This window comes from Peromyscus leucopus, chromosome 8a (genome assembly GCF_004664715.2).
Source record: "Peromyscus leucopus breed LL Stock chromosome 8a, UCI_PerLeu_2.1, whole genome shotgun sequence".
Lineage (NCBI taxonomy): Eukaryota > Metazoa > Chordata > Mammalia > Rodentia > Cricetidae > Peromyscus > Peromyscus leucopus.
In genome coordinates, this window is record NC_051085.1 from 28,454,524 (window position 1) to 28,742,881 (window position 288,358).

The 288,358-nt window shown below is 42.4% G+C and overlaps 1 protein-coding gene across 7 annotated transcripts; it reads left to right on the top strand.

Annotated features, from left to right (window-relative positions):
• Positions 1 to 27,018: 27,018 nt before the first annotated feature.
• Akap7 (A-kinase anchoring protein 7) lies at positions 27,019 to 166,452 on the top strand. 7 transcript variants are annotated; one of them, XM_037200444.1, is made up of 10 exons: positions 27,019 to 27,124; positions 36,699 to 36,830; positions 43,787 to 43,926; positions 55,289 to 55,425; positions 59,893 to 60,053; positions 85,776 to 85,888; positions 114,130 to 114,277; positions 137,259 to 137,327; positions 164,422 to 165,158; positions 165,282 to 165,372. In XM_037200444.1, exons 1-9 carry the CDS (start codon positions 27,106 to 27,108, stop codon positions 164,616 to 164,618), a joined length of 1,116 nt encoding a protein of 371 aa, XP_037056339.1. In that variant the 5' UTR covers positions 27,019 to 27,105; the 3' UTR covers positions 164,619 to 165,158; positions 165,282 to 165,372. The 7 variants fall into 7 exon arrangements, with proteins under 7 accessions (XP_037056339.1, XP_037056340.1, XP_037056341.1 ...); XM_037200445.1 differs by having other exon boundaries at positions 164,422 to 165,032; XM_037200446.1 differs by having other exon boundaries at positions 164,422 to 164,989.
• The last annotated feature ends 121,906 nt before the right edge of the window (positions 166,453 to 288,358 follow it).

Consider the following 288,358-nt stretch of genomic DNA (forward strand, 5'->3'; position numbering starts at 1 on the left):
CACCACTCCCGTGTCAGTGCTGGCCAATTCTCCAGCTTCTGTCATTGTGATAACACATAGGGACTTTGATAGTCATTCCACAGAATCTCATCGTGTCCCACTGCACTGGTGACATCATGGAGGTTAGAGCAAGTGATCGGAATGTGAAAATACGCTTCACGTTTCTAAAAAAACATGCCGTAGAGGGTGGAAAATAATATCCCAATAAACTTCAGGGCCTGCCAACATGGTCAAATGCCTAGGACTCTTATGAGTCAAGCCACGCCAAGATGGTAGCTGAGGGAAAAAAGCTTCATTTCTGCATCATCTCTCCCCTACTGTCAAGGAACAAACCCAAACCGGACCTTGTACAGTCTCAGAAAATTACCTGTATTTTCAGTAAGAAAATAATCTGATTTAAGATCATGAGTAATACATCATTTGTTGACAGCACCATTTCTGGTTTTGTGCCCCCCCCCCCCAATATTCTTCCCTTCATGTCAGGGGCTGATAAATGAGAAGTATATTTTCCATAGTCCCTTACCAGCGGGGTTCTAAATATAGTTGAGATTTTGCCCCTGAGGTATCACATGCTTGAATGAGAAGGCAGAGGAGAGGCAGAAGCTGTTCCCCTTTCTTTACCCAGAGTGGTATATTTGTGAACTTAAGAGGGGGAACTTCTAATTGCATCAGATGGTATTCCTGTAACTTTAGCACTTAGGAAGGCTGAGTAAGGAGAATCACGAGCTCAAGAGAATCCTGAGTTACTCAGCAAGACCTTGTCAAAAAAGAAGACACCCTGACGATACGGCTCAATAGGTAAAGTGTTTGGTGTGTAAGTGTGAGGCTCAGAGTTCAGAGTCCCACAACCCACACAAATGCTGGGTGGATGTGGCCGCCCCTCTGTAACCCCTGCACTAGGGAAGTGGAGGCAGAAGCCCTGGAACAAACCAGCTGGCTAGATTAGCCACAATGCCAAGCTCTGGGTTTAAGTGAGAGACCTTGCCTTCATGGGTATGGTGGAGAGCAATGGATTTAACACCAGCTGCTAGGCTCCACATGCCCATGCACACACGAGCATGTGAACCTGTACACACACTCAAGTGCACCATAAATACATACACAGTAAGCAAGCAAGCAAGCAAAAAAGAAAGAAGGAAAAAGAGAAAAAAGAAAAGAGAAAGAAAGGAGGGAGAAAGGATGGGAAGGGGCATGGGGAAGAAGGGAGAGAAAGGAGAAGGAAGGGAGAGGGAGGGAGGGAGGGAGAGAGAAGGGGGGAGGGAGGAGAAGGATGGATCCTAGGGCTTTCAGGCTTGTTATTAATTTTAGTCTGTTGTGGATTCCTGATTTCTGCATGAAAACAAATGGTTCAAATTCTTTGGACTTTAAACAAACATGAAAGCTGGATGCAGTTTCTATAATGTCACTCTTTAAAACACTCCAAAAAAAAAAAAATCTGGTTTTGTTTTGTTTTATTTTGTCTTTTGAGACAGGGTTTTTCTATGTAGCCTTGGCTGTTCTAGAACTTGTTCTGTAGACCAGGCTGGCCTTGAACTCACAGAGATCTGCCTGCCTCTGCCTCCTGAGTGCTGGGATTAAAGGTGCACCCACCACCACTGGGTGACACTTCAGAAATTTTAAGTACTGTATTCTCTGTAAATTAATGCCATTCTGGGCATGGTTGCATGATTCTGTGATCCCAGCACTCAGGAAACGGAAGCAGGAAAATCAAATATGAAGCCAGCCTGAGCTACATAACTTTCAATCCAGACTGGGCTACATAGTGAGAACCTGCCTCAAGAAACTTAAAAAAGAAAAAAAAATTAAACACTTTTATCTCTAATGTTTGAGTGGATCTTCATTTCCTTGGCTGAGACTGAACTATGTGCAGGAAGAGGATCTAAGTGATGTTTTCATTTTCTATAGTACCTAGCAGATATTTGTGAGTAGAATATAATAGGATGAGTAACTAAATATTTTTGTATAGCATATTGTAATCATTTTATTTGGCATGAAGCTCTTCTTGGAATCATGATGTTTCTGTTTTATTGTTTACATTTTTTTCTCTTTTAAAATTATATTTATCATATAACACTTGATACATATGGCATTCCTTATAACGGTCCAGATCATTATGTGTGAGAAAACTAGTCTTCCTAAAGGATTAGGGCATCGCATTATCGCTCTCTGCCATCTGGCTGTCTGGTATGAAGATATAAACAAGATGTTAGTTGTAGCAAACAGTCCCTGTGGTTTTAATATTACACCCAATTTGATTCTTTGTTCTTACTATGTAACCTCAAGAGAACAGATAAAAATAAAATGCTGTAAAGTAATCAAAAAGTGATGTTTTATATATTCATGATCTTTTTTTGGAAATTATTAGCTTATCGAGATATAATTCATATGCTATGAATTCACTCATGCAGATGATATACAATTCTACTATTTTTCATACATCCATATGATTGTGTGGCTATTGTAAAAATCTAATTACAGAACATTTTTGTTGTTCCAAAAAGAACCTATAATTGTAAGCAGTCATATTCTTCTCCCAGACCTAGGCAACTGCATATTTACTTTTTATTTGGGGGGATTTGCTTAGGCTTATATAATGTATGTATTTGCTTAGGTTTAGTAATATATCTATTGGAATAGATATATTATTATTATTATTATTATTATTTTACAACATAGTTGTTATAGTTAAGTCATTGCTGACACCAAGTTCAATTTATTATTTCTTTATTTTAATTATTTATGTAACTTTGTGTTTGGGGACAGAATCTTTCTGTATAGATTGGACTGACTTCTAACTCACTGACTTCTCCAACCTCGATATCCTGAGTGCCGAGATTACAGGCTTGGGTGACCACACTCAGTTCCCCAAGTAACAAGGACTGACTCGGGCTTATTTTCTAAAGGTTTTATAGGCACTATTTATTGGTTTAATTAAAACCAATTGCACACTTACATAATTTAATTTTTTAAGTAATGATCAGTGTTAATAGCCAGTTCTCCAAATCCTTGAAGCTTTAACCAGTGGTCTGTTCCATCAGTACAGCTGCTGATGCCAAAAGTGTACAGTGCTGGGTGAGCCTACAAGAAAACACAAGCTAAACCCAACAGTGGGGCCGGGTGGGAGGAGAAAGGAGTGTCCCCCAAAGGCAAAATTACCAGGGGACTCTAACCCCACTCTGCAAACCAGTCTTCCTTCAATTGAAAGCCAGTCTTTCTTCAAGCCGCAATAAAAACTAATCCCGGGCTAATCCTAGACAAAGGAGTCACAGGTGTGGCTCCAGAAACTCCTGTAAAACACACCAGGTGTGGGATTCCTTGGGCCTGAGTCAGGAGACACACAGGTGCCGGCAATTGCAGCTTTAGAATGGCTTGGTTCTAAGAAATTTCCCCCAAGAGATTATGCCTTGTAATCCCAGTACTTGGGGGCTGGAGGCAGGAGGATCAGAAGTACAAGGTTATCCTCAGCTGCAGAGTGGCTTCAGGGCTAGCCTGGAGTACATGAGTCACCGTCTCAAAACAACAACAAAACCAAAAATAGATAAAAGAAGGCAGAAGTTAACCAAAACAAACAAAACAAAAAAAAAAAAAATGTAGCCACTCAGGTTTTGGCCAGGAAATTGCTAAAGTATCAACTTTAAGGTGCTTTAATTTATCTAGGAATTTCCTAGAATTGTCATCAAATTAACATAGATTTGACTAGGCCTTAGTGAATAAATGTAGATCAAATGTATTGTTTATCAAAAAAAAATCAACAGGCTATATAGTAAAACCCTGTCTCAAAAATAAATAAATAAACGAAAGGAAATGTGACACGTGTTAAACCGACAGTTAGGGTTCCTTGAGGCCCTAAATATGCAATGACAAGATTAGCCGTCATGGAACTTTGGCTATGTCAAAGGAGGTGAAAATAAACATAGGGATTTTGAAGGAGGGAATATTCTCCTTTGCTGGAAAAGATCACACGAAGACAGTGTAAGAAATTAACATAGAGGAAGGCCTGAGGATCTTCAGATAAAGAGGATGTTGCAGGTAAACAGCATCCACGGGACAAACGGTTGTTGGGTGGTTTCGATGAGCTTAAAGAGCAGGAAACGATGAACTTATTTGACATTCTGAAGGTTTTAGAATAAAACAGCAACAAGACAAGGGTGTGTAGCCATGAACTGTTTCCAATGCACAGCTAAAGAATTCCTGACTTCCTGGCAAAGTAGTGTGAGGGAAGCCCACACCACCTTTCCACAGAATCCAGCTTTCAAGTCAGATTCACGAAGCTGTCTGTAGTCAAGCATCTCCTCACCACATCACTGAGCTGGAGAGACTTTGTTGAGCACTCAATAAACATTTGACTAACAGAAAAAAAAAACTGAACACTGCTGGTGATTTAAGAAGTTTGACTGAGCTGGGTGTTGGTGGCGCATGCCTTTAATCCCAGCACTTGGGAGGCAGAGGCTGGTGGATCTCTGTGAGTTCGAGGCCAGCCTGGTCTACAGAGCGAGATCCAGGAAAGGTGCAAAGCTACACAGAGAAACCCTGTCTCGAAAAAACGGAAAAAGAAAAAAAAAAAAACGGAAAAAGAAAAAAAAAGTTTGAAAAAAAAAGTTGTGCGTCAGACTAACCTAAAGCTCACCATGGAGCCCAGACTGGTCTCAAACTTGCAGCAATCCTCCTGCCTCAGCCTTCCAAGTGCTGGGATTACAGGAGTGAGCCTACTGGATGCTCTGCTTATAGTACTTTTTTCCCCCCCATTCCTAAAAATAATATATAAAGATGGAACTTTTCCCTTAGCTGTATGAGTTTACTTTTGATACAGTTTCCAGAAAGTGATCCAAAGAAAGTGGGGAATGTTAGTTACTTGCGGCGCTGTGCTCTTACCCTGCAAGGAAATGTCACAAAACACGACAGAATCCGCTAATAAGAGTTTTATTAAGATGAAAGGGACAGAGTGCACAGGCCTGTGGGAGAGACACGTGTGTGGAGAAGAAGAAGAGCCGGGAACATGGTGCAGGCTTTTAAAGGCTGGGTGGCGTACATGCATACACAGGTCTATGTAACCGTTCCACGCCTGCGCAGATCACAAGCTACGCTGTGCACTCTTACATAGCCATGCAACGTCACGGATCCTGGTCATGAGAGACGCCTGGACCCAGAAATGGCTATCCTGACCTGGAACTGGCTAGGCGGAAGTGTCCGCCCGGCATATGCAAACACGCCCGACCGTGGGGTCATGTTGTGAACCCTTCAGGGGAGACTCCAGATTTGCAAGTGTAATCTACCAGAAAACAAGTCATCCCCAAATCTTAATGATCTGGGGACTGGTCAAACAAATGATGGTAACAAAACATAATTGGGGGACCTGAGGGCCTAGAACAGCGGCAGAACACTTTCCTGGCATGCTCAAGGCCTTGAGTTTTACTCCTAGCACTGGAAAGAAGAAGAAGGAAGAGAAGGAGAAGGAGAAGAAGAAGGGAAGAGGGAGAAGGAGAAGAAGGAGGAGGAGGAAAAGGAGGAGAAGAAGAAGAGCAAGTGACAAACAAAACCATTATAATTTAATATAAACAATAGCTACAGGTAAAAACAAAGCCAAAACAGTTGAAACAGCTACTTGAAAAATGACTCAATAAAACTGATGTAAATAGCACTCTGTTCTCGTTTAGATATACAAGTGATGTCTATAAAATCTGCTCTGATGTGATAAAGACTGGAAGAGATCAGAGGATCACAGGTAAATGTGTTTGCCAAAAGGACTGTTTCAGTTTGTCTACAATTATTTTGGTGCTTATTACACAACTGCATTAAAAGACAACAAAAGAAAGCTATTCTTTGACTTGAAACCTTGTCATACTTAGGAAAAAAAAATTGTAAAATACACAAGGTCTCTAAAACAGTCCATGGTCTCTAAGGAAGCCCTTTCTGGTTAAGAGAAAATAGACAAAAGTTTTCTCCCACCCTCATTCTATTTGAATCTTCTACCCTTAAACTTCCCCTCTCTTTCTCATTTGTTATACCTCCTAATTCTTACAATATTCAAAGAAAACCTCATAGTATAATTGTCACTTGTGCCGGGCAGTGGTTGCGCACGCCTTTAATCCCAGCACTCGGGAGGCAGAGCCAGGCGGATCTGTGAGTTCGAGGCAGCGGGCAAAGTGATTCAGAACGGCAAAGCTACATAAGAAACCCTGTCTCAAAAAAAAAAAAAAAAAAAAAAAAAAAAAAAAAAAAATTGTCACTTGTGTCCCACATAGACTGTAAATGAGATTCATCTTGCCAATCATATATGACCATTGTGGGATGGCCTTTCTGTATGCTGTGAATATGTGTTGCTACCTTTGGTTAATAAAGAAGCTGCTCTGGCCTATGGCAAGACAGGTTATAGCCAGGTGGAAAATCCAAGAAAGAGACAGAGAGAAGAAGAGTGGAGTCAGAGCAGATGCCATCCAGCTGTTCAAGGAAGAAGATACCAGCAGACCAGTAATGTCACGATCATGTGGCAAAATATACATCAATAGAAATGGGTTAACTTAAGGTGTAAAGAGCTAGCTAGCAATAAGTCTGAGCTGTAGACCAAGCTGTTTGCAATTAATATAAGCCTCTATGTGTTTATTTGTCACCGAAAGGCTGCAGGACACAGGAAAACTTCGGTCTATGATATAACCTCTGCTTCAGCCATTGGTCCCACAAATAAAAAAGTAAGGAATACTTATGCCAAATGTACAGTGAGATGATTAGCTGTAGAAAAAAACAAAGTGTGCCAACATAGACAGTAACCTTCTACCAGCCTGTTAACATCTCCTTGAATAAGGAACTATCATACTCTTTGAAAATGGGCAACCAGAGGTTTAAACACAAATTGCATCACTTTCTAGCATGGCTGATGGAAACTACACAGTACACAGCTCCAGTGATCCAGAAACAGGTAGTTTATTCAGCTTTTAATGCTGTCATTTTAATGTCTAAAAAGTCTTAGCAAGCAATAATAAATCATAAAAGAAGAATGATCTATTGGTAAGTAAGTTACTGATGGTTATAACACTAAAAATAGGCAAAAAAAATATATATATAGTATTGGGCTAAGCAATCTTTAAAATGAACTGTTAAATGAGGAGCTAATCCCCAGTATTAAGCACATGCAGGAGCCCTAATTAGAGCTGCTGATCCTAATCTGCTAACCTGGCATTTGTTCAGAATGTGGTCAGGAAAATGAACTGCTCCTGAGAATGAAAATAAAGACTGCAAAGCAGGTCTCATCATGGAGGCCTCTCATCCTCAGTTTCTTGGGGGGCTGGAGCCAGATGATGTTGAAAGTTGAAGGCCAGCCTGGGCTATGTGGTGAGTCTGAGGCAGTTTAGTGAGACCCTGTCTCAAAATAGAAAGTAAAAAGGGAGTATAGTTGATGAGTAGAACATTTGCCTAGCACATGCAATAAATGAATGAATGGATAGATGCGCATATATACAAATAAAAAACAAAATAAATGAATAAAAATAGATTATGTATATAAACAATATATATAAATTATATATAATAAAATAGTTTATTACTTTACAGAAGTAGTATAACACATCATTTTCTTTTGCGTAGCAAAAACCAATGGCATAAAAAAAATGCCATCTTGCCAGACCAAGAGTCAATATTCTTGATACAAATTCTTATAGTGGCTTTCTCACCCTCACCTAAAAAGTAGAAATGTACAAAATAAAAAAAGAAAGAAAGTAACTGTTCAGGCACTCAAGGTATATATGGAAAACATTCAGATTGTCATTTTAGTTCTGTAGACCCACTTCCTAAGTCTGAAACCATGGGCGTTCCTAAACACACCACATGGTTTCAATGGCCATGTGCACACCTATTACTTCCATATTGGACAGAGCCCTCCTTCAGTGTCTTCTTCCTTTACCTTAAGATGAATTCACTACCTATCGCCAGGAAGAAAACTGACACCTCAGGGTTGGAGATGTAGCTCAGTTGGTAGAGCGATTGCCTACCATGCCCAAGGCCTTTGGTTCAATCCCTAGTATCACTGAACCTGAATGTGGGGGACGAACCTCTAATTCCAGCACTTAGGAAGCAGAGGCAGGACAGTCAAGAGTTCAAGGTCATCCTTGACTATTTAAGGAGCCCCAAACCTAAACAAACAAACAAGCAAAAACACTGATACTGACATCTCGAGCAAAAAGGTCTTAGTCAGAGGTCTATGGTACACGCAGGTAATCGAGAGGACTAAAGTGGGAGGATTGCTTGGGGCTTCTGAGGAAATTCAAAGCCTATCTAGGCAACTTAGACCGAACTTGCTTTAAAAAAAAACAAACAAACAACAACAAACCTAAAAAGAGGGGTAGGGATATATAGACCAGTGTTTAAGTAGCATGCACAAGACCCAATGTTAAATCCTTGGGACTGTAAAGACAAACGAACAAACAAACAAACAAACAAATAAAATAACAAAAAATAATAACATGCATAGCTATGCCCCTATTCAAAAGCTTGCCAAGAGCGTCTTTACTGATTTGCTCCCCTATGTGAGTACGTCCAACTTGATCTGACTTTGTTTCCCCTCCATGACGTTCAGTCCTTCCCTGTCTCCTCAGTGCTTCTGATTCTTGACTAGTAAATAGAGCCAAGCTCAGGGTCCCCTGTGGTGTAATATTTTGATCCTGTTCTGACAAAGAAAGCTTGCTTGGAGTCAGAGGACGGAGTTAGCCACTAGCCGACCAAAATTAACCACAGAGACTCTGGAAGACTGAGGACAGATAGGACAGGAAGTAGTTTGCTCTGTTTGGAGGAAGGAACAGAGCAGGGAGGACTGGTGGCTTCTCTGATCTTTCAGGCTCTTACCCCAAGATCTGACTCCTGAATTTTTATTGATAAAGAAAAATTAGAGTAATGCTTCAGTGCCCCTTCTCCCTAAGGTTTCATATTTCTCAGGGTTATGGATGATGGTTATAGGGTTGGGGTGGAACAAAATATTAAACTCAGTATTCTTCTTAAAAAAAAAGTGTCTCAAAAAAAAAAAAAGGGAAAAGAAGAAATGGAATGGGTAGCTATAAGATATTATGGTAGATTATTGTATATGCTAGTAAACAAATTTAGTAAAATAGCAGCCTTAGATAATTTGCACTGTTATGGATTCTTATATGTTGATACAAATGTAAACTATTTTATATTCCTGTTTAAGATAATTTGTATATTGATACAAATACAGAACTATATTTGTTATAATGTACATATATTTCTACTCTTATTTGAAATATTTGTATATTGATGCGAATATAAATTTATATCTGTCATACTTTATATATGTTCTACTTCTGTTTAGGATATTCTGTATATTGATATAATTTAAGATTATAGTCATATTGCATATTGCACTATATATTCCTACATCTGTTATAAATATCTTGTGTATTGTCACAATTTTGAAGTCATCATTCTTTTTTTTTTTTTTTTTTTTTTGGTTTTTCGAGACAGGGTTTCTCTGTGTAGCTTTGCGCCTTTCCTGGAGCTCACTTGGTAGCCCAGGCTGGCCTCGAACTCACGGAGATCCGCCTGCCTCTGCCTCCCGAGTGCTGGGATTAAAGGTGTGTGCCACCAACGCCCGGCGAAGTCATCATTCTTTATCATACATTTGCTTATAGACTGTTTACCTTGTTTACATGAAGCCTTAGTCCTTAGGTTATTTCAGTAGATAAGACTTATAGATTTATAGTCACCTATGCTTGTCATCTCTATAGTTACATTAGTTAGGTTATCCAGATTTACAGATACATAGGTCAGATGGACAGGTAATCTTCAAACACTTCATAGACCTAGAGAATATGGCATTAAAATAACTTAGAATTCTGTTGACGTGAGATACGATTGCTCCTGGCTGCACCAATTTGATCCCGAGAGAATGTTGGGCTTCTAAGACATTTCCATTTGGAAGTTTGTCTTCTTGGCACAAAATGGCCTACTGGGCAAAGAACTGCCCTTGCCTTGATGGCTGACAGTATGAATGCTGTCCTTTCTGGACAAGCGGGACACAAGGAAAGCGACCACTGTACTCTGCCAAGACAGGGTAAGATGGCCTTTCAGAATTCCTGCTTCTGAAAATGGTCTGTCAGATACTCTAGGCCTGTAGCCAATTTGAATGCACCAACAACGCTGAGAAACATTAGGTGACTGTCCAGGCTGCCAGCTGTCTTGGTCTACTCTTGCAAGATTCCTGAAAGTTGCTTGCATCCATCTATCATTTCTCAGGTACCATTAATATATATTATCTTGGATAGAACATATTAAGTATTAGATTTAGGTTTTTTAGGATAGGACACCTTTTGGAATGATCTTTGTAACATACCATTTACCTATGCTCTAGACATCTTTGGATTTTAGTATGTGTTTCTTGTTTGATATAGTTCACATTGATTGTAGTTCCATCTTATCTAGGTCATTATCCCTCATTACTCCTGGACAATATTTGATAACCATTCCTTTGTATATAGTCTTGTATTAAGTTAGAACCTTCTTATTTAGACAAAAGGGGGAGATGTAGTGGGTAGCCATTCCATCTTTGGTCTGGAAGTTCCAACCCCCATTGAGGCTTCAGTAACTGTCACATATACAAGGCGGGGCTGAGAGAGAGGACCCTGAAGACCCAAGATCTGGATGTGCCATGCTCTCTTGTGTCCTGGACCCTGGATGCTGGAGGTAGACCGAGGAGAGTTCTCCAGAGAACACCACCAGTCTGCGCTGCATCTTTCCCAGACCCTGCAACCTACCTATCCCTTCATTTGTGAGTTATGCCACTAAATAAATATTCTTTTTAACTATGTGGAGAAGCCTTAAGAATTTCACCAATACCTTGAGAATACTCACTTTGCTCACTTTAATGTGTTGATACCAGCCAACTTATTTTCTCTTTCTCTACATTATCAGTTGCTGAGTTGATCATTAACTACTGTCTTGCATACTTTTAAGTCTATTATTTTTATTTTATTTTTTAAGTCAACACTTCTGTTTACGTTTCTGTCTCTGACACCAAGATTATTGTAATATTACTGTGAACTTGGTTTTGGGTCTTCAGTTCTCTAACTCTCTATGTAAGAACTACATGGTCCTTAAAGATATATCTTTTATAGCAATCCTTCATCTTGTCTGTTCTAAAGTCAGTTGTTTTTTTGTTTTTTTGGGTAGGGGGAGAGTTCAAGACAGGTTTTCTCTGTATAATAGCCTAGCTGTCCTAGAACTCAATGTGTAGAACAGGCTGGCCTCAAACTCATAGAGATCTGCCTGCCTCTGCCTCCTGAGTGCTGGGATTAAAGGCGTGGGCTACCACCACCCAGCACAATCCTAGTTGTTTAGCCTGGCTTTGATGACATTTTGTAATATGGTGCCTGAAATAAGCAAAATTAACCTGTAAGCCCCACCTGCCCAAAGACCAAGTAACTTCCTGGGATGCTGGAAGTTGTAGTTCCTAAAAAATAACAACAAAATCTCATGGGAAAGTATGGTGGCCTATGAGTTTTGACCATAGGAGCCCCTGACAACAAGTGTCTCTGGGCCACTCAGCTGGAAGTTCCAGGGAGTGGCCCTGACCAAAGTCCATCTTGGTCAGTGTCTTAGTTAGGGTTTCTGTTGCTGTAAAGAGACAACTCTTATAAAGGAAAACATTTAATTGAGGTGGTGCCTTACAGTTTCAGATGTTCAGTCCATTATCATCATGGCAGGGGCCACGGCAGCATGCAGGTAGACATGGTGCTGGAGAGGTAGCTGAGGGTTCTTATATCTTAACTCACAGGCAACAGGAAGTGGTCTATCTCATTGAGCATGACTTGAGCATATATGGGAACTCAAAGCCCACCTCCACAGTGACACAAATCCTCCAACAAGACTACACCTCTCATTAGTACCCCTCCCTTTGGGGACCATTTTCTTTCAAACCACCACAGTCAGTATTTAATATTTCAATAAAGCTTGCTTCAAATTTGGCTCAAAATGGTAGAATTGGTCTTTCTCCAGGAATCTCAGGATTAACATCTCAACCTCAGTTTCCAGGCTAATCGCTACCCTTCCGTCATCTGAACCAGTCAGCCAATGTAGGTACATCTCTTTTGCATTGTCTTACAGAGTCCTGTCTCCATAACCCTGGAATGTGTTATCCCTGGTATTCCAGTTGGATTAATCCACTCATTGACAAGTCTAATCTCATGTATGAATGCCTCTTCCGAGTCTTTGCTGGCCCTCTCAGCTCAAGGGGATCTTCTCCCTTTTGGTGTTGAGGAGTAGCTCAGTGAGTAGAGGTCCATCTCAAAACCTTTTCCCCTTTGATTCACTGTGAGGGTTACTTTTCTAGTTGCTACAACAAAATAGCTGACAGAAATGACTTAAAGGACGGGTTTACTGTGACTCACAGTGTGGGGACAGGGACAGCAAGGCCGCCAGTCAGAGAGTCTCAGTCAGGAAGCAGGGAGAGATGAATGCTGGTGTTAAGCAAGCCTTCTCTTTTTTTATGTGCTGTCCACTGTTAGGGTGGGCTTCCTCACTTCAGATGAACCTAATGTAGAAAATCATTTACAGGCATGCCCAGAATCTGGTCTCTTCAGCAATTCTCCGTCCTGTTATGTTAACAAGGAACATGAACCAGTTTCATTTCTCACACTATGTGTTAGGGTGATAATGTCTTCCGTTTGTTTGGGACTGATGGTTTCTTGGAACATTTTAGAGTTTTTAGCTCTAAAATGGAGTGGTCCAAGGCACACCGGGATAGTTGGGCGCTCTTCTTATATGTGGCAAGGATCCTAGGGGCAGGAAAGGAAGCAGTGCTTTCTCGGGGCGGCTGTCTTCTGTGGAAATTCACAAACCACAAATGGCCACACCATCTTCAGGGAGGGGAAAGAGGAAAACCCTCAGACTTGGTGATAGGCCTGGGGATGAGACCATCAGATAAGCCCACCGCCAGCAATTGTCCCTGTTTGGAAGTTTCATTTGAGATGCTGTTTTTCTTCTTTTAAAAAATAAATTGATGCCAGGTGGTGTTTGGCGCACGCCTTTAATCCCAGCACTCAGGAGGCAGAGCCAGGCAGATCTCTGTGAGTTCGAGGCCAGCCTGATCTACAAAGCGAGATCCAGGACGGGCACCAAAGCACCACAGAGAAACCCTGTCTCAAAAAAACCCCAAAAGATAAGTAAGTAAATAAATAAATAAATAAATTGAGGTAATCAAGGAGAGGAAAAAGAAAAGAAATCCTCCCAATAAAGAGTCTTAATAAGGGTAGAAGTGGGTTGAGAGAATCCAGGCTTCAATACCAAGAGGAAAATCTAGACAGGTAAACAGCCTTTTCATTGTGCTATTACCTTGAGAGCAGGCAGAATCAGAGCTATTCACTGCCAGGAAAAAGAAATGAAACCCAGAAGTTAAAGCTAACTTTTCTGGTGCTTTTCTGATGCCGAGTTGAAATTCAAGATGAGTTATAAAGGTTTAGCAAAGCAGCAGCCAATGAAACAGCGGGAGAATCATACTAGAGGTCTGAGATGGGCACCACCCTGGTCACACTGCTTTGGAGATATCAGCTCTGCCACTGAAGACAAGAATGGGGTGGATGAACTAAGACATGCAGCACGTATATAAGTAGTAAATTAAACATGAGAATGTTTGTAGCAGGCTTTCTTGGACTGCCAGCCCCCAAATCATGACACAGAGAATTATTATTAGTTATGAATGCTTGGCCTTAGTTTAGGCTTGTCACACTAGGTCTTATAGCTTATATTAACCTGTTTATCTTTATCTGTTTTCCCTCCTTTTTTTTTTTTTTTTTAACCTTTCTTTCATTCTGTATGTCCTACTTTCCTGCTTCCTCTGTCTCTGGCTGGCTGGCAGCTGATTGGATGGATGGCCCTAGGAGTCCCCCTCTCTTTTGCCCTCATTCTCCCTCAAACCTCTGCTTATTCTCTCTGCCCACCAGCCCCACCTATCCCTCTACTGCCGAGCTATTGGCCATTCAGCTTTTTATTAGACCAATCAGGTGCCTTAGGCAGGCAAGGTGAAACAGCAGCACACCTTTACACAGTAAAATAAATGCAGCATAAACAAATGCAACACATCTTTAGTTAAAAAAAATTATCCTGCAACACATCTTTACATAGTTACAAATAATCTGTTCCACAACAAATGTTAAATGTTGAGACATGTCAAAAAGGATGGAAGAATCTGGGGAAATCTCATCATCCTGAGGTACTACGTATATTCGAGGACCTGTGTCCACATGTTTTAGGTAGCTCTTTGTGTCGGTGACAAAATATCTGAGAAAATCAACTTCAAGGAGGAACTGTTTGCTTTGGCTCATGGTTTTGCAGGTTTCTGGTGATGGTCAGCTGGCTCGGTTGCTTTGGGGCCTTGTAATGAGGCCGAGCAGACAGTCTCAGGGCCAGGAGTGCGTGGTGAAGGAAGGTGGATCACTTTGTGGAAGATAGGAGACATACACAGAAAGAGAGAGGGAGAAGGAGAGGGAGGGAGGGAGAGAGAAGAGAGGGAGGGAAGGGGAAGGGAGAGAGAGAGGATCAGACAGAGAGAATGAATGGTAATTTTGGGACCCAATAGCTCCTTCAAGGGTATGCCCCAATGACCTTACTTCGATCCATTAGACCCTACCTCCCAAAGGTTGGATCGCCTCTCAGTAGTGCTACTACCTTGGAACAGAATCTGTGTTTCCTTGGACTTTGGGGATACTTAAGACCCCATCACTACAAAGGAGACTTGTCCTTGCGTTTTCCTGATTGAGCGATGCTATATATAGTAGCTTTGGCAACCTTTTCTGTATGGGTTCCCGGAGTCAGATCTCAATTCTGGGATTGGGGCTGTTCCTCAGTGGTAGAGTGCTTACCGGACATGCGTGGAAGCCCCTGGTCTATGCCTCAGCATCCTCCTAAACAAATGAACACTTCTCAGCTGGTCCTCATAGCTATACCAGAGGCAGGGAAATAAGCAAGTTTTCTGGGGTTCACCCCTGTTACCCCACTTGCATTTTACCCTAAGTGTTCTGCTACACCCTCCCCACTTCTTTCCCTTGCTTCTCATGAGAGTTTTAAAGCAATTTAATGAATTATGATATGTGAGCATATTAATAAAGTGTAAGAGCCTTCTTGTAGTGGATGTGGTGCTCCTGCCTGTAATCTCAACATTTAGAAGGCTGAGTCACGAAAATTGCTGAGAGTCTGAGGCCAGCTGGGCTGGAATAAGACCCTGTCATCAAACATTCAAACAAATGCAGGCTGGTGAAATGGTTAACAAGTGAAGCTGCTTGCAGTCAGGCTTGACAGCTTGAGTTCTAGGCCTTGGATCAACCTAGTAGAAGGCAGAATGGACTCTTGCATATTGTGTGCATTCCCAAATAAATAAACACATACATAAATAGATACATGTAATAAAAATTAAAATAAGTAAAGAAATAATTGTAAGGAGAAAACACTTTAAGCCATCAAAGCAAAGTTATAAAAGCACTAGCTGAAATTAATATATAAAATAACAGATTATCAAATTTTCATAATGCTATTGTTTATAATTAAAATATAAAGAACAAGTTAAAGCAATGTTTTCTTTATATATATGTATTGAGCTGGAGATACAGCTCAGGTGGTAGAGGCTTGGCCTCTACTTGAAGCCCTGGGTCCAATCCCCAGGACCACATAAATCAGATGTGATGGTGTACACCTGTAGTCATAGTACTTGGGAGGTAGAGGCAGGAGGATCAGAAGTTCAAGGTCATCCTTGATTAAACAAGGAGTTAAAAGCTAGTATGGACTACATTAGCCTTGTCTCTGAAAGAAAAAGATGAAAACAAACAACGGCAAAAAAAGAAAAAAAAAACCTCCACAATTTAAAATCATTAATAAATAGATTTTTATGAAGTAGAAACAAAAGGTAAGTTAAAAAATAACCAAGTGTTTTCTATATAAGGACATGTAAGTGACTATCAAATACATATGACTCTCTAGGAGTGAAAAAATGTCCCTTTTTTCTTCTAAAGATTCTCCAACATGAAAGATAATAGAAAAATTATAGAAGTCAACATAGACACACACATTAATATGCAGATGTTCATAGAAGTTATATAAAACTCAAAAAAGGGCCTGATCTCGGCCTGTTAGTGGGCACACGTGCAATCTCAGCACTTGTGAGGTCAGGAAATCAAGGTCGTACTCTGCTTCATAGTGAGTGTGAGGCCAGCCTGGGATACATGAGAGCTAGTCTAAAAACAAAGTAAATCAAACCAAAACAAAAACCAAGCCAAAATAAACAGCAAACAATAGATAATTAAAAACACTCTTTGAGAGAGAGAGAGAGAGAGAGAGAGAGAGAGAGAGAGAGAGAGAGAGAGAGAGAACCGGGTGATGCAGGCAGATTCAAAGAGGCAGTAGATGACTTTAGAGGTAACAAAGAATGGCTCAGAGAAAATTTCCTGTAGTGATGAATGCTTGGGCTCTCCCTCTATGACTTCAGTTTAATATTCCTTGGTTAATAAAATCGCAGTTGGAGGGCTAAAGACAATCTGGCTCTTCTTTGGTGGATCTGGTCTTCAGATAAATGGACTTCAGTGGAGACCCTTCCTGACACTGGCTGCTCCCCAGGGCCTTGGTGTTCAAGTTCAAAGTGAACATTCTCTGGGACCCAATCAAACAATATTCAGATTCATTAACAACCAAATAAATAAGAAGCTAAAATAACTGTTTGTACTTTGTAGATGACAAATCAGGGAAGAACTTCAAAGTAGTAGGATTTAATGAACTTCCAAAAACTGCTTATAAGCCTATAATTTTTTTGGGGGGAAGGAAGGGATGGGGTCTTGCTGTGGCGCTCAGGGCTAGCTTTAGACTTACTATGTACGTAGTCTGCCCTGGTCTTGAACTTGTTGGAGTCATCCTGCCTTAGCCTCCCCAGTGCCGAGCTAACAAATGTGAGCCACTGTGTCAGGCAAGCATATACATATGCTTGAACATTTTGGTGGGTAATTTGGCAATATGGTTCAAAAACCTCATAAATAGTCATGATCTTTTATCTATCAAGCTCCTTCCTGGGAAGTTAATTTAAGAAATAAAATACTGGGTGTAGACAGAAGTTACTATCCCACCCAGCCCCACAGCCATTCATCCCAAATAAACACACAGAGGCTTATATTAATTATAAAACTGTTTGGCCTATTGCTCAGGCTTATAACTAACTAGCTCTTATGCTTAAACTAACCCATAATTCTTGTCTATGTTTAGCCACGTGGCTTGGTACCTTTTCTCAGTTCAACATTCTCATCTTAATTCCTCTGCGTCTAGCTGGCAACCCTGTCTCTCCCAGAATCCTCTTCCCAGAATTCTCCTAGCCTGGTCATCCCACCTATACTTCCTGCCTGGCTCCTGGCCATTCAGTGTTTTATTAAACCAATACAAGCGACAAATATTTATTGTGTACAAGAATATTATCCCACAGCAACTGGGGCTGGAGAGGTGTTGCAACAGTTAAGAGTGTGTATCAAAGAACCTGAGTCCATTTTCCAGCACCCACATTGGGCAACTCAAAACAGCAGCCTGTAACTCCAGTTCCAGGAATCCAACACCCTCTTCTGGCCTCAAAGGGGAGTTGCATTCACATGAACATTCCTATACACAGACACAGACACATACATATCACTAAAAATAATTAAAAAAAAAAAAGAACCTTTTAAAAAAGTAATAGAATATCTTCAAAGAATGACAAAAATTATCATTGAAGGGACACTAGCCTACTTGAATATGTGGCTCTGGCAGGCCTTGCCCTTCTCCCCCATTCCCTCTGCCTTGCTAAAAACCATTAGATTGCATTTCTAAAGCTAGCCACCAAGGTCTGTTCCCTTATTTGACCACTTCCTCCCCGAGGCTGACTACCAAGGTCCAGCTATCGAAGTATTGAAGTCCAGCAATCAGAAGCCCCCTTCGGCTCACCAAATTAACATGCCCAGTTAAAATTAAACACCTCACCCTAACACGGGGTTTCCCCTTTACCTTTATAAACCGCCATTTGCCTGTGTGCCCTGTCTGTCTCTCCTCTATCTAGAGGCGGTCCTTTGTCTCTCTGGGGACCCCTGTCCCCTTTTCCTTGTTCCCTTCTCCTTCTCCCTTGTCCTCTATCTCCTGTACCACTGCGTCCTAGCCTGTTCTAACACACACTTCTCTTTCTCGTCTTAAAATTACACCTGTACGGTCATTTGCTGCTGTTTTTCTGTCTGAGTCAGAAAGCAGCCACTTTAACTTTTCTTCCCCACTTAATAAAGGATCCCTCTGTGAAAACAGGCGTTTGGGTGTGGTTTGTGCCTAATCCGGGTTCCCGGAGGAAGCCCCCACTCTGTGGGGTTTCCTTCAATCATAATAATCAATAATGAAACACTGAGATGAATTTAAACGAGACTGAATAAAATCAACAGAAAATTGAATACATTATGGTATCTTACATAAAGCTGAAATTGTGATATAGAAGAATACTAAACGACATGAGAAATTGCTTCTAAAAGGTTGTGCTGTTAGAATGTAGGTTACAGTGTTGTATATAATATGATTTTTATGAAATGTATGCAATCATAATACAAGGACACGTACATTTCTATATCAATATACATCGATAATACTCCTGAATACTTCTGATTTATATAATATATTGTGATAGTGAGGATGGAACACATATCCTTGCAAATGCAGGTCAAATGCTTTCTACAATAAAACTGCATTTCTAGCTCAGGAATAATATTTTATTTCATTCCATAAATTCTCCTGCATTTAATTCTATAAAACAACACCGGTGACTCACAAACTCAGGAATTATAGATTTGTAGTTAGAGCTGTTGAAAATAGTTTTAAAAATTCAAATTCTAACAGTTAATATTATCAGACCTTTCTCAACGCATGGGTACTGGAAAAAATAGTAATTAAGTAGGGACAGGAGCTGGTGGTGTAGTTAGTAGTAGAGCAGGTGATTAGGATGTAAGAAGTACTGGGTGAGATCCTCCGCAACAAAAAAACGGAGGGGGGGGTGTTGATGGTAGGAGGTATCTTAAAATTGTTATGTTAAAAAAGAACATGTTTTGTGGTTCCCCTCCGACATAATGGAATGTCATCCTGAGTCACCCTTGGTTACCAAGAGACTTAGTTTTGTGTTGATATTTGACTATGCTTATAAAACCGTATGACTTCACCCTCTGAAAGCGTTGGCATCTGTCATTTATATGTAGGACAAGCCAGTTTCTAGAATAAGAATGAGAAAAACTGTTCTGGTAGATGCTCACAGGGAAAGGATGCTAGCCACAAATAGAAGTGAGGCCCTTGTCTATACTGAAAGGAGTGTGGTAGGATGCATAAGCCAATCAGCAACAAGTTCTGAAGGTCAACAGTAGCTCTTGCTATAGGAACCATGTAGGAATTTGAACCGGAACCCTTCTAGTGTAACCATCTTGACAGTGTACACTGTCCAGACAAAGAAGAAAGACTGGGTATATTACAAGGAACTTAACTATCTCAACAAATTCTGTAACTCTCAGAAGTTCTAAATAACACCTTTGATTTGGTCAACCTTCCAGCAGGACACAGTGTATCAGGAAGAATTGGTCTCGTTTGCAAAGGACCATCATCCCATAAAGACTAGGAGAATCCACAGTGGCCCTGAGAGCCAGCAGGTAACAGTTCTGGTGAGAGATGGCTTCCTGGGTTCAGCTCGATCAGGAGAGCTCACTGAGGCAAGCTCTGGGAATGAGTGGCAGTCTGGATTAATTCATCAGCAACACCAGACACAGTTGGGGAAAGCCAGATATAATCGGAAAGAACCAAGAGGATGATACTTTTTTTTTTTTTTTTTTTTTTTTTGCACCCTGATAGGCCGATGCAGCAATCCAAATCAGGCCAAATTAGGAAAAGGCCCTGGTTTAATGGGTAAACCATTCCCAGGTGATTCCTCAGCCCCAAGGAGAAGACACAGGGATGAGAGACAGCAAGAAACATGTGTCTGTTTTGGGGGGTGCAGCTCATATACCCTGTGAGAGTGGTCATGCACCTCTCTGGGGGAGGAGCTGTGTTTGGTGGGCTTTGAGGAGGCAGGTTTAGGGAAAGAGATGGGGGAGGGGAGTTGAGGTGGATCTTCCCCCAGAAGAGAGACTTTTATCACAGATGCCAATGGCAGCTGATTTTTCGCTTTAGGCTGGAAAAGCTTAAAAACATTAAGGTTGCCATGTGACATCCTTTCTTTTCCTCTCTCCTTTCCTCTTGCCCTTCTCTCCCCCTGCCACCCTCCCTTTCCTCTTTCCCTCCCTCCTCCTTTTTCTGAAACTCATTCGGGTGTGCTGTGTTATTTATTTTTGATAAATATGAGTAGTTAGAAATCTGAAGATTTTACTCATTCCTTAAATAAATACCCATAGAGTGACCTCTGTGTACTTGGCAACCCAAAGATTTGAAAACACAGTTTCCATCTTCAGGTGGACGAATGTGGGAAACAGTAAGCAGCATGGTCAAAAGAGGTTGCCAGGGCAGGCACAGATGTAGTGAAACTGGAAGGTGGGGCACCCAACCCAGGTGGAAGGTCCGGTCCAGGCACTGTTCTCTGGAGGAGACACACATATCCCCAGGGCATCATTACAGTAGCTCTGGTCCCAAGACATCGGGGCGCCACTTCCCGTCAAAAGATGGTGATCTTGGTTGCCAACTTGATTGGATCCGTAATCAACCTGAGTGAGGAATTTTCTTGATCATAATATTTGAAGTAGGGAGACCCACCCTAAAAGTGAGCCTCCTCTTCTGGTGGCAGCCCCCCAATTAAAGGAGACGGAAGAAGGTTATGTCTATTTTATTTATTTATTTATTATTGCTCTGTGGTGACTTGCCTCCACTCTTTCAGACAAGTTCATCTACTTTGTTATTGCCACTGCTGCATTCCTTTGATGATATTAGGACCCAAAACTTAGTCTTCTAAGGTGGCCTGAAGACCAATGGCGCTTTAGGAATCCTCCTTGTATTCAGCACCAGACTGAGACATGCAGACTCGAGGACTGAGCAATGACCGTGTTTTTCGCCTTTCTGGTGTGAGATAGCCATTTTCAGACTACCTGGACTACCAGACCTTACTATATAACACGGGGTGATAAAGTGTGAAGAGACTAGGCAAAAGAAAAGAGGGTTTAGACTTGGGGGAGGAAGCAGCAAGGGCCAACTGTGGGAAGGTGACCGGCAAATATATGGTAAGTAAAGGCATTAAGTAAGTTTGTTCTACAGGGAAGCTTTGTTCTCGACTTCCGGGTATGGGAAAACAACAGTACCAAGCAATCCAGGGTTCCCTTTGGGAGTCTTAGTTTCTTTAATTAAATAATTTAGAATTAGAGCTTGTTTGCAACAAAACACCATGACCAAAAAGCAAGTTGGGGAGGAAAAAGTCTATTTGGCTTAGACTTCCACATCACTGTTTATCATCAAAGGAAGTCAGGATAGGAACTCAAACAGGGCAGGAACCTGGAGTCAGGAGCTGATGCAGAGGCCACGGAGGGGTGCTGCTTATTGGCTTGCTCAGCCTGCTTTCTTATAGAACCCAAGACCACAAGCCCAGGGGTGTCCCCACCCACAGCGGTGTCTCCCATCCATCACTAATTAAGAAAATGCCTTACAGCTAGATCTTATGGTGGCATTTTCTCAGTTGAAGTTCCCTCTTTTCCGATAACTCAAGTTTGTGTGTCAAGCTGACATAAGACTAGCTGCCACCGAGTTTGACTCAAAAACAACCAGGGCAGGGAAGCTGTAAATCCTGGTCACTGTTGGGAAGAGGGAGGTTGAGAGAAATCACGCTTTTTAAAATTAGGAATGGAGGTCAGAGAAACAGTGAGAAAGGCCAGAGAGTCAGAGAGCATGCTCAGATTTTGGCCAGTAACCAAAGAACAGATAAAGCAAAGCATGCTTAGTGCCTGCCCTTGAATCTGAGTTCAGAAGCCATCCAATTCCAGGCTCTTTTTTTTTTTTTTCCTTTAATTCTTCTCTCATACAATATACCCCAACCACAGTTTCCCCTCCCTCCACTCCTCCCAGTTCCCCTCCCCCTATCTTAGTTAGGATTTCTATTGCTGCCAAGAGACACCATGACCACAGGGACTCTTATAAGGAAACATTTCACCGAGGCTGGCTTACAGTGCAGAGGTTTAGTCCGTGAAACATGGCGGTACTCAGGCAGACATGGTGCTGGAGAGGTAACTGAGAGAGTTCTACATCCAGATTGGCAGGCAGAAGGAAGAGAGTGAGACACTGGGCCTGGCTTGAGCATCAAATACCTCAAAGTCCACCCCTCAGTGACATACTTCCTCCAACAAAGCCACACCTACTCCAACAAGGCCATACCTCCTAATAGTGCCAGTCCCTAGGCCTATGGGACCATTTTCATTCAACAACCCCCCCCCTTCTCCAGAAGTGTTACAGCTTTGAAGGGAAAGGTGTCCTGGCAGTCAGGAGCCAAGTGATATCACAGAGTCACACTGCACAACAAACCTCACACAAGAGATTTATTGGGAGAAACACAAGAGGGTGGCTGCCTCTGCTTGAGAGAGAAGCAGCAGAGGCAGGCTTTATAAAGGGTTTCTTTGGGGATGGAGCTTTCTAGGGTGGCCTGATCTTGAGCTTTTTTTTTTTTTCCCTATAGGGTGGAGCTTGGCTGCCTGTGTCTTGAGGGGCTGGAACCAGCCATTATGACCTTTAGAATAGCCTGGGGAAGAGCCTGGCCACTCACATGCCTTGAAGGGCTTACATCTCCCTGTTGTTGGTTGTTTTTGCTCTTTGTGGGGGGGGGAATGCCTGCAACCCAGCTCCCAAATAAATCACACACAGAGGCTTAGTCCTACTTATAAATGCCGGCTTAGTCTTATTGCTTAGCTTTTCTTATGTGACTGATTTAGAAATAAAAATGATTATTTGTAATTTCTTTTTAGCATTATTCTGCAGTCATTCAGAGTGTAGAAGTTCAGGTCAGATAGTCGGTATGCCTGCAGACTTGATTCTCTGTCCATAATAAAAAAAAAAAAAAAAAAAAAAAATAAAAAGCTACAACAGAATCAAATTATCATACTACACTAAATGTCTTTATTTTCCTTTAAAATGGCTTGCCGTGGCACTTTAGCTACTGCGTTATTTTGCTTGCTAGCTTTTTTTTTTATTTTTCTTTTCATTGCTTTTTTTTTTCTTCAGATCTACTTAAATTATCCCATCTATCTTTGCCTTGGGACTTTTATCTTTCTCTATTCCTGTATACCTTTTCTTTCCTTCTTACTTTGTCTCTGGCTGTGTAGCTGGGAGGCTGGGTAGTTGGCTCCTCCTCCTTCCTCTCTTGTTTCTTCTTCTTCCTCCCTGATTTCTCCTCCTATTTCTTCTGTCTGACACCCTTGCCTATCCTTTCTCCTGCCTTGCTATTGGCCCTTCAGTTCTTTATTAGACCATCAGGTATTTTAGACAGGCAAAGTAACACAGCTTCACAGAGTTAACAAATGCAACATAAACAAAAGTAACACACCTTAAAATAATATTCCTTAACAATGCCCCCTAACACACACATATCCTCTTTCCCCCAGATCCACTCTTGTTTCCTTTCAGAAAAGAGTAGGCCTCCCAGGAATATCAACCAAACATGTTATAATACGTCACAATAAGACTAGGCACAAACCCTCATATTAGTGCTGGGCGAGGCAACCCATTAGGAGGAAAAGGGTCCCAAGACCAGGATAAGGAGTCAGAGATACCCCTACTCCCACTGTTAGGAGTCCTACAAAAATACCAAGCTAACAACCATAACGTATTTGCAGAGGACCTAGGACAGACCCATGCAGGCTCCGTGATTGCTGCTTCAGTCTCTGTGAACCAGTATGAACCCTGCTTCGTTGATTCTGTGGGCCATGTTCTCCTGGTGTCCTGGACCACTCTGCCTCCTACAATTCTTCCTCCCCCTCTTCTGAGGGATTCCCTGAGCTTCAAAGGGAGAGACCTAATGTAGATCTCCAATTTGGGCTTTCTAATGATTGGTTGTGGGTTGTTGTAGAATATTATTTTAAGGTGTGTTACTTTTGCTTATGTTGCATTTGCTTAACTCTGTGGAGCTGTGTTACTGTGCCTGTCTAAAACACCTGATGGTCTAATAAAGACCTGAACTGACAACAGCGAGGCAGGAAAAAGGATAGGCGGGGCTGGCAGGCAGAGAGAATATAAAGAAGGAGAAATGTGGGAGGAGAGGAGAGAAGTAGCCAGAGAAAGAGGAGGACATGAGGGGCCAGCCACCCAGCTACACAGCCAGCCATGGAGTAAGAGTAAGATTTATAGAAGTAAGAGAATGGGAAAAGCCCAGAGGCAGAAGGCAGACGGGATAACTTAAAGTTAAGGACAGCTGGCTAGAAACAAGCCAAGCTAAGGCAGGCATGCATAATTAAGAATGAGCCTCCATGTGTGATGTATTTGGGAGGTGGGTGGCGGGCTTCCAAAGGAGAGAAAAAGCAAACAACCGTGGGTCTCTGCAACAGCTCCATTAGCTGCTTGAGGAAGCCTCCCTGATGATGACTGGGCTAGGCACCAGATCTACGAAGATAGCAGAATATCATTAGGAATCTTTTTTTTTTTTCTATCCTAGGACTCCGGGATATCTAGCCCCCAATTCCTGGTCATCCAGGCAGTTTTGGGTGTGGGCTCCTTTTCTTAGTACGGGCCTCACCAATCATTGGTTGGCTACTCCCATAAACTCGGCTCCTTTAATTGCCCCAGCACATCTTGCAGGCGGGACAGATTACCATCTACAGGTCAAAGGTTTTTATGGCTGGGTTGGTGTCCCAATGCCACCACTGCAAGTTATGTCTCAAAACTAAGGATTGCACCACGGAGACAGGATTAGAAACACCATGTTTCGTTTTTTGCTTTTTAAAAGGAGGAAATGCAGGAGTGGGCTTGTGAGCCGAGGAAAGAAACCCCTCAAACATCCGACCATACATGAGGGGCAGCACCCATGTCTCCCAAGTTTGTATAGCATTATTTTTTTTCGGGATGATGCTGTTTGTTACACAAAGCCTGGGGGTGGGGGGTCTTCAGACTTTGCAAACTGGCTTCTGGCTTCCTTTACACGTTAATCCTGCTGTTTTAGTGTGCTATCCCTACACTCCAGTCAGATAAATAGACCTTTAAAATTGAAAAAAAAAAAAATCCTTACCAAGAGAAATATGTTCTAATTCCAGGCAGAAAAGGGAAGAGCAAAGAATTGTTTCCCTGTCTGTGGCTTCTAAACTGCTTTCAGCTCCAAGTAATCCTTATGCCAGAGTGGCATATTCCCTACCCTGCCCAGTCCCGCTGGCCTTGAACTCCCCATGTGGCCTAGGCTGGCCTTTGAATTCAAGACCCTCCTGCTTCAATCTCCCATACTTACTTTTGGTTCTTTCTCTGTGATTGGATAGTCTGCTCCTTTAAAAAGACTATCTTACATGCACAAAAAGGGCTGGAACCTTAAACATTAAGCAAGGAGCTTCTTAGTGTTACAGGTATGCAAAACAGACAGCTAGAGGTCATAGTTACCCTCTTTGGGGGTTTTCCAGTACATGGTCTTCATGTCAACTTTTAATTATTGTTTTTTTTTTTTAAAGACAGGGTCTCACTGTGTAGGTCAAGCTGACCTGGAACTTGCTATGTACCCCCCAGGTTGGTCTCGAACTCCACCTACACAGTTCTGGAGTCCCACTAAGACAACTTGTGTCAATTACTGTAGTTCTGTGGGGGGTCTCGTTTGTTTTCATGCCCATTCTAGGATATATTCCTGGTAAGTGAAGCGTTCTCAAAGTGGGCTGGATCAATTGGTTGTTGACAGTACAGCACCTTAATTTCTTGAGTTAAAACATACAACCTCTGTAACAAGCATAGTTTAAAAAAAAAAAGGCCTTTAGACGTGTAAAAATTTCTTAGGAAGCTCATCGATAACCAGAACCCAGTGACATCATTCACTCAAGATAACCAGACACATATCTAGAACTCCACCACAACACCCACTGGACAGTATATAAGCAGAGATCAAGAGACATGCTCTGCACATCTGGAGAGACACTACCTTGACCTGCCCTGTGGCTGGAGGGTCTCCCCCAGGATCCTGACCCTGGAATCACAGTCCTCTGTTAGAGACCGTACCGGACCTTCAGCTAAGATGCGTCGCACAGGTGAGCAGCCTTGGGGACATAGGCTTATGACCACAGTTAGGAATTGAGAGTGTGAACCTTGTGTGATATTCCTCAGCATAATATAACTTTAGCTATACCAACTACGCATACCTGCCTGCTTGCTCGCAACAACGCCCCCAAACCCAAACAAACCACCACCACCGACAGAACAAACCCAATAACCACTATTCGCCCCTGGCTGGGAAAAGCCAGTAGCATTCTGTACTAAGGCAAAAAGTATTCGTATCTTACTATTTTTTTAAAAAATAAATTGCTTTCTCTTCTATTTTACTCAGATACTGAGGACCCTGTTCTGCAAAACTCAGATGATTTCCACTCATCTAGCTATTTCAACTTGTAGCTATTAAACTGCTGTTAAAAATTTCAGACTGCATCCCAATTTGGCGCTCTCTCTCTCTCTCTCTCTCTCTCTCTCTTTCTTTCTTTTGTAAAGCAAAGTAAATATAGCATCTCGTTATACCCACATACAAGACCTTGCTCTTGTACATCTCGCTCTTCCCTCATATTTTGCAATCAGAACTGTGTTTTCAAAGCTCCAGGCGAAACCAAACACCCGGGTTCTCAAGAGAGAGCAGGCCAAGGAATGCTTTCAGCCGGTCCCAATTTCGCCCCGCGAAGCGTGGGACGGGAAGGGCCGCGCCGCAGGAAATAGCGGAGGGCGGCCAGAGGTCGGAGCCCAGCGCGGGGCCCCGGGGACCGCCCCGCCCCCGCGAGCCGGGCCCCAATCCGGGTCCCCGCGCCCAGGCGGGTCGGCCCCTTCCGGCTCCTCCCGAAGCGGCGGGTGCCGGGGATGCTGCGCCTTGCGGGGCTCCGCGCCTCCGCAGGCCTGGCCGCCGCGGCCAGCGCCCCCGCCGCCCCGCGTCCCCCGGGTCTCCGCCTCCTCCTCCTCCGCGCCGCGACCATGGAGCGCCCCGCAGCGGGTGAGAGCGAGCGCCCCGCCCCGCGCGCCCCGGGCCGCCTCTGCCGTGGGGCGTGCTCGTCAGCCCTGCTCCGCCTCCCAGGCCTCCCGCAGTCCCACGCCAGTCCTCCCTTCCTGCTCCCCAACGATACAGCGCTGCCCCTGCAGCACGGTGCATCCCCCGTGGTCAGGGCAGTTTGCTTGCAGGGATGCATGTCCGTGCACCACTCCACACCGCGGGTGGCGAGGGATGTGATCTTTAAACCTCTTCGGATCTTGTGACCCATGGCCCAAAGTTTTTGCAACACATCCCTTCCTACTGTGTTGGAGCGGTAAACAAAACCAAGAGAGAGACAAAAATCCCTAAATCTCCATTTTATATTTATATATTTTATGGCAAATAGAAACATCTAAACACCATCTTGTATCATTTAGGGTTTATTCGAGGTTTGGAAATGAGCCCTTTAAAAAATCTGGCGCCAATTTGCTGGCGCCCAGAATGAACTTCAGCTTGGGTCAGCTTTTGCTGTGTGCTCCACTTGGGTAGGAATGAGGGGCTGGACTTTGAGGGAAAGGAACTAAAAAGTAATTAGGGGGAAAAAAAGGTGTTCGTCAAGATCGTTATATACTAAACGGATACAAAGCATAATATTAAAACATGTTGTACAAACATGCTAAATATGTAAATATAAATTATGTAAATAGTGTAAATGTGTTTATAACTTTCATGTGAATGAGAGGATCCGTATCTTGTGGGAAGATGCTAAAATGTTGCTGCTTGAGTTTTTTTTTTTTTAATGAGGTGGAGGGGTGTGGATAATAGGTCAAATACCCAAGGAAAGAGGACTCTTCCCACCCATTTACACAGTGTGGCTTTGCAGTTTAGGATGCTGTTAGCATATTTTACGTCTTTTCCAATATAGTAACAAAGCTTAAGGTGCTTGTCAGGGTTGCTGGTCCTTTCTTCCTGTAGCGTTGACTTGTCAATTTCTCCCTAATAATTTAGATTGTTCCCTTTTCATGATGAGGAAGGGGAAGCATGAGGTTAAGTAGCTTGATTGCCTTGAAGTTGAAACATTTCTGGAGACCTGCTGTGCTACGGTTTTTAGCAGCTAATTGGAGGAGCTAGACCACAATGAACGATAGGCCCTCTTTATAACTGTTTAGCTCAGGCATCAGAAGAGAGCCTTGCTTCGTGGGCTGTATATCATTGTTCAGATATGAAGCCTATTTTGTGTGACTTAGGCAGTCTGTCTATGTTTTCTGTTCGCTTGACTTTGATGATAATCCTTGGCTGAAGTGGACCTATGATTTGAATATTTGAATGTAGTTAGGTGTTTATTTTTGTAATGCTGGGGATCAAACCCAGGGCTTTGTGCACACTAAGTCTACAAGAGCTAGACCCTTGACCACATACCTCTTTTTGTTTTGTTTTTAGATCTTCTTTTTTTTTTTAAAAAAAAAGATTTGTTTATTATGTATGGTGTTCTGCTCGCATGGATGCCTGCAGGCCAGAAGAGAACACCAGATCTCATTATAGATGGTTGTGAGCTACCATGTGGGTGCCGGGAATTGAACTCAGGACCTCTAGAACTCTTAACCTCTGAGCCATCTCTCCAGTCCTCATATATCTGTTTTTTTCCAGAGTCACCTTTTCCCTGTTGTTACACTCGTCGTAACTGTTGTTGTCAGTCACCAGGGTGAGCATGCAGTGTTTGTTTCTGTTAGCATTTAAGTTACTCCTCTTTTCTTTTGTTTCTTCAGTGAGATTGTGAGGAGTCTTGTTTGAGTGTACATGATAGAAACCCAGATTTTAGTAAGAACCCTAGACCATCTTCTTGCTCATGGTCTATTGGTACATCACTTTGTGCTCTGCCCCAGTTTACAGTGCTGCGGCCAGTGTATGGTAAGGCTACAGGGCATAGTTGATTCTGGGAATTGTGGGTCATGTAACAGAGTCACTTGATCCAGACGGCAGCTCCTGAATCTACTTTGCGTGTGGGCAAGTTACTAAATCACCTGGCTGGCGTAACAATAGTCTTCCCTGATACCATAGTTGTATAAATGAAGCGAGTTGCTTCCCAAAGTGCTTCTAGTTGAGACCAGCATAAAGTACCTGTATAAATGTTGGTTAGTGTTAGTAATGCTAATTTCTAGTGTCGATTCTTCTTTGTTGTTAGTGTAACATTTACCCCTGTGGTTATTTGGATTTGTGCAAAAGATATATATATTATATATATATATATATATATATATATGTATGTATTTTAATTAATGGCAGATCAAATTTTGAGGACAGCCTATCTTCCTGCCTTTGCCCGTCAAGTGCTGGGATTGCAGGTGTGACTCAACACGCCTGGCCTAGGTGACTTTATGTATTGACTTTGTAGAGTTGAATCTCAGCCTGGTACATGGCAAAGACTCTCCCATGGTGGTATATCCCAGGCTTCATTAACTTTTAATTTGAAACAAAAATCTCACTAAGTTAGTTGTATAGGGTGCTTTCGAATTTACAGTCCTGTCTCAGCCCCCAATTATCTGGCATTATAGGCCCATGCTCTCAGGCCCATGTATTTAAGCAGCATTAAAGCAGTCAAACAGTTTATGGTTTACATGCTTAAGGATCAACTGTTTGAAGGCACTTTTTCTAAAGTGAAGTCTTTACACTTTGTGTAAGTGTGGTTGTGATGCATGTGTTTAATTCTGTCCCTCAGCTTTTGCCCAGATCCTAGCACTTACAGACCTGGTGCAAGGCTTCCTGAAATTTGGTTCGAGAAATAACGTTCTGTGGAATGATCTGCGCTGCTTTTCAAGACATATGAGACAGATACGTGATGCATATACCAGCACTTGGTAGCTTAGGCAGGAGGATTTCCAGTTCAAGGCCAGCCTGGAGTACATAGAAAGATGGTGTCTCAAAAAGAAACAAACAAAAGCTAGGAGGTGGGGAAGGATGAATCTGTATTCACTGCTGAATACGTGAATAGGTAAACCTGTGTAGTACTGTGAAAATCAGCATAGAGGTTCCTCTAAATCTGAAAACAAAACTACCATCTGGCTCATCTCTACCACTCTTGGGTATATATGCTCTGCCACTCTTGGGTATTTATGCTATGCTACTCTTGGGTATGTACTCAAAGGATGCTTAAGTCAGTTAACTAGGAGATACCTGCACATCCATGCTTACTCCTGCACTATTCAGTAATGGAACCAGCCTCCATGCCCACCAATAGATGAACGGAGAAAAAAAAAAAAGGTGGTACATTTATAGTCCACAAAATTCCATAAAACACAATTTTTGCCGTTGCAAAGAAAACCAAAGTCATGACATTTGCAGGAATATAGAGGCTATTGGCAATTTCGGTTACCTTAGGAGGAATAAACCAGCCTCAGACAAATAACACTATGTTTTCTCTCATGTGTGGGAGCTAAATTAAAATCCCATATGTAGATATATGTGTGTCTTTATGTATGTATGTGTGCTTGTAGGTCATGAAACTAGAAAGGGGATCATGTTGGGGAGGAAGGGATTCTAAAGGGGGTAGACAATAAAGAATGTAGTGAAATCTGGGTAACAGGAAAGCAGTGAAGGGGCCTAAGGAGGAAGATGGGGAAACAGCTGGAGGTGGGCAAGGGGAACTATTATGAGCAAAGGACAGCAATACATGTGTATGAAGATGGCGTAGTAGAACCCAATAATTTGCTAACCCCCAAATTAAAGCTATCACGTTAGTGTCGTCGAGATTAAAAGAAAAGGGAGGGGAAAAGGTTGAGTTGTAGGTAGCATTCTCATTTTGGAATTCATAAGTCTTGTCTACAATAATTGCTTCTATTCGTCTCTAAACATGGAAGATAGTTTGTGTTTTAAGCTCTTGAATTTTGTCAGTTCCCATATAACCTTGCTTTTGAGTTTAATCTGCTTTATTTAAAATGATGGAGAGTGGGTGGGCATTGTTGTGTACCACTGTAATCCCTAAGAGGGTGTGGGGAAATGAGGAGTTCAGGGTCATCCTCAGTACATGCTGAGTTAGAGGCCACCTTGGGATATAGGAGACCTTGTCTCAAAAAAAAAAAAAAACAAAAAAAAAAAACAAACAAACAAAAAAAAAAAAAACCCAAAACTAAGGAAGCAAACAAAAGGAGAACGCTATAGAGTAATTCATATTATGTTTCAATTTTTTCTTCTTCTTCTATTGGTTAGTTCCTAAGTTTGATTTTGGTGTATGGGATTGCACCCAGGGCCAGGCCCGCTAGGCAAGCACTCTGCAGATAAGCTGCATCCTCACCCCCCATTTCTTAGTTTTCATTTTTATGCCCTTTATTCATCCTGTGAAAATGAGAGAACCCGCCGTGTCGAAAGGCTGCTATTAAATACCATTGTTTTTCATGGGTCTTGAGACAGCTGCAGTACAGTGAATCAGTAACCACTCCCAGGTGGGTACTTCATTTGTCCAGTCATTCAGTAAAAACTGGGAGGGTGCCTGAGGAGAGCTGGCTCAGGGCTAGGAGTAGAAGGATGAAAGGGGGCACTGGAGGACCGTAGAGGAGGGTGACCCTGTTTACTGATAATTGTTGGAAGTTCTCCCTCTCACCAAGTGATTAAAGTGGTAGGTAATTGGATCTCTTTAGTTTAGAATCTCATGGGAAGGACAGACAAGTGGACAGATACAGTGTCATGTATTCCTGGGGTGGCCAGAGGAATCTCTAGGTACCTGGAAGGAGATTGGATTGCTGGCACCCTTAGTGGCATTTTAACTTTGCGGTTGATCATACTTTTTATTGCCATCCATCATTTAGAGTAGAATCAAGGGATAGCAAAAGTGAGAGTTTGGGCAGTGGCCAACTTCCCTTGCACATTAGAATCACCAGGAGCTTTTAAAGAATTCTGGAGGCTGGCTTGGTCTACACCACTGTAGACCTGGTCTAATAGGCTTGAAGGTGGGATCCAGACCCTGAAGGATTTGGTACAGTGCCTGAGATCATCTCTGCTGTTGTGAGAGTCTTCCCTTGGCTTCATCAAGTGACTCACTTAGCATTTGCTTTGCTTGCTCGGCAGGGATGCTTAATTGTTCTTATGAGATACTAAAAATTCAATTCGACCAAGGACTTCTTAAAGAATGGCTTAATTCACCATGCTATTTTAATTATTCTCTTTGTCTTCAGAATGTATTACAACCCAGAAGTCAGTTTCCTCTCTTTTGTATATTGCCAAGAATCTGTGCTGAACGTGTTCATTGTTAAGTGGCAACTACTGTAAGGGGAAAATAGGCCTTCAAATACACCTAGCCGCTGAGCATCATTGCTTAGCAACACAGCCTGCTCGAGAGTATTGGTTCTTTCATCTCAAGATCATGGGGCTACCTGGAAGCTGGGGCTCCTGCCAGCATCACAAGGGGTGGAGGGCATATCTCATGTCCCTAGTCTGTGAGGAGATTAACCCTCAAAATTTGATTATTTCTACTGAATATTCACTGCTTTCCTGAATAGCTGTCAGGAAGGAAAGTTAAACAGAGAACAAGATTCTGACTGCATCCCTCAGACTCTGGAGACTGACCCCACCCCACGCCCTGCTTCCTTGGCTCTGAGATCCTGACCCCACCCCATGCCCTGCCTCCTTGGCTCTGAGAGCATCCCTCTAGTCACAGTAGTAGGAATGATAGCCAGCTTTTGTACCGTCATGAGGTTGAAAAGTTGTACTTGAAGCCATTGTAAGTCAGGAACTTTCCACATGGCACTAGAGTGAGGAAATAGTATTGACATGCTACTATCACTGAACTGTTTCTTGTCACTAAATGCTTAGATTGAGAAAAAATTAGGAGAGTCATAGTTGGGTTTATTTACTTCTTTCATTCTGGTTTCTATGCAGTCTTCACATATGTTATGGGTTGTATATAGGTAATATGTTTAATTGTATAAGCACTTTAAACAATTTTCTTATTGGTATTGTTATTTTGAGTCACAGTCTCAGTCTGTAGCCCAGGCTGGCTTTAGTATTCTGTGTGCTAGGATTAGAGGCCTGTATGTGCTCCCATGCCTGGCTTACACGTGCCCTTTTGTTAAAAGCTTTCTGTGTATAAGCTGCCTGGTGGGTGGTGATCCTTTACATGGAGCTGCCTATAAAGATTCAAGATACATATTGATCTCTTTAAACTTTTAAGTTGAAATTACATATGTGTTTCTAAAATGCTAGGATATATGCAGAAAGCTAATATTTGACTTATTCTTGTGATTTTCAAGTATTCTGACCTGGTGAATAGAACTATAATATTCTAAAATTTGTTGAACATGTACGTACCAGACACTCTTAGTTAATTTTCTATTGCTATAAGGAGACACCATGACCAAAACAACTTATAAAAGAAAACATTTAATTGGGGGGCCTTACTTATGATTTCAGGGGGTGAATAATCCATGACCGTCATCTCAGGGAGCATGGCAGCAGGCAGGTATGCATGCATGGCGCTGGAACAGTAGCTGAGAGCTTACATGTTTAGACAACAGCCATGAGGCAGAGAGAGGTGGGGGAGAGAGAGACAGAGAGAGGGAGGGAGGGAGAGAGAGGAAGGAGAGAGACAGAGAGACAGAGACAGACTGTACCCTAGTTGAGAATGGCATGGCATGGGGTTTGAAACCTCACAGCCCGCTTCCGGTGGCACATCGCCTCCAGAAAGGCCATACTTCCTAAGCCTTCCCAAACAGGTCTACCAAATGAGGACAAAGCATTCCAACATGGGAGCCTCTGGGGGCCATTCTCATCCAAACCACCCCACACAGTCTGAATTGTGTAAGTGGCATTTTGAAGAAGGCATTTTTGGTGTCCTTTTGATATTGAACATGACTGAGAAAGATACTGTCCTTTTTGTAAAATCCAGAAAAATATGTGTGTGAATAATTTTTGAGCTCATTCAAATTATAATAAAAATGTATATTTTTAGTATGCATAGTAGCTGTGAACTATTGAGAGTTATTATATTGTAAAATATATACAGTTTTTAAAGTACTGGGGCATTACATTTTGCTAGGGAAGCCCTGTACCCTAACCTTATTTTTATTTATCTTTTCTGCCTGGAGGAGGAGAAGGTAGGGGAGCTAGAATGTATGTTTTTAGAACCAAGACGAGTGGTACTCAGGCTGCCACTGGACTCATGCTATAGAAGACTAGAAACTGAGGTCATCCTGCTTCAATCTCCTAATCACTAGGACTGCAGGCCTGGACAGTCCCAGTTTGCAGGCCATATTCTTTTTTTGTTTTATTTATTTAGATTTTTTGGGTGCTAGGGATTGAAACTAGGGTCTTGTTCATATGAGGTACTATATTTCTGAACTATTTCCTTGGTACTCTATAATTTTTCCCCTTTTCTTTCTATCTTCCTTCCTTCCTTCCTTCCTTCCTCCCTCCCTCCTTCCCTCCCTCCCTCCTTCCCTCCCTCCCTCTCTCTCTCTCTTTCTCTCTTTTCTCTTTCTCTCTCTCTCTCTCTCTTTCTCTTTCTTTCTTTCTCTCTCTCTCTCTCTCTCTCTCTCTCTCTCTCTCTCTTTCTTTCTTTCTTGGTATTTTTGAGACAGGGTTTCTTTGTGTAGCTTTGGAGCCTTTCCTAGAACTCATTCTGTAACCCAGACTGGCCTCCAACTCACAGAGATCCGCCTGCCTCTGCCTCCCAAGTGCTGGGATTAAAGGCGTGCGCCACCACTGCCAGGATTTTATATATATATATATATATATACATATATATATATATATATATATATAATTTAAATATATATATAATTTAAAAAAGATTTATTTATAATATGTGCATGTGTGTGTGTGTTTGTGTGTGTGTGCGCGCGCGCGTGCGTGCTTACAAGCACATCTGAATGTATGTATAGTGCAGTATCCAGTGCCTAAGGAGACAAGAGGAGAGTGTGAAATTTCCAGAACTGGAGTTACAGGCAGTGAATGAGTTTCCAGATGTGGGTGCTTGGGCTGGACACTGGGAAATGAACCCTGCTCCTCTGGAAGAGCAACAAGTGCTGTTAACCATTGAGCCATCTCTCTAGCCCTGTAAGCTGCCACCTCCTCCTCCTCCTTCTTCAGATTTATTATTTTATTTTGTGTGTATGGCTGTTTCGCCTGTGTGTTATGTCTGTACTGGAAGTTTGTAGTGCCTTTGGAGGTCAGGAGAAGGTTTTGGAGCCTCTGGAACTGCAATTAGCAGATTGCTGTTAGCCATGTGGGTGCTGGGAACTGAACCCACGTCCTCTGGAAGAGCAGCCGGTTCCCTTAACCCCTGAGCCATCTTTCCAGCCATGTAAGACATATTCTTAATGGAATGTGTGTTAGAGTTATTGCATTTGTATTGCATTTGAAAATAGAGGATTGCAACAGAAGAAAATGCATGTTTTCTTTAATAGTTTGCAAGGCAAGTTAGTCTTCATTGATAACACTGGGTGAAAATTATGTAACTATTCCTGGATTTTGTTCAGTACAAATGACATTTATGCCTGCTAATAGAAGCATGGTGAATAATAGTACTGGGGAGGCCACGAACCGATAAACTTAGCAATTAACTTTATCAGTTCAAGTCTTCTCTTCCTTAGCCCTCTACCCACAGCATTGTGGGTGTTCCACCCGTAACAAGAAAACGGAGACCAAATGTGAAGTGTGACTTAGTGCATGATATGGGAGGGCTGTTTCAAAATCCTGTGAGGATGGTTTGATTCTCATAGATGAATATCAAAAAATACATGTTTAGAACCATGTATTTAAAAATCTCTCGTGTATGTGGGAGGTCATAAATGCCATGACCTATGTATGTATGGAGGTCAGCGGACAATTAGAATCGGTTCTCTCCACCTTTGCATGGGTTCTGGGGAATCCAACTCAGGTGGCCAGACCTTCATGGCAAGAGCCTTTACCCAATAAGCCATCTCACTGGCCCCTAGAGTCAAGTATTTTTAACTAGATTTCCAGTGTTAAGTTTAATGGTGGAATGGAAGAATTTATGGAAGGGGGAAAAAAACCAAGCTTATAGATATTAGAACACAAAATGTGAGTGAGAAGAGATGAGAGAGTGAAGTGTGTGTGTGTGTGTGTATGTATGTATGTATGTATGTATGTATGTATGTGTGTGTGTTGTGTGTGTGTGTGTATGTGTGACCATAGTCAAAATACACCATGTTCACCTAGAAAAATGTCACAATGAAACCTGTATTGTGTAATTAATATATAATAATAAAAGCAACATCAAAACGTTTTTTCAAGTCCCCCAGATAGCTGATATTATTGAAAGTAAACATGAGAAGACACAATAAGCAAGTGAAGGAACAAACTTGGTTTGTTGTCAAAAGATGTGAAAAATTTGTTTTTTACAGATGGAAGATTACTGATTTACTCTGTTGACATCTGTGCTTTAGAAAAGGGTTAAATTATTAGAAAGCTTACTGTTTAATGTGAAGATGCACCTTTCAAAACATGACTATGTTAAAAGAGCAAGTCACAACCTCTCCTTATGCAGGTTGCTGTGTATTGTCCACTTGACTGAGGTGTTTTGGTTTCTGGGTAGGAGTTTAACAATAACAATTCAACGATATTTGTTTCTTTTTCTGGTGTGTTGCAGGAGAAATAAATGGCAGTGAGTGTGAACGTATGTTAAGAAAAGAGGAAGTCTCTGGGGAATTAGAAGCCAGCACTGTGGATTCTCTGACAGACATGCCATTTGCTACTGTAGATCTTCAAGATGACTGTGGAAGTGAGTACTGTATTATTTAAACAAATACTTCAAAGCAGTGGACAGACATTTAGTCATGCATTTCATCTTCACTTCGTTCTGATGACTTGCCATGCTTTTGAGTGCTAACAATTACCTGGTACTTTGTGGTCAAAACTGTCACAGATTATATGAAGAAATGGCTCCCAACATTTTAGGCCAGATCATTCTGTGGTTACTTCTGAAAGCCGTGGGTCTGGCTGACCATTTCATGGTTTATAATGACCCACTTTATTTCTTTAGAAATAAAGCAATTCTGCAATTTCAGAAGTACCTACCCATTCATGTAATAAATGGTTAACGGCTTTTGGGTATATGTAGGCACTTGACTGTGCACTGAGAGGGTCCGTCCATCTGTCCATGAACCAGACAAGCATCATCAATCCAGTCAGTCTCTTAGAGCTTCTTCTACAAACTTGATATAACCAACACTTGACTGAAACACCAAAACGGAGTTCATGTTGCTGTGAAAATAGAACAGAAATGATGACTGGCACTCTGTCCTCCACAAAGGTGACCGATTTCCCTGTGATCCAGGAACAGGGGATGAAACCTGTTCGCTGTCCAGCTGTTGGTACTTCTGATATTACCCACAGATATATATCCGAACAGCTTACAGGAGGTGTGAATAATGAGATCCTTCCAGCATCCCAGAGAACAGTGTTCTGTAGCCTCGTAGCCTGTAAGACGACTGAGGAGAGCAGTGAACCACCATGCACCAGGAAGAAGGATGGGTGCTTTATGACTTGTATTCACTTCATGCTTTGAAAAGGATGGCTGCTTCTGCTCAGGGTGGGCCTTGGGAAGGATGGCCCTTTATGTAAGCGGGATTTTTTTTCTTTTTGGCAAGATTTGGTATAGTTCTTACTAGCGCAATGATAAATGTAAAAGCCCCAAGGGCAGTCTACCGAAATACATTCTTAATGTTGGAGTATTATAGCATGCTTTGATATTGTAGGTCTCAGGAGCTTTAAAACAATTTGAATAGTTAGCCTATATTCCGGATCACAGAGTGGAAGATTTCTTCTGTGGGAAGATGGGTTTCAGACTCTAAGCTCCAGTTCATGCGTGGGTCCAGTGGGGTAAGGGGAGAAACAACTGTGTCTTCAGTTTTGATTATTGAAATTTCTTCTTGTGTGACTCTGGTCATTTAAACTGTGTGATACTTTTAACTGTGAAAATGCAGATTGTAATTCCTTCTTGCTTAACCTCATGTCGATGCTGTACAGATCAAAAGACAAAATGTGTATAAGAGAGGAATTAAACATACAGCAGTGTACAAGTGTTTCTTTATAAAACCCTTGTTTCTCTCTCTCTCTCTCTCTCTCTCTCTCTCTCTCTCTCTCTCTCTCTCTCTCTGTGTGTATATACGTTTGTGTGTGTGTACAGTTGTGTGTGCTGGTACACATGCGTGCCTGTGGAGGTTGGAAAATGACATTTAATCCCTTTCTACCTTATTACTTTTTGAGACAGAGTCTCCCATTGATCTTGCAGCTCACTGATTCAGCTGGGCTGGCTGGGCAGGAAGCCCTAGGCTTGTGCCTGCCTCCCAGCCCTGGGGTCACAGTCATATCCTGCTGTGCCTGGCTTTGATGTGGTGCCTGGGATTAAATGGGGGTCCTTATGCTTCTGCAAGAAACACTTTTCCCAGCTATTTCCCCAGCCCCTACAAAAACCTTTGAAATAACTCCGAGTTATTTGACTGCAACTTCCTCCCTCTCTCTCTCTCTCTCTCTCTCTCTCTCTCTCTCTCTCTTTTCTCTCTTTCTCATTTGTTTTTGTTTTTTGAGACAGGGTTTCTCTGTATAAGAGCTCTGGCTGTCCTGGAACTCACTCTGTAGATCAGGCTGGCCTCGAACTCACAGAGATCTGCCTGCCTCTGCCTCCCAGTGCTGGGATTAAAGGTGTGCCCCCCCCCCCATCTCTTATTTTTAACAGTAGCTTTTTCTCCCTTACAGTATAAAGGAACAGGTAGAAAAATTCTTTGTTAACTAGTTAACTAGAAATTGTTAACTAGTTTTGTTTTTTTGTGAAGTAGGAATTTTATATAAATATATAAGAACTAGGTGGTTTGTTTTCTTTTTAGTTTTCAAGATAGGATTGCTATGTGTAGTCCCTAGCTGCCCTGGAACTCACTCTTTGACCAGGCTAGCCTTGAGAAGCTCAGAGATCTACTTGCCTCTTCCTCTGGAGTACTAGGATTAAAGGCATGCAACCACCGCTTGGCAGAACTAGGAGTTTTAAAAAAGTTAAATAAAATATGTAAGTTATGTATATGTATATAGCTGTGTGAGTGAGGGTTTGTGCATGTGAGTGCAGTGCCTGTAGAGGCCTGCAGAGGGCAGCAGATCCCTGGAACTGGAGTTAGTTAGGCAGTTGTGAACCACCTGATGTAGGGGCTGGGAATCTAACTTGGCCCTTATTTGGCTTTCTGCTGTGCTTATGACCATGCAATGTTCATCAGTCTTCTGGTACTGTGTAGATGACTGTTGTGTGATATTTTGTTTGTGTTCTGACAAATAAAGCTTGCCTGAGATCTAGAGCTAACCATAGAGGCTAAGGGGTGGTGGCTCATACCTTTTTATCCCAGCACTCAGGAGGCGGAGAGAGGAAGTGATAAGGTGAGGTGAAGACAAAATCTCAGCCCTTTCTGCTTGAGGATCCGAAGAGGTAAGAAGTCACTGGTGGTTCCTCTTTGATCTTTCAGGATATTACCTGGATATGTGACTCTTGGTTTTTATCCGGATATGTGACTCCTGGTTCTTATTGATAAGATTAACTTGGTTTATGCTTCAGACAACAGTCTTAAGATTCCAGGTGGCGGGTGCAAGCTGGTGGGTTCTTTGGTTTTCCTGGGGTGTGGGAATTGAGAGTTCACTGCTAAGAGATTCTTGCTGATAGCAACTCTGGCAGAACCACGTAAGGAGAACAGTGCTAAGGAGAACATCTGGGAAGTGTACCACTTTCCAGAGAAAACACTTCTCTTGACATTTTGGATGGTGATGTCTCATTTTAGAGATGATGCCTCTCTCAGTGTGCACTAGGTCATCTTTTCTGGGTCTGGTTGGCTGAAACGGGGTTTTGCATTTTCTTGGGGGGAGTGGTTTTTACACAAGAGGATATTTTGCTAGAAATATATAGGAATATTAAATGTTTTTGAATATTATAACCAAATACAAGAATGTAAGATACATTTAGGGTTATTTACTAGAACACAGAGATAGATAATAACTAAACCATAAATGTATATATGAAAGAAACATCTCATACATGGTGAAGAGCCAGAGCAGAATGGATCACACCTTTGGCTGGTGGTTAGGCATGTTCCAGCAGCCAAATCTAGCTTGAGTGAGGAGGGCATCAGGACTTGGGGGTTTCTTCTCTCTATGAGAGAAGCACATTGTGACTCAATTAGCTAGAAACCCGGGGAGCATCCAGAAAATGTTTGGTGTTGGCTGTTCTTTGCCCCTGAGAGTGGAGGGGGAGTCATTTTGCTGATAGGAATAGCCCAGCTGCTTCCCACAGGAGATGGGCGAGAGCTTATTTTACCGATTCTAGTCATTTGAGATCGTCAATTCTGAACAATCAAGCGACAGTTTAAAAATTGCATTTTTTTTTGTTTGTGTGGGTATATCTGTATGTAGGTAGATAGGTATGAGTGTGTGCATGCAAAAACACACACGTGGAGTTCAGAGGACAACTTGAGGGGATCACTTCTCTCTCTCCACTGTGTAGGTCCTGGGGATTGAACTCAGATCATCAGGCTTGGTGGCAAGCGCCCTCACCTGTGAGCCCTCTCTCCAGCTCTTAAGCTGCATTTAAATCAAGACTCAAAAGAAAAAAACTGAGAGTTGGTTTCTAGTCGTCTGTCCTAAATGTGAACTTTGGTTCTGTAGAAATTATTAATCCGTATTTTATGTCCTCAAAACTGTTTTTGTTTATATGTGTGTATGTTTTAAGACTCTCAGGGAGCTCAGCATGGCTTCACAATCATTATGTAGCTAAGCCTGGCCTTGAACCTCTGATCCTCTTGCCCTCAAGCATTAGAACATAAGCATGTATCACCAGGCCGGGTTTCCTCACACAGAGTTCTAATATAACTATTGGAGATTTTGAGATAGAGGAAATGACCATTATATTATTTATTAACTAGTTAAGTTATAGTTTAAAAAATTTAAAATATAAAACAAGAATTCATCTGAAAATTTTGTATAGAAAAGATTTATCTTATTATATACAGATATCAGTGATTATTCTGTGTCAGTTAAACAGAGGTAAATTATGTTCTGTGTCCTTTATATAATTAATTGGGAAGGCAAATACCGAATACCGTAATGTGTCATGCATAATGCGTGGATATGTTCTGAGAATTGCTTTATTAGGGTATTTTATTTATTTTTGATAACATAATTCTTTATTGATTCTTTGAGAATTTCACATCATGCACCCGAATCCCACTCACCTCCCAGTCCCTCCAAATCCTTCTCTCACCCCTGCAGCATCCCCTCCAAAGAACCTCCCCCCCAAAAAAAAATCAATTAAAAACGAAACAAAACACACACGTACAAAAGAACCACCTCGCTCTTCCATCTTTCCAAAACCTTTTCGCTCATCCTTGTGGCATTGGGTGCTGTGGTGTGTCATGCAGTGGACCCTTCTGTCCAATCAGCTCCCCCCATACACACAAAGTGTTCATTGCAATGAGTCATTGGTCTGGTTCAAGGCCTCTGACACACCATCATCACCGGACCCTCATCGAAACTCCTCTTGGACATCCTGCTGTTGCTCTGAGTCATGGAGATCCTGCGGTTATCTTTCCAAAGGACCAGTTCCTTCACACACTCCAGCAGGTCATTGATGATGTAGATGTGAGGGTGGGTCAACCTACTAGGCTATTATTTTTTATTTGTGTGAATATCATAGAAAATGCTGCAGACTAAGATGGTTATGATGTCACTAGGGTTTTTTTTTTTTTTTTAAAAGATAGTGACTCCATGTGTAATCCAGGTTGACCTTGAACTCAGTAACCCTCCCATCTCAGTCTTCCCAAGTGCTGGAATTGCAGGTGAGCATAGCCACTCCCAGTCTACTTGAAAGATTTTTATCTGCCTAAATAACAAGAAAGCAAATATCAAAACAAACTCTAATTTATTCCCAGCATCTTAATTAAGGCCAAGTGTGGAAACAATCAACCCACAATAACAGATGGAGTACTTAATTAAATTAATTTCTCTTCTAATTCACTCCCTTGTAGTTTTTGAATGAATAAATAGAATTGAGGAAAAATTAGATAATTTACATAAATTGACACGTGGTACTTTAGTTAAAAAAAAAAAATCTGCGGTTGAGAAAGTAACGGCCTTCATCAATGACATCAAGTTTACCAGTGCACATTAAATGGCTACTGAAGTTATTATGAAAATTAACAAGTATAATAAATTAAGTTTATGGGTTTACAAGCTGTACTTCCACGGATGACTTTTTGCTAACCAATAAAATTACTATAAATAATCTGAACGATCCAGGGCAGACGGCCAAAGTTTTCTGCATTTTGTGACCTCAAGTCACCAATTCTATCAGTAAGCTAGATGGTTATATAAATATTTGCTTTTTATCTTTTCATGTGAAAGCAAGTAAACGGAATAACAGCAAACTGCCCTTCAGAACACAGACTGTGATCCCAAAGTTGGAAGGAAAATGAAGTCAGGGAGTGAGAGAGCAGAGAGATTCAGTGCTTTAGTTCTCCAGAAGAACTTGGTAAATAACAAGAAGACTCTATAAACAAGATAAGGCATGGCAGCGGCTCTCAGGGTCACAGGTTGATTGTGTCAACAGGGCACTACGGGGGTGTAACACTGTACTGTGTGCCGTGAGTGACTGTTTTTTCAGAATGGTTGTCTGAATTCTCCAGAGGTAATTGAATTGTGGTTTTAATTTTTCCTTTTTAGAATCATTATGAACTGATGGCTTTGGTCATATCTGATAAAAGTCACATTGCTAAATTTGATGTTCAATTTGATGCTCGCACCGTCTCATCTTTAGTCAATGGAAAGATTTTTAAATTGACATTAGGGCCTGTCTGACATGATCCACTTGCGACAATTTGCATCACGAATATCCACAGTGGCCTGATTATTAGGTCGCCAGTGCTGCTGGGAAGGGATGGGACATTGTGCTAGGAGGAAGCAGGCTAGCGGAAGGAAGTTAGGTCACAGGGAGTGGATGAAATAAACAAACACAAACCAACCAACCGACAATCCACTTCCTTGGTGGTAGAAAGACCGTGATGCCAGACACAGTGGTACACAAGCTCAAAATCCTGAACTTGAGGGGCTAAGGAAGAAGACGCTTCTTCAAAAAACAAAATAAAGCAAAAACAATGAAAAAAAAAAAAACCCCAACAACAACAAACCTATGGCACGTGGTAGAGAGTGCTTGTTAGTGTTGCCCTAAGGTATAAACCTGACCTCCTTTTGTAAGTAAAGTTTTATTGGGACACAGCTCTATCTTTTCATTTGCTTTGGCAGAGTGAGGTAGCTGCCACGCAGACCCTATGGTCTGCAAAGCTTAAACCGTTTACAATTATGTTCTTTGTGGAAGTGCTTGCTGACTCTTGCTTTAGATTTGAAAATGAGTTATACGGGATATTGCTGCTTGTTATATATACCGCACGGCTTTTTTTTTTTTTTTTTTTTTTTTTTTTTTTTTTGGTTTTTCGAGACAGGGTTTCTCTTGTGTAGCTTTGCGCCTTTTCCTGGAACTCACTTGGTAGCCCAGGCTGGCCTCGAACTCACAGAGATCCGCCTGGCTCTGCCTCCTGAGTGCTGGGATTAAAGGCGTGCGCCACCACCGCCCGGCTCGCACGGCTTATTTTTAAACTAGGTTGTCTTTGTTTATGTGTGTGAGACACTCTCTCACTTTGCTTTGTTTCCCTCTAGTCACGGACGTACCTCAAATCCATTCAAAGAGAGGCAAAGAAAAGGAAGACGTGAAGAATGAGCGCATAAAGAAGAGGAAAAAAACCCCCAAAGATTATCAACCCAACTATTTCTTGTCTGTTCCGATCACCAACAAAAAGGTGATAGTTTCTTAAGAACCTTTTTTTTTTAACTATGAAGTTTTATTCTAAACTATCTTTAAAGATATTAAATGTTTGTCTGCCCACTTGCTTGGAGATTCTAGTAATCTTTGATAACATGGTAGGACCATGTGGGGAAATTTCCCATGTAAGTTATAGAAAGTTATTTACATAATAGTTTTGAAAAATATTGTTCAAATAATCACATTTAATGATAACATGACCAGGTGGAAGACAGAACCTTGGGAGACCAAATGGTAGACTTCCCTCAAGACCTGTGACTTGTGACCAGAAGAGAAGTCAGGTGTTTTTTTTTTTGTGTGTGTGTGTGTGTGGTTTTTTTTTTTTTGTTGTTGTTTTTATTTGTTGCTTAGATATCATTCCATTAGTGTCTCCCAGTGTGTTCAGATATGAAGGCAATCAGGCTGGGATATCTGTCAGCCCACTGATGCCAGGGTTGATTTGGCTGATCTAAAAGCCATCCTCCCAGGTCCATGTCAAGATCGTTTGCAAAGTCTCTCCCAGTGTATTGGCCTCTTTAGAAGCGGAGAGCAGTGCGCATGCGGGAAAAGAGGACTCCGGAGCCTCTGGGAAGATGGGATACCCGGCTTCTTGTTTCACAGGCCATCATAGGACGTGGATCATATGATGGGGATGCAGTGCCGTTTCTTTAACATTACTCATTGCTGTGTAGGTTGAGTATTCCTTGCTCAAAATGCCAGAGTCCAGGAATGGGACACATTTTGGCCTAGTTTGGATTTCGACTAGTCGGGATTTGTATGTACACGATGAGTCTGGGGGCAAGATCCAAGTCTAAACAGGGAACATTTGTTTTCCATACTTATCTTCTTCACATATCCTGAAGGTCATTTAATGCATGGTTTCTAGTGCTTCTGGGGTCTTGACTGCAACCAGATGGTGTCAGATGTGAAAATTTTCCCTTGCTTTGTGTTTTGGGTTTGGAGAAGTTAGATTTTAAGTTTTTGGATTAGGAATACTCAACCTGTACCAATTTAAGATTGTATGTCACACTCGGTAGACGTCTATTAAAATCTGAAAAATCAGTGTTGCATAAAAGGCAGAAAATGGGACCAGCCAGTGATACTGTACTACGATATTCTTAAGATAGAAAAAGAAATACTGGGGGCTGGGAGGGGGAGAACAAGGGAATCCATGGCTGATATGTAGAATTAAATTATATTGTAAAATAAAAGAAAAAAGAAAAAGAAATACTGCATCTAACTGACATGAATGCAGTGACATGGGAATGTAAGCACCTGGGAAGAATACTGCATTCACAAGACTGCCTTTACATCTTAGCCTAAGGCCAGGGCCAGATCAGAATCTCATTGTGAGCTGTGTATATACTCTCTTTGACCAGGCAGGCCAGCGGTTCTCTTGTGAGTTGTGTATACTCTTTTTGACTAGGCCAGTGGTTCTCAACTTGGGGGTTACACCCTCTTTGGGCGTGGAATGACCCTTTCACAGGGATCACCTAAGACCATTGGAAAATACAGATTTTACATCACGATTCATAACTAGCAAAATTACAGTTATGAAGTAGCAACAAAAATAATTTTATGGTTGGGGGTCTCCACACCACGAGGAACTGTATTAAAGGGTCGCAGCATGAGGAAGGCTGAGAACCGCTGAGCTAGGCAATCTTTTAGTGTTGCTGAGGATCCGACCCAGGGTCATAGATTTGCTAGGTATGTGCTACACCACTAAGGTATTATCCTAGCCCTGCTGAGCATTTTAAGTCAAATGAAAAAACACCAGAGGGAAAAAAAAACCAACTGAATTTTGTTGGGTCATTCTAGGAAATACCCCATCGTTGAGACAGTTTAACTAGGGAGAAAACACAATCAGAAGGAAAAAAAAAGACCTCAGATTCATGTTCTGGTTTTACTAGCAGTGGGGTAATCCTTGGAAGGGTTTGGGTGATGCACATCTTAGAGCATGAGCAGCTGCCCATCATCTTCAGATGCTGGTGTGTTGTTTGGGTTGGTTTCCTCTTGCTTTAGGACTGTGTACACGTGGACATTAGGCAAGAGCAGGTCGTGAAGCGCTGCCACTTGAATGGGCAGCCAGATGGAAGCCAGACCCCGAGGAGACCAAACGGTGGACAGCTGGAGTGACTTCCCTGAAGACACATGACTTCTGGCTAGCAGAGAAGCCAGGTTTTGTTTTGTTTTGGTTCGTTGCTTGGAGATCATCCCACTGAAGAGTCTCCCAGTGTGTTTAGATATGAGGGTAAATCAGGTTGTGATATCTGTCAGCCCATTGATCACCAGGGTTTATTTGACTGATCTCGATGGCTAAGCAGGTGTCTCTTCCTCCCTAACCACTCCATCTGTATCCCTTCTAAAGCTGTGTGGTTGGTAAAAAAAAAAAAGACTGTCCTAATAGAGGAGAGCCGGTCTTTGTTAAAGGGTATAGGAATAGCTGCACATCCCTGCTGGAACTTCCAAGCAAGCGATCAACGTGTTTGATTCTTTAACTAGGCAATTTGTTTTATTGATTGATTGTCCCTGGGATTGGAGCTAGAGGGCCTCGTAAACGTTAGGCACGTGCTCTCCCACTAAACTGCTTCCTCAGCCCTCTTCTTACTTTCTTGGTGAGACAACACGCAGTTGTCTAGCCTAGCCTTGGATCTGTGATCTCCCTGCTTCAGCCTCCTGAGTAGCTGGGATTCCAGGCCTACGCCCAGTAGGCCATTAGGTGTCTATTTCTCCCTTCATGCTTCTGTTCTTTGCACCCATCCTGGGGTGTCTGCGTCCCCTTGCTATCAATGCTGATTCCTCTGCTTCTCCAGTGAGGGTGGGTTGGGGGATGTGATGGGATATGGCACACAGAGAAGGGGACCAAGTGGGATAAGGCAGGGAAACTCTTCCCATCTTCCACTAGGATTTGGTCCACAGAGCATGTGGGAGATGGGATGATGGAGTCCTGTATGGCTTGGAGTTCACAGCCCTGGTGACCTGACACCTGCCTTACAAACTCTACTGGTTCAGGTGACTAGGTCATGAGTTTCAGCTTCATCAGGGGATAACACTAACCTCAGGTACTCATTTTCTAGGCCCCATGCTTGAACACATCACCCACTTGCTTGCTTCAGGCTTTCCCCATTGACATCAGGGTAGAGATGTACTACCAACCCCCCTTCTTTAAAGACCGCTGTTCTGGTCTTCTCCACATCAGTCCTTCTTTCTGTTTGAGCCTCTCTGGTCGTTTTATTTTATTTTATTTTTTTATTTTTGGTGCCTGCCCTGGATCTCACTCTATAGACCAGGATGGCCTTGAACTCACAGAGATCCGCCTTGGCTCTGCCTCCTGGAGTGCTGGGATTAAAGGCGTGCGCCACCTGCTGCCGCCCGGTCTCTCTGGCCTTCTTGGCCAGGTCACCTCCCCGATTCCTATTCCATTCCTTAGTTAAAGGTCATTACAGTTTTGGATTGTCACATGCCATTCTTACAGTTTGTTTTCCCTACAAGATGTTTTATTGGATTCTCAGTGCCTAGACTGGTGCTTTCCAAGAAGTAGGTGCATGCATTTGCACACAGGGACTCCGTTCCCACTGTCATTTCAGGGGCCCAAGAGCATTTCCACCATAGCAAGCTATAATCAGAACTCTTTTTGTTTTTTTAAAAGGGGTGCTGGAGGTTGAACCCAGGTCCTCACATATACTAGACAAATGTTTCAGTCTAGCTCCCAAAGTCTTAAAAATAATAAATACAAATGCTGTTTCATAATATAATGTCAATAGCAAATTATTTTAGAGGGGGTAGAAGTGTCTTATAGCCATGGGAAGTGTAGCTTAATTTAATGCTACTGGGAGACTTTATTTTTCCTAGCAGTGAGTTTATCAAACTTACATACAAATATGGGGAGAAGATGTAAGAACTGGACAAGGGGAGGACGTATGTATCAATTCTTTTGCTGAGAGCTTTTGGTGTTTGTCTGTTTTAAAGTAGCAAATGTTCACTTTCTTTTTAAACTACTTACAAGGCTGGGTAGGAAGGCCTGGGAAAGAAGGCCCATTTGTCACATTGTTTCAATGGAAGACTGTATTCCAAGTTCCAGTTGAGTGACCTGCAAACAGGCTCTTGGAAGCCAGGACATTCACAATGAGTTGCTCTACTTTTGGCCTCAGCTTCTTGGCACCCAGCTTTCAAGAAAAAAAGAGAAAGCATTCACAATTACATGGCTCTTTGATTTTAAGCATGTTTTCCGTAGTTTAGAATTCTTTGTTATGGAAATTTTTCATTTCACATTTTTAAGAAATAGGATTAGAAAATATATTAGAATTATAGCTAGGTAATATCCTAACTGGTAGCATAGGAGTGTGTGTTTTGCCATTAACATGTAATTACATATTAGCTTAAAAGAAGGAAAAAGGGGCTGGAGAAGATGGCTCAGTGGTTAAGAGCACTCACTGTTCTCTTCTTCTGAAGGTCCTGTGTTCAAATCCCAGCACCCACATGGCAGCTCACAACTGTCTGGTGCTCTCTTCTGGTGTGCAGATGTATGTGCAGACAAAGTGCCCATATACATACAACATAAATAAATCTTAATTAAAAAAAGGAAAAAATTTGATGGCTTATAATAAAGCTTGTTCTTTAATGGGCACAACTGTATCATTATTTATGTACTTTCATAGGAGAGGTAATACGCTTGTTGCTTGCCTCTGTAACAAAGTAGCTGAGATTATTGACTCCTAAAGAGCAATGTTATTTGGGTTCCCAGGTTTGGAAGTGGCAGTCCTTGAGGGATTGGCATTGCTTTCGGGCCGAAGGTGAAGTTCCATCACATGCTTGGAGCCTGTGGTGGAGCAAAACTTCTCCTCTCTTGGCAAAAGATAGAGGATTGAACTGGGGTACAGAAATCCCTTCAAGGACACTCCACCTGTGATCTTCTGACTTCTTAGGAGGCTCTTAAGGAAGCTCCACCCTGGGGGCTAAGCCGCCCACACCCGGGCCTTTGGGGGGACATTCATGATCCTAACTGTTGCAAACCAATCAGCATTGAAAGACATGCAAGAAGCTCATCAGAAGCTGCTGAAATTAGGAGTCTACTAATTTTTAAATACGTTTTTTTTGTATGCTAATGGACAAATTACCTTCAGGACTTTTAAAAGCATTTGATTCCGCGTTTCTTCATTTTTGTAATGTGGACATTGCTAGTCTTAATGAAAGTGTGGGAGATTAGTGAATTCAGTCCTAAAAATGGAAAAGTATTTGAAGTCATCTTGTATTAAACATTTAGTAAAGAACACTTTTCTGTTTGAGGCTGATTTTTTTTTACTTTTATTCCAATATTGCTATAGTAATAGTTTTTCAAACACTTTCATGGTTGTTGACAGACAAGGAAAATAAGAGTATTTAGCTTTCTCTGTCTATTTTGCTCACATGTATGACTGTGTGCTACATATATGCCCAGTGACTATAGGGACCAGAAGAGGGCATCATATCCCCTTGGGACTGGAGTTACAGATGGCTGTGAGCTGCCATTCATTTGGGTGCAGGGGAATCTGATCCAGGTCCTCTGGAAGAGCAACCAGTGATCTCAACCTCTGAGGCAGTTCTCTAGCCCCTGAGAGTATTTAGCTATAAAGGAAAGTTAGGTAGCATGTATATCACATGTATTTTTCCTCCTTGTCTTAGAAATCAAACCTAGGTCACCTTGTCTGCTAGGCAGTACACTACCAGTGAGCTATTCCCAAACTCCTGGATAGCATACTAATAAAACTCTCATAGCTCTTAATGAGGCAACAGACTCAGCAATGATATGATAGCAACTTGGAAAAGTTCTAAAAACAATGTCACAAGATGAGATCAAAGGCAGTCCTCTACTGTGTATTAGAATAAACTATTGTCTCTTGTGTAGAAGCATGCTAATTTATACCATTTTAAACACACACACACACACATACACATACACGCGCGCACACACACATATACATATACATATACATATATATATATATATTATATAGCCAATTAGGAAGTTCCAAAGATATAAAGATGAATTTTCTAATTGCATTAGTTTAGGCATGTGGACTGTGACTCAGCGGTAATGTTTAACAGACGAGTGTTTGCATTTCTGTTAACTCAGTGAGTTGAATATTTAAGATTTCAGTAGAATTTTCATTTGTAGATGTTTCTTCTAATGTCCTATTTAAGTTAGACTGTTAGTATTAAGTTTGAAAATGTACTTTGTGCAGTCACACCAGTGGTGGGCGATTATGATGATGGATCAGGTTTAATGGTTTTGTAGAATTTTATTAAACAGTGACTGTAAAAATTGGTTTCTTTTAATAACAACCCTCTACCCCCCAAAAAAAGATTCTGGAGTGTTTTTCTTGTCTTTTAAAGATGGTAATTAGGAATAAAAAGCACTTAAAAAGTCTTGAGATGGTATCAGGGAATCTATAAATTAATTGGAAGCATCAAAGCATAGTTAGAAATATGTTGCATGAGTAGATTAGCTTTTAAATTTTCATGGGCTTGAAGTCAATCCTGTATTAGAAGTATCATGTGGCTTTGTGGAAATAATAGTCTTCAAAGCATTTTACAGTTTTTAATTCTTAGTTTCACAATGACTGGCTAAGTCAAAGGTGCACATGGTCTAAAGCCATCTCACCATGTAAGACATTGCACTAAAACGCCGAAGATGAGCACGAGGCCAACTTTATTTGACCTAAAGCTTGTTCCTGGCTATCTTCACATAGAGAAGGTTCTGGCAGAATTTTTGTAAGTGTCCTCCAGGTTCACAGAAATCTCTCTGTAATCTGTAAGCTGGAGTCAGGGGAATCCATGGGTTGTCTTTACTCTTCCATGTGTGGGGAAAATTTCTCCTCCAGTCAGATTGTAACCTAAGTATGGACCTCTTTTTGATAAATCTGAAGTTTTCCAGCCTTTGGTGCTGGTAGAGTACGTGCTGTCGGAGAAGAACTGAGTTTTTCAGATTCTGTTTTGGTAGGGAACACAATATCAGATTCTCTGCATAGTAAGTAAGTAAATTTTCCCATGAACTACAGGGCTGATAGTGTAATGCTTGAGACAGATAAGATGGGCCTTTAGTGAACCCACATGACATATAGCCTATGTGTACTACTGATTGTTAAAGGCAAACAAACAAACAAACAACAACAACAACAACAAAAACCCAACTTTCATCAGCTGGAATACCATAGCAGGAAAAGCGGAGGTCCATCAACGTGAACTGTTTAGAATGTGCAGGCACATCAGATAACAGTGTTAGGGTCCAGAATCACCAAGAATCTTGGAATTCCAATTTCATTTATTGCAGATAAGTATACAGAAACCTTCTGCTTCCTCTTAGGTTTTTGCCTGGTAGGATTTATAGACAGATTTTTTTTTTCCTTTGGGCCTCCAGCTCTCTCTCTCTCTCTCTCTCTCTCTGTCTCTCTCTCTCTCTCTCTCTCTCTCTCTCTCTCTCTCTCTCTCTGTCTGTAGGATTTATAGACAGATTTTTTTTTCCTTTGGGCCTCCAGCTCTCTCTCTCTCTCTCTCTCTCTCTCTCTCTCTCTCTCTCTCTCTCTCACACACACACACACACACACACACACACACACACACACACACACACACACACACACACACACACATGGAGACTTATTATTAATTATGAAAGCTCGGTCTATAGCTTAGGCTTGTCCTACTAGCTCTTATAACTTAAATGAACCCATTTCTATTCATCTACGTGCTGCTGTGTGACTTGTGGCTTTTACCTCTCTTCCTGCATGTCTGGCTCCCTCTGCCTCTGGCTGGGGACTCCACCTTTCTTCTGCACAGGGCTCTCTGTCCAGAGGTCCTGCCTATACCTCCTGACTACCTATTGGCCGTTTAGCTTTTTATTAAGGCAATCACAGGTGACATATCTTTACATAGCGTGATCAAATATGTCACAACAAGGGTTGGAGTGCCTCAGGCATCAATTAGTCGGAGCTATTTCGTGACCTTGTCTTGACACCCACCCCCACACAGTTAGTGAAAGTCCTTCGATTGACTCTCTACAGCTTTAGGAAGTGGGACAATTGAAGTAATGGCCGGTCTACTTGGATATTTATACCTGGACTTTTCCCTGTGCTGGCTGCAGAGGAAACCTACAAGTGACTGGGAGCTTAGAGAGGTCTGGGTTTCTATTTTATCAGTCCCTGTTTGTGAGGAGCAGTGTAGCCCTCAGACTCCAGAGAATCCGAGAACCCTGGAATCATTTCTTCCTCCAAAGAGAGCTTGGTGTGTCCCCTCAGGGCCGAAGGCTCTTTTCATCCCACGGCCGCACAGGAGGAAGGACGCACATTTCGAGAATGCTGCAGAAGACGTGTGAACTGGTCCGGCAGAGATTTCTCTGGATTTGATTTGAACCCCACCCGCCCCACTGAAATACTTTCTTTATACGGACGGGGTTTGCTGATTTTCTAGAGTGGAGTGTAAAGCAGCGAGGGTGGACTTTTGTTCTCCCAGTGGTGTGTGCACGCATGATTTCCCACTGATTTTGATCTGTGCTTGCCCATGCTTACTGCAGTGTGTTACTGGAAGTGATGGAGTAGCCCCATTGGCATTGGCCTTTATTTCAAGAGTGGAGACCCTGAGGGTTCACTGGTTGGAGACAGGCTTCTTTGGAAGACTGGTAGCGTAAGTCTCCTTTCTTTGAGTGTGACTCTGTAGTGGTGACAGAAATCTGTAGGTACAGGGTCTCTTGGTTTAGGACCTCTTGAGATCAGACTTGAGAGGAAAACCTCTTGCTCTTTGTCCCTATAGCTTTTTTTAGTCACAAGGACACAAGACTCGGGATTCTTTTCCTTCCTTATTTATTTTTATAATATTTTAGTGTGTGTGTGTGTGTGTGTGTGTGTGTGTGTGTGTGTGTGTGTGTGTGTATACATCTGGTGACCAGAGGAAACTTGTAGGAGTCAGCTCTTTTCTTCCCCATGTGGATCATGGGGATTGAACTCAGGTCCTCAGGGCTGGCACAGGTGCCTTTACTCATGGACTGAGCTGGTTCTCATCTTGTTCTTTTTGCTTTTTTAAGTTGTTTGGCTGTGGTTCAATCTTCTGTTTCTCTGCAGGTCACCACGCCCTCTGACAAATATCCATAAAAGTCATTTTGGTGCCAGTAAGAAATACTACTGCTTTGAGTCTGCTTAACCTTGGTGTGTGATGTTTTTATTTATTTGCAAGGTTTCCTTTTTTCTTTGTAATAACAAGGTTTATAGAATTAGAAAGAGAAATACTCAAGCTGTGTTTTTAATGACAATGTTTAACGAGCGAGATTCCTAATCTAGGACTGCAATCAGAATGAGTCATCTGTTTGTTTTCCTGCTTACATGATTGAATAATAGACCATTCAGTCTCCTGTGGGAAGACAATGGGAAAAGCTTGCATGGACCTTTCAGCTGTTTGTTGGGTCCCCAGAAGCAGCTTTTGAAGATGGGCCAGTATTTTGCTCAGGCGTATTCCACCTGCTGGAACTCTAATGGACCTGGTCCCTTCCTTTAGTCTGGCTCCTCAGTGTTCCTGGAGGTCACTCGGGTCTCCCTCAAGTTCCACTTCTGCCTCTAAACTCCTAGAGAAAATCTTGGGCATAATAACATTTTTAAGTTTGAGTAAGGAACAATTCGTGAATTGGGACACCAGACTTAAAAGAGGGTCAGTGTTCTAGTTTCCTTGTGGCAGAGGCAGGTATTTATAGGAAAAACGTGGGAGTCAAATAAAGAAATTGATTGCACTTACGAAGTTGTCTTTATGGTTTACCTTGTTGGAACATCCCCAGTCACATAATCATCATAGTTAGTTGGGCGCTTATGATTGGCTGAGGTTAATTTATGTTTCTGTCTAACAAAACCAGAAATGACTAGAAATGACTGGAGTCAAATTTTGCTGATTTTTTTTTTTTTCCAGTTTAAGCCAAGTTGAGGGTATTTTTAATCTCCTTGGACAATTTTAGGGCCAGATTGGTTTCACTTTACCAGGGTCCATGGAGATGGGTAAGGGATATAGGAGCTAGGAAATGGCCTTATGGAGAGAGAGAGACTTTGTACTGACCACAGAAAGTACAGTGGGAATTTGTAACAAGGATCAGTGGTAAGGTCAGTGGATAGAACACTGCTAAGAAGAAATGTGTCTTGACCGAACCACTGTCCACGGCAGGCCACGGGGAAGGTGGTCAGGATACCAAGGATGGGAGATTTTTCTCCGAAGTGACTTCACAAGATTCTTACTCGGAACGGTCTCTACAGGGATAAAGGAGAGCCAGGGAGCCTCGTGAAGCAGTGGACTTGGAGCCTGGTTCAAGGAGAAAGGCTAGGTCCCAGAGCATTGTCTTATGATTTGCTCCGTACATTCCCCCAATAATGGGGCCATTGTTGAGGATAACACAGTGACTCCAGAATCAGCACAGCATGCTGTGCTCATGGCCCAGTGCTCCCCCCCCCCCCGCACCCCCTCTTCTGTTTTGTTTTACTGTCTGCTCCCTCTATTGCCAGCCCAGCTTTTCCTTGTCTCATAACGATTCTGCTGTCCCCAGGCTTCTCTGAATTCTCTCAGACCCTTCTCTAGGCTTGCTATTTTACTTCGGATAACTCTCCCATGCGCTGACGTTTACAGCTTGACTGACATCTATGGCTCTAACAGGAAATGGAGGCGGGAGATACATCACCCCTCTTCCTGTTCCAGAGGAACAGGTACTGAGAGGGAAGACAGACGAGCAGCCCGACCGACCTGCAGGCTTTCCCTGGGATGCATACTGTCACAGTTTGGATTGCCTTCAGCGCTGTCTCCATGGTTACGCCCCACCCCTCACAAGGCAGGAAGAAAATGCCAGCAGTCATTCTTATTGGAATTCCCCTTATCCTAGAGAAGCTTAAAAGCAGTGAGGAACAAGTCCAACAATTCACTGTGGGACAAATAAATATTACTTCTAACAGAAATGGAATGTTGTCTGCTGATTTGACCTTTCTCTGGAAGAATAAAGCTTTTTTTCTTAGGAATGGTCATGATTAGTGAGTCAGACCCATATTACAAGGACACATTTCTAAAAGGATGTGCGGCCATGAGGAGTTTCCCCACCCAGTCTGCAAAATAAGAGTGTTGCGCTCAGATTCTGTTGCCTGGGAGACGGACACACATTTTTGTGATTGTCTACGTTTATATAGCATATCAAGCTGTCTCAGTCAACTCTGGCAAGTGTGGGAACAAGTAGACTGTTAATGTATTTGGTTGCAGAATCTTGATGTCCCTTTAATTTTGGTAGTTGCTTGGTTATTTTTCGTATTGATTTAAAATTTTGCCTTATAAAATTTTGCTTACTTATATCTTTTTTTTATATGTGTGATTAGATCACAGCTGGAATTAAGGTCTTGCAAGACACGATACTACAACAGGATAAGCGACTGGCCAAAGCCATGGTTGGTGATGGTTCCTTTCATATCACCTTGCTAGTGATGCAGTTATTAAATGAAGATGAAGTAAACATGTGAGTAATATGTCTTTCTTGATTATTGTTCAAATTCTTACTCTACTGTGAGTAAATTTGGACAAACCCAAGGAGGCATTGAGATCCTAAAGAAATATTCTTTATCCTGATTGATAGTCATTGCACAGAGGGTTTTTTATTTTTTATTTGATGTAGCTTAGGTTATCCTTAAACTTGATGTGTCAAGTAGCTGCTTCAGTGCTGAGGTTACAGACACATTCCATTACACTCTTTAATTTTTTTTTTGTTTGTTTATCGAGACAGGGTTTCTCTCAGTGTAGCCTTGGCTATCCTGGAACTAGCTCTATGGACCAGGCTGGCCTTGAACTCTTAGAGATCCACCTTCCTCTGCCCGCTTAGTGCTAGGGTTAAGGTGTGTGCCACACCACCCCGTTTATTTAGATATTCCTAATCCAGATGTTTTTCCCAGTTCATTGTTATCAGTGGTATCCCTTGGTTACACAAATGTGTTGCCTATGTTAATTATGCAAAATATTCTGGAGTCTAATTCTAGAGTCTAGGTTGAGACTCTAGGTGAAGATTCTGGAATTATGGCATAACTGCCTTTGATTAGCAGCAGTTAATAAAACCTGACTTAAACTTGCTGTCCCCGTAAATAGTGCTAACACAAGCAAGAGCCCTTAGCACGTGGCCCAGCATGTAGCAGGCACTTCCTCTTAGCTGTCTGTCATCATCAGAGTTGTCATTTTCCTGGGGTGGGGTAGACAACTTTCACCTGCCCCCCCCCACTCCCACTCCCCTAAAGGTCAAATGGAAGTCACTGATTACTAGAGTGGAGAATTCCTGTTATCTCCTATGGAGTTTGCTGTGTTAAGTTCAAGCTTGGTCTCTTTGGCAAATAAAAGCCAGAAGGAACTACATATTATTTGTGTTCCTGTCTTGGTCCCTGTGGCTCCTGTGTGAAGGAAAAGCAAGGCTTGGCTTGGGAAGAGAGTGAGGAAAAAATAGACTAAGAGAGGGAAAACAAAATCTAGTAGTCGTTCGCTATTGGCCACATTATGATGACCGTAGTTAAGTTCTCTACACAGTAGACCCTCCCGTGGGAAGCCGTCAGTCTTCAAGAGCAGAGAGAAGCCGAGATTTGACTTGTTTTATTTCAGCTTATCACTCTACCGATGATAAGAAAAAAACAAATGCTTTGATGCTTTTCAGAGAGGATAAACCAAAGATGTGGCCCAAGGGCAGTGTAATTGAAGAGGAAGAGTCTTAGCCTGTGTGTTTGGACCGGTGATGAGTCAGGGTTCTCTAAGAACAGAGCAGGTCGGGTGTGTCTACACAGATATCCATTCTCTGTCCATGAAGATGACTTTGTATATGGAGAGATTTATTTACAGAATTGGCTCACAGGGTTGTGGGTGTCGGTAAGTCTGAAATCTATGGGAAGGACTGGTAGGCTAGGGAGCCAGGGAAGCGTCTCTGCTCTGGGCCAAATCTAGGGGCAGCCTGGGGAGAGGATCCCTCTGCGCTCGGTCTTTTCTCTGAGGTCTTCATCTGGTTTCATGAAGCTGGTCCACATTCTGGAGGAGCAGAATGTGTGATCCATGGTGCAGCCTCTGTTGGGCAGCTCAATAGAATCAAATGGATGAAATTTTCTGGGGAAACAATTTTTTTATGTGAACAATTTTTTTAAAAAGCCTCTAAGCTAACATTTTTGTTCTTCATCCAATATTGTATAGTATGCTAGGTATCTAGATTATTAGCTGCCAGGCCATATTCATTTTTATTCTTCCGAGTCTAGCATCTTATCTTAGGAGTTAGTCAAGCATTCATCAGTAGAGTGGATGGCATTGCAGAGGCATTTTTAAAATCATGAATTGGTTTGGGTAGATATCATGTAAGGTCCTTTTGTGTCTTCAGAGCAGAGAAGAAGTAGAAATGTATTAGGCTAAAAGTAGCTGCTGACTGGTAAGATAGTTGTTCTATCTCAATTTAAATATAACCTTTGGCCTGAACTCAGTTTCAGAAGTCTGTTTGTACATGGATATGCTTTTTCTTTTAAAATTAATAAATCCCTTATTTAAATATAAAGAAGTCTTTCGCAAAGCACTCTTGAGAAGATGCCCTGCTTTAAAAAGGATCTGTTAGTGACGTTCCCCAAGAGACCCTCTGACTCCTTTGGATCTATAGCATCTCATTAGGTAAATACTTTGCTGTAGATAGCCAGACAATTGAAAACCTGCACTATTTAGGTCACCTGTGTTTCCTTCACATGGAGTCTGCAGAAGTCATTATTTCTGGGAAAGTCTTATCTTCGTCATGACCTGTTTTAGTTGATAGTTCCATGCAGCCTGGATGTCTTGAATTCCCTCAGTTTAGGGTAGGTACGTGAGTGCACTGTGCGTGAATGTTTTTTCTCACAGAACTCAGTGAAGGGCAGTATTTGATTCGAAGTGTGGACCACATGTCCTATGGCCTGAATGCAATTAGGGACACTGGACTCAGGATGTGGATGTGGAGACGTGTTGACATCTACATATAGTTCTGTAGTTTTTCATCGTCATTAGAACATGACTGTGAAACACACCAATGGAGTCAGTTCAAAGCTGGGTGTGAAGATTGCTTTAGAAATATGAAAGCACCACAAAAATCTCTCTTCTCACTTATGTGTTTGGCGAACAGGATGGTTTTGTTAGAAGGAAGTTTGAAAACCCTCTCCAGACTGCCCGTGCTCATTTCTTTTTTTAAGTAATTGCTGCCCTCTAGTGAGTCTTAATTTTATTTTCATAAAAAGGTGCAGCCACCAGAATTCTTTTCAAGATGTTATTGATCATAAATTTAAGACCATGCAATATTTGATAGTGTCTAACTTAAAATATAAAGGGGAATAAAGATTTGAAATACAAAGTGGTGGTCATAAGTGAAATAGGCTAAACAGCTGTAACAAGCATTTAGTTCTAATTGGGGAATACAGTTAAGCTTACACTTTGAGTCCAGGTACAATAAACCATGTTAATAAAGACATTGTATTTTAAGAGATAATGCCTGTTTAAGTTTTTGTAGAATTCATTGTAAACAGTAAGTCCTGTTTGAGTAAACATTAGTACTTTGATTTTAAAAAATCTAGGACTTGGGCTGGGGACATGATTTGGCAGGTAGAGTGCTTACTTAAAACCCTGTCAAACACAGGCCGGGTGCATGCCTGCCACCCTAACACCTGAGAGGTCGTGGCAGGGTGACCAGAGGTTCAGAGTCATCCTTCTCCACATGACAGCCTGCCTCAAAATGCCACCCCCAGAAACAAATAAAAACAAACAAAGTTTTAAACACTTCCCACAACCTAACAAAGGCCTCATAGGTAGTAGGTTGTTTTGAGATGTATCATTAGTAAAACATTAGTAAAATAAGGAGTTTTTGAGTTGTAGGTCTCTTTTTCTCTGAGGTACTGGAGTTGAATCTAGATTCTCATAAACAGCAGGCAAGTACTCTACTCCAGAACTTTGAGTAACACTGGTCATTTTTTTTTTAAATTAGCAATTTCTTTTTGTTTGTTTTATTTTTTTTTTATTTATTTTTGGTTTTTCAAGACAGGGTTTCTCTATGTTGTTTTGGTGCCTGTCCTGGATCTCGCTCTACAGACCAGGCTGGCGTTGAACTCACAGAGATCCACCTGGCTCTGCCTCCCAGTGCTGGGATTAAAGGTGTGCGCTGCCGCCCGGCTTGTTTTAATTTTTAATTTTATTGTTTGAGTCGAGGTCTTACTGTGCTCTCGGTCTTATGTGGTCCAGGTTGGCTTCAAATTCGCAGTCCTCCTGTCTCAGCCTCCAGGGTGCTTTGTTTACAGGCATGTGCTACCACATCTGACATAGAAGTTTCCTGATGAATAATGAAATAATATTATCTCAGTTAGTCAGGGTTTCTGTTGCTGTGAAGAGACACCATGACCATGGCAGTTCTTATAAAGGAAAGCATTTCACTGGGGCTGGCTTACAGTTCAGAGGTTTAGTCCATTATTGTCATGGCAGGAAACATGCAGTAGGTAGGCGGAAATGGTGTTGGAGAAGGAGCTGAGAGTTTTACATCTTGATCAGCAGGCAACAGGAAGTGGCCTGAGACACTGGGTGTGGCTTGAGCATAGGAGACCTCAAAGCCCGCCTCCACAGTGACACACTTCTTCAACAAGGCCATACCTCCTAATAGTACCATCCCCTATGGGCCAAGCATTCAAACACTTGAGTCTGTGGAGGCCGTTCCTATTCAAACCACCACAGTATTGCTTTTATGTCTTTAATGGTAATTATAATTAGGAAAAGATTTAATTTACCTCTTCTATAGTTGTTTAAAAATTAATATTGGTCGTAACCACAGGTTAGATCTAAAAGATATTCTGAACTTTGAAATTTATAAATATATGAAACTTATCTTTTAAAAGTGGATTTCTTTGTTTCTTATTTGGTTTTGTCTATTTTATTACTTATCATATTGCTGAAAAATATTGTCTCTCACTAGTGGTACTGATGCACTTTTGGAATTGAAGCCATTCGTTGAGGAAATCCTTCAAGGGAGGAACTTGACTTTGCCCTTCCAAGGGATCGACACTTTCCGCAGTCAGGTTGGCTTTGTGAAGCTGGCAGATGGAGATCACATCAACACACTTACGGAGATAGCAGGTAGGACAGACAGCACTGTACTCCTGCAATCTCATGTGTGGTTTTCCAGTGGTTGTCATAGAGATTTGGTGTCTTTGAATTTGGAGGGCCAGGATAACCTCACTCTGCATGGGAACTGCTTCGGGTGTTGGTTGTTTAAGTAGTGGCTAAAAGTGTGGTAAGTTCTCTTGAGGGCACTGTTAATTCTGGAGCTTTCTAGAGAAGATACTAGACTGGCTTCAAGCATGAACCGTTAAGTTCAAAGGGTCCCTTTGTTTTTCATGAGATTTGACTAAAATTGGCATTTGGTAAGTATTGAATGAATGAATGACAGTCACCATGTTCCTCTTCAGAGGCTTGAGGGAATTGTCACCGTTATTACAGAGAGTCAGTCAATGAATCAGCCACATTTCCATTTACATAGCTCTCTCTTCCTTTTTTGACCATGATTTGCTGAGGAGAATGTCTGTTCCCGAGTGTCAAAGGCCTCGTGTTTATTGGAGGTCATTTACAGCTGATACACTCAATTGCAGTACAGTGGGGATTGAATGGGTGGGTGAATTTTGAGTTTGACTCACAGATAATAGGTTGGGTGTTAGCCTACGAACTCCCAGCAGTGCTTGTAATGTTATCTTGTGCTATCATATTGTAGGGTCCCTCATCCTTGGTCTGAACACACTATCAGTGTTGGGTCTATACTTGGTTTACATTTATCTTTTGAGGTTTTTTCCCCCCCTATCTTTATTCTTTTCTAATCCTCTCTTTTCTTTCCTTTCCCTCTTAACCGCTCTACCTACTTTGTTCCTTCTCCTTTAAACCACCTATTTAAAAGAGAATTTAGCAACTGAACATCTAGGACCAAAATGAAAGCTCAGGTTCCAGCTAACTCTTGTCTTTACGGTCTCTCCCTTGGCCTGCCTCCATTTAATTTGGCTATCATCCTGAAGTTGGCGTCTATTATTTCCCCCAAATATGTGCATATTTATTTTAGTTGGTTTTAACATAATAAAAAGAATACCAAGTTGTCTGTGACCTTTTAGGATATGCTTTCATTCTTCATATTATATTATCTCTGTGCATTAATAATTGCTTATTCAAAAGCATACTTTAGTGGAAGGACAGGTGAAGTGGAGTCAGTTTTCACTGTTGGTTTTTCTTTTATGTTTTCTAGTATTTGAGATTAGTGTTTTGTGAATGGCAGTGTTTTCATAGGGTTTCTCCTCACTCAGGTATCTGTTAAAATAGAACGGCATTAACAGCGGTGCCATTAGTACTGTCTGGCATATAGCTTCAGTTCATTCAGGTGCTATCCATTCAGGTGTATTAAACAAAGAGCTGTAGCCGGGCGGTGGTGGCGCACGCCATTAATCCCAGCACTCCGGAGGCAGAGCCAGGCGGATCCCTGTGAGTTCAAGGCCAGCCTGGTCTATAGATTAAGTTCTAGGATAGGCTCCAAAACTACACAGAGAAACCCTGTCTCAAAAAAAAAAAAAAAACAAAAAACAAACAAGCAACAAAAACAAACAAACAAATAAACCCCAAAGAGCTGTTTATCTTTCAGTAAAAGGTTTCTTTTATTTACTTGGAATATATTTTACATAAGAGCATTTTACCTGGGTTATGAATATAAAATTTGCTATTGATGTTACTGGTCAAACAGCCACATTCATCTTCACTAAGGCTTTGATAGATTTGTTTTCTCTAAATTCATTTCTTTTACATAATGCCAGACTCAAGGAATTGTACTTGAGTGGAACTATTCATTACTTTAACATATAATTAGCTAGCACCGGGTAGGTGCTTGGGATAGTGAACTGAACTGAAATTCTTGGTCCTCTGAGAAGCAGTCTTGTACAGGAACAAATGGATGAGAGGGTGTGGAGGGACATGGTGATTTTTATACCTAGAGGTGGGTGCAGAGTACTAAAGGCATACAGGAGACCCTTATGTATTGAAGTTTTCACAGGAGATAGAGCACTGAGCTGAGATTTAAAGGTACTTAACAAGCATTCTGGTTAAGAAAAATGGAAGAGGGCAGGCAGAGGAAGACTATGTGCAAAGAAATCAAGACATATTTAGGGACTCTCAGGTAGTCCAGTTTTTATCTTTAAATTTATTATTTGGGGGCGTGTGTCTGTCTGTCTGTGTCTGAGTATGGGACTGCATGTGCCACGCTGCGTGTGTGGAGGTCAAGGACAGCTTTGTGGAGATGGCTTTCTCCTCTCACTTTTACATGGGCTCTGGGAATTCCATGCAGGCCACCAGGCCTGCACAGCCAGTGCCTTCCTGCCTAAGCCACGCTCCCAGCCTGGAGTTCAGTTTTATTGGAGTTTAAATTGCAAACCCAGGAGAATCGGTAAAAGGAAATTCATATAATAAGGGAACAAAGAAAGTGAAAAAAATCATTTTAGGAAAATGGTGAAAGCCTTAAATAGTGGTTAAGGGGAGTAGAGAGGAAAATTTTATGAAGCAGTATATGATGGGATGGCAGATCAGTGCAAGTGTGTTTAGGACGACATTCCAGAGACTCATCATTTCTTATTTTCTTGGGTCTATTCTGAGCATGGAATGGAGAGAGGAAGCTGAATGAATGTATACTTGACCCTTACGTGCAGAGGTATTAAAAAGAGCATGGGCACTGGGCAGAGAGTGCTGGACAGTGTCCGATGCTGTGTTACCTAATTTCTATTCGAATGTGAAATAAAGCGGGATGGTGTTGGGATGAGTGCTGGATGGTATCTGATGCTATGCTATCCAGTTTCTATTAGAGAAAGAAATAAAGTCGGGGGAGGATGATATTGGAAGGTTGGGCCAAGAGGGCTGGAGATTAGTGTTAATAGAAAGAAGCCTACCAGTGAGAAAGCTGTAAGTGTGAGTGATGGCCAGAGAACACTATATTGAATTTTGAGAGTTCAGGGGAATTGATCGTAACAGAGGCTAATGGAATCTTCTCCCTCTATTTTCACAAAGAGGAGCAAGTGATAGAAATTCAAAGACCGAAATGATTAAAGCTCATTGTAGAGTTCAGTAAGGTTACCAGATAAAGTATCAGTATAAAAATATGGTAGATAATGGAGGTCAGTAAGATGGCCGGGTGGGTAAAGGCGCTTTCCACCAAGCCTGACTGAGTTGGATCCTCTTGGCTCACATGGTAGGAGAGAGCTGACTCCTGCAAGTTGTCCTTTGAGCTCCATATAGTCACTGTGCTCAAGTGTGAGTGTGTGCACATGCACACATGTAAATAAATGTAAAAAATAAAAGTAGATACATTGAAGTACCGAATTTTCGAATGGGCCGTCATTGATAATGGCAACAAAATCATAAGAATGCGAACAACCTACCTTAGGATATGTGCTAGCCTTTTGTGGAGAGAATATTTTAACTATATCTTTGCTAGGTGAATTTGTCAAATGCTTTCTTCATTTTTCCCTTTTCTTTTTCATTTGTTGCGAGAACATCTCTTAACACTCCATGAGAAATACATTTCTAGACTAAACCAGACCATCAGCAAATTGCATGCTTATTTACATAAAACCGTGTCTCTATAGAATTGATAAGGCAAGTTGCTTTCAAATGTTTTGCCTTCTTTTTAAGACTTTATAAGTGCATGATTTATGGAAAGTTTACTTATGTATTTAAAAGTAAATGTGAAATAACCAAAAAAGCCAATTGGAAAAATTGTTTTTTTAAATATATTCTTGTTTTAAGACAGAGTCTCATGTAGCCCAGGCTGTCCTCATATTCACTTTGTAGTTGAGAACATGCATCACCATGCCTGGGTTATGGGTGCTCAGATTGAGCCAGTGTGTGCTAGTCAGATCCTCTACTAACTGAGCTATATCTCCACCCCAACCAGAATTTATTTTTTAATTTCAGTGTCGAAACTGGTTTCTTTTAAAATTTTTTTAAAAAAGAACAGGCTTCTTGTATTTTGTTTTTTTTTTTTTTAAAAATTCTTATTTCATGTGCATTGGTGTTTAGCCTGCATGTATGTCTGTATGAGGGTGACAGATTCAACTGGAACTTGAAATACAGACCGTTGTGAGCTGCCTTGTGGGTGCTGGGAATTGAACCCTGGTTCTCCAGAAGAATAGCTTGTGCTCTTAACCACTGAGCCATCTCTCTGGTCCCAACAAATCATTTTTGATATGATGCTATTGGATGGTTAGCTCATGCTTCCTGAGACAGAAAGGCTCTGCTGTCGGAAGGCTTAGGTTTTAACTTATTTTAATTTAGACTGCAGGACACTTGACCTGTCTTTCTTGTTTGAGTCCTCCTTTGTTTCTTTTCCCTTATTTTCTCATCATTTATCATGCTATCCAGTTCTTTGGAGTCATCTTAAGCCCTGTTTTAGGGTAGGGTAGACTGAAGTATGCACAAGCAACCATTCAAACATTCAAACAGTAACTTCGAAGCCAAGTAGGATGTAAGAAGCATTAGCTGGCCAAAGGGAAGGCATGTCTAAGAGCTTTGAGGGCAGAGCATTCCAGAATTGATGCCCACAGTCAACAACCCTAATGTATTTTTTTCTGACTGACTACTCAAGAGAAAATGCTAGACCTAAATCTTTTCTTTTGTAATATAAATATCACTGAAACATTTCTAATTAGCCATTCAGTCATTGTCCTTTTCAATAATTCAATGGGTGCTTGCAACATTAAGAATTCCATCCATTCTCTGCAAATCTTCTCACAAAAGTATTTTCCAGCATTGATGAAAGCTCCATTGTGTGGTGAAGAATGTGAAATCTCACCAGCTTTAATGGGAACAGGAACCGATGGATGTTCATTTGTCATTTTAGCAAAGGCCTCTGCTCTTGTAATTCCTTTCTTTCTTCCAGATGCATTAGGGACTACTGCTTAGAAGTATTTATATTCTGAAACTTTCAGCAAAACATTACAGAGGATAGAAAATGTAGGGAAAACATTACCGCTTGGTAAACTCACTTTTAACTTGTTATGTGAGCATTGTACTATTGCTTTTGTTTATTGTTTTCACGTATACGTGTAAGAAATCTAGGTATTTTAATAGTCATGGGAGATTTTCATTTATCTACGTATTGAAGCAACAGATTTTGTTTATTTACATTGTTGGTTTGAGAAAAGTGTTTGTTTTTTTTTCTGTATCCCCTATGGCTTGACACTATGTAGCCCAGGCTACTCTGAACTTGAAGCAATTCTCCTGTCTCAGCTTCCCAGCTGCTGACATTATATATGTGTGCCACAATGCCAGTTGTCAAGGACTAGGCGGTGCACTGGGAACGCCTGGCACTGGAGTTTACTTGGCACCCCCATTTATGGACATACTCATGTAGTCAAAGTATAGACATTTTTTTCAGTATTTTATTTCTTTATAGTCATTGAATTGTTTTTTGGTATTGGGGATCGAATGGAGGACTTGGCTCCTCTTAGTGTATGTTCTATCATTGAGTTCCACCCCTAGTCTCTAGATTTAGTTTTAAAGGAAATCTTCAGGATCAGGTTATATGAGTCCAACAACATCATTACCAGGATCTCTCTCTGGTCTCCCTCAGCTCCCTAATCTTTTTGAAAGAAGCCAAGGAAGACACACAGGTAGGTAAGGCTTGTTACAGAGTAATGTGAAGCCCTCTGAAGATGAGGGTGGGCAGTGGCCAAGGGACCACTGTCCTATATGCACATTAGGCAGGTTTCTAAGGTCTGCAACAGCCAGCTTCCTGGTGGATTTTCCTGTCTAGGTGATTGACCCTGTTAGGTAGAGTCAATGGTCATCCTTGCTTTTTATCAGGTGATCTTCCAGATAGTAACCTTATAAGGGTTAGGGCTCATGAAACCAGCTTTAGATAGTGATCCATAACCTTTGTGGCAGTTCAGGATGTCATATTCCCTCCAAGGGCCAGAGATATGACTCAGGTCTCATTCCTCCAATAGTAACAGAGTCCTGGAGTTCTAGTCCTTGTTATACAGGCTGTCGATTATGAGATGGGGTCCTGCCCCCTAATATCCCTAAGCCTGCAGATAGCTGACTAGCTACCTAATGGTATCAGTGCATTAATTTAGTAATAATTTTGTTTTTATAGTATATCTGACTATTTGTTCAAATGGTGTATTCTAACTTTCAGAAGAATATGTTTTATCAGGAGATCATTAAAAAACTTTGTTATAAACTGTGTGTGTGTGTGTGTGTGTGTGTGTGTTTATGCCTACATAGGAATATTAAAATTTTGTTCAGAACAATGGAGGCAGAGCTACTCAGACATAATAGAGAGCAGGAGAATTTGTAAAGGATGTAAATAGTGTGATTTATCTAATTTTAATTTTAATTGAGAGAAGTTTTAGTTCTTAAGTTAAATTTTTTTTTTTTTTTAAATTTTCCAACACAGGGTTTCTCTGTGTAGCTTTGGTGCCTGTCCTGGATCTTGCTCTATAGACCAGGCTGGCCTCGAACTCACAGAGATCTGCTTGTCTCTGCCTCCCGATTGCTGGGACTAAAGGCGTGTCCCACCACCACCGGGCTGATTAATTTATTTTTACTTTATGTGCATAGGTGTTTTGTATGCATGTATGTCTCTGCACCACGCGTGTGCCTGGTGTGTATGGAGGTCAAAGTAAGCATCACATATCCCCTGGAACTGGAGTTACATATGGTTATGAGCCACTATGTGGGTGCTGGGAACTGTACTTGAGTCCTCTGGAAGAGCAGCCAGTGCTCTTAACCACTGAGCCATCTCTTCCATCTCCAAAAGCATTTTAAACTAAGGACTGAGTTTGAGAAGCTGACAAATCATTCTCTGTTCTCCTGCCCTTCCTCTGAAGAAGGTTAAGAACTTAGGAAGAATTTTCTAACCATCCATGGAAGCGGGTTGTCTGGCTTAAATTTGAGAGGTTGCCTTCCTTGTATCTGGAGGAAAGGAATGCCCTTTTCTCTGCAGGCATGGGGACACAGAGAAGCTTTGCTAAGTTCTCCCAGCCATCAGTCACACTTTGCATCTAATTGTACTTCTCTGTAACTATCCACTTGATTAAACCCACCTTAAAAGACACACAGTTTGGGATTGGAGCCAAGACTCAGAGGTTAAGAGCACTGGCTGTTCTTCCAGAGGTCCTGAGTTCAATTCCCAACAAACACATGATGGCTCACAACTATCTAGAATGTGATCTTATGCCCTCTTCTGGCCTGCAGGCATACATGCAGGCAGAACAATATATACATAAAATACATGAAAAGAAATTCACAGGAGTTACCTGCTTTTTTTGGGGGGGGGGGAGTCCTCAGTTTTTTTTTTTTTTTTTTTGTGTGTCCCAAGTCACATAAAACTTCTACTAAATAAAATTGTGTGCTTTTCTTGTTACTTTGTCTTTTGTAATAGAATTCTAAGCCACTGATGTAAGTAAACAATGGATTGTGTCTGTGCCCCCCCCCCGCCCCCTTTCCCATCAGTCTTGAATTACACAGGCAGATATGCTGTTACTAATTCTTTTTGTTCTTCTGATCTGAGTGGTTGTTTTGTGCTGGAGTCATGAAGAGGCCAAGTCCATCTTTGCGTTCCTTCATGTACCTGTGGGTTTGTGGGGGGCTCTTGGACACATGCCAGTATTTGACCTCAGGGGCTCTGGGTCACATCTTCTTACCTTGGTCTTGTTTCCCAGAGTAACACAGCACCGGCTCCTTTCCTAGCGTGATCCTGTAGCCTTAGAGATTATGAAGAGACAGAAAACTGAATTTATGTGACATTTCTTTACATTTCCAATAATGAAATTGCTCTGAAAAGCTTTTTGCATAGAAATGGATATAGAATTTTGTTCATTTTCTTAAGCAAAATGCAATTTGTTAAGAAGGTTATTAGATTGAGAGATTGCTGAAACTTTAGCCGGTTGGAATTATAATGGTCTTTGCATACTTTTGTTCAAAATGAGAAAAGTGCCCCTGGTTAGTATGATAAATGATTCCAAGTACATTTTTCTCATAAAAGAGAAAATGAAAGGCTTTAGGATGCTCATTTGAGCATTATGCTTTCTCCTGTTTTGACTGTCATTTCCCCCAAGATGGAGAGGACAAACTATTTCTGGTTCCTTGTAAGGAATTTGTTCCGTTCCAGCGTTTCTGGGCCTGCCCAGGCTGCCGTGTGACCTCAGGAAGGTCTGGACTTCCTGTCTGCCGGTGTCTCTCGAGCTTGCCGACCCTTTACCCTGGCCTGGACATGTCAGGACAACTTTGCCACACTTCCTTCGTGTACCAGAGAGCAGGCTGCCTGCGGCCATCCTGAGCCAGCGCTTCCATTTCTGCCTGTTTGCGTGCGACACCCTCCGTGCTTCCTCTCTGTCCTCATTTCTCTCTTAACCCTTTCCCGCGTCCTCTCTTTCAGTTACTTGATTTTCAGTCAGACGTAGGAATGAACTCCCTTTGTGTGTTTTTTTTTTTTTTAATCATCTCAAATTAAAAAAAAAAAATTTTTTTTTCAAGACAAGGGTTTCTTTGTGTAGCTTTGCCCTTTCCTGGAACTCACACTGTAGACCAGGCTGGCCTCGAACTCATAGAGATCTGCCTGCCTCTGCCTCCTGAGTGCTGGGATTAAAGGCATGTGCCACTGCTGCCTGGCTTTAAAAAAATTTTTTTTTTAAAGATTCATTGTATTTTCCTTTGGTGTGTGTGTGTGTGTGTGTGTGTGTACGCATGGGTGTGTGTGTGTGTGTGTGTGTGTGTGTGTGTGTGTGTGTGTGTGTGGTGTGTGTGTGTGTGTGTGTGTGTGTGTGTGTGTGTGTGTGTGTATACACGTGTACACGAACCATGTGTGTGGAGGCCAGAAGAGGGCGCTGTATCTGGTGCTAAGCTCCGGATGTGGGTGATGGGAACAGCACCTGGGTCCTCTGCGAGAGCAGTAGGATCTCTTAACCTCCGGCCTTTTCTCCAGCCCCTGTAGTCAGCTTACAAAGATGAATTCATTTAGTTGCAGTACAGCTGTGACGTAGGGCTCGTCATCGCCCTCGCTTGCCGGATAGAGAAAATACGGCTGAGGAACTTGTTGGTAAGGGGCGGAGCTGCTGTGTATAAATCCTGGCACTTTGACTGCTGATTGTATGCTGCGTAATTTTATGGTAATCTGTCCGTTTGTAAATTAGCTGCTGGGCTCCCCAGACATTTTCTGAGAATACTCCTTTACCTTCTTGGCTTAGCTGAAAGCCAGTTTTTTTTTGTTTTTGTTTTTTGTTTTTTTTTAAATCTAGAATGGCAGTTTCTGTTGGTGGGGAGGCTGCTCATTTCAATCCATCATACCCAAGGCCCAGAGATGCCACCCCAGGCTCCTGGTTCTTTCTTTGAACTGCCAGCACCCATATAATGATATGGAGACTTTTTAATAATTATCCAAGCTTAGCCTTAAGGCTTGTTCCCAATTAGCTCTTAAAACTTAAATTAACCTGTTTATAGTAATCTATGTTCTGTCACGTGGCTTGTTACCGTCTCCTCAGTACTGTAGATCCATCTGACTTCCTCTTCTGATTCTTTCCCAGAGTTCCTATCTCTTCCTGGAAGTCCCGCCTATCCTCTCTTGCCTAGCTATTGGCCGTTCACCTCTTTACTAAACCAATCAGAAGGTGCCTTAGGCGGGTGATGTAAACAGGGACACAGCATCACAGAGTGCAAAAAGATGGTCCCAGCAGCCGTTCATCATTTTGTTCTTGTGTTGACCTCGCAGATGCCTTCCCTCATTGCTCGTTCATGGCGTCTGGCTTTGTTAGCTCCACCTCCCCTTTCTGCTGTCATCCTGGCGTGTCCTCTCACTTATTGAAGCTTTTTGTTTCTCAGCCATACTGGGACTCCTGCTTACTGCGCTAATAGAACGGCAAACCGTGTGAGCGCGCCGGTTCAGAGCGAGCTTTGGAGCCAAGGTACAGCCTCTGGCTCTCGTAGTTTTTGTCAGGTTTTTGAGCGCGACAATGGGACAAATAACCAACACTAGGACTGAGAATTTCTAATAGTCTATAAGGTCAGAGTTGGGTATGCTCAAGAACACAAGCTGAAACGCAGACCTGGGCTGGTGTGAGCGTGTGACCTGACGGCTTCTTTGCGCTTGCCTGTGGTAGACGGGATGACATTCATTACACGAAGCTGTCATTTTGAAGACTTGCTTTTAAGAATGAAATGTTAGCCAGGCAGCGGTGGCTCAAGCCTTTAATCCCAGCACTCGGGAGGTAGAAGCAGGTGGATCTCTGTGAGTTCGAGGCCAGCCTGGTCACACAGAGTGAGTTCCAGGACAGCCAGAACTGTTACACAGAGAAACCTTGTCTCAAAAAACAAAACAAAACAAACAAACAAGCAAAAAACCCAAAAATAATAAAAAAAGAAAGTATGAAATGTTTTAAAATTTTGTTTGATGGTTTTGCATAGTAATAAATTAACACTATTTTAAATGAGAAGTATAAAGTTTTTAAATTGAAGTTGGTCGTAGCATTATGCCAGCCTTTATTTTGAAACACAATTCAGATCTCTTATGAAAACCATCTAAAAATGAAATGGATTTAGGCAGTAGAAACAGGTCTCCTTAAAATAGTAACACTGGGAATGACAAAAAGCGTTTCCTGCTTTGATTTCTTTGAAGTGTCGGGTGACTGAAGAGTGATTCTAAAATCTTCCTCATTTTCTTCATATTATATGTGACATGGTTGTATAATAACTTACACTGACGTTAGAAAGAATCTCCTAACTGAAAATCATGGAAAGAGATTGCTTGGTGTTGTAAGACATATTACTGCATCACAGATCAGTTATTTATTTTTTTAAAGATAACTTTAATAACCATTCTTGTTATAACCACACAGTAAAACGGAGTATGCTGTAGACCACCTAGCTCACATTTAACACGTGAGTTTGGTTTAGATAATGTCTGTAGCTATTGATTCTGGGTCTGAATGTTGTCACCAGGTTCAGAGAAAAAGGCATTAACATTTATCAAAATTAAAAAAATAAATTTATTTACAGTTTGGCCCAAATTGGTGAGAGACCAATTTTAATCTGCCTCTGTCTTGCCCACAGCTGTGTGACAGCTAGAGAGACAAAGGCGGGACTTTTATGTGTGTGTAAATTCGGCTTAGGTCCCTGTCACTCCCAGAACAGGGACGGAGGCGAGGGTCCCGACGGAGAAGCAGGGACTTGGAGGTACCCCCATTTTTACTTCCAGCATGCTCTTCCCATGGGTCCTCAGGCTTAGCACCCCTGTTCTAATTTCTCCTTATTTGGGGCCATTCCTCAGTCTGGATTTGAGGACCTGTGCCATCTGGTTGGCTGCCTGTTCCCCATGAAGGTGTGGATCCTATCACCAGCACTTGAAGCGTGAGAGGAAAGAGGTCATTTTATGCTTGTGACTGAAAGATCCTCTGAGGAGATTGTAAACTGGAGCCCAGGTTGGAGGCGTCTGATAGCGCCTCTAGTGGAAGGGTCGGTAACATGCGTAGGAACTGCCCCTCTGTGCCCCTCCGCTTGAGTTACTGCTTTTGGTAGATTGTTTTGATCATCTTCCTGCCTCCGAGTGTGTGTGTGTGTGTGTGTGTGTGTGTGTGTGTGTGTGTGCGCGTGCGCATACATTGCACATAAGTGTGAGTACACATGCCTGTGCAAGGGCATGCAGAGGCTAGAGAAGACTGTCAGTGAAATTAGATTTTAAGAAAATTAAAGCTTCAGCATCTGCCTCTTTTTAAGTTCTTTTTGAGTAAAGTTCAATTTATAACAGATTAAATAAGATATTATTTTTAGAATGTAAGTTACATTGACCCAACTTTCATAAAAATTATGATCCTGGCGATCATAAATAGTGCCTGTTGCCTTCACACATTCTACAGTTAAGTAAAACTGGTTCCTGAGTTACTGAACTCTTCACGGACACATAATTATAATTATTTTTGTAATTACCATTATCTGTCACTCTCTGCCTTACTGCTTTGAAACATGGTCTCCCTGGACCAGAAGCTCACCCTTTCAGCGAGGCGGCTGACCAGTGAGCCTCGGGATCTGCCTCTCTCCTCTGCTGGTGCTGGGGTTGCCGACACGGGCAGCCATGCTTGGCCTGTGCACGACACTGGGCATTCACACCCTGGTTCTCACGTTAGCTCAGCAAGAGTTTTTACTCACGGGGCCATCTCCCCAGCCCTGGATGAACTTTGTTCTTTGAAGTCATTGATCATGGGGTTCCTTGTGAGGGTTTGGTGTGGTCCCTGTGGGCAGTCTGTTCTTACATAGGAAAAAGGCAGGCAGAAGAAAACAAAGCCTCCACTACTCTTTATTTCTTTTTTGCCAAATTAGAGCAACAAAGGATGTTCTTTCAAAATTTACCGTAGAAAGAGTAGCTCTTAGACTAAGTTGACCTGTAGTCTGTTATCCATTATTAAAATGATCATTAGCATCGTCATGTTACTACTTTTTTTTTGGAAACAGGGTTTCTCTCTGTCTCCTTGGCTGTCCTGGAACTCACTCTGTAGACCAGGCTGTCCTGGAACTCAGAGATTCACCTGCCTCTGCCTCCTGAGTGTTGGAATGAAAGGTGTGTGCCACCAGCAAGCATCTTGGAACAGATGTCCTTATGCACAATTTTGACAGTGTATACTGACAATGTTGAAACCAGGTTATCTGTAAATCCTACATAGTTCTATCAGATGTCATCTAAGAGCTACCATTGGAGTAGCATCCAGAAAGAAAGCTCACTATTAACAGTGAACAAATTGTAAAAACAAGGAGAAATACTATAGGGATTATCTAAAAAGTTCTAAGTTTAGTCTTTCCCTAGAATATAATCATACAGAATATCAGGAATTACATTTCAATAATTAAGCTTCAATTGCTTTGTTGTGTTTATACTGATGACATTTTTAGAATCCTTAGACACATGCAACAGGGCTGTAGACTCAGAATACAGAATAGAAGAATTACTGTTTATTCATTAAGAGCACATATATATCAAAAAAAATTAAAAGACATGAAGCTTGGAGGGAGATGGGAGGGTATGAGGGAAAATTAGAGAGAGAAAGTGGTGGATAGATATGATCCATACACATTGTATAAACACATGTAACTTTCAAAAAGTACAATATATTAAAAAACATATATGAGGCCGGGCGGTGGTGGCGCAGGCCTTTAATCCCAGCACTCGGGAGGCAGAGCCAGGCAGATCTCTGTGAGTTCGAGGCAGCCTGGACACAAGTGAGTCCCAGGAAAGGCGCAAAGCTACACAGAGAAACCCTGTCTCGAAACCCCCCCCCCAAAATATATGTAAACAACCACATTTTAAATATATTTTGCAATATAAGTTAGTTTTTAGTGCTTACAAATGATACAGTTGAGAAATTTTCTTTAAAATAGTTATTCTTATAAATCTTATATTAAAATTATAATTTTAAACTTATTTTAAAATGAATAAAGCAAGATTATTGAGTTACAGAGACATGACTCATGCTTTTTAAAATTATAATTATGTGTGTATATAGAGTGTTTGTAACTCAGCAACCCAGTTTTAGTTATTTTTAGAGCACATTAAGACAGTAATTAGACACTGTTATTTTAGGAATGTTACGATCTTAAAGATTTTATAAAAAGTTATATTAATAAAATATATAATCTAAAAATAATTGCTATTTAGTCTGAGTTATAAATTGCGCTTCACTCAAAAGATCTTATGCAGAGGCAGATGCCTAAGTAAGCTTTGACTTCGTTCTTTAAATAGAGTTCTTCTGTAAATCGATTAAGAGCAGCCAGTATTTTTAAACATAAAGGACTAGTCTGAGCAGGAGAGATGGCTCAGTGGTTGCGAAGAACCTGAGTTTGTTTCCCATAGCACATTGGTTGGTCCATAGCCACTTACGACACCAGCTCCAAGGGCTCCGCTGTCCCCTTTCAGCATTTACAGACACCTGGTCACACATGTGCATATGCACACACATACACAGAAACAAAGTATTTTTTTTTAAGAACTGGCTTCTGACTTTATATAAGTGTGCTGCAGTTTGGACTTAGAGACTACTATAAGTCATTTATTAGTTAGGCAGCTCAATTGTATACATTCTGACTCTCTTACTCTTCTCTTTTATGAACTTCATGTAGTGGGGTAGAACTTTTGTAGCACATTTTGATCTTTAGTTACCACAGAGTGTAATTGTTGGAGTTTTAGATGATATTATCCCCCAAATCAGAAACAATATAGATATTATCATCATTTATTTATTTATTTTTGGTTTTTCAACACAGGGTTTCTGTGTGTAGTTTTGGTGCCTTCTCTGGATCTTGCTCTGTAGAGCAGGCTGGCCTTGAACTCACAGAGATCTGCCTGGCTCTGCCTCCCGAGTGCTGGGATCAGAGGTGTGCGCCACCACCGCCCAGCTACTATCATCATTTAAACAAATCATTTGTTACTTTCTCCACTTACTTTAGGGGTAAGGACAAGAAAGATAAAATTAGATTTCTACATTACAGAATTCTAAAGGCTGCTTATTGTGGTGCACACTGTAAACCTAGGATAATGGGAGGTAGCGTCAGGAAGATCAGAAGTTCAAAGCCATCCTTGACTACATAGTGAATTTGAGGCTAGTCTAAACTTTAATAACCTAATAACCACACCAACTGAAACAGCAAAACAAAACCACCAAAAACTAAGGGAAGCCATTTTGATAATGTCTTACTCCTAAGTAGACTGTGCTTACGCTGTACTTAGCGCTGGCTTCGGTGTTGACTAGTTAGTAGTCATGTGCACTCACATCTTTACTCCAGACAAATTATGGGTGCTATTTATAGATATGAGACCTGCATGTTCATGAGAAACAGTGTGAAAAGCATGAGGGTTTACCTTCACATCTTATAAAGGTTTTCTGCAAAAACACTTAAAGATGCATTTTTAAAAATTTAGGGCTCAGGCTGTAGCTCAGTCACAGAGCACTTGCCCAGCATGCACAGAGCCCTGGTTCAGTCCCTGGTACTTTGAAAGAAGAAAATCTAAAAGCACTGTGCCCGAAACCAGCAGCAGCTCACCTATTTCAGAAAAGCAGGCAAATCTCTGTAGCCTTTGCTAAGATGATGCTAAGGCATCAGTCACACAAACAGATCTGATTGACAGGTTAAGAAAGCTGTAACTGTCAGTTCTATTTGGAATAGTCTTTTTTAGAGAGAGTCTTGCCATGTAGCTCAAAGTGACTTGACGTTCAGATCTTCTGCCTCAGCATGCCAAGTGATAGGACTACATATGCCACCATGTCCAGCTGAAATAGTCTTTGAGTTGAAATGTCCTTTGCAATGAAACAGAGAGACGTCTGTATAAAACTGTCACTATACTAGGTGATGGCTGTTTTATAACTCATTTACAAGTACAGTACCTTTATGCAAATTACAAACTCTAGTTTTTTAGTGTGACATTGAAAATAATTTTAGTTTTAGCTGGGCAGTGGTGGCGCACACTTTCAGACCCAGCACTCGGAAGGCAGAGGCAGATGGATCATGGTGAGTTCCAGGTCAGCCTTGTCTACAGAATGAGTTCCAGGCCAGCCAGGATTACACAGAAAAATTCTGTCATAGAAAACAAAAACAAACAAAGAACTAACCAAACAATTTTTTTTTTAATGTGTATAGGTGTTTTGCCTGCATGTATGTCTGTGTAGCATGTGTGTGCCTGGTGCCTGCAGAGGCCAGAAGAGGGCATCAGATCCCCTCCAACTAGAGCGATAGGTGGTTTGTTGGCTGCTCTGTGGATGGTAGTAATTTGACCCGGGTCCTCTGGAAGAGCAGCCTGTGCTCTTACCCACTGAGTCATCCCTCCAGCCCCAAAGGTCAGGGTATTTTACATTAATGGAAAATATATACTCAGTCATCTTAAATCTTAACTGCTTATAGTTTATTTCCTCCAAAGAAACACTACTAAACTCATTTTCTGAAGCCAGAATTATTATCTGGTATCAAACCCAGATAGAGATATAACAAAAAAAGGGAGACTTTATAGACCAGTTGTTCTGATGGACATAAGCATAGAAATTATCCATCACACACTGGCAAACTGAATTCAAGAGTGCATTAAGAAGATCATATACCATGAACAAATTGGTTTCTTTATGGCGATGCAAGATGGTTCAATGGAAGCAAATAAACAAATATAATGTAGTTCATTAGTAGGCTTAAGGGCAGAGATCGCATGTTCATCTTAATGGATTCAGAAAAGGCGCCATCCCAGAAGGATAGAAGCCTGGAAATGGAACGAATATGCCTCAACATAATAGACTGTGTACGGCAGGCCTATACTATAGCAGGCATTATACCACACGGAGGAAATCTGAAAGCATGTTCTCTAACATCAGAAACGAGGCAGAGGTGCCAACTTTGATCTATTTGATATATTCTGGAGGTCTTATCTAAAGAAACACGACAGCAAAATAGAAAGGAAACAAGCAAGAAATAATGAAGAAATCAAAATATTCCTACTTGTAAATGACATGGACCTACAGCCCAGAGAATCCAGAGGCCGCTAAGAAATTTAGAGATTAGAAAACTACTTTCAGCTGTGTTGAAGGTCCAAATCAACATACAGAAATCGGTGTGTTTTGCAAGGCCTGGTGGCATGTGCCTGAGGCATGGTGGCATGTGCCTGAGGCATGGTGGCATGTTCCTGTAATGCCCGAATTCCATGATCCTCCTGCAAGAGTTCCAGGAAAGCCTGATCCACATAATACTTGGTTTCAACAGCAGCAACAGTTCCCTTCTCCAAATAAAAAAGGATCAGAATTTTTTTTTTTTTCCCCGAGACAGGGTTTCTTTGTGTCGTTTTTTGGTGCCTGTCCTGGATCTCACTCTGTAGACCAGGCTGGCCTCGAACTCACAGAGATCCGCCTGGCTCTGCCTCCCGAGTGCTGGGATTAAAGGCCTGTGCCACCGCCACTCAGTGATTAGAAACTTTTTAGAAACAATCTAATGATAAACTTGCAGAGAAAGAAATCAGAAAAAAAAGCCACATTCATAATAGCTTTACACAATAAAACAATGAAAAAAACTCCAACCCCCAACCTAGGAATAAACCTAACCAAGGAATGAAGACATTAGAAATTCAAAGACTTCTTATGCTCATGGATCAGCAAAATTAATATTGCAAAAATGACTTTTTTAAAAACCAAAGCTTACCTGTAGATTTAACACAGTTCTCAGTGAAATTCCAATGACATTCTTCACAGAACTAGGGAAAAAAAGCCTGAAATTCACAAAAGCACGAAAGACCCCCTTCAGTAGCCACGGCAATTTTAAGCAGAAACAACACTGGCTGTGGTATTGCAATACTGTTCTTAAAATATGCCATAGAGTCGTGGTAGCAAAAGCAGCAAGATCTGAGCATAAAACAGACTCGGGGCTCAGTGGAATGGAATAGAGGGTCAAGGATTCAAAACACACGTAGCTAGAACCACCTGATCTTTGAAAAGGTGCCAAAGACATATATTTGGGGAAAAGAGTGCCTCTTAAGTGTCTGGTGTTGGGAAAACCAGCTAGGCACACGTGAAAGAGTAGAGCTGAATCCCTGCCATGCTCTGCAAACTCAAAATGGGGCGAAGGCCCTAAAGAAGACCTGAAATTCTGAAGGGCTAGAGAAGAATAAGTCAAAACATTTCAGGATCTCCACATGGGTAATGGGCCTCTGAAAAGGGCTCCAGCAGCACAGCAAACAACCCCCAACACTGACCAGTGGGGTTGAGTGCAATTACAAAGCTTTTGTGTAGCAAAGGAAATGAGCAGCAGAGGGAGAGACTTCGCGGGCAGGTGGAGGAACAGAGGAGAGTGGTTGCAGTTATAGAAGACAGAGTTTATTTGAACTTAGGGTTCTGGAGGGATACGAGTCCCTCATGACAAGGAGGAATGGCAGCAGGTGCCATGGGGGCCAAAGCAGGAAACCGAGTGCTTCAGTGGCAGACACGTAGCAGAGAGAGGGAGCTGGGAAGGACCAGGACTTTAAGCTCTCCAAGCCCATCTCTAGCAGCATGCTTTGTCCATGGAGGCCTTGTCTCCTGAACATCCCCACACAGTGCCACCAACTGTTGAAACAGGTGAGCCTATGGGGGACATCCTCATTCAGACCACGACAGGAATAGAATCTGGGTGATCGGAAGGCAACAGGAGAGACCGCTGTGGGAGTGAAGGGGACCAGCCTGAGGGAAGGAGGAAGGCAGGGAAGGGAAATGGTAGAAAATAAGAGAACAATAGTGTAAGTATGACAATGAAAATGTCATAATGAAACCATTGTTTCGTATCCTGACATAAACAAATTAGAAAGTTTATTCCTTGTCAGTTTTATTCCTCTAAAATATCTGTTCTCCAACTGGGAGACAACATCAGATAATGTCCTATGTGCTTTTTTTTTTTCTTTTTTTCTGACCCTTGGCTGTAAGGCTTGGCCCCCAAACAAGCTTAGATTAAGAGGAAAAGCCATGTATATAAGTTTGCATATATACACATTCCTGTATGTGTACCTACACACATATGCACATTCTTAATCAGCACACGTGCATAAAGATGAGTGTATTTACAGCTTTGCACCAAATCGTGGAGAGAAAGTTCTTCATCTGATCTTCCCCCTCATAGAAGTGTTAGAAAAAAAAGTATAGAAAAGGTGAAGGAAAGCTAGGAAGTGTGTGCTGGTGCCAATGTGCCCGTCTGGGGACTGCTGGGAGATACACTTCCCCTGGGAGAGGAGTCATTTTCCTGATGCTTGGGCTTTGGGGCTGGGCTGCTTTCTTTCTTTGCATGGTATTTCTGTCAGGGACCCTAATTCCTTAGGTCCCAGTTACAGTATTGTCATATAAACAGCCTTAGGAAATGTTAAAAAAAGAGGTAAGGGAAATATGTGGTTTGCAAAAAAGGGTATGTAATCCAAAATATAAGATTCTGTTAAAAATCAGTTTAATAGTTTCCTTTGAAACAATGTTTAGTGACTTCTTTATTTTTAAGTATGAATTTATTACTGCCACAATTTTAAACACTTTATTTTAGTAAAATGCATATAAAGATAAATATGTAAAATCTAAAAGAAATATAAAGCTGTTTTTATTAGGTTCATCAAAGTGTTGTTTATTAAATTGTTTTAATGTTCAGCAAGGGCTTCTAGTATTTTAAAAATGTATTTAAATATTTGATTGCGTGTGTGTGTGTGTGTGTGTGTGTGTGTGTGTGTGTGTATGTGCACAGAGGAAAACCCACAGGAGTCTGTTCCTGCCTTCCACCATGTGGCTCCCAGGACTTGAACTCCAGTTGTCCACTGAGGCATCTTACTGCCCCATAAAACATATTTCATATGAATTATTCTTCAGGCGACTCTCTTCACCTTTATCTCCGAGATAAATTATATATTATATATTAGGAAGCACACAGAGTTGATGTCTGAAGGATGCCTGATGTATTTGTTGTGTGATTTTCAATTTAGTGCTTGAAGGAATTTCTGTGTTACTTAGGAAGAACTGACAGCCTCTTTCATTATTCATGAGTTCCTCTCCAGAATAAAAGTTAACACAGAAGGAAAATGACATGTAATTTTCACATAGTGGAAACTTTTATCTTAAAAGTGATATATGCATAATCACTACCCAGTACTCAGGCTAAGCAATAGATTATGCTGCTATTAGGAACAAAATCAATACCCCTCAGAAAGAAGACATTCCTTTGCTCTCTTTCTATACACCTAGAAAATATACTGTACAGAGAAAACACTAATGAAAATTAAATATGCCCTGTGACAAATATTTGAGAGTACTGTGAATAGATATCGTCAAAGATTTTAGGCCTAGAGAGTTATGAGGGAAGTTAGGTCAAAATCGGATGTAACTAAAACCAGTAAATTTAAAAATGTTTCTTTAGATGTACTTGATTATTCTATCAAATAAAATCATATGTAATGATCTAATGCAGCTAGCAAAGAGTAGCTCAGATGCCTCCTGCCTCTGTGTGGATTCTGTTAGCTAGAGTCCTTTCTGTCCACTGCAGTTCCTGGTAATTCACAGTACCAGGAGTCCTGTGTCTTGGGCACGTGCCTTAGAAGATCCTGCGCCTATGTGCCTGGGGTATGTGCTCAGTACATAAAATTAGCAAGTGGCTTTGTGTGTCCACATCTTTCTGCTGGATCTGTTCCCTGGGTGATAATTCTTCTAAGTGATAATTCTTTACGATGTCAAGACTGAGAACCCAATCTTCGAATTATGCCTGAATCCCCTGGCATAATTAAAATTTGATTACATTAGCCTACCCTAGTATGGTTAAGCCATAGGACTTTGCCAGTGTTCAAGTAGTTTAACTTAAGAAAATAAAACTTTTGTGTAATTCAACCTAATATTTCAGCTCTGACTAGTCTTCTGACAGCCGAGAATGTGTCAATATAGAAAGAGGCCAAGTGGAATAACAGTGGAGGTTAGTAATTGTTGTGAATATACTGTGATTGCCTCATGACATACTCTTGCTGGATTCTGGGCTTTCTGCTTTGGCTGCCCCTTGTATGGATTCCTCTAAACCTCATGTCTGGTTAGATGCCCTCTGGCTTCAGTGGGCCAGCTATGGCACCCAGTGGTCAGGAGAAGAGCTCTTTTGCTGTCTTGGGCTCCATAGGTCTTAGAGCATCTTCTTGACTTTGTAGCCTTCCACGCTTCCTGGCCTCTCCAGAGCTCTTATGTGAACTCCTTCCCTGCTTCATTCAGCCAAAGTGGCAGTCTCTGCTTGCAGCTCACAGGCACTGTTTTCCCAGCCTTTTAGTGTTTTGTTGGATACTCTTTCTTATTGCAGAAGATGCAAGAAAATCCATGTGATGGCCATGACTAGAAGAGTTTTTATACCTGTCCCAAATTCACATAACATGATCAGAATATGTGTTGCATGGAGCACACACCAGCGTTTAGAAAGCATTTAAAAAGCAAACGACCACAGTAAGGCTTTCATCACACAGCTGGGCAACATGTGGTAGTGTTGAAGCTTCTCCTCCTGTCTCCTGTTGCTTGTCTCCCCACCCTGCTTTCCCCAGTGTTCTGCATGAGAACAATGAAAGAGCAGAGATAGAGAAAGGCGTTGTGTTTTTTTTTTTTTTTTTTTTTTTTTTTTTTTTTTCCGAGACAGGGTTTCTCTTGTGTAGCTTTGTGCCTTTCCTGGAACTCACTTGGTAGCCCAGGCTGGCCTCGAACTCACAGAGATCCGCCTGGCTCTGCCTCCCGAGTGCTGGGATTAAAGGCGTGCGCTACCACCGCCCGGCTGCGTTGTGGTTTTGACAGCAACATTGCTGTAATCAGTTTTTTCTGCACCCGGTGTTAGGGGAAGATACAGTTGTAGATGTAGTTAGAGGGCAAACAAAGGTGTGACTTCTCCCTGCCATCATCTTGTGACTAAAACAGCGGAAAACCACTGAGACTGGAGCCTCTGATCCTTGGAGACGTGTCCTAAGGCAGCAAAGCCAGATTCCCCTGCTCTCCCAGCTATCAGTAGAGAGGAAATGAAAGTATGACGTCATATCCGGTTCCAGGTGGCCCTATCCTGTTCTGCTCCTCCCGGCTCAGTCCACAAGACTTTACTTCTTCCCTGTGTTCACGAGTTGTAGGAAGGCAGTGAAGGGCTTCGGACCCTTCTGTAGCTGCTTGTTCTGCTGGGCCAGGAGAGACGGACACCATACAATGTCCTTGTGTATGGGAATAAAGGAGGCCCTAGTGTTGTGGAGTACCACTTTAACTGTGTAAAGATGTGTTACGTTGGTTTATGCTGCATTTGTTTAACGATGTAAAGATGTGTTGCTTTGCCTGCCTAAAGCACCTGAATGGCCAGTAGGTAGGCAGTAGAGGGATAGGCAGGGCTGGCAGGCAGAGACAATAAGGAGGAGGAGGAATCTCGGCTCAAGATGAGAGAAGAGAGAATGAGGGAGAAAGAGAGGGAGACGCTCAGGGCCAGCCAGCCTCCAGCCAGGCAGGCAGACATAAAGTAGGACATACAGAATGAAAGAAAGATAAAAATCTCCAAGGCAAATCATAGATGAAGAGAAACAGGTTAAAATAAGTTATAAGAGCTGATGGGACAAGCATAAGATAAGGCCAAGCATTCATAAGTAATAATATGTTTCTGTGTCTATTAACTTGGGAGCTGGTTGGTGGCCCAAAAGAAAGTCTGCTACAACCTCATTTCAGAAGTCAAGCATGGTACAGGTCTCAGTGGATGCCACATGGTGACTGAAGACCCAGATACTCTCTCTCCAACCCCTACCCAACACACTCGGACAGTCCACAAGTGGCCCTTTTCAACAAAAATACAGTCTAGGGAAGAAGAAAGAGTTCTTAGAATGGTCTGGAATTTCAGAATGCTTACTCTACTCTAGTCAAAATGTTATACATTATTATGTGGGGATGTGGAGGGTATCCTGCAGGGAAACATGCTGGCATGCTGGGCAGATGCAGTGGCAGGCTGGCAGGCAACCCACCCCATGTGGGCTTGGCGGCCGGTGGACATTCACAACCCAGACACTACATCCATGTGGAAGTGGTTTATTATAATAGAGAGACGAAGAGAATATAGGAAAGGAGAGAGAAAGAGGGACAGGGAGAGGGAGGGGGTCGAGGGGTGCACACCTCGTGGGAGTGGAGAGAGAAAGAGGGGGGGCAGAGTTTTTCCTTAAAAAGAGGCTTCTACATCAGGATGCAGGGTGGCCCCAAGGGAGGGATCATATATCAACACAAAATACATAGCTGAGTAAAGACAGTTATTGTCACATAGAAATTGTTCTTGCTGAGCCTCCACCCCTAACTTCCTCGTTATGCTTAGAACAGAATCCAAAGACTTTAGGCCCCCACACTTAGAATGCTGCATTAGTGAATGTGTCTGTGTGATTTTATAGTAAGGGGATTATTCAGGCGTTTCTGTTTTGGAACTCTGATATTCTCTCTGGATTATAGCCATAGTCTTTTTATTATTTTCACATGGGCCTATTATTACAGCAAGGTCCTTCATTTTCTTAGGAGAGATGATATGACCTCTTGTATCTGTTTTATTTTAAGTTCTCTGGCCAAAAAATCTCAACTCTTACACTAAGAAACATTCTGGAGGATATTACTATACCAGACTATGTTTTCATCCAAGTACTTTTTTTTATTATATGCATCTTTCGCAATTTCTGGTCTCCAACCAAATTGGTGTCTGCAACTTAAGCATACCGTTGACTCCAGTATTGCATAGAAAAATCCTTTACTTTTTTTTTTTTACATTTGTGTGTGCATGTGTGTGTGCGTGTGCGTGTGCGTGTGTGTGTGTGTGTGTGTGTGTGTGTGTGTGTGTGTGTGACAGCACGTATGTGGAGGACAGAGGACACTTGCATCAGTTCTCTCCAAGCTTGGTGACATCTTGCTGGCCCAGCATCTTTCACTTTTCAAGAGTTCAGTGTCAGGATTCTGGGGTGAAACATGATCAGAGTAGAAGTTAGGCCAGCTCAACCCCACTTCCTTCTCCACTGTGAATGAAAGGAAGGCTGTCTTGAGCATGGATTCAATGTGGGAGATGTGCATGTGTGTGTGCATGCCAGTGCAGGTACCCGTGTGCCCACATGTAGAGTCCAGAGGGAGATGGTGGGAGACTTACCCCATCACTCTCTCTACCTTATTCTCTTGAAACAGGGACTCTCACGGAACCTGGGGTTCACTATTTTAAGGCTTGTCTGGCTTTCCTGGGTGACCCTCTTGCCTCTGCCCCCCACAGCAGAGGGTGGAAGCCTCGCTGGACTTCTGTGGGGTAGGAGATCTGAACTTGGGTCTTCATCCTTGAGCAGCAAGTGCTCTCACCTGCTAAACCATCCCCTCTGTACTGCCTTTTGTGGTTCATCTTTATCCTTTGAATTTACTGACCGTACCAACCCTCCCTCAAGCCACTTTTGGATAAAGATGCACTGAAAGGGTGTTTATTAACAGTCCTTCATGAGTATGAGTTTTTCACACATAGGACAAGGAATTCTAGCTTCCTGTTTGCATGTTCTAGCTCGTGGCTTGTGTACTGACAACAATATTAAACTGCCCAGAGGTCAGGGAAGTTCTAATTTATTCTTTTTGTTAGCTTCGTCTTTCCAGTATGGCTGTATGGTAATTTATCAACCATACCTTTATTGGTGGAGATTATATCCGGTCTGTGCTAATTCAGGATACTGTTTTAGTATTTTGTATGTAGAATTTTATGTACCGATATTTTTTTTTCTTTGTGTTCTTAAAGTGCTAGCTCAGGATGCTATGTAGTTCATGTCTTCATAGTTACAGGTCAGATCTGTGTTTAATACCCCCACCACCTCTGCCCTCCTCATCCCTCTCTCAGTAGTTCACTCCTTCCCTCTGACAGTCTTCCTCCTGCTTTCAAGACACATACATTTCATTGCCATCCTGTTCACCCCCTCATAGTCCCCTTCCTGCTTTCATGTCTTATAAGCCCCTCCTTGAGAACTTAAGGCTAATGGAAGAGGAAGCGTTTCTGACTCACGTAAACACTGATGCTGCTACTTCTGTCCTTAGGAATGCATGCTTCCCAGTCCCAGGCATTTTCCTTGTACAGATATCCTGTCAGCATTAGACTGAGTATTTTGGGGGATGCTTTGCAGATCCCTAGAGTCTGGCCTTGATGTGGGTCTCATGCCTAAGTGCTCTGCTCTCTGAACTCCAGCTGTCTTGCTCTCTCCCTGTGGTTCTCTCTGCTCACCCTGGAAAGCTGCTGGGCTCCATCTGGGGTTCTCCTCCTGTACACCCAAGATTTTAAACTGGAGCAATCAAAAGGCTTAGCCCACGGTGTTTGTTCCTTCTCTTAGGATGGATTTACGTGTGTGTGTGTGTGTGTGTGTGTGTGTGTGTGTGTGTGTGTGTGTACCTGAGTATGTGGCTGTACACAGGTGAGGCCCGAGCAGGATGTCCGGTGTCTTTTTCTGTTGCTCTCCATTTTATTGCCTTGCAGCTGGGTCTGTCACTGAAGCATATTTCAGCTAGAGTAGCTGGCTGGCACATTCTCAGGAACCATGTTTTTCTACCCACACTGCAGGGGTGAGGGGTGTGTGTGTGTGTTCCAGGCATGTGCATCCCAGCTTATTACATGGGTGATAGAGAACTGAACTCAGGTCACCAAACTTGCAGAACAAGTCATTTTACCCACTGGACCAAGACCTGTTTCTTATTTTGTTAGGGAGGGAAGATTCTTTGCTTCATCTTGCTCAGAAATTTTAGCTATGAAAGGTGACAGCAGACCAGCCAGTCCTTCCCTAGGCCAGAAGGAAATCCCTGAGATGGTCAGTGAGAGACAGCGTCATCCCGGAAAGCATGGGCTGTATTTCTGTGAGGTGCTCCCCTGTCACATCCGTGTTTTGTGGATTATGTGGCATGTTTGTGATTATCGGAAGCTTCACTACCACAGCACTTATTGTCCCACTCACTGTATTTCGTTCTCTCGGTCTCTAAGAAACACCAAATAGCTATCGTCTTTTTTCATGCAATATATTCTGATCATGGTTTCTCCTCCTCTGTCTCCCCCCTCCCCTTCCATACCCCTCCAACTCCATGCTTTCTTTTTCCCTCTTCTTAGGAAACAAACAAAAATGAAAACCAAGAAAAAAGCAAGAGAAAAACACATACACATGTAGACACACGCACACAGAACCCAGAGGAACACAAAGTCGGAACCCATAATATGATCTTCTTTGTAATACAATAGCCATCTCTTGAGTCAGCCGGTCAATAACTAGGGATAACTATGTGTTACAGTAGCATTCTGTGTTCTTTTTGTTTTCTTCAGAGACGGCAAAAAGAACATTTCAAGAAAAAGGCATCCTGGCAGGAGAAAGCAGAAATTTTAAGCCTCATTTGACCTTTATGAAACTGTCAAAGGCACCAATGCTCTGGAAGAAGGTGAGTGCACATTTGTATCATTGGTCTTTTTTTTTCCCAGGACACACCAGGCTTCAGCATGACTGGGACCGTAACGTTTTATATTTTTGGGCACCCTAGCCTTCTTGTTCCTGGGACTCTGGGTCAATTCAGTTCTAATTCAAGGGTGCTAAAGACCTCAGTATTCCTAGGAGGCTGTTAGAGCCCTGCCTGATTTGCCCCATGGCTGTGGGGCTCACACTTGACATCCCGATGGCTGCTGCCGCTTTTGCGATTCCTCCAAGAGGAGCCTCTAGATGGCGCCAGAGTTCAGTTGTGCTGCTTTCTTGCTTAGCGTTTCTCCTCCCTCCGCTCTCAGAGCTTCCCTCTCTCTGCTCCTGTTAAGGCTCCTTGTAGCTCTGAAAATGGAGGTCATGCGTATTAGTATGTATAACCCCAACCCCCCCCAGGTTTAGCATGTTTTGTTCTCAGCTGTCCTTTTTGTTTTTTTTAAAACATGGGTTTGGTTGAGCTTTCTACAAAGTACTATTAAAGATGTCCTCAAAAGACACCTTGCATATTTTTGATAGTTAAAAATTTGCCAATATCTACATAGGCATGGTTACAAAATGTGTTAGGTAAAGTGATTGTTGTAAGTGATAGTGTTTTGAAGCCTTGAATAACAACCTGCAGAGCCTGCAGACGGACCATTTACTTCTTCACTCTAATTATCTTTCTTGCTTTGCCTCCAATGGACCGCCTTCTTCCAAGTGGTTACCCACTTAATCCCAGAGTGACAAATCAGTGGTCAAGGTAATCCCCCTGTTTCAAAATGTTGCTTTGTCTTTACAGTATTAACTTACAGTGGGAGCACCCAGTGATGTTTACCAAAGGGATGCTTAAATGTCCCAGAATCGCGATTTCAATCTCTCAGGCTGTTCTTATGTGATTTCTTGGCTCTTAGTTGCACGGAACTGACTTCCTCCCCTAGAGGAAAGGACCATGAGACTCAGAAGGTTTAAATGCCTCAAGGGGGTCACATCCTTGAGTTTCAAAGTCCCAACACTGCATCTAAGAACCTGTCTTATTCTCGGTCTCCTGTGCTTCTCTCTCACTGGCCAACTTCAGTTCACCCAAATTCATTTCTGTATATGAGGAGCATCTGTTACAAATCAAATATTCATTCGGTATCTATTGCATGCCAGGCACTCGCTGCTTAAGTCAAGATTGGTAATCAAAATGGAAAGTTCCTGCTCGGATGGTGTATGGACTTGAAATCAAATGGCACTCTGTATAGATTACAAGACTTAATCTATAGACACAAATTACAGTAGCTTCTCTCTTCTCCATGGAAGAGATATAACAAGGCCCCCAGGAAATGCCTGAAACCACAGATAATACCAATCACCATATGTTGTTTTCCCCATATGTGTGTTCAGTCACTTAAAGAAAAGGTAAGTGTACTATGGCTTATTTTTGGCGTAGCAAATGCCAGCATTACTATGCACTTTGGGGCCATTATTATGTAAAAGTAAGAATTACTTAACTGTGAGCACTGTGATGCTGAGACAGTGGGTCTGATAGCTGAGATGGTTACCGAGTTGCTAACGGGAGGGCCCTGTATACTGTGTGGCTATGCTGGCAAAGGATGATTCCCATCCTGGGTGAGGCCGAGTAGCACAGGGTCTTTCGCTGCTCAGAAGGGTGCACAATTTAAGACCTGTGCATTATCTATCTCTGGAATATTGGTCCACTGAGCTCTAGCGCCAGCCCTCGCCTTCCTTTTTTATTTTGAGGTAGGGCCTCACTAAGTTGCCGAGGCTGGTCTAGAATTCATGGCCCTCCTCCCTTAACCTCCTAGCATTAGAATCACAGATCTATACCACTAGGGAAGCTATTTCTCAGATTTTCTATTTACTACATTTAAACTGTGGTTGACCACAGAGAACTGAAAATTTACACACACAAAAGGTGAGGCCTTTGATGGCCTGTTGGATGTCCATCTATACTTCCCATCTACTCCTAGCCGACTTGCATGTTACTTTCCTCTGGAAACTCCTTCCTACACAATGATGAAATGATATATCAGCAGCTTCCGAGGTGTCCTGTGATCCAATCAAGCTGAACCTAAAAATGAACTATCCTTGGCTTTAGTCACCAGCTTTTAGTTTTAGTTAGGCAGATGAGAAGCTAAAAGGGAGAGAAGCAGCCTGGCGGTTGGTGGCACATGTCTTTAAGCCCAGCACTTGGGAGGCAGAGCCAGGTGGATCTCTGTGAGTTTGAGGTCAGCCTGGTCTACAGAGTGAGATCCAGAACAGGCTCCAAAACTACATAGAGAAACCATGGAAACCACATCTCAAAAAAAGGGGGGAGAAACACTTATGTATGGGATGCAAATCACTTCAAGTACTTTAATTTTAAAAGTTATTTTAATTGTAAAGTAAGTGGGAAATTTAGACAGTTCAATATGTGTATAATCCTACAGAATGAAAGTAATGAAACTTTGTTCATTTTTGAGGCAGGTCTCTGTAGCCCAGGCTGGCCTCAAACTTGAGGTTTACTTGTCTGTGTCCCCTGAGCTTCAGGACTGAGATATATAACCACACCTAGCCAGAAATAAAACTTCATACCCTACTTCTGTTTATGGTAGCATAGACCCCTCTCCCTTGGTGAGTTGGTTGGTTTCCGTTTCTTGGGGAGGTTGCCATCATCCTAGAGAGCTAAGTTTTTGAAGTAGAATTCCGAGGTCTGGTGCTCTCAGAACCACCTAGATTGCCTTGTAGAACAGTGGAGTCCGTCTCTACTGCCAATCACCGCATTGGAGAGCAACATTTGTTGGGTCAGTTCTTGGTGTAAGGACAGCAAAGGTTATTAATAGTGGCCTGTAGAATTGGAATAGCCCTTTAAGTTGTCAACCATGTAGCCAGCACTGAAAAACTTTTTAAAAAGTTTGTTCTTGAGACTGGAGAGGTAGCTCAGCCGTTAAGAACATTCGTTGCTCTCGCAGAGGACTCTGGTTCAGTTCCTAGTCCACATGATGGCTCACAACCACCTGTAACCCCAGTCCCAGGGGATCTGATGTCCTCTTCTGACCTCCATGGACACCAGGCACACACATGGTGCACATACATACATGCAGACAAAACACACACATAAAATGAAATGCAGAAATAAAAACATTTAAATGTGTAGTCTTTAAACAAGATGCCTTTGTTGCTGATATTACCACAAATAATCTTAAAATAGGACTAATCTTACATTAATCTTAAAAATCTTACAAAGGAAGTTCTTTGTGCATGAAGATATTTATGGAAACACTACTAATACTATAAAAGGGTTCCTGTCTCAAAAAGTAAAAGAATAAAAATAAAAAAGAAAGAACGTCTACAGTAAAGGAATGTTTAACTCAGTTATGGTAAAGCATATCAATGATTTAAGCATATGTTAAAGTATGTAACTATAAGGACTTTATAATGGTATAAGAAAGCAAATGAGGTTTAGAATGTGTGCCATAATTAGAGATCTGTACCATAGTTGGGGAGGTTTACACAACACTTAGTGTGTCTTCTAGGTAAAGAGTGAGCTTCCAAAATTCTTTTAGCCAGTGATTTTTTTGATGGACTTGTGAACAGAGCTGACCTTAACATCCCTAGGACGCAGTGAACTTTCCTTGGCACATCAAGGATTCCTACTCCACTGGTTAGGATTTTGTTGGGTTCCAAGGAAAGATAGCTTTGGTGAGCTGAGTCAAGTAAAGAGTGGTGATGAGCATGTCAGGGGCCCATGGCAAGTCAGGAGTGAGGGGAAGCCGTTGGCTTCAGAGGCCCTGAAGCTTTCCCTTCCTGAGAGGGTGCTCATTTCGTGTCTAGGAGAAACTTCACAAGGCATTATTGAAAATTGTTTTTATCATACTTATTTATTTGTGTGTATGTATACATGTAAGTACACGGATGTCATGCTGCACATGCATGTGGATGTCGGAGGACAACTTATAGGAATCCATCCTCTCCCTCTCCCACGTGGGTTCCAGGCGTCAAACTCAGGCCATCAGACTTGGCAGCAAGTGGCCTTGAGCCATCTCACCCGCCACTAGCTTTCATATTTTGGCTTGACATGCTAGAAGGACATCTGGAAGTAATTTTGGGTGTGATATTGGAACACTCCCAAGATACTGGTGGTGCTATTTTTGGGACTGATGATTATTGTTTTTTTTTTTTGTTTTTTTTTTTTTTTTTTTTTTTTTTTTTTTTTTTTTAAAAAAAAGAGGGTTTGCTAGGCACAGAGCTGTAGATTAGCAGAGGCAAACTTCTGGGACCGCAGGATGAATAGGTAGTCTACCTACTGCTTACTGGAGGAGATGCAGCCACAGAGGTCAGCTTTTCCTCCTTTCATCAAGCTGCCATCATCCTTTAGTGACCTGAAAAGCTATTAGCCATGCTCAAGCTAAAAGAACAAGTTGGAGCTGTAATAATGTGTTTAGGAAGGTAAAATATCTCATGGACATCATGGGCAGAGCCTGGTGCTGGCCGTGAGTGCTCCAGGAGGGCTCCTCAAGAGTGGTCAGTGTGGGGTGTAGCAGATCCTAGGGCTCTGGGGTCCTGTCTCTGGAAGGACGCCTGTTTGTAGGCAGCAGTACACGCTAAAAGTAACCAAAGCCCAGTGAGGTAGCTGGGAGTTCTGTGTATTAGGTTTGGAAGTTTGGAAATAAAAAACTTGCCCTTGACTCTCCTGGTATGGAGATTCCCCTGCACCAACAGAGCTGAGCGAGGTGAAGGACAGATCTGGGAAGCCGAAGACTTTTCTTGGAAATTACGTACTTTCTAACGAGAGGAGAAATTTATTCAGTGTACATGTGAGTTTTACATTATCTTCATTTCACGATATTGTGCTGGGTATATTGATACTATTAAAATGAGCTACTCTGATGATCACTGTGCTGTGTAATTTAAAAAAAAAAAAACAAATAAATTTGGCCTCAGGAAATCTGAGTAAATTACTCAGTGAAATAGTAAATGCAGGGAGGGTGTCTGAGTTTTCCCCACGGTGTTTAACATTCTTAGTTTGTAGTTTGCATACCTCCATGCTTTTCATAGTGAATCCTGTTAGATTTATTTTTCTCATAGAAGGATCTCCCGTCTCTGTGATTGAAACTGAAAAACCTGCAGGGTTAGCAGTGTGTGCTGACACTTGGTGGCAGAAGAAGACCAGTTTCCATCACACAGGGCCTCAGGGCCCCTCTGGGTTCCTCGAGAAATAGCTATAATCTCCCACAACATGGATCTGTTGTTTTTAAATGCAAATTCTTTTCTGAGCTTCCAAGTCCCTAGATTTATGATTTTTCGAATTTATTAATATAGCATTTACTAACATAGTTTTGGCCTATTTAACTGGCACCTACCCAATGTTTGGCTAAAAACTATGGAGTCCTCTTTAGCACCACACTCCATCTAAAGCAGAAGGCCTGAAATCTGTACCCTCCTTGTGAGTCTGCCTGTCTCCCTTGCTTTGACTAAGGGCACAGAGAGAAATTACTTCCCTTAACATTTTCTCTTGAGTCACCATGGATTCTAAGACAGCAGAGCCTTCATGTCTAAGGTCAAAGTCATTTATGCTACGATGGCCAGGCCCTCACCCTCAAGCAGCAGAAGTAATTATCTCAGGACAACTGCCTTGTTCCCTCAAGCAGTAAAAACCACTTTGTAGGACTTGAGCTGGGACAGTGATTGGGAAGTCCACACTTTGACCAAGATTGCTTAATTATGCATACCTCTCACCTCCTTGCCCCAATCCCTCATTTATTTAAAACTAAAGCTTGGGCTGGAGAGATGGCTCAGAGGTTAAGAGCACTGGCTGCTCTTTTAGAGGTCTTGGGTTCAATTCCCAGCATCCACATGGTGGCTCACAACCATCTGTAATGAGATCTGGTATCCTCTTCTGGCTTGCAGGCATACATGCAGACAGAACACAGTATACATAATAAATAAATAAATCTTTAAAACTAAAGCTCATGTCAGCACTCCAAGAAAGACCTTGTATTCTTGATGCCTTTATCTGATCCTCTTCCACATGTGACCATATTGAAGAAGGCTCTCGGGTCTTCAGTCTTATTTGTTATTTAATTAGCAGCCAAGAGGGGCTTTGCCCTCCAAACTCCTGTTACAGCACCTTCTGGCAGCAGCTTTTCACAGAATCAGAGGGTGTCTGACATTAGAATAAGAAATGAGAGAAACGGCCTTCTAGTGGTTGCTCAGAGTTGCTGTGTTCACAGCAAGGGGTGAGGCGCATGGGGTGAAGATGGGGAGGCAGCCAGCTGCGATGAAGACGTAGGACAGCCATAGTAGGACAGCCATAGTGACCGGGTCAGTGGAACACAGAAGAGGGTAGACAAATGAGAATGGAAATGCTGTTTGGAAGCTGCCAGGGTGGAGAGGGCCCAGTCCCTGGAGTCCTTGGTGATTCACGATACTGAACCAGGATTGTAATAAGAATGCTTTATACCACACTGGCTGCAGCAGACACTTCCCCTACAGGCTTCCCTCCCTGCAACCCACTGATATCGTCTCCCTTCTCCCTCTGCCATTACTGCCTCCTGTATTATCTATCTCTCTTTGCAGAATTATATTTCTGTATCTTCTTATTATCGGTCTAGCTAACTGCACATTTTCTCAGGATTTTGATACCTTGCCTGGTGTGATTTGTGTGTGTGTGTGTGTGTGTGTGTGTGTGTGTGTGCAGTATATATGTTTGTGACAGGGTTGTGCAGCCAGCTTGGCCTCTCACAGAGCTGAGGATGGTCTTGAACTTTGAGCATTTTGCTTCTGGCTCTGAGTGTTAGGACTCTAGGTCTATGCCACCCAATTATGGTGTCAGATTAGAATCTAGGACCTGGTGTATACTAGGAAAGCACTCTACCAACCAAGCTTCAGTCCCCCCACCCCCAGTGGTGGCTGTCTATAATCATTTATAAATAAGACACCAAAGCTACTACTCTTTGAGGGGAAATCTCTGTTAAGAAATTTGAAGGAACCACAAATTATCTTGTTTTATCCCTGTCATATGGCCCAGAAAAAAATCACATAGTCTCTTCTGTGTTTAGTCATAGGGCAAACATGGGTAAATGACTCTTTGCTCCTGTTCTGAAATATCTACTTGGTAAGCATTTTGACAAATAGTCTGATTTCATTTTATAGAGAGTGTTGTTGTTGTTTTGCTTTGAACCTCTAGTTGGCTTTCTTGTATGTATAGAAGGAGAGAGACAGGGGAAACATCTTCAAGTTCTTCTAGGAAGGTGGTGGTGATTTCGAAACTTTCTGACAACACACACAGCAATGGGGACCATGGGGAAGGAGCACACACACCATCCTTTGTGGTTTTGACACAGGATCTCATTGATATTCCTGGCTGGCTGGGAGCTCACTGTGCAGACCATGCCGGCTTCAAACTTGCAAGGAACCTCCTGTCTCTGCCTCCCCAGTGCTGGAGTTACAGGCGTGTGCTGCCATGGCCACTGTATACACTGCATTTTTGGTGAAACTAAGAGATGGAGAACTATTATAGATACCAAATTATGTGCAAGTCTGATCAGAAGTAACGAGGACCAGCAGGACCTGCATGAGAAGTCTCCTTTGGGTAGGGAAGCAATCCTGTTGGTAGAAGATGAGGGCCACTATGACTTCTCATTGCAGGGGGAGAAGGCACAAAGAGTGTGGCAGGGGCCAAGAAGGAGATGCTGCCTAGAGGCATTACCTTCAGAAAGGGAGGAAGCCCCTGCAGCCACAGTTGGGGGACTCATGGATAAGGGTAGATTTTCTGATATGTGGGACAGGATGTGCAAGCTGTCACAGATCTATAGCAGAGGACGAAGTTCTCCATCAGAAAACCTAGGTACAGTCCAACCACAGCTCCACCCAATTCCTGAAAGACCAGACATAAACTGTCCATGAACCAAGATGGAATAGCCCACTCCTGAGATTCTAGGATCAGATTAACTTTGTTAAGCTTTACTGCAAGCATCCATTCCAGCACAAACTCCTCGAGACTCTGAATCCTTGAAGCCAGTGCTAATGGCTTAATTATGTAATGTTCTTAGTTGTTTTTGAGCCATTTTTTTACATCATTGAGTACATTAAAAACAAATCTTTTTTTTGGGGGGGGGAGTTTCGAGACAGGGTTTCTCTGTGTAACAGCCCTGGCTGTTCTGGATCTCACTCTGTAGACCAGGCTGGCCTTGAACTCACAGAGATCTGACTGCCTCTGCCTCCCAAGTGCTGGGATTAAAGGCGTGCACCACCACTGCCTGGCCTAGAAACAAATCTTGATGACCTTTTAACTCTAAACATACAATGAGGTCTAGTGTCATATAGAGTCATAATTTCTTCTGAAATGCTCCTGTGCTATTCATCAATGTCACCAACTATGCTGAGGGTACTGCTGTGTTCTCTTGCTTCACTTGTGTTTCTAATGCAATCTTAGACATTGGGCTGATGTGTTGTCTTTTTCCATATGGATGTCTAATGATTGGAAATGGTATCTGAAAAGGTAAACCTACCAGAATGCAAACTTTGCATCCTTCTGTTGCTGTGAGACGCAGAAAAATGAAGTAGGAATTCAGCTGGTACTGACAAGGCTAGAACCTGGCATAGCCAAGGCCTCTGCCTGAGGGAAGCCAAAACTCAAGGGGTGTTGAATGTATTAGCCATTTCCTGCAGTGAATTTCTTGTGTGCTGTTGTAGCTTTCCCATTTGATTCGTTTCTCAAGAACATCTAACAGTGTGACTGATCATTTATTGAGTGCACTCTCCCCTATAAGTTTGGGGCATATGGATGACATCCCTTTGACTATGTGTGCAAACAGTCATGCAAACAAAGACCCTTTCCCCACAATCAGGCCTTTGTTCCTTTTACTCCAGCATAGACTCAAGAGTCTGCTTTTCTGTAATTATCTTCACTAGCCAACATCTGGCCAGTGCCATCTCCAGACAAAAGTATTTCAGCTGAGACACTTTTCAAACATCCAAGGACAGACTGCAGATAGATGGGCACTAGCGTACCCTGAGCTCACTTCACCGACAGATAAGAGAAGCTAACCTCACTAACCTTAAATCCATAACTCCTTTTACTTTCACCTTAGTTTGTTAATTAGCTTATTATCTACACACAGATCCCCTTTTCCCTTCTTAGATTTCCCTTATTGATTCAAGGTCTCTCTCCCTCTCATTTTGACCCTTTCCTATAAGAGTTCACTGAGGCTTCTACAAGTCACCCCCTTCTTGGGTCACAAAGAAAGCCTGACAGTCACTGCCTGGTGTAAACTCTTCTCTGCTTTTATGACCCTGAAATAATTCAAGCCTTGTGACCTTGCTTTAGCCAGAGAATTGCTGATGATAAGTGTATAAAAGCTGGAAACCTCAGAGACTCAAGGTAGAACTAAGGTAGAACCAAGCGAGAACAGCAGAAAAAGATACAGAGACTCGGACAGGAGAGGAGCTAAGTGTGAGAGCAGAAAAGAAGCTGTGTAGGTAGAATGGACCTAGAAGAATAAAGTGAATGGACTGAAAGAGCTCAGTGTACGTAGATACATTCATTCGATATCCCTCTGATTAGATCCCAGCCACTTGTAGCATCTCTTTTGGACTCTGGGAAGAAATCTCCATGGGGCAGGTACCTGGGGGGAATTTGATACTCTGTCCTTTGAATATCTTTAAGAGTCGTGAAACTGTTGAGAATTTGCTATGCCAGGATCAGCCAGAAGAACTTGTGTCTTTCTGCAGTGTCATAATTCACTAAATTACAGTAAATTCACAGGCTTTGCAGGTATCATTGGCTGCAGTTTGTCACAGGATCTTGATTTCCTTGTCAGCCTGCTGTTGGAAAATGGGTTTTAATCCAATCTTAATTACCGATATTAATACTTAAGGCACACATTTCAAATTATAGCTGTGTATTGTTGTGGAATAATCTTTTTGTACACTGGGAAGATTTGTCACTTTGATTGGTCCAATAAAAAGCCTGATGGCCACTAGCTAGGCAGGATTTTCAGGGCAGAGAGGACACTGAGAAGAAGAAGGGCAGAGATGCAGAGAGTTGCCAGCCAGAGATGGAGAAAGCAGAAAAGCAACATGGGTAGTACAGAGTAAAGGTAATAAAACCACGAGGCAGGAAGTACATTAATAGAAATGGGGTAATTTAAATGGTAAGAGCTGGTTAGTAAAAAGCCTAAGTTAGCCGGCCAAGCTTTCATAATTAATAATAGGCCTCTGTATCATGATTTGGGAGCTGGCAGGAGGGACAGAAAACCCCCCAACAGTGTATCTGTATGTATGTATGTAGGAGTTATAGGAGTAGATCCAAAAGAGTTACAGAGGACATATCAGCAGAGTCCCAGGAGAGGCCTGACAGGGCAGAGGCAGGGAGCTGAAACGGAGGCAGAGGGTCACCTTAGTGATTAGGTTGACGAGCCCAACTGGATTGTTGTTGGAAACTCAGCCAGGGTGTAGAGCCATGCTTGAACTGGGTGTCAGGGTGGAGATGAACGGCAAAGGTGAGATGTAGGACTGGGAAGGCTGCAGAGGTGAAGGGCAGGGCTGGTCTGGATGGGAGAATGGGTGGGATGAGCAACAATGTCAGCAGTGAGGTTGAGCCGAGTTGTAGCCAGAGGACAGTTAGACGTTCTTTGCCAGTCGGTCCCTTGACACACCCTCAGGTGGCCACATTATATCTCTTCCTTAGATCTTTTCCAGGAGGCAAGGTGAGGGTCTGATGTTTCGTAAATTCCTGGCCTGTTTTTCTGATATGGTTTTAATATGTCCATGTGCTCATATGGTCTCAGTCTACTGAGCTATAGATGATGACTTTTTCCTTTTAGGACTCCTGTTTGTCAGCAAGTGCCTCCTGGGTGTTACTGGATAGCTGCTTGTAAAATGGAGTTACCCTGGGCATGATGTAGCTTGAAAACCAGTGTTTCACACAATGTGGAATAACTTTAAGCAGGGCATGGCCTGATCACCATGGAAACGTAGGGAATGGTAGAGGGAAAGCTAACTTATTCTAAGGAAAGTTTCTAAGAATCGACTAATTAATGCCAGGATTATGAGTGACTCCTTGTTTGGTCCTGATTGGCTTAGAGAGAAATCACACAATTAACCTAATATTAAATCTTCAGAGTGGACTGGAGATTCAAAGCAAGTGTTTCCTTTAGTATTTTTCTGAAAAATTTCCCTCAGGATGTCTTCCAGGTTTCAAGAATTATGTGATAGAGCAGATGTCAACAATGGTGTGTTACATGAAGTTAATCTGACTCTTAGGAGCTTGGCATTCAGCCATCATTGAATGTCACATGTTTACAACAGGTTCGTTAGCACAGTCATGGGTTAAGGAGACTCTGGTCCACATCATCTTTCCTAGCACCTTGGCTGAACTAACTCCCTTTAGCTGGGACTTTGTTGTCTTCTGCAGAAAGAAGAGAGTGGAACCACATGCCAATTCTCAAGACTTCTAAGTGCAAACATCATTCCTGGTCATGTTTCATTGTCCCAAGCAAATCTTTTTTTTTTTTTCTCCTTTTATTTCATTTTACAATACCATTCAGTTCTACATATCAGCCACGGGTTCCTCTGTTCTCCCCCTCCCACCCCCTCCCCTTCCCCCAGCCCACCCCCCATTCCCACCTCCTCCAGGGCAAAGCCTCCCCCAAGGACTGCGATCAACCTGGTCGACTCAGTCCAGTCAGGTCCAGTCCAGTAAATCTTCTGATCTTTTGTGAGTTCAGAGATGGACGGCTCACCTTGCAGGGAATATTTTGAGCAATTGTATAGTCATTTTTTTCTCTCCTCAAATGTGTTTAACCATTAAGTCCTGTTTTCACTGATCATTTTATAGCTTTAGTGTTTGGTAGGATATGGTGTAAGAATTTAAGAAGTATGCATGTATATGTGTGCATGTATTTTATTTACTTTTCTATTAACCAAGGCAACTTATAAAGTTTTTTTTTTTAACTATTTAATTTGGCACACTGTTCCAAAGAGTTAGAGCCCATGACTGTCACAGGGCTAACATGGCAGCAAGCGTGGTGAAGCATGGTGAAGCATGGTGCTGAGGTAGTAGCTGAGAGCTTCCATCTTGATCTACAAGCACCAGGCAGAGAGAAGAGGTGACTGGGGATGGTGCCAGCTTTTGAAACCTCAACACCCCCTCCCATCAGTGACATACCTCTTCCAGCAAGGCCACACCTCCTACTCTTTCCCAAATAGTTTCACCAACTCGGAACCAAGCATTTAAATATATGAGCCCAATAGGGCCATTCTCCCTCAGACCTCTCTAGCTTGTGTGCGTGTATGTTTGTGTAGATGGGGGTGCATGCACATTTGTGTACATGCATATGGAGGTCAGAGTACAGGCTTGGGTGTTATCCTTAGAAATGTCGTCTGCCTCCTTTGAGACGGAGTCTCTCTTTGGTCTGGAACTTACCAATTAGGCTAGACTAACTGGCCACTGAGCCACAGGAGAGCCTAACCCAACTGGGGGAAAAACATTCAAGAGCAGAAATGATGTAACTGTGTATGGAAGTTGGTATAGAGCTGAATTTTAGGAGAATTTAGTTGCCGTGAATTCTGGAGTCCAGCATAGCTTCCATGGAGACCTGAAGGGAGACTTCATGCCACAAAGAGTGGGTTGACCACCACAAAGGGCATGGACAGCATTAGGGAAGAAATCAGGGTCACAAAGTATTGTTTTTCCAGATTTTGCTGTGAGACAGCGACTCTTTGCCAGTGCTTACTTTTAAATTTTCCCTGATAGTCTGAGCTTGGACCCAGAATAGGCTGAGCTTTTCTGGAAATCTCTGAACTCAAACATCATAGAATAGCAGAGGGCCTTACCTTGTGCCCATAGTGATAAATGCCAGAGAAACTTGCTGGTCTGGCCCTGCAAGAGAAAGTAAAGGCAGTGAGCAGGGTTCGTGTGTGCGGGTAATCAGCTGGCCTAGCTTTCTCTGACATCTCCAGTGCATGTTCACTAACAGCATCCCTCACAGCATCCCCCTGAGGCCAGGTTGCTGATCATGTCCATGATGCTTTTGGACAAAGGTCTAAATGTGCTTTGAACTTCCTGTGCCTGGAGCTCCCGTGCCTTCCCTGGTGTCTCTCTGGAGTCATCTTTCCAACTGTGTGTTACCAGTCTATTGCACCTCAGGGTTCTCTGCGTATGGCTAGTGCTGCATTGCAGGGATTCTCTGTCTCTGTCATGTGTGTTACAGAATGGAGGAATGTGCCAAACCCAAGCACCCCAGGAGTGCTGCCACATGGGGTACATTTTTTTAAAAGATTATTATGTATACAGTATTCTGTCTGTATGTTTGCATGAATACCAGAAGAGGGCATCAGACCTCATTATAGGTGGTTGTGAGCCACTATGTGGTTGCTGGGAATTGAACTCAGGACCTCTGGAGAGCAGTCAATGTGCTTAACCTCTGAGCCATTGCTCTAGCCCCTAAATTTATAATTTTAAGGTATAAATTTAAGACAGGTGACCTGTGGAAAGAGTGGAAAGAGTGATGGTAGGTTAGGTTTAACTGAAATTAAAAACACGGTGTTTCTGAACATTTAATTTAATTTCTAAAATGGAGTTTTAGAACTTACATTAAAAAGGTACAATAACAAAGTATTCGAGCTAATTAGAATTGCCTATGTTTGCTTTAACTTTATTAAATATAAATGTTCTGCCTCAAATTTTACCGTGTGTGACAGGAAACTTTTTTTTTTTCATAAAAAGCCACTTTCAAGGATTTTGGAATGTGCATCATCTGGTAGTTAATTTCATTGTCCTAGTCAAGGGTAAAAGTCAAAGGGAATGTTATAATCTTGTAGGGAACTGGCATGCCTCCACAGTGGGTTAATGATAGGTGGGGACAAAAGAGTATCTGTGGCCAGAAAACTAACAGAAGTCATAGGTAAGCAAAGCAGCTGAAGTTATCGGCCTGGTCGTCAGTTTATCACTGGAGTAATTGGCAGGCTCATCGGCCAACCAGCTGCTGTTAATTGTAGTTATCCACACAATGAAAGAAAGGCTGTGTTTTTCTTGAGAGCCCCCTCGATATGAACAGACATGAAGGTTGAAACACTGAAGCAGAATTAGTTTACATTGGAATTATATTCCCACTCCTAAGTATATGGGCCAATTTATTGTCATGGGTCATTGGAACCTTGTTCTTCTGAAAAGAATACTTGTAAAACAGAACAGTAGGTCCTGGGGAGATGGCTCCATGAGTAATGCGCTTGTGCACACATGAGAACCCGAGCTGGGTCCAGCGCCCATATTAGAAAGCCTGGCCTGGCACCGCTGTAACCAGGCACTAGATAGATAACCACTCAGCTACAGGAGGCCTAGCTTTGTTCTTCAAACCAACCTGGCGACGGCATCTTTAACTGTTGGTGAAGTCTATGGCACCGTCTTGAAGGCTCTACCATGACTTCATTTCACACTGTCCTCAGGCTGATGGCCAGAGCATAAACGAATTGTCCTCTCTCCTCCCAGCTGAATTTGATTGGGATAATTGGTTGCATATCTTCATTTAGAGCAGAGATTTTCTCTTGACTGTAGTAGCAGCTGAGGTGGTTCTTTTGACGCCCCCTAGTGTCTCACACTTTTAGCTTTCAGTCCCCCCTGTTTAAAACCCTTCGGTCCTCTTGATTTACACACACCTCACACCTCTGGGTTCCTAACTCCCTCTGACAGTCAGGAAACGGTAAACTAAATTAAGTCAGGGCTGGGAAGCAGTCACCTGGAAAGAATCAGCATGGATGGGGAAATCCTTGATACCTTCACCACACATGAGCTTCCTGGCAGGTGCCTGACATGTCCAAAGTGAGGCTAAGGGACATAGGCCGGGTCGGCCAAGCATGACTAGTCTCGTTTTCTGTGGGGCCATGCTCATACACTCACATGATGTCACATACTCGGTATAGACAGTTTATGTAATTTCTTCAACTCTAACATCCTTTGATATGAATTCCTCCTACTTAAGTTTTTCTTTTCCTACTAAGTACATTTTATAGTACCCTGTAGGAGTACTATAAAAATGGAACGAGTCTTCAGTTTTACAATCTTTAAAAGAAAAGTGAATGTGGAAATTATTGATGGGTCCTCATAACTTTTTTTTTTAAACTGCGCTTTTTAAAAAGCAATATGTAATCTGATTTCTAAAGATACACAATGACACTTAGTACCCGTAGAACACATTTGTAATCTGCGTAATTATATCTGGAGTAGAGAAGGGGACAGTTAACAATTAAATGTTTAAATTTAGAATGTGGACAAAAGGAAGGCTACAAAGGCACGCTGAAAATAAGCTTATCTTCCATAGCAGTCTGTGTCATGTCAAAAGGGAAGTCTCTGGAGACATTCCTTGTTTGACCTAGAGAGAAACACTCATTTTTAAGTTGCTTTCAGGACTTCACCCAACTCCTAGGTCATATGTTTCATGGCCGTTCCATATTTAACTCCTGTTTTCTCCATTTTATATAATATGATATGGAATATTTTCAACCAAATAGAATAAGAAAGCCCCAATGCATCAAGTGCTTTTGCTTCTGGCTCTTAGGACAGGCAGTGTACATCTGCATGCCACCGGTTCTGTCCTCCAGATCTTGGAGAGCTGGGCTGTTGGAGTCCTTCCTCCGTGAGACCCGGATGGAAGCACACAGAGAGAGTTCTCCTGCCCAGTTAGGACAAGATGTGTTGGCTGAAGTAACATGTTCTTTTGAGAGGGATGTTGATGAAGGCAGTAATGGAGGAGAGGAAGGGGAAGAATGGTGACGGGTGTGAGTCTGGGAAACTGAGGAAGGGAAGAGCAGAGAGAGCACTGAGCACACGGGAACAGGATGTGTTGCAAAATATTTCTGGTCTTTCTTGTTTACTTACACGGTATCGAGGGTAATGTCTGGAGATGCATTTAAATTCTTTGTCAATGTGCACTACTTTCTGGGAACACTCTGGATGTTCACCTCTTGTTCGGACTGTGTCTGTGATACAGGCTTATGTCTGTAGGGAATCTAGTTTGGATGGCTGGTTCTGTGCTCTGAACTTCTGACCTATAAATGCAGGATGCATTTTGTCACCATGTAGCTACGTTGCAATATGTAGGCCATTGTCACAGTACCAGGTAAAGGTGATGTGTTTTTTTTGGCATGGCCTATTTCTAAATAGTCTTCTGTAGACCACTCACCTGTTTAGGTCCTGGACATTTTTAAAAATTAAACCAGTGAATTAACGTTGGAAATGTTGGAAAGCACTGACTGGCAGGGAATGCTGTTGTGCTGGAAGAGGGAAACATTAGGTTGGACTGTGAGTCTCCAGATCATGCTGAGAACTTTTGGTGTAGGGATTATTACCTTTAGAAATGAATAGTTAAGTCGATCCGTTCTGGAGAGCACATACCAAAGAACAAAGCCTTAGGAAGATGGACAGGGGGCAGGGAAGAGGCTGTGTGTGGTGTTTCCACTCAAGTGACCACAGGGCAACACTGACCCAAGAACACAGCTGTGTGTTGATCCTGGAGAGTGGAGATTCCAGCTCTTCTCCGGCAGTCACTCTTGATGCCTACGTTACAGGACCTCTGCTTTGTGTCTTCGTTTACAAAACTCTGTGATATAATCATAATCATCACATAATCATCAGTTGTCTGGCCCGATAGCATATGGGCTCTCTTGACAGACTTAAGAAGCTTTCTGAAGGGGAAACGGAGGTTGGCTGTGTGGATGAAGCATGAGCACGCATGAGAACAGAGTGTGTAGTAGATGCGGGTTCCTCAATGTTTCATCACAGATTGTATCGTGCCTGCCATGGTGAGGATTTGTGCCCCAGTGAACCCTTCGATTAACACAGCCAGGTCTAAAAGAGCCTCAGTCAGTATAAATGTGAGCTAGAGCCAAGCACCTTTCTTCTGCTCGATGCCAACAGTTCCTGGAAGGAAATGCTGGGACCATGAACCACGGTGCTTTTCTCCTGGGGATTTCGTAGTGGCTTGTCCCATTAGGATTTGTTTGTATAACTTTCCCTCAGTGACTGTTTTCCTTGCCACTTGATGCTGCCAAGGAGCCCTGGGTTCCTCTCAGGGTGTTAGGACAGTGAGAGGAGGTGTCTAGAGTGGATCGAAATCCTGTACCTCTAGCAGCTGTTTCTGCCATTGCTAACTGAATGTGCAATATTGTATAAAATATAGGTAAGGAGGGTCTGTGTTTCTTTCCTGAAAAAGTCGAGATCTAACAAGCAGGAGAGCGGGAAGGAAGTTAATAAATGGATGTATTGTGGAGGAGGCATACTTGAAAAATCCCACACTGAACTATGTAAATATTCTACCTTAAAATAAAATAAGTAATTGAGAACTATTATGTATTTAAGAAACCACTGCTCAGAACTCTGGTAATCTCTGCTGGCATTTTACTTATTTGGATATTTACAGCAAGAAAGGTTCTTTTAATGGACTGGATCATTTGCATACCTTTTCTATGTTTAAGCAACATCTGAGTTCTTTTAAAAATATTTATTTTTATTATTTTTATTTGTGTGTGCATGAGTGTGTGTGTGTGTCCCCATCCATGTGGATGAATGCACATGTATGTGGCTACCCACAGTGGCCAGAAGAGGGGGCCAAATCCCTTGGCATGGTAGTTACAAGAGGTTGTGAGCCATCAACATGGGTGCTGGGAACTGAACTCAGGTCCTCTGGAAGGAGGAGTAAGTGCTCTTAACTGCCGCTCCATCTCTCCAGCCCCTAAAAGTTCTTTCAGTCTCTCTTTTCTATTCATAGAGAATGAGAATCATTTACTGCGTGTATATAGTTATCATTTCATCTATTAATATCAACATAGCGTATTAAAGGCAGCCGTTTTTGAATGCTAGAGGTTCCCAAACTAATTTTGACTTTGGCTTGATTGCATACAATCATGTCTCAAGAATGATTCACATTCTTAGAATTTTAATGTCTTGAGTACATAGCACACAGCTTCAGCTTCACTCTGTTCTTTTTAGTTGGTCTGTGTTCTTCATTTGTCCTGACCGCCAGCCCTGTGTGTCCCTCCTAAGCGACTAGTTCTCTGTGACGTAGCTTCCTTATCTGGGGATAATAATTGTTCTCATCTCAAAGACTACTTTTTTTTTTTTTTGTTTATTATGTATTTTAAAAATTTTCTTTTTTTATGTATTTTTTGTGTCATTCACACACATCATACATCCCTATCTCACCTGTCTCCTGTCTCCCTGCATTTGTCCTTTGCCCCTGCAACCCCGCCCCCACAACAAAATAAAATTTAAGATAAAAAGGGGGAAAAAAGGGAAGAAAGGGGAAAAAAACTCATCATGGGAGCTGCAGTGTGACACAGTGAAGCATGCATTAAGTCCCTTTATCCACACATTTTTACAGGCAGGCGTTCATTGCAATGAATCATTGGTCTGGTTCCAGGCCCCTGGTCTCTGCTACACTATCAACACTGGGCCCTCACTGGGACTCCCCCTGGACGTCCTGTTGTTGCTCTGTGTTGGGGAGATCCTGCAGCCCTGGGTCCACAGGGACTGCCCCCCCACCACATACACCCGTGCTCCAGCAGATCACAGATGGGGTGGATGTTGGGGTGGGCCAACACTTAACCCTGGTTCTGGTCCTGGGTAGTGGCAGGGTTGGTCAGCCCACCAGCTCTCCCCTGTTTTCACCATCAGGGGGAGCTCTCCAGCATTGCCCTGGCTAGTTCATCCCTTCTAGGGATCAGCAAGGGGCGGGACCAGTTCCTCCCTTTTCATGTCCTCAATCTGTCGGTTCTCCCACACCTACACCTTCAGAGCCAACTCTACTGTGTTGCCCAGGCAAGGTGTAGGGGCCACTCTCCCGAGTGCTGCAGCTTATGAGGGGCAGGGACAGCTCTCCTGTTCTTAGGACCTCAGGGCCAGCTCTCCAGTGTGTGTGTGGGGGGTTCTCCCCAACTCATGCCACCACATGACAGATGAATATAATGGGGACAGCACTCTCAGGTGTTGATGAGGGGAGAATCTCTCCCCGGCTCAGGCTGCCACATGACAGATGGTTCATAGGGACAGCTCTCCCATCTGCCTCAGGTGTTGATGGGGGAGGGGGAGGGGAGGGGGTTGAGCGGTGTTCTCCCTGACTCATGTCAAAGGCTGCTTTTTGAGTTCATAGACAATACTATTTTCTACTACCGCTAGGTGATAGGAGGCACCACTGTTTGCAGATTGATCTGCATTTTGTCTGTTTTTATCACTCCTTATGTTTCCATCTGTAAATTTATTGATAGATGCTAGTAGGTGGGATATCAGGGCCTTGGCCCAGCAGGAAATGGGTATGTTCAGTGGAGGACTGGCCACATTGCCTGGCCCCGAACGACAGGAAGAGAAGACAGCAAGGCCCTTCTTGCCCAGGAGGTTGCTTGCTGGGTCCAGAATCCCCTCACTGTTCCTCAGTCAGTAACCGGGGCCGGGAAGACACATGTCATCCCATGGCAGTCACAATTGAGGGTGAACCTGAGCTTGCTCAGTTGTTCTGACTGAGAGAAGCTGAGGAGGCACCAGGGGCCATTAAGTGTTTCCTCTCAAGGTGCAGATGCAACCAAGTGTGTGAACATCAGAAATTATAGCTGTAGTAAGAGGGATGGGGTGGGGAAATTTAAACTGAGGTTTTCTTCATATCCCTACGCCAATTTCAATGTCTTTATAATTTTGAGTACCAATAGGTTGATTTTCATTAGGGAGAGTGATCACTAAAAATAAAAATTTTTAACAATCCAGCCTTCTCCCACTCCTGAGAAGTACAGATGTTATGGTTGCTTTTTAATCAACTGGTGCCTGACAGGTTAGACCAGTTTCGTTTGGCTCTTTTTTTTTTTTTGAGACAGGGTTTCTCTGTGTAGCCCTGGCTATCCTGGAACTCACTCTGTAGATGATGCTATCCTTGAACTCACAGAGATCCGCCTGCCTCTGCCTCCCAAGTGCTGGGATTAAAGGTGTGCACCACCACCACCACCACCACCACCACCACCACCACCACCACCACCACTACTTTGGTTTGGCTCTTAATTTACATTTTAACTTCTGTTTTGGTCATCGTCACAGGAATTTCTTTAACTGTCATGCGTATTCTTTAACAGCTAATTGTATCCAGGAATAAACTGTTGGAAAAACATGGCAGAGATCTGAAGGTTAAGCTTACTGTCAGTAGGACAAACCCCTCCTCTGTTTTATTTGCAGACTGATTATGTAAATTGTGATTATTATAACAAATAACAATAAGAAGTTGCCATCTGTTACAAAAAACCCTCTTAACCTTCATAATAAAATTCCTGTTTCATTGTTCTGAACACAGTAACTGTCACAGATTGTGAGCTCATGTGAGTTTTGACATTCCACATCTCGAACAGCATTAAAGATAGCTCTAGATGCTCAGGAATCTAAGTCTGAACACCCTTTGGCACATTTTTAAATTATGCATATCATTGAGTTGATGTAAATGATGTAGCGAGTGCTTCCAGAGTAAATAATCTCCATTATTTATCATCAGATTCAGTCATCAGAGAATTCTAAATATACTTGCCAGGCTTTCTTGGCATCACTGAGGAGCTGGCTGTTTGGGTGCCAAGTTACAATCCAGTGAAATGGCTCCCAGCTTCACGGCACACTGCACCAAAGGCCAGCAAATGGCTTTGACCATCACTGGTCGTATCTGACTGTGGCTGCAAGGCGGCAAAAGGGAAGCAAATCTTGAGTCACCTCTAACAATTAAGACGACCTTGAAAACGTTGATATCTATTTCCACCAGGTAATTGCTTGCAAGTATAATATGCTGCATTTACTATTAATAGAATTTTTTTATTTTTGACAACTTCATACATGTAAACACTGTATGTTGATCATATCTACCCCATGACATCTATATGTAACTTCCATTTTTTTCCTTTCAGTGTTATTGTGCATAACCAATGTGGTACTAATACAGAGCATATCTGAAGTCCCTAAAGCATACACTGTCCCTGTTAATTTCCAGGGAGAATAACCTTTATATGAAGTATTAGACTATCATCTAGCACACTTAAAACACCAAATTTACAGCATTCTTAGCATGTCATTGTTAGAGACACCTCTCATAGAGTTTCTCTATATTTGAAGCAATCTCCAGTCTCTTAGATTTTATGATAGGCGCTGTTTTCCTTGACAATTTGAGGCTTTTCTTTGAGCTTTCCTAACATGTTAATACCTTCTTCTATCTTTAAACAATAGAGCATCTTGGGGAGGGTGGAGTTGGCCTGTGACAAGTGGAAGGAAGTTGAGTAAATTGGAGGTCCTGAGCCCGATACCCATCATACCCAGTCATTTTAACTTGAAGTTATAACCTTGAATGGTGATACCTCTGAGACTATTTTGGCAATCCTATAGGTTCCGTACAAAAATTGGACCCTTTTTAGCCTTATCCCAAGTGATGTCTGATATTGATATTGTCACCAATTTCCTCAGAACGATGGCTTTCCTTTTCTTATTTTAGTTTTTGAGATAGGGTCTTCTTATATAACACAGACCAGTCCATTTATCGTAAAAGAAAAAACATCATTTGCTAGAGCTAGATGGTGAGATGGATTCCAAGTTTATTAGAAAAGAGAATCTACCCAATACATTCTCCAGAGAACAAGATTATGCTAATGTTCTAATATATATAAGATTAAGCATATTCTCATCTCTTTCTAGAATCTTTATTAAAACTTTTATTTTGATAGAGATAGAGCTTCAAACTCTCCCAAGACATCGTGCCTTTTTGACTTTCTGTATAAGTTATGAGTTATGGAGTTAATTCCATTTTACTTGCTAATAAAACCCAACACCTTAGAATGCACATCAGAAGTCAGCTATGAACAGTTTTTGCAAAATAATTAGTGCTTGTCAATTGCTAAAATTAATTAGCCAAGGAAATTAGTTTACAGGCACTTTTATGTTTCCTTTATTCCTTTTGGGCCAGTGATATGATTCTGTGGCTAAAGGTGCTTTCAAAAACTTGAGTTCAGTTCCTAGATTCCACACAGGGGAAGCAGAATTCCTAGATTCCAGCTCCCTCAGAGTTGTCCTCTGGCCTCCAGAGGACACCGTAGCATGTACACCGTGGCATGCCCCCTCCAAAGAAGTAAATAAATGTAATCAAAATAATAAAGTGACATTGTATAAAAATGAAAAGGAGACCTTAACAGCTGTTCAATGCTGACATTGCCATCCTGGGACTGAAGACCTTGTGCTAATCTGTCATTGCCTGCTGTCATCTAGAAAGGAATCGCTGCCCTGCCCCTTCTGCCTTTGTGAGTGTGCACGCGCACATGCGCTCCCACACACACACACACACACACACACACACACACACATACACATGCACACACGTGCATGCACAGGCACCCACAAACATATACACACATAAATGCATACACACAGAAAAAAAAACATTTAGAAGATAAATACAATTTTTATTTACTTGGAACTTTTTCAAAAATAGGGGCACCCAATTTTAAAAGCAAGCAAGCAAGCAAACAAACAAACAAAACCACTGTTAGTTCTAAAACCACACATCAGCTGCAGCACAGTGACAGTGAGTAACTTCAGTACCCCACTCTAACCTCTACATAGGTCAACTGGAAAAAAACTAAGCAGAGAAAGGCTGGAGTTGAATCACATCACAAACCAAATGGACCTACTACACCTCAACAGGCGTAATCCACCGAAAACTAAGGAATACCATTTAAATCTTAGCCATGGGGCTGCTACATTGTGAAACTCACACAATTTCTACTCCCAATTGTCTCATTGAAATTAAAATCAGATGTTGTATTCTGGGATCTTCCATATTTCTATATTCTTTTTTCTCCTGTTTTTCCTTTTAATGAAAATGGATTTTTTTTCATATAATTTGTTCTGGTTGTGGTTTCCCCTCCCTTAGCTCCTTTGAGATCCTCTCCAGCCTTTCCCACCCCCACCCCTTCCGTCTGAATCCACACCCTTTCTGTCTCTCTTTAGAAAACACACAGGCATCTAAAGAACAATAATAAAATAAGATAAAATAAAACAAACCAGAATAGGACCAAACAAACACACAAGAAAAAGAGCAGAAGATAAAGCACAAGAAACACACATAGCATAACGACTCACTAGTTCATACGCACGGGAACCCATGCAAACAAACCCAGAGGCCATAATACATATGCAAAGGTTTTTTTAAAAAAGCCCTGACACAACATTAGACATGAGACAGAGAACCTCCAGAGATGCCACTGAGTTACTCTTGTGTTGGCCATCTACTGCTGGGCACGGGGCCTTCCCCTCACAGTGATTTGTAGACCCAGTGAGACTCTCTTGTAGAAGACTGATTTTTCCTTTGTGAGTGGGTATCAGTTGGATATGGCTTCTGGGGGCCTGTGGCCAGTTCTTTCAGCGCTGGGATCCCATCTGGTGCAGACTTCTGCAGACCTTGTACATGCTGTCTGCCGCCACAGTTCCTTTGAGTTCCTATGTGCTTTGGTCCTGTTGGGTTTAGAAGACTTTGTTTCCTTGGTGTTCTGTATCCCCTCTGGATCTTACAGCCTTTCCACTAACTGTTCTACAAGGTTCCCTGAGCCCCTAGGGGAGGGAATTGATGGAGACATCCCAGTTGGGACTGAGTGTCCAGGTCTCTCACGCTCTGCACATTATCTGGCTGTGGGTCTCTGTATTTGTTCCCATCTGCTGCAGGAGGAAGCTTCACTGAGGATGGCTGAGGAAGGCACTGGTCTATGAGTCTAGCAGAATGTTACTACGATTCATTTCATTGCTACGTTCCTTCAGCAGAACAGTAGTATTTGGTTTTCCCCTAGGTCCCTGGCCTGTCTGGTCTCATGTCCTTGGCTCTCCAGACAGTGTTGGGGATAGGTTCCATCTCATGGGGTGGGCCTTAAATCGATCAGGTATCGCTGGTTATTCCCACGAGCTTTGCATCACTGCTGCACTAACACACCTTGTAGGCAGGTCACCATAGTCTGTTGAAGGGTTTGTAGCTGAGTTGGTGTTTACCGGTTTCCTTTGGTAGCGTGCAGAGTACCTTCCAGTACCATGAACACTAGTGAGTAGGGTTGAAAGCTCTAGGCAGGCACCAGCCTGACTTCTCCATGTTCAATGAGTTATATAAGCGTTGTCTTCAGCAATAGGGCCTCACTGTCCATTTTTGGAGAGCAGCCAATAGCTCTGGCAGTACTCTGGGTGGTTTGGGGGTTCCCAGTGGGGCTCCTTTGGCGAACAACTCAATTAGATGTAACCCATTTCCGGAACTGGAAACTTCATTTGGTGATGAGAGATATCCAGTTGGGGTTCCATCTCCTCCGTTCTTAGGCTATTTCATTTAGAGAGCTTTCATGCATGTATATATTTTAAGGAGCTTCTACTGCATTAGATTTCTATATGACTCCCCGAATGGCTCTCAGTTTTGTCTGTCCCTTCTATATTCCTCCCTCAACCTCTCTCCTCCGACCCCATTTGGTCCTTCCATTCCAGTTGCCCCCACCCACATCCATCCATAACTATGTAGTCTATTTTTCTATCTTAGGGAGATCGCCCCCACGCCCCCAGTCCTTACTCTATACCTAACCTATCTGGTTATATGGATTGTAGCTGGCTCATTGAAGACTTACTAGCTAAAATCCACATATAAGCAAATGCATACAGTATTTGTCTCCCATAGACCTGGACCTCTGACCAGATGTTACTTTGTATGATCTGGGTTACCTTGCTTGTGATGTTTTTGTCTAGTTTCATCCATTTACCTGCAGATTTCATTTTTTAAAACAGCTGAGTAATATTCTGTTGTATAAATGTATCACATTTTCTTTAGCCATCCATCCATTGATGGGCATCTAGGCTGTTTCCCACTTTGGCTATTATGAATAGAGCAGCAATGAACATGATTGAGTAAGTGTCTTTGTAGTAGGTGAAGTGTCCTTTGGGTATATATGCCCAAGAGTGATCTAGCTGGATCTTGAGGTAGATCTCTGCCCAGCTTCTTGAAGAAGCACATCACACGATTTCTATCACATATATATAGATTTGCACTCCCACTAGCAATGAAGGAGTGTTCCCCTTACCCCACATTCACCAGCATAAGCTGTCATTTGTTTTATGGAGCTGACTGGTGTAAGAAGAAATCTCAAAGTAGTTTTGATTTGCATTTCCCTGGTGACTAAGGATGTTGAACATTTCTTTAAGTGTTTCTCAGCCATTTGAGATTCCTCTGTTGAGAATTCTCTGTTTAGCTGGACAATGGTGGGGAGGCAGAGGCAGGCAGATCTCTGTGAGTTTGAAGTCAGCCTTGTCTACAAAGTGAGTTCCAGGACAGCTGGGGCTACACAGAGAAATCCTGTCTCAGAAAAACCAAAAAATAAAAATATAAAATAAAATTCTCTGTTTGGATCTGTTCTCCAATTTTTAAATGGGTTGTTTTCTTATGTCTAGTTTTTTATATATTACACACACACACACACACACACACACACACACACACACACACACACACACACACACGTCCTCTACCAGATGTGGTGTTGGTAACAGTCTTTTCCCACTCTATAGCCTGCTGCTATGTCCAAACGACAGTGTCCTTTATCATACAGAAGTTTTTCAGTTTTATGAGGTTCCATTTATTAATCATTGTTTTTAGTGCTGGTGTTACTGGTGTTCTGTCAGAAAGTTGTCTCTTGTGCACACCAGTGTGTTCAAGACGTCCCCCACTTTCTTCTCTTTTTTTTTTTTTTTTGGTTTTTCGAGACAGGGTTTCTCTGCGTACTTGCGCTTTACTGGACTCACTTGTACCCAGCTGCCTCGAACTCACAGAGATCCGCCTGGCTCTGCCTCCCGAGAGCTGGGATTAAAGGCGTGCGCCACCACACCCGGCTCCCCCACTTTCTCTTCTATTGGGTTCAATGTATCTGAACTTATGTTGAGTTCTTTGATCCATTTGAAGTTGGACTTTGTGCAGGGTGATCAGTATGAACCTATTTGTATTCTTCTGTATGCAGCCATCCAGTGAAGATGATGTCTTTTTTTCCCCCAATATGTGCTTCTGGCTTCTCTATAAAAATTATAGGAGTCCGTGGGTGTGTGTACTTATTTCTGGGTCTTCAATTGAATTCCACTGATCAACGTATCTTTTTTGTGCCAATACCAGGTAATAAAAAAATACGTTTTGCAACACTGTACACAAACTCCTTTGTTACAAATAAATATTTATGCTTCTAGAAAAAAGTATGTTTTTATTACTATAGTTCTGTAGTACAACTTGAAATTGGGAATGGTGAGACCTCCAGCAGTTCTTTTATTATTCAGGATTGTTTTAGCTATCTTGGGGTTTTGTGTTTCTGTATGTAACTGAAAATTATACTTTCAATTCTGTGAATAGTGCTGGAATTTTGTAGGAGATTGCATTGAATCTGTAGATTGCTTTTGGTAGAACAGCCATTTTTACTGTATCAATCCTACTGGCCCGTGAAGATCTTTCTATCTTCTGATATCTTCTTTGATTTCTTTCTTTACTGTCTTCGATTTTTTTTTTTAATCAAGCCTTTCACTTTCTTGGTTAGAGTTAACTCCAAAATATTTTATTATTTTTGATACTATTGTGAAAGTGTTTCCCTGAGTTCTTTCTCAGTCTCTTTGTCATTTGTATATAGAAGAGCTACTGACTTTTGTGTATTGCTTTTGTATCCTGCTATTTTGCTGAAAATGTTTATCATCTGTAGGGAGTTTCCTGGTTGAATTTTTAGGGTCACTTATGTATATTATAATATCATCTGCAAATAAAGATACTTTGACTTCCTATGTATATCTCTTTGATACTGATATCCTTCTGTTGTTTTATTGCTCTAGATAATGCTTGAAGTACTATATTGAGTAGGTATAGAGAGACTGGACAACCTTGTCTTATTTCTGATTAGTAGAAGTGCTTTGAGTTTCTCTCCATTTACAGTGATGTTGGCTGTGGGTTTGCTGTAAATTACCTCTATTATTTTGAGGTATGTTCCTTGTATCCCTAATCTCTGTAGGACTTTTATTATGAAGGGGTATTGGATTTCATCAAGGATATCCCCAAGGCTTCCAGCCTTACAGGTAGAATAGAATTACCAAACTGAGTTAGGAAGGATATAAGTGTGTGCATGGCGTCGGGGTGGGGGGGTGGGGGTGGGGGGGGGGGAGGGAAGCAGTTAAGAGCAGGAGGCTGGTATAAACATAGAACACACGCATGTTTTACTATACCATTGGATATTAAGGGCAGTGGCCTATTGAATAAATAACATGATACTTCATACAGTGGAGCACATAGAGACAAAAGAATTTTGCCAATCTGTATATTACTATTGACTTGGCATACTTACTGAAATAAGGGAACCAGCTTTCAAGAAGTACTGGGAGAAAACCAAATTCAGGTAAAAAGTAAAAAGTCATTTTCATTTGCATAAGAAAAAGTGAAACAGAACAAAATCACATGGTTTCCTGTCCTTATTTAAAATTTTCTATGAATTTTTATTAGCACAAGGGGAAGCTTTTATTAGTTAAAAAGTAAAAATTAGTAAAAAAAAAAAGTGAAACTCATAGACAGTGTCTTGGGACTTAGGCTGAGATGTCAGGACACTGCGTAGTGTTGGGGAAGGGGAGGGGCGTTATTTCCTGCTGGGTAACTGCAGTAGTACCAAGAGCACCTCACTACAGTTTCAGCACCCAGCTGCCTCTGCTGTATTGAGAACAAGGAGAGGCAGATGGAGAAAAATTCAGAGGGGCCGCTGGTCTCACTGTCCCAGTTCAAATCACCTTGTCATCAGGTGACTTTTATATAAGGGCTTAAATAATATGAGTTAGTGTTATCAGAACTCACTACAACATTCTAAGATATGCATCATTTAAAAATCGTTCATGCGCACACCTGTTGTTGCACATGGTTACTCTGTCCTTGATACTGAATCATCACATGCTTCCTTAGTCCTGAAGCGTAAAGACGTGTGAGGGTCCGAGTACTACCCCATCAAGTCAGCACTCTTAACTGGTGACTTTAAGTACTGCCCATCCCAGGCCTGGAGACTTTAAACACAACTCGACGGCAGTTTTGTGGCCTCTGTTTTCAGGTGCCAGGAGGCAGTCCTGACTCCAAAATGTAAGCTCAGGTTCTGAGAGACTGGTAGAACTATGAACTGACTGTCCCAGTGAAATGGTTGATTGACGTGGTTTTGTTTTGTCATTTCAAGGGAGTGAAAAAAATAGAGCCTGGACTGTATGAGCAGTTTATCAACCACAGATTTGGAGAAGAAGTACTGGACCGGATAGACCTCTGCTCCATGCTGAAGAAAAAACAAAGCCATGGTTATTACCACTGTGAGTCTTCGATTGTAATTGGTGAGTGCCATTGAAAATATCATTCAGAATCTCTATTTCTTTTGATTTCTTAACATCACTTTCTAAGACAAATAATTCAGGTTAGTTGTTTTCCAAAATACTGTGTGTGTTTTTTTTCTTTGTTTTGTTGTTTTATTGTCGTGGTGCAGTGGAAAATGTGTAGAGAATTTTCATCTCTCAGATTCTTTGTCTATGCTTTATACATAACCATAATGAGGTTTTGAAATGTTGACTGGAATTTTGTTTCAGTTTAATTTTATTTATTTATGTATTTTTTTTTGGAGATAGGGTTTCTCTGTGTAGTTTTGGTGCCTGTCCTGGATCTCACTCTGTAGATCAGGCTGGCTTCGAACTCACAGAGATCCTCCTGGCTCTGCCTCCTGAGTGCTGGGATTAAAAGCATGCACCACCACTGCCTGGCTCAGTTTAATTTTATTTTATGAGCATAAGGAAAGCAGTTTCTCTAGGGAGGGCCACATGGCCACAGCGCTCCCAGCAGGCGTTGTCATGGTGGCTGCCTATAATCAAGGGTAGTGACCCAGCTCCTGAAGTTTCACAATAGGAAGATGAAGTGTAGGTGGCCTGTGACATTCAAGACTTTGATTCTTCTGTAAAGAAAACATGCTTGGAGAGGAAGCAAAGATCCACACACACAGATGGCTCTGTGCTCATGCATGAATGCAGTCAGTGGTGTGTGATGAGACCAACTCCAGTTAACTCCCAGGAGGAAAGTGTGCACACAAAAGGAACATCGTAACCAGACAGGCCATCTCCCACCTTCTGGAAGGGGGATGCATTTCACAGGAGCCTGGGCTGCTTGACTCAAATGTACCATTTCCAGTGAGACACCGTTGCAAAGAACTCAACTTGAAGACAACCCGATTTATATGCTTTTAAAGTAGCCTGGAAGCGAGAAGATAAATGTTTGAAAATATTTCAAGTTCTTCAGCCAAAGTAATTTCTCTCTACATTAGCTCAGAAAAAAACCTGTATTGGACCTACCTATGTCCTGAAAGAATCATTATGTACTGAAGTTTATTGAAGGGTTTTAAAAATGTTCAAGAGGCGATTTAATTTTGAAATCCTCATTACAGACCTTCAGGGAAGTCATTGTTTACCTCTCGGAGATCATTTGGAACAGCAGATTTGAGACGTTTTGAGTTTTGTATTCTGAAACACTTCAATCCTGTTTTAAGGAGGGTTTCATGCTTTCAGGACGCGCGCAGGGTTGTCTTCCGTCATTGTCCTGAGGTCCAAACATTCACACAAGGGGAATGCAGATCCTCTGTGCAGTGTGGATTTGGGCTGGCACTCCCGGTCTCCTGTGTAACTGTGTTAGACCAGCCTTGAATGGGAAAACAGTGCTTCATCCCCTTCCCCACTGGATTAAGAAAAATGAGGAAATGGAGATTTTACTGAAGATCCTGTGAGATTTGCATTATAAAACTTACATTACAGTGTGCATTAGCCGGTGTCCAGTAGAGGGCGCTGTTTCACCAGCCCTAATTCACAGCTGGCTCCAGCAGGTTCTTGTTCTTTGGCAGGCTGGACGCCAAATTCCACTGTGGTAGTGAATGTTCATCCAGCCTTCCTTACGTAGCCCACCTCTTCTAATGCAGAGTAATTGTATTTCATTCTGTCCCAACCAATTCCGAATTCTTGTACCGTTGAACTTTTTAAAGTGCTTTTGCTTATTGCAAATACTTTATTTTTTCCAACCACCACTTTTAGTGATGACAGTATGAATTTTAAAATGATACCCACTGCTAATGTAATTTATTATAATTAAGTTTGATATAAACTAGAGGGTCTTTTTTCTTTTTCTTTGAGCATGTGCACGCATGGAGGCCTGACATCTGGGTTTCTCCCTCTGTTACTCTCCATCTTATTTTTTCAAGGCAGGGTTTCTCACTGAAGCTGGAGCTCACTGATTGGCTAGAATGGCTGATGCTGGGCTCCTAGGATCCTCTTGTGTCTACCTTCCCCTACTGGAGTCGCAAACAGTCTCCGCCATGCCTGGCTTTTCTGTGGGTGCTGGGGATTGGAACTCAGGTCCTCATTCTTGCATGCTAAGCACAGTCAGCCATCTTCCTAGACTACGTCTGAGCTGTTCCTCGTCATGTCATTATCATTATTCAGATAAAGAAAATTAACAGGGAAATCTGGTTACTAAAAGTTGTGAATCAGGGATTCAGTTTTAGGAGTATATTGTTGCTTTACAGATCTTTGAATATTTCTCCAGCTTGGTATGGTATATACTAGAAATCACACATTGGCAGCCCTACATGCTGTATTTGATTGGCTAAGAGTTTTTGTTTCATAATTTGAACCACTTGTTGTTGTTGCTGCTGTTGTTGTTGTTGTTGTTGTTGGTGGTGGTGGTGGTGGGGGTGTGTGTGTGTGTGTGTGTGTGTGTGTGTGTGTGTGTGTGTGTGTGTAAAGACTGGATCCCCAACTGGCAGCACTGTTTGGGGATACTATGCAACCTTTCGGAGGCAGAGCCTAACTAGAGAAGATAGGTTGCCGGGGTGGAATTTGAGGATCTCTGTTTCCCTACTTGCAAGAATGTGAGCAACCTTTGCTCCATTGTGCAGTCCTTCTTAGCACAGTTATAACAAAAGCAACTGAAGCACTTGGCAATGTCAGGGTGATTTTGTATTACAAACTTTAGATCTCTGTCTTCTTGTGAGCTCTCAGAATGTGGCTGCGTTGTTCCAGGGTCCTTCAGCGTGCTTGGAGTAGCAGGCTCACCGTGCTTGGAGTAGCAGGCTCACCGACGCTGAATGTAGCTGCTTTTATCACCAGACTCACATTCCCCTCCCACAAATCTGCCTATGTCACCCACTTCCTGTGTGGCTCTGGTGCGTGTCTGAATCTTCATCCTGTCCACTGAACATCGCCACTACGGGCCATTTCTTCATCCTCTTCCCTGTACCGTCCCGTGGAGTAAATGTGGGAGGACTTTGAGAATATGTGCTGTTGTCCCACGTGAGGCCGGTGAGGCTAAGTCTCTGAGGATTGAAGGAAATGCCAAAGATCGGTGTAGGGTAGCCAGGGGAGCAAACAAAGCACTTTTAATTTTTATTATTAAAGCAAGCAGACATGAGGTGACACTTACAGTTCACCTCAGCAAATACATGTACAGCGAGGGAATGCACCTGGTGCTGTCTCTTAGCATCTTTGGTCATAAGAAAGGAGCCAAGAAAAAAAAATACATACACACACACACACACACACACACACACACACACACTTTAGGTCTTTGTCTTCTTTTACAGAGATAATGTGTGAGCACGTCGGACGATTTTCTGTATGTCTTTGTTTTTGTTTTGTTTTGTTTTGTTTTGTTTTTTTCAAGACAGGGTTTCTCTGTGTAGCTTTGCACCTTTCCTGGGACTCACTTTGTAGCCCAGGCTGGCCTCGAACTCACAGAGATCCGCCTGGTTCTGCCTCCCGAGTGCTGGGATTAAAGGCGTGAGCCACCACCGCCCGGCTGTATGTCTTTGTTTTTAAGTGTATTCACTTATCATAGTTTATGCAATTCTTTCTAGAGGGCCACTTTGTGGGAGAACATGCTGCAGTCTGCCATCCATAGTTCACGGTAGATTTACAGCTTTCTTACACAGGCTCCCCGGTGTGCAGGCAATATTTTCCAATGCTAGGAAAGATACATTTCAATTGTCTCATAAATAAAACCTTGCATGGTAATATGCCCATTTATCATGGAGCTCCTTGCAAACCTTAACTTTACTTATCAGCTAAAATTTAAATCGAGAAAAAGTAAGAAACCCAGTTTTCCTCATGTAACTGGGAATGAAGTGTAGCCCAGAAACCCTAGGGCTATGTGAGCACTTAACTTGAATTGGGTGTGTCAATAATGCTCAGGTAGCAAGTGTGAGTGTTGAGTTTGCATTTCCTTAGGGGAGGTAACTGACCCCTTTGTAAGACTGATGAGCAATGTAGGGTTTTCAAAGACTAGTTTCCTTGCAGTGCCAGAGATACTTTATAGGAAGCAGTGGTGACACTGGAAAGGTCTAGAAGTTTTAGTTCTAGACCAGTGCATGTATTTATGACTTCTCTAAGCAGAGACAGAAACTAATTTTAGGACGACTCCACTTTTTTATTTTGCTTAATTATAATAATTGTGACACTAATTTGGTGAAATAGTCCAGTATGTCTACTCTTCTCTTGGATATCATGATAGAAAGAAGAATAAGACACAGCCCTGAAGATGATGTAGTATTATTGGCAGCTAAGAAAGCTTCTGAGAAATAGAGAGGAAAAAGAGTAGATAGAGGAAGAGAGCTTGTCCCTAACAACATGGTGGAAGTTTACAGTTTTCTCTTTTGGGAGAGTGTGGGAAAGAGGTGTCGGAGAATTTAAATGAATGGGATCGTGGAGGAGATAGCCAGTAGATAAGGGGACATTTTAGAGCAGGAGGGAGGGGAGCATTGGTGGGAGGCATTGATGACTACAGGGACACCGTGAGTGAACTAACAGTATCAATAGTTGATGAAGCTGTGGACTTGGAGGATTCTGGGCTTCCATGGATGAGCTCGTTTGTGAATGGATGCATAGTAAAGATAACTGAGAAAATAGTTGAGGGATAAATTGAGTTTCGTACTCACAGTCACACAAATGCTTCTCATCTTGTGATGGGGTTGTAGTCTGATAAACTCATGGTAAGTTGAAAATATTACAAGTAGAAAGTGCATTTGTACACATAATCTAATGAATATCATAGCTTAGGCTGGCCTACCTTGGCATGCAGGTTACCCTATAATTGGGTAAAATCATCCAGTACAAAGCGCTCTCTCTCTCTCTCTCTCTCTCTCTCTCTCTCTCTCTCTCTCTCTGTATGTATGTATTTATGTGTTTATGTGAAGGTCACAGGCCAACCTTGGGTGTCATTTTTCAGGAGTGGTCCATCTTTTTCTTCTCAGACAGGGTTTTTCATTGACCTGGAACTCACTGAGGAGGCTGAACTGGCTGCCAGCAAACCCAGCATCAGCCTGACTTGTCTTCCCAGAGTTGCGATTACAAGAAGAGGTCACTCCACTCACCATTTTTTTCTAGAAGAGGTCACTCCACTCACCATTTTTTTCTCCCCCATTTTATTTCATTTTAATTTTTTTAGCCTTAAAATTTATTTTTTCCAAAGTTTTTTTTCAGACAATGTATTTTGATCACACTTTTCCCCTTCCCCAACTCCTCCCAGATCCTCCCCACCTTCCTAGAACTACCCAACTCCATGCCCTTTCTTTAGAAACAAGCAAACAAACAAAACCCCCAAGAAACACCTCTCTCTCTCCCTCCCTCTCTCCCTCTCCCACACACATACCACAAAACATACAATCAGAAACCAAAATATATAAGCAAAATACCAGTAAGATAGGAGGAAAAAAAAAAAAAAAGCCCAAACAATACAATATGAGACCCTGAAGTGTGGCTTTTAAACCTAGCAAGACTCATTAGAGAAGACTAATTTTTCCTTTCTAACTGTTCATCAGACTTTTAGGTGGGCTCTGGTGACTGAACTCACGTCTTCAGGCTTACTCAGCTCAGGACACACTTTACCAGCTGAGCTATGGTACAGCCTCCCATCCCCACCCGCTTTGAGACCAAATCTCTGAAGTCACTAAACAGCTAAGGTGACCCTGAACATCTGATCCCCTACCTTCTCCTCCCAAGTGTTGAGACCTTTTTTGAGTATCTCATGTCATGTATTAAATGTGTGTATCTAGAAGGCACTGGCCACCCAGTTCGTGTGCTGAGTGCTGATTATTTGTGCTTATGATCATGTGACCCACAGACAGCTGCAGCGCCACCTAGTGTCTGGAGACAGAGCCATACTGCACATTGCTAGCCCAGGAAGGGGCCATAATTCAGATGTGAAGTGTATTTCCTGCTGAGTGTGTAATTGCTTTTGCTCCATGATTAAGTTAAAAAAAAAATTGGAGGTGAACCATTGTAAATCAGGACAGTATACAGTTCGTTGAGTCAGCGTGGTGCTAGTGGACCAACAGAATACGAGGTCCCGTCTGTAGGGTTGAAAGCCTAGGAGAATTCTGCGTGAGCTGAGTCAGTGAATTAACCCTGAGCCGCTGCCTGTTGAGAAGCTCCTCCAGGAGACCTGGTTGTTGACTGTTAGTAGCCTGATCCTGGTAGACTGACTGGCTAACTAGCTGTGTTCCACCACGTGAGGTTTTCTAGTACTTGACCCAGGTGATGGTTTGGCTCACGGGAAGGGTGTGGAGTTTTGTCAGTGGAGTTGGACCTCTCTGACTGAGGACCCCTTCCCTCTGACTTGAGTGCCCTTCGCTTCAGCACTGTTTGACTTGGGGGCCAGGCTAGAACTCTGAAGCCAGGCGCTGCCCGGTTGGGCTTGTGCCCAGTTACAGTGCGTTGGGAGGGTGTGCGTTCTTTATAGAAAGGAGCACTGCCAGGCCTGGAGAGATGGCTCCGTAGTTAGAAGCACTGGCTGTTCTCCCAGACCCGAGTTCGGTTCCCAGTACCCATGGTGGGCGGAGAGGGGCTCACAACTGAGGATAACTCCAGTTCCCCTTCAGGGGATTTGATGTCCTCTTCTGTCTGCGCTCTCCCTCTGCCTGCACCCCCCCCCAATGATCTTCAAAAAAGATAAAAATAAATCTTCAAATAAAAAGGAGAAAGAAAGCCTGTCATGCCGCCAGTGTGGGTCTCCACTGCCTTGTACTTCACGAAGGAGCAGAGGAAAGGAATCAGTCCATTTTGTTTAGCCCCCATTGGGTGAAAAACATAGGCAAAAATTCTGAGAGCTTTCTAGAACCCTTGGGGCTAGACCTTTGTTTGATAAACAGCCCATTTGAAACGTTTAGCTTGACAGTGTTTGTGTGACTCAGATCCATGTGCCCACTTGGAGATCTACTTGTGGAGAGAAGTGTTCGGTGACAGATACATCCTTAACTGACTCCCTTCATTTTCTTTTCGCAGTAGAAAAATACTTCAATGTGTTTATCTTATGGATGAGTCACTGTTTTAATAACTTGCCAGGCTAAATACCTTTGTGGGTTTTAAATTCTTTAAAAAAATATTGTAGGTTCACCAGCTCCTCACAGTTGGTCTCTTAGATACTTTAAAGGTGTCCTTGAAGACAAAGTTATTTTTTATGAAAATATAAGACACCGTTTGCCCTTCCTGCTGGTTGTGCTAAAGCTATGATGGGTAAAAGTGCAGTGGCCAGGAGGAATAAGGACGGCTGGAGGTAAAAAACACTTTAAAAATGTATTAGTTTTTGAAAAACTGATTGTCCGTGTGTGTGTGTGTGTGTGTGTGTGTGTGTGTGTGTGTGTGTGTGTGTGTATGCGAGAGAGAAACAGATGTGTGTCTTTCTGTGTGTGTGTGTCTCTGTGGGAATGCATGTCTATGTGTGAGATGCATGTGTGTGGTCCATGCACAAGAGTGTTCTAGTGCATACACGTGCATGCAAGGCCAGTGCAGGGCAGCCAGTGACCTCTATTATCCTCTGCCATGTTGCCTTGAGGCAGGTCTCACTGAACGCCAAGCTCACCGCTTTGGCTAGGCTTGAAGCCTTTCAGGATCTGCTTGTCTCTGTCCACAGCACTGGAGTTATGCACATGAGTGACTCAACTCTTCATATCAGTGCTGGCCATTTGAAATCAGGGTCTCATGCTTGCAGAGGAAGTATTTTTATCCGCTGAGACATCTGTCCAGCCTCCCCCGAATCCAGTTGTTTTTAAAAAGGCATGTTCATAGAAGAATACTCTTGCTGACTAGTTAAAAATTAATTTCACTTCATCTCAATCTCTGTCATTGTAATATTTCACGTAACAAAAACCACAAGTTCACACGCAGCATTTCCAATGAGTATTGAATCAATTGGCTTGAAGAGAATTTCTTGAGTGATTGTGGATGCTCCCAATATGAAGCAGCCATTTTCCTTCCCACGGCTTTTCCTTGAACAGTTGACAATCTGTGGTATTGACAGATGCTTTCTTGAAAATAAAGCAGTGGACTTGTCACAGTGTGTACAACAATTAGCATTTTTTTTTTTTTGCTGCTGCTGCTGCTGCTAAAACTCAGGCTTTGAAGCCAAATTTGGGAAACCAGCTCTGGTGGGATGACTCAGCCAGTCAGGGTGCTTGCTGCCATGCCTGATGTCCCGAGTTCTGTCCCTGGAACCCACTCATCTTGTGACTTTGCAGACGCCACGCTGTGGCACACTCATGTTCCAGCAACAAAACAGGGTTGGAAGAACATGGAAATCTCAACTCTATTACCATGAGCTTGCCAGCATCTTCAAACTGAAAAGATGCCCTCAATTTTTATTACAGGAAATCATGTGTAGGAGGCATGATAGATGATAGATGGATAGAGTATGATAATGAATTCTGTTTTCCCAGTTTGTTTTTTTTATCTATCACATCATCTAAAATTTAGAAAACTATGTTTCATGATGTGTAATGTAAGACCACACGTAGTCTAGGAATGCGACTGAGGAGGTCTTACTTGTAAATTCCCTGTGAAAGTATCATCACCATCAAGATACAGAATCTTTTTAGCATCCCAAACTTTACCCCTGCTCCATACTTAAAACCTTTCTGGTGAGAGAGGGATGAGTTTTGATGTCATAGGTGAGGTTGGGTTGAAACCTGGAAGGTGTCCATAACTCAGCCGATCAGTATTTCTAAGTGACCAGCTCCCATTAGCTGCTCCCACAGAGAGCTAAGATCCCCTGGAGGACCAAGGTGGATACAAGGGTCGGAATGGAAAGTGGAGAAATCCCTTGTGACACAGCTTGAAGATGTCACTTCTCAGGCTTGGGTACAGCATGAAAGGCTCTTCACGACTGTCCGGAGTCAGTAAATATTTATAAACAGAACCCTGTGTCAAAGCTCTTGGGAAGGAGGGTCTGTCAAGAATTTTCAATCGCACCAGCTCCTTGGGGCAAAACCTTTTAAAGGCTCTGCAGCAATGCCCGGGGCTAAAAGCCACGGAGACTGTAAGCTTTGTAATTTTGGTCAATTTTTCCAGCATAAATAAACTAGTTTTAATGACTACTTCCTACTCTGTATTCAAGTATAAACCACTTGGGTTTTCTGTCTTACTTTTTCCTCCTCCCCATTTAATTTCCATTTGAAAGTTCTGAGGTAAAAACACAGCATACTCTCAGGGACCACTCTCCAGGAAATAATTATTTTGTGAGATTTGTATTCTGTAATCTAAGAATGTTTGTTTTGTGATGGAGGTTAAGTTCAAAAGCGTTTCTTTCCTTTCCTTTTGGGAGGCTGACATCGAGGGGGTTAAGAGCATTCCACGTCTTAGACTGATTAAGAGGAACCCATCTTAAGCATGTTAGAAGGGAGAATAGTTTGTCATCTAAAGAACTGTATTCCATTTTTTGTTTGACAACTTTAGTTAAATGGACATTCTCTTTGTTTCAAATTATCAAATAGTTTAGTGATGACAATACAAGATAATTATTTCCTTTGTAACACAAATTGGTTGGCCATATAATTGACCATCTGCATGGTATATTATATAAACGCAAAAGAAGGATCTATTTACTGTTGTGCTGTGATGAAAGAAGAAAACCAAGACTCTCCTGCCTTGGGCGGGGCTCACATCACCTTATTAACAAGTACAATGTTGTTGAAAAAGTCAAACCTTTGACATGTTAAACACTATTTTAATTGATAGCCATTCCTTTTTATAACCCAATTATCCTCATATACTTTTTGATGAAAGATGTTTTCTAAGAAGAGAAAATTTGAGATTCTATTGTTACATGTCCCTCATCCAGATGAAAAGCATCTGAAAGTTGGAACTCTTGGTTCATTTTTTTATATTTATACAAGTCAGACAAAGCTTCAAGATAAGTAACTGAGAAGATTAATCCTCGTGTGGCTCATGGTATTTTAACTGGTGTGTCAGGTGTAAATCTGGATGCTGGCATAAAGTGGCTGTAGTGGTCCAGGCTATTCTGAAAATCCATTCATCTGTTGATCTGGAGTCAAACCTTATGGTTTATTAGGTATCTTGGGAGGCTATATTAAAGAGGCAGTGTAGCGCGAATTCTAATTGGTCTTAATAAAAACTCAGAGTCAAATATCAGTGTGAAAGATGAAAGATCCAGAGAAGCAGAGTAGCCAGCCACTGGAAAGACTTCCTATCTCCAGGAACCCTCACACTGAAAGGGCTGAACTCCTGTCTCTACCCTGCCTTATCACTTCCTCTTTCCACCCGGCCATATCACTTCCTGTTTTCTCTTCTCAACTGCTGGGATTAAAGATGTACACCACCACCTCCTGGCCTCTAGTGTCTAGCTCCACACTCTTATCTCCAGGCAAGCTTTTTTTTTGTTAGAGCACCAACAAAATATCCCTCCAAGGCAGTGCTAAGTGGAATTCTGTTCCGACAAAGTAAACACCATGACCAGAATGATGCAGTAATAAATTACCTTGTGAGTTATTTGTAGAGCCTTTGATTTTAAGTATATTTTCACATAGTTAAATATTGAAGTCCCAGTTTAAAAAAAAAATTAAACTATGTGAGTAGAATTCTGGTTGAGGGGAGTAAGTTTCCTTTGTGTGAGCACTGGTAGGCTGTCCATTCTCCACTGGACAGGAGTGTACAGGCAGCATAAACTATGCTTGGCGGCCTTAAAAACAAACACAAATTTGGGTGGCTAGGGAAAGGGGTGGGAGTCGTCGGTAAATGTGATCAAAATACATTGTATGAAATTCTCAAAGAACTACTACTAAAAAAACAAAACCCTCCAGGGAATTCTGTAAGTGCCAGGAGATAAGCCAAGGGGCCAGAAAACAGCATTCCTTAGATTTGGCAAAATACTGTAATCATTAACTCACATCGATTGTAGTAACCTGTCCTGAGCCCGTACAAGATGGGCCTTAGCAACAGTCAGTCAAGGAACGGGGAGAAGGAGCTCATGGGACTCTACTCTTCCTTGCCTCTGTACTCTTGGCTCTCCATAGATCCTGCAGCAGGGGAATCACCCTCTACTGTCCTATTCCCTATGCTGAGCCAACAAGACTCTAGTGGGTGGCTCCAACCCCGTAGGCACATGGATGGTCCTGGTTAAACTTGGGCCAGAAAATAAAACACATAGACATAAAGCCGGGCGGTGGTGGTGGTATCTCTGTGAGTTCAAGGCCAGCCTGCACTACCAAGTGAGTTCCAGGAAAGGCGCAAAGCTACACAGAGAAACCCTGTCTCGAAAAAACAAAAAAAAAAAAAAAAAAAACACCAAAAAACAAAAACAAAAAACCACATAGACATGAGTGCCAGAGAGAGATTTGTGGAGAGGTGGAAGGGGAGGGCAGTGTGTATGCAAAGCATATGTGTGTGAAATGGTTAAAAAAAAAATGTAAAAAGAATATGGAAAATTAGTACGAGGAGATCCTGTGCCAGCTAACCCATCATGTCACCATGGTGCCTACGAATAAAATTTTCACTATCGTAACGACTGTTCATTAACGTTTTCTAAATCCTTGGCGTATAGTTGCTGACATATGGTATACATAGGTGATGCTGTCATGGCGGAGTACTTACTGCAAACATACTCTTTCTTTCCTAATAGCAGAGCACCTTGTTACAGACTTGCATTATTCCTGAGCTCTCTTCGACTGGTTCGTGATCAACGCTGCACTTCAGAAGCCAAGATGGCACACACAGGTTTCTGTGTAACCTTCGGCGATGCATCTATGTAGGTTACCTTTCTCATTGCTGTCAGTAAATGCCTAGCGAGAAGCGACTTGGGGAAGGATGTAGTTTGGACCACAGTTTGAGGATGTAATTCCTCGTGGCTGGGAAGGGATGGTGGCAGGCGTGGCGGCTGTGGCGGCAGATTCTGAGATGCTGGTTCACATCCCGGCAGCCAAGAAACAGGAAATCCGTGCTTCCTGACTTTCTCCGTTTTCTTCTAAAAAAATCCAAACTTTTAATTTTACTGGGTGTGCATGCACATGGAGGCCAAAGGCTGATGGTAGGGGTATCCTCAGCCACTCACTCAATATTTTGAGGTAGGGTCTTTCCGCTGAACCCTGATCTTGTGATTCAGCTAGATCAAATAGCCGAGAAGCCCCAAGAATCTTCCCGTTCTGTCTCCTCGCCGCTGGTATTATAGTTGTGTGTCACCATACCAGATTCTTTACATGGATGCTGGGGATCACATTCAGGCCTTTCACCATTTCCCTAACTCCCCTTTCTTCCTGTTTTATTCCACCAAGGCCCCTAGCCTACGGGATGGATTTTAGGGTGGATCTTTCTTCCTCAGCTGATCCTCTCTGGATGCACCCATTCAGAGATACTCTGAAGTACATCTCCTAGGATATTCTAAATCCAGTCAAGTCGACAAAGATGAGTCACCATCATGATGCATGTGTGTGTACATAGTGTGTACACGTGCATGGATGAAGAGTTTAATTGTTTTAACTGTAATAGAGTTGACAAATTTATATATTATTAAAACTAATCTGATGATGAGATGAAATCAGAGGAGGCACAGTTGTGAAGCTCAGCCAGTCCCTCTCCACCTCAGTGAGGTGTGGTAGAACCGAAGGGGATACTATGGAAGAGTAGAGAGGCAGCTGGTGAGCCAGTGACGTGCAGAGCGGAAAACACAGTGAGCGAGGGTTCCGAAACTCAGGCCTTGCTCTAGTTGCTGTTGCTATTTCCCAGCCCCACAGCGTTGTGCACACTGCTGAGTGACTGCAAACCATCTCTAAATGAGGACAGTAGTTGTGACCTCCTGAGCCTGCTGTGAGGTCATACAGACGCTGTGAGCATCCCGCCTGGCCGCACTGTGCGCACTGACCGGTGCCTAGGATCGTGGCTTTGTGACTGTGTGTGTGGCTTTCCTAAGCCCAGGAGAGGACTCAAGGAAGGGTTAGTAAAAGAAAAAGAAATACTGGTTTCTCCTTAATCTCTAGTGGGAGCACTTTAGGTTCTGAGGAAGGTCAGGGCACTGAAACAGTGTACTGAGGGATTTGTAAAAGTCTTTACTGACCATCTTTTCCGATGTGAGAGAGTATCATCATCGGTGTCTAAGCTGAGTCCTGGATAACCCTATCAAGTTCCTTCTGTGATTAGGATCCAGACTTTATTTTGTGCAAAACTGCAGTTCCTGTTACAGCTAGACTTGGGTTACTACTGCATGTCTGATTAAATGCTAGGGAACTAAGATTCTCATTCTCCAGCTTCGTATGAAAATCCAGCTTCCAGTCTCTTTGCTTGTATTGTTGTTCTTAAAACCGGAGTGGGTGAGGCATGCTGGTAGGGAGGAAATGGCTTTGGTTGTCACACTGGCAGAATGCGTTCAGGACTCATTGATTCTGGCTGCATGAATGGTTCATTCATAGCTCCCGCTAGGCAGCTGAAACGTTGCTAACTGTTGTGTAGATGAAGACGCCTCCTTCACTTTAGAACATCTTCACTGGTTTGGATTGCTATAATTTATCATTCAGCTTATTAAACAGATAATTTTGAACCTGTCATGTGCCAGGCATTATGTTGTGTATTGAATATCAAAGATGGGCCAACAGGAAGTGTGCTCTCAAGTTGCCTTCCTAGTGGGAAGTCAGGCAGACAATTACAATTTAAAGTGGTAATGACTGTAATGAAGTTAATGGGAACCAAGCAAGGGTAGCTCTTCTTGGGCCTTGTCTAAGAATATACATAATAGCCTACAGATTGAGTATACTTTATGCTTTTTCTTTCTTTTTGAAGAAGGTTTTAACACTCAAACATTTAACTTGCCCTTGAATAAGTAACTTGTCAGCTTTTGTGATTTCATTCTTAATACCCACAAAGGATACTACGGAAAGCATGGCTGGACAGGATTGGTAGATGACGGATCTTGTTCTTTGTTCTATCACTGCTGGGCAGGATTCATCCCTTGGGCATTCTGGGTTTCCCCTTGCTCTTCTACGTCTGTGGCTGAAAGCATCGGGCTCACCCACCTCTGGCCCTGGCATTCTCACTCTCTCTGGTGGAGCTTCTGGTTTCAAAGTTAATTTCACCCCAAGAGCCTTTGTGTCCCTTCTATTGGCACATAGAATGTGTTCAGTGTGTTGAACTGTTGACTGGCGTGCTGAAAATGCTCAGTATTGCAGACCTGTTGAATTGTCGACCGCCTTCTGCCTCCTCACTCCACTGCTCCATGCTGTCTGTCCTCCAAGCTGGGAAGTAAGTTTTCCCAAGTCATTGATTTCGCAGCAAAGGAAGAGGCTTTGGCCACCCGTGTTGTTTAAAGTTGGCCTTCACTTGCAGAAAAGAACAGACTGCTAGTAACCATGGAGGACGCATTTGAACATTGGCACCACGTGGAACTTCATTAGCTGAGATTTGGAAACCTGTTATGGATTGATTGGTAAAGAATGAGCTGGCCATGGTGGCTCATGCCTACCCTCCAGTCACTTGGTAGACTAAGGCAGGAGAATTGCTGTGAGTTTGAGGCTAGCCTGCACTACAGAGTGAGGCTTTGTATCAAAAACACAAACCAAAGACCAAATAAAGGGGTTTATTTTATAGGCATAGTTTCCTACTTCTCTCCCTTCCCATAATGCCCATATGCTTTGGATTTTTTTATACTTTTATTTTTCTTCCGTATGCTTTATAGAAAAAAATCTCTTTCCAAATACATGCTAAAATTACACAGTGAATGGTAATTACAACTAGACATTTCTATAACTTTTAAGTGAAAGTACTGCAAAGGGAAGTGGAAAGCATGTTGGAATCGGACACAGTAGGAAAGAGGTGAAGCCGTGAGTAGTCCCGGACTTCAGGGTCAGACCTCAACAGAGAGGTTTTGGTGATGGAATGACCACAAAGAGGCAGAAGCAACATCTCTTAAGTCTGGGCAACAGATGGATGTCTATTGTGAATTCTTTTTGTTACGTGAACCGAGAGAAATCAAGCTTCGGATGTAGCTCATTGGTAGAGTGCTCGCCTGGCATGCACAGAGCCTGGGGCATCATTCCCAGCACCACACACGCCAGGAGTGGTGGCATGTACCCATGGCCAGAGCACTAGGGAGGTGGGGGCAGGAAGATCAAAAGCTCAACATCATGGTTAGCTCTGTAGCTAGTTGGAGGTCAGCGTGGCCTAGTGACCCTGTCTCTAAACAAACAAACATTAAGAAATAAAGTATAATATTGTGTGGTGATATATTGTGTCTCCAATAAATTGTGTACCCTAATAAAACTTACCTGGGGTCAGAGAACAGAACAACCACTATATTAGACATAGAGGCCAGAAAATGGTGGCACTCACATCTTTAATCTTATCACTCAGGAGGCAGAGGTCTGTCTGGATCTCTGTGAGTTCAAAGCCACACTGGAAACAGAGCCAGGTGTGGTAGTATACACCTTTAATCCCAGGACTTGAGATGTCATGTCTTTGCTTGGGAAGGACGCACGCCTTTAATCCCAGGAAGTGACGGCACGAAGCAGAAAAGTATATAAGTCGTGAGGGCCAGGAACCAGAGGCTTTTAAACTTTTAGCAACAGTTCAGCTGAGATCCATTCTGATGAGGACTCAGGCTTCCAGTTTGAGGAAACAGGATTGGCTCAGAAGTTATCAAGGTGAGGTTAGCTGTGGCTTGTTCTGCTTCTCTGATCTTTCAGAATTTACCCCAATACCTGGCTCCCAGGTTTTTTATTTAAAAAGATCACTTAGCAGTTCATGTTACATTGGATATAGTTACCCAATCTCCTTCAGGCCCAATAAATTGTCTTTTGAGATCTTAGTGTTTGTGATTTATGTTTCAATAAATTATTAAGCATTTATGTGTGTGTGTACATGTTCATACATATGCTTGTGTTCATGTGTTTATAGGTACATGGGCACATAAGATGTGTGTGTGTGTGTGTGTGTATGCATGTTCGTGTGTAGAACAGAGGTCACGGTAGAATACCATCTTCATTTTTTGAGGCAAGGTCTCCCCCTGAATCTAGAGCTTGCCATTTCGGCCAGACCAACAGCAGTGAGCCCTGGGGACACTCCGTTCTCTGCCTTGCAGCACTGGGATTGCAGGCACATGGCACCATGCCCGGCTTTTACATGACACGGGGGACCGGCACTCAGGTCCTCAGGCTTGCATCGCAAGCCCTTTACTGATGGAGCCATCTCCCTAACCCTTCGAGCCCCTGGCTTACATTTCCATTGAAACTGTGGCATTGTTTTTTCCCTTAAAAGTTTCTGTGTGTGTGTTACCTGCTGTATCAAGGAACCTTCCTGAAGTGTCCCTTGTCTTAAAGGCATGCATGTTCCTTAAGGCTCTGTTCCAGAATTTGGATGGATAAAGCAGGGCCTTCCTTCTCTTTATGCTTTATGATCTCATGTCTTTTTTTCTCACCACTGTTTTGAATAAAAGACACTTTTTATTTTTTCCTTACATGTTTCCATAAGTTATTAAACTCGCATTTCCTTTAACCAATGAAGTAGCAAAAGGGCCGAGAAGCAATAATAATAACAATGACAACAACTTGTTCAGCCTTATAATCATATTAATTAATAAATTAATCAAAGTTTGTTTTTATGAAACAGGGTCTCTCTAGGTAACCCAGGCTGGCCTGGAACTCACAGCCCTTCGGCCTCGTCCTCCTAAGTGCTGACAGTGCATGTGCTCAGTAATGGCTCTGGCTTTAGGGTCAGAGTCTTACAAGAAAGGTTTTCCTCTGTATTTTAAGTAGAACATTTCCTTGCTCTGAAATCCAATTTTACATATATGTGTGTGTGTGTGTGTGTGTGTGTGTGTGTGTGTATGTGTGTGTTATAGATAGACAAGATGGCCAACTACTGATGCAGAGAATAGTTTCCTCATAGTTAGGCATTATCTTTTTCTATTAGAAATAATAACTGGACCCAACACTTGAAATTACATATAGACAAGGTAGCCGCCACCTCCCATATGTTTGGGTTTTATTCCTGCCATTTTAACTGTTATAAAAAAAAAATCCACAATAGTGCAGCAGATGGAAAGTGTCCTAACTACCATTTGCTTGCAGCCAGGCTCCTAAAAAACCAAGCAGGAGAGGTTGAGCCTTTGAGTTTTTGTGGCTGTCTCCTGCTGTATGTGCCAGAGATTCCTCATTGTGGTCAGCCTTTTCCAGTCTTATTTCTGAAAGTAGTCTTCACCTTGTAGCCCAGGCTGGTCCTCAGCCTTGTGAGTATGAGGTTAACCTTTTAAAAATCATCTGGCCATAGTGTGTCTCCATATCTTGCTAACATGAGTACGTCAGTCATCCTTCATGAAACACTGTGAGGTGGCTCAGAATGACATAGGTTGCTGTTTCTCCTGCAGGTGAGCTCCCTTTGGGGACGTTCTGGTACTCACTTGCTCTTGACTGAATCATCTTTCCACGAGTGGGAGGCAGCATTTCTAAGCTTCATCTCCAAAGGGATCTGTCGTTAGGTCCTCTGTCTTGAACTGGGATTATCTCGTGCCAGCAGTGTTAATAAAGGCATTTGGTGGCAGAGCATAAGGAGCTAAGTCAAGATTTTAAGTGTGCTCCCATGAAGATTGGTTAAATTTAATACAGTGTAATCGCATACATTTTGGTTAAGAGCCAGACAAATTGATATCATGCGCCCACTCTAAATACTCTCATAGATTCCCCCCCCCCCGACTTACTTTTCTTAGCTTAAGTTGGAGACAGTGTTAGCTCTTGCTTCCTAGAGCTTTTGTAAGGATTAAATGGATGAGTAAAATATTCTACAAAGTACTTTGCAAGTGCCTGGCGTGTTAGGTAGCACCAGGGGTGTTGGATTTTTAAACTCCTGCTTTAAATTTCTCCATTGTTTTCTACCTTTTTATTGTGGCTGATCCATCTTTTAGCAGTTTAACTTTTTGTTTGTTTGTTTGGGATGGGGTCCACTCATGCTGCTTAGGCTTGCTTTAAATCCAAGATGCTCTTGCCTCAGCCTCTGAAGGCCTGTGCCACCATAGCCAGTTAGCTTAGCTTACTCTGGGTGTTGGTGGAGAAGTCTGTAACATCATGTAGCCCTCTTAGAATAGCCTTAAGAATACTTAGACTCAGCTATGGACACAGTTTTAGACTTTATTCATAATTTCATGTTTGCAGAAGCAGCAGCTGTGGGGGTACTTAAAAAGGCTGAGTTGATAACATCTGTCACAAGGCTGTCTCCCACTGGATACTGTGAGTCGGGGGCCTTTTATTTGGAGATCTGGCTCAGCCTGGCATACTGGCAGGGCAGAGAGCTGCCAGAGGCGTAGGCAGGATTGCTAGCTGGGGCTAAAAGGTCTGAGGTGAGTATAGATACAGCCATTCCGTTTTCTTCTTCCTTATTCCCAGTACTCGCTTTTTTGCAATGGTGTTTTAGGACAGGTTAATCTTTCATAGTTGTATGAACACCTGACCGATCTTGGATTCAAACTTACCGTTTTATAATTCTAAAGGTCGTGTCAGATCTGGGGAGATGAGTCAGTTGGTAAAGTGCGTGCCACCCCACGTGAGGACTGAGTTCAAATCCCTAGAACTCACACTATTTGCTTACTGGTCTTAAGAGGTTCATATTTACTACTACTTTTAAGAGTATTTTACAATTATGCACAAAATCTTATGTTGCAGTTTAAAGTTGTAGCCTCAGTATTGGTGAATTTGGAAGGAAAGAGTGGAACAGTTTAAACAGGTTGATAAGGTGGGAAGTAACAAACTGGTTCTGACAATGAAATTTTACTTGAACAATTGCTGTGTTCATTATATAATTGATAAAGTACTCCCCCAAAATCTAGACAAACTAAGCATTCTATTTGCATTAAAAATACTCCAAAAGGGGAAATACACTTAAGCATATATAATATTTCAAATATTAGTTGTAATTATGTAGACCGATGTGGGAATTTCACTTAGTCCAATGTTTGCCTTTACAATATTTAGAATCTCGAGATATTGAAGTATATATTAATGTACCCCATGAGCCACGGAAATAGCTTACATCACTTGATACACTTTAAAGTGTTCTCTAGATGCTTATGAAACCCTTAAGTATCAAAATTCTAGCCTAGTACAGTGGTTCACACCTTCAGTCCCAGCTACTAGGGTGGCTGATGCAGGAGGATAACAAGTTTAAGAGTTCCTTGGGCTGCAAAGTGAGTTCAAGGCTTGCCTGTCTGATAGGGAGACTGTTTCTCCTTTGTTGGGTGGGGCAGACTAGGGATGCAGTTTAGTGGTTCATAAACTACATAAACTAGCATACCTCAGGCTCTAGAGCCAATCCCCAGTACCGTCAAGATTCTTGGTGAAAAGGTGAAAAGGCTATTGAAATTGTATTCAACTGCAGATCAGCCTGCCTGCCTTCTCTCTCTCTCTCTCTCTCTCTCTCTCTCTCTCTCTCTCTCTCTCTCTCTCTCTCTCTCTCTCTCTCCCTCTCTCCCTGCTTGCCTTCCTTCCTTCCTTTTTTCTTTCTTTCTATGCAACACCTAGAATTTGAGAGACTGATGGATTTGTTTCCTCCGCACTGCACACTCTCCTGGTTTGCGTGGCTACAAAGGCAGTTGTGCTGTGTTCAGATCCCACTGGAAATTCTCATCATGTTTCCCTCTCCTTGCCACGTCGGGCAGATTGATGTGTGTGCCTGGCTAGGCCATATAGGAGCAAAGGAAGAAGCTGCGAGAGACCTTGGTACTAAGAGCGGTCTTTCACTCCTACAGTGCCAACCCACATGGCCCCGCCCTGAATGAAACAACAGCGTGTGGACACCTACAGGAAGCCCATTATTCCCTCATAAACCTCACATGATGTCATGCCTTCTGAAATGAGTACTTTTGCTGCCCTTGAATTTGGCAGTCACCTTGTGGTTTCTTTCAGACTGATGCCCTTATCTCCCTGATCTGTTCCTCAGCCGGTACATCAAGATTTGTGGTTATTTTCTAGGCTATTAAGATGTTTGATGCTACCCTTTCAAGTTTCATCCTATTGACGAATGCTTTAGTAGGAGAGTAAGGGAGTGTTTCCCCAAACAGATATGGAACTTTAAAGATATGTGTTAAGTGCAGATAACAGTTTATTCCAGCCTCCCCCACCCTGCCTCTATTGTTTATACAGTTTGCTAGGTGTTTAATGGCACTTGAGACAAGTGAAATTTCCAGTGTTCTCCTGCGTTGGGTTTCTCTGTACACAGGGCGACAAACAAAAGTCTCTGGGGCATAAAAGAAAGCTCTTCCTCTTTAAATAGCAGACAGAAACGATGGCTTTTTAAAAAAATCCTGGTTTGAATTTCCATGTGTAATTCCTGCATTGGTCTATGTGAATCGGGACTCAGGTTTTCTCCTTTACCTTTTTAATGACACACGCCGACAGCCTGGCTCCCACATGTACTCCTCAGCTCAGGGAGCTGGGAAAATTAGGCGAGCATATGGCCACTTCGCTCGCCAGTGCGTCCCGGAGCAGTCGCTGGGGCTGGAGGGCCGGGAGGAGGAGCCTTTTTTGCAAGGCAGCGAGGAGTTCCCTTCCCTTTCTCTCGGCGGCGGCGGCGGCGGCGGTGGTGCTGCGCGCCGGCTCTCAGCACTCCCGAGCTCCCTGCTGCAGGCGGTGGCCAAGCAGACCGCGGATTAGCCGCAGCCTCCCGGTGGGGTGCCCGCCAGGAAAACCGGGGCCATGGGCCAGCTTTGCTGCTTCCCCTTCGCCAGAGACGAGGGCAAAATCTGTAAGTAAGGCTCGGGCATCGTGGAAGCCCTGGTGCTCGCCTATAATGAGGAGGTAGCCTTAGGGTTAGCTTTGGGCTTTCCCCCTGGGAATCAGCAGGGAAACGAGCTGTGTGGTTCTCTACCGCGCATCTAATGCAGGTGTGAAAGTAAAGCCATAGGCTGCCGCTGGAAACTCGTTTCTGGTTGTCCTCCGCTGATGTTCTTACAGCCCTGTTCCATGGCACTATCTAGCTAGAGTTTAGTTGTGAGTTTCTGGAAATCACTGCATTCGGTTCGTGTATTATACAAGTCAGATCCTCTTTCTCGGAGCTGAGACTGGCGAGCTTTGGGAGCAGCATTCAGTCGTAGCATGCAGGGGTGCTGCTGTTGGTTCCAAAATGATGAGGACTGGACATTTGCAGATACTCTCACCTGTCCTCTGCTTTGTCCTTGCGGGAGGGTTCAGGTGTAACCATAAAGCCACATCAAAGGAGAGTGGTGCTGCCTTGCCCCTCGCCAAAATCGGGGTGGAAAATACTCCAAATATTGTGTAATACATTTTAGCAAATGTCAGAGAGGTTCTGTCGCTGCTTCTGGCCCACAAAGAGTTCAGGTGGTGATGTGTGCATCAGAAGACCCCCTCAGAGGCTTGCATGCATCCACTTAGGTTTTTGCTTGTGTGTAGGCTGCTGGCTTCAGAATTAGTGTGAACGAGCTGTCTCTTCTGCCACTTACCCCGAAAGAGGGAATTTTTACTTCCCTTAAAACGAAATCTTTCCAGTCATACCTCTGAATTTGCAGCCGTATATCTGTCACACCAGTGTGTGATTCTCACTTAAGTGGGTTTGCAGAATTTTGTACCTCGCTCAGATAGATACTCAAAGATCCCCATCTGGTTTGTGTTTCCTGCTGTTGGTTCCTTAGGAAACTGAGCAAGGGCAGGTTTATAAAGTTAATAGATATTCTCTGCCCATTACTCACTTGGGAGTCCAGTCAGTTTTCCTAAGAAATCTTTTTGGAGGACTTTGGAATGAGGGGACTTTGGAACATTCAGCTGTGGCCAATAAACACCTCTGAATTTCCTTATGAAAGTGATGCTGTGCCGTGTGACAGATCTGCTTTTATAACCTGAGACACACAAGCCACTTTCTCAGAGTGAGTGTGAGCATTCACTGGGCAGTCGGGCGCTTTCCAGTGTGTCAGGATGACTTGAGATCTGGAGATCGGAATGCACAGATACACTCTCTGGAGGCCATCCTTGTCTGAAAAGCCTTGGTGTGGACAGATGCAAGGACAGGAGCTCTTCTTGCCTGACCCTCTCTCTCTCTGTGCCTCCGTTCCTTTGTGTGGGCTTTCCGCCTGCATGCATCTGCTTTTGCTCCGGTCTGTGAGCAAGTCTTCTTGGTCTCAGTGCGATGAGTGTGTCCCTTGCCTTTCTTATCCGGAGCTGCTGAAGAGTGGACTTGTGTTTTCAGACACAGTGCTTCTCATACTGGTTTATGAGAAGTTCTCTTTAATGCTTTTCCGGTTCCCTTTCTCAAGTTCCAACCTTCCCAAAGGAAAAGGAGAATAACACACTATGTCTGAAGAAAACTTCAAGCCCCGAAGTACAGAACCAATGCATTCACGCCCTGCTCCCTGTCACTCACCCCAGCTGACTCCTGGTCTTGTTACATTCCTCCCCCATCATTTGTTCTTCTATCTTTGATTTTGTCATTGTTTTTCCCCACACTCATTTACACGTCCCATGCACAATTCATGTGTATTGTCGACCAGCTTCCAAAGCTGTATTTAATTTCTACAGGGTGGTCTAAAGAGAAAACATGTTGGGCACAGCTATGCTGTCAAAAATGCCTGCCTAATGGGACTTGCCAAGTTGGGGATGGGTGTTAAAACATGGCAGAGATTTCATTGTCCAGTGTGTCTCAAAAATAGAAATCAGCATTGACTGGACATATCCAGTCCATAAGTTGTCTTGGTAATGTGTGGGGGAAAACAATCTAGAGAATCTATTTGAGAGGGCCCAGAGTCATTTTGCTCTTGTGACTGGATCGTACAGTAACATCGGATGATGCAGGTGCAGTTTCTTGTTGTGCCCAGGTACTTACAGCCTTGTTAGCCTGCTCCAAGGCACCTGCTCTTTGAGCACCCACTAGGGGCGAGCACAAACATGCTCATGTCCATGCCCCACTCTCCTCATTCTGTCATAAGGGGTCATGGTCCTGGGCTCTTCTTCCAGAGGGTAGCTGCAGTTAGAGAGAAGTCAGTGGATCGATGACAGCTTAATTTGTGGGTGTTATTCTCAAAACACAGGTGAGTTGGAAAGCCCACCCTCTGCCGCCCTACAGAGATACAGCAAGGATAGACCCACCGGGCCGAGTGGTAAGAGTCAAGTGGGACCTCTCTTCTCTTTCTATTTTTACCTTGCTTTGGCCCTTTGGTGGTGGTGCTGGTGGATGGAAGAAATTCTAATTTAATTGATTCATTAGTGCTACCGTTTTAATCAATGAATAGCAAACATAATGATTCTCTAATCAATCAGTTGTACAAGGACCCAAGTTCATGCTGAAAGTTAGCTATGCATACCTGGAACCCTTGGGAATAGGATGAATAGCAGGACTCATCATGGTTTGTGTATCAGTTAACCAATTAAAAACAGCAAAGCCATTTATGTCTGAATTCCAGCAGTTGAACACTTTTTTTTCCCCCTAAGTATTATATTTTTAAATTTTGGATCACAGTCAATAGAATATATTGAAAATCAGGTGGTGATTCTTAGAAAATTAAATTTGTGTATTCTGTATAGGCACATCCCTGACATTAAAGCCATAGCAGATGTGGTAGCACTAACAAACATTGTAGCTATTTTTTCAACATGGCTTTTTTTCATAATTCAAAAAAAAAATACTTCAGAGAAATTTTTTCTAGGACTTTTTCTTTAGACTGAAAGTAGTCTGAAGAGTGCCATGGTAGTTGTCCCTGGCATCACTTAATACCCCATTAAGGAAACCTCAATGGAAACGTGGCAATTAAGCACCTCTGTGACTAATTACTCAATGTTTTCATTGTTCTGCAACTACATGTTTTCCTGTTTCGAGGCACTCTGCCTTGGTGTAGAATGAATGGGCAACTGGCCATAGATGGTGTGAGCGGCCTCTTGAGGCCGGCAGTCTCTTTCCCTGCAAGTGTGCACGCACAGGATGGGCAAACCACTCCTTCCTGGGGATTTGACAAGGGCCAGTGGGCCAGTGAAGCGCTGTGTTGACAGCTGGGCCTCCTTCTAGCACTGGGATTCTGTGATGTGGCTCTTCCGTCTTCTACTTTACATGGCTTCGTGGTTATTTTTCACATGTACGCTCCATCTTAGCACAGGGCTTTCCAGCACCTCACAGTCAGGGCATGTTATGTATTCTTGTAGTTGCACCAGACTCTAAAAATGTCTAACCCACAGGAGCCGTGTCGTGCATGCTTGTCAATGAAGAGGATGGTACTGATTTCCTGTTGGGCTGCAAGTGTGGGAGAATTTGAGATGACTGTGATTAAGAACTATGGATGGGTGTTGTGGTAGCAGAGATGGCTTGATAGTTAAGAACACATACTGTTTTTTTAATTTTACTTTTATTGAAAACCGATCTTTTCCATACAATATATTCTGATCATGGCTTCCCCTTCCCCAACTCCTCCCAGTTCCTCCCCACCTCCCCTCCCATCTAGATTCACCCCCTTTCTGTCTCGCTTTAGAAAACAGGCATCTAAGGACTAATAGTAAAGTAAATTAAGATATGCCCCAAACAGACAATCTGGAATAGGCCAAAGTATACAAAAGAGAAAGAGCCAAAGAAAAAGCACAGGAACACATGTAGATGCAGAAACACACATGTTCTCACACAAGGAATCCCATAAAAACACAAAACTGGAAGTCATCATAAGTACACAAAGGGCCTGTAAGGTTTAAAAAAAAAAAAAAAAAAAGCAAACCCTGACACAACATTATGAGACAAAGATCCGAAGAAGCCATGGAGTTCATTCTGTGTTGGCCATCTACTGCTGGGCATGAGGCCTGCCCTTAAGAGTGGTTTGTTTCCCCAGTGAGACTCGCTTGGAGAAAACTAATTTGTCATTTGCAAGTGGTTATCAATTGGAGATAGCTTTGGGGTTAGGGATGGGAGCACGTGTCCACTTCTCCTCTCAGCCCTAGACCCCCATCTGGTGCAGGCTCATACAGGCCCTGTGCATGCTGCCTCGGTCTCTGTGAGGTCATGTGCAAGCACGTGCTGTGCTTACAGAGGACTCCAGTTTGGTCTCCAGTACCCACACTGGGCAGCTTCTGTGACTTCAGCTCCAGGAGAATCTAAGAGCTGTAGACTCTGAAGGCACTTGTACTCATGGCACATACCAAGCCCTCTCACACGCAATTAAAAATAAATCTATAAACAACAAGAAACACCACAATATCCCCAAACCCCCAATACACACAAATAACGAGATAATTGTTATTTAATCAACCAAGCAAACAAACAATCAAAAACTACTATGGGGCTGGAGAGATGGCTCAGCAGTTAAATGCACTAGCTGCTTTTCTAGAAGATAAGAGGTCAAATCCTAGTACCCAAGATCACAGCTGCCTGTAACCCCAAATCCAAGGAATTTAATGCCCTCTTTTGGCCTCTATGGACACAAATGCACATGTTGTATACATTCATGCAGACACAAAAATATAAAAATCTTTTTAAAAAGTATTATGATTTTAAAAGTTTATTCATTTCCCTCACTTCTTTTTTTCTTTCTTTTCTTTTCTTTCCTTCCTCCTCCCTCCTCCTTCTTCTTCTCTTTTTTTGTTTCTTTGAGACAGGGTTTTTCTGTGTAGTTTTGGTGCCTGTCCTGGATCTCACTCTGTAGACCAGGCTGGTCTCGAACTCATAGAGATCCTCCTGGCTCTGCCTCCCGAGTGCTGGCCTGGCGGCTTTTTTTTTTTTTTTTTTTTTTTTTTTTTTGAGCTGAGGACAGAACCCAGGGCCTTGTGCTTGCTAGGCAAGCGCTCTGCCACTGAGCTAAATCCCCAACCCCTCATTTGCTTCTTAGAGCTAAAAGGCTAGGGACCATAAGAATCATGCAGATATGACTTTAGATTCTCTTTCTCTTCCTTCTCCACCACTTTCTCTTTCTCTGCCTCCATTTTGGCTTAATTTATTGGATGCCTACCATCTGCCAGGTACTGTGCCAGGATTATTTTCAAAATGTTCACGAAGTACAATTATTAGATATATGCTTCCCGACTGCCCCGTTTCCGAGGGAAAGTTGTTGGCAGCCAGAGAAGTGGGGAATTTCTCAGTTATAGTCCTCTGGGATATTGGGGCTAAAGCTGGCAGAAAGCCTGGATCCCAGGCTGCTCAGTATCTATTACCACTTCTGAAGCAGAGAAACCAGTGTATTGTGTAATCCAAGACTGCACTGTGCATAAGATCTCTTCGGGTAATGTAGTGGTGGCAGCCATCATGTTATAGAATGTAAAACATTTAGCCATCATCAATACTGATTCGATTTCCCAATTGCTAAATGATGTACACCCAGGAGGTTTGTTTCTAAAATCGAGTATGGAAACATTAGAGCAAATGCTAGCAGTTACAGTCTGGTTCTGTTAATTCTACAGGCTGGGGTGGTCACTGTATTCCCTTGTTCTCAGGGCTTTTGAACATTGCAGGGAATGCTGGGTAATCTTCCTGGGGAGTACCTGGGTTGTAGGATTATTCCAAGTCCTCCGGATAGCCATCAGCTGCTGTGAGCCGCATGCAGATGTGTCTCCAACAGTGTGCTGTGACTTCATATCCTCAGAGGAATTTCAGGCGTTAGCCTAAATCTCGTAAACCCTTGAAGACACGAGGGAAACCATTGCCCATAGATTGTTTAATTATGGCTGCTTTACCCATAGTAAAGACTCAAAGAGCTTCTAAATGCTTGGTGTCATGTGGTAGACCATGGAGGTTTTTGGAGGCCGACTGACCCAGTTTGCAGTTTTGGTTCTGATAGTTAATGTTTTCACTTCTACACTTCGTACCCCAACATTAAGTAGTATATCTACCTGTCATGAAAATTAAATAACCAAGATTTAGCTAATATTTATAACATGCATGCCTGCTAGCTGCCCTTCTTTAATATACTTGGGAAATGTGGTTTCTCTACAATAAATAAAGACTATGTTAATTGCAACTCAGTTTGGCGCAACGGTGGTTTTAGTTTTACTTTCCCCCAGACAGGGAATTAGGATTTAGAATTTCACCTTCACACGATGTCCTTTCTTTGGAGAATTCCTTACCTGTGTTCTTTGGGTCCTGTCTATCACAGTATCTTGTCTCCTGCCCTGGGAGAAAGGTGTGGTCCTCTCATTGTCAACCCAGTCTCCTTAAGTTTCAAAGGAGGGTCATTCTAAAAATGAACCTCTCAAAGATAATAGAAGAGCCAGGGGAGGAAGAAAGGCCACACCTGAGACCTTCTCCAGTCACTCCATAAAGCAGTATGTAGTTGTCCATTCTTTGCTTAAACATATTTCAGTTAAACTCTTATCACCTGCAACTGTAGACTTTGGACATATTCTAGTGGACTTACCAGTATATAGTAGGTATGGCTCTGCCAAACTGACTAAAAATATAGCTGTGGTTATACAATTAACACATTCTCATTGTTACAGAGAAGTTATATTTGCTGAGTTTATTGTGTGTTAAATTGCGGTGTATATTCTGGTAGAAAGATCACTAACCCCAGTGAAAAGTGAGCTCCTGGACTTGTTTTTTCCCTGAGACAGAATTTCTCGTGTAACAGGTCTGGCTGTTCTGGAACTCACTCTGTAGACCAGGCTGGCCTTGAACTCACAGAACCTGCCTGCCTCTGCCTCCTGAGTGCTGGGAATAATGGCATGCACCACCACTACCTGGCTACTCCCTGACTTATAAGTGTTCATGATGAATTTGGTTGCAAGTGAGATCTGGTCTTTGTGAGAGATGCTCAGCAGAATGTTTTGTTTTATTTCAGCTAACATAGCTGAACTCTCCCCATCTGGAAAGCTCTTACCAGGTGTATGGGGGACCTGGGGATGAGTCATGCATAGTTGTTATTGTTGGAGGTTTCTTTAAATTTACATGACTTTTAAAAGCAGAAAGCTGTTGGATTCCAAAGTTTACTGTCCTCTCAGTAATACAAGCCAACAGGAGGGATCTTTCTGTCTAGCAAGTGGTGCCACGCCCTTCCCAGGCCAGGAAGGTTGCAGAACCAAGTCAGCCAAGGCCAGGCAGAGCAGGTTAATTGCCACAGAGAGTGGCAGTTGCTTTAAGCTGGTTCTCATAGGTGGCTTTTACAACCCGACATGAGCAAACACAGCTTCTGTAAAACACATTTGAGGAAATTAATTGCCCCGTGACGAACATTCATAATGTCAGAGTTAGAAGTTAACAGACCTTGGAACTACTAAAATAAATCTTTCAGTTGGGAAACAGTCATAGACAAAACCTGAAAGTGTAACTTGCACCTAAATGCTGTATTAACTGGGGTGTGAATGCTGGTTTTATTATAAGCCAAATAAAATATATTTGAAACATAACTTCTTATTTCCACATAGTGTTTCTTCAACTTATTAATTTAGCTAAGGATGTTGATAAACGTAAGGTATATGTATGAAAATCCAGGGAAGAAGTGATGTGTAAACAAGATGCTTGGGGTAGAAGGAAATAAGGTTTTATATCCCCCAGATATAAAATGGTAGAATTCATTGGTATTGCTTCTGGGGAGGGAAGAAGGTCCCCAAGGGACTAGAATGGTCCACATTTGCTTACCTGTCCCATAGCCTCCACCCCCATGTTAGTTTGTGGTCAGAGAACTGTTGTTGGCATTTGCCATGTGAATGACATCAAGCTTTAATTGTATGTCTAACATATGTCAGAGCAAAAATAAAAACTCACACTTTCTAAGCATTTTAAATGTAGAGCCAAAGTTAGCTAAAAAGTTAGCATTTTCAGAGTTTTGAATGCTACAATTTAGGTTTGCATCGAAACTGGCAAATGGGTGATTTGTTAATCTAATACTTTATGTCTGACTTTATTGTAGTCAAACCTTCCTTAAAGTCCTGTCAAACTGGAATGTGTCCTAAGGGAGACCAGGATGGCGAGGAGGCCAGGAGCTTAGCAGCTTCCAACTCTGGGCTGGAATGAAGGCAGCATGAGTTGTCTTAGAGTATGTGCAAAGTTGGAAATGTGGAAATGTTCTTTATGGTTCTTTTGAGACAAATCTAGGAACAGTGGGTGTTTAAGGAAGTCCTTAGGCTTATGGCCTTAGAAGTCAGGCGATTGGCTGGCGAGATGGCTCAGTTATTACTGGTGCTTACTACAGAGTCTAATGACTTCCTTTGGTCCTGTGTGGTAGAAAGTGAGACCTAATTCCTACAAGTTGTCCTCTGACCTCCACATGTGGGCTGTGGTTTGTGTGCATGCACACACACAAATAAAATGGGGGAAAAAAGTCAAATGGTGATGGCACATTAAACCCAGAAACATTCTAGTTCTGTTTACAGTAAGCTTTGTATTAAACAATAAAAATATGTAAATGGATTGTTACTAGAGACATCCAAGTAGAATTTATATCAATAACTTAAAATATATTTGGTGGTAGAAGATTTTAAAGGCAGAAGTAGAAGACCAGAATTTTTTATGACTATGTTTATTTTTAAATTAATTAATTTCTAGTGACTATTGAGTGGCAGTCAAATGAATGCCTTTGAGATCAGCAAACTCACTTTAAAATAGAAGGTAACACACAAGTTTGGCAATTATCTAGGCACATCATTATCTAACCTATGTTCTGTTATAAATGTTGGTTATTGAACTCACTGATCACCAGGAGGTCCTGGTGATAGCAAGCTGATGTGTGTTGCCTCTGTGTGACTGTCTTTATAATGGAAGTTTTATTGAACTTTAGATTTATTCTAAGACATTTTTGCTGGGTGGTGGTGGCTCACGCCTTTAATCCCAGCACTTGAGAGGCAGAGGCAGGTGGATCTTTGTGAGTTCGAGGCCAGCCTGGTCTACAGAGCGAGATCAGAAAGCGCAAAGCTACACAGAGAAACCCTGTCTCAGAAAAAAAATATTTTAAGACACTTTTAAAATTGGCATATTAAATCTAAGCCATGAATTCACTGAGTGGTAGTATATATTCACTATTGTATTTACACAATCTACTTAACTTCTAGGGCAAAATTAGATCTACAATTTTTTTCACAGAACCTGAAATTATATATGTACAACTACATGAAGTTTGATATTAAATTAAAAGGTTATAATAGATTATTTTATGAGGAAATTTGTCATGAAATACTGCAGTTGTAGCTGCTTAACTTTGTATCTGTCTTTACCTTTGTATCCTTTGTTTATGTACATGTTTGAATCATCTGTGGCTGCAAAATGGTGTGAGAGGAAATGAAAAAATAGCAGATATTAGTTACAGCACAGCTAAGAAAAGGGGAACTGTATCGGGTATTTAAACAGAGAGAATTTAATGTAGAAACTTAGTTCAGTGGGTTTTGGTGTCATAACGAGTGTAAAGTCCAGACGAGTTAAACAGACAGTGACTTTGAGGCTTGGGTGCTTATGGAAAGGAGGATCCTGTGTCACTGAGAGCTTCGAGGAGGGGTTGCTGTCTCCGGGGAGGGGCCTCTGGGACTTGAAAAAGGCACCACTGACACTGGGGTTTTGGCCCGTGGTGGATGGGGCATCAGTCAACTTCGCTGGCACCTTCAAGAGAAGGACAGGCTGACTTCAGGAGTAAAGAGAAGATGTGAAAGCCAGAGCCAGCTGCTTCTGGAACCTGTTGCACCTCTGGAGGGGAGCAGGGAGGAGAGGCAAGGAGGGGTGAGGAGAGGGGAGGGGAGGGGAGGAGAGGAGAGGCGAGGAGAGGAGGGGAGAGGGGTAAGGAGCAGCGAGGAGGGGTGAGGAGGGGTGAGGAGAGGAGGGGTGAGGAGAGGAGGGGAGAGGGGAGGAGGGTGAGGAGAGGGAGGAGAGGGGAGGAGAGGAGGGGTGAGGAGAGGTAAGGAGGGGTGAGGAGAGGAGAGGAGCAGCAAGCAGCAGGTGGTTGGGGACAGTGAGCAAATGGCCCAGGGCTAGCTCTGTCTCCTGAGTGGTTTCCATTGAACATGTAGCCATCTGTCCTCCTGGGAGAACCTCACAGAGCCATCTGGCCAGGGACCAGTTTGTGGTCTCAGCCCTTGCGCCATCAACCATAGAGAGGAGGGGTGCGGCCGGAGCTGAGACAGTAATTAACAGACCCAGAGTGGTTGGCCATGTTTAATAAGATCTATGTTTTTCATCTCTCCAAGACAAGCATCTCCTTAATGTCAATTTGTAGTTCTTACTCCTTTGTTGACAAAAGTACCGACCATATTAAACAAGGAAAAAAAAAAACTATAGAATTTATAGTTTAAACAACAACAAAAAAAATTAAGTATAAAATGTGACTCTTTCAAAATAGGCATGGTATATGGTGATTCAAATTAGTTAATATTTCTGAGGAAAATCCATACATAAATTTAACATACTAGAGATGAACAGGTTGTTACTTACTTTTTAGTTGGTATGCTGAGTTCTGGGTTTAATTATGGCATTGGCATACGTGTGTCTGTACGTTGCTCATACTCGCCTCCACTAACTACTCTCTCTTACCTCCCCTCCCTCTGGCTATTGTTCTACTACGTATTTCCCCTTCTACGTTTGTGAAAGAGAACACATTTTAAAACTGATTTGTCAGTAGTTTGTGAATACTATTTTTAAAAAAACTTATTTTTTGTTGGATATATTCACTACATTCTTGCTTCTGCTGTTTGGAGGGAATAGTGGGTATCCCTCAAACTAGTTCTGTCTTTCTGTCTTGAGGACACTCACTGCCAGACTCACAGACAGACGAGTGAACAGGTGGGGAGTTAGGCCTGCAGCCAGTGCAGATCAGCACTGAGAATGAGAGATCCTTTGCCCATCCAAGGGAACCAAAGGCTCATGTCAGGGCCCAAGGCAGCAGAGAGGTCTGAGGAGTTCTGAGAGGTGTCTGGGAATCATTCAGAGTGAATATAGAAGGGACAATAAAATGTGTCGAGGCCGCGACAGGAATCAATACATCGAGACAGATTCTTAATGAAAAGGGAGGATCCATGAGAGGATGCATTGGCTCGGGAGTGCAAACAAGACAGCCTGCTTGCACATTGTCAGTCTGCAACCTCTCCACCCGATTTCAGTCATGTACATACACGTGTGCCTGTGTGTGTGTGTTTGTGTGTATGCACGCACACACATATGTGTATGTGTGTGCACATGTGGGTGCACGTGTGTGCACATGTGGGTGTGTGTGGGTGTGGGTGTGTGGGTTTTTTTGAGACAGAACTCCTGGCCTGGGTCCTATTCAGTTTGGTGAGGCTGACTGTCCAGTTAGCCCCAGGGATCTTGCCTGTCTTTTTCTACCTCCCCAGTGCTGAGATCTTGAAAGCATGCCACTGCCTTGGCATTTTTGTGTCATCCTGCGGGGTCGAACTTGGCTCCTTTTGCTTGCACGGCGACCACTTACAGACTATGGTTGCCTCCCCAGCCCTCTTACAGCTCTGTGGTCCAGCCTTCTCAGCTTCTGCTTGGTGATGGGGACCGTGGCTTCCAGTAGCTTCTGTGTTCTCACCCTCGCTGGCCTCACTTGGTTATGGAGGCAGGCCTTCCCTCAGCTCTGGGAAGCAATGAGTTTTTCTCTCCTTCCCCCATAGAAAATCAGGAGCTGCATCTGGATAGCCCGTGTGCCACTGCTCACCCCACTTTCTACAGGGCTCCCAGAGAGCTGTGGAGCCGGACTGCCTGGTCCACAGGGTAACCTCGGTGAAGTTTTTACAGCTCTGCAGAAACCTCTTGGAAAGTAGGGGAGAGTAACCCTCAGGGAGAAGTGAGTGGGTGGTCTAATAATCTTGTTTGCTTGGGGAAAAAAGAGGGAGGAAGGTATGGAAGCGACGTGGGGTAGATGTGGGCGCAAGGCGTGTGTAGCAATGGAGCAGGCTGGTCCAGAGCAGGCTCTGGGCTCCTGACATCGAGAATCACCATGCTGCTGCTCTTCTCTGAGTTTGAGGACATTGGGTCTATGTTCAGTGGCTCTATGATCCAACCCTCTGTGACCCATGGTCTTTACTTATTAAAATTTCTTTTTATTGGTCCTGTTTTTTTTTTTAAATTTTTTTCTTCTAGCTTAACTCTGCTACTGTATTTTTATGCTAATGACTGTATCAGCTCCTTTGGGGACTTTGACAAAAAGGAATGAATGTCTGGAAGGACACCCTGTGATGGAATGTTTGTCATGATTACCAGGAAGATGAGAGAGCAAAGCTGAGATGTGAATGACTGTGACATTTATCACAAATGCGTGACACGTTCTGTAGTAGGTGTGTTCTTGGAGGAGCTGCATACAAATTGAACTTGACGTGATTATTTTTACAATGCTCCCCATTTGAGTTGAGCGCATGTAGAAACCTCAAACCATCTGTATCGTGCTATTTCTGGTGCAGTCTGTTTATATATATGTCTGCTGGACACCTTTTGCAAGATTAATTAATTTACAGTAGTGCTTCTCTATACCAGAATGGGACATCATTTAAAAGAGTGTGGTTTAAGCTGTACAGAACAGGACAAACACTGCTGGAAGGCAGCTGCACTCACTACTACCCCACCTGCACACGCAATATCAACTTCTCGTCTGCAGTTATTTCTGCACCGTTTCGGGGACCAGTGGTGGTGCTGGAGAAGATGGCTCAGTGCCCTGGATAAGAGCGAGTGTGGCTCTCCTGCAGGACCCAAGTACTCAGTTTCCAGCACTCAGGTCAGAGGGCTCCCCATCCTATGTACCCCAGCTCCTGTGGATCCAACACTGTCTGCTGGGCTCTGCAGGCACCTGCACTCACACACGTATGTACCCTGCCCCCTCACAAACACACACAATTAAAAATAAATATATTTTAAAGAGAAGAAAATGAAAATGCTTACTGTTAAGCCAACCACTTCAGTCAGTGTTTTGTATGTCTTAATTTTTTTTTCTTTTTCGAGACAGGGTTTCCCTGTGTAGTTTTGGTACCTGTCCTGGATCTCGCTCTGTAGACCAGGCTGGCCTCGAACTCACAGAGATCCGCCTGGCTCTGCCTCCCGAGTGCTGGGATTAAAGGCGTATTGTCTTAATTTTTACAACAGCCTTGGACTGTAGAAATGCTGTTATCTGTAGTTTATAAATAAAAAGAGTGAGACATAGAATGGCTGGATGACTTCCATGGGGACACAGGTATGACATTCTGACCCTATAACTGGAGAAGAAGCATTAAAATATTTTTTGACTATAAGCCTCATTGTAGAATGAAAAAGTATTACAGAAAGGATAACTGTATAAAGTTGTAGATAGAGATTAGCATTGTGGTACAATGTCAAAAGTGGGAATTTTTAGAGCCACACTGATCTGTACTTGAGTTACAGTTTTGGCAGGTGTTAGTCAGGTAGAGCTAGGCAAGTCTCCTGGTTTCCACATCCTCAGTTTGACATATGTAGAAACTGAATTGAGCTTTGGACCAACGTCTGTGGGAGGAAGTCCACATTATAGGTACTTAATGTGAGGCAGGTGTGTTATTAAGAGATTTCATGAACACGGTTACCAGGAGCCGTGACTGGAAAGCAGCAGAAGCGGGGACTCCGTGTGTAGGACAGAAGGTCCTAGAGCATGTGGTGATGGACTTTGCTCCTCATACTTAGCACTCTGGGGAAGAGGCACTAAGCCAGCAGTTCTCAACCTGTGGGTCGCGACCCCCCACACGGAGGGGGGGTCACATATCAAATATTTACCTTATGATACATAACAGTAGCAAAATTACAGTTGTGAAGCAACAATGAAAAACATTTCATGGTTGGGCATCACCACACCACGAGGAACCGTTATTTGAGGGTCGCCGCAGCGTTAGGCAGGTTGAGAACCACTGCTAAGCGTCTGCAGCGGGGCCAGACTCTGGCTCCATGACGGGGAGCAGTAAGATCAGTTCAGGTCATTTCTGGCCTCCTCCTACCCGTGTTTCCAGCACCCCCTTCCTTATGGGAACCAAGCTCATGGCCTGCAGAGGAAGCCTAGTGTAGTGGTGACTGTCCCTTGCCTAGCTGGTACCATCTGTGTTTGTTTCTTACATTTGAATTGACTGGGAGCCGTCCTAGACTTGGAGAGCAAGTATTCCAGCAGCGAACACCCGCTGATGGACCCAGTGCATGTCCACTCACACACCGCCCGTGCAGTGGTCAACAAACACACATGCTAGCTTAATTTTCTAAGGAAGGCTTCTGGTAGAAGTTTCTAGTAAGTTGGTAGTCATAAGACACTGAGAAAAGAAAAATCCATCCTAAGTTGCTTTCTTCAGTCATTTTTTTGTTAGGTTAAACACATAAATAAGAGGTCACCAGGCTTCAGCTTTTCTGGGAAGGGGGTGCTGTGTTTCCTTCTTCATTTTTACTCTTTGTGCCCTGGAAAGGTGGCCAAGGATGGCATTTGTCTTGATTTTGCTTACTGACTGATCATCTTATCTTTTCATGCTTACCATTTTGATTCATTGTTATTACTTTTTAAACTTCCCGCAGACTTTGCCCACAGTTAGCCAGGGTTCACAAGCAAGTGTGCTGGCCAAACACGTTTGTTTACCCTGGTTTTCATGTGCAGATTTTAAAAGGGCTTTCTTTACTAGCCATCAAAGCCAAACTGTGACGTGTAACCTATTTCACGTGTTTATAGCTGAGAAACTGGAAAAGTTGGCGGTCTGAATCCCACTCTCTCCACCCACTGGAGGTTTAGTGTAGGACTAGGTGGCTGAGTTAAAGACAGACAAAATTGAATAATTTAAAAATATTTCATTTTTTGTTGAAGTATGTTTTCAGTTGAGGGTGTAGCTTACTTGGTAGAATGCTTGCCTAGAATGCATGAAGCTCTGAGTTTGATAGCCAGTGTTGTGTAGGCTGACTGTGGTTGGCACATGCATGCTGTCCCAGTCCTCTTGAGGTGGGATAAGAAGATCAAGTCAAGCTTATCTGTAGATACATAGGGAGTCCGAGGTTAGCTAATGTGCTAGAGACTGCTTAAAAAACAGAAACACACACATGTGCTTGCACATGCACACACGTGCACACACACACTCATACATACGTACACACATGAAGTATTCATGATGTTCTCAGCTACTCTGTACTTATTCTGACGGTTTAGTTTCCTCCTAAAGAGGTGACTGCTTATTTACAACAAAATTAAGACAAATGAGGAGAAATCACTGAGTCAATAGCAAATGTAGTGTTTTCTTCTTAATAGGAATGTGTGAGCCAAACTTACACACGTAGCAGTGTTCTGAGAATTGACATTATACCTCAGGAGTTGAAACAAACCACCATTCCTTGCAGATAAGCCTTAAAACGTTGTGCATGTCTTAGAATATGGAAGTTTAGTTTGATCCTACAAGGGAACACACGCTGAGCACCCTCCTCAGCATGGCCTCAGAGCTTCCCAGCCTTGTCGCTCTCCTTTTTCTTACCTCGTCAGTCACCATGCACCAGAGCGAGACGCCATTAGCCACACAGGCCCCACTAGGGGTATGCCAGGTGGTGTCATGTCATGCCACGCGCCTTTCTACTGGGTCCACCTGAGAAACATTGACTCAGTTTACAAAATCTGACGCAAGTGTCAACCTCCTTCCTTCTGCGTGAGGACATGAGGTTTTGAGTATTTTGTCTTTGATATGACCGTCTTATTTGTTTGTTTGTTTATTTATGTTTTAAAGATACTATACTTGGCGTGGAATTTGGGATATCTATGTAGCCAAGGATGACCTTGAACTTCTGATCCCTCTGCCTCTGCTTCTTGATGGCGAGGACAGTTAAAGACAGACAAGTGTCCCAGGACTTGCAGTTTATGAACCAGGGCTTTGGGCCCATTAGGCAAGAACTCTACCAGCTGAGCCACATGCCAGCCCTTGTCTCTAGCCTGTTATAGTCATTTATTTAGCATGTACAGGCGCTTTTGTCTACATGGATGTGCTGTATGGTATTTTGTTTGTGTTCTGACAAATAAAGCTTGCGTGAAAGATCAGAGCAGCCACCAGAGAGTTCTTAACCTCTATGAATCTTCAGACCAAATGAGGCTGAGATCCTGTCTCCACCCGCCTTCTATTCCCGTCTCTACCTCCCTAGTGCTGGGATTAAAAGCGTGCACTACCGCCACCCCGCTCTGTTTCTCTTTTAGACGGGTTCAATCTCGTGTAACCCTGGGTGGCCTTGAACTCCTGATCTTCCTGCTTCCTCCTCCCAAGTGCTGGGATTAAAGGTGTGTGCCACCACTGCCTGACCTCTAAGGTTAACTAGTGGCTAGCTCTGCCCTCTGATCTCCAGGTAAGCTTTATTTGTCTGAACATAAACAAAATACCATACAACATGTATGTCTGTGCCCCATGTGTATGCCTGGTGTCTACAGAGGTAGAAGAGGGTGCCAGTTGCCCTGGGGTTGGAGTTACAGATGGTTGGGAGCTGCCATGTGGGTAGGGGGAATCAAGCCTTGGTCCTTTGGTTGAGCAGCTTGTGAACCCTTCTCCAGCCCGTTAGTCTTTATTTGTGTATCCACTCTACATTGTTCCTCCTTTCTTCAGAGGGCTCGTGACCTTTTGTTATTTACTGTCATGAATTTCTATTGACCTGCAGGTTTTTCGAAGGTAGGGCCATGTTCGGGTTCATTTCTATATTCATATGCAACTGCTTATCACAGATAGAGGGTGCTTAGTGGATGTTTCTGGAAGGAAAGGTGGAAATATGAAAGAGAAGGTAGAGAGAGGAGGGAGGAAGGAGAAAAAGACGGGAGGAGGGACAAGAAGGAAGAAGGAAGAATTGGAAGGGCAAAGAAGGAATGGACGGAGGAGTTGTGTGTTGTGACAGTCGATATACGGTACTCGGGACTGAGAATTTTCAGTGGAGGATGAAGTACTGTGAGTGAGGCCTGAATTTTCCTCTTCTCCTGTCAACCATCTGGTCCTCGCATTTCTCGCATTTACCTGCTTTGCCCCAGACATAGAGTTCTACAGGCTGCCTACCTGGGGTGGGTGTTCTGGGCGGGCTACGCTTTGTGGTCAGAGAACTCCAGACTCCCATTTCTGAGGCTGTGGCATCCTACAGAGGTCTTGTAAGCCCATGATGCCGTTCTTTCACACTCCCCTTACCTCACGGGAAGCCGGTGAAAACCAAGTGGAATAATGTCCCTGACCCTGCTTTGCAAGGCAGGATTCCCTCAAAACAGATGGAGGAAGCTGTCCTTGTTATCGGCGCTGTGGCCTGTGGAAGTGTTCTCAGCCTGGCATTTCTCCTGACCTGGGTGTGCCCGTATTGCTTATCATGAGCCAAAATGGCAGCCATAACTTATGATTTGTGTGATTTGATTAGATTGGTTGGCAGCGTTTACTCGGCTGACCTACCTTGGTGAGCACAGCATTCAGAATGGGAAAGCATCCTTCCTTTCTGCTTGATTTGAGCCCTAGGTTAGAATTTAGAACACAACCTCAGGAAGAAAAGCGTGTGTTATCACGAGCAGGTTGTTTTAGTGAAATAACCAAGGAATCAAAAGTTGACTATTATGTTTATGTCCTGCTCTCTTGAAATAGATGGTTAATCAGATGCACGATGCATACATACAACAGTTAAGATTCTAAGCATGGCTTCATTTTCAGGCTCCATGTTTTCTGCTGGTCAGGAGATAATTACTTGAACATTTATACTTGTGACATGTTTCTTTGTCCTAAAAATATATTTTCAATGACACACATCCTTCTTCTGATACCCCTGTGGACCCAGATTTGCATTAATAATATCTACCTCATTTTTTATGATTCAGAATCGTTCATCTCAGTCTGTCCTGCACTGAGTGACCCAGAGTGGCCTTAGGAACTAGTTAGGGACCTCGAAAGTTCCCGAATTTCAACTGGAACAAATGCAGGAACAGGAACTGAAATTCAGGGAGGAAACTCTGTAGTTTCTACAAGATAGTAATTTGTAATGTGGACTCATAGGTGGAGTCTACCAATAACACAGCACATCCTGAGGAAAACAAACCGCGCAGAGTCCGGCACCCCCATGAAGCAGATTTCCACAACAGAGACAGCAGTCACCTGCCACTCTCACCCTGGGGGCCGGTTTAGTTTTTACTCTTGAGCAGATTGTTGTAGATGATATGTCTGAGACACAGACGGGAAAAAGAAAAACAATTTACTTGGCTCCCATTTACACTCCCAAGTCACTCCAGTCAATTTTATGGAAAATATTTTGATACTGAACACAACAGAAAACTATGATTCACAGGGAAAGCAAGTGAGAAGCAGGCCTGCAGCTGTGAGATTACACACGTTGCCGTTGAGAGGTGTCTTAAAATAGTGCGGAGTCGGGAAGTCATCCGTATGGGCAGCCACAGGCTAACTGCAGAGGGATAAGCAGGAGACTAGCCAGCGAGGCCCACCAGACCCCCATAGAGACAACACTGGGTGTTCATCACCAGGAAGAAGCTGTTCCTGTTCATATTTTTAAAAGTGAAGTCTATTTTACATATGGTTAATCTGCTCTTGATCATGTCTAGTTCTGTGAGTTTTGATGAACGTAAGAATCATAATAACCACAAGCGAGGTCAGAGACAGCTCTACCACCCTCCAAAACTGTTCCAGATTCCTCCTGTTGATCTCCCAGCTCCCAAGAACCTCTGGTCTGTTTCCCATCTAGCTTTGCCTTTTACATAACATCAAATATGAGATCACACGGTATGTGGTCTCTTCGGTTTGACTTCTTTCACATCACATATTGTAGAATTATCTGTGTTGTAGCATGTGCAGGGTTTCATTCCTCTGTAACATTCTTTCATTGCGTGGATGTATCACAGCCTTTTGGTTCAATTCATCAGATGAAGGGTGTTTGGGTAGATTCTAGTTTAGGGCACTTTTGAACAGAGCTACTCCAGACATTGGTGTAAGGGATTTGGTGAGCGAATGATGTCATTTCATCTGTTTTCAAGTCAAGCTAGAGGTGAGGTTGCTGTATAGTGTAGTAAGAATATACTCAGCTTTTATAAGAATTTCTCCAAATTCCCCAAACTGGGATTTTTGCGTTCCCACTAGGAATAGTAGTTCTACTTGCTTGCTTCATGTCCTCAGCAACCTGTTGTGTTGTGTGTCCTTTTAACTGAGTCATTTGAGTGGGTGAGTAGTGTCATCTCATTGTGACTATAATTTGCCTTTCCCTGATGACTAATGATGTTGACTGTCTTTTGCCACACTTCTTGGCCATCCATACATTTTTGTTGTTGTTTTGTTTTTGAGACAGGGTTACTCTACATAGCTCTGGCTATCCTACAACTCACTATATAGACCAGGCTGGCCTCAAACCAGAGATCCTTTGCATCCTGAGTGTGGGGATTAAAGACGTGTGCTGACATCACATCCAGGTTCCATGCATACATCTTTTGTGGAATAACTCTTCAACTTTTTGGGTCATTCTTATATTTGATTGTTTTCTTATTCCATTAAAAATACCTTTTTTTTTTTTTTTTTTCCGGTCTCTCTTTGTACCTCTGGCTGTCCTGGAACACTCTATAGACCAGACTGGCCCTTGAACTCACAGAGATCTGCCTGCTTCTGCCTCCCAAGTGCTGGGATCAAAGGTGTGCACCATCAACACCTGGCTGCATTTTGGTTTTATGGTCAAATTCTTTAAAGGCTGTGCTTTGCAGATATTTTCTCTCACTCTGTGGTTTGCACTTTATTTTCTTAATGGTATTGTGAGGGAAACAAAAGTTTTGTTTTTTGATGAAGCCAAGAGCATCTTTTTTTTTTCTTTTTTGTAGTTGATACTTTTGATGTCCTTGTTAAGAAACTCAAGGCCACTAAGAAGCTCTTGAGTAACCTCATCTACATGCATTGTGTTTTGAGCCCTTATGGTCACCTCTGATCCTACTTGAGTTAATTTGCATGTGTGGTCTGCAATACAGGATGAGAGGTGTGTTTACTTGTTTGCTTGGCATGAGTATCTAGTGATTCTAGTACCATTTCTTAAGATTACCATAACATATTTAATTGCCTCTGTACCTGTGTTGACAATCACTTGGCTTAGATGGCCTTGGATCTAGTTTTTATTTTGGGACTTACTTTGAAATTACAGCAGCAAAGGCAGTGTGGTATTGGTATGAAGTTAGACACATACATCAATGAAACCAAACAGACATTTCAGAGATAGACAGAAATCTGTAAGATCGCCTCAGAAAATCAATTATAGTAAGGAGCATTGATTGGTCTGTAGAGGTTTTGTTTCTCACAGTCTGGGTTGACTAATTAAGATGGATTCCCTCTCTGATTGATTGATTGATTGATTGGAAGACTGAATTGCTAAGGTTTCTTCTTAAAATGTTTTGTAATTTTCCTCTTTCTGCAGTACAGCCAGCTTTCTGGGTTCTTTCCCTGGTTTATAATAATTGGTTTCTTTAACAGGTGCAGGTTGTCCAGCTCATCAGTTTCCCCCTCTGAAATGCAGTGGGGTAATTTGTGTCTTTCAAGGACAGACGCTTGTTTGTGTCATTTTGTTCATGGTTTTATTGGGACAAAATTGCTCATGGTATTTAAATATTAATCTCAATGTTTGAGTAGTTGATGGTGATGTTCTCCATCACATTTTTTAATAATAAATTTTTTAAATTAATTAATAAAATATTTTTATTAATGTGTACTTACTAAATTTTGTTCCCAAATAAGATCTAGATAGAGCTTTATCAGTTCCACTGGTTCCTGCTCCCCAAATCAGCTCTGCATTTAGTGTTACTGACTTTTTTTGTAGAATCACCAAGCTAAAGGCTGGCTCTTGGAGAATAGGATCAAGCCTAGCTCTACATCCTTCCTTTAGTTGGCCTTGGGGTTAAACAGTTCTTTTTTTCTGTGTTCTTAATGTGGCAGCCTTCATAATGGATCTCTACATTTCTCTTTTTCTAATAAAATTCTTAATAGTATAACCTTTGTTATAAATTGGGGTATTTTTGTTTTTGTTTTTCATATATACTCTCCCCTTTAGATAATCTATTCATATCTATCCTCTGTCTGTCTCATAACTATTCTTAAGATAATGCTGAGGACTGAACCTAAGACCTTACTTACATTTGCTAGGCAAGCACTCTCCCTTGAGTTAAGTCCTCAGCCCCGCTAAAAGCTTTGAAGTATATGAGTTAGTTTGAGTATCTTCAGTCCATGAGTTATTTTAAGGGATGTTTAACTTCTATATTATTGAAGGATTCTCGAGATACCTGTTATGAATTTCTTAATTTGACTCCATTGTGGCTTGAGTGGATTGAGTATAGTCATTACTTCTTCATTCTTCAGCGTGTTTTATGGCTGAGAAAACGATCTCTCTCTGGAAAAAGTTTCCTATTCACTAAAAATGATTTTTATTCTGTGGTTGCAGAGTGGAGTCTTGTATACTTTTTATTGAGGTGGGTTTGTTTATAGTGTGATTCAAATAAACTGTATTTTCCTGAAATTTCTCCATGTGGTATCAGTTCTTGAGAGTGACCTTAAAATTTCCAACTGCAATAGAGCATTTGCATTAACTTTTTAATTCTATCGGTTGGCCTCAGGTACATAGGTGCTGTAGTCTGAGGAGGCTCCTGCACCTCAGGGGTTGCCAGGGGAGATGTAAGGCTTTCAGCAGTGACATGAGATGAGGTGCCTTCATAAAGGGGCCACACTCAGGGCCTCCTGCCTGCATGCCTTCCTGCCCTTTACCATGCCAGTACGCAGAAGGGACCTGAGAAGTGCAAATTTCAGAGCCCTGAGTTTGGAATTCCCTCCAGAGCTGCGAGCAATGGAATTCGGTTACCTGTGGGTTACTCAATATTCTATAATAGCAGTGTGGACAGACAGCACAGTCCTCATTGGGGATTTTATATCCTCTTGAATTGGTTCATGTATGTTATATGATCTTTCTCTCTCTTAATGGTTTCTATTCTTTGAGATCTCACTGTCTGATATGAATTATCTGGCCTTCTTTTGGTCATCATCACTGTGGTGAGTCTTCCATCCTTTACCTTTGATTTTCTTTTTTCTTTTTTTTTTTTTTTTTTGTCTTTATATTTGAAGTGGAAGTTTTTGGTAGACATCATAGTTAACTCTTGGTTTTACCCAAATTAAAACTCTCTGACCTTCAGTTGGTGAGTTTGGGCCATTTGCAGACTTAGAGACTATAAAAGAGAAACATCTCTTAAGAAATTGGAGGCAAGAGAGTCCTTAGGGAGACTGACTTATAAATACAACTTTGTCTTCCCCCATCTTTGATATAACTATATCAACCATGGTCTGTAGGGCCTAGGTGATAGGAATCATCCTAAGGGTTTTAGTGCTTTGTTTGTGTGTTGTGGGGAGAGCTTGGGTGCAGACCAAGAGGAACTTCATTTACATGGGACATACAGCCAAATCCTTCCACAGACAAGGGTCCAAGGACAGTGTCAGTTTATGATAACTTTGTGAGTAGCCCACAGGCCTGTAGTTAGTGCTTCGTTTTAACTAGGTAGATGAAAGACAAGGTGGCCACAGTTAAGAACAAAAGTCCTCTTCTAAGAAGGGCATAGTTAGGTTTCTAGAGCAGCAAGTGTAAATTTTGCAAGTAATGGGAAGATGCTGAGGTAGCCTTCATTCAGATCCAAATGAAGTTGTTTTAATTTATTTCCTCCATTTGTTTTTCCAGCCCCCAATCCTTACTGTGGAACCCACACTGTCCCCTAACTTCTAGACCTCCTGCCTCCATCTTCCTAGTTCTGTGATTCAGGCATGGGACACCCATGGCTGGCCATTTTCACAACCCTGACTGCAGACCTGTAAGGCCGTCTGTGAGTGTACAGAAGCATCACCAAGGTGGCTTCCCCGACTGCGCTGCCGTCCTCAGTGACTGAGCAGTTGTTCATGGGGAACTGCTGTCAAGCCTACAGGCTGCACAGGCACATCTGTGACCTTCAGCTTTGTTGGCAACATGGCACACTTTCCTCACGAAATCTTGTCTCCTTGTGTCCCAAGGCCTAACTTGCCCACATTTGCCTCATTGGCTTTGTTGAAAACACTCAAGAGTTTTTCCTAGTGGAGTGAGGGATTCTTTTCACACCAAGTATTGGCAAGCCGCATGTGGCTTCAGTTTAGTGTGAGATGGACAGGCTTATGGAAGAAAAAAGCCCATTGGGCTATTGAGCCTTTCCTTTGTGGGGTTTCTCCTTAGATCTTTCCAGAAAAGCTGGCTCCAGTACCAACCATTTCCACGCCTTCCTGTTCCCATTGCTGTTTCAGCAACTGGTTCTGTGTTGCTTTCCTTTGTTTGGATTTTTGAGACAATGTGTCTTGTAGCCAAGGCTTGTCTTGAACTCACTGTAGCCAATGATGACAACCTTGAACGTGGCTCCTCCACCCTCTACCCTCCAAGTACTAGGATTATTGGTGTGGGCCGCCACAAGTAACAGTGGCTTTTAATACTTGTATTTCTCCCTGGGTGCAGCATTTCAGTGGAGAGACTTCCCATTTTCTGACCTTCCCTTTCTTGCTATTATTATTTTAATCACATTGGAAAGCCCCTTAGGCCAGGTGCTGTTTCCTAGGGAATCTTGTCCTCTTTGTTTGCTGTTTGTCTTTCCAAGCATCCTTTTATAGTTTTCCAGCAGTGTGAGAGAGCCAAACCTTCCTACCAGCTTTCCTTTTATGTGTGTATGCCTTGGAACATTCATAGACCTCTCAGCTTTCCGTCTTCTGTGTTTTCTCATGCTAATGCAAACAGTATCCATAGGCCTTACGGTATAACACAATATGTTCTCTTTGTGGCATGGGGACAGCCATGGATCTGCTCCTGCAGCCTCGGGGGGTCAGAGGAGCCCTGCTTTCCCAGAGAAGGCTTCTGAAACTTGGTGTGTGGTGATGGTGGCTAATGTTCTCGGGTGTGCATGTTCTCATTTTGATGTCTCCCCACTGTGCGTGCACTGGTGTGTGCATGCACGTGTGTGTGCGCGTACGTGCATGTGTGTGTGTGTGTGTGTGTGTGTGTCTTTCCCCCGCCCTTCATCCTCCCTCTCTCTCCCTCTTTCATTCTTATACTATATTTTCTGCTTCTTTAAAAATCAAATTACTATCTATTGATTTATTCCTGTCAGTACAGATGGGCACTTAGATGTTGTCAGTAAGTACTGGCGATCTCTAGAGCCTTTCATGTGACATCAATCAAGCTTGTGTTGGGTCAGCTCGGCTAGTATGTTAAGACCAGTGGAGCCACACTAAGACTCACCTTACATTATCTTGGAAGTTCTAACGTTTGCTTGCCACTACTCAGGAGTTCTTTTTCTTTTTTCTTTTGGTTTTTCGAGACAGGGTTTCTCTGTGTAGTTTTGGCGCCTTTCCTGGATTTTGCTCTGTAGACCAGGCTGGCCTCGAACTCACAGAGATCCTCCTGCCTCTGCCTCCTGAGTGCTGGGATTAAAGGTGTGCACCACCACCACCCCAGTGAGTTCTTTTCTTTTTATGATCACAAAAAATAAACCTTGTCACTGGCTTGTATTGGTCCCAAAGCTCTCAGATAAATATAAACAAAGGCAGAACAGTGGGTACAGACTACCGTGAATAAATGGTGCCACACTTGTAGAGAGTTGCTTACTCCTAATTGCTCATGTGAAGTTTGATGAAAAATATCTTAAGTTTGTGCCTTTCAGGACAAACTGTGTTGAGTGGACTTATTCTCATTTAGTGAATGGTACTTGGGGATAAGTTCACTCTATAGCCTAAGTGGTCTGAAACTCAGTCTAAAGTACAGGCTAGACTTTCACTGACCCTCCGGCCACAGCCTCCCAAGTGCTAGGATTGTTGGCATATGCCACCACATTTGACTGGATTTTGTAGTTTTAAAAGATTCTTCATTACTTATATATTTTTTTAGGATTTTCATAGGAAATGATGGAGCTGCGTGTGGTGGTTTATGCCTATAATTCCTGCATTTGGAAGGTTGAGCCAGGGGGATTACTGTCTCTCATCTAGCCATTCTAGGCTATGTAATGAGTTCCATGCCGCCCTGGGCTACAGAGTGAGACTCAGTCACAAACACTACCACTAAAGATATATCAGAGAGATTTCTCAACTGCAGTATCAAAGGCAAAAGTTAAGCTGTTACGTAGATATGAGAGTCAGTAAACCAAAAGAACCAAGAAGGGATATCTTTGATCGTGAATTTCATGCTTTTGTTAGGAGTATTTTTGTTAGCATCTTGCTGGAATCAAAAGAGAGTGTGTATACTGCCATACTGTGGTGAGCTACCATTGTTAACGAGGCATCAGGGAATGCGCTTTATCTTAGAGGTCAGTGGGAGAGACTGCTCTCCTTATGCAAGTATTAGGCAGAGGAGAATAACAGTAACTTTAATCTGAAAATGTCTCTCTATATTGAATTAAGTATACTGAAAACTGTAAGACAAGTTCTCCCTAGAAAGAAGATTCTGGCTTCTTAGACAAGTGCATTCTTACAGAGCTCTGTGATAAGCCTTCCCAGGACACACATGTGTATGCATATATACATATATAGAAACATTTACAGAGTTCCATGTATCCAAGGCTGGCCCTAAGCTCCCTATGTGGCCCAGGATAAGCTTGCATTTCTTGCCCTCCTGCCCTATCCTCCATGAGTGCTGGGATTACCATCCACCATGCCGTTGCTGTGAGTCGTATAATAGCCTGATTCTGGATACCATCACAGCCCAGCTGTTGCTGTGAGGTCGTTATCTGATTCTATTAGTCACATGCAATGCGGGCTGTGAGTGGGTTTGCAGAAAGTATGTGAGGAAGCTCAAGTCCAGGTCTGATCTGGAAGATTTGCTAATTTGCTTATTTTTGGTTGATTAATGAAATAATTATTATGGATTGTTAATTTCTGATCATCATTGGGAGAAATATTTTGTCTTATTGATCAGGTTCATCAGGCAAAATTAATGTAGTTTTTTTTCACATAGGTGTTTGAATTATTCTGGAATTCTCTGCTTTTATTTAGATTTAATTTTACATTTAAATTTTTGGCCATGGTGTGCTATTTATGTAGGGCAATGATAATATTCAAAACTGTTGCTACTGCTTTCAAGGATTTCAATTAAAAATTCACTAGGCAGAACCAAAAAAAAAACATTTATTGAGCTCTTATTGTGATGAATAAACTGTGCCATATGTTAGGAGAGAGGAAGGTAGCAGAGACTGATCATCGTTTCTGTCCTCAAGCCTGTGTATGTGTGTGTGAGAGGGGTACATGTACATGTAGGTGGATGCATGTGTACATGTACATGTGAATGAATGCACGTAGAAGCCAGAGATAGATGTCCGCTGTTTCCTTGGTCACACGCCACCTTATGTTTTCGCAGTGAATCTGGAGTTTCCCGGTAGGGTAGACTAGTTGGCCAGTGGGCTCCAGGGCTGCTGCTGTCTCTGCTTCCCCAGTGCCGGAATTACAGATGGGTACCACTGCACCCAGCTTTTTAGGTGGGTGCTGGGGGATCCCAACTCAGGTGCCATGCTTGCATCAGGGAAGTTCCTGACTGAGCCATCTTCCCAGTTGCCAGACTGTGCCTTTGTGAATCCATAACAAATGCCCATAATTTAGAAAAGAACTTTTAAAAAGCCAATAGGACCTTGTTTTGTTTTATTCTCTGCTGCATTTCTAGAGGTGGAGAGAATATGGGCTGCGATTCTATAGGCTGAGAGAACATGGGCTGCAATTTTATAGGCGGAGAGAATATGGGCTGCGATTCTATAGGCACATGATAGATCCTTTAGACATACTCGTTGAATAAATGGCCAAATAGCCAATGACCATGTGCTATGTACACAGAGTTACTGGAATCCAGTAGCAGTTTGCCCATCCAGCTGAACAAGGCAAGGAACAGTTCATGGAGTAAGTAAAATTTTGTTGGAAGGGAAAAGGTAGGGTCACCTAGTGATACTGAGCTGGAAGGGTATGTAAGCTTGTTTCTCTGGTAAGTGGAGATTTTATCTTATTTTTTCATTAACAAATAAATAGGCTTTTTGAGACAAAGTCTCCCTGTGTAGCCCTGTCTGTCTGGCCTGGAGCTTGATCTGTAGATCAGGCTGACCTCAAATCCACCAAGATCCTCCTGGCTCTGCCTCCTAAGCATCGTGATTAAAAATACACACCACCACCCCTCAGTCTGAAAGGGACGTCTTAGAAAAGTTACTCTAGAGGCATTTTGTGAGGTGCCTTGTGGGCAGGAGAAATCGTGAAGCTTATGTTGACAGTGTCCTGCAATTAGGTGTGCTGATGGAGGGCACGGAAGTGGCCGAGCTGATCGGGTTTTCCGTTTGAGTGGCTTGGATAAGAGTAAAAGCGTGAGCAAAGACAGGACAGCCAGAAGGGAAATGAACATTTTGTGGGGAGGCTTCTATACTTCAAACCTCTTCCTAGGAAAGCTGTTGTGGCAGGGTCTTCCTCTGTAACGCAGGCTACCCTTGAACTTCATCCTGAGTATGGGAATACAAGTCTATACCACAAACCCAGGGGATTTAAAATGATCTTAACATTTAAAGCCACGGAGACCCTTCACTGACAGAAGTAACAAGGTCCATAATATTAGGCCTGAGAGGGATTTTTGGAGAATGAGTTATTAATGAAATCCAGTCTTGTTCTCTTACCAGTGAGAAAGCTGACTAAAGTTCTGGAACTATCCACAAACATCCAATCGCTGGCCTGGGTGTAGAGCCTAGGTGAGAGGTTTAGACAGTCATTTACAGTGCCTTGAAAGGGACTTAAATAGCTCCTCTGCATTTGCATCTGATTTCCTGTTTTAAATTTGAAGAGCCACTATACAGATAGTTGCATGCAATGCATATGGAAATATCATCTGTACAGGGTAAATATTGTGCTATAAAATTGAGAGCAAATAATTTAAATATTAGGCACCATTTCCATGCATTCTTACTAGTAAAAATCTGAACTTTTGCCTAAAGTTACGTGAGTAATGAATTTTTTCTTCTTTTCCCACTATGATGTACCTGGTTAGTAGATTCTCTGTAATTATCACCAAGCCAAAGCTTACTCAATTCTGAACACGGTTTGCACTGCACACGTCCTGAGACTTCTGATCTTTGGCGCCATATTGCCACATTTCAGGGGGTAGCAGTTGTGAAGGCATCTCTCTCGTTTGGTCTTCACCCATCCTTGCTTTCATTTGCCATGTCTGTGTTGGGGGTGGCTGTCAGCAGAACTGGTCCTGCCTGTGTGGTTGGTGTAGACAAGTAACAGGGCTCGGAAGGCAGTTTGGAGCCAGGGATTACCTTTGACACATCTTCTTTTGTTCTCCACGCTCTGTTATATATGAGGATAGAAAATAGTATCTGTCTTCCTGCTTACGCTCACCGTATCCTCCTGGCCCAGACCCGAACATGCCAGGGTAGCGCTGGCTTTGTCTTCATGAGTCCTTGGGTGATGGCCCCACACTGAGCTCATCTGACTGTGGGCAATGTGAGGACTTCTTCAACGCGACCCACCTCCCTTCCCCCACCTTCTTTCCAACCTCCATCAATGGAGGGAGGGACTTAGTGAAGGAGCCCCTTTGCCTTTCCTGAATAAAGAGAGGATTTGGAGAGTGGCAGGGTGATGAACATGAGAACATGGGAGACGTAGCTCTTTTACAAGACAGTAAAGTGAGTACTTTACTTACACCCGGAGCATCACTAGCAGGATAGCAGAATGATCAGAAGACAGTGGCAGCTAGGAAGTTACCATAACGACCGTAACTCTTCTTGGGAGAATTTCCCGTCTCTTGAGTTACAGTGATAGCGGTGAGATTTTAAACATAGAATGCTGGTCTTGCAGTCTTATTTTAGACCACTGCTACTGGCACTGGTTACCTCATCTGCCTTGGGGCGAGTGCTGAGAGTTTATCGACAGCCAGTCTCTGTGCCAAGCATTTAAAAATGAATGATCCCAAGTCATGGGATGACAGGGGAATCTTGGCTCCCTGATAATTAGCATTGGAGAGGGAGCAGCGGATCCAGATCTCCTTGGTGAATTCGTGTGCCTGAGACCTCAGGTGGTGGGCGAAACCAGCTCAACAGGAGTCCTTAGCCTTGGGCGAGAGAGGAGCACAAAAGCCCTGTAGAAATGGGAAGGCCACAGCACTCCCAGCAAGGACATGTCTAATGGACTGTCTGGAGCAATAGACAGGCTCCTGCTTGGACAAATGTCATAGGAAAAGGCAACCCACTCCTGTTGGATTTATAGATCCCATTTGCCAGAGTGAAGGACACTTGCTCTTTTGACTAGCTGAACTAGCTGGGCCCTGGTGGCCTCGTTGCTATGGCAATATGAGCTCAGTGACCTCTCTTCTCTTGTGGAATGTAGGTGAGAAGGACCGAGGGGAGCCTGAGGATGCCGAACTGGTCAGGCTCAGTAAGAGACTGGTGGAGAGCGCCGTGCTCAAGGCTGTCCAGCAGTATTTGGAAGAAACGCAGAACAAAAAGCAGCTGGGGGAGGGGAACTCGGCCAAAGCTGAAGAGGCCAATCAGAATGGCAAAGGCAGTGATAACAACAGGAAGTGAGAGTGGAACCCGTTCCCGCTGCTGAAAAGCACCCCTGCCCCTCGGCTAAGTCGCAGACTGACTTGCAATGTGCCCTTTAAGTGTCTTGTTCAAGCCCCGGAGATCGCCTAACACGTTTAATGATCCATGGCGTTGGTGTGGCTGCGACACAGCAGAAGAGAATGGGGTGCTGGGGCCAGCAGAAGAAATTAATTCACAGAAGGACAATCCCAAGCTCATGTCCCATCGAGCATGCCCGAGGGAGAGGGGGCACTTCCGGAAGGCCTGCCAGGCCGAGGGAGAGGACTCGCCACCGCTGGAATACTGCCGTTTACATTGCTTAGAGCATTTGGCTACTTTATGGGAGGCCAAACCTTGCACACAGCTATCAAGTACTGAATTCTGTTTGTCACTGTTGAAACGATCCCAAGTGTAGTGAGTCCGCAATGTTTCCTGTTTGTCCCCAGTGTGCTGTTTACCATGCGGTGATCTTTCTTTACAGTAAATTACGTTTCACGTAAATTATATATTTTTGGCAAAATGCAGTCTTTTCTATGGAATGTGGGTAACATTTTAAAGGTGTTTTTTTTTTTCAGCCTTATTTTGATAAGTCACTGTGCCATATTTAATGTATTTCATTGATATTTGTACTTTAAATGTATTATATAATTTTCTTTCCCTTAGGCAAGAAACCAGTTGGGAGTCAAGACTTAATTAATGAAGCGTTGCACCGAGAAAGGATGGAGCTGAAGGCCAAAGTGAAACAGATAAAGGAACTTTTGCTAAAGCCTGAGACTCAGGCCATGATTAGGAAGGAGCTTTTTGAAGGAAGAGTTCTTAGCGACGACGATCACACAGGGATGCTGATTCCCGCGTGACTTGGACGTAGCTCTCCACTGCTGTGAGGACGGTGTAGAGTTGTATGAACTCTCAGCCCGGTCCACAGCCCTTTGGTAAATAACCAGAGTGTTCTTACCGTTTCTACAAAGCCCACGAACCAACACTTGGTGAGGAATTAACAACTTCTTGCCAAAGAAAACATATTTTTGCCTTATCATCATTATCATCGGCTAAAGTTGAGTTTTAGAATGTTTATTTGGGTGTTGTTGACTCATTTTATAGAAATAACTTCTTAATTAGCTGTTGTGAGATGTTCCATGGGTCCTTGCAGATAAAAAACAGAACGTTGACTATGAAAAATCCTCTGTAGACAAAAACAACAGAACTAAGTAAAACCAACAACAGTATTCTAAGGGTCGCCTGCCTCCTGTTGATAAGGCCTTTTTTACTTCAAAAGACAATGTCCGGGCTTGTCCAGTCTCACATTACTTTTGATGAGATTTTGAATGCTTATTGAGTATCAGTACTTGAATGAACATTTGTAAATGTAATCATTGCAGTCACTGGGTAAGAATGTTTTATAATATCCACGTATATTATTTTTCACTGATGAAAATGCAGTTGGCTTTTTCATTTCTTAGTGAACAAATGTCCAGTGTTTTTTATTTCCTACTTCTCCGAAGATGAGCCCCAAGCCTCCCTGTGTTCTTCACAATTTGAATAGTTTGTACTGGTTCATTTTTTAAAAGATCATTCTTAAAATGTTTCTCCCCATGTGATGTTTATTTGTAACAGCTTTTTCAATAGTAATTTTAAAATTGCTGCTACTAATAGATGGTGGGGGAAGGAAATGATTAGAGATCAGATATGTATAATCATCTCACTTATACGATCCAGTTTGCTCGTGGATTTTGCCTATTTTTTTCACTGGATAAATGATACATTAATTCATAATGTAATACTGTAGGGGTTCCTACATTTTCATGCCTCTTAATAAACATACTGTTTCCCTGTTGCCTTTCCTTATCGTTCTTCTGGAAACCACCTTGTTGGTATCCCAAAGTCATGAGCAGGGTCTCTGCAGTTTCATTGTTTCCTGTCTTTGTGCTAAGGAAGCCACAGTCATATCACTGTCAACTTTAGACTGCTTCCTGATTTCAAATCATCAACTTCATACACAAGGAGCAGCAGAATAGAAACTTCAAAGACAACCTGAGTGATGTCTTCAAAATAACTGATCCTGGGTCACTAGAATCTTCCTCACAATGATAAAGAGGGCAAGTTCATCTAGATATACAGATCTGCTAGTTACTAGCTGTGAACACCTTCCAAGAAGCCAGCCATGAACTTCCAGTGAGAGGGGCTGGCCATGACCCCCCAATGGCTGGTTATGACCCCCCATCAGTGGGCCATGAACCCCCTCCCCCAGCGACTGGTTGTGAACTACCCCCTGCAGTTGGCCATGAACCCCTTCTGAGGGGCTGATCATGAATCCCCTCTTTGTGGCTAGCCACAACTCCCTTGTAAGCTGCCTACTGGGAACCCTCACTTAGCCGTGACGGTCATTACAGATTTCCTTGAGTAACCCCAAAGGAAGGAAGCAAAAATGCTTAGGCCTTTCCTTGTTTTTCTAATGAGGACACAGCGTCCAGGGGTTGGGCTCCCCAGCCAAAGCCACAAGGATGTTAGGAATTTGGACCTGAGCCACAACCCGGTGGCCCCAGTGTTCCATAGCTATTTTGGTGAAATCTGGTAATCCACATGAACAATTTCAGATTGATATTTCTTAGTGTTGTCTATATCTTCTCCTCAAGGAGTTATTCCTGATCTGAGTAGCTTGAAAGGAAAGTATTGTTTTCAACCCCAATTCCATGTCTTTCTGTTAACTTTAGTTGCCTGCCTATTTCCATTGTTAAATACCCATGAAGGCCAGGGCCATGTGCCAGGTGATTTGGGCGTATGCTTAAATTTCTTCCCTTAAGTGGTCCTAGTAGGAAGTAATTAGTACTTTCTAGACTAGGAAAACTGGAGACCTATATGCTGAAATGGTCCAAGGATGTAAAGTGAACAAAAGATAGGACTATATTTAAACTCAAATCTGTTTTACTTCAAAGGTGACACTTTCTACAATGGGATATTTCCTCCCTTTACCAAATAAAATATTTCAGAAATTAAAGATGAGTAATAAAGTCCCTGAGACACACACACACACACACACACACACACACACACACACACACCCCTGAATTGCTACAGACATGAGAGTGGTGAGCTAATATGACAGAAAACACATGTCTGATGATTCTAATCCTTGTCCATGGAATCTCCACGTGAACCTGTTCACAAAAACACCGGACCAGGAAGCAGCTGTTGCTTCTCGACTTGGACTTAACGCTGATGGGTGTTCTTGAGCAAGCTAGCTCACTTTCTGAACCTCACTTCCAGGCCAGGTGGTTTCAAGGAGCCCTAGGACAGTTGTCTTTGGGATTTACCTTGAAGTTGCCATCTGCTGGCTGCTGCACTGGGTCACATCATTCCGCCTTGTGACATTAGATGTGACCTTCTGGAGGATGGCCCCTCCTATTTTATGTATTGGTTGTCCGTTTCATGAAGCGAACCCTTAGGGGGAATATTCTCATTGAGAACCACATTCCAACATTTTAAGAGTCAGTCCCTAGGGGAAAAAAAAAAGATCCCATGAGAATAAGAGATATTAGAAAGTAATTCTTTAAACAGTTAGAACAATATTCTGTAAGCTTTGAATTTGGCCTCCCTTGTGAAATCTTAGGTTCTACCAATCCTCTTCTCAGCATAGACTAACTGGAGGGCCTTTGTCCTTTGGACACATAGGTTGCTGTACTTTCTGTGGAATTTCTGGGATCAGAAGTATAGCTGATTTTAGATTTTTTTCAGATTTTGGAATATTTGTGATGTCTTAGCTGTGGGTCTCATGTCTGAACATGAACTTCATCTGTTTCATATCATACATCCTATGCATCGGCTCAAGGTCATTGATGTAATTTTTAGTGTGCCTGCGTTTCCAGCTCATCCCACGAGGCCAGGGGAAGAGTTCTCTACTTGTGATGTCATGTCAGCATTCAGAACGTTTTCAATTTTGGAACCTTTATATTTTCTACTTTTGGCTTAAGAATGTCCTATCTGTACTAGGTTCACATCTAGGACATAGTGAGAATTCAAATGATTCTCTCTGGAAAACCACAAATGTGTCAATTCCCAGAAATCTCATGTTTTAATAAGGAGGTAAGGACAGCAGTTTGAGTTCATAGTCTATGTGTCATTTCAGGCATACAACTAATAAGACATGTTTGCTCTTCTGTACACAGATGCAGAAACTAGACATCAACTTATATAACAAATGAAGAGTTTCATACCCTCATCAAAATCAAAACAGATAGAGCATCTTCAAGTGTAAATTGGTGACTAGATATCTTATTGTCAGTCACTGTTTTGAGAATTTTCTTTCCTTTTTTTTTTTTTTTTTTGATGTTTTTGGTTGTGAGTCTAGCCTTTTAAATGGCTGAACTATCTCTCCAGCCCAAATTTTTGATATTTTAATTATGTCATTTTAATCCCTTTCTTCCTTCCAAATCTTCCCATATTGCCTTGCTTCCTTTATTCTCTTTCAAATTCATGGCCCCTTTTTTTTGTTATTACATATATATGTGATATGTATATGTGAGAATATAACACACACACACACACACACACACACACACACACACACACACTCACACGTGTATATTCCTAAATGCATAATGTAACCTGTTTAGTCTCTATAATGTTACTTGTATGTATGCGTTTTCAGGGCTGACCACTTAGTATTGGGTAACCAGTTGAAATGCTCTTCCCTAAGGAAGAATATTTCTTCTGCTCTCAGCATTCCTCAGTTGCCTGTAGTTCTTTGTCCAAGGTTGAGGCCTCCTGAGCTTTCCCCTTCCCAGGTTAGCATGTCTGCTGGTATCATCCTTGGTTAGGTGGCTATGTTGGTGAGATTTCATGGGTATAGCTTCTGTCATTCATAGGAGAAACAATCTCACAGCAAACTTTGTGCTTCTCTGGCTTACAATATTTCTGTTCCTCCTTCTTCAATAATCCCTGGGCCTTAGATGTAGGAGTTGTGTTGTAGATGGATCAGATGGAACTGGGCTCACAACCCTGCATTTTGATTGGTTGTGGTTTTCTTTGATGGTCTCTGTCTATTGCAAAGAGAAGTTTCTTTGATGAGGAGTGAGGACTGGAGCTGTGTGTGGGTATGAGGACAAATATTTAGAATCTATTCTCAGAACTCTCAAGCATCACCTGTAATAATTTTATCTTTAAAAAAATCTTACAGATGCATCCATGAATTCCAGCTTTTCCAGATAGATACAAAAAAATCTAAAAAGCAAAACAAAAAAGAAAACAATCTCGGAATACATTCAGAACATTTCCCAGTCCCTACATTCATTTGATAGTGGTGCACACACTAACAAGATAAAACCCTAGATAGTTTCATTCACAGTTAAAATGAGGATTAGACCAATTATCTTAGAGTTAGTGAATTTAAAATTATGATATAATCCATAGCCACTCTTTCCTGGATCACTGTATTGGGGATAATGCGGCTCACTTAGAAGGCAATTTGAGAACTTCTGAAGGCAGGCACTATTACCTTCTCCAGCATACTATACTTTAAGCCACTAATTTGTATTTATTTAAATGCAACTGATCAATTCAGGTGATGGTTTTAAAATGGAAACTGCACTAGCGAGTCCTCTATACATCTCATTACTAGTCACCATTGGAAGACCATGAAATTCTCCGGTAGCAGTAAAGTTAGGGATGGTAACTAGAGACTGAGCATCAGAACGGAGAAAGTCATTTGTTTTTCCCTGGAAACTTATGCTGCTTTCCCCCTAAAGATCCGAATTCCTCTTCTGAAATGCTGCTCTCATGTGGTAGGACCCCATATCTTATGTGGCAGAGTCCTTTTGGGATTCCTGCCAACTTAAGTCATTATATGACTTGCACAGCTCTTGCCCTGTAATAACTCTATTGTAGATTGGTAGAACAGTCCAAATGTCTCCCAGCAGTTCCTGCCCCAACCCACCCGGGTACGGTGTCTCCATGGCGCCTTTGCACCGAAGGAAGCTGTCAGTTCTTCACGGGTTTTTCTTCCCTAGCATATATTTCATCTTGCTTATAACTTCAGAAAACACTTTTATATGTACTTATGTGAGATAGAAAAAGTTGTAGGAGGTGAGAGGACAAAGAAACACGAATCCTCCAGCTAGGCAGAAATTACAGAGCTGAGAGAAATAAAAATGGCACATAGGCACCAATGCAGATATCTGATGTGGTAATTGAGGCAGAGAAAATAGCATGAATACGCAACCGTGGGAGAGACTAAGTTTATACTTCGAGATCCTGGAGGACCAATTTGGAAGCTGTTCTTGCTGCGTTCCGGGAGAGGCTTGAAATGAGGACTTTCGATGACTTGGTAGACATGTGTCACAGTAAGTGACTACTTAGCATCTTTGGAAGACCTTTTCTAAGTCTGTTAAGGTCTGACCTGTAAGCCCTGCTTCCCCAGGGAAGAGGCTACAGGGAGAATCCTGGAACTGAACATCTCATTGGTGCACGGAAATTCAGTATGGGATCTGGGCTCCACCAAGAAAGGGGGAGAGCCTGAATGGAGCCAGCTCGTTCTGGTGAAGAAAATGGTTCAGAGAAGGAGCAGTGGGGCTGGGAGGGGGGCTCATTTGGTAAAATTCCTTCCATATAAGCATGAGGACTTGAGTTCAAATCTCTAGTACCCACAATAAACACTGGGCACATTCCTCTGTAGCCCCAGTGCTGGGGTGGGTTTATAGTGATAAGCAGATCTTTGCAGTTCACTGACTAGCCAGTCTTGCCAATCAACGTGAGTCCCAGGTCCACTGTGGGACCTTTTCTCAAAACCTAAGGTGGAGAGCTCTTGAGGAAGACAGCTGGCATCAACAGACATCCTCATGCACATGCGTACAAATACACGTTCCTCTGGATGTGCATGTGCATATGAACATGAGAACATGGATACACATCACCCCCACATACATACATAGCTTGGGTAGGCCTGATGAACTAACAATGGGTAGTGGCACAGGGTCGCTCAGAGTAGCTGGCAATGTAATGGAGCATTGATATTTCTCTTGGCTTCCCAGCCTGGTTTTCTGTGTCTTTTGGTTAGTCTGCAGATACTAAGTTCTGGTTCTACTTTTAACTGGCTGTGGTTGGGCTGGAGAGATGGCTCAGCAGGTAAGAAGAGCACTTGTTGCTCATGCAGAGGACCTGGTTTCAGTTTTCCAGAACCCTCATGATGCCTCACAACTATCTCTAACTCCAATTCCAGGGGCACAGGGGATGCAACCCAATCTCCTGGCCTCTGTGGGCACCAGCTGCACATATGGTGCACATACATGCATGCAGGCCAAACACTCATACACATGAAATAAATGAATTTAAAAAAAAAAAGAAAACTGGCTAAAGCTGGTTTTAGTATTTGCAATTAATTATCCAAACCAACAGTTTTCCATAGGCAGCACTCCATCCCAGGGTCTAGTGGAAACCTGGTACTTCTGTGCATTATAAGAATTGTGTGGACGTTATAAGAAGCCTCTTTTCTGTAGGCACTAAATGCCAGCAGCAGGCTCCAGGCTTTATGACAATAATAACCCCATTCATTTCCCAAATACTCTCACACGAAGGTCACCCAAGCCCCAGCTGGGGACATACTGTTAAATATTGCTCCCCCAGCAGCAGAAGAGACAACTTTCTTATTTCCACTCTATCAAGAAGTAATTCAGCCTCTAAGAGCACAAACTCACTGGGACTCTGTACGCATTATCAGGTACCTAAATAGAAATGGGAAATGAAGCCACTTGCATATTTTGTGACAAAGACCAAAACACTTACGTTATTGAAGTTAAAAATGCTTGAATAGATCAATTGCAATAATTCTTATGAAGTCATCATTGCATAAATTTTTTTAGTTTACATGATTAGGAGAGCAGACTTAGACACTGAGAGAAGGCAATCTTCAAATTCTAATACTGTGTGACCTGCTGAATATATTATTTTAACAACAGGGCTAACTTTATGTGCCAAGTGAAAAAAAATGTCTAATTCTCTGATAATGATAGAGCTGTGTAAGAAATAGAGGAGTATTTTAATATAAGAAAAAATATTAATTTCCTCTGAGTGGCAGAGTAGAAAGACTCTTAGATAAAGAAACGAGAAAGAACTTTTCCTACAGGCTTTACTTAAGCTTCCAGGGTAGCTCCTGGATGAAATGACATGTGGAGATGCAGAGGTGACGTCAGCAGAGAGTGCTGTGTCGTGGTGAGCACTCGGAAGAGTTCGATGGAGCATTCAGATCCAAGGAAGGAACAGAACAAAGAGTACATGTGCATCACCTCGAGCATAGATTGTGGGGAATTTAGGCTTTAAAAGAGAAAGAGGCAGTTTTCAGTGCATTCAGAAATACAATATAAAGCAGCATACTGATGCTTTATAAAAATCTGTATAAGTTGTTTCTTACCATAATGGATTATTTTAAGAAGTCAGTGACTATCTTACACCTACCTAAAGGGAGACAATTTGCAGAGGGATGCTGGCCTTGTGACAGCTTGGATCCCTGTTCCCAGTTCTCCATCTCTCCAAATGCTCTTTTTCTTATGACTTCCATGGATGGCCTTTCCCATGTAATTTCATAGTTTATCCCTCTGTCCTGTTGACTCCCAGCTTGATGTGACTTATCCTAAACAATGGGATGTTAGTAGATGAGGAACAAGCCAAGGCTTAAACTATGGAGACACATGAGACAGACTGAACCAAACCTATATCCTGGGACAGACCTATGGCATGAGGATGTGACTTGTGGCCCTTCCCCTGAATGCATAAGGATTGAAAAAAGAAGGTAGTTCATTTGCTATGCAGCAAATCTGGCAAAGATTAGCTGGTGCGGGACCTGCAAGTCAAACTGAAACTCAAAAGCAAGCTTATATGTAGCCGAAGTTTTTCTGTGTCCTGCCTGGCCCATGGTTGGGACAAATCTCTCTCACCCACCGGTCCGCAGCCACCCGGGCCCAAGTAAACACACAGAGGCTTATATTAATTAAAACTTCTCGGCCATTAGCTCAGGCCTACCACTGGCTAGCTCTTACACTTAAACTCAGCCCATTTCTGTTAATCTATATGTCACCATGTGTTCTGTGGCTTTACCTGTGTTCCATTACATGCTGGTCCCTGGATGGTGGGCTGGCATCTCCTGACTTAGCCTTCCAGCCTTCCCACAATTCTCCTTGTCTGCTTATCCCACCTATACTTCTTGCCTGGCTACTGGCCAATCAGCATTTTATTGAACCAGTGTACAAAAGCATTATCCCACAGCATTTATGCCTTTGAAAAGGAGCCCACAGTGGCATGACCATTTTGGAAGTAAAAGGAGCCCACAGTGTGGCATGACTATTTTTGAAGTAACTAAATCCCTTCTGATTGGATTGAAGGCCTATGCCACAAGGAGTAGTCCATGCCTGGTACTTTAAACTGTGTCCAAAAGCCGTGACTAAAGCTGGAGAGATGGATGGCTCAGTGGTACAGAACATTTTCTTCTTGCAAAGGACAAGGATTAGATTCCCCGTCCCCACGGGGCAACTCACAGCCATCCATAACTCCAGTTTTGGGGGGGGATCTGGTGTCCTCTTTTGACCTCTGTGGGCACCAGGGATGCACATGCTGCCCAGACATACTTGCAACCAAAACACTCATATACATAAAAATAAAAAAAATATCTAAAAAGATTAAAGAAAAAAAATCCCATGGCTGTGGAGGTCATAGGCCCTAGGGAGGAACTTGTTATTATTGCTGTGGTAACACAGTGTCAGACAGACGGCCTTCTAAATATCTGTGTATGTACTCCTAGACAAATGCTGCTCTGACCCTTCAGCAGAGACGACTCTTTGCAGTGAAGGGCGGAGGCTCGCAGCTGCCCCAGATGCTAAGAGCGAGTGGTGGCTGAGGGCTGGGCCCTGGGAAGATCGTGGAAGAGGGAATGGAGCGAGCGTCAGAAGCAGAAGGCACTGAGAAGATCTTGGAAATGGCTTCTGGGCATTTGCAAAGTCAAACACACACAGCAGCTGTGGTTTCCTGCACCAAGCCTGCACGACACCGGCGGGTGGAGGAGGGGATCATACATGGGACCCAACCTCCCTCCTGCTGACACATTAGCTAGGTATAGACTCTGGGAGAGGGTCAGTTCTGTCACACAGGTAGCCCTGGCTGAACTCAGCAGTCACAAAACATAAAGATATAACTGTGGGAAAGAGATTTGTAGGGAAGAGGGGAATTTGTCGTGTATTGGGGTGAAAGTTATCAGAATGCATTATTTATGAATGTATAAAATTATCAAAACAAAACAGTTAATAAAAAAGATATTTGTCTCTAGAGCAGTGGTTCCCAACCTTCCTAATGCTGTGTGACCCTTTAATACAGTTCCTCATGTTGTGGTGACCCCCCCATCATAAAATTATTTTTATTGCTTCAAAACTGTAATTTTGAATTACTGTTATGAATCATAATGTAAATATCTGATAAGCAACCCCTGTGAAATAGTAATTCTACCCCCAAAGAGGTCGTGACTTGAGAACCACTGATCTAGGACATATTTATTACTGAAGATAGTAAAATTTCTCTGTTATTAAAAAAAAAACCAAAGTTTATAACATTCAGTGAGGACATACTGGTTATGTCAATGAAGTATTATGTAATTTAATTTGACATTTAAAAATTTTAAGTAATATATTTTAACATGCAAAAGCAAAGTATTAATAGCCATGATTTATCAGTGATGGTATTAAAGGTATGTTTATGTCTTAGTTTATGTAATTGGAGATTTTTTTGCAATGCAATACAAAATATTGTGATTATATATTGTGTACCCTAATAAAGCTTGGCTGAGGATCAGAGGACAGAGCCAGCTACTAGATTAGACATAGAGATCAGACAGTGGTCAATCCTATCACTCAGGAGGCAGAGATCGTCTGGAACTCTGTCAGTTCAAGGCCACACTGGAAACAGAGCCAGGCAGTGGTGGCACACACCTTTAATCCCAGGAAGTGATGACAGGGTGGAGAAACTTATATAAGGCGTGAGGAAACAGGAACTAAAGCAGTTCAACTTGAGACCCTTTCAGGTGAGGACTCAGGATATCAGTCAGCGGATTTGTGGAGTTGGTGAAGTAATAGGTGGTGGCTGCAGCTTGTTCTGCTTCTCTGATCTTTCAGCTTTCACCCCAATATCTGGCTCTGGGTTTTTTATTAAAAGAATGTCTAAGGTTCCAACAACAAAATATTATTATAAACCAAATAATAAATGCTTCTTTAAAATAGAAAGCATGTAGTCATATGCTAGATAATTCATTTCATTTCAGACATAAATGTATACTGTGTGAAGATTACATACTCTGGAATATAAGGTTAGCTTTTTCATTCACTCATGCATTTATTTAACCTTTTTCTAGGGTAAGATGTTGGCCTGGGTGCTTAGTATGCAAAAGAGCCATCTGTTTGGATGAGGCAGTGAGTACTGGTATGGGTGTGTTCCTTTCTCTGTAATCCCTTTGTTTCTCCATCACTCATTTTATTTAGACTAATATCCTGTCTTCAGTGAGAGGCCACAAACAATATTCGATGAGAAATGAAAGAGGCCGATTTTTACAGATCTGGTATGTGATCTCCCAGTGCCCCAATTATTAGTATGCACCATCCATGGGCAATGCAATGGGATGCTGTCGGCTACTGTGTCCACAGAGGCTTCAGCGACTGTGTGGTACAGACTCTAGGTACAGGATATCCGTGTGTATGAGAGACAGTTCCTTGCCCACGGTTGCATAAGCAGAGGGAGTGAAACCCAAGAACACAAGAAGGGCAACAGAACTTTGTGAAGACGAGGTCTGTGGATCAAGCTCTGGATCAGGACAGACCTGCTAAAGGAATGGCTGTGACATTCATCAGCTGGCCATGGGCCATTGCCTTCTTTGATTGGAGCATCCACTAAAAATGAATATTAAATAAACCCTATACTGATAATTCCTTCCTTTACCCCTTTGTGTGTGTACCCATACAACTCTGGAGTGTCTTCCCCAAGGATCTGGAAGCATTCCTTTGAAATATAATCATCAGAAAGGTAGAACTTTTATCAGCTTTCTCTTTGGGAGAGTAGGAGTATACATCCTTCAGCGGGACAGAGATGGCAGCCTATGTGTTTTCTTTGGAAAATTCTCTTTCTTAAATAATTTTTTTTTGCCAGTCCTGGGATTGGCTTTAGGATTGTGTGCCTGTTAGCTAAGTGTTCTGTCACTTGACTATGTCCCAAACCTTCTTACTTTTGTAGACCGTTTCTTATGAAGTTGCTCAGGCTAGCCTTGAACTCCCTTTGTAGCCTTGGCAGGCTTTAAATTTGTGATCTTCTTACTTCAGCCTCTTGACTAGCTGAGATCACAGGTGTGCAACCACTGAGCCTGGCCAGCTGGAAAATTGTATCCCTCTTGAACTATAAGCCAAAATAAGCACTTCATCTTTAAATTGGTGTCTGTCAGTTATCTGGTCACAATGACAAGAAAATACCCAGTACAGCTATGTTCAAGTTCATACAACCCGACATGACAAGAGAAAGGTACACAGGTTCATTTAATACCCTTCATGTGACTGATTCTGAGCAAGGGCTTGCTGCCCATCACACATGGAAATGGATGTGATGATGTCAAGGCTGTTTGCAAAAAGGAGCAGGCTTAATGGTCTGTAGACAAGGAGGGTGAAAGTAACCTTAAATAGCCTTTCTGATGGGCCAATGAAAATCTCAAGGTCTTTGAGGAAAGTGAGTGCTTCTGATGTTTTGATCTCAGTTGAGTAGAGTTGTGTTTTGCTATGTTAATGTGAATTCAAGGTCAGCTCCCTGAACTCTTAATTTCAGCCTTAATCTATGGTTCTGTTGGTCCCGGACTTTTAACCCACCCATTTATAGGTCATTCTCAGGTCAAACTGAAGGCACCAGGAACTGCTCTGTAAGACACCTTATGTAACAGTTAGAAATTTGGGAACCTTAAAATACCATTAACCACAGAAGGAGAGGGGAGCTCCATGATGATTTGGGGATTTTAAAGAATGGCAGGATACAGGAGCTCAGCAGAGGAAGAGAAGTCAGAACTGCAGAGCTGGTTACTGTAAACGAGACCATGCCAGCTGTGTTTGCTGGCTGGGAAGTATGAAAGTTAGGATTCTGTTGTCCCAGAATTCTGGATACAGAGGCTTTATTCTTTGGATGTTTACGTTCTTAGGAATCGCTCTTAGGGTCCCCAGGGACAATTCTGGGTTATAAGAGATAGACTCACAGTTTTAAGTAAGCCCTTTTTAGTAAGTGCCAGCAGAAATTTCTAGCCTGTTGAGGAAGGATCCAGTCTCCACAAACAGCAATGAAGAACCAGAGGAACGGAGGAACTTGCATGTTTTTAATGCCAGGTTTGAGGACAGGGATAGCTGCGGGGTCACTTGACTGGACTAAGGAACAGCCTTTCTAATGGTCCCTCCTGGAGGACCTTAGGCTCTCCATTTAGATTCTCCTCTGGTCTCCAAGACTTCAGAGACTGCAATGTTCTCTTCCTCTGTGTATTATTGCAGGGCGTCTGTCCGATGAGAACCTTACGATCATCATCTGACAGAAGGTCAACACCTTCATCCATGGCTTGCTTCAGGGGACAGGAGTGGCAGAAGACCATGAGATCTTCCTGCTTTTGTGGCTTTTTGAAATAGTAGTGTGTCTTGGCCCACATTGTGTTTATTCTCACTTTAACTGACACCCAGCTTTGTTCATCCTTTCTACCCCCTCAGCTCAAGCTTGTCTTGGTAGAAGCTTCCCGAGGACCACATGGATAGCCTGGGTCTCTAATTCCAGTAGTTAGGATACAGTGGGACACAGAAGCTGATGCCCAAGGCCTTAGAGATAGTCAGAGCTGGCCACAGAGGGGACCAAACTGTCACCCAAGAGACCTGGAGGAAGGGAAACTTCAAAGTAGCTCCTGGAGGGTAGAGTTGGTAGGGACCTGCCTACAGCCCCAAGTTCACAGCTGCTCCCTATGAGATGGAAGCTAATCTAGGCTGGCAGTGGGATGCAAAGGGCTGCCATGGCCGAAAGAGAGGTGGGAGAGATGGGGAGGATATTTGGGGACTATTTGGAGCAGTGCTCCATTCTTCAGGGTCAAGGGGGTGGCTTGCAGGAACCCACTGCTGAAGGAAAACTTCAATTTCTTCTTCTTCTTCTTCTTCTTCTTCTTCTTCTTCTTCTTCTTCTTCTTCTTCTTCTTCTTCTTCTTCTTCTTCTTCTCCTCCTCCTCCTCCTCCTCCTCCTCCTCCTCCTCCTCCTTCTTCTTCTCTTCTCCTCCTCCTCCTTCTTCTTCTCTTCTCCTCCTCCTCCTCTCCTCCTCCTTTTTAGTTATTATTATTCTCTTACTCTTCATCTTTCCTCTCTTTTCCTCCCCCTTCCCTCCTCTTCCTCCTCCCTCTCCTTCTCCCCCTTCTCCCCTCCTCCTTCCTCTTCTTTTCTTCTTCCTTCTCTCTTCTTCCTCCTCCTCTTCCTCTCCCCCTTCTTCACAATTTTGACTGTGCAGCATCTAAAAGCATGTGTCTCTCCGTGCTAAGAGAGTGAAGAGTGGAGGAGGTACAGAGATGACAGGATTGAGAGGCCAGACTTCCTTCTCCACTCTATACCCTCAGCTGCAGTACCCCAAGTGTGGGGCCAGGAATACTGGGCATATGGTAGCGTGTATTTGACTCTTGCAGGACCAGGCACCTAAGAATGGAAATGTGTATAGAATGTAACTGCAGGAACCTGTAACTCAAAAGAGAAACCTCCAATCTGAGGGACTGTAATCATTTCCTCCTGGCACAGATTACCAACCCAGAATGAAGAATAAGGGGACAGAGAAACAAAAGCAAAGCTGTATTTGGATAATATCTCAAGTCCTGTTTATTCAACAAACTGGTCACAGCAAGATGGCTTGACTGAATGAGACTCCTGCTGTCGGTGCCCGGGGCAGAGAAAGCCTCACTCAGAAGGGAGGGTAGAGAAAGGAGTGGAGAGCGGACTAGAGCTTTTGGCTGTGACTGCCGAGCAGGGTGGGCAGCCATGTCCAGTGTTTCCTTGGGCTTCCCCGAGGCCGTTGCTTAGGCGTGTGCAGGGACCCTCTCGTTCTTTAAGTTTGGTAAGTATGACAGTTGAGAAGTCTCTGCTTCATTTCTGGTTTAAGTGCTAGGTGTGGCTTCTCTAGAGGAGGGGGGCCTGTGCTATTGCCCTGGAGATCAGCTGCATGCGTGAAAAATGGCAGGGGCAATGCCAGTTATGTGAAGAAGCAGAGGAGGGTCCGTGGGCCCCTGCCCTTGAGCTTGGTGAATTCTCTGAGGCTCAAGCACCAACATCTCATTCAATCCTACTTATTCTCAGATCACTCATTGGTCACTCACTAATATAGCTGCTCTACCCTTTTCCAGGTGCCTGTGTTCCATGGTCCTCAGTGGAACCTTAAAGCTATGGCTACTATACAATCTTGTATATACATTTTTCCTATATAGCCTATGGACAAATTTTATTTTTTTTTAAATTATGCAATGCCTAACAAATAGAGTAACTGTGCTAGAACAAGTTATTCAACATTATGAGTCATTCTCCTATTTAATATTTTCAAATGTGTGAGCTACTGTGGGTAGCTGAAACCTTGAGAGTAGGTTGATAATAAATGAAGCTGTAGTTGATTGTGGGTTACCAATGCTAGAAAGTTAAACCTGTTAAAACAACAATGAAATAAGTCATAAACCTGCTGAAGAAGATTTGAGAGTTGAGGTCTTGGGGCAGGTGTGAGAAGCCAGAACACTCATATCCTTTAGGTAGGAATATAAATTGACGCCACATTTTGGTAGCATGATTTGGTGAAATCTATGATGATGAATAATAAACGGGTAGTATCAACCTTGAAATTAGTTCCACTTCACCTTTGTTCTCCAATTATATTTGCATAATTCTACAAAGTTATAAGTACAAAGGTGTTCACTGCACTATAGTTTATGATAGCAACATGGGCAAAACAAGGAAAACTCAAGTGCTTCATTAGGAAGTTAAAGAAAATGATCGGGCATCGTGGCTCATGTCTGTGATCTTAGCCCTTGGCAGATGGAGGCAGGGAATCCAAGAGTTCATGGCCATCTTCAGCTACATGACTAGTTTGAGGTCATTCTGGACTACATGAGACCCTGTCTTAAAAAATCCAAATCAAGGGTCTGGAGATATGGCTCAGCAGTTTAGATCACTTGTTGCTCTTGCAGAGAACCTGTGCTCATGGTGGCTCACGACCATCTATTAATTCCAGTTCTAGGAGATCTGATGTCCCTTTTTGACTTCTGAGGGGACTAGGTACTCACACGGTACACATATATACATACAGGAAAAAACATTCATACATTTACACAATTAATAAATAAATCTAAAAAATAACAGCAACAAAGGCATAAGGTGGACATGGTTATTTTGAAATACAAAGTTCGGTAAAAATGTTAAACAAGATGCACCATACAAAGCAATTTGAATAAAATGCTTCTATTCACAAGTAATATTTTTAAAGTGTGACTAATGCACTTAACATGCAAAGAACATTCTGGAAGGATTACCCTTCCTCAATCATTGAACATGTTTCCTTTGGAAAGTGCAACTGAGAACCTGAAGGATAGATGAGGTTCATATTCCACAAGTGCATGCTGGGAATTAAACAAGGCCTCTAGACGTATCATTTTAGTTATAGATTTAAAAATAGTGGCCCCAAACTAGAGAAGTGAAGCAGAAGCTGAGAAGATGGAAAATCAAAGCTTTGAGGCAACGACAGATTACTTGACTTTGAGCTCTATTACTTAGATAGGAGGTGCTGAGAGCTGAGCTGGCCCTGAAGTAACACTGTTGTAATGATAGCAGAAATAAGGCTGCAGTAGCATGCCAGTGATGCTGACATGATGATGCCACAGTGGTGCTGATGGAGACTGGAGGTGAGATGCGCGGCATCAGCATCTTTATCACAAGGGGAATCTTACAGATGTACTGACCCAGAAACAGGCACGTAATGTTTAAGTCAACTTAAGGTTTTTCTTCAGAGTAAAATCCAGTTTTTGGAGGCTGTATAAATTCTGATCATTAAACACCTGCATAGATTCTTGTAACAATGCTGTGTTACAATGTTAACGTCAGCAATGTTAACGACCTAATACCTTCAAACCATTCGTGCATTCACAACCTCCTTTCTTCTTAACCCTAGGGAAACTTCTTATCCATGCCCTATTCCTGTATCTTTTTTTCCCTTTTCCAAAATATCATAGAAATGGAAATATACAGTTGGTAATTATTTGAAACTGAGTTCTTTCACTTGGTCTAACACAGGCATGAAATCCATCCTTATTATTTTTACTTTTTTGAATACAAGGTTGAATGAAGAGGTCAGGAAAGACCCAGCAACTGCAGACATCCCAGGCATCTAATAAGAAATGGAGGAGTCAATAAGGCACCTCTATGTGATAAAAGCTCCATCAAGTTAAGGCATATGCATTCCAGTTTGCCTTTTCTATTTTGGGCATGTTCAGATTCTGGTCCTCTAGAGACATCATGAGAGAAAACTTATCTCTCTGTAGGCTTTCCCTGTCTCTGCATATGGAAGCATAATTATTTGGCTTATAATTAAATTTGTTTGTTAGCTGGGCACTGAGTGTAATTCCATCACCAGTGAGGTAATCCTCACAGCACATTCCCTTGTTGCTGGAAAACTGCTGGCCTTCTGGGCTGTCACATGGTTATCCAGCACAGGCTGTGTGCCACAGCACAGTTGTGGACACCACAAAATTGAACTAGAAATCTCTATGAGATGAGAAGATGCATGGCTTACTTCTCACTGCCCTGGGGATTACCTCTAGTTTCCATTTAGGGTAACACATTCTCTTTGCTGCTGAGTTCTGCTCTTTCACATGCTGGAAACCAGTATTTAGGGAAGGGATTAATTTGTGCTTTGGAATGCCTATCAAGGTAAGTATATTGAGCAGACAGATCGATACTTGCTGAGTAAATAAAAGAGCAATTTCCATTTCCAGCTCTCTCTCCTTTACACACACACACACACATACACACACACACACACATACACACACACACACATACACACACACACACACACACACACATCATTGTGTAGGGGAGGGTGCTTTGCAATTTTGGATGAGGTAGCGAGGGAGCAATTTGCAAACTAGTGCATCGCTGGTGTTTTTCGCTGGCCTGCTTCCATGATGCAGCAGATGTGTTGTGGGATGAGGAAGATGTGCCACTCAGCTCAGATAATAGCTGTGTGAAAGCCTATTTGATTTATTCAAAGGACTAATATCAGACAATTTGAATGGATCAAGTTTGCCAGTGGGCTTAATTCTGGGCTTCCTGGCGTTTTTTTTCTTTAAAATGTACTAGAATTACAAATGGCTTTGCTTTCGGTTTTAATTTTCTGTTGCATTTCCTCTGAGGTCGACCATGTTCTCTATGTGTGATAAAAGCTTCATGCCTGGAAGTATGAGAAACTCGTATTCCAGAAGAAGAGCAGTGGGATGATGGGACAGAGCACTCAACTCCGTGTGTCAGCACTGCTGTGCTGAGCATGCCTCAAAATGCTTTCCTGTGGGGTCTTTCATGCAGGGGAACGCTCACAGACAACACTAAAGACTGAAAAACTAGTCTGAGCCTCAGTGGGCAAATGAAATTAACTCTTCTTTGGCCGAGCAACCCCCTTTTTGAAGCTGATAATGTTAGAATGCAAGATGTGTCTTGAAGAGCATAAATTTGACAGCCACCTCCATAACAGAGGCGCTTCTTCTCAGTGTTCTCGTGACACCCTGAAGACATTCTCCTAAGGCCTTTAATGCTCCTGTTTCTCTGGAGTGTCTTGGAGGCCACTGATGAGACAGGTTTTCTTTGTCCAGAAAAAGCTCAATATATGCGTGGACAAATGCAATTTTCCCTTGTTTATGGAGCAAAAAACGAATGTATATGGATTTGTAACTGTAAGTATGGGGCTCTAGTCTGCTGTAGAAATAAGTTAATCATTTGTCAGCTTATATCACCTTAGCCCATAAAGCAGGGATTTCTGACATGGCTCATCTAGAATTTTGCCTTACAGCCTTAACTTACCCCCCCACCACCACCTTTTTTTCTGCTAGGGAACTTCATACAGATCTACTTCTGAGGGCCTGTGACTACTTTGAGCCTGGCCTTCTTTTCTTCTGTAGGAAAGGTATAATGAGCTCCATCAATAAAATACAATGCCTTCCCTGTGCATTGCATTGCATTTCTGTGGTTGTCATTTCTCGCAGAAGTGGAGTGCATTGGTCCTACCTCAGTAATAAGGCACATGTTATCTTGGGGACATCCGAACGCATTGCCTGTAGACCCACCTTGTCAGTTTTCCAGCCTACTGGGTTTGGTGATGTAAGACTGTAATCCCAGCTACTTGAGCAGCTGAGGAAGGACAGTCACATGTTCAAGTCCTTCCTAGGTTACAGAGTGAGGTCAAGGCCGGCCCAAGCAGCTATACTGTCCATGCTTGGATTTTGTTGCTAATGAAAAATCAGTTGTTATTCTGGTGTGTTTGCTGTTTCAGGCGAGTTGATATTTTCTCAGACTTTAATATTGCCTGTTTGCTTTGCACTTCTGACATTTCACTCTAATATGCATAGATTGATTCTCTTTTGGCCTGTTGATTGCAATTCTAAAAGACTCTTGTGTTTAAATGTCTTTTTCATTCTTGGATTTGGGGACTCAACTGCTATCATCTCAATGAATAGATTTTGTTTCTTTTAGTGTTTGGAAAAATCTCAATTTTCTTGTTGAATATGTCTTCCATATTGGTGACCTTTCCATCCATATGGCTGATTTTTCTCATGTATTGCTGACTCTTTCTAGGGGTGTGGCTGACTTCCTCTCCAGGTCTTGCACTGAATTCATCTGATTGTTTGCCCTTTGAGGTTTGTGATCATTTTTACCAGTAAGTTGAAGTCAGCATTATCTTCAATCTGTATTCAGGAATTATGATCCCATGGAGGAGTCATGGGGCCTTTCCATGTTTCTTGTGTTTCTATGCTGAAATTCATACATCTTATTGGGTATTTATCTGATTTTATTTGAGGAATCTTAAAATTTTTTGTCAACCTGCTCTTGAGAGCTCAGTGTCCAGTGCTACCCAGAGAAGAAACAACAAATTGCTGTAACAACAATAGCATCCAATGTTACAAGGCATAGAAATCCCCTTAAGACTGATTAATTCCCACTAATTACCACCAACGATAATAAAACCAAGGTGGAAAACTACTATAGAATGTGCTATGAATTTTTAAATTACTTAGGGCGAGTGTGGGAATAGTAAATGGATGGGATGAAGGAAGGAGGCAGGGGAAGGGACGTCAGGAGAAAGGGGGTTAAATAAATGGAAGGAAATAAAGAGGAGTGGAGAAGTGCCATTGATTCAGCATTAGACCATGAGATGTAGCCAGTGCAATGGCAAAAATATAAACTGAAAAGAATGTTGGTGGAAAAGGTAATTCAGGTGGGCTTTGTTCACGGGTGACATGATTTTATACACAGAAATTTCTATAGACTGTTAGAACGCTTATAGAATCAGTAAGAGCTTTTAGCAAGGCCATAGGATACAAGGTCAGGGTATAAAATAGATAGTTTCTTTGAAGTTTTATCAATGACAATTGGATCAAAACTTTAAAAACTATTTGCAATGGCATCTCAGAACATGGTTAATTTAGAGAAGATGTAAAATACATGTAAGATTTATCATTCTAAAATATTCCTGAAAGACATTAAAGAAGTCCTAACCAAATTGAGAGAGAAATCAAGGTTATGAGAGAAGGGTCAATGTTGTTAGATATCAGTTTTCCCTAAAATGACTTATGGGTTCAGTAAGTACATCATGGTCCTGAGTTTATGCTGCATGCAGAGCATGACATTTTTACTTCTTCTGTCATTAAATTCAGTATTTTGGAAGCATGTTTATCTAGATGGAATATTTTCTTTGATAGAAAAGGTGATGATTCTTTAAAATGGAATTTTGTAAGATTTTCTGGCTTCAAATCAAACTTCTATTAGAAACCACTGAAGACCCATAAGAGATGGGTGAATGGGTAGTAAGTATTCAAACTAAACTATTTCAAGTCATTTGGGGTTGCTAATTGAACTTATATTCATTTTTGTGTTTTATAAAATATATCCAAAAAACAGGGACCATGGTCACATCCACAGTAACCCAGTGCTCCAGATGTAGTTATTGGAATGGAGTTGATAATGTTGATATTATTCTCTGTGCTCTTACTTTCCAGATAGCTGTCCATGGCCCAGGGAAATGGACAGCCCTGGCATACCTATTAGAAGTACAGAACTCAAACCTCATCTTGTTTGTATTTTAAGATGATTCATGGGGGATTCTTATGGGTTTTTTTAATTTAATTAGAGTTTCATGTTGATTTTTCACATCAAGTCCCCAGCTGATCTGACCTGGAAGATCCTGTTCTAGGAAAGAAATAGCAGAAACATTGCAAGTGTCATATCGTCACTTGGATGACTTTCTTCTGGAACAGAACATGTCAAATTGTCAATAATTCTGATTCTCCATTTTCCCCTGACAAGATCTAGAAGCAAAAACTTATTCTCAATGAACATATTCTAGAGGTTTTACAAGCTTTACATTTTGGAGTTAATATCAAATACCAAATACAAGCTTATAAATGTGCATATAAATTATATATGATTTAAGGAACATTGCTCATATAATTGGGCTATAGAGAAGGAAAATAATTTTATGATATGCCTTATAATTTAGTACAAACCATTTAAAAGATTTTGCATATTAGATTCACTCATCCCCCTTATTTGTCTCTTTGCTTAGTTATTCCTTTACTAAGTGCCTTGTATGGAATGGGTGCTGCATCAAAAACGAGGTGTGAAGAGGAGATGGACACAGTTTCTGTAGTTGGAGTTTTCTCCAGCCCTGCTTGGGCCTGCAGCTGCTCAGACCCAAGTAAACACACAGAGACTTATTTACTTATAAACTGTATGACCATGGCAGGCTTCTTGCTATCTAGTTCTTATATCTTAAATTAACCCATTTCTATTAATCTATAAATTGCCACATGGCTTGTGGCTTACCAGCACTTTACATCTTGCTTTTCATGGCTGCGGCAGCTGGCAGCATCTCCTGACTCAGCCTTCTGCTTCCCAGCATTCTCCTCTTTGCTTATCCTGCCTATACTATACTTCCTGCCTGGCTACTGGCCAATCAGTATTTTATTTATCAATCAATCAGAACAATATATCCACATCAAACAGAAAGACATCCCCAGCAGTTCTCACTTTTGGAAAGGTTTACAGCCTGGAAGGAAGTTTTCAAAGTTTTAGGGACTATGATAGATCAATGTCAGGCCCCAGAGCTGAGAAATTTTGCCTGGGTGAGACCACATTCAGCAGGGTCTCAACAGAGCAAGTGAACCTTGGGTTGACCATGGAATGATGCATTGGGAAGGGGTCAAATACAAAGTGAAGGTGATGATAAATTTTAAAAACTCATGTATTGCTAAAATCCATTTATGCAAAATAATGTGTGAGTGTGTAGGTATGTGCGATGAGCTTTACAGGTATAGAGAGAGTTATGAAGGAACAGCCACCGGAATGTTAGTGGTGCTATATCAGGGTGGCTGGGATTCTAAGGATGGGGGACGAGTAGGTCTGGAAGGAAAACATTTGTCATTCAAGTAGACAAATCTACAAATCTCTCCTCATTCCTTAGTGAATAAGAATAGTATACCTTGTAAATAAAACATCTCAAGAATGTGACTTATTTCCTATTCCCATGCCAACTTTCTATTACCCTTATTTTACAGATAGAGAAATACAGACTCATAGACTAATGTCTTACACAAGGCCTCCTGGATAGTGCCGAAAAGCTGATGCACCCACTTGTTGATACTCAATGTATATGGTAATGTAAGACACTTTTGGGAGATGACCTTAATACCCTGTGGCAAATAGTCACATGGTACAAAATACTGTTTCTGTATTGTTGTTAGAATTTAAAGATTTCTACATACATTGCAACAGACCCCCAAAGCACAGTATTTTGTCATTATCCATGTTTCACATAAGAAACTGAGGATGTGAGATTACATGACTGGCATGTAAGATGCAGAATAAATTTGCAGAGACCTGGAGACTCACTGTTAGTTTTGGTATGTTCCCTTCCATCCCAGTTAATTCATTATTAATAAGTCACATTACCAACATGGTCCAATCCCCAGGCACAGGATGAGGATTTTTTCCAAGATTAATCAACTCAATAAAGCTGTGGGATGTCTTTTTGTACGCTGTGAATATGTGTTGTGCTGATTGGTTGATAAATAAAGCTGCAATGGCCTATGTCAAAGCATCTTAGAGGTGGGCAGGGAACCCAAGCAGATATACAAGAGGGAAAAAAGGCAGAGGCAGAGGAGAGATGCCAGCCACCGCCAAAAGATCAGCAAGATGCTAGCAGACAGGTAATGCCATGGCCTCGTGGCACCTTGCAGATGAATAGAAATGGGTTAGGTTATAAGAGCTAGCTAGGCCGGGCAGTGGTGGCACACGCCTTTAATCCCAGCATTCAAGAGGCAGAGTCAGGTGGATCTCTGTGAGTTCGAGGCCACCCTGGTCTACAGAGCGAGATCCAGGACAGGCACCAAGGCTACATAGAGGAAACCCTGTCTCGAAAAACAGCAGCAGCAGCAGCAGCAACAACAACAACAAAAAACAAACAAACAAAAAACAATAAGAGCTAGCTAGCAAGAGGCTTTCCATAGGCCATACAATTGATAATTAATATTAAGCCTCTGTGTGTTTGCTTGGGACCAAGCAGCTGCGTGACACCCGTGGGAGAGATTCATCCCGGCCATGGGCTGGGTACGACCAGATAAACTTCCAGTTACACAGTAAGTCATTTCCCCTTCTTCTTTTTTTTTTTTTTTTTTTTAAAGGATTTCCTCTCTTCTGAATTCACTCTTTCCCGCAGCTCTTTGGAATACACACTGAGTTTTATCCTGAAGAGTCCAAATTGCTTTTCCCCTTCTCATTTGTTTTCATATGTTTGGCGAAGACTAGATTAACTTGTACAACACCACCGTACCCTCCACAGCACCCTGCAAATGCAGACAGCCTCACAAGAGGACAGCTGAGTGAGCAAATGAGCGGAGGAATGATGGAGTGGAAAACATGGTAATGTTCAACATCATTTGGAGAGACCACAGTGGAAGCGAAAGCAGAGCTAGAATCAGAGAGACCTGGAGACCTGGATGAAGGGGAAGGTCAAAAGGCATCTTGGCCTGAGAACTGCCATTTTGACTTCACACTCCATTTTACCTGCAGGATGAAATAAAGTTCAGGTTCCCAAACCCTAGGGGAGCTGAGAACTCTCCAATGGCTGATCAGCCTCCTCCATAAACCATAGAAAGAGTTGTTATTCATCTTTAGTTCTCTAGAAACATTATGGCTATTCCCAACAACAGAAGGAACAAGTGCATCTGATTGGTTGGACTGAAAGGCTTGCATTGTATATAGACAGACAATGATGGACCGTTCAAGGAAACCGCCAATTTCTAAATCCTGATTGGTGAAAAGTGTAACTGTAACTTGGCAACAAATGTTTGTGACTTTTGTGCTTCTAAACCCCACTTCTGCCGCTGCTCGGGGCTGTCAGGAAAAACAAGGCTCCCGAGTCCTTGTCCTGCAGCCTTGATGGGTCAGTGACCCACTTGTGTGGTGACTTATTAAAATCTTTGTCTCTCCTTCCTCTGGGCACATAACGGTCTAGGTGTAACGCTGGAAACAGAACAGCGCTGTTTGGCTTAATGGCAAAATCTTGAGATACAAATTTCCAGCGAATAGTACTGAGGAGCCAAATTTAGACCTCTTGTCTGAGTTTCTCTTTACAGATGACACCTGGCAGACGCCACATTCCGAACGGCATTTCCACGCTGAAGCGAAGCTGCGGTGAAGCAGCCAGGAGAACAGACAGCCTGCAAATGTGAGGCGCAGCCAGGATCAAGCCCCAGCGCTCCATCACTTAGCGGTTAGATCAGGTCACAGTCCAGCTCCAATTCTGCCAGTCAGTGTCTGTTCACACAGTCGTAATCCACTTGACATGTCCAGTCAATGCTGACCCACTTGTTTGAGACGTAAGGTGTATTCGATGGCATGTGGGATTTGTTTGTATTCTTTTTTATTTTTACCTTTTTTGATTAGCTTACAAAGTAGCAGGCTTCTTATGACACTGTTTTATGTTTTCAGTATTAGTTGACCCACCCCACTCTTTCCCCCACGTCACTGCATATTGTCTTTATTGATCTTCTTCTGTTCCCAGCATTCTGTCTTCCACGTTCATATCACATGCATTACTTTTCCCAGCTCTCTCCCTTCAAATCTCTTTCTTCTCCCCCCATGGGCCTGTTTCCCATTTCCTGACCCTTAAACACTCACTGCCACATAAATTTACACATATAAAAATTAGAAGCTAGGACTCACATTTGAAAGAGAATGTACAGTATTTGTCTTTCTAAGCCTGGATTACCTAATCCAGGAACTGGGGATGCTGAAAGAAGCCAGTGTATACAGAGAGGGGACGAGTCAGACTGGGACGTCACAGCCTAAAGGACATGTAGGGTGCAGTCTGAGAACTAGCAGGGTTTAGCAGCATTGCTGAGGGCCCTTTGGTGGAGTGGGTAGAAGATTATCCTGGGCTTCCTCCAGCCTCCACTGCATTGGATGCATTGGACGAAGTCCCTGCCTAGGCTTGTATTGCTTTTGGATATCCAGAATTAAACCTTGCTTTTGCATTCTGGCATGCTCGTCTTTGGTGGTCTCTCTGGGGGTCGCGATCTGGGCACAACATTTGGGAGCTCTCCGGGATCCCCAGAGACCCCCCGCCGGGACCCCTAAGCTCCGGAGGTCCATCTGCACCGATTGGTAAGAGCGCTCCATTTTCTTGTCTTTGTTTTCCTTTCACTTTCATTCTCTTATCCGAAGCCGGCGGTTGAATCTGACAGGCTCACCTTGGCGGACACGCCTGTAAGGTGACGCTGGAGGAGTTGGAAGACGTTCCACCCCTCATCAGGACGCGGGGGTCCTTACAGGTCCCCCCGTCATAGGACGCCCGAGAGGGGTCCGTCTGTTAGGATGCCCGTGAGGGGTCCATCTGTTTGGACACCTGTGAGGGATCCGTCTGGGGATCGGGAGACTCTGTTGAATTCTCCCTGTCCCATCCGTAGGTCTTTGGCATTATTGAGGCTCCCTCTCCGGACTCTCGTCTGTCTGCCTGGACCATCTGTAGGGCCCTTGTTCTTCCTTTTTGTCTGTCTATCTTGTTCGTCAGTGTTATTTGTTATACCTTCATAAATGTATAAATGTGTGAGAACTGTGGCCACATGTGTCAGTGTTTTATGCCTGAGCTTGTGTGTGCATTGGGACTTGTGGGCCGATTGCCAGCCGAAGGGATGGAGACCCCTTCGGTGGTTGAACTGACACAGACTAACCTAACATTGCTTCCTTGCTCTCTCTGACCAGAGCACAGGCAGCAGGCAGCAGAAAGCTTGCGGCTGCACAGCTGCTACTTCGGGACCCAGGGCGCCGCTGAGAGGGCTAGGCGGCCCGTGAGCATCACGGGGCCTAGATGCAGCGGGTTCGGGCCCCAGCTCGCTCAAAAAGCTGTGGAGTAGAGGCTTGGCTGCATGGGAACTAGGCATGGCTTTGTGCTAGAGCGGGCTGTGAGCACTGTGGGGCCCAGATATGGCCGGCAGGTTCTGGCTGGGCTCCTGTGTGGACATGGGCAGAGCTGGCGGGAGCCAGCAGGAGCCTCAAGGAGCTTAGTGTGGGGGCTGGTGGAGAACTAACTGCCCCTCCAGGGTCACAGCTGAGGAGTAGCCTACAGGTCTGTGGGCCCAGCCAGGGCGTGGAGTCACTTTCAGTCTGTCATTCTCGTGTTCTTGAAAATCTGAGGTTAACAGCAATCTTTTGTCTCCATGGTGCATGCTTTCCCCCGCTTTCCCCGTCCTCCTCTTCCAAGCTGTTGGGTGGGGCTCCCAAGACCTGCCCTGGGGCTAAAACCTGATCAAGGTCTGGCTCCAAGAATGGAATGTCACCAACAGTTTCCTGTCTGCGGTACAGTGCTGATGCAAATTGAGAGTTATTCTTGTTATGGTATATGCATGTATTTCTGTTCTTGTTTAAACTATTGTAACTCTACAATATATTCTAGAGTACTGAGGGAAATCACAAGAAGGACTTTGGTAAGAGTTTCTGTTTTAAAAGAAAAGCAAAAGCGGAATTTGTCTGGAGTAAATGTCCGAGGGATCAAAGAAACGGACTGAGGGTACATGGAAGGTTGTAGAAGGTCAGAGGTGATGTGATGTAAACTGTTTGTTATGGTTTCTTATACCTGCAAATACTGAATTTGAAAGTTAATTCTTATTGGTTGTCATCTTAACAATGGCTAATGATTCTGCAAACTGCTTATGTGTGTATGTATACAGGTATGTGACTTGAAAATGAAAGCAAGCTTTAACTGTATGTATGTGTGTAACTTGGATCCAACTGTGTGTATGTGTGCAAGTAATTATTGTTTAGAAAAATGAGCTTTAAACAGCAACCACGTGGCTCCCTCCATCTTGGCTGGTGACCTCATGGGCAGCCATGTGGCTGGCAGCCATCTTTTACTAAGGTTGTAAAGATCTACTCGGGTTAACACCTAATACTTATGTCTTTACCAAGTGTTCAACAGCAAGTTTCTAGAGAATTTAAATAGATGGCAACATATGTTTAATAAATAAGGTATTTGATTAATATTAAAGCTGCACATCAATGCTTTTACATACAGGAATATACCTTGCTCTGGCAGCCAAACTTTGCAACATAAAGGAATCATAGGAAACAGCTGAGGTTTGCAAATGTATGGCAGGACTAGAGTTCCAAAAAGAGTCTAGTTGCAGTGGTGGAAGACATTTGAGAGATCTCAGTCTTTTAAGAACAATTTTTATAGTTAAAAACCAATGGCTTAAAAAAAATGTTTCTTCTTACCCAAGGTACGTTCAGGCTTAAGAATGTTGTATAATGATATTTTGTTTTGGTTTCTTTACTGAACCTGTATTTGATGCTAGAAGAGCTTCAACTTAAAAGCATTGTTTTTAGGCTACTTTTGTAGATTGTTAGAGAACATAAATAATCAGTCATAAGTAATCAAGTTTTTTAATTGTAGTCAGGATAAGTAAGTACTGATGTAAGTTTACTCATTTACTCAGTCTCTTGCATATGTTTTTAAGGTTGAGCTTGAAACAAGTAATTAGAAACAAAGTTTGTCTATTCAGATATACCTGGACAGCCCTCATACTTCAGAGATCTGCAGAATATGGCATTTAAATGTTGATCTAAAAGCTTACTATATCAGACAGGCTTCCAGATCCTAGCAGTGACCCAAGGTCTCCAAAGAAGATTACATACGAGGCACCACAACGTCTCTGCCTGAAATATGACAACGCTGACCACAGAGCAAGATGCCCCAGTGAAATGCCTGCCGCCAGGACCCAGCTCAGACTGTGGATGAGCAGTAGGACACTGGAATTGATTGCACCCTTTTGCCTGATCAAGGTCAGTCTTCCATGTCCCTATTCCACAGAAAAAATACTCTGCCTTATGGATCTGATGGTGGAAGAAGATTTATGCTGTTCTGACTGGTGACTCCAACGCTATGGAGACCTGGGTAGGGTTTGGTTCCTGTAATTTATAAGATTGGAAGCTTCTTGGTCTGCACTCAGATATAGTTTATCCTTCTCAGATTTCTGATAGTACTGATGGCTGGGCTAGCTCTAACTTTGTCAGCATGGCAGCATCAACCAGATCCTCATGCAAGGCTATAGCTTTCTTGTTAGCTCACTTTTAGGAAAATGTTCTAAGATATAAAAGTTTAAGTAAGTCATAAAGGTTCAGATATGAGTCCAAAATGAGAAAAGTTTCAGATTACTCTCCTGTTCTATGGTTCAGAGCTTAACATTTAGGAGTCCTGATGAGCTGGTAGAGCAATGACTACTTACTGTTCAGTTACAAGCTCAATATTTTGGATTTGTTTTAGATGTCATATTTAAATGTAACTTGTTGGGACTCAAAGGTATGAGTCCACTTCTGCTGTTTTACAAGATACCCATTACCTGCTTTGTCTACAATATGGATTTCAGTACAGATTGGTAATACTAATGTATCTAAAACTTTTATGTCATTTTGTAAGTAGGCCTCAAAGGATCAAAAGAGTCATAAAAAACCTAGACCCACTTCACAGAGGTCAAAAGGACCCCAGATAAGTATTCCCAAAGATGGTATTTTTCCTCTCTCCTGGTCTTGGAACTACTGCTTTTCCCATTACTAAGGGTATGGACCTAAGGGTTCCAAATAAGTTCATAAATTTTAATTTCTGTTCCTAGTTTAAATTTGTCTCAACAGATTTCTACTCAGCTGGCAGTCACCTCCAGGTTTCAGTTGCTGACTCTACTGCTCCAGACGACTGTGAGCTCCAGACTTGCTAAAAGCTGACGTGGACCAGCCCAGCTAACATGGTTCTTCCCTGTCTGTCCCTATGGGGTCAGGCAGCTACATGCTTCTGACAAATGCCCCCTTGCCCAGTCTTTGACTAACTTTTCAGCCTTTTGGGGCCCCCTGACATCGGCGCCCCAATGCCAGCTTGAAGCAGTTCCAGATGAGAATACATCACCCATATTCCCTGTTCAGAAAAGGCTGAAATGCTGGGTCAAAAGAAAACTCCCTGGCATAGAGACATGGCCATTATTAGAGAGGGATACTTAGGAGCTAACTGTCCAAAACCCATGATTGGGTTCCATTAGGCACATGAGAAGGGGAAATGTGAGACCAAAATGAGCCATCTTAGAAATAAGACCAAAATGCTTTCACCCTAAAATTAAGGCCCAAGATTTCTCCTTTTGGGAATAGGCCATTAGTTACTGAAACCAGTCAGTTCAGATTCCAGAAACCAGGAAGTGTAAAAGTACAGAGTCACAAGATAGTCACGAGGTAATGTCTGCCAGACTATGGAATGTCCTCTCCCTGGTTTCCAGGGTAACTGATCACAGAAATGCCCCCACCTGAGGGCAGCCAATGAGAAATGGTGGTGGGCAACCACTCCCTTAGAAGTAATTTCTAGAAGTCCCTAGAATCGAGCCAATCAGAATTGTACCTGTACTAGCACCCCTAAATGATGTAATCTTGTGACTTTTCCCTTTAAAAACTGAGCTTGCAGACAGGTGGGCGCTTCCTCCAGCCTCCACTGCATTGGATGCATTGGACGAAGTCCCTGCCTAGGCTTGTATTGCTTTTGGATATCCAGAATTAAACCTTGCTTTTGCATTCCGGCAAAAAAAAAAAAAAAAAAAAAAAAAAAAAAAAAGATTATCCTGGAGATGAGGTCACAGATGTGGTGAGAATTGGTACCATTTTGAGGAGGTTGATTATGGAAAGGGAAGTAGGGGTGCGATGTGCAGGTAACAGGGGAAGGGTTATGGACTGAATATCTGAGTCCTTCCAAAACTCATACACTGAAATCCTAGTCTCAGTGTGATGGTAAAGGAGGCAGGATCTTTGGGGATCATGGTAGTGCTAGCAGGAGCCCATTCCTCATGCAATGGATCCCCGAGTCTCCCCCTACCTCTGTTTGGAGACAGGGTCTTTCTCTGTAGCCCAAGCCAGTCTGGAACTCACTATAGAGTCCAGGTTGACCTCAAATTCACAGCAATCCTCCTGCCTGAGCCTCCTGCACCGCCATACATAGGATCTTATGGGACCAAGGGTCCTCACCAGGGCTCAAACCTGATGGCACCCTGAATTTCCAGAACCATGAGAACTAGTGTCTGTTGCCTAAACCTCCATGTTCATCGTGTTTTGCTTATCAACTAATACTAAGACAGAAATGAAATTGGCTGGTCTTCCTTTCTTTCTTTTTGCTGTTAGTAGGAAAAAGAGGCAGACCAGAGAAGTTAAAGACACAGGAGAGAGAAAATTCCTGAAAATTCTTATCCATCCATCCATCCATCCATCCATCCTAGCACTAGGAGACAGAACCTAAAGTCTCACACATGCCCGGCCAGTGCTCTCTCCTGGCTATGGCTGCCACCCATTTTCATTTTGATATAGGGTCTTGCTGTGTTACCCAGGCTTGCCTTGAACTCATTCTGTCGTCTAGGCAGGGCTTGAACTTGTAATCCGCAGGCCTCAGCTTCTTGACTGGCTGAATCTGGAGGCCTGAACCACGAGACCTGGACAGCCATGTTAAAACGTAAATATAAACATTCAGAAGCAAAACACAGAGGAATTTTTTTTAAGTTTTTTAAAAAATATTTATTTCTTGTGTGGTGTGTGTGTGTGTGTGTGTGTGTGTGTGTGTATGCCAGTGTGCACATGCAGAGGTCAGAGGACAGTGTGCAGGAGTCAGTTCTACCTTCCTACCATATATTTCCTTTAATAGTACTCTGAAATTCTGAAATTTCTAGTCAATGATATTAGAGGTGATATTGACTTGTGGAAAGACACATTCAAAAGGAAGATGCAACATTATGTCTAAATGATCTCATCATTCCTCATCATGCACTGTTGTAGAGAGGTGATACAAAGGACACAGAGGAGCATTCTAGGAATTAGATCAAAAGTTTAGCGAGGTGACAGGATATAGATAATCATGCCCCAAATCAACTTGTGCACCAGAAGTGCATGTAAGTAGATAGACAAATGAGACAATTGCAACAGTTATTTAAACTATCCACAAGAAGCTGCACAAATAAAGATCAAGTAGGAGGTTCATAGGATATTTCCAAGGAAGCAGTTTAGAAGTGCAGGTGTCCCTAGTGATGAGCCTTGGAAGGGTGACATGGTCAGGAAATGTGCAATATCCTCAACACACATACAAGAGGTAGAATATAAAAGGACCTTTTCTAGGGGCTACTTTGACTATTTACCAAGGGACTGCAATGTTATAATCATGCTTAAGTAACATTTTGTGAAAGCTATCTAATATCATATACTCATATGCCTATATATGCATACATTTATGTATACACAGATCTGACATATATAAATGCATGCATCTCATGTGTATCAGAGTCATGATTATTCACTGAACTTGGTTTAAACACAAATTCAATAGGCTAGAAAGAAGACAGACCTGGTCTGGGACCAGTGACTGTGGGGGTTGGATGATTTGCATATGAAAGTCTGTTAGACTCTTCTGTGTATTCTTAGGTGCATTTGAAATTCTCCGTAATAAAAGGTTAAGCAAACAATACCAAAGCAGCAGCTCTTAAGACAAATTCAGCCAACCCGTAGATGAATTTTTAGTGTCCCAGTAACCAACCTAGATGACAAAATGTAGTATGTGTGAATGCGTGTGCATTCTCTTCCAGGGAGGAGGTCCGAAACTCTAATTAGATTCTTAGCAGTCTATTTTTGTTAAAGTGTTAAGAACAATTAGAGTAAATAGTCCGCTTAACCTTTAGCCAACCTTCCTGGAGGATTATTTCTTGCAACTGATGTTTATAATGGAAATTGGAAAACATAGATTCTAAGCCTCTAATCCGTCGTAAAGACTCTGAAATACGAAGGAGACGTTGCCAAGCCTCCTGGTAGGAGTGTTCTTGAAATTATTGCAGCAAAATAAGCAGAGCTGAGGAATCTAAGGCCTTTTGAGAAAACAGAGTTGGGGGTATTGAAGGTTGCAAGAGAAGCCGTGAGGACTGTTGGAATATGCTGTACATTTATTAAAAACAACGTAATTGGACAAAACGTTAAATAAAGGAAGTGAAAGGGACCTACTCAACGGATAATCATGAGCTTCACACAACTAATTTCCATTTGGTTTCTGCTCTGGAGAAACTTACTCATCAGCCCCCACGGAGTTCCATTCAAAGCCATTTTGTTTTGCTGCTCATAATAAGCACTCTAAAAGGCTCTCCTCATCCCGCCTCCTGCTCATTGGCAGGCCTCAGTCTTGGCTCAAGTAGTCAAGATCTTTCAAATTTTGTCACTGGAAGTTATTGATTCCCACCTCCAAGCCCATGGTGTTCTAGAGACAAAGAGAAGGGAAGCTTTTCTTCAAAAAATGTTTCTCTGCCTTCTGTAAGAAAAGACTCGGGTCTATGATTACTTTTCTCAATGTCCAATAACACATATGAGTGCATTAGAAGATGGCTAGAGACACAGCACAATTCGCAGAATGTCTGTGGAGCACAAAGCCTTGGGTGTGGTCTCTAGCACCACATACAACTGGGTATGGCAGCACATGGGTATACGTGATCTCAGAACGCAGGAAGTGGAGGCAGGAGGATCCAGAGTTCAACTCTCTGCTACATAGAAAAAAAAAATGGACGAATTTTGAGAGATTTCTTATTAAGTGTATTTTTTTTTAAAGTAGCTGCTGTGGAATAATTCTTTTGTAGACTGTAAATATGTATTACTTTCATTGCTAATACAAAGCTGATTGGCTTATAGCTAGGCAGGAAGAGATTGGGCCAGACAGCCTGAGACAGAGAGACTGCTGGGATGAGGAAGAAGGGCAGAGTTAAAGGAGTCGCCATCCAGATGCAGAATAAGTCCAACACACAAAATGGGATAGTGGTAAATGCCATGGGCCTCTGGGCAGCATATAGATTAATAGAAATGGATTAAGTTGTAAGAGCTATCTAGTAACAATCCTGAGCTATTGGCTGAACATTTACAATTAATATTAAGTTTTTGAGTAATTATTTGGGAGTGCTGCCAGGAGAGGAAAACTCAGTCTACAAGTAGCACTGCTGTTTCCTTTACCTTATTCATGTAGATTTAATTCATTTTTTTGAGGTCTCAAAATGTAAGGTCTTTAAACTTGCATTTAAATTTCCTAAGGTCAACCAAAAATAACTGCCATGATATCCCTGCTGCTAGCTGTCTTAGAAGCATCAAGTACCTTATGAACTCTTTTTTTGTTTGTTTGTTTTTTGTTGAGACAGGGTTTCTCCGTGTAGTTTTGGTGCCTGTCCTGGAACTCACTCTGTGGACCAGGCTGGCCTCGAACTCACAGAGATTCGCCTGGTTCTGCCTCTTGAGTGCTGGTATTAAAGGCATGCACCACCACTGCCCGGCTACCTTATGAACTTTTATTTTATTTACTTATTACAAATAAAGACTTCAATGTGGAACAAAAATTGTGACTGTAACATAGTGGTTCTTTGTCTAGCAACAAAGAATTGCTTCTTCTCGTTGCTACAGTTTTAACAATAAAGGACAGTTTTCTAGGATGCTTCAATAAATTTATTGCACACACTATCCCATCTATCCTGAAGGAGAAACAGCATGCCAGCTTTATTCAATTTTGTGAAATAGACCACGTTAAACCAAGAGAGTGTACAGAGAGCGTGTACGTAATGCATTAAATAAGTAAACTATGACTCAAAACTGCAACTCTGCTGTCATGGTCAACAGCAGTTTGCAGAGGAAATAACTGCTGAGACATTGAACCTTGAAAGACCAACTGTTTTTACAACTAACATCAATCTTTTGGCTTTACTTTAAAGAAGTTATATCAGACAAAAGTTGAGTAACTGGAAATTCATTTCCAGCCTAAAGATCTGAGGAGAGAGTCAGGGCCAGGGCAGGAAGGGACAGAATGCCGGAAGGATGACCTCCGGAAGTATATCCAGTGTATTTCCTTCTTGCAGCAGGAGACAGGCTACGATACGGAGAGCATTCTCAACTGGTCTTCGCCTTCTCACACTTTCCCATTTAGACTTGGAGTGATTCTCAAGGAGGGAGGGGAATATAAGAATGAGCTTATATGAGCTCATGATTATATAAACTTAAACATGAATAAACCTATTCAGAGACATGAAAAATGGGATGCCAGATAACTTGGGTAACACTGGTCCGTCTCTAGAATTCTTGAAGAAGGTAAGTGAGTGGGGAAGAGGAAAAGGAAGTGGTGATGGTCACTGAGGAGCCCAGAGAGCATGCTCTCACCACCGCTAACCTTCCACCGCCCCTAACCTTTCACCTTCCCTAACCTTTCACCTTCCCTAACTTCTCTGCTGACAACAGAGACACAGACTTGTGTTTGAATCGGAAACAGCTTCCTGATGTAGTTCTACAAGCCGCATGGTATTCTTTTGTGTGCTTATGGAAGTTCTGCTAAAGGCACTTTCTAGTCCTTAAACATGTCACAGATTTTGAAAACCACTAAGGTGAAGAGCAACAAAAGGGGTGTGAAAGTCCTTAACCTCAGTGCGTGCTCACACATCCAGGGTTGGAAGCTCACCAGAGACATAGTGTAATGACTCCGATGGCTTTGGCACAAAATGTGGGTGTCCTCCAGGAAGTGCTCTTTGAGATCAATCCCAGAATACCCAGTTTGGCAATAATTCCAGACTTCAGGCAAAAGTGAAACATTAAAGATTTCTTTATAATTGAAATATTTTAAGACTGAACGGCAGGTTTGGTCAGAAGTTTAAAAATCGAGATCAGAGTAAGGCTTAAATAGCAAAGAGAGTTGGAAGGATTGAGCTCTCTGCCTTCTATGTTCAGAGCTGGGGAACATTCCAGCCCAGTTTTTTTTTTTTTAATGGGGTGAATAGCATGAGGTCAGTGAGCAAACGTGATCTGAACTTTAAATTCATACTTTTCCCTAACAACTCTTAATTGCAAGTCTTCTGCCCCCCAAATTCCTATGAAAACCATGACTTCCCCCAGGAAGTCTGCTTTCCTTGAGGAGATATATGCAGGGGTTGGGCGGGGGAGGGTCCTCAGAGTTGGTACAGGATACACCCAGATGCCAAGTTCTGAGCACAAAGGAGATTTATTACCCTGGAGGGGCAAGTGTGAGAAGGTGCCCCTGGATTGAGCAAAGGCAGACAGTAGGCAGCAGATTTTTTTCTTTTTTGCAGGTGTGGGTTTTTTTTTAAGGAGAAAGGGGGGAAGTCTGAGCTAGGGTGAGTTGGTAAGTCCTGATTGGACAGGTTAGCCAGTGTAGCCAAATAATGAATTTTGATAGTTGGACCGTGGTGATCAGTCTCAGGAATGAGGCGGTGGCCAAATACAGGAATGGACCTTGGGGCCTAGCTTTAGGAATGTAATCTAACGGCTGGCAAGGGAGAGGGAAGGAGAAAGGGCGAGACTCTCCTGCAATGCTTGGGCTTGTCAGAGGGCCCTTCAGAATCCTTTCCACCGAGCTCAGTGTTCACAGAAATCTGCCTCATGTACAACACCTCTCCACTCCCAAGGAGCAGCCAGTATTCCAGTTGGGATACTTTTCTTCCTGTGGACAACCTCAGATAAGACAGGCTGCAGGGGCCCAGAATTACCCTCAACTGGTGGGGTCGGGGAGGTGGGAGTGCTGGAGCAGTGGTCGGAAGTACAACTGTAGGAGGGTGTTGCGTGAGAGAACTTTTCCTGGGGAGATGCAACACGCGCACCTCTACTCACCCCAGATAGGGATCCGACGACAGAGCAAAGTACGGATGCCACCGAAGTTCAACTAGGGGAACCGTGGATTTTATTGGGGCGACTTACAGAAATACGGGTGAGGGGTGAGTTACAGGAATATGGGCGAGAGATGACTTACTGGAGCAGAAAGGACTCGGAGATGGCTGCATCACCCAAACATACCTCTCAGCATGAGTGGCAGCTCCCAAAGCTGGGGACCTGGAGCACACTGCACACAGCCTGCAGGCAGCTCAACAGGCTTCTACTTTTTCCAGGCAGTTGGTCTGGTCTCGACTCTTCTCTGCTGCTTGAATGATCCGACAGTCTTTTTGCAGCTCAGCCTTCTTCTAGCTCCTCTGAGAGGAACTCTCAGCTTTTACTGCTTACTCTGGCAGGGAGGGACCTAGTGGATCTGGTCAGTTTCAGGGACTTCCTGAAATAAATAAATAAGTTGTTCCACCTTCCTGCTTAGGGAGCTTCTCTGCAGAATGGGATGTTTCAGTCTTCTAAGAAACGGTGGCACACAGAGGGGTCACAGGAAGAGAGACTGAGGGAGCATGGGATTAACAGACTCCTGAAGGTTTTCTCAGAATGGGATTAGATAGAATGAATTTGTTGATTGGAGAATTTGTAATAGACATCTGTTTGTCTTCTGATGAACTTAGAGTGGGATTTGCCTCTGTGAGAGAAGCGGTAAAAGTTGAGGTGGGAGCTGGACAGGTAGTTCAGTGGTTACCAGTAGTGGCTGCTCTTCTAGAGGACCTGAGTCTGGTTCTTAGCTCATAATTGCCTCTAACTACAACTCTAGGATGTCGGACACCTTCTTCTAACCTCCTCAGGTATCCCCACCCTTGCCACAAATAATACTAAAAATCTATAAATTGAGATGACTCACCTCATGTGTTTCTGAAAATGTCTTCTTTTAGAACAGATATTAGACTTTTCTTTAGTTTTAGACATTTGGACAACTGCTTGATTTCATGATTGGCTTGCACTGTGATGCCTTTTTCATCAAATAGAGAACACGTGTGTAGTATCCAAAGTAGAAGCCAATGGTGCCTCTGCCATTGCAGGGGTAGAGCTGAGGACAGAAATGCCCTGGTTAGTGCCTTTGAGGATGAAGCAAGTGGAGCCTGTGGACACTGTGAAGGCAGCGAAGGATCCTGGGTAGCATGAGCAGGCGATCTGCTGTCTCCAGGTCTTTTGTTGTTTCCTCTTCTACCCACTAAGCTCTGAGGAGACAAACAGAGGAAAACATCCGAGATGGGCTCATTTGAGTGGAGGCTTTGAATCCCAGGACACAGAGGGAGCCTTAGAAAGCTTCAGCCATACAAAGGTCTGAGACCCTTTGTTTCCAAATCACATTATTTCAAATATTGCAAGTTGTGGTTTTGAAATAACAGGGTGCGGGCTATGCATGGATTTCTGAATAGAAGTTCATTGCCTTTGGAAAAGCTCTTAACCAAACCTGATTTGATTTTTGTACATGTTCCCTGTGTTCTTTTCATTTCCCAGAAAGCAATTTCAGAGGTAAACAGTTATCTGTCAGATCCACTAGATTTAACAAATGTAGCATAATTCTATAATTCTTTGCGATTTCCCAATTATCCTTCACTCCGTACTTCAAATTGCTGAAGGAGCGTATTTACTCATGATTTAACTTGTTGGTCTAAATCCTAGGCAACTTAGTTTCCAAATAAACGGACATTTATAATCATTTTGTGCAATATTGCAAGTGTAAGGCAAATATTTATTCTGGGAATAAGTACTTTAAGCTCATGGGTTTATCCTAGTTTCCTGTCTTCTCATTACTTTTGGGCTATTTTCTTCTGTTAGTTTTCACATTCTTACATAATCTTCAGGGAAACTCTTTGTAAATTTAAACATTTTTTTCTATGAAAATTTCTAATATTCATATATGTCAGGTAATGAAATAAATAGATTTATGGCTATTTTTGTTACTAATGTAAATGTGAAGACCAACTGGTGTGTGTGTGTGTGTGTGTGTGTGTGTGTGTGTGTGTGTGTGTATAAGAGAGAGAGAGAGAGAGAGAGAGAGAGAGAGAGAGAGAGAGGTCAGCAGTTCAATCCAGACTCTAGTAAAGTTAACTTTTAAAAGTGTGTATTATCAGCTTACCCTTCTAAGGCATAAAAATAAATGTCTGTTAAAATTTTATGTTAGATTGCACTGTTAAATAATAATAATAATAATAATAATTCCATATTTCAAGAGATAAAGTAAGTACTTTACATATGATGTCATTGGATTTTTTTCCCTCCCCATTATGACACAGTTCTATATGTAGAAACGGAGGTTTATAGTTCAAAACTTTATCTATCTCACATAGTATATGGGGTAGACCCATGATCTGAATCCAGGCTTTTGTAACCAAAAAAAAAAAAAATCTCCTTAGGCAGATTTATAATATAACAGAAACAGTCTTACTTCTCTTTGAGATCTATTGATTCTCATTTGCCTTCAGAGTCTTCTGGCTTCCTTATGCAAAATTCCATCTATTTTACCATGCTATTATAATGTTTAGTATGACAGACATAGGTTGATAGACTATACAAGTACTCAACTTGATAATTATGGCTTTAAAAACAATTAATTTTTGATGGGGTTAAAACTATTTTATGTGTATGGTGCTTTGCCTGCATGTATGTCTATATATCATATGTATACATGTCTGCTACCTAAGGAGGCCAGAAGAGGTCATCAGATCCCCCAGAACTGGAGCTATAGGTGGCTGTGATTCATTATGTGGGTGTCAGGAATTGAACTCTGGCCCCCTGGTAGAGTAGCGAGTGCTCTTAACCACTTAGCCATGTTTCCAGCCTCGATTTTTCTGAGACAGGGTAGCTCAGGGTAGCTCAGGCTCACTGTGTACCTGAGGATGGTCTTGAACTCCTGATGTTCCTACCTCCACTTCCTTAGTGTTGTAATCATAGGCATGTGCTACCACATCCAGCAGATATCCACAACTTCCTAAAGAAGTTGGCATCCTTGTCTTTGTAACGTCTCTAAATTTTAATTCACGGTCATGAAAATATGATTACAGTTGTGTATGTACCTCATCTAGTTATTTTCATCCCCAGGGCTTCTGGATGTATATTTGTTTGCCTTGCATTTGACTTTCCACTCAGGAAATGTAAAAACAGTGAAGAGCATTTAACACATTTTTAATCAGATCCACTTCCAAGCCTGTGTGACCTTGATGGGTTATTTACTGAATGGTGCTCCCAAGTGACTCACAGAAACATGCTCCCTCAGTCTCCTGTCTCTTAGCTACATTGTCAGCATAAGCTGGGGATGATGAAATTAACGTCTTCCTCTTCTACCTCATCATATCATCTCATCCTCTTGTCTATGTATCTTCTAGGATATTGTTCAAGAGTTTATTAACAGCCACTTAGATTTTGAATGATCTCATTTGCAATGAGTCAAGACCTTAGCTAGCTAATGAGATGGTTCTAGATTCCAGACATATAGTTTTTATTCTTAATTTTGGTCCAGAAATATAATTTCATGCATATGATATCTTATTCCATATTCATTGCATCTCTCTCTCTCTCTCTCTCTCTCTCTCTCTCTCTCTCTCTCTCTCTCTCTCTCTCTCTCTCTCTCCCCAGTATGATTTCTGAGGTTATAACCCTTATTTTATTTTCAGGTCTCTTCCAGACATTCTCCCTATGATTGAATCAAGTCACTGTTGAACAAATTCAATAGAAGATCCTTTCAATTTTTAAGTTTATTTCATGCTATTGCCTTGAAATAAAGTATATTTGCGAGAAAAACTAATATCGGTAATAAAAACCCACAGGGGAGTCTAAAGGAACTGAGTCTTGTGTTCTCTGCATCGTCCTCAGGAACATTTTTCGATCTGCTGTGTTTTCACAGTGAAGCAGCTGGTTTCATATGACTTCTTTTGTTACCGTCACAGTGGGACAGTAGTAGCCGGAAAAGCATATGGTGCTTTTTCTGACTTGGCTCTGTAATGTGTAGCTGATATGGAAGCAATGGCAAGCTTATCAGTAGAGGAGAGGTCAGTGAGCTTCTAGGGTGGCGTTCTGTTTCCCCAACGAGGAAGGACAAAAGCCCAGCTGTTCCGCCTTTGACCTGCTGGGGTGCCTGAATTCTCTGAGAAGTTTACCAAAGAATGTTCCCTGGAAGAACCTGATAGAGAGGGGGAACATAACTAGCAATAGTAGGCCTTCAACAATGGCATGTATGTGGGAAAACAAGGCAGGAGAGGGTGATCGGGAATCGGGAAAGAATTAGATCAGTTACATGTGTCCCTAAGATTACAAAAAAATGTAAATGGCTTTGACACCCCCTGCACACTTGCAAGGGACTTACTTAACAGCACACTGGCAATTCCCAGGCACTTGCTGCAGCAGAGGGTTTCACCTGGTCATGCCAAGTGAGGGACTGAAAAGGGCTAGATGACAATAAGTAGGTTATTCTTGCTGTCATCGACCTCACTTCTAGATCTTTCCTCCGCGGGGTTCCTGTGCTTTGGTTCAGTGGGATGATATGGAAGGGAGAATATGGTGGTATATAGAATCATTTTCTGGAGCAAAGACAGCATCATACCTAAGAGAAATGGCTACTGAGTGATTTGAAGAAAATATTAAAGTCCTCTGTCAGTCTGTGTGTCTGTCTGTCTCTTTCTTCTTGGACAGGGTTTTACTGTGTAGCTCTGTCTGGCTTGGAACTTCCTATGTAGACCAAGCTGGCTTCAGGCCACAGAGGTCCACATGCTGTTGCCTCCTGAATGTAGAGATTAAAAGAATGTTTCAACATGCCCATCATTAAAGATTTATTTTTGTCATTTTTAAATTGCAAGTGTGTGAGTCTATGCACTTGGGTGTGGGTACTTGAGAAGGCCAGGTGTACAGGATCCCTTAGAGCTGGAGTTACATGTGTTTGTGAGCCACCTGTTGTGGGTATTGGGAACTGAACTTGGGTCTTCTGCAAAAACAGTGCACGCTCTTTAAAAATGTATATTATTTTTCAAATATGTACATGTGTGTGCATCTATGTGAATGTGTGCCATGTGTCGTGGGGTAGCCTGTGGAGCTGAGACGAGGGCAGTGGATCCCTGGGAGCTGGAGTTACAGGTGGTTGTGAGCTGGCTGACGTGGGGGCTGGGAACTGAACTCAGGTCCTCTGCAGGAGCAGCAGGAGCAGCAATGCTCTTAATCGCTGAGCCATCTCTCCAGCTCCTTGTGTCATTCTCACAGAAGCTCAATTTTCATCTGTAGTAGGTTGTGCCGATGGGCTACACAGTAAACCTCTTCAGCAAGGTGGCAGAATGGGAATGATGCCGTATACATAGGTAACTCTACTCCATTGGTGGTTACTGCCTAATGGGCCACCTAGATGTTCATTTGCCACATTCCCGAATCAGTGACTTAAAACAATAGTACATATACACATATAATATGTAAAATCATAATATATCTGTATATTATATGTATATCTGTATTATATATATATATATATATTATTGTCACTCTTGGTTTCTGTAGGTCAGAAATTCTGGAAGGGCTTAGTTAGGCAATTCTGGTTCAAGATCTCTCACAGCTGAAAAGGCTTGGGGTAGTGGAGAACCTGGAGTAGCTGGGGACTGAGGGTCTCTCTTTCTTTACCCTTATATAGTATATGCACATAAGTACAAACATATATGTCTGTATATACATGCATGCATATACACTCACCCACATAGAATATATGCACTTACTTATAAACATACATGTACATATATACATCTGTACACACACACACACACACACACACATACATGTATTGTATACCTAGGCCTATACTGAAATATGCACACAAATATGCAATACCTATGTATCTACATATCTATCAATGTATCTATCATCGGTAGTGTGTGTGTGTGTGTGTGTGTATGTGTGTGTGTGTGTGTGTACGGTTCTGTTAGCCTTCTCACAGCTTGATGGTCTTGGAGGAACACAACTGCTTCCCTAGCAGTGGAAGACCACATGTGCCATATGTTTTCAAACCTAAGTTTTGGAAGCCAGTGGAGGCACAGCTGGAGCATCCAGTTGTTTATGAATGAGTCACAAATCTGCCTAGACTCAGGAAAAGAGGAAGAAGGCTCCACTTGAGAGAGTCACATGGTTCTAGAAAATGCGTTGTGTGGGAGATATCGCTGTGAGTATCTCTGAGGAATACAGTGTATGATAGCCACTTTATAAGGAAGTATTTCAAGGCCATGGTCATGATGTATGGTATTGCTCTAATTTTTGTGTGGGTGCATGTTCATGTGGGTGCACATGTATATATATATATGCAAGCATGAGTATGCTTATGCATATGAAGGCCAGAGGTCAATGTCAGGTGCTGTTTCTCAGGAGCTGTCCACCTGTTTTTGTTGTTTGTTTGGTTTGGCTTTTTGAGACAGGGTTTCTCTGAGTAACAGTCCTGGCCGTCCTGGAACTCACTTTGTAGACCAGGCTGGCCTTGAACTCACAGAAATCCACCTGCCTTTGCTTCCTGAGTGCTGGGATTAAAGAATGCACCACCACTGCCCGGCTGTCCATCTGTATTTTGAGACAGTGTCTCTCATTGGTTGGGAGCTTACCAAATAGGCTAGGCTGGCTATCAAGTGAGCCCCAGAGATTTTTCTGCCTCCTCTTCCCTAGCACTTGGGCTACAAGTTTGTGCTACAACACCTGCTTTTTCATGTGGTTTGTGGGAATCACACTCAGGACTTCATGCTTGCATGGCAAGGACTTTACCCATGGACTCAGCTCCGCAGCCTGTGTTGTATTATTTTAACAAGTAGCTGTAGGTGTGTGTTCAGGATGTAACAAGTAACAGGCTCTTGTGCTGGGGCTCTGCTGTCCCTTATTTCTGTACTTTCTCCTCTCTAGACTTTCTAAGAAGTGAAGGTGACCTAGCTAATAATTCTCAGGGTAGTTTCCCTTTCATCAGGACAAATCAAAACTGCAAAACCAAACAAAATAAAAACCCAGACCAACAGCAATAACAAACACCTCCACCACCCCTAAGAGATCCAGGGTGATTTAGTGGATGGATCACAGGAAGCCAATATGCAGAAGTGTACAGAAAAGGATTCTAGGAAAGGTAGTTGAAGACTGGCCATGACGAGCATTATAGGAAACTACACTCATAAAAACTACAGAATGTAGTGTCTTTGGGGTGGAGATTATAGGGACTAAACTTATTAAGTAGGAAAAATCATGCCGTATATGATTCTACACAGAGTTTTAAATATATATATATACATATATATACATATCCAGAAATTAAAAGCTTCAGTATGACAAAAGAATAAAAAAATCAGGAGACAAACAAGGAAATAGGCAGGGAGAAATGCCTGTAGTAAACATAACAAAGGATTGTATTTCAAAGAGCTTCTGTTCCATGTGCAGACAGGCAAAATTATACACATGAACAATGAGCTAAGGACATCAATAGGCAGGCGACAGAAAAAGAGAAAACATTTGCAAGGGTAGAGAAAGTAGTGTTCTCTCCTTGTTCATCAGAGTTTCTATGGCTTATGTCCCCACAACACTGGACAGGCATAACAAATTCACCTAAGCAAAACCTTGAGTGGCACGGGAGTTTAAAAAAATGATGACTCAAGGACCCCGGGGAAAATGTATTTTTCTGCAAAGACTGATTGTAGCATGAATCCTAATTGGTCTTAATAATAAAAACCCGGAGTCAGATTATCAGGGTGAAAACTGAAAGATCAGAGCAGCAGAACAGCCAGGCACTAGAAAGACTTCTTATCTCTAGGAACCCTCACACTGAAAGGGCCAAGCTCCTGTCTCCACCCTGCCTTATCACTTCCTCTCTCCGCCCAGCTGTATCACTTCCTGTTTCCTCCTCCCAAGTGCTGGGATTAAAGGCGTGCACCACCACTGCCCGACCTCTAATGGCTAGCTGCTCACTCTGATCTCCCGGCAAGCTTTATTTGTGAGAGCACAAACAAAACATCATCACCACTGATGAACCAAGTGAGGGGGTTTGGAAGCCACGTTGGTATCCATAGTCCGATTCCCCAGGCTGTGTTGAAGCCCGAGGTTCATATGCATGTCTGTGGTCTGAGCTGCCACTGGAGGCCATGTGGATGTCCAAGGCCCTTGCTACCGTCTGAGGCCAGGTAGACTTCCATAACACACACTTTGGGCCATGGTCTGGGTTGCTGATGGAGGCCATGTTGATGCAAATGGCCTGTACTGCTGCTGAGGACTATGTTGGAGTCAGTGTTGGGGTCCATGGTCCTGCTGCAGCTGGACCTTGTGCTGTTTTTGTTATTTGTTTGTTTTTTCTCCTTCCTCTTCTTCTCCTCCTTCTTCTTTTTGGGGGGCCACAAGGTGGACCTGGGAGGACAGGAAAGTGAGTGTGATTGAGGTGCCTGATGTGAAATTCCCAAATAATCAATGAAAATATTATGTTGGAAAAAAAATCAAACACTTAAAAAAACAGGAAGTGGGGGTTTGGGAGAAATATTACTGATAAAAAGGGGTGTGATCTACCAGCCATAAAGAAAGAAACATAGGCCTGTATACTCAGGTTCTTTCTAATGTCTATAGGGCATCATGCCTCCCCATCTTTAGTCCCATGAGGGTTTTCTGGAGAGAATACAGGAAGCTGGAGAGTGACCTGCTAGATAGTACTGCTTTGTTCAGGGAAGAAGACTTGTGTTTCTGTGGCCTGCTTCTGGGGAAGAGGAATCTCGCTTCTCCAAGCCACTTCAGGGTAAGTAAATAGGAATACAGTGTTCCAGCTCCCTTAGCTCAAAATAGTCAGTCTGCCAAGGAGGCATTAAACTTGGGATTTCACGTTCTGAGTGCCAGCAAGGCCAGTGAACCTCCTTTAGTCGGCTGGGAAATAAAAATGGAAATGCACTATCATCTTCCACAAGTATTATATTTAAATATTAGACTTGGAATTATATGAAAGGGAAGCACAATGCAGCACCTCAAACATGTCATTTTGGCCTCAAGATTATTTTGAGCTAAATGGAATTGAGGAAAAGCAATTATAGGAACATTGTCTGTCCTTCACTTATTTGCCTAAAAGCAAGACATAAACTTGGCAAGGTGTTCTTCTCTTGTGTTCTACCGGGAAGGACAGAAGGTAATAATGGGGGACAACCCAATCCAAGGTCCTTCTTGGGGCATCAAAAGAATCAGAATGCAGTAAAATTTACTAACTGGCTCTATCTGCCATTAGCTTGCCGTAAATATTTGTCTTCCCCCAACGTTAGCCCTAGAAACTCAGCCCTTTTCTCTTGTCATGCCCTTCTCAAAACATTTCTTGTTCTTTTGCTGAGATACCCTGCAAGCCTCTCTAAGTTCCCCCTTCCTGATGGTTCCCATGTATATACACCAGCGCACCACACCTTACTCTTACTATTCTGTCTTTCTTATTTGAGCTGCAGGGTCCTGACCGGACAACCTTAAATACTTCCCCTCCTACAATATCAAGTCCTGGTCTGGGTGTTGGGAACTCACGTGAATTGTTGGTGGCCTTATGAATGACCTTATCTGGAATTAAAATTGTGAGTGGAGAGCCAGTGAGATGGTTTTTAGTGGGTTAAAGTGCCTGCTGCTAAGCCTGACAGACAGACTGAGTTCCATCCCTGGGACCTACATGGTGGGAGGTGAAAGGGGTCTTCAAAGACAAAGATAAATAAATGTAATAAGAATTAAAATATAAATGAATATGTCTTTAATAAAGCAATTATATTTTTGAGTATCTATCCAAAAGATATACTTGCATGTAGATGTATATATTGAAGAATAATTATTGTGGTAATTTTATTAGTTACAAAAACTAGAGGAAAGGAAGATTTCTCAATAAGTCAATGATTGATTCTTTCTAATTATGAAATTTTAGATCATGAGCTACCATAGGATTAAGTAAAATAAAGAGGTATATCTCATATGTTGTCTTAGACATACCTTAATATTCATAATAAGGTGAACAAAGTTATAATATATAATATATTTAAAATATAGTATTAAAGAAGATGAAAATATATGTACAAACGATTATTTAAGGAAGAAGCATAATCAGATTAATTTGAAATTGACAGAGTGATTAATAAAGAGTGATTAGCTTCTAAGAGGTGTGATAGGAGGGGAAACATTTTACTTTTATTTTATGTGCATTGGTGTGAAAGTATCAGGTCCCCTAGAACTGGAGTTACAGACAGTTGTGAGCTGTCATGTGGGTGCTGGGAATTGAACCTGGGTCCTCTGGAAGAACAACAACCATCGCTTTTAACCACTGGGCCATCTCTCCAGCCCTGTAAACATTTTACTTTACAAACATTATTTTGTCTTTAGAAATGTTTCAGAGAGAGAGAGAGAGAGAGAGAGAGAGAGAGAGAGAGAGAGAGAGAGAGAGAGGGAGAGAGAGAGATATGTTTCTGTATATATTATTGGCTTTGAAATCAAAAGACTAAAGAAAAGAAATGGCTCCTGAATGTGTAAAACTATCCCAGTTTTGGTACAAATACAAGCTTATTCAATAAATATATGAGCTTTGTGAGCCAGTTGTCACGCTTCCTGTATATCCTTGTAAAGAAGAATCCTGGGGTTTCTACAGCTAAGCCCATTTTAAAAATCATAGATATGTTAGTCATCATGGCACATACCTTTAATTACAGCACCCAAGAGGTGGAGGCAGGTGGATCTCTGAGTTAGAAGCCAGCCTAGACTATGGATTGTACTCTCAAAAAAGAAGAAAAAAAAATACATCACCGAGATAACTGAGTGTGGTAGGCCATGCCTGTCACCCCAGAACTAGGGAGGAAGAGGCAGGGTGATCATGAGTTGAAGGATAGCATGGGCTACATAAGTACAGCCTTGTTTTAAAACAACAACAAAACTCAAATCATAGGAATACCCTTGAGAAAGGCTGTTCAGTAAACCATGTGTCCATACTGACGAATCAGTCTCCTGCAGCATCCATTGCTAAAATAAACTGGTCAAAAGCAAAGACAAGGACTTGGAGCAGGTCCGCTGGTGTTTTATTCGACTGGAGAAGCAAAGATTCGCTGCACAGATTTCCATCTTGATCTGGTTCTCTGCCCGAATGGAGGAGGAAGTTCTCATTTCATGCAATTATAGATCTTTATTGCCTGTCACTATAGATTGTTTTCCTTAAGGAACACATTTTTTTTTTCTTTAGAAGGAGTAATTTTCTAGAGTGATTTGAAAAATTATAGCACCTTATTCTTTGAAAATTGAATTTGAAAAGAATCCAAAAGCAGTTTCACATTCAGCTCCTGCTTTGGAAGACATTATTATGAATCTGTCAGTACCCACAAAGCAACAGGTATGAGTCTAAATTTCCACTCATTATGTTGTTTCCAGCGTCTGATTTCAGCAATGGCTTAATGTTTAGATTAAAATTTCTGGTTCTTCCAACCCATATTATCTTTATTCCAACCTGGGTGAGCACACAATACAACCATTCCCAAGGTAGCCAGCCTAAAAGCACCTACTTCAATGTCACGGCTTCTGCTGTGGGTGACCCTGACCTCTGCCTTCCTTCTCCCCCATGCAACAAATGGGTGCTACAGCACCGTTGCACATGCTAAATGAATGCCTCTGCCTCTGCATACAGTGCAGGCCACACATCTGGACCGGTGCCTCCTTCCTGGGCTGTTCTGCATAGATAGGCACATCTCACACTAAACAAAGACACTTCCCATGAATGCCTGGGTTTCCCAGCTCCTTTGCAGCTGCCATTGCCTGGGTGCCCTGCAGAGAGCCCTGCTTTGAGACTTCACTCCCCTGCCCTGTACAGACAGGTTGGAAGGAGTAGGCAGGTCGGGGGAGTGTACCATATACGATGCAGTTGGGAAAACCTTGGGTGCCTTTGAAAGTGTTTGATGACAGGAAATATAAAATGCAAAGGCTTTGGGGTAGAAAGGGGACTTTTCCAGGAGAAGAGCCCCCAACCTATGTCTTCTCACTTATTAAAATGAGCATGTAGCCCCCTGAAGTAACAGTGACAGGTAACCCGCAGGAGGCTCAACCCAGGGCACATGAAAACTATGCATTTTTCTCCAGGGACAGACATTTTTCAGAGTTTGGGACTCAAGCTACATTACTACTATGTGATTAGGGCACGAGATAGAGCAGAGAAGCCCCAATGATGTGATGATCTACATGACCTCATTGAATGAGATCTAGGCTTTGAACAAGAGGAGAATGAGGAGATGATGGTTCCCATGGAGACCAGTCTGGAATAGAGGAGCAGGCACAATGAAGGTGCTGGACAAAGGAAAAATCAAGAGTAGACCTAGAAAAACACGGAATCTCTCTCATCATGTCTGATTAATGGTTTTATCAATTCTCATCAAGGAGGCCTTGAAAGTTAATAGAAAAAAAATCCACAGATATAGTTTGTGGTTTCATTATCTCTCTCTCTCTCTCTCTTTCTCTGTGTGTGTGTTTAAATTACATTGAAAATACATTTATGCTTGAAGGACTTGAGTTGCCTTATGTAACTCTCTTCTTTATACATTCTTGTCACCTCCTCGAGCATAGATCAAATGGAGGACATCTCAGTCTAAGAGTCCTGAGGGTACTGATCCCACTATAGGGAAATTATTGAGTCATTCATCTTGATGTGTCCTTCCAACCCTGGACTCCCAGGTGCTCTCTCTGGAATGAGGTGCTATGTGGCTCCCTGCGCTAGTCTCTACCTCAGTCCTGGGTAATAAAATGTAGTGTAGTAAGGTGTTTACTACACTAGCTCATACATTACAGGACTAAGTAAAACAGTTCAACTATAAGTGCACTGGAGATGCACTCTCTCTATGTGCTTACCAATGAGAAGAGGTGAAATGATGCATACCACCTGGGTGAGACTCTGGTAGAGTTGAAAAAGCTAATCCCAAAAGCTTGCACAGTCTGTGATTCCATTTACATCCCACTCTTGAAGTGACAAAATTACAGAGATTTACATTGTGATGTTGGGGTTTTGAAATGGAGAGGGCAGAGGACAAGGGAGTGTAACTGGGTGAGAGCAGCATGAACAATCTCATGGGACAGAACAGTGCTGTTTCAGCCTGTCACTGTGAGTATTCAGGTTATGACATCAGTCTGTATGTTTTCAGGGTGTTACCTGGAGGAGGGGAGTGGTTATGATTACACGGGATCTCTACAGTGTGCACATCTATGATAATTTAAAAACCTTTCCTTTAGAAAGGTTCATGCTCCAAGACAAGGTTTGGAAATGCCTTTTAAAACTACAAATTCCTGCTGAGCTGTCAGTGTGAAGTGAGGCGGTGGAGTCTGCTTTTCGTGTGAGAATCCAGGGGAAGGTGGCTGCAGGTGACCCATTGTGCAGCATTGCCGGGGAGGCCACCAGTGCAGGAAAAAAGTGCAGCGTTGCTTAGGAAGAAGCAGCTCTGGGAATTATAGAAGCGTCAGCCAAATGCACTGTAAAGGAGGAAGGGGTAGGCTTCTGGGTAGAGCAGGAATCTACAGGCCCTTGGGCTTCCTATCTCTTTAGGGGAGGGGCATCCTGTGCTAGTCACACTTGTGACCCTAAACAATATGTTCACCCCTCCCCCCAAAAACACATTTACAGCAGAAAAAAAAAGGTGGTTTTGAAGTCAATGCAGAAATAAGAATCAGAGATTTTTTTTTTTTCCTGGTACGGTGTCTCATGAAGGTCTAGAACTCATTATGAAGCTGAGGATCATCAATACCTCTGTACCTCTGCTTCCCTAGGCCTGGGATGACAGATGTGTGCCACCATACCTGGTTTATACCATGCTGGGGATCAAACATAGGGCTGAAGGCAAGCACTCTGTCAGCTGAACCACACCCCCAGCCCATGCAATTCTTCTGAAGAGACCATAAAAGGATTCAAGGTAGGAGCCTCTGTGAAGTCAGCATTTACCCACCATAGGAATGCCAGAGTTTATCCTTCTGGAACTCTGTGTCTGTGGCTGGTTATTTTATGCTAGCTTGTTGTACAAGGAGGTAACACAGGGTTGGTTCTGGAGTTCTCCCATCTTGTTCTTAATATCATTATTGGCAAAGTGATGTTTTGATGGTTATTATAACTGGCCTGGGTTAGTGAAATCTTGAAAACCATCTGACCCTCACCTGTAATGATTTGCTAGCAGACAATGATTAGACTAAGTGTTATCTTCTCTTTCCTCATTGATGAACATGCTAAGAAGCTTTAAGGAACAAAAGAGCTAAAATGTGTGTGGGGATGGGGGGAGATAGTTGCCATGTAGAACATAAGAGAATGTTCTCATTTATGACTTTGATAGTCCAAACATTTCACATTTATGTGAAATTATTCCTTTTGTCCTCCTACTTCATATCCACAGAAGGCAAACTTCATAAATACTACCTGAAAGATAATACATGCTCTATCAATATTATATATCTTCATTTGGAGTCACTGTGCCTTGGTCTACATGTTTATAGTCATTTTTTTTTTTGTTTTAGGTGAAGAGGGTCTGTAGTAGCTACAGAAATTCCACCCTACCTCTTCTTCTGTATGTCAGCATCCGTTTGTGCTTACGTAACGATGGGCAGCACTTCAGGTCTGGGATGGTTGACAGGAAAGAGAGGAGAGTAATGAGACTAAAGAATGTTCTTTTGGGAACTATGGAGTCCTTAGCTAAAAACACAAAACATAATCTAACAATAAGTTTTACAGTGCAATGTGTGTGAGGCTGGGGCATGTCATCTTCTGTGAGCATCCATTTGCTAACCTGTACATCTTCTCCGGGGACTTCATTAAAGATCCAATTAAAGGACCACAGCTGCAGTATTTAGCAAATGAAAGTCATGTTTTAATACAAATTCTGTCCCATGTAATATTTAGGAGCTACTAATACGAAAACATCTGTTGTTTATCTGAAATTGACATTTAACCAATGTTTTGTATTTTATGTGGCATCTCTAGGAATAATGTGCCATAGTGGCATCCATTTTCTGTGTGTGCATTTCCTGTACCAGGGACCACCAGGTCCTTTAGTTTGATCATAATGCCAACAGCAGCTAAAGGCATTTATTACTAATGATGATTTTGTATCAGGATGGTGGGAATTTTCCAACCCTAAGTAGCCAGTGACTAGCAAAGGCAAGATCCAAATCCACTGTTTCATGCTGCTCATTCCAGAGATGAAAGCCCTTTGAACTTGGAACATTCCTGAATGCTTATAATCCTCTGTTCCTTGCCTCTATCCTGAGTACTGCAAAGGAGCTGCAATGGAAATATGGAAATCAAAAACCATCAGGAAGTGTTGAAAACAGCCTGCATTCCCTTTTCTAGGGTTGCAAGAGCAAGGGCAGTAGGGACTGTGGAATAGCACCACCCTCGCTACGTGGGAGATTGATTGACTTAAATTGGTCTTAAAGGAACCCTAGCCATCTTCTTAGCATTCTTTCAAATGATTGGGATACTCTAAGTATCAATACCATTGTCTATGACAAGTGATAACTAAACAAACGTGCTACCATAGATTTTCTGCAGGTCCTACCTGCCAATTTGTCAATAAGTAACATAATGTAGGGGCCTGGGGATGTAGCTCAGTTGGTAGGGTGCTTGACTAGCATGCATGAAACTGGGGGTTCAATTCCCAGCACTGCATAAACTGGGTGTGGTGGTCCATACCTGTTATCCTAACACTCAGGAAGTAGAGGCCGGGAGATGAGAAGTTCAAGGTCATCCTTGGCATAAGGATTTTTAGGCCAGACTAGTATACATGATACTAATGAATGAATGAGTGAATGAATGAATATTAGGATGCAGCTAAATCATTATGAATCTGTCAAGTATGATCAGAATTTCATTCATTCATTCATGCATACATTCCACAGGCACATATACAGTCCTTTCTAGACTCAGTTCTAAGCACCTTCCAAGTAACTTGTTTCATTTTCAGCTACCCTATAAGGGGATTGGACAACATTTATTCATCTTTTAAGGTCCCAAGGACAAACAAACATTTGATCTCACAAAAGTTACCCCATGAAATGAACGAGTTTACTGGGCTTACTTATAGATCATGGGTGAGGGGTATTAGTGACTCCCAAACAGCTGTACTGGAAAGCCTTTACCCAACACAGATGATGGTTTTATCATAACCACACCTCCTCCCACATTCCTTCCCACCCTAGATACTCTAGTTCCTCCCTAAGATCCCCAAGGTCACACGCAATTGTGCAAAGTTGCATACAACTGATTGGAAAGAGTGTGGTTGGATACTCAGGTGAGGGTCGCATAACCCCCACCTCTTCTTCTATGAAGGAGCATCAACAGTCAATAAGCCCATCTAGGATGATCTCTTGCAAGCAGCTACAGCTGGACTCCTGAAGACGGCAGATGTTCAGCTCAGAGGATAGAGCTGTACAATATGGACAGACTGGCCTCTGAGGATGTTATACTAAAGAGCTTAGAGGACTTTGTAGATGTAATTGAGCATATGGACTATAGAACAGGAGTTTTTCTGTTGGAGGTAGTCTACCCTAAGCACAGGAGACTTTAGGTAGAGACAAGGTTCTCACTGGCAATGGGAGGTAAAGGCAGGGACAGAAGCAGTAAGGACTCAATGGTTTGAAGACTCAGGTATACAAGTGGCCTTTAGTTGCTGGGGTTGGGGTGCGGTGGAAATTGGAATGCAGCATGAGACAAGCAACCTGGTTAAGTCAACACCCCCAGTCAGTTGGAGGCAGTTTCTTCTCCAGATGAGAACATGATCTTAACCCCCTCCTCCCCCGAGTCACTGAATAAAAGCATCAGTTAAGCTCACGTGAAATTCTGGCCCATGCAATGTGGGTCCTATGTTTGTTTTGAGCTGTTCAGTCTGCATTGATATTTATTGTATTGATGTAAAACGAATGTGGATGATGTCATTTTGCATTTCAAGATGGTAGCCACAGGATCCTTTGTAGGTAGAGTTCTTCTGCCTGCCAGTCAGTTCCCAAAAGACCACACAGAAACTTAATGTTAATTATAAATGCTGGATTAAACCAACCTATATATTTTTAAAATGTCTTGACTTTAAAAAAGGAGTAAAAAAAAATGTTACTTTGGGGAAAAGGTTTTGCTTTTATTTTCACAGGAAATGAGAGGCTGTGGATTTGTTCCAGGTTGTTATGGATCAGGTTTGATTGAGGAAGACACCCTGAAAATATTGACTACAAATATAAAAAACTAAACCTAAAAAAACCTACAAAACACATAACATATATCTCACCCGCTTAAACATAAAACAAAAAATCATCTTTAACTGACTTGTACATGCCACACATTCCATACTTGTAATGTATGTTACCTTTAAAAGTTTATGTATTTTCAGAACGAGGAGACCAGAAACACACACACACACACACACACACACACAAAGCCAGATAGCCCCAATGATCCACCATCTCAAAATGCCTCTGTTACAGTCTCCTCAGAATTCTGCATCCAAAACAGCTTCAAAGCTGCTGGCTAAGATGGTCTAGCCTCATAAACTACTCTAGCTAAGATTTAACTATTATTCTTAATTTTCTCAGGGTCTCTCAAAGATTCCAGCCCCTGCAAACAACAGGAAGCAGTCTAAAGAAAACAGTACCCACATTCCCCAAAGATTGGTTATGAATGTTTATTATTTTAAGGAAGGTTGGTTACAAATTGTTATTAGTTATAGTTAAAAAAGAAACCTAACCAAAAGAGTTGAATTAAATTCAAAGATCCTTTTCTAAAGGAAAAAAGGGGGATCTGATATGGAAATGATAGGATAAAAGGGTAGATTATTGAATCTACTTTAATCCAAAAAACAGCTGTTAATCTCAAAATATTTTACATTGGTATGGATTTTGATTTAATGATACAAATTTAAAGTTAATTTTGTTATACTGTGTGTATGTTTCTACTCTTGTTTAAGGTATTGTGTTTATGCAGCTCATTTAAAAATGTAATGTACAATAAAGAAATACAGATTAATAGTTATCTATAATTGTCAAATTTATGGTCATGTTAGGTATATTTTCAAGGTCATACAAGATATATTTAGATAGATAGATGGTCTTCAAACACTTCAAAGATCTACATAGTATGGCATTTAATATGCTTAATAACCTAAGGTTTTTCATGACAATGAGACACATCTGCTCCTGACAACACCAATCTACTTCAAAAAGGATGATGGTCATCAAAGAAATTCTATATGGAGTTTGTTTTCTTTATGGCAGAAGCTAGCCATTTGGGCAAGAAACTACCCTTGCTTCAATTGCTGACAGTATACTGTCCAAACTAGACCAGCAGGATGTAAAGAAAAGTGACTGCCAAACTTTGCCAAGACAAGGTTGGTCAGTCCTTCAAAATTCCTGCTTCTCAAAAATGTCTGTCCAATATGCTAGGCCTGTAGGTCATAGATGGATAATTCCAGTGTTGCAGAAGAACTTTGCTGACTGTCCAGGCAACCAGATGTCCCTGTTGTTAGGTAACATTATACCCTTCTGGGGTCACTGGGGGAATTAAAGACTAAATAATAAGACTTAAAGTTTTCTTTAGATATGATAGAAGGTAAATTACATATAAAACTTTAGACTCACAAAAAGATAAATAATGGAATATTTTCTCTAATTTTGCCAAATACAAATGGACTAGATATTGTAACTGTAATTCTTACTGGATAACTGTTTTTGTTGTATATAATTTTACTATGTTAAAGTTAAAAAACCTTACTTTTTAATCAGACAAAAAGGGAGAAATGCTGTGGAATAATCCTTTTGTACACTGTGAAGATCTGTTGCTGTCATTGTTAATAAAACGCTGATTGGCCAATAGCTAGGCAGGATTTGGGGGGCAGAGAGAAGGCTGGGAAGAAGGGCAGAGTCTGAAGAGTTGTGAGCCAGATGCTGAAGAAGCAACATGGGAAGTTCATAGATGAGGTCAATGAGCCTTGGGCAGCACACAGATTAATAGAAATGGGTTAATTTAAGTTGTAAGAGCTGGCTGGAGACAAGACTAAGCTGTCGGCAATCGGCTTTTTATTAACAAGAACAATAGGTCTTCACAGTATACAAAACAATTATTCCACAGCATATAAGGAAATTATATATTCCTTATATAACTGATAGATTTCTGCTGTAACTGGGTTGTGCTACACTGTTTCAGAGGCTCAATGTAGCATCCTTTGACTATTAAGCCCCACCCAATTCTGTGGTTCAGTTTATAAATCATTAATTTAGCTGGGAGGGGAATGTGGTTTGGGGGTGTAATATAAATTACATTGGTAAACTGTCTTGTGCTGTTGAAGTTTGTTTAGAGTGGACTGTGAGAGTGTGGAAGGCTCTCTTGTCCCAGACCCCATCATGTTTATTTCTAATGTTCTCAAGATGTCTTGTGTGGATGGCATGCCCCCAACTCTGTAACATGGAGAAGGAAGAACAATAACACATCCCAGAAGAACAACTAAAAGGTAAATTATTCAAAATGAGATTAGTATTTTTTAACCCCATAATATAAACATGCCTACAGCGAGTAAGAGAAGAAGGAAGATCATCCACGAAAAGGACAGAGGACCCTCTGCCCCGACCCTGTCCTCAGTGGGGAACTCCAGCAGCTGTAGCCAGTTTCTGATGGGCAACCAATAGTGCCTGATTGATGATGTCACCTTCCTTTTGTTATTTGTTCTTTTACTTGGAAACCTCACCCAAGGTGACACTCTGTTCTGCTCAGGACTCTGGACTGGGAACTACTGGGAACTAGGCCCTCCCCAGTCCATCTTCTGAATGTTTATGTGCCCCTGTTTTTATGACGCTCTCTTAATTGGGCTGTTGCAGCCATCTCTGTGCGATGTTTTGAGCACCTGATTGGGTGACATTTTTGCTGTTTGTCTGCTGTTTCTCTCTGCAAGCTGACAATCATTCATTTATTTATTTTTGCCTTTGCTTACCATGTAATTGATAAATCCACTCATTTAAAATGCTGTCAGAAGTCATCCTCCAGAATTTACAGAGTAGGGGGATACTACAGAACAGAAGAGGAGTGCACACTAGTGATTTCTGGTGCTGCTTCTGTAATCCAAAGCACGTGTTCCTTTGTTTTCCAGTTTTGTCTCCAACAGTCCATGGCATAAGGCTAGAGGTCACAGAGAGAACAGTAGAGGCTGCAGACTTGAGAGGAGGATGAAAGTCAAATTGGGGTTGGTCGGCTGCCTACACACAGTCGACTGGAGAGGGCGCACATGTACACCGGGCTGAGCCCACGCCAAGCCAACAGAGGGGATGAGGTAAAGCCAAGCCAAGGAGAAAGCTGGACAGGGGAAGTGTGTTGTAGCAGCCCCAGGCATAGGGTCAGATGCTGGAGACTGCTTTGTCCTGTGATGAGTCTGTTAGAAATATTAAAATCTATGCAAGATACTAAATACAATTTGAAGGTACCTATTACTGAAGGTGGCCCAAATTCTGAATAGTTTTGTATACAAACAGTGAGCTTGAGTTTCCAATGAGGCATAGTTCTTTTCTCCTATTCAGTGTCTTTACATCTTAAGCTTTCATTAAAAAAAAAACAAAAAAACTTACTCACAAGCCAAGAACAACCTTGCCTTTTGTGGTTTTCAGCGAGCACATAGCAAACACTTAATAAATAACCATTATGGAACTAATTGTTTCGTTCAGCATGCATGAGAAATTCATCGATTTAAATTTAATTTGAAAAGCATAATGAATTCAAGGGCCTATTCCCAGCTTAGTTGTGTAGATAAGATTAAAAAAGTGATAGTCTATAAATTTGATGTTTTAAGGGTATATTGTACTGTTAGTTAGAAAAGTCCCTGAAACAGCCTGATTCTCATAAGAAATTTCCAGAAACTACTTTAAAAAAAAAAAAAAGGTCACACTTGCAGAAGCAATTTAGAAATGAGGTTTTTGCTCTAAGATCAGTATGGGAGGGTTGGTATGGTGGCAAGGATTTGACCGAGGGCTCAGAAAACCCAGCAGCGTTTGCAATTCCGATTTAGAGGTCTTATCTTCAATCACAGGCTGCTTAGTTCTCATGAGTTGTATTTATAAAGCTCATGGCTCATCTACTCAGTGAGATGGATGGTAAGATTATTTTTGCCTTCTTAGCTATGTGATGCTAGACTGTGATCCAATGAAGTGGTTCACTGTGGCAGAATGCCTTCCCTTTACCAACGTAGAAGGGGAAAAAAATCCTATTAAATGGCAAGTTATAAAAATCTCAGAATGGCTCCCAGCTGAAATATTGTGTTTGTATTCTCCACGATGGATTCTCCCTTTGAAGTCATTGCTATTTCAAGGGAGATTGTCGGCACTTAAAAAAATCTAGGTCATTCCTCACAGATTCCAGAAAGGAAACTGTGATAGACAAAGGCCCAAGGACCCATCTGGAGCTATGTGGGAACTGATGAGGTTGTAAATAAAACCAGTGGGGAGTCCACACTCTGACCCCAATGCCAAGAGGGCCACATGCTCAAAGCTGTGAGCGGAAAATAAAGCTGAGAATCAGGATCTCTCTGTGAGTTCCTAATTAGAACACCAATTGTACTCACTTAATAATGAGGATTTTAACATTGAGCGAGGATGACAAAGCTCAGCAAATAACGATTTGCTGACAATCCACCATTTTTAGCAGTGAGAGTCATATTAGTCTCTTTTTTGGTATATTTTTTTTAAGACTAATTAGCTTTTAGGACAAAAGGTTCTTGACAATACTTACATTGATTGGTAAATGAAATATTTGAATGGCAGGAAGGGGAAGGTTTTCTTCTGAGCTTTCTGATATCACACACACATATGCACACAAAATTGGAGGTTTTTTGATAGTGTGTGTGTGTGTGTGTGTGTGTGTGTGTGTATGTTCAGGCATGCACTTGTGTGTGTGTGTGTAGGTGCACCTGCACACATGTACATGTGCATGTAAAGGCCAGAGGTCAGCACTGGGTGTCTTCCTGGTTTGCCCTTCATATTTTTTCAGGCAGGGTCTCTCACTGAACCCAGGGCTCACAAATGCATCTACATTGTCTGTCCAGCAAGTCCCGGGGATCCTCCTGTCTCCACCTGCCCAGTGCTGGGATTGCAGGTGAGGGCTGAGATCTGGCATTTTATGAGTGCTGCGGATCTGGGCTCAGGCTCCTGCCAGTGTGTGGCTCAGTCTTTACTGAGGCATGTTCTCAGCCCCTCTTCTTGTGACTGTTTACTTTCCTCTGTTCTATTTTGTCTTTTTTCTTTCCCTTCTTTTCTTTTTGTGACAAGGTCTCCTGTAGCCCAGGCTGGCCTTGAACTAGATACGTAACTGAAAACGACCTTGAACTTCTGATCCTCCTAGCGCCTGCTCTCAGGTGCTGAGATTACAGGCATGGGCACCATATCTAGTTTAGGCACTGCTGAGGATGAAACCCAGGGCTTCCCCCATGTTCAGTCTGTGCTCTGCCAGCTGAGCTGCCTCGTCAGCATCCATTCTTCCATATACTTGAAGAATCTGTAGTAAACACGATGGGTGGTGAGTATAGACTAGAGGCCAGGAACTGATGCTGGAACTACATCGAGTTTTAGTCTTGACTGTGACCGTCCATGTGGCCTTGAGAGAACTGCTTCACCCTCAGACTCTCTGTTCATCGGTGAAGGATGTTTATGGAAAAGCATAAATAGAGTAATATCATACATTAATAATGGATATCCAATATATTATATATAATATGTGTATTATATATAGTTAATATTGCACAACAAAGGAGTTACGATAGCAAAGTGTCTAGCATGTTACCAGCGGCTGACTTTTGCTTACAGATGCTTAGTACTGTCTGATAATTGTGATGATCTACGAAAGAGCATGCTGATTCATTTCTACTACTTAAAAGTTTCTCTCCATTGGCCGGAAAAAAAATGGTTGTTTGTCTGTAACTCCAGACTAATATTATACAACCAGCTACAGCAAATGGCAAAGAGACAATCCTGGGAGAATTGTGATGAGCTGGCCTGTGTCTGAAGTCGAGGAGGACAGGGCATTGTAATAGGCAAGCTTACTGGGTCCCCATGGTATTTGGCACATGAATCTTAGGGCAGAGCCGGATGCCGTTAGCAAAAGAAAAGAAGGGATGCAAGTGTTCAAAACCGGGAAGTGCCACACGAAGTTCTTGATGGGGATATGCAGGGTGAAGCCTCCTGCTCCAAATGAGCAACGGCTTCTGTCCAGTGCTCAAAGCTCAGCATCATTTGGTACAGGACAATTCTCTCTCTTGAGGTACTTCCCCCAAAAGCTTCTGTAACCTCAGTTATCTGGTCTTCTTCCTGCCTCACAGATCTCTTTTTCTCATTCTTCTTCATTGGCTTTTCTGTTTAAAAGTGGAGTGTTTTCTGCCCTGATCTTTCACCTTTTCCTTATGAACATTCTGAAATGAGTGATCCAGGTAGTCTTAATCCCCAAATTACAAAGAAATAGTAATGATGATGGTAATAGGGACGGCAGATATTCTTCTAACATTGAGTCCAAGTTAGACTCTATTATGTATGAAATGAGTGAACATTTCACAGCCCTGATGAAGAAGGCAGTAATATCCCTATGGATAAATGGGTAAGCTCAGCTACTTGTTGAAGTCACATAGGATGAGAAGAGCTGGATTCAAGGACAGATGGCCCAGCTTTCATGGTTCTAAAGGGTGCTGCAGACATTGCCAGTGATACCTCTTCATTCTTTGCACCTTCCAGCCAACATTGGCTGACTCCCATCTATCTGCATCTCTGAGCCTTAGGGCATGGATAACTACTCTGCTTGAACATGCAGCAGTCTAGGATGATGTCTTTTATAGCAAGTCTTTCTCTGTCCACCTGCCAGCTCCCAAATAACCACATGGAGACTTCTTATTAATAATAAAAGCTTGGCTGATAGCTTAGGCTTGTTTCTAACTAGCTCTTATAACTTAAATTAACCCATATCTTTTAATCTATGTTCTTCTACGTGGCTTGGTTACCTTTACTTTGTGATGCCCATACTGTTTGCTTTGCATCTCCTGGCAAATCTCCCCTCTTATTCTTCCCAGCATCCTCTGTGCCTGGAAATCCTGCCTAGCTATTGGCCATCCAGCTTTTTATTAAACCAATCAGAGTGACACATCTTCACAGTGTACAGAAAGGTTATGTCACAACAGTCTTTGACTAATAACCTTACAAAGTCATTAGTCATGTGATGGGATCATTCTGGACATTGCACTTGGTACTTTCTCTTTGTTTGCCCTGGTTACTACCTACTTTGATAATTGGCATAATTATACATGATCAAGTAGATGATTCCCTTGTTTTAATCACTTCCCCCATTCTCTACTGTTGTTTCCCATACTTTCCAAGTAATCCATTGTCATCCAAATCCTTATCTCAGGGTCAGTTCCTGTGAGAACTCAAGTTAAGATGAATAAAAGTTGTGGAGGTCTCCATACTGATCTCTCCTAGTAGAGTGTCTGATGCATGTACCCAAGTCTCAGATGGCCTCTTCATCTAAAGGGATGAAAACCCAGAACTCTTTTGGATTTCCTTTGTGCACTATCCAAAGTCCTCACTCTTTTGTAGTCACCGTGATCTCATCTGCTCACTTCTCTGGAACTTTCTCTTGCCACTCAGATCCTGTCTCTGGGCTATAGACATATTGGCATCAGTCAGGTTCCAAGACATTCCTTCTATATCTAATACTGAATGTTTTCTTAAAATCAAGAGAGTGTTGAGCTTTGGCAATTTTTTTCTACAACTATTGGGATGACCATATATGTTGCCTCTTGTACAGAATGCAATGTGTTAAAATGATTGATTTGCATGTATCGAGTCATCCTTTGACTCTAAGGATGAATCATATTTACTCATGGTGTGTAAATCTTTGAATTATTCCTGAATGTAATTTGCTGGTGTTTTGTTGAGTATTTTTGCATATATGTTCATTAATTATATTGGTTTATGTGACGTCTTGGTCCTTTTTGTAAAGTTTTGGTCTAATTTTGGTAGAGAGGTAATGCTGAACTCACACAACAAGTTTGGAAGAGTTCTGTCTTCTCAAAATATGTTTGAAGAGTTTAAGAAGGATTGGTGCTAGTTCTTCAAGTGTTCGGTAAGAATTCACCAATGAAGAAGCCATCAGGTCCTGTGTTTTTCTTAATTGACAGCTTTTACTGTTGCTATAGTCTCCTTATTTGTTATGGGTCTATGGACACTTGCTGTTTATTCTTTGTTGAATCTTGATGGGTTGCATGTTTCCAGGGCTCTGTCTTTTCAGTTTGCTGGTGTATAATTATTCCCAGTACCTTCTTATCTCTGTGGCACCGGCAGCAATACTTCATAGCCTGCTTCTCATATTATTTACTGGAATTATCTCCCCTTTTCTCTTAGTCTAGATAAGTATTTGTCAGTTTTGTTTATCTTCTTAAAAAATAGCTTTTATTTCATTGATTTTTTTCTCTCTCTTATTTTGCTTACTTATACTTTAATTTAATTTACTTCTTTATACTTTAATTCTTTCCTTTTTTCTGCTAACTATGGGGCTAATTTGTTCCTGAGTCTTTTGATATGTAACATTAGGTTTTTTTGGGGGGGAGATACTCCTTTTTAATGAAGGTATTTATGTTTTTGGGCTTTGTTTTGTTTACTACTTATATCCAATATGTTCGGCATGTTGTGTTTTTATTTATCTTAAGCTATTTTATTGGCTAGAGAGATGGCTTTTTTGATAATATACTTGCTTTGAAAGAATGAGGAGTTCAGATCACAACTCTTGCAATAAAAAGCTTGTAGCCACAGCACTAGAGAGGGAAGCAGAGAGACAGGAGGATTGCTGGGACTTACTGACTGCCAGCCTATGCTCCAAGTTCAGTGGGAGACTCTGTCTCAAGGGAGTGAGGTAGAGGTTGAAGTAGCAGGATACCTGACATCCTCCTCTGCTCCACAGGTGTGCAGAATTACAAGAATTAGAAATATCCACATGCACATATGCATATATAACACAAACACACAGACATAGAACACACACAGACACACACACACATGTAGGCATTTAAATTTTTTTTTCTGGTTTTTGCTTTGACTCTTTAGTCCTTCAAGAATGTTTTATTGGGGGCTGAAGAGATGACTCATAACTTGAGAGTACTTGCTGCTCTTGGAGAGGACCACTGTTTGGTTCCCAGCACCCACATTGGGTAGCTCACAATTTCCTGTAACTCCAGGTCCAAAGGCTCTGACACCTCTTCTGACCTGCCTGGGCACCTTTCACTCACATTCACATATATGTGAGCATGGATGTGTACACACACACACACACACACACACACACACACACACACACAAATGTTTTAAAGGAATGCATTGTTTCTTATCAACCTATTTCTTAAGTTCTCCACATACTGATTTAAAGTTTTATTTAATTGTGATCGGAAATTATATCTGGCATGATTTCAATCTTGGTAAATTTGGAAAGACTTGTTTTGTGATCCACTATGGAACCTATCTTTGGGCATGCTTGAGAAGAATGTATTCTGTTGCTGCTGCTGGAATGTTCTGTGTGCCTGGAACATCTGTTTAGTCTATAGGGACACACAAATCCACCGTTTCCTTTTGAATTTTGGCTTTGATGTTCTATTCATTATTGAATAGTAGGGAACAAAAGTCTCCCTTTGCTGTTAGGCTGTTGACTTCTCTCTTCAACCCTGTCAATGCTTGATTATCAGTAGATTGTCCCCAAATTAGTAATGTTCCAACTTAGGATTTTTCTACTATATGATAGTATGGAAGTTACCTAGGTAGTCATTTAACTTTCATTACATCATTGACCAAATTGTGGGAGATTCAATATTTCATTATGAAGTATGCTTTGTGATAGATGATTTTGCTTAACCTAAGACTAGCATAAGTGGTTTAAGTATGTTTAAAGTAGGCTAGGCTACACTATGATGTTTGTCAGGTTGGTGACATTATATTGGCTGTCAAGTTATGATACTTTCAACTTACAGTGGGCTCATTGAAATGGAACTCATTGTAAGTCAAGGAGCATCTATATTTAGGTGCTCTATTGTGTAGTATAAATATAATTGTTTTATCTCCTATTGAACTAATCCCTGTATCATTACATAATGACTCTGTTATTGCAACAGTTTTTTATTTTAAAACATACCATTTTCTCAGCTAAACATAACTACCTCTGCACTCTTTTAGCTATTATACATCAGGAATATCTTTTTTATCTATATTAGTTGGTTCAGGTAATTATAGGAAATTGCCTTAAACTGTGTAGCTTCTAAATAACACAATTTGTGCCTTAGCTCATGATGCTAAAAGGTAAAGATTGGGATTCTGGTGGGGAACCTCTTCTGTGTTGCAGACTTCCAGTTCCTGAAGTACTCTCACATGACAGGAGGGAGGGAAGCAAACTCCCTTGGGACTCTTAGAAAGGTTGTGTTCCAAATAACGAGGACCTCATTCTCAGGAACACGTCTAATCTAGATTATCCCCTAAAGATGCTGCCTCCTAATTATATTGTAGTGGACAGGATTTTAATATGTACGTCGGTGGAGAAAGGGATACAAGAGTTCAGGCTCTCCCCTCTTTCCTTCCCTTTCAACTTACATGTGATTTTAATTCTGGAAAGAGTCCGTTGTTGATGGTACATAATTGGATCTTGTCTTCAAAGTCCATTTAGCTATTTTCTGTCTTTGATTGAAGAACTTAATCCATTTTCCTTTAATTATTGATAATCAAGGACTTATTACTGCTATTTAAATTGTTTTCTGCCTGTCTGCTAGCTTCTTTGTCTTCGGCTCTGTCTCTCTTCCTTTGCGCTTTGTTGAATTTCTGTGGTGCTAAGTTTTCATTTCCTCCATCTCTTATCTCCACCTTTTATGGGTAATTTTCTCTGGCTACTATGAGGCTTATGGAAAACACATAAGAATTATGACAGCATATTTTTCAACTGACAACTTAATGGCATGCAAGACTGTACATGTTTATTGCCCCTCAACCTTTTATGTTCTTGATGTCACACCTTTCGTGTGCTTATGTTGTTTATCTATTCATGGAACGCATGTATTTGGGATGTTTATCTGTTAATGGCATTTATAGTTATATTTGGGATGTTCTGCTTTCTGCTAGAATAAAAAGTGATTTATATATATGATCATTCGCATTGTTATAATCCCTGCTTGTGCACAGCTACTTCCATTTGTGCCGTTCATTGTAGCTGGAGTTTTCTCTCCGGTCCCGCCGGTCCCGCCGAGTCCCGGCAGTCCGACAGCCCACTTATAAAATAAACACACAGACGCTTATATTATTTAAACTGTTTGGCCTAATGGCTCAGGCTTCTAGCTATCTAGTTCTTACATCTTAAATTAATCCATTTCCATAAATCTATACCTTGCCATGTGGCTCGTGGCTTACCAGCATCTTCACATGCTGCTTGTCATGGTGGTGGCTGGCAGTGACTCCCTCCACCTTCCTGTTCTCTCAATTCTCCTCTCTGTTAGTCCCCCCTATCCTTCCTGCCTGGCCACTTGGCCAATCAGTGTTTTATTTATTGACCAATCAGAGCAACACATTTGATATACAGAACATCCCACAGCAGTTTATACTTTTCTATTCTCAGGTATGTGTGGCATGTTTCGTATTCTTTTGTTTCTACTCAGATAACCCCACTTAGCATGTCCTATAAGGCAGGCCCTTCAGCTTCTGTGTGTCTGAGGAGTCACTGTCTCTCCATTGTAGCTGAAGGGCAGTGTTGCTTCATTTAGAATTCTTTTATGGCTGTATTTTCTTTTTAAGTATTTTGAATATACCCTCTCAGGTATGGCCTGCCAAGTTTCTGGTGAGAATTATTAAAAGTCTTTGGGCAATCCCAGTGCATGAGAAGATATTTTGACTTTTTTCTGTTCTCAAAATTCTGTCTTTGTCTTTTAAAATTTTCGTTATAATGCAACCTCTTGTTTACTTTGAGAATTCATTGGATGAATCTCCCTCCCTAGACTTGGGAAATTTTCAACCATTATTTTTTTATATAACTTTTAACCTCTTTCTCTTTACTTTTTAAGAATCTACACTCTATTTTTGTTGTTTTGCTTGGTGATGTTTTCAAAGTCCCTCAAGTATTTGTGTACTTTTTTTCTCTTCTAAGCAACTCCTGTTAATCTGTCTTTGAATTACTGATTCTTTTTTTTAAAAAAATTATTGTTTATAATAATAATTATGTGTGTGTGTGTGAATGCTATGTATGTGTAGGTGCCTGCAGAGGACATCAGAGCCCCTGGAGCTGACATTACAGGTGGTTGGGAGGCAGCAGATGAGAAAGCTGGGACCCAAACTCTGGTTCTCTGGAAGAGCAGCAAGTGCTCTTAACCTCTGGGCCATCTCTCCAGCTCCAGAACTGTTGACTCTTTCTTCTTCTTGGTAAAGTCTGCTACTGGATCTCTTCTATGAAAAATTTAGTTTATCTATTATAGTCTTAAGCTCTAGGATGTCTGTTTGAATTTAGCTATATTATTCAAGTTCCAAAATTTCTGTTTGGCTCTTTGTAATAGTGTCTGTCTGTCCCTTCATTAATTCTGTGATTTGTCTCTTGCCCTGTTCTTCTTTTCTATCTCTATTCTTTCACAGCTCACTGAGTTTCCTTAAGATAAATTATTTTAGATTATTTGCCAGGCAAATCACAGAGCTTGGTGAGTGTGTGTGGTAGGGGGCATGTTGGATTTGAGACTTCTTTGGTCCTTTGTGTGACTTCTCCTTGATTCTGTTTTTTACACTGGTGTCTGCACCTTATGCTCTTTATGAACTGTAATCAGCAGAGAAAGACTCACCAGCTCATGCTGGGTAGAGATTTTGGGAGGCTCTCATGCCAGTATGGATGTATCATTTTTGGACTTGTAAAGACCTATTTCTAATTAAAAGAGGTTAACTGTTTCTTTGTTTTTAATAGAACCTGCTATTTGGTTCTTCTTTTGGTGTCTGATTTGTGTGTTATGAGCTGGAGTGTTGGAGAAGTCCTTTCCCTGTGGAGAAAACCCAGGGAATTATATGCCTCCTTCCAACATCATAGAGCCTTATCGGGCTTCTTAACAAGCCTCCCATCTTTTGCTACATTCTTAATGGCCCTTCAGGTATCAAAACCCCTCACTGATCTCAGCTGTTCCATAGAGTAATCCTTTAATGCCTGCAAGGGCTCTGCTCCCGACCCAAAGATGACTATGACCACACTGGTGTTAGGCCAGTGTTCCTGTATGGAACAAGGACGAAGATGTCTTGTTCTTTATCTTGATAGCTAAAACCTCAGCTTATTTTAGAGGAAGAGTAGTTGCACGGATCCCCACGGAATTTCAAAGAACGAGTGGCAATTATTTTCAGTCACAAGATGTATTATTGAAGATCACAGTTTAGCCATTCCTTAATTGTATCACTTAAGAGAAGATGCCAACGAGCATGTATCTGACGTCATTTATGTCACTCTGGACATTCTGTCACATTATAGGTTCCAGGCCAGCCTGGGTCACATAGTAACCCTTGTTACTACAGATAGCTGTTCTTTGCTCAGCCATCATCAGAGAAATTTCCTTCTGCAGCAAATGGGAACAAGCATAGAGATCCACAGTCATATAATGTACATAGAGTGAGAGATCTTGGAACACCCAATCCTAAACGGAATAGTTCCATCCAATTTCTCCCCTCAGGGCTCAGGAGACTCTGTAGAAGAGGAGGGGAGATTTTAAGAGCCAGAGGGTGTAGATGAATTTCTAAACAGTCTTAATAAATAAGAAACACAGAGCCAAATAGTCAAAGAGATCAGAAAGTCACGACACTACCTTATCTTATCACCTCGCCACTGCCATCGCTTCCCCAGAGAGAGTTTCTTCCTGCCTGACTTGTGTTTTTATTGCCTTTCTGTTCTGCCTTCTCATTGGTTCTAAACCCAACCACATGACTTTCTCGTCACTGCCTGTCTATATAGACCTCCAGGTCTCTATGGTTGATACTGGGATTAAAGGTGTCTGTCACCACCCTTGGCTGTGTCCTTGACCACACAGAGACTCTGCCTGCCATATGATCGGATTAAGGGCATGTGCTACCACCACCAGACTTCTGCTTACTGGCTCGCTTTGACCTCTGATCTCCAGGCAACTTCATTTATTAACACACAAATAAAATCACATTTCAGCACAAATAAAATATCACCACAAGAAGAGGGCATGGAGGACGCCAAGGAATCAAGGCCTCCTAACCCCAAGAGGGCTGGCACACGTGTGAACTCACAGAGACTGTGTCAGCATGCACCAGGCCCACAAGGGTCTGCACCAGATGAGGTCCTAGAGCTGAAAGAAGTGGACACAGCCCCATCCCTAACCCAGAAGCTATTTCCAGTTGATAGCCACTTCTCAAATGAAAGATTAGTTTTCTCCAATGGAGTCTCACTGGGGAAACAAACTGCTCTTAAGGGTGACCCCATACCCAGAAGTAGATGGTCAACACAACACGAAAGAAGTCCAATGACACCGTTGGAGGCTCTTTGTCTCATAATGTTGTCAGGTCAAGGTGGTTTTTGTTGTTGTTGTTATTTTGGTTTTCTACCTTACAGATGCCTTGTATACATCTTATGGCTCCCAGTTTTGTTTTTGGGGGGTGATTTCTGAGTGTGCAGAAGTGTGTCTCTGCATCTATAGATGTGCTTCTTGTGCTTTTTCTCTGGCTCTTTTTCTTGTTTGTTTTGGCGTACTTCAATTATTTTTTTGTTTTGGAGTCATCTCACTTTATTTTACTATTATTCCTTAGATGCCAGCTCTTTTTTCCCTAAGGAGAGACAGAAAAGATGTGGATCCAGATGAGAGAGGTGATGGGGAGGAACTGGGAGGAGTTGGGGCAGGGCAAACCATAATCAGAATATATTGTATGGCAAAAAAAAAATTATTAAGAAATTTTCTATTCATTTTACATACCAATCACAGATCCCCTCTCCTCCCTCCTCCTGCCCCCCAGCTTTTCCCCCCAAACTCCCCCCCCCATTCCCACCTCCTCCAAAGCAAGGTCTCCCATGGGGAGTCAGCAGAGCCTAGTGCATTCTGTTGAGGCAGGTCCAAGCCCCTCCTCCCTGCACCAAGGCTGTGCAAGGTGTCCCACCATAGGCACTAGGCTCCAAAAAGCCAGCTCATGCACCAGGGACAGATCCCGATCCTACTGCCTAGGGGCTTCCTAAACAGTTCAAGCTAAACAACTGTCTTGCCTATCCAGAGGGCCTAATCCAGTACCATGAGCGCTCCTTAGCTATTGGTGCACAGTTCATGCATTTCCACTAGTTTGGCCGTCTCTGTATATTTTACCATCATGATCTCGATGTCCCTTGCTCATAGAATCCCTCCTCTCTCTCATTGAATGGACTCCTGGAGCTCAGCCTGGTGCCTGGCCATCGGTCTCTGCATCTGCTTCTATCAGTCACTGGATGAAGGCTCTATGATGACAGTTAGGGTATTCACCCATTTGATCACCGGAGTAGTTCAGTTCAGACACCCTCTCAACTATTGCCAGTAGTCTATGGTGGAGTCATCCTAGTGGATTCCTGGGAACTTCCCTAGCACTCTGTTTGTCTCTATTCCCATGATGTCTTCATTTATCATGGTATCTCTTTCCTGGAAAAATTTTTATTTTTAATAAAAGTAAAAAAAAAAGTAGCTATCTAACTAATTTGCACATCAATGCTTCACCCATGGCCTTCAACTAAGATCCTCATATGTAACTGCACAGAAATAATCTTTGCATTTAGAAACATTTTCAAGAACTTGGCTCAATTTCCCCTCATGATTAATGTGCTTACAATTAATGCTAACTAAGGAAATAAGAGAGATTTATGCACTGGTATGCTCACTGAAGTGTTATTCAGTCATTACAAACCAGGAATAACCCTAATCTGTCTCTCACTGCAGTGCTGCTGAATAATTATGCTTGTCTCCTTGGAAAATTGCACTATTATGAATATGATTTCAAATACTTTTTAACAATATGGAAAATTTTTATAATACGATATAAAAAAAGAAACATTTGTGGGACATACCATTTGCTCCTAATTTTGGGACTAATAAACAGTAGCTCTCTCCTAAAGAACTGAAAAGGGACAGATCAAACTGCTCAATATTTTTTTTCTACATAATTAAGCAAATGAATGCTATTTTTTTAAAGCCTCAAAACTTAAAGATTGATATCATTCATTTTCTAGTTAGGAAAATGAGTGATTTTAGAAAACAAATTAAGTAATCTTGTGTTCAGAAATTAGTTTCCCTGGTGGCTTTTCCGTGTTTTCTACTTTTATACTTTTAGTGGGGTCTCCGATTGAATGACAACCCCAGTCTGAGGACTTTTACTCTTGTAACTGCAGGTTTGTTTAGCTCCTCAACTTCCCTTACCAGGGAGAAATGTAGGACTCTTCTCCATCCTCACTGGGACCCTACCCCTGCCTCAGTTGCTTTCTTAATGACAAAAGGGAGGTGGGTTACGGGGAGATAGGCTGGGTGGGTAAACGTATTTGCTGCTCAAGACTGAGGGTCTGGATTCCGCTCCCAGTACCCACAGTGGAAGGGAAGACACAACTCTCCCAACCCATCCCTTGACTTCCACACATTCACTGTTGCATGTGCATGTCTGAGCATTCTCCAATGCAACAACAACAACAACAACAATAATATGCAATAATAATAATATGCTTAAAATAATTTTATTTTAAAAATATTTAATCTGACCAACCAAAGCATTGTGAATGCTATGAAACCAAAAGTGCTGAGGACCAAGTTGGAAGTGTTATTTCTGCATACGAAAGGCTTAGGATTTATGTGGGGAGCAGAGATAATGAGATTGTCACCATGATTCATAAATTTACTGGTGATTTTTCCAAGATTAGTCTATCGCTTTTGTTTGGAAGATGAAAAAAAAAAAAAAAAAAAACAAGTCAAGTGAGACTAGGAGATTTCTGCAATATCACAGGGGTAATTAGGAGGAAGAACCCAGATCTTCCACTGAAGTTTAAAAATGTAGGTTAATGTACAAAATCCTAAAGAAACCAAAGTCAGCCTCCATTAATGAATTTCATAAGAAAGGGTGAGGGAATGACTCAATGACTATCCTCTGGCTGTGACTATTTCGGCAGGTCACCAGCCTGGGTGGCCCTCCGTCACTAAGAAGACCCTCAACAATGCTACAGGCTGTGGTTACATCCTAGGTGACAGGCACATGCTTTTCACATGTGCAAAACATTTATGGGGGCAAACATTAATTTTGTAATTGGGCTACGAAGTAGTCAGGATCCCTTTGAGTGATAGAAACTCAAGCTATAATAAAGATAAAGAAATGGGAAGACTTTGTTGATTTGTAACTGGGAGGAGCCGTGGAAACTGCCTTTAGGAATCTGGGGTTTATATGTTGGTGTCTGAAGTCTGTGTCACTATCAAGACCAGGCTGATCGGAGTGGCCTCTGCTCTCGCCCAGCACCATGGTGTCCTCTGGACTAGGGCTGCAGCTGAGGGTCATGTCTGGGTCCACAGCCCTACCGCAGCCAGGGTCTGAGTTGATGTCTGTGGCTCCTGTTATCACTGAGTGCCGTGCGGATGACTGGCGTCTGGTCATCCACCTGAGACCATCTCAGTGTCCATTCAGAACCATCTGTAACTCCAGTTCCAGGGGATCAGATACCCTCCTCTGCACACAAGTGGTGCACAGACAAATATGTAACGAAACAGCCATACACATAAAACAACTTTAAAAATGGTGGTTTGGGGGAGATCCACTGTCTGGGCTTTTCTGTCTTAGCTCATCTCGCATGGCTTTCTTTGTTGGCAGATGTTCCCAGGTGTTTAGTAACATGGATGCAGACACCAAAAGCTCACTGTCTACTGTTTAGGACTCACAGGAGATGTTTCCCTAGAATTCTATGGCAGAAAAACCTTGGGGGAGACTTTTATTTCCAAGGGCGTGTCCTAGCATCTGACTCTGGAGAACTAGCCTTTCCTAACCACATAGATTCTTCTTTCTACAGTGTCCTCTTGACAGGAGGAGGGCCAGGGGAGGGAAGGAGCCAATCCAGTGTAGGAGATGTGCCAATGAGCTTAGTGTTAACCATGTGACAGGGCTGATAAATAGAGGAGGGAGGGGGTGGCAAACCGTGGAAATGCTGGCACAGCATGCCAGAGAAGGAGACACAGACTAGGCTAATGCAAAATTCTGCTTAAAATAATAGACTAAATAAGGCCTAATTATAAAGTGGATCTCATTAAAAAAGAACTCATCCTCCACTAAACAAAGAATCATTTTTTTAAAAATGGCATTTGCTTTCAGTGGTAATTGTAGTGACTAGACCAGTCCAATTTGCAACTATTAGGATGAGATACTCCTTTCTGAACAAACACGTGGACTAAAGTCTACAGGGCAAAGTTGCAATAGTGATAACGCTTTAGATTAGAAGCTAATCATTCACACGCAGTTAATGGAAATTTTAATTAGGCAGCACAATTTCTGCAAACAAAGAAGGAAAAAAAATCCTGCAGATCTCAGCAACACCTGTACGTTGACAGCGAGTATTCTCATTTTCAGCATGGTGTGTGTGCAGCTTAGTGCAACAGTGATTTCCCCTGATGTCACATCAGGCTTCGACACCGGTGCATATTAACTCCATTGATCGTTGCCATGTTCCCACAAAGCAGGCGTTATTATACTCCTCTGCGTCTGCTGGATAAGAAAACCTAGGTCACATGGCTAATGACAGGAGGACTTGAACCCTCCTGGCTCTTCTTATCTCCAGAAGTTCCAAAGTGAGAGAGAACTGAATTTGAATTCTCTCTCTACCACCTGTGTGCTACACACACACACACACACACACACACACACACACACACACACACACACACACAAAACCAGTCACATTTTAAACTCTTCTTCATCAGGATGTAGAAGACAGTCATGCTCAGTGTTAGTTACTTTTCCGTGCCGACATTAGCAACTGGTTGTGTTGACTTTGGGCCCACAGTGATGCAGAAGAACACAATACGTGAGGCGGAGGCTGTTCACCCCATGACACATGGGAAGCAGTGAGAGAAAACGAGAAGAGGAAAGATATGCAACCTCCAGTGACCTCCTTCCTCTGTCTAGGTCCTGTCTTCTACTTTCTGTTACCTCCCAATGAGGCCACCATATGAATCTATTTGCGATTAATGTATTGATAAGATCCAATCATTTTCTAAAGGTCTTATCAATTGACAGCCACACCCCCAAAACGTGAGTCCCGGGGGACATTACCTAATAAATCATAAGACACATTGCAAGCTGTCTCTCACTGTAGGTCCTCTTAAGGGCCACTCTCTGTCACCCTGTCATCAAGCATTCTTAAGGTGACAGCGGTGACAAAGAGGTGCAAAGCCGTTCTCTGGTTTGGTCGAATTGAGACGTCCCCAGATATCTCAGTTATGGTGGGGCAGGGCGTAGCTGTACAAGGCCCCTTGTAGCTCTATATTCAAAGGGAAAGGATGAGAATCAACCTGCCACGTGGGGGAGTCCTGCTTCTTCTCCGGCTCAGCCTCTAGAAGGAAGTCCACCTACCAGCTGATGCAGCCTGTGCAGACTAGACCACAGCACTGTCTCACTGTCAACTTGCAGGTGTTGCTGGCGCAAAGCGTGACTTGCCATCCACAGAGGCAACACAGCCTCCATTTGAGATGCTCTTTGTCTTCTCACTACTATAAGCGAAGGCGTAGTGAAACCGCCGCATTGGACCGCTCCCTGGGTAGAAGCGAAGGCTGACTGGAGAATATTAAAACTGCTCTGGCTACCAGGGCTGAGAGAATAGCCAAAGGTGGGCACAGCATCACCCATGTTAGTGGGGTGTGTTTGCGGCGGGGGAAGCAGGCAAACAGGAACAGCCTGGTAGTCAGAGTAGCCGAGGGTGGAACGGGGTGCAGGCTAGAGGACCCGGGTGCTAGCCTGGGAACTTTGATATGGATTTATTACAGGTATGTGTTAATAGGGACTAGGTGTCCCATTTCTGGAGGTAGTCTGGTGTAGGGACAGATAAGGGAAGTAACAGCTCTTCCTGACAAACAGAAACTTACCTCACAAGTTTCTGAGCTAGGCGTATTTAAGGTTTCTGTTTATCGGCTGACAGTCCTTCTGATCACTCCGTCTAAGTGCAGCCTGAGCTGAGCCCAGAGACTGTCATTTATGACGCTGTCATTGGCACAGCCGTTTTGGGGGCTTGGGAACCCATTTAGGACTTGATGACTACCCGTTTGTGTGGATAGTTTCTCAACTCTTGGTGCTAGATAACTCTTGGTCACTGGAGTTGGTCTCCGCATAGTCACATCTGCAGTAGCACCCTTGACCTGAACTCATTAGATGTCAGGAGCAATGACCAAGACTTTTCCAGACACTGTCACGTGTAACTTCAAGTGGGGTGGCCGGTGGTCCCTCCACTGTCAATCACTGATGGTCAGTGACATGGGAATGCTCTTGGTCTATGCAAATCTGTCCTGATGGAGTACTAATATGATTTATGTAAGATTTAAGAAAAAAAAAAAACACACGAGTGCCCTTTTGGAAAATTAATTACTTTGTAACTGCATGAGTTAACCTGTAATAAAAACAATGATCAAATTCTACCTTTTACAAAAGTATCCATTGTCATTTCTGATGGGCCCAGAACGTCACAGGCACATCCGCCCTTAGGTCGCCCTCCACCTTGGTCAAGGTTCAGTCGGTGATATAGGAGAGGTTAGCTTGGGGGTGACTTTGAACAGAGAGGCCTGTGAGGCTATGAGTGGGGGCTGAGGGCAAAGTCCTGGCCTCTGGCAAAGTCTACATATGCATCGTTCTCCGTGGAACTCAATCCATCAGTATGATTACTGAGATAATCAAGGATTTTTTTTTTAATTTCTCCAGTCCTTAAAAAAACTATCTCATGTTTATTTATCTCACCATGTGGTGCAAAGAATATTATTTATTATATTGTTTTATTAACACGTAAAAATGTGCACCTGTAAAGACCGTGAAAAGATCTCATCAAATGAATCATTATATCCTTTTTTTCCCCAGATAACTTATTGTGTGTATCATGAAAGCCTTTAAAAATCTGTTCTTGGCTGAGAGATGCTCAGAGTTAAGCACGACTGCTCCAGAGTCTGCATTCTTCCCTCCTTATGTGGCTCAAATCTGAAAGAATTGCACCTCTCTGTGTTAAATAAATAAATAAATAAATAAATAAATAAATAAAAGAGTAAGAAAAATTAAAAAAATTGTTCTCAAGGGCTGGAGAGATGGCTCAGTGGTTAAGAGCACTGGCTGCTCTCCCAGAGGACTCGGGTTCATACCCCAGAGTCCAGCACCTATATTTTGGCTCACAGCCACCTGTAACTCCAGTCCCTGGGGATCTGATACCTTCTTCTGACCTCTGCAGACACTGCATGTATGCAGTGCACAGACATGCAATGCGGGTAAAAAAAAAAGTCCATGCACATAAAATAAAACAAATGAATCTAAAATCTATTCCTTTTTCAGTCTTAAAGTAGAAGTGGCATTGCTATTGACGATAGCCACTGTGAAATGACTGCGATTATTCCTCCCATCCAAACGAAATATTGTATCCTTTGACCAAAATCCCCCCCCCATCTCCCTCCTCTCACCCAGCCCCAGCAAAGACGATCATTGAGAGCAGGAGCCATGACATGAAGAAGCTTGGGAAGGGTGACAGATGGAAGACATGACAGTTCTTTGGAGGACCTTTCTTGGCTTCCTGAGAGTGAAGACAATGCTTATTTAAAATCAAGGTCGTGTCTTTTAGGAAGGGGATGCCATGTCTGGGAATCTGTATGGTGGTATATGAAGAAGGAATTTTACTTTTTTTTTTTTTTAATGGCTCAGAGACCAAACTGAGAACACGGGAAAGTAATGAGCAAGGAGATGTTCCCTCCGAGGGTTCTGTACGTTCAGTTTCTAACAGACCACTTGCTCACTCAAAGCAACAAAATTACCTTCTCTTCCCTCTTCGGTTGGCTGGAGGGCTTCATTATGTCCCAATTAAAGTCTGGGAAGATGGGGCCTTTTACTCAGCAGTGCTGTTTTGATTATTTGACTGAATTTCCCCCATCAATTCCCTTGGCTGTACACATCTGTAGCCTTCTTATTTTTCTGGAAATCAATGTGCTCAGCTCAATTAGTTTTTTTTTCTTTTTCTTTTCTTTTTTTTTTTTTTAAAGAGAGAACGGAAACAAACAGCTGGATTTCTTGAAGACCGTTCTTTCTCATTTCTACTTGAAATAAAGTTTCCGCAGGGGGATTCTGAGGACATGGCTCAGAAATTGTCAACCGACAATCTCTATGCCCCCTTCACGCCCCTGCTCAGAACCTCTTGGTTTCTTTTCATCACACACCCCCTCCTTGGGCCGTAGCCTGGATCTCATTTCCCACATAGAAGGAGAATGACAGCATGCTGTGAAAATGTCTGTTGGCCGTGAAAAGGCAGTGTTTGTCCCTGCTTCTCAGCTATTGCTCAGGTTAATCATTTTCTCAGTGGGAACAATGCTGCCCAGATAACCAAAGGAGTTTTTTTGTTTGTTTGTTTTATTTATTTATTTTTTTCCTGAATCTATTTCTGGTATGACCATGGCTGTATCTACGGATACCACCCAACACAGGGAGATGAACAAGGTGGTGATTAGACTTCTCAGCTCACTCAACAAATATGCCTAATGAATATAGATGAGGGTATTCATTACAGAGAGTCAAAACAGACCTGTTCCCCACCCCCACTGAACTCAATGGTTTTTTGTTGTTTGTTTGGTTGGTTGGTTTTTGGTTTTTTGAAACAGGGTTTCTCTGTGCAGTTTTGATGCCTGTCCTGGATGTCACTCTGTAGCCTAGGCTGGCCTCAAACTCTCAGAGATCCACCAAGCTCTGCCTCCCAAGTGCTGGGATTAAAGGCGTGTGCCACCACCAGCCTGGCTTGGACTCAACGATCTTAATCAGAAAAATTACTCCAGTGGCATTTGAAACACAGGACCAAAAAGAGGGGTGCAAGGAACTCTGGGAACCCTTTTTTCAGAGACGTGGACCAGTCAAGAGTTTAGGGAAAGCCCCTGAAGAGAGTGAGAACTGAGCTGGGAACTGTGGAGGTGGGGGGAGGAGGAAACACAGGGACATACTTAGTTGAGTTAATGCTTCCCTCTTATAGGGATTCCATGCCACCTTTGGAGAACAAGGTAAATGTAGCCGGGGAAAGAGACCCCAAGAAGATGTGATTGGAAGCAAGACCATGCAGTTCAATGCCTAGTGTCAGTCTTTGTCCTAAAGCAATGCGCGTATTTCAGCAGTGGGTTTGAGCAAGCATCTAGCAGAACCGAATTTACCTTACACCATGTGAGTGATTTTTTTTTTTTAAAAAAGTTCTATTTATTTTAAAATTAGGTTATAGACAGTTTTGGCTCAGACTCTAGAGCATAAGTTAAAATAAATTGCACAGCATTAGCCAACATGAATGTCTTTATGAAAGGAAGTTATGTTGATATAAGTCATATTACAGAGCAAACAAGCAAAACAACCAAGGTCATGTCGCTGGATCAGAAGGAGCCAAGGCTGGACACGATGTGCACTAGAGGGGGTCCAGGGACTCGGTTGAAGTTTGCAGAACTCTAGAGGGTAGGCCTGGTCTAGAAAACTGAGTACTGAGGCTCTCTGTGAGCTGGAACAAGATCCAAGGCCTAGATGGAGAGGGACTGCCCCATGTAAAAGGACCAAAGGGCAAAGACAAAGAGCCTGCCCCTGGGGCCATAGCAGCCTGGAGATTGTGCTTTATGATGTTGGGAGTATGCTTCTCACATTATATTATTTTTCCAGATTATATTAATCAGTATATCAATACAATTCAAACATGCCTGTCTTCACAAAGCAATACTCCACTGGATACATACAGGTTTTTTGTTTGTTTGTTTGTTTTTGTTTTTTGCAAAGTTTATACTTTGGGGCTTAAACTCTGAGAGAACTCCTAAGAGCACACATACACACAAGGAGCTAGATAATCATTCTTTTAGGCCCCAGGCCATTCTTCATTGACTATTCCACTCGTTCTGAATTATGTCTTTCTTCCGCTTCATTTTTTTCTGGCTTCCCTGATGGCAGCAGTATGTCCCTTTCTGTCCATCTTGTTAATTGTTTCTTCCTCCAGATGGGCAGGTGCCTAAAGGCAAAGCCATAGGAGAGCTGGTCATTGTCCTCCCTGCCACCTTTCAGACCCACAGGAAGTCAGCTAGCACGCTGAACTAGTGTGGATGCTCAGAATCCCATAGTGACTCCCGAAGTAGACGTGAGAGACTGGCCGAAACTTCATCTGAGGGGGAGCTTCTCTAACTGGCCGGGGAATGGGCCAGGGGGAAGGGCAGCTTATTGCACTGTGTGTTACTTGAATGTTTAAAATTCTTCGTGTACATGAATTTTATTACCCGCCCACACTAAAGCTAGGCAAATAGCAGATATACACTTTAAATACAGACATCTGTCAGGTGACCCAAATCCTTGCCATTTTTCCATACAGGGTCATTTCGAAGCATTTATATGCCTTGACTCATGTGGCTCTTAAAGCGAGTTCATACCGTAAATGCTATTATTTTTGTTTCAAAGACAAGGAACCAGACGAGGCACAGACATGTTGAATAACTTGTTGAAGGCTGCAAGGCTATGGTGGCAGTCTCAGGCTCAGAGCTCATCAAGCCGGGAGCGGAAGCATATAGCCACCACCTTACCCAGGATGCTCTGCTTGCTATTAATTGGCGTCTGGCCTTTGTTATCTTGATTTAGTGCCCGAGAATATCTGTGCAAACCGGCTAGGGGGAAATCTCTGGCTAGAGCTGGTTTTCATCTGGGTAACCAAAAGTCCTCTTGAGCAATCACACAGTAGGGAGGAAAAAGCAGAGCTTGAATAAAGGTTTACCGGGTGCCTGTCCTGGGACTGTCTTTCAGGCTGGGCTTTGTAATATCGTGGATGAGTTATGTGGTAAGATGGCTGTAGTCTAGTGCATGTTAGGAATAAATACAACAGAAAAAGGAGCCATGTTTCTCAGTGATGGTCATGAGAGGCTAGAGAGAAACTCACTCCATGAAGGAATCTCCTTGCTTGGCACTGATCGTGATTGTTTTGATTTGGGCATGGTAGATGTGTTAGTTTTCTGTCACCATAACAAAATGCCCGAGGCAAACTTATTACAAGAAAGGCCGAGTTTGGAGGTTTCAATCCACAATCAGTTGGCTTTGTGACTTTGGGCCTGTGGTGAGGTACTAAACAATGGCAGAAATGTGTCACAGAGCTGAACTACTGACCTCATGGCCAGGAAGCAAGTGAGAGAGAGAGAGAGAGAGGAGAGGGTCAGAGCTGCACTTGTCCCCAGCACAAACTTGCCGCCAAGGACATAGAGTCCTCCCTCTGGGCCCCGCCTCTTAAAAACCCTGCCGTCTGCCAATAGTGCCTTTGGGAGACATGCAAGACAAACTCTAGCGGTAGGCGCCAGTGGCTGGGTAGCAGTGGCTGGGCTCAGCTGTTCCAGTTAACAGTGAGTGACAGGACCATCTTCATCTTCATCAGGGACTGAAATGGGCTGGAGGAAGCAGCCTGTTCCATTGCTGAGAGAAGGGCTTGGGAGACCTATAGAGTGAGTTTGGAAATTCCTGCAAACACTTTCAAAGGAACTTCTGTGATACTTGAAGTGACTTCAAAAAGTAAACTCCAGCAACTGGAAAAACACTCTTGTTACTGTGTCGTTGGATGCTGGGTGCCAGATATTTGATGACTGTTGAAGGAGTAAGTCGAAGCAGAATTTGGGGACAAACTGTGTCTCCTGTTATCCAAATTCTCTTCCCTCTGGTGGATGTTTGCTTAAATATTGACCCCCTGTGAAATCTCGTGCCTTCTTCTGCTTGCCCACCACTTCATGCTGTATTTGGGGTTTTGTTGTTGTTGTTGTTGTGGTTTTTTTTTTTGTTTGGTTGGTTTTTTTCACAACACACTCCATATTCACTGCTTCAAAAATTGATTTTTTTTTCTGTATTTCTGAGATCACTACTGGAATGTAAGGGTAACAAAACCTCTGTTACACCCTGTCCCTAGAATAGAGCAGTAACTTGATATACATGCATTTTTATTGAACGATACTGACCCATGGTTCCTCACCATGGCTCATCCTCTGAGTGCAGAGCATTAGAGCCATACAGGATAGGGCTACCACATTTAGCAAATAAAAAATACAGGATGACCTCCCATTTGAAAATCTAATAAACAACAAGTGGTATTTTCACATGACTATGTCGTATGGGATATTTAAAGTACACTCTCTTTTTTTTTTTGTTTTTTTTTTTTTTTTTCGAGACAGGGTTTCTCTGTGTAGCTTTGCGCCTTTCCTGGACTACTTGGTAGCCAGGCTGCTCACAGAGATCGCCTGGCTCTGCTCCGAGTGCTGGATTAAGGCGTGCGCACACGCGGCTTAAAGTACACTCTCACTGAAAATAACTTATTGTTTACATGAAATTCAATTGAGTCTTTCAGTGAATTATACTTAGGAGATTTGTTTTTCAAAGGTAGTTTATTTTCTTAGAGATCCTGAAAGTTTTTAAATTAAAAGCCATATTGCATTTCAGATTAAGAGCAATACTGTGTTTCGCCTTGGTTGTAACTAGATAGGATTATCTCCTTTCAAATGTGGACCATGATTGATAGCCCTTATCCAAGACAACGATTATCTTTTAAGTAAGGAAAACAAAGGACCAAGAAAAGGACAATCACACCAATGTGAGGTACGTCAGTCATTCTGAGTACACTTTACTGTGTGTGTTCCTGTGCCTAGCACTGTGAGTGCCTAGCTACCAGGCAACCATTATACTAATATTGTTGGCTAAAGGAAGTCAACAGCTATAGAACACAGGAAATGCTCAATACCTGAAATCAAGGTGTTGAGCAGATCCATCTCTTGTCTGGAGGCTCTCAGACTGAGCAGGCTGCTGTCCAAGTTTAGCTCCATGCTGCTTTGGACCTGAGATTCCCTACTTCCTCACTGGCTTTTAGTGGGGAGCAGGGCATTGTTTCCAGGTTCTAAAGTCTGTTTGCATACCATGGCGCTTGAATCCATTTCTCCGTCTTCACAGTGCTCTATGATGGCTCAGGTCTTTCCTGTGCTTTGAATCTCTGACTTGCTCCTTAGCTGTGTGTGTCTCACTTCTTTTGCTATTGCTGAAGTTAGTAATTGCTTGATCCCACTCCTATAAGCAAAGACAGCTTTCATTTCTTTGGACCTGTAACCTTGATTCCATGTATTGTAGCATATTCACAGATAAAATGTCAAGGATGAAGATCATGGGGACTCAAATCCTGCTTACCACAGCTATCTCTGGCTTTAGGGACAAAACCACAACACAACACAACACAACACACACACACACACACACACACACACACACCACATACACTACTGATGATTGATGGTGGCTGGGACTAAGAAAGGGGCATGAACTGAGATGACCCAGAGCAAAGCATTTCATATCATTTTTTATTTTTAAATCAGGCAAATGTATTATCTAGTTTAAAAATAAGTGAATGCCAACCAAAAATTAAAAATAGTATTTAACATAATTTTTGTATAATTTGACTGTGCCATGGGTGCTCAGCTTGGATGTTATTTCTGGCAGTGTACTTGAGGGTGCTTGCAGACAGATGATGCTGGAGTTGGATCTATCAAAGTGGATTACCCAGGTGGGCAGGCATCCCTCAGTCCACTGAAGGACTCAGCAGAGTGGAGGGAGAAGGAGGAATTTACCCAGCCCCCCCCCCCCCCGCCTGGTTGACCTGTATCCCCCTCATCAGCTCTTAAGGTCAGGCTAGCATCACCCCTCTGATAGTCTGGAGTTTCCAGCTCACAGATACTGTTCCACATGGTCATCATATGAGCCAATTTTTCATAATCTCTCTCACCTTCCCAACTTCCCTCCCTACCTTGCTGATTTTACTTCTCTGGAGAATCCTGACCTAACACGGATGATCCAGCAGTTCTACTTCAGGGAATATATACACGGAATCAAAGGCAGGGTCTTAAGGTGGTATTTCGTATGCTCATGTCTGTAACAGTGCTACTCACAATAGCCAAGGGCTAGGGATAACTCAAATGTCTGTTGGTGGGTGACTGAATAAGCAAAATGTGGTATAAGCATGGAGTGCGATATTATCCAGACTTAAAAAAGAAATTAGGATACATGCTGCAACATGGATGATCCTATGCTAAGTAAAATTGTATGGGCTATCTAAAGAAGTTAATGTTCGAGATCCTGAAATTAGAACAGGGGTCCTATGTATCCTACAGTTAAAATAAAGGTGGTCTTGGTTCTCTTTGTCATGGCTTCACTAATATAAATGCTACAGGACTACATTCATGGAATGGGGACTGACTCGTCCTATCCCCAGGCCTGTGGTTCAGACTGGATTCTCACAGAGATCTTCAGTCCACATTTTGCTTCTCTGGGTTTAATTTCTGTTCCTTGAAATAGTCACTTGCACACATGATTGACAGTGAGAATGTCCAATCCCTTCATCTGTATCCCCATCCTTAATCCAGAGCTAGTCATCTTTGCTCAATGTCCCTCAAGAGAAAAATTGTTACTGAATACAATGAGTTTAATAATACATTTTGATCATGAATGCACCATCATTTACAGGATGGGAATACCAATCATCTTTCTTTTCATCTGGGTTGTGCTACTATGAACCTGCTCCAATTTCGCTTGTATTTTTGCTTCATTTACTGATAGCCTTTCCTCTTCTTATCTCCTACAAAATGTAAAAAAAAAAGTTACATATTTGTCAAATATTCTATCAGAAATTTTATCAAACGTTCTATGTATGTACATATCTATCTATCTGCCATCTCTCCCTCTCCCCTCCCTCCATCTGAGGCTGTTATGGACTGAGTTATATCCCCTCTCATTTCATGTCTTGGTATATTAACATCTAGTACTCCAGTTCATGGCTATATTTGGATCTAGCATTTCAAAAAAGCTAATTAAGTTTAAATGACTTCATTATAATGGTCTTCATCCAATATGATGGTGTTCTTATAAAGAAGGGGAATTAGACACACAGTGGGAACCATGGGAACATACTGAGAGAGGACTGTTATCTGCAAGCCACAGAGAGAGGCCTCAGAAGAAATCAGCCTGCCAGCATCTTGATCCTGGGTCTCTAGCCCCCAGACCTGTGAAACAATACATTTCTGGTGTTTTTTTTTTTTTTTTTTTTTTTTTTTTTTGGAAACAACACATGTGACTCAGGGGCACTTTGCTATGGAAGCCCTGGCAAAGTAAGACTGACTGACAGCTCCATTGCCTAGGAGCAGACCATCACCCACCACAGAGTCAGCACACATATTCCTAGAGGAGCCAAAACCCAATGATGTAGAGAGTTGGCCCTGGCCACACAGACACGTTCACCTTATCAGAATGAATACTTCCTTTACAGATTTCAACATCTGTTTGTGTGTGTGTGTGTGTGTGTGTGTGTGTGTGTGTGTGTGTGTGTGTGTGTTTGCTTAACCTATCTCCAAATACTGAAGTTGTACAAATGGACAGGCTGTGTTGCTGATGGCTGTAAAATGCATATTCTGCATGTGCATAGGACAGAAGTAATAGCCAAATACCTCCCTAGCAAAGCAAAATTGTCTTGGATGAGCAAAGCACAGAAACCAGACCATGCTGAAAGCCCTGCTCTGGTTGGATGGTATTTGTTCCCTTAAAGGTCAAGTCTCAGAGGATTTGGTTTACAAGGTAGTAGTGGTGCTGGGAGGTGAGACCTTTAGAATGGATTAATGATTTTCTTCTTCTTCTTCTTCTTCTTCTTCTTCTTCTTCTTTCTTCTTCTTCTTCTTCTCCTCCTCCTCCTCCTCCTCCTCCTCCTCCTCCTCCTCCTCCTCCCTCCTCCTCCTCCTCCTCCTCCTCCTCCTTCTTCTTCTTTTATGGGTGCTATGTTCTTGGATGTCTAGAATCACAAGCTAAACCAACCTTTTGTATTACTCACTACTGGATTGCTCTGGGATGTCTTTCTGTATGCTATGAATATGTGTTGCTCTGATTGGTTGATAAATAAAGCTGCATTGGCCTATGGCAGGGCAGGATGGAGGCAGGTGGGAAAATCCAAGAGATAGTGGGAGGAGAAAGGAGGGGAAGGAGATGCTATGAGCCGCCAGCAGGAGATGCAAGATATGAAAATACCAGCAAGCCACACCCACGTGGCAACTTACAGATTAATAGAAATGCATTAATTTAAGATGTAAGAGCTAGCTAGCAAGAAGCTTGAGCCACAGGCCATGGCCATACAGTTCGTAATTGATAGATGCCTCTGTGTGTTTACTTGGGTCTGAGTGGCTTGCAGAACTGGGCAGGACCCAGGAAAACTGCCAGTTACACTGGGTGTTCTGTGGTAGCAAAGGAGGGTGGGCTGTGATAGGCAGGTAGCTTTCACTTTAAAATGTGATGCTTCTACGTGGATCCGTGGGAAGAGTCCCTTGGCTTTGCTCTCGTTAGTATGCAGGAGGAAGGAGCTAGGAAGGTGACAGGCTAGCAGTAAGGGAGACACTCTGGTTTGTGGTGCTTCATTGGCAGGAGAGACAGGCCCTAACTCTGTGCAGTGGTTTGTAGACTGTGGCAGTGAGCTGCACTGATGGACAGAATCGCAAACCTGACTACCCTTCCGAAGCTTGGGCGGTATGAAGAGGGTTCTTTTCAGGGCATGGATCGGTGGGGGTGGGGTTGTGTGTGTGTGGGTGGGGGGGCGTTGCAGCAGCCTGCCCCTGTTAGTTTTCTTCACTGCGTGCTTATCTGTGCCACTGAGGTGATTTGAGTGATAAAAAGCAAGCCATCCTAATGGTTTCTTTATAAACATGTTTAGTCCCGGATAAAAGGCTGAATACTAAGTGGGAGATAAAATGGCTGATTTCCGTTCTAGCTCTTTCTGGCTTTTGCCATCGCTGAGTTGGAAGGAAAGGGAGCATGAAGCCTGGGGGTTTATTTCTAAACACACACACACACCACATACACACACACACACACACACACACACACACACACACACACACACACACCACGGCTCTGATTTATTTATAAACATGCAGACATTACGACACAGCTCTGAAAAAGACTTGAGCCTTCTCACAAGCTTTAAGTCTGAACACGTTGTTTTGTTTTTCCACAGGAAACTCACTTTAAATATGACTTCATTGATCCAAAATCCAAACTGATTTAAACCCTGATTAATGGTGAAACTGGCAGGGAAAAGTGTCCAAAATTACTATGAGTTTGAAAAGTATAAATATAAATTTAAAATATACTTTGCTTGAATATATATATGTATACACACACACACATATATGTGTGTGATGAAAGTGGAGACAGTAAACTATCAAAATCTGTATGAGATGTGCTGGGACAGAGAATGTGTATTTAAACAGGTAAAATCTCCCAGGCTGGGCCTGCAAAGGGCATGCTTCCTGCCCACAGAAACACCCTCAGTGAAAAACAAACTTGTCATTTGTTTAGTCAGCTTGGGCCTGGGAAGAGTTTGCCTATTTATACAGATGTGTCCCGAGCTCTGAAGATTGAACTCTAAACACCGAACGATTGACCACCGCAAATCATCCCCAAATGGTGGAATGCACAGCCGGTCCAAGTCAGTGCACAAAAGCAGTAAGACCTGGCAGTGGCATGCAGGCTGTGTTTAGGGTAGCACTATATATAGCTGGGATGTTACAGATCACCATGGAGCTGGCTTGCCTGTCACTCAGATGAGCCAGAAAGGCCAATCCCTGTGAGGCCAAGAACTCTTGTGCTACAATGGGAAAATTAAACCCAATCAGTGTTTCCTAAACTATGATCCACAATAATAGGATTCTGTAGGCTGGATAATAAGGGATTATAAGGGGCTGGAGAAATGGCTCAGCAGATAAGAGCATTTACTGTTCTTGCAGAAAATTCAGCCACAGTTAGCAACATCTACAGGGTGGCTCACAAACATCTGTAACTCCAGTTTTAGGGGATCCGATGCTCAATTCTGATCTCTGAGAGCACCAGGCATGCGTGTCATGCACATACATACATGCAAGCAGAACACTCCCACACATAAAATAAAATAAGTCTTTAAAAACAAGGATTCTAGATATGCTTAGACAAGTCACAGTGAATAAATTAAATAAGACCGCTTGACATCTCTTAGGCCTCATATAATGATATCGTGACTCCCATAAATGGGGAGAGGATAGAGTATGTTTGCCAAAGGTTCTGGAATACAGAGAGGATCCCTTTGGAAATGCTGAGCAACCAGGTGTGACATGACAAGATGCTAGGGAGAGAGCCAGGTCATAGGATACAGGAGAAGGGGAGGAGAGATTCCTGGGTCCAGCTTCCAGTTCCTCCTCTATGATCATCTGAGCTCCTTCGACTGTCCAACCCGGGTTGGAAACAGAACCTGCAGCAGTTTCTTGTGGAAGAAGCTGATTAAGGGGATGTTAAGAAGGAAATAGAAGCAGAGATGATGTCACACACTTGGCCTCATTGGGGCCAAGCTACCCTACCATCTGCCATCTTTACCCTGAGTCAGAAGTGGCCTTTTGTACCTGGGTGCCACCAGGCTCAGAGAAGCTGACTGTCCCATCCCTATTCCTGAGCAAGGTAGAACCTTCCAGACAAGGAGAGTTTGGTGCAGCTGAGGGCACTCTAGGACTGAAGGGTGGTGTGAACCACCTGCGTATAATAGAAGTTGTATTGGTAAACTGTCGTGTGCTGTTTGTGCTTATTGACAGCTGAGAGATGGGCTACCTTGTTCTAGGCTCCAACATGTCTACTTCAGCTGTCCGCAAAACTCCGTAGCAGACTGGCTCCTTAGCTCTGGAAAACAGTAAACAGCAAGGAGTATTTAAAAAGCAATGCCCCCCCCCCCCAGAGCAGCAAGAAGGTGAACCATTTCCAACAGAGATTGTTATTGTTTAGCTCCTGGTATGGAAACGCTCCTGATGAGAACAAGCCAGAAGCTCATCCACAAAGAGACTTCTCTGCTATGCCTGAAAATCTCCCACCCAGGAGCACCAGGCTGCTCCAACAAGGCTCCCCCCACCCCCCTGCCGCCATTTCTACTGGATGCTGCAAGCCCCTGACCTGATGGTAGTTTGACATTTATCTGATCTTCTGTCACTTGCTACTCATTCTTTTACTTTTGTTTGCTATATGCTTTACAATGCCATTCATTCAAGACCAGAAGCACAGCTAACCTGGTTGTTCTTCGTACAAAATAACCCCATGGTTTAATGTGCTCAGTGACTGTGTAGGATGTGTACGTGGGTCCGGGTACTGCCTGGGCTCATGCCACACCCATTTAGAACTGGCTCTGTCAACTACCAAAATTTCCAGTAAATTCCAGGTGAAGTGGTTTATGAAATACCTCATGTCCTTCCTTATCTTGGAGACTTGAGAGTTGATTTAAGGAAGAAATTGTTCTCTGGGAGGGGGGCTTTAACATGCTCTAAGTCTTGCTCTCAGCTCCAGTAATTAGTAAGAATTAAAAGAATTGCCCTGTTCTCTTGTCTGTCTGGATTATTGTCCCTTCTTTCTAGTGAAAGGATTTTTCAGAGGCCATCTGATATGCCCCCATCCTTTTGAGCAATGCTAATGCTTTATAGTGAGGGGGAAAGGTCAAGTTTCCTGTTATCTTTGGGAAGGAAGCTGGTTTCACGGCTTTCATTTTTCTCATAAGTCTACCCACAAAAGAAAAAAGAAATGCAGAGGAAACCTTCTCCCTTTCAGCTCCTCTTTACCATAAAGGAATTCTAGACCTATTTCAAGTAGACTTTAAAGACATCCTTTGTAGTTTTTAGTGCAAGTGGAGGAATATGCTTCCTGTAGGTGATTGAATTAATTTGCTTCATGATTATTATTTAGCTATAAAGTTTTTTATTAACTTGAGGCTTGGGGAACTGTAAAGGGCTTACAATTATATGTTAGAGTCTCCAGTTGGGCTGGAGAGATGGCTCAGCAGTTAATAGCACTGACTGTTCTTCCAGAGGACCCAAGTTCTATTCTCAGCATACACATGAGGGCTCACAACTCTCTGTAACTCCAGTTCCAGGGGACCTGATGTTTTCTTCTGGCCCCCGTGGGTACTGCATGCACATGGTGCAAGACATATATGCCAGCAATACACATAAAATAAAAAATAAATCTAAAAGCCTCCAGTTCCCCTTTCTCTACATTTAAGATGGTTGTGAGTGTGGACCTGCTTGATGCTTTTCCTTATTCTGCTAACATTTGGGGAATCGCAATATCCTGCCTTTCTGTAAAGTGTATTTCTTGTGGTAGTTTGAATAAGAACATCACCCATGGCCTCATATGCTTGAATGCTTAGTCATCAAGGAGTGGCACTACTTGAGAAGGATTAGGAGGTGTGGTCTTGTTGGAGGAAATGTGTCACTGGGTGGGGGTGGCGGTGGGGGTTGAAGTTTCAAAAGCCCAAGCCAGGCTTTGTGTCATTCTCTTCTCCTGCTTCCTGTGAATCCAGATCTAGAACTCTTAGCTACTTCTCCACACCATGTCTGATGCCATGCTAACTGCTATGATGATAATGGACTAAGCCTTTGAAACTGTAAGCCATCCCCAATTAAATGCGTACTTTTATAAGAGTTGCCATGATCATGAATGGTATCTCTTCACATCAATAGAACACTGACTAAGACAGTTAAAGAAGCTCAAAAGTCTTGGATATTTCTTTAAGATTCTATGTAATTCTAATTCGAATTGATCTTTATAATAAAAACCCAGAGCCAGATATCAGGTAAATACTGAAAGATCAGAGAAGTAAAGGAGCCCGCCACTAGAGAGACTTCTTACCTCTACCGAATCCTCAGACTGAAAGGGGTGAGCTCCTGTCTCCTCCTGCCTTATGTTACTGTCTCCATCTCCCTAGGGCTGAGATGAAAGGCGTGAGCTTCCACTGCCTGGCTCTATGTCTCTTTTAGACTGGATCAATCTCATGTAGCCCAGGGTGGCCTTGAACTCCTGATCTTCCTGCTTCCTCCTTCCAAGTACTGGGTTTAAAGGCATTTGGTATTACTGCCTGGCCTCTGTGGTTAACTAGTGGCTAGCTTCACACTCTGATCTCCAGGCAAGCTTTATTTGTTAGAGCTCAAACAAAATACCACATTTCCCCCTTTTTGTCTAAAATAAAAAAGATGGTTATAACTAATATAAGCAAATGGACTAGATAGTGTCACTGTAATTCTTAATAACTGTTTTTATTGTATATGGTCTTACTATGTTAAAGTTAAAACCTTCCTTTTTAATTAGACAAAAATGGAAAATACTATGGGATAATCCTCTTGTACACTATAAAGATTTGTCACTCGAATTGGTTTACTAAAATGTTGATTGGCCAGTAGCCAGGCAGGAAGTATGGGCAGTTCAATCAAACTAAGAAAGGAAAGAGAGCATCAGAGGAGTCACCAGCCAGATGCAGAGGAAGCAAAATGAGAATGTACTGAGAAAAGGTATCAAATCACACGACTAAACATAGATAAGAACTATGGGTTAATTTAAGTGTAAGAGCTAATCAGTAATAAGCCTGAGCTACTGACCAAGTATTTATAAGTAATATTAAGCCTCACAGTCAATTATTTGGGAAGTAGCTGCTGGCAGGATACAAACATCTGCTTACAATTCTATCTGAAAATATTCTCTGGAGTTCCAAGAGCTAAGAATCATTAGTTCCAGAGAGTATAAAAAAGACAAACAGTACTTTCACAGGGCTATCCATTGCCCTTACTAGATCCAAGAGACTTTTCTGAAGGGAAATTCTCTTTTATGCCCCCAAAGCATAAGAGTTACTTAAAGTAAAATTCAAAATTCCTCAGAACCCTGCTGGTTGGTAAGATTATATGCCTTTTGATATATATGGGATGCCATGTGGCTGAAACCATTTTCTCTCTTTCCCTTCTCTGTGGCACATTTCTAAACCTATGTTTTTAATTTTCCAGGCTTTGGCTCTACATTCAGATTAAAGCCCTCAGAATTCCAAAAATAATAGCCTTACCTCTCAAAAAAGAATCTTTCTAGTTTGTCTCTTTAAAAAGCCTGGCTGGTGTAAATAGAATGTTCTATAGCTACCAAGTAGTTGGGTCCGCTATGAATTTGCAAACTCTATCCAGCAATTCATCTGACTTCGGCTGCCCGGGAGACAGATCAGTGTGTATCTACACGCTGTAATGAAGGCCAAATTTTGACTTTGCGCAAAGGAGAACAGGAAAACAGCAGCCTGCACATCCCAACATGACCACAGCATCTCAGGATGGGTCTGTGGAGCTAAAGGTTTCCTGCGACTATAGCAAATGTTCCCTGCAGATAATGAGAAGAGCGAAAATCATCCCCACCAGCTGCCCAGCCAGCCCCAGGGAAGATATCTAGTCCTCACAAAATGAACTCACCTCACTGTTGCAGAGACATCCTCAGATCTAATCGCCAACAATTTTCTTCTTTAGCTCTTCGTTCTAAATTTATCTAGTTAGAGTCTACTCCCCCCAACCCCACCCCCCTCTTGATTCAAAAGATAAATAGCTCCTAGTTCTGTCTAATGCCCATCCTGGAAAATGTCTACTCGCCTCATAGGATACAGGCTAAATGTGCCTCGCATGTTTCCTCCAGATGCCAGCATCTGTCCCATCTGTGGCTGCACTTCTGTGTTCACCTCTATGTCCATGTTCTTCTTGGTGCTGTATTTCCCTAGACACCTCTTTCCCATGATGCTGTGAGCAACTCGAGCAGGAAGACCCTGCCTTACTTATGTATTCTTGTCAGGACATTCACCGCGCTTGCCTAGAATTAGGTGCTGTTTGTAGGACGGTGGGACATGTATGGAACGGGCCATGTTAATCAAGGAAATGACTATGCAAATGCTATGTAGATTGCCAGAAGAGTGGCAATGGGAAGAACGGTAAGGAAGCTTTTACGGCAGTCCACGTGATAGGTAAAGGGTGCCTAGATGGCTGAGTGTGGCAGATAGAAAGGCAGAGTTCAGAGGTAACCACGGCAACCACGGCAGGCTGTGGGAGGGGCGACCATGATGTAGACTGTCAAGGAAGGCATGCAACCAGAAAACAGTCCAGGTTTCAGAGCCTTTTAAGTTTTTTGTTTTGTTTTGTGTTGGTGTACTATGTGTACATGAGCATGTGTGCGTGTGTGTGTGTGTGTGTGTGTGTGTGTGTGTGTGTGTGTATGAGGGTGCATATGTACATGTGTGAGCATGTACGTGGAGGCCAAAGGTCTGTTTTAGGAACTGAGGATTCAGAGAATTAAGATTTAGGTGATGGGGAATGAGATTAATACTTTTTTTTTTTGTACACTTACTAGTGGAAATATAGTATTAGCTCTTTGGGAGAGTTCAGATATTTAGAAAAGTATTTGGTAGTCATTATGCAAAGGGGATAGTTATTCTAGCAACCCACAGGTAATGCATTCAGGAAGAGTCCAGAAGGATATAAGATCTTCTAAAACAGGAGTTCTCAACCTTTGGGGATCAAATGACCCTTTCCCTAAGTTTGGCTAAGACTATTGGAAAACACAGATATTTACATTATGATTGATAACAGCAAAATGAAGTAGCAACAAAAATAATTTTATGGTTGGGCGGGTCACCACAACATGAGGAACTGTATTAAAGGGTTGTAGCATTAGGAAGGTTGAGAACTACTGTAGTAAAATATTTGAAACATAATAAAACATCCTCAAATATTTGAGCAAAATAGTGGCTATTACTTTTTCTGGGGAATACAGACTAATGGGTATTGATGGTAGGAGCTGAAACAGTCACTGAGATTAGCTCCAAAGAAGAGTATCACATATTTTTAACCATCCTTGAGTTGTGAGGCTTGCTTTACTCAGGCAATTCTGAACAGAACAACTGGGCTCACTTACAGTCTGGCTTTAAGACACAGGGCACAATTTGCACACACACACACACACACACACACAACACACACACACACACACACGCCCATATGCCTACTCAAGCACATATCCATATGATTTTCCCCATTTGGGAAAAAGAAGTCTTTCTTTGGCTTAAGCCACATAGCTTTGATTATTGTCTCTTACCTACCCCACCTTAACTTAGCCTATTCTGACTGATGTATGGGCTAGGCTGCATGGCAGAGATCTCAAAAGTCTGGCCTATCACATGGTCGTTTAGGGTCCCAATTCCTTCTCTTTTATAGACTTCCCAACACCTGTGCATTTCCTCATCTCCATGGTTAAATATTATTCCCTGGTTTCATGGCTGAATTTCAGTCTTGGGAAAAGGGGAAATGAGGAACAATGAATTCCTTTGAAGGACGTGAGGTTAAAATTGCATGAGTCACTCTCATATCCTTGTTACTGAGCCACACCCAGCACCACGAGAGGCTGGGAAACAGAACGCCAGTTAGGGCCTTGCTAAATCTGGGTGAGAGCAGGGTAGGCTGGATTTCTAAAATGAAGATGGGAGGAATGGACAATGGGTCGATTGTAGGGTGAACAGCATGTTTTGAAGTGAGGTGGCAAGGCTGGAAATAAAATTGAGTCATAAACAAAGACCAAAAACAGGCCATAGAGTTAAAGGGTCAAGACCCAGGACATCTAGACAACACTTAAATGCATTGGAAAGTCAAAGGACAAGGTTTTTTTATTTTTATTTTTTGATGTTGTTAAAAAATTTGTTGTTGTTTTTAAAGGTTTTTTTAACATTTATTTTATTTTCCATTATATGTCTGTGTGTGGATGTAGGTATGTGAGTACAGGTGTCTGCAGAATCCAGTAGAGAGCACTGGGTCCCTAGAGCTGGTGTTACAAGTTACAAGTGAGTTACCAAATATGTGTGCTGGGAATTGAACTCGGGTCCTTTGCAAGTGCAGCACCTGCTCTTAACCACTGTCTCGCCAGCCCTGTTGTTGTTTTGAGACAGGTTCTCACTATATATCTGTGACTGGCCTGGAACTTGTTTTGTAGACCAGTCTGGTCTTGAACACACAGAGATCTGTCTGTTTGTACTTCCCAAGATCTGGGAGAAAAGGTGTGAGCCACCACAATTGGCTTCAAAACTGTTTGTTACATTTTAATTTATGTGTATCTGTGCATATGTGTGTGCATACCAAAGTATATATGTGGAAGTCAGAGGACAACTTGTGGGAATTCGTTCTCTCCTTCCATCATCTGGGCCTCCAACTTAGGCCATCAGATGGCTAGCAAGCTCCTTTACAATCTAACAAACAGTTTTAACTAAACAACACAGTTTTCAGATTTCCTGAGGACAATATGCGTGTTGTATTGGTCAGTGTTCCTTAGAGGAGAAGGACTTATATGGGATTTATTGGAGTAGCTTACAGGCTATGATCTGGCTAGTCCAGCAATGGCCGTCTCCAAAGAAATAGCCAAGGTTCCAGTAGCTAGTCAGTCTATGAGGCTGGATGTCTCAGCTGGTCTTCAGTCTAAGTTGGAATCCTGATAAGAAGTGGGTTCTAATATCAGTGAAGGAATGCCTCAGAAGCAGGCAGGATAGATGGACTTGCCAAAAAAAAGGGAGAGCAAGCAGGCAAAAAGCACAAGCTTCCTTCTTTTATGTAGGCTGCCACAAGAAAACGTGGCCCAGATTTACAGCAGGTCTGCGGAACTCAAGAGATCCGATCAAGAAAACCCTTCACAGGTGTGTCCGGCTGCTTCGGTTTTAGTTGATTCCAGGTGTCATCAACTTGACAAGCAAGAGTAGCCATCACAGTGTTGTTATGAATATTTAATATTTCATGTGTGCTTGGGGCCATCCAAACAGAGCTGTATAGTAGGCAGTAACACATGTACACGCTGAGCTCAAAGAGGCAGAGTTTTCCCAAAGTGTAGGAAAATGTCAGTGAATAATTTCTTCTTAAATTCAGGGAGGCAAGTGGGATGGCCCAGTAAGATCTGCAGTTTGCAAGAGTCTTTGGTCATAGGAGGAATGAGGGACTAAAAATCAAGCAGGTTCCCAAGCAATCCAGTAAGAGCTGGTAATAATTGAGTCTGGCAACAGGACCATAGGATGATGACCATGAATTCCACTGCTGTGTGCAGCACAGAATCAAGAATACTGAAAAAATGAGTCACCACGGAAATTTTTCTGATGAATAAGTATTAGAAATTAAAACTCTAATCCAGTAAATTAACATGCAGGAATGTATCTTGACCCACACTTATACAACAAATATAAATATTCATGTAACGTTACTCATTGCTGTACTGTTCATTCTGGAAGATTACCAGTAGCTAAATGCTCTTTCCTGGGAGCTGATTGGTTATGCCAACTCTGGTACCTACACAGAGCACAATGTTATGATGGGGAAGGAGACAGTTCTTGGCTCGGTGCTGAAGTAAAGAAAAACCTAGATTCACTGTTAGGAGTACATAGTCCCTTGGCTAGCTGGAGACACACTTGTCCAGTCAAGCTGCTTAGGATTCTGCTCTGGCCCTGGCAGAGAGGACTATTGATCGTCCCTTTCTTGTGCTGGGTACTGTTATCACAGTCTTTCCAATGCCAAGGATAGCAGAGCCTTCTCTTGTGTTACAGAGGTGTGGCGGCACTGGTTGACACAGAGGCTTACTCCACTTGGGGCTGGAGAGCAACCAAAGAACCACCCTCTCCAAGTTTGCTCCCAGAGGCCTTTCTAGCTGCTGGGGATTCTGATAAATCAGTAACCGGACACTGACACAGCACTGAGGACTTCTGCTAAGACACAGGAGGAAGAGATGTGTCCGCTGAGCTTAGGTCTCTGCGGGGATGGAGGAAGGGTGAAGGAGGGGTGGAAGGTAGGGTCAGGATCATAGTGGGAGGTGCTGAGGTAGATGGTCCTGCCATTTTTCTGGGGAGAAACTTTTTATTTAGGAGCAGATTGATTGGGGAAGAGAAGAGTGCTGTTATGAATGCAATGTATATGATGTGCCAGGGGACCATGCAAAGGGAGCTTTCCAGTAGGTAGGCCTGGGTTAAGGAGGCAAATCTAAGATGGGCAGACAGGGTAGGGAAGAGTCATTATGTGGTTACCACTTAGACTCACGGACGTGGAGGAAAAGGGGCATTCTGCAGGACACCCGGGCTTAAGCAAAGGGGAGACGTCAGCTATCACAGCGGAGAAAAGTGCTAGAAGGAAGGCTATGGTGATATTTTATTTGTACTGAAATGTGATTTTAATTGTATGTTAATAAATAAAGTTGCCCTGGGGTCAGAGCTATTAGAGCCATAGCAAGAGCGTGGTGGTTAGAAGAGCTAGGTAGATTTCTGTGTGTTCAGGGATACAGCCAGTATTGGAGACATACGCCTTTAAGACCTGGAGGGCGGTACTTACAGGCAGTGACGAGGCAGTCATGTGGTTGGGTTTACAACCAATGAGAAGGCAGAACAGAAAGACTATTTAAAGACAGACAAACAGGAAGACGCTCTCTCTCGGGGAAGCTAGGAGCACTGCAGGAGGTAAGATCTTAGCTCTGATCTCTGACCTCTTGGCTTTCTCTTTTACATTGGCTCTGTGTTTCTTATTTTAATAAGACGATTGGTTACATCTACAGAAGGAAGCCATCAGGAGAATGGAGCAAGCAGAAGCTGCTGCTACTCTGAGAAAGACACCAGTACACAGTGAAAAGTCAAGCTGTAGGCACTGGAGAGATGGTTCAGTAACTAAAAGGACTAGCTGCTCTTACAGAGGTCCTGGGTTGGGGACTCAGAACTGTCTGTAACTCCAATTCTAGAGAACTGATGCCCCTTTCTGACCTCTGCAGGTACTCCGTGCGTGTTGTGTGTGTGTGTGTGTGTGTGTGTGTGTGTGTGTGTGTGTGTGTTTTAGTTATTTTTCTATTGCTGTGAAGGGACACCACGACCCAACGCAACTTATAAAAAGAAAGCATTTAATTGGGATCTTGTTTACAATTTTAGAGGGTGAGTCCATGACCATGATGGAGAGCATGGCTGCAGACGGGCAGGCATGGTGCTGGAGCAATAGCTGAGAGCTTACATCTTATCTGCAAGCAGCAGGCAGAGAGGGGACAAGGCTGGGCCTGGAAGAGGCTTTTAAAGTCTCAAAGCCCACCCCAGTGATGCATCTTCTCCAACATGGCCACACCTCCTTCCTGGGAAAGTCCATCAGCGGGGAAACAAGCATTCAGATATATGAGCCTCTGGGGGCCGTTCTCATTCAAACCACCACAATATCTTTTTGTTGTTGTTGTTGTTGTTTTTAGAAAAGACAGGCTGTAGACTAGGAGAACAATCTTTGTAAAACATGTACTCACTGAAGGACACATCCAAAACACACAAAGAACTCTAAGACGTAAACAACAAAAAATAAACATCAAATTCAAACAGGAGCCAATGACCTTACCAAGAAGAAGATATGAATGGGGGGAAGTGGGGGAGAAGCAAATGGAAAGGTGTGATGAAAATAAACTTGACTGTGGATGCCAATTAGCAAAATGCCAAAAATACTGCATCTCTTCTGGCAACTAAAAGATACAACATTACAACGTTCAGAGAAAAATCTCATATTGTTAAAGAACGGTTACAGTCAATCAGCCAACCAACCAAAAATTTATATTAAAACTGGAAATAATCAAAAGGTCTGCACACAGAGTCATAGCTCAATACTTTGAAGTATCCTCAAGCAAAAATTTTAAAAAAAAAATCACAGAGAGGTTGAAACAAAGAAATCATAGTCTTAGGAAATAATAGGAACCAATCACAGCAGCAAAATTGGAGGAAAAAGCGAGCTATAGACCGTTAGTCATGGTGTATCCAGTAACATTGTTTGCAAAGCAAAGGTAAGTCTCCTGTTCAGGGATGGATTCAAAGGCAGAAAGTCAGTCTTGAGGAACGATGACCTCAGTGCTGGGCAGTGGATTCTTCGAGGTCTGAGGGTAGAAGAAAGTGAGAAGCCCACAGGTGGACCCTATCACTGTGTAGCCATGCCCCCGTGCTTAAGTTGGGGAGTGGGTTCATTTTCAAAAATACATTTGGGGCTTGTAAGGGGACTTGCTGCCAAGCCTGAAAACCTGAGTTTGACCCTCAAGACACACACGGTGGGAGGGGAGAATGGACTCTCCAGAGTTGCCCTCTGACCTCCACAGAGACACCGTGGTGTGTGTACTCCACACCTCACATAGACATAAAATAAATGTAATATATATATATATATTCTAAAACTTTATCCCTTACTTAGAAGTTTTACATATTTGTTTACAGGTAGCAGTTCTAACTTAGACATGTTATAAAGGGGTATCCACGGAACCCTGGTGAATATGATTTTCCTCAAGAAAAGGTCAGCATCAGGGTTAATAAGTCTCTCATGCCATTAAAATACATTCCCAGTACAACATCTCAGAAGCTCAAAATGTAGTTCAGGAGGCTTCTTGTTGGATACTTTTTGTACTTGCAAAATGTGTCTTTGATTAACAGAATGAGTTATAGTCTCAAGTAAACTACAAAGCGTCACTTATTTCCCCAAAATTATTGCTTTTGCTTTGGCAATGTTCATTTTGTACTTCCATCAGCACTATAAATAGAAAGCAGACCAGGCTCCGAGAAGACAATCACTGTTGTGTGACAGTGACTGGAGTTCCTTCCCTTGCAGGAACGCTTCCTGTCTCGTTCCTGACCCAGGCAGCTCGTCCAAACATTCTCAGAAATCCTTTGTGTCCTGGGGTTCAGGGGCCGCCTCTCACGATCTCGGTAAACTTTGTCATCACACCACATGAGGGCTGTTCCCTGACTCTGACACCATTCACTGCTAAGATCAGTAGCTGGTGTTTGAGATTCACAGACTAGCGGACAGTCCATTCTTCCATCGTTCCTGCTTCCTGCCGTCTTGCACGGATACACACTGTATGTTTGTTGATTTGTGGAACAGTGAAGATCCGGGCTCTGGATTCAGCAGGATCATCGCCATCCTCTGCGAGATGGGAGCAGCCCCAGCACTGACTTCAAAATGACCTGATGTTGAATGGGCGCATCACATGAAGTGCCAGCCGAAGGTCAGCTCCCCAGATATCAGGCAGCATCCCCTAGCATATTCAAAACCAGCCTGCAACACTGCAGGCTGTGGATTGATCAGCAAGACAGAACATGCCGGTGCCACGTCTCACCTTGTCCTTAGCAAGTCTTTCTTTGGGGCACTTCTAACCTAATAACTACTGCAATTAACATCAGCCTAAGAAGTCCACATTTGTAATTTATCGAGAACAAATTTGATAAAGACATTTCACAGAATAGCCAATAAATGATTGGTAAGAATATGGGGACAGAAGAGATTAACTTTCTTATTTTTTAAAAAGAGTACAGATTATCTGTGTCCAAGTAGATGATAGATGATATATATATATATATATACCAGTAAGTGGAAGATGGCCGTGTTTCCGGAAAGTTCCAGAGGCAGGCAACACTTCTTAGGTGCTTAAGTTTCCTAGAGGTTTCCATGCTACCTTGGGAGAAATTAGTAGTCAGAAGTAAACATTTGAGTTTTAAAACCTAGTATTTTCTGGGATTTAAGAGTTGGCCTATTTGTCAAATGATGGTTCCATATTGATCAGCCTTCCTCAGTGGAATCAGCATGAGATTTTAACTGGAAACAGGCTCAACAAATTTTACAAAACTTGAATGTACAAAAGGAGACTGAGCAAGGACCACATTCCTGCTCAGCACCGTGCTGGGGGATGCACTTCATGTGATGTTCTCATTCAACATCAGGTCATTTCGAAGTTGGTGCTGTGACTGTTCCCATCTCACAGAGGTTAACGATGATCCTGCTGAATTCAGAACCTGGATCTTCAGTTTCTACAAATCAACAAACATAAAGTGCGTATCCGTGCAAGACAACAGGAGACAGGAACTATGGAAGAGTCGACTTTGCACCAGTCTGTGAGCATAGTTGACTTCTTACCAGGGGATCCAAGGTCAAAGGCATTGTTGGGAAAATTTGTTGTTCACTCCACTTTCTCTCTAGTGTTTCCCTGTGCATTATTTATATCATCATGAGTGAGTGCCACCCCTTCACAAAAATTTCCATTACTCCACAACTAATTCAACAAATTACACAGCAAATTCCCACTTTAGCTTCAAAGAACAAGGCAGAATACCTACCGGGTGGGAAGAAAAGCGGTAAGCCTTCATATATATAGTATTATTCATATATATTATAATATATACATATATATTAGACCAATGTGCTCACTGTACAGTGTTCTCTTCCACCTCCACAGGCTTGATGCTCCCTGGTAGCTTGGATGCGCCTCATAATAGACCTTCAAGGACTTACCTTTCTGGGTACAGGAACCTCCTGTTCTCTTGGATTGCAAATTCCTCTGTGTTTAATCAAGGTACAAAGTGATGCTTTACTCTTGGTATATGCTTTACATTATAGAAAATGCTTTCTATAATGTAGCCATTCTCAACCTGTGGGTCGGGGGTCAAAAGACCCTTTCACAAGGGTTAAGACCACTGGAAAAAACAGGTATTTACATTATGATTCATACCATAACAGTAGCAAGATTACAGTTATGAAGTAGCAACGAAAAAATAATTGTATGGTTGGGGGTCTCCACAACTGTATTAAAGGGTCGCAGCATTAGGAAGGTTGAGAACAGCTGCTCTAACATGAAGCAGCTTCATTTCTTTGAATCCATAGATCTTTATCCCAAAGTCTAAGGAAGGGAGGATTTAGTCAAATACTTAGAAAAATGCATGAGCTCACAGCTTTATCTGTTGGTACAATGCTTAAAAGAATTCTTTCTATACTACCAAATCATAACCATGAATTTTAAACATTAAATAACTTATAACAGAAAGCTACATCAATTTGTACTGAATTGCAAATCCTATCAATAACAATTCCATGGTGTGAGGTTTTGGAGCATTTTTTTGATTGTCATATTTATTAGTGCATTCTATGAATAGGTGAGTTTAGGGGTTTTTTTATTATGAGACATAGTTAGACATTCCAGATCTTAGAGATCAGTAGTTCCTCCTAAAAAGCTGTCCTCAGGAAATAAGATAATAGGCATAAGTTTAAAACATTGATGTAAAAATTAATTAGCAAGAGCAGAATGGGCCATTATGCGCGTATGTAAAAGGCTTTTTACGAGACAGTTAATATGACAAAAGTGAGTTAAAAAGAGAAAGAATCACAGAAACCATCTCAGTGATTTCAGTTCTTGATAAGCAATGTCTTGGCCGTCTTCGGCAACCATAATGATTTTCTATGACTCCAGTGTAGCGGTACAATTAAGATAGAAAGCTGTTCTTCTGGGATGGAAGGAATGACTCTGTCGGCAAGGTGCTTGTGTTGCAAATGCAAAGATCCGGGTTCCATTCCCCAAGACCCACATAAAATGCTAAGTGTTATGGTGCGTGCTTTCAGTTAACCCCAGAGTTGCTGTGGCAGGGACAGGAAGATCCCTGGAGCTAGCTTTCCAGCTAGTCTACCCTAATTGGTGAGCTCTAGGTCATGAGAGACCATGTCTAAAAGGAAATGCTTGTTGTGTCTGAGAATGACAGCCATGTCTATCCTCTGGCTTCCATGTGCGCATGCACATATATTCCACTCAAACTGATGCTGTTGCATTAAAAATTATTGCACTGTAACCAAATGAGCAAGGAGGATGTGGATACTTTCATCTTGAAACTGGATCTAATCCTTCTTCTCAGCTCCACAGGACTGGCGATATGTTATGTGGACATAGCAGTAAATACAGTACCACCCAGTGATATAAAGAGTCTGCAGATGGCTCACAGACTGTGGGTGATTTCATGTTTAGATTAGCTGCCTCCTTGATGCTCTTCTTTAGAAAGGTGTAGGGAACTTTCACGATTTAACAGTTCAGTGTCCTGACATCCACTGCTGTAAGAATTTTGAGCATAGCTTGAGGTCTGTTCTTTTGAGATTTAACAGTCTTCTAAGCCCTGATTACTGGCGTTCCTTCCTCTGCCCTTGGCCAAGCTTCATACCCCTAAAATTTAGCAATGTGTATAATTCCACTGGTATATTCTCCAGCTACAGTTTCTTTGCCATAAAGATGGTGACCCACCACCAATGTCCAGTCAAATATCCATTGCTCAGAACCCTCTGGGAGCCTTCTGTGGTCTCTTAGAATCCATGCACTCCACAGAGAAACTGACACTGGCTTGGAAGGCTCAAACCCAGGTCCACAACCTGTCTATCTTGGTAGGTGGAAGGGACTAGCTGTGAGCTGCCCTCTTCCCCAGTTCTAACTAGAAAGTGGGCAGCAGCATTGGATATGCCCTTGTACATGTGACAAGGCAGTCACTGTTCATGTAATACTATTTCTCTTTCTCTGAGATTTAGCTCTGAGCTCTGAAACAAAATAAGACACATCTACAGGAACTACAACCCTTCATGTCTCGAATTTTGGTTAAAAGCTCTCAGATCCTCAAAGACTAGCTTTTCCTCCCCCTTTCTCATAATTTCACTTGCCCCCAGAATCTGATGAGATGGGCCTTTCTCATATCACCTTAACATTTTCCTACATCTATGAGCTTCCTTCCAGTGGCCATCATTTTTTCCCTGAAATTTTTGGCAGGTAATAAGGCAAGGAGGTATCTACCCAAATAGATTTTCATGACCAGGAAACCAAAAAGACTAAGAGAGCAAGGTGTCCAACTCTGTAGGAGAGCATTCTATGTCCCGTGTCTTCAGAGCTCTGTAGCTCACTCTCTCTTCATTGTTCAGATATGAAGTGTGGCTGTACTCCTCTTCAGCAAAACCCCGAGGCAACAATCTTGTTACAACAATCGCAACCAAGAAGACTATGAAGTAAAATTTCTTCGTGCTCAACAAAAACGCTTGCTTTGCTGAGTGTGGCAGTCCAGGCTAGAGTCTTTGCCAGTCAATTCTTGAGATGGCTTGACCCCAGCAAATTAGACCATGGCCTCAGTTTCTTCCCTGAAGAGAGATAAAAGGTTCAGCATAATGGAAGGTCCCTCGCAGGGACTCGGCATTGTGTTGCAGTAAAAGCTGAATCTAGGGAAAGGGGGAAAGGAAGAACTATTTTTCAACACTCATTTTCCTTTCCTCACAAAATGTTCTGTAAAATGTCTGATTGATCTTCCGCTAACTCTGAAGAACTTGAAGCACCTTTCTTTACTTTCTGCTCTTTCTTGTCTGATCCTATTAAGTGAGTCATTTAACTTCAGTCTTACATATACAACAACTATGACTGTAGTGCACACTTCAAAAGGTTGTTGTGAAGGTTTGATGCCAAGCAGAAAAGCCTTCACACCTTATGAAGTGTTGCAGGCCCCACTGAGTATAGTTTGGGTCAAGGAGTCTCATCTGAACCTCAAGCTGGATCTTCTAAACATTTCATTTCACTTTCTGTCCCCCCTCCCTTCATAAATCAGGAGGCCAAGGACAGTTTATGACAAGGTTAAAATGCAATGGCCAGCGTCATGAGAAATCTGTCAAGGTAGTCTGAATTGGGATATCACTAGTCCTCTGACCTTAGAAAATACATTTGGTCTCTCTGAGCCGTAGTAGTCTGTAAAGGGCAAACAGTAAACCTGTTTCTCATTTGAAAGCAAACAGATACTTTTTGCAAACAGTGTTGTTCAAATCTAAATGGTCTTTTAATAAAAAAAATCCAGAGCTAGATGTTGGGGTGAAAGCTGAAAGATCAGAGAAGCAGAACAGCCAGCCACTAGCTTACCTCTACAATATCCTCAGCCAGAGAGAGAGAGAGAGAGAGAGAGAGAGAGAGAGAGAGAGAGAGAGAGAGAGTTCCTGTTTCCTTATGCCCTATATACCTTTCTGTGTCCTGCCACATTACTTCCTGGCATTAAAGGTGTGTGTTGCCACTGCCTGGTTCTGTTTCTCTCATGTAGCGCAGTATGGCCTTGAACTCACAGAGATCCAGTTGGATCTCTGCCTCCCAAGTGATAGAATTAAAGGTGTATGCCACCGCTGCCTGATCTCTATGTCTAATTTAGTAGCTGGTTCTGTCCTCTGATCCCCAGGTAAGCTTTATTGAGGTACACAATGTATCACCACCAACAGTAAACCTGTTTCTCATTTGAAAGTAAACAGATACTTAAAAAAAAAAACTTCAATGTTGAATTAAAAAATGAGAAGACAACTGATGGTACAAATAAGTAGGCAAATACACAGTAGGAGAGCAGCATATGCTCTGAACAGGCAGAATGGAGTTCTTATAATATTAAATATAAATCTGGGAAGACAGGCATTTATGATTGCTAAAAATAGTACCAGTGATAGAATTCCCACAGGAAAAAAATTGTTTAGATTGAGTAAATTTTATAGAAGCTTTCCAAAATACATAAATACACATATGTTAAAGGGGTTTAAATGTAGTTACCCTATTATGGGGGCACATTGCCTCCTCCAGACATTGTTGGTTATCAAATAAAAAGCCTGGAGTGAGGAGTGGGTTTCCTCTTTTCTAGTTGTTTGTCAGTGGGGTCTCATAAGCTCCCCCAATATTATTAACTTTGCTTTTGTCTATCCTCTAGAACTTGATGGCAAAACCCTATTGCTGAAGACACATATACTACACACGTCAGTCAGTGGATATGGAAAATCAAGCTGGCATTAACTCAGAAGCTTCATTGCTACTGGCTGGTTTTCATGGTGATAGAAAGTGCTATCCATTATACTGGAAGAAAAACAACAACAACAATCTTATCCAGCTGTGAACCCTATGAACTACAGAAATGACTGATCTGGCACGATATGCCCATTGGTGCAGTAGTGGTACAAATGTTATGGGAGTAACCAACCACTTTCCGATTGGATTTAAAGTCCACTCCATAAGATGGAACCCATGTCTGGTACCATTAATTTGGCCAAAAACTTGTGGCTGGCTAGTCATAGCCCCTAAATGCTATTATTCTACTAAATGGAATAATAATAATAATAATAATAATAATAATAATAACAACAACAAACTGCCCCCTAAGTTCTTATCATTATACCCATAGATTATTGCATCTCTCAACCCTTATCAAAGAAATTTCTTTTATAAAAGATGATGATTAAAACAGATACCTATAACTGGTCAATGCACAGAGGAGGAGTGTTCAGCCTTAAATAGGTCATAAGTATCACATCTCTTCCCCCAAGGACTCCAAGATCAACTTAGAAGCAGGGTTAGATTGTAATATCCAGGGGTAGTAGATGTCTGCAGTGGAACAGTATTGCTAGATGTGACAGCAGCGTACATGAACTCTAGCAGCTGGGGCTGCATATGTGAGACCTGCAGAAGATCAACCCAGCTGAAATCCCGGCACAGATGGAGGAGGGGCTCATGGTCTCACTGCTACCTGGTGAGCTATTGGTGATGATGGTGTCTGGGCAAAGGAGAGTCAGTTTCCTTCGGGGACACTGGACCCAAGAAGCTACCCATGTTCCAGCAGATGGTCTCATACCCACGCTCATACAGGCAGTACCAAATGGACTCAGTAGTATTTTTAGAGAGGGAGAGAAAGAGAGAGAATGCTTTAAGTTGAGAGGGAAAAGTGCTAATGCAGTCAGGGAAGGAATTTGATCTAAAACATTATATACTATATAAATATTAAATATATTAAAATAACGTAAAGCCCTTTAATTAAATTTTGCTCTTCAATTAAAAGCTCTTCTGTTCGGCAGTGGTGGCTCACGCCTTTAATCCCAGCACTCGGGAGGCAGAGCAGGCGGATATCTGTGAGTTCAGGCCAGCCTGGTCTACAAAGGGAGTTCCAGTACAGCTAGTACTACACAGAGAAACCCTGCCTCAAAAAAACAACAAATAAAAACAAACAAAAAAGATAAGATAAAACAAACAAAAAATCCAAACTCTTCTGAAAAACAAAGAAAATTTACAAATTAATGAGTCTACTTATTCATGAGCATTCTTAGGAGCACAAGGAAATATGTGCAAGGAGAATTAAGTGCATATTTCTCATAATAGCAAAAATTTGAGACTTAAATTTTGTCTTTTGTTTGTGCATATCTATGTGTGTACTCGCACGCATGTGTGTGTGTGTGTGTGTGTGTGTGTGTGTGTGTGTGTGGTACACTTCAGGTGTCATATTTCAAGAGTCATCCACTTTGCTTTTAGAACAGTATCTCTCATTGGCCTGGAACTTGCCAAGTCATAGAAGCTAGTTGACAGGGAACCCTGGGGATCCTCTTGTTTTTGTCTCTCCAGTGGCTGGGACTATAAACACATGCCACTATGCTGGGCTTTTCTATATGGTTCTGGAATTGAACTCAGGTCCTCATGATTTTGGGCAAACCCTTTACTGACTGAGCTAGATCCCTGACTTTCAAAATACATATCAAAAAGGGATAAATGTGATGCTCATATGCCCAAATATTACATGTCTAAAACTAATAAAAAAAAGATAACGTCTGAACTAGTTTTATGTCAACTTGGCACAAGCTAGAGACATCTGAAAGGAAGGAACCTCAATTGAGAAAATGCCTCCATCACATCTGGCTGTAGGGCATTTTCTTATTTAGTAATGATGGGGGAGGGCCCAGGCCACTGTGGATGGGGCCATCCCTGGACTGGTGGTCCTGGGTTCTATAAGAAAGCAGGCTGAGCAAGCCATGGGGAGCAAGCCAGTAAGCAGCACCACTCTATGACCTCTGCATCAGTTCTGCCTCCAGGTTCCTGTTGTGTTTTAGTTCCTGCCCTCTGCTTTTGATGACAAGCTGTTATTTGGAACTGTGAGTGATATAGACCCTTTCCTTCCCAAGTTGTTTTTGGTCATGGTTTTGCTATTTACACTATTTACTGTTCACACTATTACTGGCAATAGTAACCCTAACTAGAACAGATAACATATAAGAGGCTGCATTTTGACCTGGATAGATTTGAATAACCTAATGTTAACCAACTCCTCACTGTTAATAAATGCACAGATCAAGTTATTCAGATTGCTTCTGTGGTGAAGGAATGAAATCACACTGGAAATAGGAATAAATTATATTGTAATGCTTTTCCTTTGAGAGAAAAGAAAAGGAATGTGAGCAAATGCTAACATTTCTTCATTCTGTGTTTAACTTTATTTTTAATTTGTTTGAAGACTATCACTTATTTTCACTCACACTTTTAGTTACCGTTAGTATCATTACAAACAGATAAGTGAATTAAAGAAAAGTTAAAAAAAATAATTCAAGTGAGTCCTGCACTTATTTAATGGATCTATAAAAGCAACTTAAATTTAATTTCTATGGCATCCTGTGGTCATATATTTAGGAAAAAGGAAAACAGTGATGTTGGTGGTGGACAGTGGTGTCAGCAGAAGAGACAGCCAGCCTGAGAGTTCAGGAGGATGAGTAGAGGCCTGTCCAAGGTACAAATTTAGTCAGGTGATGAGTAGGCTCTGAGGTTCCGATGTACTATGTGGAGGCTGTGACCTGAAATAATTGTACTGTTTAGTTGAAATTTGCAAAGAAAACAGATCTCAAGTGTTTTAGACACACACACACAATGATAACTATGAGTGGTTATAGAGATGCTAATTAACTTCTTTATGATAATTATCTCATGGCGAATATACATATTAAATTGTCATGTTTAACCCTTTTACAGTTTTTACTTATCCTATTTATACTACGAAATTAGGGATGAGAGAGAGAAGACAAAGGAAGCCTTTCCCAGTTTATCTTTTGCGACTGAAGACTGTTTATTTTGTTTCTTTCTGGTGTCTCCTCTCTCTTTCTCTTTGATCACCTCTTTGGATAATCATTTTAAGCCAAGTCCATCTATATTAAAATATCAGAGTTGGAAGGGATGGCTCAAAGATTTTTCCTGGATACAGATTAAGAAGCGTTATCTGAAGGGACGCTAGCCACTCGAGCATGGCCTTGCCCTGCCCCCCATCCCCTCCGCCTTGCTAAAAACCGTTAGATTACATTCCTGAAGCTAACCACCAAGGTCTATTCCCTTATTTGGCCACTTCCTCCTCCTGAGGCTGACTACCAAGGTCCAGCTATGAAGTATTGAAATCAAAAGCAATCAAAAGCTTCCTTCGGCTCACCCAATGAACATGTCCAGTTAAAATGAAACACCTCACCCTAACACGGGGTTTCACCACGCACCGTTATAAACCACCATTTGCCTCTGTGCCAAGTCTGTCTCCCCTCTATCCAGAGACAGTCCCTTGTCCCCCCAGGACAAATACCCCTGTCCCCTTCCCTTATCCTCTCGCCCTTCTCCCTGTTCCTTATCTCTTTCACCATGGAATTCTAGCCCATTCTAACAGACCTCCCCTGCTGCTCTTAAAAATGACACTTGCAAGGTCGTTTGCCTCGGTTTTCTGTGTGAGTCAGAAAGCAGCCACTTTACCTTTTCTTCCCCTGTTTAATGGGGATCTCTCTGTGAAAACAGGTGTTTGGGGGTGGTTTGTGCCTAACTGGGTCCAGGAGGAAGCAGCCCCTGCTGTGCAGGAGGTGGGGTGTCCCTTCCCTACCATTCACTTGCCTGTGTCAACTGAACAAAACTCTAATTTATTTTCTTAGCATGTTTTGGTGACCCTGGACTTAGAAGGCGGTCTTCCATCCTGCAACAGAGTGTCAGTAATGTTTGAACAGTATAACTCTGAAACTTGACATTAAATATGAGAAATATTGAGGCCAAACATAAAAGAACAGGTTGGTCATCATCTTTATTAGGCCATGTATTATTAAAGTGAATTTTACTTTTTTTGTCTTGTTTCTGCTCCATGACACGTATACTCTGTTACTCTCTCTTGTTCCCTGACCTCTCCCTATAGACCTCTTTATCCGGTCCCATAATATTTTTAAAAACTTCTACATCATATGCATACACATATATATTTAATATATATATATAATTTATATATATAAATATATATATATATATTTAAACACTATAGATTCCAAATTTCTTAATTCCAAACTTAGATTACACATGTGACAGGAAACGGTGGCATCTATGTTTTGAGTATAGCTTACTCCGTTTAACAAAATGACCCCTGGTCCCCGAACTTGCCTGTGAATGTCCTTCCATTCTTTGTAGCTGAGTAAGATTCCACTGTGTCTATGTGCCACTTTTTCTGTATCATCTTGGCCATTCAACCTAAAGTTTTGACTGAGACTGCCTTGTACCTCATCACTTTTTTTTTTATATATTTAAGATTTTTTTTTATTCATTTTAACATGCCAACCACAGATCCCCTTCTCATTCCTCCTCCCACTTCCCCCAGCCTCACCCCTGCAACATCCACTCCTCCAAGAGGGTAAGGGCTCCCATGAGGAGTCACCAAAGCCCCTCCCCCCTGCATCAAGGCTGAGCAAGGCATCCCACCATAGCACCTCATCACTTATTGACTGAATCCAGGAAAGGTATCATTTACGGGTACCCTGGAAACGAAATTATTTTGAGACATATGAACTGATAGGAATAATAAAGGGGGAAAGCAAATTTCAAATGGTTGTGAGGGCCACAGTGACAGACTTCTAGACTCTACTGAAACCCGTGACACCTTGTCTCCACATTTACCACATCCCAAAGGTCAACACGGAAAGCACACCGAATCGGTCACTTGATCTTTGCTGTGATACAGCATCATGGCTAAAGTGACTCATGGGACAAACCATTTTCTCTTACCATTTCAGGGCGAGAGTTCGTAATGGTGAGGGAGACATGGCGGTAGGCAGCTGGAACGGGAAGCTGAGAGGTCCTAGATCTACCTCCGCACAGAAAGCAGAGAGTACATACCGGAAGCTGGGCCAGGCTCTAAACCTTCAAAGCCAGCATGGTTGCGCCCAATCCTTCTAAGTGTTCCATAACCCCGCAAACAGTGCCACCAACAGGAGAACACGTGATCGAAGGATTAGGTCCAACGCCCACGCCCCCAAACGGTAGTGCCAATGACAATGTCTTAAATGGCAGTCTGGGCTCGGCTCAGGCTGGCCTCTAACCAGGTGAACAAAAGGAATGCTACTTAAAGTCAGCATACCTCAGAAACCTTGTGAAGTGGGGTTCTCACCCCTCCAACCCCCCTTTACAGCCAACTACCTCTAGAAAGGGCTTCTAGTTTCCTACTCACTCAGACAATCCCCGTGCGAGTTCCCAGGCTGTTCCGGCTCATTTGTCTGCTTCCCACTTCCTGGAGCAAGCTTAGTCCTTCCACCTGCTCAGACCCTCCCACTGTTTCCCACCTCTCCGCATGCCTCCAGCCCCGAGAGACAGCCTAAGCAGTTGGAATATCCTTTTCCTTTTCCTCTCACGGCGTGGCCTAGTTGGTAGTTTCATTGTGCTCTCACTGACACCAATAAAGGAGCCTATGGGGACATTTCTCATTAAATCATCACAGACAATGCAGAGAAAGCAGACCGGAGATGCAAAGGATCAGAATGAATATTTTTATTGTAAAATGTGTTTTGTACTAAGCATTGGCTTAAATTAAGCTGTACTCTGATTTTTTTTTTTTTTTGATTTAGCAGTTCTTCTATGACTTGTCCAAATAAGTTACACACAAAGTGCAACTCTCACAAGGAAAAGATTACAGTGTGTGACAGGTGTCACACCTACTGGTGGTCTGGGTTCCATTGACAGACTCCTGTCTTTGAAGATTGACTATGAGATGGTGTATAATATAACTCTGAACGTTCTAGGCTTTTCTTTTAAAGAAACAGTTAAACCAACATGGGTATTTTTATCATTAGTAACATATCACCACTATCAATCATGGCAAAGCTGTTTCCATTGACGTTAGATTAGTGAAATATGTTTTCAGTTTCCTGTCCCTCTCAAAGACTTTCTTTTTGATACTGCACCCTAGAAAGAAAATCCTGCAGCTAATGTAGCAAACAATCAGCATTTCAATATTTAATATTTTTATAATATAAAGAGCTAAGATGATTGAATGAGAAACTTCCTATCACATAATCAAAATTTTTTCATGTCTTTCATTTCTTTTACATGTTGTAGAGCAAATTATTTCTTCACCTTTATTTTGTTTTTGTGGTGATGTATTGTGTCCCCCCAATATACTGTGTCCCCCAATAAAATTTATCTGAAGATCAGAGGAAAAAGCCAGCCACTGTAGTAAACATAGAAGTCAGGTAATGGTAGCACACACTTTTAATCCTAGCATTCGGGAGGCAGGGACCTGTCTGGATCTCTGTGAGTTCAAGGCCACACTGGGAACAGAGCCAGGTGTGGTGGCACACGCCTTAAATTCCAACACTAGTTAACCATAGAGGTCTGGAGGTCTGTACAGACAGACAGGAAGTGATGTAGCTGGACGGACAGACCAAATGAGATAGCAGAACAGAAATGCATATAGGCTCGGGTAGACAGAAGTAGGTATCTTTGGAAGCTTCGGAGTTGGTGAGGTGAGGTTAGCTTGTGGCTTTTCCTATTTCCCTGATCTCTCAGGTTTTCACTCCTATATCTGGCTCCGGGTTTTTATTTAATGAGACCTTTTAAGATTCGTGATACATGTTTTATTATTTTATCTTATATTTTCTTTAGGATAAGGTCTCACTCTGCAGCCCCAACTGTCTTAGAAATTACTACATAGCCTAACTTCATCTTGAATCCATGTCTGTCCTTCTGACTCCCATTTAGTCCCCCAAGAGAGACACCAACTCACTGGGTCTTTAAACTAGAAAATAGTAAGTGATAAGGAAAAAAACATTGACATCACCAACAATTTCATATGCAAATTAAAGTAACCAAGAGATACCACACTAAGACCTTAGACCAACAATTTAAAGAAGTTAAAAAACTGCCATTGTGCTTAGGGGAGTGTTTTCAGGGATTTCTGGAGTCAGTATAAGATAAACAGAGAAAACGTTGAAAAAAAAATTAAGTTTTAACCGAGAAAGTGAGACCTTTGCCCTAGCATGCGTCAGGCTAAAATGACAACCGGATCAAGACAACGCTAGCTGCTAGGGAGTTAGAAAGACACCTGTGCCCTGGCCCTGCCGTAACCGTAAAGTTTACGATGAAAACTTTCTTCCAGGAACTAGCTCTCCTATACTATAAAGCAATCGTGTTTTCTGAAATCACAGGCTGGAGGGAACTGTGCTCTTTGAAGTCATAAAAATGGGAACAAAGGGCCGGGTCTTCTTGCTGGGAGGGCTCCAGCCATTTTGACTGGAGACCTAGCCTTGATTTCCGGCCCCATGCTGAGCCACAGATAAGTGGTTCCTGGCTTCAGCGGTTTTTGGGTCTACCTTAACTTTGTGTGGTTTCCCATTAAAGTGTCCCCAGGGTGGACCTTGTAGTCTCAATGTCATGCTGATTCTTTTCACACAGCCCTACTTGACTCTGTGCCTTCTGAAGCCTTTCTTCTCCTAAACCCTTCAGTAACTGGGCTCTTAGGTGAAGCCACTCACAGGTCCTCCGCGGTTTCCTTCATTGCTAAGTCAGTCACAAAACTTTTCATGCTGCAGCTTCAGTCCACTGTTGGCCTCTGGCAGAACAGTCTAGGGCACAACTAAATGATTATGATGAGCGTCTTCCGGCGATAGGGTTGTCCTTTTAAGTATCTTGTAGCTTTCCAAGTACATTTCCAAGACAAGTTATTTCTTCCATAATGAGGAAGACTTAGGCATCTTTTTTTTTTTTTTTTTTTTTTTTTTTTTTTTTTCGAAGGGTTTTCTTGTAGCTTGCGCTTTTCCTGATCATGGTAGCCAGGCTGGCTCGAACTCACAGAGATCACTGCTCTGCTCCGAATGCTGGATTAAGGCGTGCCCACCCGCCGCGGCATCATCATTTTTAAGTGAAATTAGTTATTACATCTCCTATGTCATAACGCCGTCACTATATCTAGGTGGGAAATTTACTGGTAATTTGTTTTCCCTTCCTTGGATTTTTTTTTTCTTCTAAAGTCAGTAGAGTAAAAGTGTGTTTCCTTTTAAGTCAGAAGTAAACCCCCAGTTACTATCTAAACATCTTCTGACAAACAGTTCTATTTATTAGCAACATAAAAACTCTACTGCAGCATTCCAAACATGCTGCTATAGCGCAGCAGGTAGAAAGGGTGATATTCAGGGTCTGGGCAGGAACTGGGGACAGAAGAAGTGACTTGACGGCTCAGCCAGTAAAATGGTGGCGCCACTGTCTGTCACCTTCGTCAAGTTTTGGTTTCTCCTTCTCCCCGCCATCTGTACTCTGATCCGCCAGAGCTATGTCTTTTGGAAAACATACTTTATCTTAGAGCCCTAGAAAGAAAGATCACAAATACTTAAGGACATTGCCAAACCATCTGCCCTTCACTCCTTCAATGGTCTAGCGACAATTACATTATTAATTGAGTAAAATTACTAGTGTGGTTAAAAAAAAAAAAGGCCTAATGAATGCTGCTCTGGTGCTTTCAACTCAAACATGGAAGGGATATCTCAGAACTTCGTTGCTTTGCCTTATTATTTGGACTTGATGAAACAAATATTCCAGTATAGTGCTGTCTTCTCTGTTTCTCATTTGAAATCCATAGTTGAAATGAAATGGAACGGGGAGGAAGGTGTGCATCTTTTCCTGAATGACAATAAAATATATAGGACATGCAGTTTGCCATCTTGACTATCTTTAGAGTGTACAGTTCAAAGCACCGGTTAATTCTCAAGGTTCTGGTGCTTGTCACTAATACGCATTCCCAAAAGCTTTTTGTCAAGACAGAGTCCATGCCCTCTTCCATCCACCTGGACAATGAAAGTCTATTCACATTCCCCTTTCCCCTCTATGCCTGTAATTTCTCATTTTCCCTTTCATCTCTAGGAACTTGCCGCCCTTATATATCTTATGGCAGAAATTAAATAACATTTGTCCCTTTTTGCCTGGCTTATTTCAGTTAGCGTGATATTCTCAGGCTCCACCCATTGTTACCCTTTGGATGTTGAATGTCCCCTGAGTCCAAGTGGTAAAGGCATGGTATCCTGATGGCAGTATTGAGAGATGCTTTGAAACCTTAAGAGGTGGAACCTCATGAGAGGTACTTAGGTCACTGGGGGCATGCCCTCAAAAGGGATTATGGGACTGTCTCCTCATTCTCTTTTGCTTCTTGTCCCTGTCCTTGGGGTAACCAGTTTCCTCCACTCTGGTCTTCTTCACTGTTGCCACCCAGCATGCCCACCAGAGGTCCACAGTCATGGGCATGCTTGAATGTTGGATGGAACCTCCAAACCTGAATCAAACAAATGTTTTCTCTTCGTAATTTAATTACCTCAAGTGTGTCAAGATGGTGAAGAAAGCCATATACCCAAGTTGTAGCATATGTAGAAGGTCATTACTTTCTGTGGTTGGATAATGTTTCATATGTATGTTCCACATTTCAGTTGTTCTTCAATTGTTGATGGGTACTTATGGTTGTTTCCACCTCTTGGTTATTATGAATAACAAGCTTTTATGAAAACTGATACACAAGTTTCTCTTCAAGTCCTATTTGCAATTCTCTTGAATATGTGCATAGGATAGAATTGGGGGTCTGTGGGAGCCCGTTTGGGGGTTCCTCGTGGCTTTACCCAGCAGGTCTTCATAGAGAGGATGATTAGGACCAGAGGCCTGAGTACAGGTGTCTGAGGTGGTCTGCACTTGGCTGTGCTGGGGGGAGGTCTTTTGCTCCACCCCTTGGTGTTTCTATAAATACTCTAGGGCAGAGACAGTCTGGGCTCACTGGAATAGGTTTCAGGCCCTCTAGGGGCTATCCTGTATTTTCTATCAGTTTATTTCCATAATCTAAATCCTTCTATCTGATTATTCCTGCTGCTCACACTCAAGAAAACTCTGGAGAACTGTTGGTGGGTAAATGCCCTGCAGGGGTCATAGAGTCAGTAAACTGTTTTCCACAGTGTCTATTTCATTTTGCATTTCACCAGCAGTGTGTAAGAGGTCCATTTTCAAGATGGAGGTACATTTGGGACCAGGTTCCTAATCATAGGTCTTCTAAGAATTTAGTTTACTATTTGACAATGATTCTGAATGGGTTATTACAATTTTGGTACATCATTTTTTCCCCTCTTGTCTTCCATTGAATTACAAATGACCACAGACTCTGGTCAAAGATTGACTAGTCACTGTCTTTGATATCTATGCTTGGTGATTACTCTTAATGCAATAAATCCAACATTTCATCAGCTAGGACCTTGTCACTAGATTTCAAGATGACTCTTCTTTATGCCCAATTCCAAATTTTAAAATTGAATGACAAAGAATTCCATTATAATGAAAATCACTTAGAATAACTGTGACATATTTTTCTCTATGTATAATCGTAACTGTACTCACAAGAGGAAAGCTATTCTAAGGAGAGACACTTAGGTCTCTGGTTTTTAGCTATCATACTGTTTAAACAATAGTCCCCAAGAAATTGGAATCCCTTCAGGAATGCAATTCTGCAAGAGGAAAAAAGCTAAAGTCTTCTGTCAGAAGGAGGAGGAACTGTTCCTTGGAAAGAGATTTCATGCAGTGATGACAGCTTGTCAGACCACTTTGCGAGGAGTCTGGAGCAGGAATAATGACTGACCAATCACGGGCAGGACCATGCCTTGGCCGAGACTGTTTAATTATATATATTCTGGGGCCTGTTTAAATCTGCACCTTATGTCAAGACCTCGAAGATATACTTGATGGCCACTGGACAGCTTTGTTCCTTGAATAAAGCCCTTTCCTCTGCTTTTCACTATTGCCTGCCTGTTGAGAATGGGTAGCTAAGTCTAGTTCATTAAGGCTGTTAGGGCCCAGGCTTTGGCCCTAATAACTCCATAGTAAGATACTTCTATGTCATTTTCATCGAAAATAAACTGTAAAAAAAGTGTATCACTTTGATTCAGAATACTTTTTTCAAAAGAGAATTTTTTAAAATTTTATAATCACTGGTGTTTTAACTGTATGTATATCTGTGTGAGGATTTTAGAAGCCCTGGAATAAGTGTGAACTGCGATGTGCATGCTGGGAATGAACCCAGGTCCTCTTAACCACCAAGCCATCTCTCCAGGTCCTCAGAAGAGATTTAGTTACCTTTAACTTTAAATGTGAATAGTGGCCATACCGGCTGTGGTGGTTTGAAAGAAAATATCCCCCAAAGGGAGTGGCACTATTAGGAGGTGTGGCTTTGTTGGAGTAGATGTGGTCTTGTTGGAGGAAGTGTGTCACTGTGAAGGTGGGCTTTGAGGTCTCATACATGCTCAAACCACACCCAATATCTCTGTTCACTTCTTGTTGCCTGCAACATTTAGAACTCTCAACTCCTTCTCCAGCACCATGTCTACCTGCATGCCACCATGTCACACTGGGATGATAATGGACTAGACTTCTGAAAATGCAAGCCACCCCAATTAAATGTTTTTCCTTTATAAGAGTTGCCATGGTCATGATATATCTTCACAGCAATAGAAACCCTAACTAAGACACCCACTCTACTGAAAAGTCTACTAATCCTCCCAGATGAAGTCTCTGTGTTTTATTTCTAAATTCTTGTTATTTGGCAATAGCATAATGCAAAAGTTAAAACTAGTAAAGAGGCAGGCCTTTTGTAAATACTTAAGACAAGAGTTCATCATTTTCCTGGCTATAGCTCTGGTTATCTTGGCTTTGTGAAATCCTAGGATCATTGGAGAAACTATACATTTCTCAGGCACTGCCCTCTATGAAGAATTATCACCTTTCAAGTATGGAATTGCTCAGAAAAAGCAACATCCACAACCCACATGCTGCCACCTCTAAAGCACATTGCTAGGAATCTTCCATTGCCTTACCTCTTGAGACCCATCTATATCTTTTGGCCCTCATTTTCTCTGGCTTCTGGCTGGGTTCAGTCAACTGGAAACTCAAGGAAAGTTTCTGGAGAAAGAAAATCAGGACAAATGTTTTTATTTGGCTCCCTTTCTGAGCCATTTCCCCAGGCAGCCTAGACTGCTCAACAAAAACATCATTGTTGCTGACTATGGTGGTTCATGCCTTTAATCCCAGAACTCTGGAGACAGAGGCTGGCAGATCTCTGTGAGGTATAGACAAGCCTGGTCTCTATATAGCAAGTTCCAGGCCAATTAGGGCTACAGAGTGAGACCCTGTCTTGGGGGGCGGGGGAAGAAATGTTAAAGACTCTCTTCCAGAACAATCTCCATCCTGATTACCATGGTATCTCTTTTGTTGCTGCTAGTACCATGTTCCTGCCTCATTCTTTTGTCTTCTACTTTTGTAAAGATTCTTCTCTTTTTTTGGTCAATAAACGTTTCCTGAATTCCACCTGACTGTCCATCTGTTCTCTGTTGGAACTCCATATGGTATAAGTAAGAAAATGACATGAATCACATATCTGTGCTACACCCTACTCCCCAGCCTCATATAAGCCAGAGGAAGGAATGGAGTGCTGCAGAACAGTCTTCCGAGCACGACACGACCACTGCATTCTTGAACCTACTTACGTGGACTTATACATGTTCACAGGCATCAGAGCTGCAAACGGGGACTGGAGAGATGGCTCAGCAGTTAAGAGCATCCCCACTCTTCCAGAGGACCAGTATCCAGCATCTGTGTCAGGTGGCTCAAAACCACCCACCTGTAACTCCAGCCCCAAGGGACCCTACTTTTTTTTTTCTGGTCTCCAAGGTCACCCCTGCACACATGGCATATATTTACTAGATACATACATAGAAAAATTAAAAAAGTAAAAATAAAAGACCTGCATGAGATTGAGCCTGTCTACATCCTGTCATGATATGAGGCGTGGCTTAAGAGAATTCACTCCTTCTTAAGTATTGACAGGCAGTTAGTGATTTCTGAGGAAGGGAAAGATTTGTTTCTTTTGAGTGGGATAGCTGCTGGAAAGGTATCCGTGTTCTTATAAATATCCTCTCATCCATGCTTCTGTAAGCAACTTTAAAGTTCTCATTCTCTCCCTTCCCACCCCCTTTCTCTCTCTCTCTCTCTCTCTCTCTCTCTCTCTCTCTCTCTCTCTCTCTCTCTCTCTCTCTCTCTCTTCTCACACACACACACACACACACACACACACACACACACACGGAAGTAGAGGAGGAGGTAGGATCTGGCTTTCTGTAGGAAGGGGAAAGGGCCTGTGGTGAAAACTATGAACTGAGGTGAAGTGGGTTTGGGGCTAAAAGGAAGGTCACTGTTTAAAGAGCTAAATCAGAAACACGAGGGACGAGACACAAAGAGCTTGGAATTGAGTCTGAGATAGCCCAACAAACCTGACAAGAGACCGGCAGCCTTGGAGAAGCAAGGCCAGTGATGGGTAGGCTAGCTAGCAAGCTTCACTACCATTCCCTTCTTATTCTTCATTTTAATGCAGCTAGTGGTAACACACTCAATGCATGTAGCTTTAAGAAAACCTCCACCCATTTCAGGGAAGAGACACCAGACTGTTCCATAAGCAGAAAGTTAACTAGATCCCGCTACAGCTACTTCTTGATAGCTGTAAGAACAAAGGAAGTTTAGTGTAATTAACAGCATTTGAGACTCACGTGGCTAACAGCTGACAGCCAACCAAGGTCAATAACTAACAGAACTGTAGTGAGAGATGGACAGAGGAGGCTTCAACCGCCCCTAAGTAGGTGGGCAGCCCATGAACTGTTACAGTCATGTATCTAGTCAGGCCAGGAATACACAGAGCATATAGATCCTCGTTGGTTCAGCCCATGATAGCCCAGAGGACCAGTCATTCTCACAGCAGTTTGCCCACTTTCTGCCATGACCCTGTAAACATTCCCGAGACAAAGAAGTTCAACGAGCATTTTTCCTTTTGGGAGTTTATCCCACTTTTCCTTAAATTTCTTACTGTTTTGTAAATCTCCACGATAAAGCTTTCTTCCACACTGCATAGCCATACAAGAGTTTTTGCATCACTAGCCTTCATTGGCATGAGACAACAGACTGAGAAGACATTGTCTCGGTTCATCTTAGGTGACTGTGAGTGATCTAAGGTGACCTAAGTCCTTGGTCCTAGGTCCTAGAGTCAAACACAACTGTTCCAAGTAAGGCCCAGTCACACTCAGAACTGTTGGGTCTGTTAGAAAGAGGAAGAGATTGTCAGGAAGAGGACAGAGAGAAGAACTGGAGAATGGTTGGACATGAACAGGATCTCACAATATATTGTATACATGTATGGAAGTGTTACGATGAAACCCATGACTGGGCATAATCAGTACATGTCCATAAGAACCTGGAGAAATGAGCAAGCATTGGGTGTTATGGCTTGTGGTGGTTTGAAAGAAAATGGCCCCCAAAAGGAGTGGCACTATGAGGAGGCGTGGCCTTGTTGGAGGAAGTGTGTCACTGTGGGGGCGGGCTTTGAGGTCTCTTTTTCTCAAGCTTCCCTTAGTGTGAAAGTCAGTTGGCTTCCTGTTGCCTCTGAATCAAGATGTAGGGCTCTCAGCTCCAGCACCACATCTGCCTGCACGCTGCCATGCTCCCCATCCTGATGATAATGGACTGAATCTCTGAAACTGTAAGCAAGCCACCTCAATTAAATGTTTTTATTTATGAGTTGCCGTGGTCATGGTGTCTCTTCACAGCAATAAAAACCCAAATGAAGACACTGCTTCTTTAAATGAAGCTCATCTGGGCAGAGCTCCCCATCTTCTATCTTGGGATGTGACAGTTCTGGTTGACAGTCTTTCAATAAGTGTCACAAAATTCTCCCAAACAGTTTTCACTGTGATTCAGAACGTCAATTTGACATTCAGCACCTGCAACCAGTGAGAAGTAAAGGAGTGTGAGGGTTTGAATCACTGATTGACATTCCTGAGATGGTAATTGGTCACTGGAAGAGTGCTTTCCAGGAAGCTGAGCAAGAAACCAAAGAGCAGTGCTCTCATGTAGCCAAGGACTGACCAGGTGAAGACACAGAGGATGTCAGCTCTTGTCGATCATGGAGGAGAAGCTTTCTTCAAAGCCATTCCATTCAGAGTATTATCATTATTATTATTATTTAAAATGCTGCGAAACTTGCAAGACTGAGCTGTAACATTTTGGATATAAGTATAGATAACAAAATTGTAGTGAAATTGAAAAGGGCAGATCACATGGAGTCCCACTGATATATTTTAGCATATCTGTGAAAAGTTAATTTAAATTAGAAAGCATGTTTACTTAAAACATCATGGCAGATTTTCAAAACAACAGCCAAATATATTTTTATATTAATTCCCACCAAGGTGTGTAATGTGCTGTGTATTTCAAAATTGTCATGTTAATTTTCATTATCTCTGACTAATTCTCTCTCATACTCATTTGTTCTTGTCTAATGACATGCTTTTGTCATTGGATGCAGGAATCTCCAATTAAAATTGGTTATACATACTATATTTTTTGAGTACATTTTTTTTTCTTAACATTAACAAAAACTTTGTGAAATTAAGCAGGATGCTGACCAGTGCTTTAAGTCAAGTGAGTGGCTGATAGATCTTAGAGAGTCTTGTCACTAAGAGGGAATACATGGTACTTGGACAATTCTATAACAAAATACCATATTCTGAGTAGCTTAACTAACAGAAGCTACTTCTCTCTGTGTTTTGAAGTCTAGACATCCAAGATGAAGGTGTCAGCAGGATGAGTTTCTCCTAAGATCCCTCTGTCTGGCTTCTCACATGTTCTCTGTGCACACAGGTGTGGAGTCTATCTGTATGTCCACATTCCTTTGGGTGACAATACCACCCTATAGGATTAAGGCCCACTCTAATGTCTTAGTTAATTTGATAGCTTTTAGAGGCTCCTTAACTACAGTCACAGTCCAACATGATTCCAACATCCCAACAGGGTGAGGTCTGCAGCATAAGAATTTGAAAAAGACACAGTTCAGCTCATTACCGGTGACGGTATTCTGCTTCTTGACCTAGGGGATGGTTTGGGAGTGTATTAGTTTCTTTTCTGCTGCTGTGATAAAACGCCCCAGCAAAAGCGGCTTAAGGGAGGAAAGGTTTATCTCGGCTTATGGTTTCAGAGGAAAAATAGATCACAATGGCGGAGAAGGCCTGGAGGCAGCAGCGTGAGTCAGAAAGCAGGGAAAAGGGAGTGGTGGTGTTTAAAACTTCAAAGCCTAGCAGTAGTAGAGCACACCTTTAATTCCAGCACTGGAGAGGCAGGGGCAGGCAGATCTCTGAGTTCGAGCCCGGCCTGGTCTACCGAGTGAGTTCCAGAACAGCCAGAACTGTTACACAGAGAAACCCTGTCTTGATAAACCAAAAAAAGATGAACAAATAAACAAACAACAACAAAAACAAACAAACCCAAAGCCTGCTCCCAGTAACAGTACTTCCTTTAGAAAGGTTCTGATGCCTGAAGGTTCCGGAACTTTCCCAATCAGTCCTACCAGCTGAGGACCAAGTGTTGAAACACATGAGCCTGTGGAGACGGGGGCATTTTACATTCAAATGATAATTATTCATTAGTGATGTAGTCATGTTTCCTGAGCTTCTCTGGTTTTTATTTGCCATGGTTTTTAAAAATTTAAACGAGTCAGCTGACCCTGGTGATCAAACCATCAGTTCTGGGTCCACTATTTGGGACTCTGTAACAAAAGATAAATTCCATTCCTCTGGGCATCAGAAAGGATGGGTACACTAAGCTCGTATTCTTCACACTGTTTTTCTTTTGGGGGGAAGGTATAAATACAGGGCTTTACACCTGTCACCTCCGCCCTCCGGAGGCTGAAGTAGGAGAACTGCCCTGAGTAGGACACACTCAGCCGGGTCCACAGAGTGAGTGAGACCCTGTCTCAAAATCCAAAAAGTTGCCGGGCAGTGGTGGTGCACACCTTTAATTCCAGCACTCGGGAGGCAGAGCCAGGCGGATCTCTGCAATTTCGAGGCCAGCCTGGTGTACAGAGCAAGATCCAGGGCAGGCACCAAAAATACACGGAGAAATCCTGTCTCAAAAAACCAAAACCAAAACCAAACAAATCCAAAAAGGTATAGGACAGAGTATTTTAGTGTATTTACTCAGAAACCTTATTTTATACCTCAGTGGGTTTTGACTTTTTATTCCTTTTTTTTTATATTCAAACTGTATGACTGTCTCTACAACTCCATCTCCCCATACCTGCAGACTTGAAACAGGTCTGCGTCTTGTGACTTACACTTTGAATCTGCCCACTGGGCCGTGGATAACCATGTGAAACTGTAGGTTCTGGAGATGATGAAGCCACTCAGCTAAAGAAGAATAGTGCCCCATAAATGGGAGCAGCATATGGCGACTGAGGGATGGGAGAACATCTGCTTTCCCAGGGGCCCCGAGTATATGCGCCTCAGAGTAGAAGAAGTTTACCATGGGTGTTCATGTCCACACTCTGCCATTAAGGTGACCTCGCAGGTAATTGTTTGGGTTTTATATCATCTTTTCTTAGTGTGGGCAACTGGGCTATGTGATGTCCTTTGATGGGTAACAGAAACCTTTCTTCCCTGGGAAAACTTCTAATATGAGATTCCCATCATCCCATCATCCCACTTTCTCATCTGTTTGTCCTCCTGCAGTGCTCAAGTACTGGAAAACGCAAAGGAACACATGCAAGCAGTTCCTAGCCTTAAGGGACTCCGTCTACTGACAGAACCAGGTGCCAGAACTGGTAATTATAAGGAGACAAGGAGAGGCAGTAACTGAGGCTGTCTCTGGGAATACAGAAATGGAAGCAGATATGCAAAGAAATTTGGGAGTTCAGGGGATTCTTCCCAGAAGGGGTTCTGGGCTCACACATAAAGAAGGAGGAATTAATTAGGCTATAATCAGCTGAGGGAAACCACCTGAGAAAGCCTCGGGAGCCTTGGGCATCTCAGGGTATACGGCTGCAGTAATTTCTGTGTTGGAAAGACAAAAATGGAAAATGTGTGTGGAGAGGTAGAAGGGAAGGAAAGCCTTGTTAAGAGGGATAATGTCGTATTTCCTTCATCTGTATTATTAGTCTTGTGCCTAGATACAAGATAGACTGGAGGAAGAAAATGGGACAGAGTGAGAAGGCAGACAGTGAGGAAGGAGGATGAGGGTTTGAGCCCTTGTCCATGGACATGAGGACGGAGCAGTGAGGGCAGGCAGTGAGGATGGGGCAGTGTGGGCGGGGCCGTGAGGATGGAGCAGTGTGGGTGGGGCAGTGAGGATGGAGCAGTGTGGGGGGGCAGTGTGGGCGGGGCCGTGAGGATGGGGCGGGGAGGATGGGGCAGTGTGGGCGGGGCCGTGAAAATGGAGCAGTGCGGATGGCGCCCTGAGGATGGAGCAGTGAGGGTGAGGCCGACTTGTGAAACCGAAAGGCTTTTGAGTGATGAAATGCAAGGGTGATGGAGGGAGCCAGGATGAGCAGAGGCTCTGGGATGCAGCTGGGAGGATGTGAACGACCGAGCTAAAGGGTAAGAGTTGTGGTCTATGACTTCAGGATCTTGCCCTGCAGATGACAAGGAATGAAGCCCATAGGCTCTAGAGAGAGTACTCAGACAGAATGTTTATTGGAAAGTGAAAGAGAAATTCCCAAAGCAGAAGAGTTTTAAGGGAAGATACCATTCAGGCAGCAAGGACTGGGTATACTTGCTATCAACAGTCAAAAGAGGTAAAGGTGACTTGTCGCCTCCCATGCATGTAATGACTGATTTCTTTCCATACTAGAGGACATTTGTAAGCCAAATGTGGTAGTTTGAAAGTAATTGGCCCCCATAAGCTCAAAGAGAATGGCACTTTTAGGAGGCGTGGCCTTGTTGAAGTAGGTGTAGCCCTGTTGGAGGAAGTGTGTCACTGTGGGGGCAGGCTTTGAGGTCTCTTTTGCTCAAGCTTCCCTCAGCATGACTCTCAGGCCATTTCCTGTTGCCTGCAAGACGTAGGACTTTCAGCTCCTTCTCAGGCACCACATCTGCCTACACACCACCATGCTCCCAGCCATGATGATAATGGACTGAACCTCTGAAACTGTAAGCCACCTCAATTAAATTTTTCCCGTTATAAGAGTTGCCGTGGTCATGATGTCTCTTCACAGCAATAGAAACCCTAACTAAGACACTCTTCAACTTGCCTTTTGGTCATGGTGTTTTGGCACAGCAATAGAAACCCTAACTAAGACACCAATATAGTTGTCTTATGATTTTTCAGCAGAGGCCTTTGGTCCATGATGCACATGCAACCAACAGCATGAAAGTTTGTTCAAGTGGTCAAAGTCTCTAGGTCGTACTCACAAAGTGTGGAAACACTTGGAAGCAAGGCCAATCATCTTAGGTGAGGCCTGATAAGTGTGTGTGTGTGTGTGTGTGTGTGTGTGTGTGTGTGTGACATGAGTACTTAGATATGCATATAGGATATATTCAAGGCAAGAGTTTTAGCCAAGGTGAATTTCTAGTTTGTTAGTTCATGGATGTGATTTGAAATCACAAGAGTAGACAGAGCAGCACACGTTGTTAGATTTCCTCTCTTTTCTTTGATACTCTGTTCCTGTTGTTGGGTAGCTAGACAGGTAGTAGGTTTGTACGCCACTGAGAAGGGATGCCTCCCTCATGGACTTTGGAGGTAGTTCCTGTTTGCCTGGTAACATTAAGAAAGGATGCCCCATCTTTGGATTTAAATTACCACATGAATGAGTGCAAGTATTTGGGATTTGTTGATGCCCACTGAAAAACAACTACTTCCTCCTGGTCAAAAGAATAGAATACCTGGGTACCTGATATTCTAAGATTTAAGACTTTGTCTAGCTGCAATGGTAAATCACTTGGCTAGGCATCTAACCCCCAGGAAAGCTGATTCACTGGAGACATGCTAAGGGTGGGAAGGACTAATTATCCTTCCAGAAGCCTCTTCCTCATCTCATTTGCTTATAGAGCTTCCACCTTGTAGAACTGCCTGCTCATTTTTCTGGGTTACTCAGAATAGCATATCTTTTCCTTTACCTGTTTTTAAGTCTCTTTTTCTTCTAGATACTGGTCAAAGCCTGGGCATACTTTCCATGATGCTCTGGGCTTTCCCTTTCTCTGAAGCTCCAGCCTCCTGCCTTTGGCATGTATCTGCATGTTGAACTCCTTTTTGAAATTCATGACTTTCTCTCTTCCTCGTTTGTCTCTCCTCAGGCAGCTGCCAGGCCTTGCTGATTGCCTGTGTTGTTTTTCTTTTAAAACTCTAAACTTGTCCCTGAGCTTCCGCCTGAGTTTGCTTAAAAATTCTTACGTTAAGGAGATTAAGAACACAAAAAGGAAGCCCCAGTC

What these genes read in the sequence shown, in the direction of transcription:
- Akap7 (XM_037200444.1), top strand. An exon ending in TCTTCAAGATGACTGTGGAA is followed by an intron (nt 36,831 to 43,786) that starts GTGAGTACTGTA and finishes GTTTCCCTCTAG; the next exon opens with TCACGGACGTACCTCAAATC. An exon ending in TAGACCCACCGGGCCGAGTG is followed by an intron (nt 137,328 to 164,421) that starts GTAAGAGTCAAG and finishes TGTGGAATGTAG; the next exon opens with GTGAGAAGGACCGAGGGGAG.